This window comes from Alosa alosa, chromosome 23 (genome assembly GCF_017589495.1).
Source record: "Alosa alosa isolate M-15738 ecotype Scorff River chromosome 23, AALO_Geno_1.1, whole genome shotgun sequence".
Classification (NCBI taxonomy): Eukaryota; Metazoa; Chordata; class Actinopteri; order Clupeiformes; family Clupeidae; genus Alosa; species Alosa alosa.
Window position 1 is genome coordinate 8,056,865 of NC_063211.1, and position 223,053 is coordinate 8,279,917.

The 223,053-nt window shown below is 42.8% G+C and overlaps 14 protein-coding genes across 23 annotated transcripts in view; 5 read left to right on the top strand and 9 right to left on the bottom strand.

The window, feature by feature from the left end:
- The window catches only part of pi4kaa (phosphatidylinositol 4-kinase, catalytic, alpha a), a 55,029-nt gene extending 45,744 nt beyond the window's left edge, over window positions 1-9,285 (top strand). Inside the window, 8 exon segments of the mRNA XM_048235664.1 lie at window positions 54-158; window positions 989-1,114; window positions 3,751-3,873; window positions 4,002-4,068; window positions 4,643-4,802; window positions 5,588-5,677; window positions 6,760-6,843; window positions 7,495-9,285. Coding sequence (XP_048091621.1) covers window positions 54-158; window positions 989-1,114; window positions 3,751-3,873; window positions 4,002-4,068; window positions 4,643-4,802; window positions 5,588-5,677; window positions 6,760-6,843; window positions 7,495-7,546 — 807 coding nt within the window. The 3' untranslated portion in view covers window positions 7,547-9,285.
- Window positions 9,286-20,227: 10,942 nt separating this feature from the next.
- Window positions 20,228-28,446, bottom strand: hic2 (hypermethylated in cancer 2). Of its 2 annotated transcripts, none has more exons than XM_048234936.1 (2): window positions 28,369-28,446; window positions 20,228-22,172 (listed from the first exon to the last, which is right to left on the bottom strand). In XM_048234936.1, exon 2 carries the CDS (start codon window positions 22,138-22,140, stop codon window positions 20,455-20,457), a length of 1,686 nt encoding a protein of 561 aa, XP_048090893.1. In that variant the 5' UTR covers window positions 22,141-22,172; window positions 28,369-28,446; the 3' UTR covers window positions 20,228-20,454. The 2 variants fall into 2 exon arrangements, with proteins under 2 accessions (XP_048090893.1, XP_048090892.1); XM_048234935.1 differs by lacking the exon at window positions 28,369-28,446 and adding an exon at window positions 27,919-28,015.
- A 1,509-nt stretch (window positions 28,447-29,955) lies between these two features.
- ube2l3a (ubiquitin-conjugating enzyme E2L 3a) lies at window positions 29,956-34,230 on the top strand. The gene is made up of 4 exons (XM_048235443.1): window positions 29,956-30,040; window positions 31,335-31,430; window positions 31,564-31,750; window positions 33,133-34,230. Exons 1-4 carry the CDS (start codon window positions 30,014-30,016, stop codon window positions 33,285-33,287), a joined length of 465 nt encoding a protein of 154 aa, XP_048091400.1. The 5' UTR covers window positions 29,956-30,013; the 3' UTR covers window positions 33,288-34,230.
- Window positions 34,231-39,709: 5,479 nt separating this feature from the next.
- Window positions 39,710-54,759, bottom strand: ckmt2a (creatine kinase, mitochondrial 2a (sarcomeric)). Its single transcript, XM_048234649.1, has 10 exons — window positions 54,644-54,759; window positions 52,509-52,679; window positions 51,094-51,292; window positions 50,811-50,906; window positions 50,105-50,326; window positions 47,979-48,064; window positions 46,524-46,647; window positions 40,736-40,870; window positions 40,219-40,344; window positions 39,710-39,948 (listed from the first exon to the last, which is right to left on the bottom strand). The coding sequence occupies exons 2-10, from the start codon at window positions 52,655-52,657 to the stop codon at window positions 39,832-39,834; spliced, it is 1,254 nt and encodes a 417-aa protein (XP_048090606.1). The 5' UTR covers window positions 52,658-52,679; window positions 54,644-54,759; the 3' UTR covers window positions 39,710-39,831.
- A 512-nt stretch (window positions 54,760-55,271) lies between these two features.
- Window positions 55,272-86,710, bottom strand: rasgrf2a (Ras protein-specific guanine nucleotide-releasing factor 2a). 5 transcript variants are annotated; one of them, XM_048234645.1, is made up of 29 exons: window positions 86,027-86,710; window positions 79,299-79,408; window positions 77,696-77,843; window positions 77,211-77,300; window positions 76,059-76,312; window positions 75,391-75,470; window positions 74,707-74,900; window positions 73,978-74,087; window positions 73,139-73,257; window positions 72,509-72,669; window positions 71,787-71,853; window positions 71,336-71,472; window positions 69,168-69,250; window positions 68,678-68,926; window positions 67,811-67,903; window positions 66,732-67,138; window positions 64,665-64,796; window positions 64,268-64,357; window positions 63,918-64,024; window positions 61,586-61,698; window positions 60,888-60,948; window positions 60,717-60,746; window positions 60,213-60,316; window positions 59,524-59,608; window positions 58,992-59,189; window positions 58,706-58,785; window positions 58,480-58,597; window positions 57,313-57,381; window positions 55,272-57,151 (listed from the first exon to the last, which is right to left on the bottom strand). In XM_048234645.1, the coding sequence occupies exons 1-29, from the start codon at window positions 86,300-86,302 to the stop codon at window positions 57,056-57,058; spliced, it is 3,861 nt and encodes a 1,286-aa protein (XP_048090602.1). In that variant the 5' UTR covers window positions 86,303-86,710; the 3' UTR covers window positions 55,272-57,055. The 5 variants fall into 5 exon arrangements, with proteins under 5 accessions (XP_048090602.1, XP_048090601.1, XP_048090604.1 ...); XM_048234644.1 differs by having other exon boundaries at window positions 60,717-60,749; XM_048234647.1 differs by lacking the exon at window positions 67,811-67,903 and having other exon boundaries at window positions 60,717-60,749.
- Window positions 86,711-93,224: 6,514 nt separating this feature from the next.
- Window positions 93,225-99,486, top strand: ankrd34ba (ankyrin repeat domain 34Ba). Its single transcript, XM_048234515.1, is given in 3 exon segments — window positions 93,225-93,391; window positions 96,373-97,954; window positions 97,957-99,486. Coding segments are annotated over 2 exon segments (1,695 nt in total). The 5' UTR covers window positions 93,225-93,391; window positions 96,373-96,399; the 3' UTR covers window positions 98,097-99,486.
- Window positions 99,451-128,815, bottom strand: zfyve16 (zinc finger, FYVE domain containing 16). Of its 4 annotated transcripts, none has more exons than XM_048234512.1 (18): window positions 128,590-128,815; window positions 126,876-126,983; window positions 124,283-126,351; window positions 123,265-123,361; window positions 117,059-117,235; window positions 114,670-114,812; window positions 113,161-113,392; window positions 112,487-112,609; window positions 111,804-111,959; window positions 110,575-110,799; window positions 109,480-109,562; window positions 108,067-108,171; window positions 107,134-107,284; window positions 105,877-105,957; window positions 105,432-105,594; window positions 103,609-103,714; window positions 103,146-103,322; window positions 99,451-102,574 (listed from the first exon to the last, which is right to left on the bottom strand). In XM_048234512.1, the coding sequence occupies exons 2-18, from the start codon at window positions 126,943-126,945 to the stop codon at window positions 102,416-102,418; spliced, it is 4,317 nt and encodes a 1,438-aa protein (XP_048090469.1). In that variant the 5' UTR covers window positions 126,946-126,983; window positions 128,590-128,815; the 3' UTR covers window positions 99,451-102,415. The 4 variants fall into 4 exon arrangements, with proteins under 4 accessions (XP_048090469.1, XP_048090470.1, XP_048090468.1 ...); XM_048234513.1 differs by having other exon boundaries at window positions 124,283-126,348; window positions 128,456-128,815; XM_048234511.1 differs by having other exon boundaries at window positions 128,456-128,814.
- A 4,127-nt stretch (window positions 128,816-132,942) lies between these two features.
- Window positions 132,943-149,488, top strand: LOC125288950 (MARVEL domain-containing protein 2-like). Its single transcript, XM_048235666.1, is given in 17 exon segments — window positions 132,943-133,052; window positions 133,626-133,724; window positions 134,498-135,024; window positions 135,026-135,700; window positions 136,280-136,315; window positions 136,441-136,604; window positions 137,137-137,308; window positions 137,734-137,784; window positions 138,371-138,479; window positions 141,464-141,518; window positions 141,798-142,452; window positions 142,877-143,044; window positions 145,087-145,211; window positions 147,271-147,441; window positions 147,745-147,916; window positions 148,076-148,117; window positions 148,547-149,488. Coding segments are annotated over 15 exon segments (3,204 nt in total). The 5' UTR covers window positions 132,943-133,052; window positions 133,626-133,724; window positions 134,498-134,514; the 3' UTR covers window positions 148,646-149,488.
- A 3-nt stretch (window positions 149,489-149,491) lies between these two features.
- On the bottom strand, window positions 149,492-161,422 carry erap1a (endoplasmic reticulum aminopeptidase 1a). Its single transcript, XM_048234494.1, has 18 exons — window positions 160,422-161,422; window positions 160,108-160,246; window positions 159,856-159,990; window positions 159,493-159,613; window positions 159,252-159,406; window positions 158,980-159,093; window positions 157,675-157,806; window positions 156,850-156,981; window positions 156,405-156,491; window positions 155,101-155,258; window positions 154,826-154,905; window positions 154,200-154,383; window positions 153,608-153,764; window positions 152,607-152,791; window positions 152,114-152,275; window positions 151,691-151,831; window positions 151,124-151,205; window positions 149,492-150,327 (listed from the first exon to the last, which is right to left on the bottom strand). Exons 1-18 carry the CDS (start codon window positions 160,955-160,957, stop codon window positions 150,175-150,177), a joined length of 2,853 nt encoding a protein of 950 aa, XP_048090451.1. The 5' UTR covers window positions 160,958-161,422; the 3' UTR covers window positions 149,492-150,174.
- A 229-nt stretch (window positions 161,423-161,651) lies between these two features.
- ccar2 (cell cycle and apoptosis regulator 2) lies at window positions 161,652-175,836 on the bottom strand. Its single transcript, XM_048234250.1, is given in 20 exon segments — window positions 161,652-162,117; window positions 162,297-162,466; window positions 163,209-163,415; window positions 163,996-164,101; window positions 164,314-164,460; window positions 164,845-164,915; window positions 165,561-165,753; window positions 167,138-167,299; window positions 167,914-168,042; window positions 168,408-168,546; window positions 169,579-169,742; window positions 170,379-170,518; window positions 170,826-171,058; window positions 172,206-172,349; window positions 173,468-173,591; window positions 174,065-174,206; window positions 174,345-174,459; window positions 174,578-174,663; window positions 174,782-174,854; window positions 175,549-175,836. Coding segments are annotated over 19 exon segments (2,532 nt in total). The 5' UTR covers window positions 174,794-174,854; window positions 175,549-175,836; the 3' UTR covers window positions 161,652-162,069.
- Window positions 175,837-175,896: 60 nt separating this feature from the next.
- Window positions 175,897-183,538, top strand: ddx56 (DEAD (Asp-Glu-Ala-Asp) box helicase 56). The gene is made up of 14 exons (XM_048234248.1): window positions 175,897-175,999; window positions 176,248-176,409; window positions 176,512-176,666; window positions 176,850-177,020; window positions 177,232-177,322; window positions 177,700-177,941; window positions 178,539-178,688; window positions 181,179-181,292; window positions 181,454-181,545; window positions 181,717-181,790; window positions 181,993-182,082; window positions 182,228-182,333; window positions 182,483-182,586; window positions 182,919-183,538. Exons 1-14 carry the CDS (start codon window positions 175,943-175,945, stop codon window positions 183,000-183,002), a joined length of 1,692 nt encoding a protein of 563 aa, XP_048090205.1. The 5' UTR covers window positions 175,897-175,942; the 3' UTR covers window positions 183,003-183,538.
- Window positions 183,539-186,015: 2,477 nt separating this feature from the next.
- Window positions 186,016-198,492, bottom strand: ykt6 (YKT6 v-SNARE homolog (S. cerevisiae)). Its single transcript, XM_048234249.1, has 8 exons — window positions 198,145-198,492; window positions 191,583-191,704; window positions 191,311-191,393; window positions 190,392-190,492; window positions 189,821-189,925; window positions 187,647-187,712; window positions 187,420-187,521; window positions 186,016-187,218 (listed from the first exon to the last, which is right to left on the bottom strand). The coding sequence occupies exons 2-8, from the start codon at window positions 191,684-191,686 to the stop codon at window positions 187,183-187,185; spliced, it is 597 nt and encodes a 198-aa protein (XP_048090206.1). The 5' UTR covers window positions 191,687-191,704; window positions 198,145-198,492; the 3' UTR covers window positions 186,016-187,182.
- A 294-nt stretch (window positions 198,493-198,786) lies between these two features.
- Window positions 198,787-216,969, bottom strand: aebp1a (AE binding protein 1a). Of its 2 annotated transcripts, none has more exons than XM_048234252.1 (19): window positions 216,330-216,969; window positions 213,486-213,758; window positions 212,680-212,736; window positions 210,836-210,919; window positions 207,735-207,794; window positions 207,565-207,624; window positions 206,372-206,449; window positions 205,597-205,706; window positions 205,217-205,362; window positions 204,935-205,019; window positions 203,733-203,877; window positions 203,495-203,574; window positions 203,208-203,331; window positions 202,892-203,088; window positions 202,514-202,693; window positions 201,039-201,417; window positions 200,713-200,852; window positions 200,141-200,240; window positions 198,787-199,705 (listed from the first exon to the last, which is right to left on the bottom strand). In XM_048234252.1, exons 1-19 carry the CDS (start codon window positions 216,583-216,585, stop codon window positions 199,116-199,118), a joined length of 3,144 nt encoding a protein of 1,047 aa, XP_048090209.1. In that variant the 5' UTR covers window positions 216,586-216,969; the 3' UTR covers window positions 198,787-199,115. The 2 variants fall into 2 exon arrangements, with proteins under 2 accessions (XP_048090209.1, XP_048090208.1); XM_048234251.1 differs by having other exon boundaries at window positions 216,324-216,969.
- Window positions 216,970-219,576: 2,607 nt separating this feature from the next.
- pnx (posterior neuron-specific homeobox) lies at window positions 219,577-220,328 on the bottom strand. The gene is made up of 2 exons (XM_048235667.1): window positions 220,190-220,328; window positions 219,577-220,076 (listed from the first exon to the last, which is right to left on the bottom strand). The coding sequence occupies exons 1-2, from the start codon at window positions 220,326-220,328 to the stop codon at window positions 219,577-219,579; spliced, it is 639 nt and encodes a 212-aa protein (XP_048091624.1).
- Window positions 220,329-223,053: the final 2,725 nt, after the last annotated feature.

Here is a 223,053-nt window from a genome sequence, read left to right on the forward strand (position 1 = left end):
TCTCTCTCTCCCTCTCTCCCTCTCTCCCTCTCTCTCGTGCTGTGTCTCCATAGGACATGCTGGCGCTGCAGATCATTGGCCTGTTCAAGAACATCTTCCAGCTGGTCGGACTGGATCTGTTTGTGTTTCCATACCGAGTGGTAGCCACGGCCCCAGGGGTGGGTGCTGCTCCGCTTTGCCTGTCCCACCTTAGACACAGACACAGACACAGACACAGACACAGACACAGACACAGACACAGACACAGACACAGACACAGTGGAAGAGCACTGTCCCATAGACAGCAAAAGAGCACTGTCCCATAGACAGCAAAAGAGCACTGTCCCATAGACAGCAAAAGAAAAGTTCACAGGAAAGACAGGAACAGGAAGATGTTTTACCCTGCCAATTAAGGTATCATTAACATCAATGAGGCCGGACACCTGGACACTGTGAAATTGGTCTATTTAATGAAAAATAACGTGTTATGCTCGGTCTTGAATCTCATGGAGATTGACACTTCTAATGCTGCCAGCCAGGCCTATTTTACTGTCCCCTCAGGCTGGGTTTTCACAATCAGCGTTTTATTTTTTTTTTCTTGCTGTCGGCCAGTTTTGAGCAAGCCATTTTCACACTTTCAGAAGGAATAATGTCAATCATTCAGTTTGAATGCCTACGCCTGTACAGCTCGCAAACAGTCATGAGAATTGAGCATTCACCTTGCACATCTACATCCATTGGCATCCAACCTTGACATTGCTGTTACAGCTGCTGTGATTAGACCTAACTCTCCACCTCCTAACAGAAGATGAATAGAACTAAGAAGGAAAAAAAACAGCATGGAATCATACAATCGTTGGCGGAAAATTTAGTGTAGGTTGGTTGGTTGGTCGGTTAAGTGAATCAGCATAGCGGTTCGTATTGAATGTTGTTTGGGTCCGGATGCGGCCTATTGAGTACCCCTGTACTATATCATATGTCTGTGTGTGTTTGTGTGTGTCCTTCATAGTGTGGGGTCATTGAGTGCATCCCTGACTGCAAGTCACGTGACCAGCTGGGCCGACAGACGGACTTTGGCATGTATGATTATTTCAGAAATCAGTATGGGGACGAGTCTACACTGGCCTTCCAGAAGGTAACCGCACTGTTTGTCATCACATCTAGACTGACCGCTGTACATCTCACATTTGTCATTACATCTATACTGAGTGACCACTATACATTAACACCATTATGAAGCCTACACATCAAGTCTATACCATAACTATACATTAAATCCATACCAGTTACTCCAACGTAATAGCAAAAGTAAGAGAGGTCTACACATAATCTCCATACTACAGACTGCACATAAATACAAACTCAGTGCAGTAATTGGTTCATATTTTATTTAAGATACTTACAGTCCTGTCATATATCAGTTTTGCTGATGAAGGCTTTTGAAAATCTAGTGCAGCCGGGTCATGCTGATGCCAGATTAGAGACTGTGTTTCCTCTTGTTTTTAAATACAGCCACCCAAATTAATATGCCTTTAATACTTAATCAGCAATGAGCATTATTGCCCAATCCCCTCACCCATTAAGGGTCCTCCCAGGAGCTCCATTTTTGAAAATGCATGATCACAAATTGGGATATTCTTTTTAGGTGGGGATTGATAACTTTTTTTTTTTGTGGATGTAAAAAACAGCTTTATTTCCAATCTCTATCTCTCTCTCTCTTTCTCTTTCTTTTTCTCTTTCTCTCCCCTTCTCTCTCTCCCTTTCTCTCTCTCCCTCCTCTTCTCTCTCTCCCTCCCCTTCTCTCTCTCCTTTTCTCTCCTTCCTTTCTCTCTCTCTCCTGTCTCTCTCTCTCTCCCTCTCTCTCCCTCTCCCTCTCTCTCTCTCTCTTTCTCTCTCTCTCTCTCTTTTCTCTCTCTCTCTCTCTCTCTCTCTCTTTTGCCTGTCCCACCTTAGACACAGACACAGACACAGACACAGACACAGACACAGACACAGACACAGACACAGACACAGACAGACACAGACACAGACACAGACACTGTCCACAAGACACAGACAAAGAGCACTGTCCCATAGACAGCAAAAAGAGCACTGTCCCAGGATAAACAAAAGAAAAGTTCAAGGAAAGACAGGAACAGGAAGATGTTTTTACCCTGCCAATTAAGGTATCATTAACATCAATGAGGCCGGACACCTGGACACTGTGAAATTGGTCTATTTAATGAAAAATAACGTGTTATGCTCGGTCTTGAATCTCATGGAGATTGACATCTCTAATGCTGCCAGCCAGGCCTATTTTTTACCGCCTGTCCCTCAGGGCTGGGTTTTCACAATCAGCGTTTTTTTTTTTTTTTTTTTTTTTTCTTGCTGTCGGCCAGTTTGAGCAAACCATTTTCACACTTTCAGAAGGAATAATGTCAATCATTCAGTTTGAATGCCTACGCCTGTACAGCTCAAACAGTCATGAGAATTGAGCATTCAATTCTGCACATCTACATCCATTGGCATCCAACCTGACATTGCTGTTACAGCTGCTGTGATTAGACCTAACTCTCCCACCTCCTAACAGAAAGATGAATAGGACTAAGAAGGGAAAAAAAACAGCATGGAATCATACAATCATTGGCTGAAAAAATTTAGTGTAGGTTGGTTGGTTGGTGCGGTTAAGTGAATCAGCATAGCGGTTAAGCATTGTGATGAATGCTGTTTGGTCCGGATCGCGGCCCTATTGAGTACCCTGTACTATATCATATGTCTGTGTGTGTTTGTGTGTGTCCTTCATAGTGTGGGGTCATTGAGTGTATCCCTGACACAAGTCACGTGACCAGCTGGGCGACAGGCAGGATTCTTTGGTATGTATGATTATTTCGAAATCAGTATGAGGGGCAGTCTACACTGGCCTTTCCAGAAGGTAACCCACTGTTTGTCATCACATCTAGACTGACCGCTGTACATCTCACATTTGTCATTACATCTATACTGAGTGACCACTATACATTAAATTACCCATTATGAAGCCTACACACATCAAGTCTATACCATAACTATACATTAAATCCATACCAGTTACTCCAACGTAATAGCAAAAGTAAGAGAGGTCTACACATAATCTCCATACTACAGACTGCACATAAATACAAACTCAGTGCAGTAATTGGTTCATATTTTATTAAGATACTTACAGTCCTGTCATATATCAGTTTTGCTGATGAAGGCTTTTGAAAATCTAGTGCAGCCGGGTCATGCTGATGCCAGATTAGAGACTGTGTTTCCTCTTGTTTTTAAATACAGCCACACCAAATTAATAGTGCCTTTTAATACTTAATCCAGCAATGAGCATTATTGCCCAATCCCCTCACCCATTAAGGAGTCCTCCCAGGAAACTCCATTTGAGAAATGCATGATCACAAATTGGGATATTCTTTTTAGGTGGGGATTGATAACTTTGTAGGATGTATAAAACAGCTTGGCTAATCTAATCTCTAACTCTTTCTTTTCTCTTTATAATCCCCTTCTTAGAAATCTCCCTTTCATTTCTCCTCCTCTCTCTCTCCCCTTTCTCTCTCCTCTCTCTACATCCTTTATCTCTCCTCCTGTCTCTCTCTCTCTTTCTCCTCCCCTCTCCCTATATATCCCTTATATATATTTCTCTCTCTCTCTCCTTGTCTCTCTATTCCCTCTCTCCCTATCTCCTCTCTATATATATCTCTCTCTCCTCTCTCTCTCTCTCTCTCTCTCCTCTCTCTCTCTCTCTCTCTCCCTCGTTCTCAGGCCCGTTATAACTTCATCCGCAGCATGGCTGCCTACAGTCTTTTTTCCTGCTTCCAGATCAAGGGCCCGACCTTTTTAGCAACATCATGCTGGACAGCAAAGGGACACCTCATCCACATCCCGGTCAGTGCACCACACAGCATAGTTTTTATGAGGACACCTCATCCCACATCGGTCATTTTCTGAGGCATAGTTTTGCAAGGGGACACCTCATCCCACATCGGTCAGTGCACCACACAGGCATAGTTTAGCAAGGGCACCTGTCCATCAGTGCACCACACAGCCATAGATTTAGCAAGGGACACCTCATCCACATCGGTCAGTGCACCACACAGGCATAGTTTTAGCAAGGGACACCTCATCCACATCGGTCAGTGCACCACACAGCCATAGATTTAGCAAGGGACACCTCATCCACACGGTCAACACCACATGATTTAGCAAGGGCCACCTCATCCACATCGGTCAGTGCACCACAGGCATAGTTTAGCAGGGACACCTCATCATCCACATCACACAGGCATAGATTTAGCAAGGGACACCTCATCCACATCAGTCAGTGCACCACACAGGCATAGATTTAGCAAGGGACACCTCATCCACATCAGTCAGTGCACCACACAGGCATAGTTTTAGTCACAATTGGGACATCTTGGTCACAACCCAACACCTTCCCCTCCAAACCAAATCTACTTGTTATGTTCCCATGCTCTCACCATACACAAAAGCAATAGCCTGGACCAACAGGATCTCTGCATCCACTCAGTCAGCAGCACACATGCCACCTCACATATATTTGTATGTGTATGTGTTGTTGTGTGTGTTGTGTGTGTTGTGTGTGTGTGTGTGTGTGTGTGTGTGTGTGTGTGTGTGTGTGTGTGTGTGTGTGTAGACTTTGGCTTCATGTTTGAGAGCTCCCCCGGTGGCAACCTTGGCTGGGAACCCGACATCAAGCTGACAGACGAGATGGTGATGATCATGGGTGGCAAGATGGAGGCCACCCCCTTCAAGTGGTTCATGGAGATGTGCGTGCGAGGATACCTGGCTGTCAGGTGAGACGCCTGACGGCGTAAATATTTCAGTGCATCCTGGGAGATTGGGGTTGCAGGGGCGAGGGCCGCTAAGGGGCCTCTGGTTGCGGGTTCCGAAGCCCCTCTCATTGTGTGGGTGTAATTAACGCCAGTGGGCAGAGAGCGGCTCAATAATTTAGAGTTGGAGGGGGGCAGGATGGGTTGGGAGTGGACAAAGCAGGGCTGCCTGACCACACCTGGCCACCTATCATGAAAGTTTGATTCTTGGCCTCAGCCCTCTTCTCTCATCTCGCTCCTCTACTCTTCTCATCTTAACTTCTCCCTCTCCCCTCTTTCTGCTTTTCATCCTTTCCTTCTTCTCTTTCCCCCCATTTTGTCCCTTTCCTCCCATCTGTTCCTCCCTCTCTTACTCTTTTCTTTATTCTTTTTTTTCCCTTTCCCCCTTTTCCCTCTCCTCCTTTTTCCCTCTCCTCCCTTTTCCCTCTCCTCCTTTTTCCCTCTCCTCCTTTTTCCCTCTCCTCCTTTTTCTTTCTCCACTCCCCCAGAAATCGGGAAATTCTTTTCATGTGGTGAATGAGATCACTGATATCTTTATACGTTGTAAGATGTGTATATTATATTCTCTCAATCTCTCTCTCTCTCTCTCTCTGTTCTCTCTCTCTCTCTCAATCTCTCTCTCCTCTTTCTCCCACTTTGCTCTCTCCCCTCTCTCTCTCCCTCCTCACTTTTCTCTCTTTCTCTCTCTCTCTCTCTCTCTCTCTCTCTCTCTCTCTCTCTCTTTCTCTCTTTCTCTGTCTCTCTCTCAGGCCCTACATGGATGCTGTGGTGTCCCTGGTCACTCTAATGCTGGACACAGGGCTGCCGTGCTTCAGGGGACAGACCATCAAGCTCCTCAAGTGAGTACTGGAGCCCGTCCAGACGGTCACCCTCATAACTCGCATACCTCGCCGCCACTGCTCACGTCATGTCGCAGCGCCGGGCATGTCCCGTCATGCTCGCAGACCATCACCCACACACCCCCACCCGACCCCACACCACCCTGTTGTCCAACAACACATCCCACCTGAGGCCCTCTTCATATCTGGGGCAGCACCCCAACACAGAAAGGATGGAGGAACATCACATGTGATGGTTATTTATTTAGTTAGTTAGTTAGTTAGTTAGCTACATTTACATGTTGCTGATCCTAGCACTTACCAGCCGTCTTGAACTGACACTCAACTGTTTAAAAACAGCACTCTTACTGTACTGTACTTACTGTACTGTACCGTTTTTTAAATTGTCCTAAAATTGTTGAGAGAATTACTTTAAAACTTCATTGTTACCATGTTGTTAGTCGCTTTGGTTAAAAATGCGTCAGCCAAAATGTAATGTAATGTAATGTAATTTACTTAGCAGACACTTTCATCCAAACCGACTAAAAAATAGCTAGTCTCATATCCGTTGTCACTGAGCTGTCTTTATCTGCCTAGTGGCCTGGTCATTGTTTTGATACTCCAGAGCCCAGCCACACCGTTAAGATGTCAAGCCTCCTTATTCCTGGGAGTGCCACTGGATAAAGGCATGTAGTCAACGAGCAAATCTGAAATGTAAATAATGGGGCCGCTGTCCGGACCTCATTTGTGGATCACGTTACCGTTCCGCTCACCTGGCCCACTCACCTGGCCTTCCTGCCGCCGCCTCCCGCCTCAGGTTCACCTCACACCCTGATCGGCTCACTTCGCTTAACATGACACCTTCACAGCCCACTCCCCACACAAGGCACCCACGCCCATTCTCATGTCTGCTGATGGCCGCTTGTTTGCTAGAGGTCTTTTATACTTTATAGTCTTTTACTTAGTTATATAATGTACCCATCTCTGAACGGTCTTCAAGGGTGTGTGTGTGTGTGTGTGTGTGAATTTGAGTCCTTGTGAATATATCTTCATCGTGAACTCCGAGGAGTTAAGGAGGACAATTTGTGTTTGTGTCCCTGCAGGCAGCGGTTCAACCCAGCCATGAGTGAGAAAGAAGCTGCGGCCTTCATGATCAAAGTCATCCAGAGCTGCTTCCTCAGTAGCAGGTAGGACTGGGCGATGCCTGGGCGATGTCTAGGATGTCTGGGCCACGCGGTCCCCTCACTATCACACAACTCGGATGGGATGGAATGCAGGGCGGGATTGTGACTTACTCTTTGCCATGCCTGAAAAACTATGGACATTTGTGTGAAAGTCTTGGAAACAGTTTAAAGGTTTTGCTCATAGTAAAAAAATGTAAAAAGCCCAAACATGGAGGTGCTGTGGCGCAGCAGGCTACAATGCCCATGCCATGTACGGGTCCGAGTGCCCACAGGGACCCAGTTTCGGATCCGACCTGCGGTCATTTCCCGATTCCCACCCCATCTCACCTCTCTCTCTCCCACTTACTTCCTGTCACTCTTCACTGTCCTGTCCAGATAAAGGCAAAAAAGCCCAAAAAAACAAAACAAATAATCACAATCCCAAAACAAGCACATACTTATCTTTAAAACTATAGAAGTCTTTAATTGGAAAAAAAGGCCAAGTATCCTGACTGGCTTATTCAATCCATCCTTGTGGAAATCTATGAGCCTTTTTTGGACCCTCTACATTACATACCCTGCAGATGAAATGTTCATCAAGGTGCTGTTGCAATGTGTAATTCTAAGTGTAAGACCTAAAAAAATAACCTAATGTTTACACTTTCCTTCTTGCAGGAGCAAAACCTACGACATGCTTCAGTACTACCAAAACCAGATCCCCTACTGAGCGTCAGCCAGGAGGACTGTCATCTTTATCTACACGTCTCCAAGTCTCTCTCTCTCTACACGCGCGTGTGTGCGTGTGTCGCGTGCGTGTGTGTGTGTGTGTGTGTGTGTGTGAAATCAGGGGTCTACAAGCAATGACACAAAAAATGCACTTTACAAACCTTTAGATATTTCACAGACCCCTGACTTTGCCAGTCAATCCATTGCTGTGTTCATGAACGTAGTCAATCATCGATAGTCAGTTTGAACTCTCGGCTACTGTACTTAGCATCACCATTTTGAATCATTTCAGCTCTGGGCTACTGTAATCAGCATGTACTGTACATCTAAATGGTGTTGACTTTTGATTTTGTGGCTCTCTTTTAACCCTGTAGTTAATGTGGTGCACGTCCATATTTGGAACATTCCATTCAGTGTGTGTGTGAAGCAGTCTTGACCTTTAACTTGAACCTTCAGGATTGGTTGTCACTGACCGTATGTACTGGAGAGGACAGATAGTCTGGCCCGTCCACCAATCACTGGTGAGAGATGAACGATGTGCTGCAAAACCAAGACCAATACCCTCACCCCTTAGGCTTCGACCATCTGTCTCTCCGAGCACGGCCGGTCAGTGAAGACCCTCAGGGTTTGGTCAGCTAGCATAGCCCAATAAGCTATACCACCGACTGTACCAACCTATTTGCCCTGCAGGCCCTGGGGCCGTTATGCAACCTGTGCACGTCTTAATCACCATCGTGTGTTTGACTGAACAGTTTTAGAGAGGTTCTTGTGTTTTACCTTGTGAGTGCAGAGACTTTGTCATATCCACACCATGTGTCAGGAGATAGCCCTTAACTGACAGCTGTATTACTTTTAGATGTATTATAATTCTGGGGAAATGGATGTTTACTTGTAGACTATCAACTAAGGTCATGTATTTGGGATTAAGTCTTAGAGTAGGACCCATCCCACTCCCTGGTTCTGTATATAAATAGGTTTTAATGTGGTTTTAACCAGAGGAAGCAAGAAGAGGACATAAGAGAGAAAATGTTGGTTACTGTTAAAAATTTCTGAAAATTTGCTGAGGCTGTATTGAGATTGAGTCTTATTTGAGTTAGTAAATGTGATATTTCATACTATAGACATATAAATATATATATAGATATTATTTTTCACATTTCACCTTTTACATGGAGGAGTCATAGCCGTTTTGTTGACCCCTCCCACTCACTCCGTCCTTTTATCTGTACGGCCGTCCAGCAGTGGACACCAGAAGGGTGCCGATCCCCCACACCCCCCACACACACGCACGCTGCTTTCCGGCCTTCTGCCGGCCTTTGGCCCTGGTAGTGTGCTGACCGCAGCCATAAAGCAGAGGGGGCAGGAGAGGAGAGGAGAGGGGAGGGGAAGGGGCCCGGTTAGGTGGGGGTAGGGAGGAGACTGACACTCCTGTATGACTGGCCTCTGGCAGAGCTCGAGATGTGGACCGAGACCCACCCCTCCCCCGTCCACACCACACCACACCACACACACATCCTCTGCCAGCAGGTCATGTGGGATTCAGGGGCTTTATTATGTGAACTTTGTTCATTGGTAATCATGGGTCATGTGTGTCTGTTTGTGTATGGATGTGTGTGTGTGTGTGTGTGAATGAGTGAGTGGTTGAACGTATGACATAACGTCCCAGCTCCAGTTGAAATAAGATCATTTGAAATGTACATGTTTGATCAAATTCTAAATATAAACGACAGTATATGGAAACAGCTGTCTTGTCTGTGCTTTTATTTTTAACTCCTCCTCAAAGAATCTTACAGTGCTTTAGGTCTGGTCTATATCTATCTGCAATTATGTCAGTCAGCCACTATGTAGGAACTGTAATAAAGCTACCATGCGATGTTAGGCCACCTCCAATTTGCCTAACTAAATCACAACTAATAGCAATAAAACAACTCAATTGTTGGTATTAACTTGTCTTTCTAAAGTCTGTCTTTCATCAATAAATGAGTGGCAATGCAGGTGCTGCTGTTCTAACAAGTAACTTAGAGACTTAGATCTCAACTTAGAGATATGTTAAGTCAAACTAAACTGAACTGGTAGGTAATGCATAACATTGAGTATTCTCTGTAAATCTGTGGTATTACGATAGCATGATGGGTCATTTTAACCTTGCATGAAATCTGCAGTGCTGTTGGAGTCGTGTTTCTTGTGGTTCATCTTACAAGTCCAGGATTTGCCTTGGGTAGGCGCGTATTTGGATACTTTGAGTCCTGCGGCCATTAATATTTAATGAGGATGATATAGCAGGAGGCGCAGAATTGCTGAGCGGATCCATAAGTGGGAGGTCACATGGGCACTATCTCCAGCCTGGATCAGCCACGTTAACCAGCCCTGGACTCATTAAGGCACCTCTCAACGACTGGCCGTCCATCCTGCTCCCCCTCCCCTCCACCCTCACCCCATCCCTCATCCCTACTCTGAGCCTCAGAGCTTTACAGCACAGCCTATACCTGGAACATACAGAAACGCCACTACACATGCACACACACACACACACACATATATATATATATATATATATATATATAGGCCTCCCGTTTTCTCCAAGAGACTCATCTCCACCCCACACACGTAGCCTACTGCAGGTTCAAAAGAAGAGGTGCGAAGATCACAAGCTCCAGAGCCTGAGCAAAAGACACACACACACACCCCATCCCGCGCCTACTTCCCCCCTCTCTGTGTCTACCTACTCTCTCTCTCACTGTAGCCCCCACCTTTCCATGCCTCCATTCTGCTGCCCACTCTCTTACTGACTACTGGAATTCCACCACCATCCATACATTAGTGAGAATGCTGGGTTGCTATGGAAACCTTTCCCCACAGCCCCTCCATGGGGAGATGGGCAAACTAGAGAGAGGATTGGAGGGGAGGAGGGGGACTGGAGTAGGAGAGGTGGAGAATGAATAAAAGGTGTTGCCCATAATCCTCTCCCCTCTCAGAAAACTATTCCAGTTTTGTGCAACATGCAGGTTAAAAGAGACCAACCATAGGTCTTAGGCTATATGAAGACTATTATGTATTGATTTGATTGTCCTTTTTTTATGTATTCTTTGGCAATTGCACAGTATTGAAAGGTATATATAGGCTGCTCCCTCCCCCCATCTCCCACTGTAGATCTGCATAGGCTAAGGGCTTTTTCTCCTGTTGGTGGGAGGGGGCTGCGCCATAGGTCTGGGTGGTCAGCTGCCACAGGAGACAAGCCTACTAATACGTGCCCGTCATCCTCTCACATAAGAGGATATGAAAGTTATTTTTAAAATTGTGCCCCATTACACTCGCCCTGCTCAGCACTCTTGTCATGAGACGACGTCTGGTCCGCGCGCGCCTGCCTTAAGCATTACCTGAATCCCGGGCACACGCACGTCTTCTGCCATTAGATCATATTCGAAGGTGCGAACCTAAGGCAGCGGCAGAACAAAAGTGTTACCCTGTATCATAATGAGCTTAAAGATTATGAGCTTTAAAACATTTCTCGTCGTCGCCACGACAACGGGCGCACTTAAAGCTGTTGGCCTCACAAACAAACCGGACAAACACGCGAAAAAAGAGGGCAGAGGCAGGCATGAATGGAGCAGGGCACCGGCTACCACAAGCCTGTCCCCTCTGTCCACGCGGTGGGTAGATTTCCACACGAGATTACCCCTACCCACGACATGCTTCATGGGGGGAAACGCACATGATGCTCTCAGCCCCACAAACCAGATTAGACTCAAAAGCACCTTAATTAGGGGAAGCCAGGGCATCCATCACTTAGGTTGGCTGTCACAAAGGCTCTTTTTAAAAGCCAGACGACAGGCAGAGACGATTCCTAGAATGGTGAAAGGGAAAAAAATATCTACTGGAATTAAGTCCCATGTGTGTCATGTGAAGAGAAGCTCAAACGTGTGTATGGTGATTTTAACACAATCACCTCAGCAGGACCAATGTGTTTTCCACTGGTTTACACACACTGGGCACCTAACAGTATCAGTATTGATATTTAGCCCTTGGATTGCTAAACTGGCATGTCTGCACATGAAGGTATGGAAATCCAGATAGCATGAAAGAGAGAAGAAACATTCTTGACTGAATTGACCAGTTCAGACGAGTTGAGTCGAGAAGATGCCGTAACACTGGTTTTACTGGTAAATGCAGAGAGCTGATCAACCCTGCTTTTACACGTACTGTAGGTTACAAATGCATGACACCAACATACTACTACCTGAGCCTCACTTCTCCTCACCTCCTGCGGTTTTTCCATGACTTGCACCACAACAGGAAAATGCAACGAAAAGGGTGATGTGAATTTTCATTGCAAACCACTTCACTTTATTCTCTCTCTTCCCCCCTCACCCCCACCCTCTCTCAAACACATACGTACAAACACTTTCTCCCTCACACACACACCTAATGAAATCTGACAGTGATGAATGAGTCCAAAGCCACCACTGAATTTGGATGCAGCAGGTCTGTGTGTGTGTGTGTGAGAGAGCGAGTGTGGGCCCGGCCGTTGAGGGTCTCAGCTCTAAATCTCCATACATGTGAGTGCTGAGAGAGCACAGGGAGGCGCGGGCCATTAATGTTAATCATACCGAGCTGATGGCTACCGATTAAGAGTTCTACCAAAGCACGGTTGGTATTACCACTAAAGGAGCCACTTCCATTTACAGCATATTAGAAGGTGCCCTACCATGAAGAAAAAACACCAAAGAACCTGAGAGATGATGCTTTATGTTTGTGAATGGTAAGGCTTTTGGTTAAGAATTGGTGTACACCAGTGTGCGTGTGGTACATTATCTACATTTTATGGTGTTAGAAATGGTTTCAGTCTTGCGTTCATTTTAAATTCACACATCAGTGTGCATGTCATTTTTCCCTACTAAAACACAAATGTACCTGCAATAATTCCTTCCAATACCCTTGCAGCAGTCTGTTCTCTGCTTGTACCCAACATTTGCATTTTCTTGAATAGAAAATGAAAAACTGAAGGAGAAAAAAGGCTCAGATGTCAGAATTTCACTTTAAATCTGCCCCCCCCCCCCCCCTCCCCCCCTCCCGGCTCCTGCCTCCTTCAGCCTTTTGTGGGGCTCTCCCTGCAGCACCCAGAGAATGCCTCTCTCCATTATGCCTGCGTCCCAAAGCCTGTTTTGTGGGGAGCCATGGCACAGTGCGCATAAAGGACCGGTGCATTCTGGGGGCCAGCAGGACCCTTCTCTCAGAGTGGCTGCTGCTCTACTGTTCCCCCCTTGGCTGAAAGGATCAGGACGCCACGCTAAAGCGCCCGCCGACCGGCCAGTGCCCACCACCTGTAGTGCCCTTTCATTCCGCCCCCCTCCCTCCTCCCCTTCACTCCATCAGTGTGGCAAAGGCGCCCGGTGCCCCTACATTCAGCTCAGCGGAGGAGAGGGGGTTTGGGGGTAAGGGAGGGAGAAAAGGGAGAATTCTGGTGTACGGGGGGGACAGGTTTATACGCCTGTATTCTCTTTTTCTCCCCCTCTCTCTTTCTGTGTCTGCATTAATCCAGAGCTGTAATGGCAGCAGCTGCGCTGATACAGCATTAAGCAGACACCTGCCCTCTTACTGTCCAATGCCACCTCTAAAGACTTTTGTTTTCGCACAAAAAATAAAAAGGCCAGGAGAAATTCTGAGGGGTTGAATGAGCAAAAAATCACTACTATGCTTATACAATTGCACAAGATTATCCATACACTTAACACATACTTTTTTTGCCATTAGTGAAAATGACTAATTTGATCGTTTGCTATTTGATAACAGCCGAGACCTTTTTCTACAACTACTTGGCCTGCAAAAAAAAAAAAAGCAAAGGGGGGACAGGACACATGTCTAATATCTGGAGGATCAATTTGCATGTAGCTGCAGATGCTGAAATCAGGCACATTAGCCTAGTGAATGACCATTCATTCATGCAGATGGGGAGGGGGGACCTCCAGCAAAATCTGCATGTGATTCTCGCTCCTCGCAGATGTGACTATAGTTAATCTATCCTTAGCAGACTTGGGGGGCAAGGAGGCCTAGGTGGGTGGGTGGGGGGGGTGGGGGTTGGCCAGCAGCATCAACATACAGCTCATTGTTGCCTGGATGTGACCCCATTCAGGGTCATTTGGCATGTGACACCACTTGAGGCGGGGCCAGATAGGACCCGTAGAAATCAGCCACACAAGGGGCCGTAAAAATGCCAACCCCTCTATTCCCTCGGGGGCAGGGTGGAGAGGGCCTCAGCCCCCTGACACACACACACACACACACACACGGGCAGGCTGGCCAGAGACAATAGGCAGGGCCAACGAGTGCGGGTGTGTTTGTGTGTGTGCCTGAGGGACACGGAATAGTGAGTGAGAGTGCGAGGAGCGGCCGGGGAGCACGACCAGGCCTGTTGGGATTGGCCGAGCAGCGGAGGGGGTTCACAGATGGCAGGCGTAGGCTGAGTGGCACGGCCCGAAACAAGGGGTGGGGTTAAGAGATGCCCCCACCCGGACCATCAATCACTGCTGACCCTCTCCTTCTGTTGCCCACCCCACCCCCACTTCCACCATTACCACTCTACATCTTACCGCTAAAAAACACTGCTGCCACCATTCAACCACCCCCCCCCCCCCACACACACACACACACACACACACTCGAGTAGACATCAGTGCCCTCTCCAACCAACTGTTTCAGTCAACACCCCCCACCTCACAGCATAGGCTACATCTGCCAATCCATCCAACCCTCCACCACACTTTCACTCTCACACTTTCTACACCCATCCTGCCACACAAAAAATGAAACCCACAGTTTTAAAACATGTACATGGAATGCATATGAACCAAATCATGTACAAAGTCAATGACAAAAAAAAACCATGACATTTTGCTTTCTTGATCAAGATTTTTAATGAAAAGAATCTAAAATGACTTCTCATAGCTGTACATTAAGACTGTAAGACTGTGGATGCCAAGATGACTTCACCTCTGTACATTGTATTGTGTTCACATAACACAAACATTTGAGCTGCATGCTTCCCATGTAGCTCTGACCTGAATACAAGCTCTCCGAGGAATTGAAACGTGAAACCGTGGTGTTGTCAGAGTACTATGCTCAAGGCTCTTATGAAAGACCAAAAAAAAATATATATATATATATATATATAAACCCACAAAGGTATATTATGAAAGGGAGAAGCCTCACATGTTTTAGAAGCCAAAGGGGATGCATCTATAAGCAAACATTTCCAGCACCAGCTGCTACAGAGGTGCTCCATTAGCAATGAAAGAAATAAAAATAAAAAGAATCTGCAGCAGTCAGCAATGGTGGAGAGTGTGTGATGGCCCAACGGTGGACTGAGGGTTGAACATGGTGGCGTGGTTGCCCCTGTTGGGTGATGCCACGGCCTGAAACACATGACGAATGGAACAAACCCGACCTGGCCCACATACAAGAGACTTTGGTTTGGTAGCTCTACAGCAGTTTGTCCTACATGGCGTACTGAAGAGGATGTCCTATGAGAGATGAAAATGAGTGGCTCTAGTGACTGTTTGAGAGTGAAAACAAATGAGCAATGATGAACACTGTTCTAGCAGCAGCAACAGCAAAAGAGAATTTCACTTCGTGGCCAAGCACCTTCCATTTTTTTGCGCACTTGGTTTAAAGCTTTGGAAGGACAAAGTGAGGTGATAAAGTGATGAAATAAGAAACACGTAAAGGCATTGAAAGTGCAGTTCATCAAGCTCAAAATATACCTCTATAAAACATTAAGATGTGGGTGACCGGCATGGGTAAACTAAAAGCGGCTAGAGCTGGGCACTCTGCATGAGGTAAAATGTTCATTTTTACAAAAAGCTTTGGCCTTCACATGTTGCTAATGAAAAAGAAAAGCCATTTTTCCGCCTGAAAGAGAGAAGTCAAGCAATAAAGCCTTGATGCGTGGACACATGACAACACCAACTTGGCTTCAAATTATTGGTTTCACATACTCGAGTCTGTTCCACCATTCTAAAGGTCCCCATTCTGAGTCAAGTCATGGAACTGTACAGACACGGGGTCACATTTAAAATCGACAAACAGCTTTCAAGTGTCCATTACAGGAAAACACGCTTCGGAGCACATGCATGCTTTGAGTGAGATAAGGATTATTAAGTGATATTAATTTCACCCTTTCTTTCCGATGAGCACATCACGAGACCTGTACATTCCTTCTCTACCTTCGGTTCTTGTAGGTTAAACTAAGGGGGAAGTTATGGCTCTGTTCTATGTCATCATGCTTTTGTAATCTTTCAAAATTTCTCTCTGCTTGCTTTCAAACGTAAAATCAAGACCCTGAAACACCTTATCTCACCCAAAGTGAATTTTAGCAAAGTGAAAACAGGATAAAAAAAAAAAAAAACAAACAAAAAAACAAATAAATACATTCATCACTGATAATAGACATTTGATAAAAAAGTGAACACTGTCAATAAGTGTTTGCACCAATGTGGTTTTGAGGAGAGGCCAGTCTGAGCGTAGGAGCTTCTTTTCACAAACAGGCAGCTCATTGAACAAAAAGCGACGGCAACATACTAATAGAAAAGACTAAACACTGAGAGGAAAGACAGAGGACTCTTTCCACTCCACAACATATGCAGCAAGTAAAATCCTAAAAGGTTTACTTTGAGGTAAATTTGTTTCGTGTTCACGGTTTCCACGCCTATTTACATAGCTCTGGAAAAAAAAAAAAAAAAAAATAAAAAAAAAAAAAAAAAATGAAGCAGCAGAGTATTCTGATAAAAGTCAATTTTTACGCACTTAAGAGATATGTTCTTCAAAAATGCTTATTGTTTGCCTCTAGGCTACAATCGCTTTTTTCCTCATCACGTCCATAGAGGCAATCACAGAGTGGTTGGTCATAAGTCAAATCCCTCTAGCAGTCATATGAGGATGCCCAACCACACCCCTTAAAGACATACAGCTATGGGTTTTGTTGTTGTACAAGAGAACTAATGCATTTTGAGAATTTCTTTTTTTCCTTTCAGACGGTGACCTACGCAGAAGCGTTCTCCGATTGGCCTCTCCTCACCTGAGGTCTGAAACTGTAAGAGTTTATGTAAACAATGAGATTATACACAAGTATCTCTATACCAGACAAGCTGTCAATCATTCAAAATGTGCTTTGGTTTAGAAAATAGTCTGTAAATTTGGGTATGAGCTTTTTTTAATCTTTGTTGTTTATACAATTTATGCTTACTACTATTTTTTGTTCTAAAACATTCTGGAGGTTAAAGTATTTTTTTTTTTTTTAAATGAACATTCCCTACCTTTCTTTCAAGGCGCTGTTTGAAATGGGACACTCTCTTTAAAATCTATTTTCATAGGAAACTAGTGTTTTGCTTTTCATCATTAAAATACAGAAATTGACACAGTAGACACAGTCTTACAAATGTAGTTGAAAGTTCCACATTTAAAAGCTGCAGAACCATCCCTGAAGTCTTGAAGTAGAAATATTATTGTCACAGTTTGAAACTTTGTCGTCTTCCCCACCCTCCCCCCTGCTCTCTCTTTCTATAGTTCTCAGCTATAATCTGAATGCCTACAAGAAAAGAAAATCTTGCCACCCAACACTTCTCTTCATAGACATTGATGGTAAAACTGATTAAGTGCTGACAAGTATGCAAGAGATCAACAGCAACTTTCTCCTGGAATCCTCCTCCGTAATAATGGATGACTAGGGAGGGAAAAAAAAAAAGGTCTGAGCTGAGGAGTTAAGTGGGTTAATGGCAACCAGCTCGACAGAAAAACGTGGGTGAAGTTAAACCATCATTTTTTTGCCATTCTTTCTCTGAGAGCACTATTGCAAAAATGTATGGATGACGATAACACCAGCGAAGATAACGTCAGGCTGTAGGCTCAGCACTGGTGTGCTGTGGCAGACCTCGGCCCAGCACAGTTGGTAATAAACTTTTAATGGACACAGTCAACAAGCCCACCGGCTCATCATGCGAGATGATCTACCCCGTTTCCTCCTGACGCTAGTAAACAAACAAACAAAAAAAAAAAAAAAAAAAGCCTTGATGGTCCCAAACACAGACGGCGTTACCCAACCATGGCTGTGTAACATCTAAGATAAAAGAACACTTCATAAACAGACTGTGGCGGGGGTGAGGGGGCTACGATTCCAGGATAAAGTTGCTTGTAAACAGTTCATAATGACTATAGCTGCATCCTACGGTCATCGACAGTAAAAACCCCTCGCATTGGACTTTAAGAGAAAGAACCATAACAAAAAACAACCCAAAACGGAATGCTGACGGGAGTTGCATTGAGAAGGCTAACATACAAAAGGAATGCAATACACTGGAATTGGCCTTTGGAGTTTTGTGAATCTGTCTAAAACTTTTGCAAGAAATGGCATCGAGGAATTCAGCAGAAGTTTACATGCACCAGTGTTGCCTTGACAATCTGGATTACGTAACATTCACCCTAGTGTCAGTAACCTCAGAGAACTGCAACAAAGTATCTATTGGATAATTAAAACATTCTGAAACCATGTAATCCTTTTTCACACAACATTGGTCAACAGTGATACTTGGTAAGATGCCTCTCAAGTGGGCAAAAGTTCAGCCTGAGACAATTTCTATTGATACTAAGAGAAAACATGACAGAGGAAAAAAAAAATAAAAAAAAATCAATCCAGTGCATCCATTCCTTCCTCAATGATCTTCCAAAAGTATGGTCAACATGTAACACACAAACCTAACAAACGTCCTAATCAGTTTCAACTTTTTTTCTTTTTTTTTCCTCATTTTTGGTCTGAACTAAAATAAATTAGTCCTTCTGAAGTTCTTCAACAAAAAAGTCCTCCTGAAGTCGAAGTAAGGACATGGAGACAGAAAGACACTGTTGAGACTACTGTAAACTTCAAAAGGCAAAGCCACCGGCCCACCAATCAGCAGAAGTTTAACACAAGTGATCATTGGTTTTTAGTACAATGCCAAAGACTAACATAATTTTTTCCACTATGTTGCACTCTGTCAAGAACTAAGGAAAAAGATTTTTTTTTATATATATATATATGCGCTTGGGAGAGATCATATTTTATCAGCTGCAGTGTCGATTTCCAATATTGAAACACTTTGGTTGTGAACTTCTACAGGAAAGTTTAGTTTGTAGCCACTTCTCCATGACAATATCTTCTCTTTGGATTTCACTTACATAAACTTTACATTTTTATCATCAATTGCGCTAGGCAAGAAAAATTACAATACCTTAAATACATGCGTCCAAGAAGCTATTTTCTACTATAATAGGTTTAAAACTTTGTAAATGTAGCATTAAAACCTTTGTTGAGAGATGGGCAGGTTACAAATATTTCAAAAGCCTCAGCAAACCTTTATACATGTCAGGAATCCCCATATTTCCATTAATGAATGTATTGTTCTTAAGAAGAATTAAGAGGTAGCAATGTGACAGGACTATTCAAATAGACCTGCCTTTTTTCAGTGAGGGAAAAACAAAACTGTAAAAACACAACAGTACCAACAGAATCTGAAGCTCGACATTCACTAGAGTCCCCCCACCCAGCCCATCACCCAAGCCAACCCAGTTACTGATCCCCAAAGGAAATATCAAAAGAACTTCCAGTTTAAACATTCACAGAAGCATAACAATAAGTTATCTAAAACAAGTACCATTTTGTTTGGCTTTTTCTTTGAGAGTAAACCCCTATATACTATGAGTAAACGACACAGCTTAAAAAGATTCCAATGATTTCTCGTACCACGTTCCCACAAGACTGTCCAGGTGTAAATGAGCTGTGGATTGATGTGTGTATTGGTTTATAATTACTCTCCCACGGCTAAATGGGAGAGCCTGGAGGAACTTGGGTTTCAAACCAAAAGTGCTAAAGTACGCAAATGATGACCAGTCTCTCAAAATAGAGGGCACTTCAAATCAAACGTATGAAAATAAAAATGTATATTGTACCAACATAAAAAGGTTTATCCAAAGACAGCAAAATATTTGGAAAAGAAAGAGAGAGAAAAGGTGAGAAATGCCCTGCATATGGGATGGCTTGTCATGCAGCCAATTCACTTTGAGGACAACTGGTTTGAAACCCATTAGCAGAACTAGTCCAGCCACACAGACGCATCAATGTGGACACGTGGTATTGAGCAGAAATCAAAGGAAATGTTTGGTTGGATGCACAAAGCTTTCATGAAACACCACAGTAATGAATTCAGACAGTTCCTACTTTTGGTATGTCTGACAACACTATCTTTGAGACCCCTGGAAACACTTATTTGCCATAGTATGGGAAAGTTTTTTTTTTTTCTTTTCTTAAATCTTCCTCTGAATTTAAAATATAAGTTTATCATAATCTTATGGTCACAATACACCTATGTGTTTCAAGGACTTCCTTAACTGACTTTAGGATTCTCCTTTCCCAAGCCAATACTCCACAGCAGGATTCTGATCAGGAAATAAAAAGTGTGTATGTATGGGGTACCAACAAAACCCCCAGACCAACTGGACACGAGACATCACAGAAATGAAAGCTTACTGCCAAACAGACTGCATCAGATTTGTAGTGGTCTGGTTGTCCTATGAAGTCGTCACAAAAACAGCATAAGTACCCCAACCATACATTCACAGCATGTAGTAAAGTCAGATGCGCAAAAAAAAAAAAATTTCTTTTCTTTGAGGAGATCATGATGGTTTTTCCATGGTTGGAACTTTAATATTGACCACTTCTCCCAAATTGGAAGGCAGGAGAAAACTCACCCATCCTCTCTCTCGCTCCAGACAAAACTAACTTGATACCTACTTTTGAAGTAAGAGTGTGCGCTTTTCTCTTTTTTTGACGCGAGACGCGCTTATTGTTGTAGGTAAGAGGGTTTTCCTGGGCTGGCAGTCTTTGGCTTATGACGGGGAGGTGTGCATTCGGAGGTGACTGATGAGGTTGCGCTGCTGCGTGAACTTGCCACCGCACAGCTGACATTCGTATGGCTTCTCGCCCGAGTGCACGCGCATGTGCTCCGTCAGCCGGTACTGGCGGGTGAAGCGCATGCCGCACTCCTCGCAGGCGAACGGCTTGAGGCCCAGGTGGCTGCGCATGTGACGCGTCATGGTGCCGCGCTGCGTGAACATCTTGCCGCAGATGTTGCAGGGGAAGGGGCGGGTGAGCCAGTGGGTCTTCTCGTGCTGCCGGAGCGTGGCCGGATCCTTGTAGCTCCGGCTGCACACCGAGCAGCTGAAGCGGCGGGCCTCCCCGCTGACGGCCAGCGCCGCCTGGGACGACAGGTCCTCGGCCTCGGCCTCCTCCTCCTTCTGGTAGGAGTCCTCCTCCTCCTCCTCTTTGATGTACAGCTCCTCCTCGGTGTGCGTCTCCACGTGGGCGTTGAGCTCCTCCGAGCTGGGGAAGCCCTTGCCGCAGGGGATGCACACGTACAGGTTGTCGCCGAGGGCCGGCTCAAAGCCCTCCTGCCGGTAGACGTAGTTGGTGCTGTTGCGGCCGCCGCTCTCGCCCTCGCTGTTGCCGCTCTCCTCGCTCTGGCCGTTCTCCATGCCCTCTTCGTCCTCCTTGCACTGGTAGGAGCCGTCCGGGCCGATGTTGTTGTTCAGCCGCTTGGCCACGCCGTTGGGGAGGGCGGCTCGCTCCGAGTCGTCGGCCTTGTTGGCTTCGCCTCTGACCCGCTGTCGGCTCCGGGCTGCGGAGCGTGAGGGGACCTTGCTGTGTTGGTCCACGTCGGCGGGCGGCTGGCCTTCCTCGCCTTCTCCTCCGCCGTCTCCAAGGTCCATGGGCTCTCCACCGACCAGGCTCTGAGGGTTGGTGGTGTTCTCTTCAAACGAGGCACTGTTGGCTGTGGATTCTGAGGCAGATTGAGGTGATTCTTGGGGGATGCTGCTGGGGCTAACTTCTTCCGTGGCCGTGCTCCCAGACGGGCTTTTCTTGGAGAGGTCCAGGCCCAGCTCCTGGATGCCCACGATGTTGTTGTTGCTGCTGATATTGTTGTTGGTCATGGTGCCGTTGCTTCCGTTCTTACTGGTGGAAGGGCTGAGGGAGTTGGCCGTGGCCCCGATGAACATCTCATCCTCGGACAACTCTTCGTCGTGCTGCCGCTTGGGCTTTTCACTGTCTTTTAACCCTGACATTTGCATCTGAGTGACGGGGGTGGAGGACAGCCTTTGGTTGCGGGAGGTTCGTCCGTTGGTGGGTGTGGTCGGCTTGTTGAGAAGGGACCGTCCAGTGCGCTTCAGCTTCTTCCTACACAGGGCAGCCAGGTCGTGGAGTTGGAGGTAGCTTGCTGCCGTTAGGAGGGCACTGAAATTGTGGTCATTGACCTGGTCTGAGGTCAAAAGCTTGCCGGTGTAAATGAAGTCTAATACCTGCCGAAACACAGACGGGTTGACCATGTCTGTGTCCAGATTTATCAAGTTATCATGGAGGATCAGGGACTTGAAGTAGATGCTGCTGGCTGCCAAGATGTTCTTGTGGGCCCGGAAGAGGGCATTTTCTACAACTATGATCACATCACACAGATAACCTTTGGCTCTTTGTTGGTTTAGCTGCAGCAGCAATTGTTTGGCATGATTTGGCAATTCCATTTCCAGCTTCTTCTTATCTGCACCTACACAACCTGAAGGGGAACAAGAATCGTACAGTTTATTTGTATAAACTATGATTAATATTATCACTGCCTTAAAGTGACTTTTATACAAACTATGAAATGGCATTGGCTAAAATTGGCTTAAAATCACTCAATCAACATCAAGGATGAAGAAAATCAATTTACTCAACCTAATCACAAAAACCTAAACACTTGCAGCTCAGGTTATGTTAAACCCTTATGGAGAAATTTTCACCAAATAGGAAGCTACTGTGACCTTAAAAAATAGAGTGGGGACATTAAAAGAGGGTCAGAAGTCACATGACCCATGACTAATCGCTGCAAAAAATGTAGCTTGAAAAGGCCTTCCACGGCAGCAGGAAAACAACTTTAGACAGACAGTGATCAACCTCGGGACATCAGAGGTGCGTTCAAATTTGGCCAACAGTGGAGAACGTTGGTGTCAACATTCCATTGTAACGGTAATTACATTGTTGCCTTCATCAAGCTCACATCCAGTTTCACTGTATGTTTGCAGAGAACTACCTCTGCAGACTGTTTGCGATTGTTCGCAAACGTTCGCCGAAAACGCACCGCAGGCTAGACCCTTCTTTATAAGTTGAGGAAACTATTACACATTCAAGCGTTAAAAATACTCCTAAGAGAGCAGGCCTATGGGAAACGTGTTAATACACCCAAAGGTTTCAGCTGAAACATTGAAACAAACATTGAGGAGTGACCCATTAAATGGGCTATTCAAACTCATGCAGTTGCCTAGGTTACAATTTAATCAGCACAATTCTATATCTTGTCTAAATGTAAATGCTACAAATACTTCACAATGTTGGGTTACGTCAATTGTTCAGGTACTATGAATACGAAACAAAAAGCTGATGCCATGTGGCAAAGAATGTACCACAGTGATTGAATATTATGAAGGTTCAATACCAAGCAATGTAAATTATCACACATGTTATGGCACACCACCAGAAATCAGATATAGCATCATTGCAAACACATATTTTTTTTTTTTGAGACATTGACAAAAAAGAAAAATCAATACCTTGACACCCATTAAGGTTTAAAAAAAAAAAAAAAAAAAAAAAAAAGGAAACACTTTTTTGGTCCACACCACAATATTGGCATCATGTTGCCCGCTGTATACCAATACACAGCTTAGGGACAATGGAGAGGGGGTAAAGCAGGGAGGGCCGAACATCAATGATCTGCATCTCTCTTTTTACAGGGAGGCAACGGAGCCGTCTTAACGCTCCTGCCAGCGGCTGGAGCTGCCAGCCTCCAGGGTCATTCCCTTTGTTGCGGGGCAGGGGCGTTGGGGGGAGGGAGGCCGGCAGACAACCCAGGCCTCGCTTGCTATGGGGGACCGAGTGCAACCTGAGCTGGTGGTTCACCAAGGGTGTGGTGAGAACAGGTAGGCTAAACCAGCAACCCCCTCTCCTGTTCTCCTTCCCTCCCAGTGCCCAAGCAGGCCCTGGCTTGCAACAGAATCTTTGAAATGCAACAGATAGAGATTTAGCCATTTTGGGTTTGGGGGGTGTGTGGGGTGGTGGTGATGGTATTGGTAGTTGGTTGGTTGGGGCAACGATCCTTCAGAATGCTCCAGAAGAAAAGGTCACATATGGTTCTCTTTTCCCATTTCCATGGTCCAATTTCAGCAAACACCCACAAGCAAAGAAGCTCTCGTGGATATAATCTAGAATATGCTATTCAACCAATTCCTCTGTTGATTTCTCTACTACTGATGGATTATTTAGAGTTATCTTCACCCCATTCGGTATCAAGCTCACAACAGTCGACACAAAACTGACAAAAAAAATCCAGAAACGCTTCAGTGCTGCCCTGCGTAAACCAAGTGGCCGAACTCAAAAGCTCTCAAGAAATCCTAGCAGCAAAAAAAAAAAAAAAGGACAAAGAGAGAAAAAAAAGCAACAGTAGACACCCATTTGCTATCACAGAGCCAGCAGCTTCATTCTAATATCTCGCCCGCTAAATTAGCCTCCTATCAGCTTCAACAGTAAGGGATGAGCAGAGGAGTGGAACTATAAATAACTCAATATGGACTGTGGATGCAAACATTAATACATAATTCTTGAAAGGATTACAGAATTAAACATTATTGGATTTATTTTCCTCTAGACAACCAAATCCAACTAAAATGCCGATCTTGATAAATAAATTCAAACCTAACCCCACACACACACACACACAGTCTTCTGGTATGTCTATACCTTTCATTTAGTATGGATGAGTCAAGATTAGAAACGAGATCCAATTTGAAACCAGCACCCCTATTCTGGCCTAGTAACTGTTTAACAAGAAAAACAAATCTTGGTTTTGACATTTCAGTTAGGTTATACTCATTCAGAAATATCTACAGAAAAAAAAAAATAGATCTATAATGCTGACTAGAAATAACTTACTGAATGTCCACTGATGCCTCATCATTTCATTCACAGTAATTCACTGCATTGCAGGATTCATAAACAAGAGCAGCACAATCTTTTCCTTTGACAGCACAGACACATCCTGAGCCATTGTGAAATAGCAGGATTCGGACAGCCTTGAGAGCAAACTGACTATTCTCTAATCAGAGAGCGAGAAAATGCAGTCATTCACATGTGCAAGCCACCTTTTATGTACCACAAGACACACTGCAATTTGTTCACACGTGCAGTGAGCAACCCAGAACTTGATACCCAAAAACAAACACAATTATTGCATCTAGTACCATACTGGCCAAGACATAGTAGCACTAGTGATATACCTTCACAACCAATGGGCCTGTAACCCACGTATTATATTACCCACGACCATTCAGTGGTATTAGCTTCCTATCAATATCTGATGGCAGTCATGCTACACACACACATACACTCGCGCCATACCTGTACCCACCAGTATAATAGCTTCAGAATACTCCTCAGTGTCGTCTCACACACACAAAAATTCACTTGCCCCCCTTCACCTATGAATTTCTATTCACTGATGCATTCAACGCCGCTAGGATGGTGGGCGTGATAATATCGCTGGGTAAAGTATTTTTAGCTTTGGTCCACAATAGTATCGTATAAGGATTGGTGAGATAGTGGCCCACATCTGTTTGCTAAATGTTGATATCTCAAGAAAGCCTCACTCCCTACCAAACGCAGACCCGGGAGACGTTTGAGATGTGAAATTATCTGAGACTTGCATGCAACGGGTTGATAAGACACTGCTGGGTCTTTTATTGGCTTAGACATTTCTTAACCTCCACCCCAAACAAAAAAAGCTACCTTTCGAAAAAAGGCAGACGGGGCCATCTCAGAAATGAAACAGTCCTAATCATTAAGAGGTGTCGTCTGGAGGCAGCAAAGCACAGGGTAAGCAGAAGCGGCCTGGTAAGGAGCATGATTAACCCCGTAAACAAGCTTATCCGGTGTCGCATACCCTCTGGGGCCTGCTATTACTGTTTAAATGCAAACTACCCACAACTAGGAGAGTCGTGCAACTGTGGAGAAAGACAGTGCAAGTACTTCAATATGAGAAAGTGCAAGTACTTCAATATGGAAAAGAAAAGAAAGCTGACCGGTCCAAGTGGAAAAGTGACTGACAACAAAACGCTTGTCATCAATCATCAATAGCAGTTTCACACATCTTACGTCCACACACAAAATAAATGTTTAATCTTGCACACGTTGTTTCTGACCCAAAGCCCGATTGTCTTACTTTAATGTAATCGAAAATGTGTTGCTGTAACAGCCCGAGGTCCAGATAAGACAGAATCACTTATCAATATATCCTCGCCCACCCATTAGCCCAAAGGGAATCAGACGAAGTCCTACCCTCAAGCAGTATACGGGTCTAAAGTTCAGAAGCACTCACTATACGGTTAAGATAGGGAGCCCTCAGAAATACCATACCAAAAAGTAAACAACTCTGGTTTCAGGTCTTTGGGTTTGAGGCTCTCACTGCAAATTAAAACAGACACTGGTTTCTTCTGCTCATTGTCTGTTTCGCAAAAGGCAAATACATTTAATAAACATTTTTTTTTTTTTTTTGCTTTAAAAAACTTGCGGTTACACACAAATCCATTCTGTTACAAAAACTCAGTGGTAGCATTGCAAGTATTACACTACTGCCAAGAGCATTTGGAGGAAGGGACACGTCTCTGAAAAAATGACATACATGCAACCTGGTGCAATGAATGAATCAGTAATCCATAAGGATCACTCCCCATTAAAACATTATTGTACAACTATATTTTTTAAAACAAGAAAGGCGTTACTACCTGAATACTCCCTTTTAAACCTGTAACTAGCTACTTGACATAATAGATCCAGGAGAAAAAAAGGAACTTCCTTCTCCACTCAGTAAGCATCACATGGAATGGCTGCACTCATTGTGACAGCTTTCATTAACTGCAGTATTTCACAACAAACATGCAAAGTATGCGTGGCGAGACAGGTTATAGGCTAGATTCTCCCTTGGAGCAGACTAGTGCTGCCTCATCTTAAGGTTCTACCCTCATCAAGCTGGTATAAAAAGAAATAATCAGAGTTATGCAAACAGTTTTCCCTCTCTGAAACTACCTCCTTGTGCATGAAGCTGAAGGGACCATCTCTGCACCAGCCTAGCCCCCCTCACCTCCCACCTACCCCCACACACAGTCCAACACCAAAAACATCTGCAAAATATGGTAGATACCAAACTGGTTTAATAGCTCAGATCTTGCAAAACAGAATGATATGGTTGACTGGACATAGTACCTTTTTCCAAGAACTGCCTAAACTCAAAGCAAAGTAATCATGCACGTAGGCTGAAGTGAACGATGATAATACAAACATTTAAGCTGCAAATAGGCTGATTCATTGTTTAATTTAAATGAATCAATGCTATCTTCTCTGGTTGAAACTATCTGGAGACCGTTTCATTAATATAGATTACGACACCACCAGTAAATACCCACTAACTCAAACAGCACTGTAATTTAAATCAGAACAAGAAGGCGTTCACTGATTTCTTCTATACACGTACCGATAAAATGCAAGAGAAAATGTGGCATTCGATCTCAATGCAAACAAAAACACTGTAATACACCAGCACCCCTCCCCCTTCATTAAAATGGATGAGATTAAAATTGGATTCGTTTGGGAAAACCACCCAATCTTTTTGTTAAATTAACAGGTATAGCGTCTCATGAGCGTACAAAACAGTTTAAATACTTTAGCCGCTGCATAATTAACTAAATTACGCATCCAACCAAACAGCATTGGTTAATGTAGCTAGATTGCGGTAACTACAAAAAAATATGACAAAACATACAGAAATAGGAAATGTCTCCGCAATGCCAACTAGGTACATCTCGCAGTGATCTTTTCATCTCGAGATCGATTTGTTTAAACTATGTGTAAAGATTGTAGCTGATGTGATACAAAATGTGACAGCACGCGTCCTGGATTAATTTGCAATCAGCTGTGGTAACACTAAAAGCGTGTCCTACGTGGCCAATCTGCTCAATATGGCATATGACAGTACTATAAAGTGTCAACACAAATAAAATAAACCTGAGAACACGGTCTTACCCCACCAAGAAATCAAATTTAATTAGCTCGCTAACGATGTAACCAAAGTTAGATAGCCTAACATCATTAAAAAACAGTACAGTCTACGAATATATAATAAACTAGCTTGCAGCAAACGGATAATCAATAGCAGCACAAAGCATGAAATATCTGTAAGTAATTGTTTTTCTTCTCTTCTCAAAAACAAGACACACCGTATTGCTGTGATGACGCGGACCCAGGTTTATCTGAGCCCATTAGCTGGTTGCTTCGCGTTTAGAGAATGTTGCTAGATAAAATAGATGGATTATAATATTAAGGGTCAATGACGAATTAAACTCCAACGAAGTTATTTACTCAAGGGGAGAAAACAAAACCGGACACGTCGACGGTCATATTTCTCTCGACAGCACGACGACTAAAGCCAGGCAGAACGTATGGCGAATATTGCACAGGCACTGGCAGGCTGGTAGCGCTGGCGCTGCACTCGAGCTCCAAGCTTTGAACAAGAGAAGACCCTGTGGGCACGCGATAAGAGGCAAACGTTTGAGGAATCTGGACTCGCTTTCAGCGCAGATTGAAATCAAACACACAACCAAACTTGTCAAGCATTTTGATTTTCTTTTTAAAACACTAAGTTGCAAGAATTCCAATGAAATAGATACCTTAATACATCGAAAGAAGGTCTTCAAATAGCCATCCTGTTTTCTCATCTCACAGCCTTCCCAGCGCCATCTTGCAAGCTTGTGACGTTGAAACCCTCACCCCTGACCCAAATTTGAATAAAAGCCAGAAGAGAGGGGGCGATAGGAGAAATACCTCTGCCAGCTCAGTCACTGATTTGATTAGGCGTCGGAGGCCTACGTTTAGCAAAATTTGCAAATGTCGTTTTGCCCCAAGTGTTGCCAAATGCAGGTGTTATCTAGCCACCCAATAGCGTAACAATCACCAGCAATTACATGTGTGCGTAATATCTTTTAAGTGAAACCGTAGGCCAATACTAGCCTAACATATAGCCACTTTAATACCATTCACAAACCATTGATGGTATGCAGGTAACTCAATACAGGTTCGGCCAGTTGCATGTTTAACCCAAAACTCGGCTACTTTTCATAAGACCTAATACAACAGCAGCAGTATTTTGCTTATTCCCCATAATTTGCCCAGCCAGAACATGAAGTAGGCCTAGGCTAACTGGTTATCAATGTAATGTGAGGATTAATGCCGAACTAAAATGTAAATTAGACATCGCTTTTTTATAAACATTTCTTCGACATACTTTGTTCAGACTGGCATAGGTAAAGGGTCTAGGCCTACGTTGTCTTCATTTTTGTAAACTTCACCATCATAGCCATATTAGCCTATATCCCAAAAGAAAAAAAAACATTTCTTTACTTTATGTTTTAAAAGTTTAAAACTTTATTTTCCTTTGCCTATCTGCCTACGTCACCTAGATGCATGCGCTATCAACCTTGAAGATGATAGTCCTCCAGAAGTGGTACCATTAGAATACACCAAACACAAACTATAACGCCCCTTGGTGGATGCAAGGTGAATAGGTCGCGATAAGACCTATGGATAAGACGGACGCTGGTTGCAGCGCATCTTCTGTGTTTGTTGGCTATTTGGCAACTACCGCTTGCTGCGTCTAGCATTTTGGCAGACTTGAACAAGTCCAACTTACACCATAGTGCACCTCGCGTTTTACTCTACGCCCTGTCTGATCGCGCCCATATTGATATTTAGGGATGCCCAGGATCATCCCTGAATATCAATAGGCCGTCTGAGAGCTGCCCAGAACTTGTTGGCCAATTTTCTGAGTTATGTTTAGATATAGCCTACATCTTCAGCAATTAAAAGTAGCTAACACGGCAAGGGCTACGTTGAACGTTGTTTTCATTACAACACATTAGTTAAATAATCTATGAAATTGTAGCCTAATGTTTCAAGACAGTCTAAGCAATATGGTAGCCTATTCAAACAATATATATTAATATAAGTAGTCTTATATGTTACCTTAAATGCTGAAAGAAATAAGGACAGAAAGAAGGAGATTATTTTGCTGGAATGGGACAAAATACAGGGTCACTCCTCACAACAGGTAGCCTAAATCAGCTGTTTTTCATCGAGTCTGCATTAAGGTGGCCAGGTATTTTTAGTAAATTCTGTAGTTGTATAAATATGCAATTACAGATTTTCATATGACAATCATATACTAATGAGTATGAATGAATAAGGTATGGAGGCAAAGGCTACTAGCTGGCCTGATGGATTTCGCTGTGTATTGTGGGAGTACGCAGTAAATCCAAGATGGCGGCAAGCAGAAGGCTGCACAAGGTAAATCTCTTGATCAGTTATGGATAATATAAACGCTTGTTACGTTCAGATACAAACAACGACGGTAACAGTGGAACAACAATGTTGGTTAAAGTTTAATCCTCTAAAGTTGTATACAATCTACCTCTAACTGTTGTAAATTTAGTGAAAACGTTTATGATGAAACAATCAAGCTAGTTAGCTAACATTTGCTAACGCAACTTCCTAACTAGCTAGCTAGCAAGAAGGCTAAGGTTTGGTTAGCTGACTGTTTGCCAGGGCTTGTTTCTGTAGCCGGTAACCGGTATATCACAAGGCCAGTATGAGGAAACAGGAAATTTGTATGAGGTGTGACGTTTCTTTAGGGAGATATTGTATTAGTTGCACTTTGTCCCTACACTCTGAAATGATATGTAGCTAGCTACATTCTTCACAAGCCATGAAATGACAAGCTTTGTTTGTCAGACATCGCCCTGCGGTTGAGCAGTTTAGCGGTGTTGTTAGCTAGTTCGCTAGCATCAACTTAAGCAGCGGTTGGTCCTGTTGCCGGACATGCCGGTACAACCCCTTATGTCGTTATCAGAGATCTATGTGTAATGGAAACGTAAGACAAAGTTGATTTTGTGGCGCTCACATTCCAGTTTACCTACTGTTCCTGTATCCCTTAACCATCGTTAGCTTGCCAAGCTAACTACAAAGTTGACAAAACGAAACCATTTGAAGCTCATCTAAGCGAATGTGAAATCTCTATAAACGTTTTAGACGTCACACCCAGTTACATGTTTTGCCGCGTCACGTTCATGACCCTTTCAAAGCAAATCAGGTTGTTTTGTTATCCTCCTGGTATCTAGCTAACGCAATGTCTATGAAGATGATCAGTTTCTTAGCCAACTCTGTTGTAATGTAACCGGCAGCCATTGAGGCAATTAATGTAGCCGAAATCCGAAGTTGTTGAATGGACCAGGGCGACACATAATGTTGCTTGACGTAGGCCTTCCCACGAACAAATGTGCCTTTAGTAGTTAGTTGCATTATTGTTTTTGATGAACCAGAGTTAATGATGGTTTGTCTTAAAATGTTTTTTGAAGGAAGATATTGACTAATTAAATTTTAATGGATTGGCTGCAAGTTAGGCCTAATGACTAATCCAGTTAACTCTATCAGCCAATATAAATAATTGGGAATGGTTCATCTACTTAAATGTTTGATAAGTTTATTGACTTGAATACCCAGATTTAGTAATGTCCTACAATAGAAGTTGTAAATGATATCTACACTAATGGGTGAATAATCATCTTGCTCACTTGTTTGACAGGAACTTGACGAAATTCGCAAGTCTGGAATGAAAAACTTCCGCAACATCCAAGTTGATGAATCAAACATTTTGACTTGGCAAGGTCTCATTGTTCCAGTAAGTGCATGTTTAAACATGTTTACTAGCTGTTAGTGTTCTAAATATTGGACACAATTGATACAGTTAATCTTTTGATCTATACTCTACTAACCCCTTTCCATATGACATGATTTATATTCTTTTGTTGAAGGACAACCCCCCATATGACAAAGGAGCATTCCGGATCGAGATAATATTCCCTGCAGAATATCCCTTCAAACCGCCGAAAATCACATTCAAAACAAAGATTTACCACCCCAACATCGATGAGAAGGGACAGGTGTGCCTGCCAGTAATAAGTCCCGAAAACTGGAAACCAGCCACCAAAACTGACCAAGGTACTGCAATTATTATTCTTTGCACTTTTCTATATTATGTTAATATTGCATATTAAAAGGAAAGGTTATAGGCAGTTAGATACAACTAGAGATGGGTTGTCATTTCACACACATTTTATTTGTGAAGATTACATGCCTTACGAAAAGTGTAAAAGACGTCATATTGTAAAAGACGTCATAGTTTTCAGTTGCTGGGATTTTGAGGAGGGAAAATCCTTTCTGGACATACTTTGTGTGTCCCTCCATGTTCTGTTGTTATTGTCAGATTCCGCCGTTGGTTGGTTTCTAAAATCAGGTGACTGTGTGAAGCGGGCAGCAATGCCTCATCTAAACAGGCCCAAGAGCAGGTGCACATTTCATACACATGTAATTTCATACAAATGTACATTTACATTTATTCATCTAGCTTTTTACACTTTTATCCAAACCAACTTATTACGTCAATTATATTACACCATGTCCTAACAGGACGCGATGCGAGCGAACATTAGTAATAAAAATCTGTTTAATTACATTGTTTTCATTTGGAGTGTCCTGACTGCAAGCGATGTGAGCAGCGCGATATAACGCAATGTTTTGACAGAACTTTTGTCGGACGCCCGGTTTCTATTTTCTCTCTGTCGCTCACGTTGATCTGCTATTTTGAATGAGAGATATGAGGCAATAGAAGGGCATATTTAATTAATTCAGTGTAGACAGACATACAAGACAGTCACTCGCTCGGATCCTATTAGGACGTGGTGCTTTGCTTGAGGGCACAATGGTGGAAGCTAGGAATTTAACTTATATGGCTACTGCATGCTAGCCCAGCTCGTTAGCCACTACGCTGCCACCGTCCCATGTATACATTCCTAAAATTTAAAATATATGTTGCACAAGATGACTAGATTTAATATTGATGATAGTAATAATACATTTTATTTTAAAGTCTGCAATGTATTCACAGTGCCTGATAATGGAGAAGTGAATTTCAGAGCTTACGGGAGTGAGTGGTCTTTCTCCTATGGTGTTGGGGTTCATGTTTGGTATTCGAGTAGACCTGCGGAGGAGGGTTGCAGTGACTGGGGTGTAATTTTCCAACAGGCCAGTGAGGTGGGCTGGAGCATTATTATGTTGGGCCTATATCAGAATCAGCTGTATTGGTCAGGTTTGCGTAAACAATCAAGGAATTTGACTCCGGTTAATCTTTATGTGTTATGTGGGCAGCAGGATTTTAAATTGGACTCTTGTGAATTTAGAGCAATTAATATCTGTACATTTCACCCATCCATGTGCTATTCAAGTTCAAGACATCCAAGTGATTCTTTGGCGCACCAAGATGATCCAGTGGTGGTAAATAACCAGAACTTGCCTCTGATTTAATTTTCTCTTGTCCTCCATAGTGATCCAGTCTCTGATTGCACTGGTCAATGACCCCCAGCCAGAACATCCCCTCAGGGCGGACCTTGCAGAGGAGTACTCAAAGGACCGGAAAAAATTCTTTAAGAATGCCGAGGAGTTTACAAAGAAACATGGCGAGAAGAGGCCTATGGACTAACAATGCAGCAGTTTCACTCCTCACTGTATAACATCCCTTCCACTACCACCACCACCACCACCACACTCACTCCCCGAACCCCCACGCCCCAAAACAACCCCTCATCCACCCCACGACACCACCCGTTCTCTCATCTCACTCAGAATACTCAGCTGTTAAGCAGCAGCAGCCTGGAGCCTTGCCCATCACCTTTCCACTTCCTGTTAAAGGCCCCTCTATCCCAACAGGTGTCCACCAATCTTAGCAGGATTCACTTCTCAGCATTAGCTTGTTTGCCGTTTCCGACTTTACACTGATTTCTTAAATGAAATAAAGAGGAAAAATATCTCCAACTGTAGGGCCGCTGTAGAAAGCTTAGGTCTTGAGAGGAAATGTTAAAAGGAAAAAAAAAATGGGGGCAGTGGTGGTTCACTTTAAATAGTTCTTTTGCTCAGAATAGTGTACTTTGTTCTCCGTCTTTCTTTTTCTCTCTCTCTCTCTCTCTCTCCTCTCCCCTCTCCCTCTCTTTCACTCTCTCTACCCTTCTTCTGTCTCTCTCTTTCTCTCACACACATACATGCACTGGGCAGAGAGCTTTGACTGTTTTTCGAGCGGGAATCCCGTGGTGAGGTAATGTTAAAAAAAAAAAAGTTCCTTTCTTTTCTTTCTCTCACTCTGTCCGGACCCACCAATCTTTTGTGAAAACTGAAATCCAGTGATTACGTTGCAGACACCCACCGTCATGGCAAAGCGTTGATGGGTGTCATAAAGGTTTCTTTTATATTTCTTTTTATTTTCAGATTTCTTTTCATTTATGTTTTGGCCTAGGTTGCACTGTACTATGTGGAACTGTGTGTTATGTTCTCCATAACTTCAGTTTGTAAAGCAATGATTATTCAAAAATACAGTGTAATCACTGTTACTGATACAATGTTTAAGATAAAAAAAAATAAGAAAGAAAAACAAAATACATTTGTGAGTGTGATTATATATATAACACAAGACATTGTAGGATTTCCCCTATGTGCCTACCCTGTTGTATTTATTGTTACTGTAGTTGGAGTGTCTAACATCATGCTTACCTTTCCTCTCCGTTTAGGCAGTTTAGAGTCTGCCAGATACGTGAATTATTTCCTTAAAAAAAAAAAAAAAGATCTAATGGAGGAAAAGGGGCCGAGGCTTACCTATACTGCTGAATCAATAGTCTTACTGTGGCAGTTCCTGTTTTTATCTTTAATGTTAGTCACATGTACAGATAACTTTCAAAGTACAGTCATCAAACACTGCCGGGGCATTTCATAAAACTAATTTGAACTTCATAGCAGGTCGTGTCTGATGTATATGAGTTTTTTTAACATTAGTTATTAAATATTTATTAGAGTACTGTTCCCTTGGGGACAAATACATAGAAGAAAATGTGTGAATATGAACACAGTCATTGGGAGAAGTTAGGGAAACACCGAGATGTTTGTGACCAGAGATAATTTGTGGTAACCTAGTTGCAGTTTCAGATCGGTGTTCAACATACTGCAAAATGACAGGATGCAGTCTTATAGAATACTAATATTTTGACACGATTCTCAGACAAGCCAACAGTAAGAAATTGTTTGTTAGCTGTCACAAAGAGGTGACTTGACCTTTCATTTAACAGCAATATTTATCAAACTAACCCAGTAAACCAGACCAATGCATGAGCACTAAATTAACAATCCATACTTATAAAAAGGGAGGAAATATAAATTTTGTTTGACCGAATGAAGAATTGGGACGAGGCAATTGTGGAAAAGACACACATACACACGTGCTGTACATACATGTCGTAATGAGAGGGATTGAGATCATAAGTGTTTTGGCCTCAAATGACCTTAAGAGGTCTCCCTCTGTCACACGCTGTCCTGTGAAGCTGTCCGTAGAAATGCTGTGTGGTTCACTCAAAGAGTCAAACACCAATATTACCTCAATCTGCTGGTCAGCACAGACCAAAAGCTGCCTCCTCTAGCTGTGTGCATTGCGCGTGACCATGGACCTCAGCAAAAGGGAAAGATCGAAACGCCCAGAGGACAATATGGTCAAATAATAAAATTACTCATACCAGACGTGAGTCATTGAGTTTGTCTGTGCCATCTTGCACTGCTGAGATTTCCTCATTGCCTACACTTTGGCAGCTCACTAAGGTTATGCTCCAGATAAAGAATGTTATTCAATGTACAGCAACATAGCAACATTTTTGAACAGTAGTTTTTTGCTTGGATAGCTTGTTCTCTTCAACAAAGCCTTCAGTGCGACTATGAATACCAGTGGTTTAAAGAACTTTTATCCTAATGTGATTGTCAGTGTGGTCAAAGAACCCATACCAAATTTTTTTCTGAAGAGCATACCAAGCAATCCATACGTATTTTAACACTGACACATTGAGTCGGTAAAACCTGTTTGGTGGGGCACAAAACTAGTACCAGCTGGTTTTCTGGGTAGAGTTTGTTTTGTGGGAAAGGTTGTTTTGAACACAGAGACAATTAATATAACTAAATTAGAGATCATTACTACAGTGTACACGAAGCACTGAGACCGTGGCCTAAACAGGTCATGAAAACATATCTCTTGGCTTGTCCAAGCAAGCAATGAGAGAAACAGCTTAAACTAGTAAACTACCAAGGGCATCATAAACAGCCTTAGTTCAAGCCTGACATTTTAATGCATATTTTTTGGGAGATTCATTGTTTCATGTACTTGATTTCATAACCAAAACAACATAAGGAATCATCTCCACTGACTAAATTATATAGGTCTGATCATCATGATGCTTTTGGTTAAGTTGTGAGGTTATGGCGATGGCTTCTTCACATTTCCTGCAAGAACCCGAGGGCCTTTTTTTCACTGATGCAAAATGTGCCAATTTTAATCTTGAAGTTTTGTCTTTCAACAGAAATGTGTAAGACCTTCCTTTTATGGGATTTACATACAAACCATGACTCTACTCACAAAAGCAATAAAAGGGGAAAATATCCAAGGGAGTGAACACTTGTTAAAGGCACTATCTGTGTTTATTTGTGCTCTTGACTACCACAAGATGGCAGAGTTCACTGTACTGGCACAGAGCCTGTGTCCTGGATGGTAATTCAGAGGAGCATGAAGAAGGGATTTTAGCTGCATATGGCCTCGTTACACCAAAAAAGCTTTGACAAAATTTGGGAAAGATTCTTGAAAAGATGTCTAGTCTTTTGAGTGGGGGGCATTAGTTAAAAACTCCAGTCATGAATGGATGGTGAGAAAGACCGACATACATATCTTTATCCAAAGTGACTTACAGATGTCAATTACAGGGACAGTCTCTCTGGAGCAACTCAGGGTTAACTGGTTCAAGGGCACCACAGTAGCAGCTGGGACACAAACCCACAACTTGCTAGCCAAGTTCCTCAGCCACTACACTACTGCCCACCACTTACTTCAAACATGGTGAAACCCTGTATGCTGTTGCCTTGATATATAGAGTGTTCATTCTATGTGGAGTTGAAAAGGATAGGGTACTTCCATGCTACACGACTTTACAATCAGATGGTTCTCTCGTGCCAGTGGTCCAGGAGCTCTAAAAATACTACCCGGTTTTGGTTTCAGGTGATCGATGCGCAAACTGCAAACATGCACACACTCACACACAGTGCCAATATATCAGCCACTGTCACTGCCCCACCCTGCTCCAGGTTGCTTTAGATACACACTAACCCAATCTCTCCAACCATCTCTAATTCAGTATACAACCATCTCTAATTCAGTATACTTTCACATATAGGGCACTTTAGTAGTTAGTTTTAACCCAATATCCATATTAACTTTATTTTTTCTACAATGACATTTGATAAAGCAAGTACTATATCAGGGCTGCAACAAATCTCTACAGGAGTGTCAATATGCAAGAAGTCTTTCTGCTCCTCAAATGTAGTTTTGTTTTGTGTGTAGTTTCAGAAGGGATATGACCATAGCTAACTACAATAAAAGGAAATGACTGTCTTCTCCTAATGAAAACAAATACAATAAAAGGAAATGACTGCCTTCTCTTGGCGAAAACAAATACAAAACCGCCCTCTAATGAAAAAAAACTAAACAACATGTCACATGTCACATGTCACAAATATCAGTGGCAAGTGAATTATTTAAATTAAGGAAATGATGCTGGACACCGCCTAAGACATTTGTCACAATTGTCATTGTGCTTTCGTCTAGAAGTGAGGGGCATGGAACTCCCAGCGGGTGGCGCACTGAATTCAACACATCAATTCACCCAGTGTTATTTCAGGGTCAGCAAGTTTGCTTGTGTAGAAGTGGGCCTGCCCCAATGGTCCTGCTCATCTCTCTCTCCCAGGGCTTTGATGACTGTTGCCGCATTTAAGCCCATTATGGACCCTTTCAACAATAAAAACAAAAACAATGCTTGAACGTTCTATTTGGGCCCCAATCTACTTCCTCTGCATTAAGATAACATATGGAATGTTAAAAAGGAAGTCTTGTGGGGCCAACTATGATGCTGATAATGGAACTCTCTTGAAAGGGTCCATAGGCTGTGGGGCCCAGTGTGGGCTATAGAGGGACTGCACTGTGCCTTGTTGGTGGCTGACTATAGGCTTGAGTGACACTAAGAGGCTGGCACTGGCTTTCCATGTTGTGATAGCCGTGCCCCTGGAAAAACATTTCTGATGTCATGTGTTCTATATGTGTTTTATTCCTCGTAGCACTGCCAAACTATACCTGACTATAACAACTATAACTGACACTTGTCTGTGGAAGTTGAATTAACTTGTCCTTACCGCATTCTACCATGATTGTTTCCCTCGTGGGGGAGTTGTTTCCAATACATTGCTTTTATTATTCGTTTCAAGATTGTAGACAAAATGTGTTGAAAATAGAACAACTTCTGTTGTTTTTTAACACATCTCTATCAGATAGGGACAACACCGTTTGTGTTGTTTCCAACACACTGCTTTTGTTATTCGTTTCAAGATTATACGCAGTATGTGTTGAAAATAGCACAACTTGTGTTGTTTTTTACACATCTCTGTTTATGTCCAGATAGATCCACATTAATTTTAAGTGCATAGCTTTGGTGGGCACTATGTCGCTTTTGGTTAAATGTAATGTAATATAATATAATGTGATTAGCTTAATTTTTTGGGTGCCACGTGAGCTGTGCCCAGATCAGTGAAAGAGAGGCTGGTGAGGGCAGTGGGGTGGGAAAAGCTGATTCCAGAAGTCGGCCTGCGAGCAACAACATATACTGCCTTTTTTTTGCCTTTAATACGACAGACTGACGGGATGCGGATGGGAGAGAGGGAGAGAGAGATTGGGTGGGATTGGGAAATAACACGGGTCGGACTGGAACCTGGGTCTCTGTGGGCACTAGAGCCTGAATGTGGTATGTGTGCTGTAGCCAGTTTCACCATAGTGCCCACCTCTCCTCCCTCCACCCTCAGCTACATAACATCCTGGACTTTGGACCTACAATGGCTGCCTTGCACTACTCCACTTGCACTACTCCACTTGTACACTTGCACACTTTGCAACTTGTTGTTGTTGTCCTGTTGTCCTGAAAATACTTCTGAACACACTTCTGCTGCTCTTACATAACTTGCACCACTATGCCACTTGCATACTTAGGTCAAACAGAACTACCTCAGCCATTTATTGGCCTGACTTTTGCACTATTATATTGACTGTCTACTGAATGCAATTGCACAATTTCAACCCAAATTTTGCTGCTCTTATTTCTTCATTGTATGTGCCTTCTTATTTACTTTTTATATTGTTTACTTGAATGTTATGTTTGTCTGTGGACTTAATTGGTAAAATATGTCTTGTCTCCACCGTGGGATAGTGGAAAACGTAATTTCGATCTCTTTGTATGTCTTGACATGTGAAGAAATTGACAATAAAGCAGACTTAGACTTTGACAAAGCTACGCACTTTTTACGCACAATTAATGTGGATCTATCTGGACATAAACAGAGATGTGTAAAAAACAACACAAGTTGTGTGATTTTCAACACATACTGTGTACAATCTTGAAACGAATAAAAAAAGCAGTGTGTTGGAAACAAGACAAACTGTGTTGTCCCTATCTGATAGAGATGTGTTAAAAAACAACACAAGTTGTGCTATTTTCAACACATATTGTCTACAATCTTGAAACGAATAATAAAAGCAATGTATTGGAAACAACACAAACTGTGGTGTCCCTATCTGGACATAGAGTTGTGATAAAAACAAGTTGTGTTGTTTTCAACACATTTTTTAAGAGTCTAGGCTACTGTCTTAAGTTAGCTATCTTTTTGTTTTTCAAACCTCCCTCACGTATAATAATCCACATTGTTGTAAGGCATAGTCATGATTAACTACTGAGCTTGCTGCCATTTGTTGAACCATAATTAATTCAAGAGAAGGATGACATTTGTTGATTCTTTTAAAAGGTTTATTTTTTGTACATGTAAGACCTTCTGTGCAGTGGTGGTAGAAGGAGAGCTTTGGTCTCCCGGCTGTGCTGAGCCCACACTTTCTCTCAGGATCAGGGAATGTAACCTCACTTCTTGAAATGAGAGACGGGAGCCGGAACTTTGATGTCCTGGCCTTTTTCCAGGCGCTTTTCGCATTCAATCAGGTAGTTGACACCATCGACGACCGCTTGAACCAGCTCGACCTGTCCAAGGCAAATACAATAGTGGATATACAGTGGACTTAACATTTCTGTGGGCCTGAACCCACTTATTTAACTCTGAGCATCATGTGCTCTCAGGTCTCAGCTCTTAAAGGTCAGCAATCATGATATTTATCTGAATTGCTCACATCACCTCTAAAGGTGTGTTGGCGGTGAGGATGAAATTGTGGTCACCAATACATTCAAGTATGTGTGTGTGTGTGTGTGTGTGTGTGTGTGTGTGTGTGTGTGTGTGGCAGGCCAGGTCCTCACCTCAGATATGCCAAGGCGGTCGTTGTTTGAGATGTCAAAGGTGTCACCCACAGCAGCTGTGTCCACGCCACCGGTGCCGCGCTTCTGCAGACGCAGGTTCTCCAGGATCTTGTTAAAGCGGGGGTCCTAGTGGAGGACACGAACAGACCAGCACTATCAGTGCACATCCCATCACCTCACATTATCTTTAAACTCACGGACATACACTGATGAAGGCATAATGGTCGCAACATTTATAACTAGTGCTGCTACTGAGAAAGAATATTAAAAGACCAAAAGAGTGATTTTGAAGTGCGACTGTCTTTACTATTCTAACCTAAACCCATGTACAGAAATTGGACACATAGAAATAAACTGTAATGGTAAACTGTACAGAAATAAACTTTTGTGTAAAATCACTACACTTTTGCGTAGCCTTTGTTTTATAAACCTTTCAGTCTGCTGAACATCTGCTGACATTTTGGAACATTTCCCGGTGGACTGGTAGGTGGGTGGGTCAGGCGTGGCCTGTACTCACCTTGCTGAGTTTGGGCAGTTTGACGTGCACACCTGCCCTCAGGCCGGTGCCCAGGTTGGAGGGGCAGGTGAGGATGTAGCCCAGACGCTTGTTCCACATGAACTCCCAGCCACGCTCCTGGATAAGATGCTCCACCTACACCATCATAACGGTGCACAGAATTAACATGCACACATTATAGGCCAGTTTGTGATGGTTCTTTCCAACAACAACAACAACAACAACAACACGTTACATTCTCGACACTCAAAGTGCTTCACATGGAAGGGGGGACCTCACAATGTGTAGCACCCACCTGGGTGATGCACGGCGGCAATTATGGAGGTGGAGAGTGAGGGAGTGAATGAGCCACGTGTATTTAGAACTGACGACTTGTGATCTGATTTTATACGATTCAAATTATTGAAATATACGACTCACTCTCTTCCCTGCAAGCTAATAGTTCACTTATCTACAGTGACAGGAATTCATAGCTCACTCTCAATGATAGAAGAAATAAATCAGCTCATATGGACTTCTATCTAAAAACACTCACTCTTTCATATGCTTCAAGGCATATCTGTCCATTGATTAATAATATATGCTATATGCTGGTTGGTAGTTATACTGGCAGCCCCAAAGCCAAAGATTAATAGAAACATGTTTATGTGTTAAATCCCCTCTCCAGGGGCGGAGCCAAAGGGGTGGCTCCGGGTGGCACAGGCCACCCTTGAGATTCGACCCTAGGTGCCACCCCAAATCCTAGTCTACGATTGGCCATTAACATGGTGTAAGGCGGGACCTTTCTTGATGCACTTGCAGCAGTGTAAAGTGTCAGACGTCAGAAATGTAAGTGGCAAACACGCTTGCCTTTATTGGCCAGCGGCACAATTGAACTGCGGAACGAAAGGTTTCCCCGATCAGGAAATATTCCTTAATACGCAACTTTGTGTAGGCTTAACAGAGGTAGCCTAAATATCGTGCCTATGACGATGACAGCTTTAAAAAAAAAAAACATTTATTTTACTTGCTGGATTAAAGGCAGAATGTGGGCTATTGCGCAAATAGATGAATGAGGGTCGGGAGATTCCGTTAACAAAAACCTAAAGTTTTGCTAATTTACTATTATTATCGTAAAATATGTCTCCATGCAGGGCAGGGCTGGTTCTAACCTAGGCTAGGCTACTATATTTGGGTGGGCTGGTAGAAATTTTGGGTGGGCAACATAGCAAAGCTGTCAAATTGGATCAAAACTAACATAAACACAAAACAAACACAAAACAATCAGTACTACCTAGCTTGAGTTGCTGCAGCCAACAGCCAGGGATAGGCAGTATGTCTGATACATGTATGTAAAATACAAAATAGTATGTTGTCATTTTTATTTTATTTAGTTGGGAAAAAATGGCATCATATTTTGTATCAAAATACTTTATAGGTTTGTAGTTTAAAAACAGTGCCAAATTCTTTTGGTAAAACCAATAACCTACTTTTGGTGATGTGATTGTAAAAGTGCAAAACAATGAATGCAGCACTGGTGCTGACTTGTAATTTGCCCAGAGTTGTTGTGATAAGAATATTGAGATTCAGGCAGATAAGTTTCTTGAGAACTTTAGTCATCCAATTCAAACACATGGAAGTCATCCAATTCAAACACATGGAACCGGTTATGTGGTTGCCCTGCAAGAAGTTGCACCATGTGCAACGTGCACAATGTTTGCTCACATACAGTACACAATACCATACCATACTAGCAAACTAGAAATCTAGACGCACCCTAGCGGCAGCAAATTAATTTGCTCAGCCTGTACGTCTAGTATCAAACCATAGGGATTTCTATTGGCTGACGCCGTGGACGCCATCCAATCACAGCCTATTTTGTTAGAGAGTCTTAAGGCGGGCTTAACAGGATAACGACAGTCCCAAGCGACGGTGAACAACAAGGAAGGTGGCTATGGCGAACGAAGAGCGGTTGTTTGAATCGGCGTTAAGGCCAACTTTGGAGGAGTTGGACTTGTGCTTTTCTTTTGAAAGTTGAGCAACACAATGCACTTAAGTCATTCCTTTCAAGAAGGATGTATTTGCCGCTTTGCCGACCGGATCCGGATATGGTCGTGGCGCTGGCCTATTGCATGCCTAGGCAGTTTGAAAGACGATTCTCTGCCCGCCCCTTGGATTAAGCAAGGTGAATGGTTCGATTCCAGACTATACATTTAAATGATATAGGATGGCCCGCCAGGCTAATACCATACTTCATACCAACCTCAAGTTTCTTGAGAACTTTAAAGTTCTCAAGAAACTGATGATTAATCATCTAATCGGAAGACATGGAACCGGTTATGGTTGCCCTGCAACAAGTTACCCCACGTGAAAATTTAATTAACTAGATGTACCGCATAGCGGTACAAAATATGACCGCCGCTCAGTCCTGTACATCCGTTCCGCGAAAATAAATCACACTTCAATTTGTCTCCATATTTTACTCCATCCCCCACTCTTGAAACTTTTGTGTATGCTTGCTTGGCATGCCTGAGTGTGTGTGTGCGGCTGCACAGAAAGTAGCCTACTGGTGCTGAAAAGGTGAATAGATCGTAGAATAGCCAAAGAAGATGTAGCATTGTTATAAAACCTTTAAAATCTCTAAACAAGCACAAGTAGGGCAGTTCATCACAGTTCATCCATTGCAACTGGATTGATGAAAGGTCACTTACACCTGTAGGCTACATTGTATTTGGGAAAAGCAAAAGGTATCAGCATAATGTTATTTATTTATTTATTTGTTATGTATTTATTAACAAAAACATCTCTGTCAGTTCCATGCCGTTTTCAACAGCTATGAAAAACAAAGGTCATGATGGATGGATTTTTTGTGAATGTTTCTTCTTCTACATAAGATTTTAGTCATCTTTAGTTCATGTAATACTTTATTGTCAATGCACAAATTAAGTAACAGTAGTCTGAAACGTTATTGTTAATGCACAAATTAAGTAACAGTAGTCTGAAACGAAATGCTGTTTTACATCTACCCAGTGGTGCAAATAACTGACATGTCCAAATGGGCCTTGATGAAATGCGTCGCTAGACTGCATTTTAACGGGCCAAAGTTGAAGAGCTTTTGTCCGTTATTGTTTGTGCAAATATAGGCTGATTCATGTTCCCTTGCATTGTGTAACTGAGGTCCATGGCTAGTCTGGCTTTCATCAGACCAAGCTCAATCTTTTAAGAAATCAAAAATAAATAGCGGGCAGATCAGGCTGGGTTCACCCAGCCTAGTCCATAGGCACCGATATTGTTTCATTTTCCGATTGAGATATACACGCTTGGCTATTCTAAATGCAAAATGCATCAGGGAGTTATGACAAAACGGTAACTAACAAACTAGATCCTAATAGAAAGCTGTTAGCTTCCCTAAGCTACAGGTAGGATTATAAGGTAGGCCTATTTACAACATAAATTGTCAATAGGCTATGCTGGCTTACACAAATAACATCTCCTTTGAAACCAATGGCTTCGCCTTTACAGTATCAAGCGGACTTAAACTGCCATATCGCGGGCGAAAAGTTGTAATAACATTCACGCAGCTCCATGAGTCAAGGAAAGCCAATGAAGTAGCCACTTCTAAATGGGACCTACTATAGCTTAAGGTGTGTTGCTAAAGCAGCCATAATGAAATGAAGGTGTCATTGCTTGGATACTTCACACACACGTGCTTTTTAATTTCACAGACTACAACTACCAAGCTGGAATCAAAGCACATGATTCCCCTCTCACACCCTGCACGCACTTAAAACAAAATAAACAGGCGTCTCAGTCACGCATGTATAGTCAAAACTGTATCAGACCGGTGTAACGTTGGTAAATCTTCCATTGCACAGAATGATTTTTGTAGCATGTGTAATAAATGACAGTCGAAAGATACAAACAGTGCTGCTATCAATCCCCGGGGACGAAATGACATTTTTCCGTAAAAGTCTAGTGGGGCTACATACCCACCAAATTTCATGTACCCCGGTGGTTCGGTGTCCCGGGTATCAATGACCAAAAATTCAGGAAGTAGATGACGGGAAAAATTCTTGAATTGTGTGCATGTGTCGCGTGTACAAGTTTATGTTTATGTGTGTGGGTGTGTGTGTGTGTGTGTATGTGCGTGCTTGTGTGTTTGCCTCATGATGTGTGTTTTGTGCATGTGCATGCATGCGCATATATGTCTACTGTGTGAGTATGTGTCATAATGATGATTACTGTAAATGTATGTGTGTGCTTGTGTATCTGTTTATGCACATGTGTGCACATGGAATGGGTTAACATGACCCCTGGAGGCAAACATAATGGAAAAAATTGGTCATCCTAGGCCCTACAGTTCTCAAGATATTCACAGAGAACTGTGTCTGCCCTACCCTCCTTTCGGGGTCCAGTCCAGCGGGGGGCTACAGATCAAAACGAAAAATGATGGTTCCATGCTATCCATGTGGGGGGTACATGCCCACCAAGTTTTGTGTACCCGGTCTTTCAGTGTCCCGGAAATCCTTGTTGGTGTACGTCACTAAATGTACACATAAATTATTTTATTGTAAGGCCCCCCATGAACGGAATTCCACAAAACTTGGCGTGCATACAGAGGGTGTCATAATGATCCTACACTTCCAATTTCGTGCAGTTTTGACTATGTTAGGTCACAGATACCTTCAATTACAACACCTCATTTTTACTTTTTGTGTTTAACTAGGTGGCGCTATACATGAAATGAGTGGTTATGGAATGGGTTGACATGGCCCCTTGAGATCAACATACCAAAAAAATGGTCCTCCTAAACCCTACGGTTTTGAGATATTCACAGAAAACTGTGTCTGCCCCCTACCCTCCTTTAGGGGTCCAGTCCAGCGGGGGCTACAGATCAAAACGAAAAACGATGGTTCCATGCTATCCATGTGGGGTTACATGCCCACCAAGTTTAGCGGTACCCCGGTCTTTCAGTGTCCCGGGAATCATTGGACGGAAATTTGGGCAAAAAAAAAAAAAAAAAATCTGACTAAACCTATATGACCCGACCGCTGCCTTTGCCAGGTCATAATAATTTTGCCCAGACTTGTTGTGATCATAATATTGAGATTCAGGAAGATGAAATTGCTCACATAATGCTAATACACTCCTTCATACCAACCTCAAGTTTCTTGAGAAAATAAACAAATAGACAAAAAAGCAGGTCAAATTATTGTAACACCTACAGAAATAGATGGCCATAGAGTGGGGGAAATGTCTTGGATGAGTATATTTTGTATATCTTCATTTACAGTAATATAATAAAATTGATTATATTTTAATGTCCCCATGATGGAATTTGTTTTAGAACAGCATAGCCCAGTAACAGACAACTTAGATTTAAAGATTAACTTTAATATGTTTGTATTACATTTTATTCAAATACAGACATTTTATGTGAGAGTAAGGTATTTGTGCTTTTTTGTAAGGTATTTGTGTTTTCTTCAATTTATGTGAGAGTAAGGTATTTGTGTTTTTTTGTAAGGTATTTGTGTTTTCTTCAATTTATGAGTATGGTGTTTGCATCTGGTTTCCCTAATGTATTTGTGCTAATTTCACATCTTGAGCCTGTTTCTGTTTATCTGGATGTTTTGCCTCATGCCACCCTTAATTAATTAATTAATCAGTGCCTCACTAGTGCCACCCTTGTTAAAAATGTCTAGAATCGGCACTGCCCCTCTCCTTCCTCTGTAATGCTATTCACTGGGTTTTCAGATGGACCTTGACTTAAATTGTCAGTTGTCTTAATAAAATGCTTGTCAAACATCACCTGTTTGAGTCCATTGCAGAACCTGTCGAACACTCTCTTCATGTTGCCTCCCTTCTCCATGGAGATGACGCGGGTGTGGTCCTCCTCATTGATCCAGATGAGGAAAGTCTTGGTGTTGTTGTGCCTGGAGGCCAGACAGTTCAGAAAGTGATGGTGAGAAGGAGGAGTGGAATGTGTGAAGGGTTGAGACGCAAAAACAGTTAAGTCCATTTTTGATGAATTTATAGAACTTTTTAAAAAATGTTTAACTTGATATCAGTCAAACGGTTGTTGGGTTGTGTTGATTTGATTTATTTTACTTAATTAAAAACAACCAAATGACAGTTTGATAGGAACAACCTGGAATTGACAATAAAAACAACATGCACATTTTTCACATTTGTAAAGATGGACTTAATTGTTTTTAACTCTTCATATGTCATAATACTCGTGGCAAGGCAGTTTTTTTTCTATGCCATTGTTTCAAACACAGACGTAATTGAAGGTGCCTTGCACTGACATAAAAAAGAATATATAAGAAAGAGAAGTGCAATACAGTGCAATGTGATATTTATTTATAGTGGTGGCATCTTACACATAAAAGGGGGCAACCCTTATACTGTATGTTCCAAGTCATTCAGCTGCCGGTGGTACAAATCCAAATGCTGTATCACTATCCACCCTAGGAATCTACTATAGAGAACAAGTATGCCAGGAATTCAGTTCTAATCTAATTCTATTTCCTCACACCCACAAGGCAACTTATTTGGCGTTCATAGCTGCATGTATAACGACACCTCAGAGTGCCTGTCCTGAATTGACTCACACAAGCAAATGCAGTGATGGGCAAGCTACTTACAAAATGTATCTTAAATGTACCTTAAAAGGAGAAATCCATCAATTTTTCATAGATCTCTGTTTCTCGAGGTCTCGAGTACTGTTAGTACTGCAGCTACAGCGCTACACTCTGGGGGCATGAACATGGGGGCTCATGAACATGCACTGTAGCTGCCTGGAAGCTCTAATTATTGGCTGCAGAAACTCAAGCTAAGTAAAACCGATTGTTTTCGTAATGACAGTACTCGTGACCTCGAGAATCGGAGATCTATATGAAATTTTCTCCTTTGAAAGTATCTTATAGAGTAGCTTGTAGCTTTGCTCATTACATTTTGCCCATCACTGCAAGCAATGTGCACAGCTTGCCAAGGGTCATTTGTGTAAGTAAAAGCATCTAATTAAGATGAAACTTGTAGCTAGTTCTGTCAGATGTTTATCCTTACAGCAGTAAGCTATGTAATCTGGCTTAATGAAATTCAAGCCTTAAATGTTTCAGTCCAATCTCCGATTGGTTTTGTGCTCTGTGCTCTGTTATCTAACAGAGAGCCATGCAGAACCATGTTAGAAAGCAGTACACACAGCACACATGCAGATTGGGCAAAATGCCCATTTGTTGACGCAATGGTCTAGTGTCCCTACCAGATACCCCTGGCATCAGGCCAGTCACGGGCCATTCCTGCGCAGGTCAGCAAAGGGGACACGGGTTTGTCGAAGAGGAAGTGGTCCTACATGATCAGGTATAAGGTGGGGGGAGGAAGAGAGGAGGAGGAGGAGGAAGAGAGGAGGTGGGGGAGGAAGAGAGGAGGAGGGGGAGGAGGAAGAGAGGAGGTGGAGGGAGGAGGGAGGAAGAGAGGAGGAGGGAGGAGGAAGAGAGGAGGAGGAGGAGGAGGAAGAGAGGAGGTGGGGGAGGAGGGAGGAAGAGAGGAGGGGGGGAGGGAGGAAGAGAGGAGGGAGGAGGTGGGGGGAGGAAGAGAGGGAGGGAGGGGGGAGGAAGAGAGGAGGAGGAGGAGGAAGAGAGGGAGGAGGGGGGGGAGGAAGAGGAGGAGGGAGGAGGAGGAAGAGAGGGGAGGGAGGGGAGGAGGGGAGGAAGAGAGGGGAGGGGGAGGAAGAGGGAGGGGGAGGAAGAGAGGGGAGGGGGGAGGAAGAGGAGGGAGGAGGAAGAGGGAGGGGGGGGGAGAGGAGGAGAGAGGAGGAGGTGGGGGAGGAAGAGGAGGAGGAGGAGGAGGAGGAAGAGGGGGAGGAAGAGAGGAGGTGGGGGGAAGAGAGGGGAGGGGGAGGAAGAGGAGGAGGAGGAGGAAGAGAGGGGGGAGGGGGAGGGACGGAGAAAGAGAGGGAGGGGGAGGAAGAGGAGGAGGGGGAGAAGAGGGAGGGGGAGGAAGAGGAGGGGGAGGAAGAGAGGGAGGGGGAGGAGGAGGGGAGAGGGGGGGGGGGAGGAAGAGGGGAGGGAGAGGAGGGGAGGAAGAGGGAGGGGAGGAAGGGAGGAGGAAAAAGAGGGGTGGGGGGGGGGAAGACCCAGGAGGTGGGGAGGAAGAGAAGAGGAGGAGGGGGAGGAAGAGAGGAGGAGGGGAGGTGGGGGAGGAAGATGTAGTTGATGTAGGAGGAGCTGATGTAGTTTCAGGAAAGTTCTAGTAGCTCAATTTTTCATTTAGAGTTTGGTATATTGAAGAAAATACAAAACATGTTGTGGTGCTATTATGAGATATGAAAAGGCTTAGTATGTTAGATGGCACATAGTGGAAAGGCCTTGAGGAAATCATTAAGTTGTCTCCAGTGTTTTTGTTCAGAAACAAGAATAATTGATAGACTTCATGAACATCAATTACCAATACAATGCTTTAGATTCTCTAGAGAGCAGAGAAAGAATCAGCAGACTGTTGAGCTGTTGGTATGGTTAACTAACAAACTTATTAGAATCATTACCTCTGTAGGTCTGGAGAACCAAATATGCCAGGAAAGGGGGGAGACACACTGATGGATATGGAGGGGGTTTGGACATAGTGTGGAAACTACACTACAGTCTAACTTGGGCTCTTGGCCTCTAGTCTATCTCCTATGGGGTCTGTCTGGCTATTTCTCCTACCAGATTCCACGGGCATCAGGCCAGTCCCTGGCCATCCCAGCTGACAACAGCAGCGGAGAGACGGGCTTATCAAACAGGAAGTGCTCCTGAGCCACGGCAGCATGTGATGGGCAGTCAAGCAATAGAGTGAAGGCATGATGTGGTGTGATGTGATGTGGTGTGATGTGGTGTGGTGTGGTGTGGTGTGATGTGATGTGATGTGGTGCGGTGCGGTGCGATGCGATGCGATTTGATGTCAGTCACCTCCTCCTTTCTAAACCATGACTGCAAGCATGTCCCCACGTTGTAGCTATAACTCTACACATTTCCTACATTGCTTTAGAAACACACCAGGGACAAGCATACATTAGATCCTTTACAATGAGCATCATGTTTGCTGGATAATTGAATCAGTGGTATAACTATTGATGCTCTTCCTTACTCCCCTCTTAGAGATGATGCTAGCCTTGACTGAAATGCATATGGGCTCAGCATAAAAGTCACTCTCTCTTAACCCTTAAAGGAGTACCGTCACACTGGTGTGACGGGAATGTTGAGAAATGAACGTTCTAAAGAATATCTGGGTTCACTAAATTCAACATAGAATTTTAGAACCTTCAATTGTTGCGGAACTTAGAATGTTCAAAAACCTACACGTTGGTTTGACTTCTCTGTCATTGCTATGCACTGCCTGTGAGCTACTCACGTCAATTAGTCTCTGCTGTTCTGCCTCTGTCATGTCGCCCAGGCTGTAGTAGCGGCCGGCAAGGTCCCCCTTGAGGCCAGACAGGGCAGTGACCACGACGCGCTCTACCTCCCGCCGCTCGGCACGCGTACACGCGGGGGGAAGGCTGAGGCCGCGGATACTGCGCCCGGTGCGCACACGAGAAGAGAGCACGTAGCGGTCATCAAACACGCCATTGGTGAGCTGTTGAAGGGGTCACAAGGAGACGAAAGAGAAAGAATAGTATAAAGATGTGATGACATGAGGAAGGAGGAGAAAATGAGAGAACGTTGATGTTTTGTGTCCTTTTCCTACTTCTCTTAAGTAGTAAGTATAAGTATAAGTTCTCTTCCTTCTTCTTTTCATAAATTTCTCCTTGAGGATCAATAAAGTATCTATCTATCTATCTATCTATCTATCTTTCTTCCTCTATGTACTACTGTCTTCTACTACACTTGGACTAGTTCTTGTCTGTCTGCACTCTCATCCTCTAGCAATACTATTGATTGATGCAGTATTACTGTAATTGCTACCCAAGGTCTCCTCTGGACTGTAGCTTGAATGTTAATTCCTCATTTTTGTAAGTCTCTTTGGATGAAAGCGTTTGCTAAGTGAATACACGTAAATGTAAATGTAAATGTAAATGTAAAAGTGTGATGGAATGGAGATGGAGAGGCAGAACAGCAACCTTGGAGGAATCCAGGTCCGTGGGGTGTTTCATGGTCTTGGGGTTGTAGCCGTTGTGTCTGTCCAAAATGATTGGGTCAAAAATATCAGCAAACACCTGGGGAAATGCAACACAGAAAAAACATCTGTGAGGGGTGGGAACGGGACAAACAGCAATGGAACTAGGATGCTAGTCATTATGACGAGTCTTATGCTCTGCTACGTTTATTGGCTGAATTAATATTACTAAGTATTGTGCTTTCATTTCCCAGTGTTGAAATGTTCTTTCATGTTGTCCTCTGTACCTCATAGCTTTCCTCATCCCCTGCTACCATGCCAACGGTCTTAATGAAGGGATGCCCAGGATTGTCCACTCCAGTCTGGATGCACTGGTCCAGGGTCCAGTTGCCAGGGGTCTTTTTGTCCCTCAGTTTGGCATAGATGGCTGGGGTAAGGGCACTTGCCATGCAGTTATTGTGTTTACGGAGATCTGGGAAGTCAGCGCTTTGGGGGAAAATAAATCATGAAAAGCTTTATTGTTATGAGCTGTGTAAAGTGGCTGTCCAAGATTAAGTCTAGACTTTGAAAATATCTTTGTTGAGAATGTTGTAGTATTTTATATAATGTATTGACATTACCACACACACACAACATAATTCAAAGCAAGTAAATTTAAATATGTATGGTTACAATGTCTGTAGAGCGATACATTTAAAGGATTCCTCACAACTCCTTTCAGCTGCTCCCATCAGTTAAATGCTTTAGAGCTGTTTTGGCCAAAAAAGAAACCTAGAAAAAAACGTTCATAGCCACTGCAATATAGATTTAAAACATGGACAAATAGACTTATTTAATTATCTTTGTTTTCTTTGATCTCTAACCCAAGCTTCTTTGAGCCTCAAACCTGAGACCATCTTCATTATCTGAATCCTTTGAATCCTTGAATCCTTTGAATACACCAGACCAGCGCATACTGTATGTAGCCTACTGTACCTATGTAAGAAGCTAAAGATTCTTTGACCTTGGGGACAGTGCCTATCAGTGATCAGTTTAAACTGAGAAGGGGGGTTATTAGATCTATTTCCAGATCTCTCTCTCTCTCTCTCTCTCTCTCTCTCCCACCTGAGCTAGAGGCTTATGGGTGTACTGTACTGCTGATCTGATCTTTGCTGATCTTTTGTCTGGTGGCTGTGGGAGTATATGGAGGAGGTTGCAGGAGGTCACTGGCCCCCTGTAGTCTAAGCTCCTTAGGTTTCCTCTTCCCACCTCTCGTCACCTTTGACTCAGTTATACTGCAGTGACAGCCAAGTTTTTCCAGGCCTGATGACCAGTGAAACTCGAGAGAGTATCAAATTAATCTGGCAATCTCTTTCCCTCTACACTCTGCTTCTCTCTCTCTCTCTCTCTCTCTCTCTCTCTCTCTCTCTCTCTCTCTCTCTCTCTCTCTCCCTCCCTCCTCCCGTCTCTGTTTTTCTGTTACTCTTACACTCAGTGCAAGTTAATGGGAACCCAAATGGAGCGTCTGTCCGTACTCAAAGAAAGGAAACTACTGTACATGCAACTGATCACTGTGTACAATAAATCTCAAAGTGAGATTACACACGTTTCAATGAGAGTGTTTATCTGTCAACCATATAAACCATGGTGTATGGGTGTGTATACTTAGCTGAGTAGTTACCATAGGTACAAATGTGTGTGTGTCTGTGTGTGTTTCTGTCACCTTGGTGGGTATAGCTTTGACCGGTCTCTGGCAGACAAAGCTGCATTGTCACTCAGCATGTAGCCAGTTGCAGCAGTGCCAACGCCAAGGCTGGCCAGCAACACAGCTGTGTTGCGACCACTCAACATCTTGGTGAAAGTCGATGCCATGGTTACAAGTCAGGGATTTCAACTGGAAATACCAAAGAGAGGGTATGTTAAAAAAAAAACAATACTTTAATTGAGTTATACAATACAAGAAGAATGTGTGAGTTCTTAGAAGAGAAACCATGGTCTTCGTTTTGTTAACATCTTGCTAAGATTGATAGCATGAAAGGATTGTCATTTTTCATCCCACTTTCTCACTAAAAACATGTAGCAGTCTTGAATGATCTGTCAATAGACAGAGGTCGTATTCTACATCTTTCATCTTGCCCTAGGGGTCACGCACAGGGCACTCTACTTGAATGCTCTCATTCCCTAAAAGAGAACTCCAGTCACATGACTGTCCTTCTGCCCATGCCACTAGGTCAGCTTGGCTGTAATGCTCCCACACGTGTCAGCTGAAGACCTCACCTGAGCTCTACAAATGTATAGTATAGTATAGTATGTATACTCTTTTGATCCCGTGAGGGAAATTTGGTCTCTGCATTTAACCCAATCCATGAATTAGTGAAACTCAGCACACAGTGAGGTGAAGCACACACTAATCTCGGCGCAGTGAGCTGCCTGCAACCACAGCGGCGCTCGGGGAGCGGTGAGGGTTAGGTGCCTTGCTCAAGGGCACTTCAGCCGCGGCTCACTGGTCGGGGTTCGAACCGGCAAACCCTCCGGTTACAAGTCCAGAGTGCTAACCAGTGGGCCACGGCTGCCCCAATGCACCTACAGCTCCATAACTGATAACCTGTTGATGAGTAAACTGGCCACTTGCTATGGACCTTCCCGCATGTCAGCCAGAGGGATGCCTGTTTGATCTTTAAGTGACACTTAAAGTGACACGTTTTCATGTAAGCTAATGATACATGTGAAAGGTTTGAGTCTCACTGAATGGTAAGCTCTCAGTTAACCCCACTGTCCTATTTGACCTCTACCTAAAAGATTGTCCGCAGTCAGTCACATTTGGTCATATCCTTCAAGAATCCCTGTATATAAAAAGCAGTAATTTAAATACTGAACCTCATGTGCAATATCCTAAGACATATCCTAACCAACTAGGTCTGATAACAAAAATGAGCTCTCCCTCTCTCCAATAGAACCTTTCCATTTCACTTGACACTTCCTTTGACATCTCCCCTTTTGAAGTTCAGTTGCGTGATTATGTGCAGATGACTGAATGCCAGAACACTTTGAATCTCACACTGTAACTAGACCCAGTCTACTAATTTAAGATTGTGGACACACGTCTCTGTTGGCATATAAGCCCCCCATACACACTGCCCTCCACACCTTTAGTTCTACTGCCCTGCCGTGACATTCTGAATGGGTCACATGTGCAGGGTGAGCAGAACCTCCAGCCAAAACATGGGGTGGGGAGTAGCCTACGTGAGCGAGTCCAGCGTGGAGTCCAGCTGACTGTCTCACCGCTTGCAGATTCAGTGGAAATTGCACTGTGCCTCGAAACCCGGCGGGGTGACGTGAGTGAACAGGTGGTTCGTCTTGAGCTTTGCAATGATTTAAGATCTATGGCTTTGGGTTCTCTGGATTACTGGACCTCACTCTAAGAGATTAGGCTATAACATTAGATGTGAAGGAGGAGTAAGAATAATGGATTTCAGCTTTGTTTATATTATTAGAGGATATCGATAGCAAGGACAAATTCCTATTGTACATTTTATGACTTGATATATTAACAATTTAGGTGCCATATGCAAAACCTTGAATACACAACAGTTCTTTAACACTGAATGTCATTCTGATATTTCAAATCATGCACATCTTTGCAGGTGCCAAAACCAGTACACATTATAGATTATACAGTGAAAGCACAACAGTTCACAAAAATGTCCTAATTAGAAACTAGGTGGGGAGTTTACAAGGAAATAAGTACCACTGAGTCAAGCATTTAGTTTGTCTGTCAGTTTAAGATCATGTTAAAAGAGTCTGGGTGTTAGTGAGACAACAGCTGAGGCTGAGTAAGTGAGAGCGAGTGACTCCTACCTGTCAAGACGACGCTGTCTCTCCCTGCTGTGTGACTCTCTCCCAAAACCTGCACTTGGCTTGAGGAGCCTTGAAATCCCGCCCCCTCCATCAGATTAAACTACACCACACTGGCCAATCGGCTGCCTCTAAAGCCTCAACTCAAATGGTGTGACCCCCCTTCTGGTTGTCCAAGGTGTCCTTGAGCCCCCCTATCTAGCTTTGGTCTGGCCACCTGCCCCCAACCTGCCCCCTCATGCTAGGCCTCTGCTGCCCCCTCCTCCATGACTGGGCAGTTGGTCCAGAAGCTCAGGTGACCAGGGGCTCCGTTAGCCACACTGCTACTGTTAAGGCTCAGCACAGTGCGATCCCTGTCCCTAAACTAAGTAAAGTAAGTAATTAAAGACAGGAATCCCAGGTATACATAATGAATTGCTTTTGCAAATTCTTGGAACTATTTCAAAGATATTTCTCAACAACTTGTACAATTATACAACAACAGCACTAGTTTGGACACAAAGTTGCTGGATTGTGTCTGCTGGGTTGTGTGCATGCTGTTGCTGAAACAGATTTTCCAAATTGCTTACAATATGTTGGACAGCATATACATGACATTAACAGGGGAAAAAGAACAAGGCAAAATAAAAAAGAGAAGACAAATACTTTTATTTCACATTAAAAATAAATGTTAAATCCCTTCAAGGTGCCATTCTATTATGACTACTGTTGTATAGAAGAATGTACAAAAGCAGACTCCCATTGAGGTTGAGGATGTAGCACGAGTCTCTGCATGCAGACCGTGTCTGTGTGACGGAAGAAGAGGAGAAACAGTCCATGGCTTAGTACCATCAACATAAAACTGGCAGCAGACCACATGCACATGAATACATAAACAAGGTAATGAATAGAATATCCTACTGTATCAATGCAAAATAGTCAAACAAATCTATAACTGATTAATTAAATACTCAATACAATGGAAAAAATGTCAAACCAAACCATGTTATAAATACGCACAGAAATAAAACTACAGAATATAACAATACTTTTAACAAACATGTGGCCACTCCCAATATCAACCATGCAATATTAGTCTTCAACCAAGTCCCACTTAGCTCAAAGGTTTTGGCTGTATCAGAGCTGCGCACAGACTGACTGCTTCACACGTTCCCAGTGAACCAAAGTCATTAACAAAGACAGACAACAGATCCAGAACAGATATTTTTAGATAATATTAATAAAAAATTACTTAAATTCACTTGTTTTCACCCATTAGCAGCATTTAGTCTGTTTAAGAAGGACTTTTAAGAAGTATACAGCATCTATATTTACAAAGTTTACACAGTCCGTACAGCTAACACGCTCACATAAATAAATGAAAATTCAAACAACAGGTGCTTAACATGCGCTACTGCTACGGATCAGTAGATGAATGAAACAGGTGTCATCAACAGCCTGTGGCAATTTCATTCGGGCCCAGACACACACAGACACAGACTTTAATATGGAACAGGGCATTGTGGGAATAATGGAAAAGCCTAACTTCTATCTGGTTAAACAAACATTGTTTGAGTGAGCATTGTGTCTGTGTCTGTCAAATAAAGTGGAAAGTGTTGTTCTTCCTCGTGACAGTCAACAGGCAATTAGTGGGTTAACCATCAGTTATCCAATCTCGGGGAAAAAAACACATATTTATGCCTAGACCACAAAGCCTTTCTGTTGATTCAATAGGGAACGTTTCTTACAAAAATTGAAAAAGTCTTTCCGTCCTCCAGGTCGGACATGTCAAGGACATGCAGGGCAACAGTCCTCAAATGTAGGGGAAAAAAACTCTTGAGAAATACTTTTGGATACTAGTCTTTCTGCCATTCAGACTTGTGTTTTCACTGATCGTTTACACAGACCCAGTCCTCTAAGGATTGTAAACACCGTTAGACCCAAAGGAAGCTCATAGTAAGCCAATGATCCCTATAGCATAAGCATAAACTTGCACATGCTGGTTTTTCATGGCAAAGCACAGCGATAAAAACTTACATTTTACACTGAATTCATTTCATCTGTCTTTTTAAATGTCCAATATTGTATAAAACCTGCTTTCCAATAATTATCTACAAGATTTCTCAGACTGTACATACAATATTTACAGAAGGCACTTAACTGACCTGATTTCTTTACCATTCAATGGCAATAATTTGATTTGGTCAAATCCTTTTAGAATGGATGGAATTAATCCAAATGTTGGTGAACAACTGCTAAAAAATATACTGAGGATTCCTGTGTGTGGCTTTACAAGAATCATGAATACATCTTCAGGATGGACAGACTGTTCCCTTCCATTGATTTTGTCCTGCATTTCCAGAAGAGCCAAATATCTTCTATGTTTTTACATGTGTTGTTTGTTTGTTTCTTGTAAACAGGGTCTGTTGTGTGATTTCACGCAGGCGGTATCCTGGGTTCAATCTTCAGGGAAAGTTCATAGAGCGTGTCCTCGTCCATCACCAGGGTCTTGTCAAGCAGGAACTGAGTGACCTAAGAGAGACCACACAAGGTCAAACTGACAATATTACGATTAATTCATTTGGAACATGGAACATCCTTCTTGTCCATTTCACAGCACAAAAACAAACATCCATCCATCAATCCATCTAAAAAACAAACAAATAAATAACTAAATGTCATTTCCACATTACCTTTGGTTGGTGCTCTATCCTGTAAGGTGTCTGCTGGAACTGCCGGATCTCTCGTATGATGTGGGATATCTGTGGGATCAATAACAGACCATAGGAATTGAAATCTAAATTTGATCAGTCCCGTGGGCTACAAGAGGCCAGGAGGAAGTATGTGCTACGTCCCTACAACCATTTTTTACTAACAACAAGAATACACACTGCTTGTGGTAAGGTTTATGCCTGACCCACAAACATGCTGTAATGACCCTTCCTTACCTGCCAGACTCAATGGAGGAGGCTGTAATGAAGTAGAGGTGCTGGCCAGGAGGTAATCAAATTTAGATCATTTCAAATGATTAAATTGTATTAAATTAAAGCTAGAGAAGCTGCACACTCTTTATATAGGAACTTGACATATTACCAACCATCACATATGTCCAATTCATTTCTATACAAACCAAGACGGCGGATTCCTAAAGAAACGCAAGCACCCACACCATATGTTCATCTAAATTAGCTATGTACCAAAAATGACATTTTATCGTGACTCAAAGAGCTGTAAACAGTGTTGTAAGGCTGCTTGTACAAATCCGCTTGGAGCTCTAGTGGAATTTTGAATTGCTGACGAGAATTCTCGGGGCTAACCGTTGATGTGCTGTAAGAAAAGTTGGGAATAAGCACCCACCAGCCCAGCACTAAACTCCGAGCGTGGTAAGCAAAATCTGATATTTCAGGCAGTAAAAGCTCCAGTAAGAACCAAACTAGATTTTGTTTAAATCTACACACCTATGGCTACTGAAAAATTTAAGGTTCATTTAGCAAATGTTATTTTGAAGTATTAAAAAACATTGTTGTTTTGGAATTTTCGAACAAAATGGTTGGTAATTAGCATGTTTACGATACACTTATTAATGATGTTTATATACATGTATACATATATAAAGAGTAAGTAGTAATGACACCAAATCTACAAGTTCACTTTTGTTTAAAAACAAGGTCTATATCAGCCCAGATTTGTAACTGGTTAAGGCACTGAAACACATTTAAGAGACTGAACAGATAATCCCAGTCTACTAAAAGTGCACAAGGAGGTGAATAAAGGACAGAATATTTCTCACAGGGACTGGGAGACAGAGAAACACAGCATCTACATCATCTTACAAACCCTTCATACAAACATGCCATTACCATCCTCATTTTGGAGAAGTTGACCAGGCCCTCCTCTGTGAAGTTGGGCGTGCCCTCTTCGATGAAAGCCAGGTCTGTGAGGTACATGCCTAGGTAGGGCACACAGGGAGGGTTGCAACTGTGGAGGGGTTGGGGGGTGGGGGGGACACATGGGTCAGACAGTCATTAGACAGAAGCCAATGTCAGCGCTGTTACATGTCTGGTGGGGCCTGTGGCTTAAGCTTACTTTTTCAGGGTCTCCCTGAGATTCTTAAACCTTCCCTCAGATGACACAGTCTTCTGTAACCTGTCCATGAGTGCTTTGGTCTGTGAGACAAATGGTTCCACGTGAGTTAAGTGAAACATAAAACATCCAGTCTAGTTTAAATCATCTTTTATATTTTACATCATGTTCAGCTTGTGATAAATGAATAATCGTAGGGTATTCACACACACACACACACACACACACACACACACAAAACAGGTGAGCAGCACAAGAAACTGTTAAAAACAGCCCCCCAGTCCCCCACCTGCTTGCACACTTTGGTCCATGTCTTCTTCAGCCTGTAGATGGCGCTGCGGTTCAGGGCGGAGGTGATCTCCAGGACGCCGTTGTAGTTGTTCAGGCAACGGCAAATATCAGCCACAGCCAGCCACTTCTCAATGGAGCTGGCCCTGGAGCCCACGTCAGTGTGGGTCATGATTTGAGACGCCACCAGGTTACTCATCTAATGGAGGAGAATAAAAAATACAAAAAAAAAAAAAAAAAAAAAACAGGAAGATAACCATGTTTCATTTAATGACGCAGTGTCACCAAAACACTAACTACTATCATCATCACCTAGCATGTTTTACAATTAATGGTGGATATTTCTTGTACTGTAACTTTAAAAAAATCAGGATCAGAATAAATATCTATAAATGCAAACTATTATTTTGTGCTAAATGCAGTTTTGTATGTCTTTCTCAGAGAAGAACAAAGTGACAAGGACCAATTGTATACATGTTTAAAAGCTACGTACAAAAAATGTGTGAAGACAAGAGTGAGGGGCTGAAACGTACATCATTGAAGTGCTGGCTGGTCTTCATGATGTACGGAGTCCGCTCGTTTTTGTCCACCTTCATCCATCCCTGGCCAAGGAACTCTCTGTGAAAACACAAAATGTACTGAGAATGACTCATACAATTTGTTTTTGCAAAACTGTTGATCAGTGGGGCCTCATTTAATTACAACAGCCTCTTGACGTCAAACAGATAAAACAGCACATTGGACGTTTCAAAATGCAGTGATAGTTCTCTTCTACTACGGTTATTGTCTCTATTAAGGATCAGAGCAAACACTATCAAATCAATATAAATGTCCTTCACAAGAATAATGAAGATAGCTTAATTAAAATGTTTGTGGCTCATCATGACGCAAAAGCCTGCTTCATTTCCGCCTTTCCATTTGACTCCAGAATGATCCCTGACGTCTGACAAATTGCATCATTACACGTTCTGTACACAGACCAATGAAATATCTCTCTCCCCTGACTACCAGTGCACGCTCCACCCAGAGTGGTCATGACTGAGCAAAATAGCAAAAGCTAACAGGGCTTTTCTGGGAGCTGTCTTTCCTTTCAGGCACACTTGGGACTGCTCCGCTCATGCCACATGGGGTCCTCCTCCTATGGGGTGTGAGCCACGGTGTATGTGCATGTGCACAGCTGAACTGCACACCTGTCTTTGCACGACCGGTGCATGGTACGTACTCGTAAGGGATGCTCCTGAACACGATGTGGTCCAGTAAGGTGATCTGTTCGGCCAACTCCATGGCTGATAATGACTCAAAGCATTCAGCCTTTGGACACTCAGTCTGAAAGGAAACACACACAAAAGAAAAGTGCGTTGATCAAATTTGTGCTGTTTTAGTTTTCTTTATGAGCAATGATATGACATGACATGGTTACTAAACTGATCACACAATTCACCAATACATTATATGCAAACACTAAGACATTCTTAATTTTTTATTTGACTTTAGATACTGAACTGAACTGACTTACATGCACACTGCTCAAACTACAAACTACATGACATCAGTAGGCAGACAGTGCCACGATAGCATTGTACAGACGGATACACCTCTTATTGAGCAAGCCTAACTAAACTAAAACACACACATACAATCACAAAGCTATTCAGCAACAGCACGGAGCCTGAGGTCTGTTACCATGGTCACCACACAAGGCTGTTTACCGGAGGGTAGGTCTTACCAGGATGAAGTGAAGCAGGGGACAGCTTTTCTGCTTCACAGTTGAAGGACAGACAGATATTAGCTAAAATTAATGCTTTTTTCCCTTAAATAACACCGGCACAAGTCCATTACATTGCAGAGACGGACTAGGTTGAGATGGGATCTGATCATGAAAAAGGTGAAGACATACCATTTGGAGAATGTCCTCAATCTTCAGCTGTGAATCGTCCTGGTCATCTTGGGAAAGGGCACTAGAGCAAGCAATTAAAAAACACACGTACACACATTTACATTATGGTATATAGTTATGCTTCATTGTGTACTATATTAAAGATAAAGAGATCATATAGAGTGTAATGCAATTAATAGTACATTTTTATGCTACATATTTCAATTGCATACAACAGCTTGGCCTTAGGCTTCATGCCTGACACTATGTACAGGACAGCCTAGCTTAGCATTACTCTCTGGAGGCAGGTTAGACCAGCCTATAGGTAGCCTTCAGCTAAAAGAGAGCTATAGGCTAATTTCCAGTGAATTATGCTAAGCAAGGCTAATGGTGTCAGACAGGGAACACACAGAGAAGAGAAGGGTATCTACACTGGGGCAGAGCGGAAATAAGGTTATTTTCCAAAAAGTTAGCTTATTATTTTTAAAGTTATTCCTTTAAGGGTGCAGTGAGCCAGGCTTCTTTGGCTGGGATCGGCTCTACCTTGTGGGCAGCCGTGGCCTACTGGTTAGAGCTTAAGACTTGTAACCGGAGGGTTGCCGGTTCGAGCTCCGACCAGTAGGCACGGCTGAAGTGCCCTTGAGCAAGGCACCTAACCCCTCACTGCTCCACCAAAATTCCTCACGGGATCAAAAGAGTATATATACTTATACTTATACCTTAGGATGTTGGTGGTGGCTTTCTTCTCTTGAGGCAGAAGGTCTGGATCCCTCAGAACCTCCTCCAGAAGACAGATCACTCCGGACTTCAGCTCTCCATTCATCTCAAAGTCCTGCCATAGCCAAACATTACATACAATAATATTACACTAAATGCATTATACAGTAATATTCTCCAGAACTATCTAAGTAACTTACAGCAATACAGTGGGGTATGTTTTTTTTAACATATTTACTAGCTAGTTGTACAGTCTTCTCTCACATCTCACGAAATAAAGAAGTAGAAGTACTAACTTGGAAGGAAACAGATCATAGAAAAAGTTATATTTATCACAATATTTATACACTCTTTCTAAAGACAAATGAGCGTAGTGGAGGAGCGGTAACATTGCCACCTGACAATTGAGGTCCGACACATCGTACATCATACAAAGTTCTTCAAGTGCTTCTTGAAGAACTTCAACAGGCCTACAAACATCTTCCTCTACAGAGAATCTTTTTTTTTTAGTTTGCTGAACCCCTTGTGCCCTTCTACCCAATCCTATCATAACAACACTGCTGGGGACCAGCTTTGCCAGCGGCAGCTAAAAGCTCACACCCAAGGGTGCCTTGTGACATTTCAGAGCCTGTCGGGTCTGTCCATGCTGATCAGCCTGAATAGGACAAGGCTGTCACAGCCACTCAAGTGGAAGGGGTCAGCCAACTGTCCCCATTACAACAAACTCTAGTACTGCTAATGTCAAGTAAAGCCATCGATAATGTAATCAACTCAGATAATGTAATCAACCAGAAATGTAATGCCAGAGGAATTACAATAGTGGATGGAAAGCTGCTGGCTTAATGTTGGTGGGGAGATTCCTGAAAAAAAAACATTGAATAACTTAATCTTTGAGTTCATACAAACCCTCGTACCAAAAAACCTTGTGTGTCAAGAAGTTCTTGAGATATAACACTCAAGGTGTTTTTGACCTTGACATTTGACCTTTGACCTCCAACATCAATTCACTTCATCTTTGAGTCCATACAAACACTCATACCAAATTTCAGGCATGTATGTCAAGGCATTCTTGAGATATCATGCTCAGAGTATTCATGGACTTGACCTCCAACATCAACTCACTTCATCTTTGAGTCCATACAAACACTTCTACCAAATTTGAAGCATATGCGTCAAGCCTTTCTTGAGATATAATGCGCAAAGCATGAGATATGGCTGTGACTTTTATTTTGACACATGGGAAACACTTAAACAGGATGTGTAGTTTTGGGGAGCGCCACATTGTATGCATTAGAAGCTGAGACAGTTGGATTCACAGGTGACACCTGTGTCAGTGTTCTGATTAGCCCGGGAACTATTCTGGGAGCTTAACGAGCGCAGCTGGCTTTAGGCCATTATGACATCACAGCCATTCAAGTCTATAGGGGAAAAATGAGCTTTTTAACATTTTTAATCCCCTATTTCTCAAAAAGTATAAACTTTTAAAAATTTCTGAAATAACAACTCTCTTGCCCCACTCCAGACCTTCAGAACGGCTATTTCAACATGTCTGTACGTTAAGCGGTTAGAGTCGAATTCATTCTTGAAAAGGTAAAAAGAAAAGGTTATAATAATAACTAGAAAACGTAATTCCAAGGAATTACCAGTGCATGAAAATGCAAAACATATGATGTGAAATATATTGTTAAAACAGATGATGTGCTAATTGGAAACCAACATGATGAGGTTTAATATAGTTGGATTGACTGAACTAGGTAGATGAGGTTTAATATAGTTGGAATGACTGAACAGTTAAATAGGTGGATAGTTTAAAAGGTTAAATTATTTGCTAGGTAGATGAGGTTTAATATAGTTGGAATGACTGAACAGTTAAATAGGTGGATAGTTTAAATGGTTAAATTTTTTGCTAGGTAGATGAGATTTAATATAGTTGGTGCAGGTGGCCTGGCCACCTGGCCTAGGATTCTAATAGATAGATAGATAGATAGATAGATAGATAGATAGATCTAATTGCTTAACAGCCCCATTGTGATGTCATCAGCCCAATGTTAAGTCTATGGGGAAATTTTGAATAGTTTTGAATTAATAGTTTAAAAAGTATAAAAGTTACAAAGATGAAAAATGCAAAGCCCAGATGTCCTAAGTAAGACCTACGTAACATAGTTTGAATGAAGTTTCTACGTTAAACGGTAGAAGAAGAAGAAGAAGCCTAGGAAGAACAGTACAGTGCATTTTCATGCACTGTAATAATAAGAAGCAGCCAGGAGATTTCAAGATAGTGGATTCCATCCACTATAATAAATTATAAAATATCGCTTTTTTGTGCAAGTATACCTGGGAATGTTTGGAGACCCAGTGACGTAAGACGTTGAGCACTCGGTTGGTAGCTGCCCGGCGAATGAGGAACTCTTTATCATAGGACTTCTCCGGCGTGTTGAAAGCTGTGGATGACATGTTAGTGGAAGGTGGGAGTCAGGATGTCAGGATATATTACTTTTTGCTAATTTAGAAGGTCAACTCCTCTTACCTTACTTACTTTACAGTTTAAAGACTACAAAATCACATTTGTAGTCTATTGCTGAAGTATAAATATACTGTATACTGAAATGTCCTATGTTTTTCATGACAGTTTTATAAAGGGATTTATAGAATCACTTCTTTGACCTTAACCTCTGAGTTCTGACCTTGAGGACTGCTATGTCCAGCGGCTGCCGTGGCAATGGCAAAGGCAGAAGCTGGTGACATTGTGCAGCGGGAGTTGTCATTGGACTGAACTGCAGAGAAAAGATGGGTGGTGATCAGGTCAGTTCAGTATTCACATAATGCAAATTGATATTGATTGATTGTGTCAATAGCCATGGACCAATCAGCCCTGAATATCTCACCTGCTTTTACTAAGATAGACAGACACCACACAATACTCAAAGCAGAGACAATCGTGGATGGGCTATTCAACAAAAACAGGGCTTAGATAAGCTCAAGCTACTTTGAGCATCTCTACCACTGGCTACTAATGCTTTGTTTGTTTGTCTGTTTCTTTGTATGTTTGTTTATGTGACTGAGAGCGCTGAGCACACACACCTCCGGGCTGTCGGTAGCGCATGTGTCTGGGGGTGGTGGCGGGCGACCTGCACGGCGACAGATCTCCAGACTCACTGGGGGTCGGGGCCGCCTCAGGGATGAACTTATCCAGCGACACTGACTCCAGAACAGCTGTGGAGAGGATACACACAAACAAACAAACAAACACACACACACACACACACACACACACACACACACACACACAGTCAGACAGCGTATCCCACATAACAATGTCTAAGAGAGGGAAATGTATGTTCAGAAACATAGATTTAGAGATTCAGAGAACATATATTAAGATGAAAATGCTACAGGAAGACAAAATCATCAGTCTCCTTCCATTTAGTGATCAGTTGTTTACTTGACTGCTTTTAAATTGTTTACCAGAATTGTTTGAAGACAACTGTTTATGGCAACATGACAATAAGCTCCTGACCAATACAAAGCCAACAGTAACATTGTATAACATTTTTATTTACTTCAGCATTTCAGTCCAATCTTACACACTAAAGAGAAGACTTGCTCTTAAATATCAGCAATGTCAGCCTCCCATGGGGTCTGTGCGCTTTACCGTCCCCAGTGACTTGTCTGGTGCACAACTTTAACCCGAGGGGTTTCCGTGATGATCCTAAGAGTCGTTTATGCTCCACTTGGAATTTCATTAAACTGAAGCATGTGTAATAAATTATGCATGTCAATTATGCTCTTCAAAACAATGGCAACCAAACTCAGGCCAAGCAAATAACAAAAAAATTCAACTGAGTCACCACAGTTTTAACACCAGAACAGCAACCGCTACGAAATACACTATCTCACTATCACATTCACGTTCAGAAAATCTCACTGCTTCCATACTATGCAACTCCGCCATCTTAAAACACTCTACCATGTCCTTACATCCCCTCACATTGCCAACAATTAGGAGCGAGACACCGAGGGGGAAAGAAGCACACGTGTGTCTCTTCAGGCCTTCTCAGGGGAGTACTGAGGACGGCGCTTCAAGGCCACATCTGAAGGCCCGCGCGCGGCACGAGGAGGACTCTCCACTCATAATTGAGGGTGATTTTCCTCTCGGACGGATGTGAGCGCCCCTTCCTGAAGAGCCTCTCGGTGAAGAGGGCACGCCGAGTGTGCGGAGAGATGAGGTGACATGAGATGAAATGAGATGAGATGAGATAGCTACCTGGCTGTGGTTGGATTGATAAATGTCTCTCTCTCTCTCTCTCATTCCCTCTCTCTGTCTCTCTTTTTGCACTGCTGCATACATCCGACATCAGATCCTACACCTCCTTCATCCAAGAGAGGTGTTACGATCCAATTACGCTTACGGGGGAGGGGTGAGAGGTCACAGGAAGCTCTGTGGTCTCCACGGCAACATTAGGTGATTCGAGGATTCAGATGGAGGAAGCAAGAGCAAACAACAGCATCAGGCAGCAGTGATCTCCTCATCAGTGATGGAGCAGTTGTATGTATGATGAAGCACTCACTGCTATGGTGCTCTGGGTTAAGCCACACAAACTATGTCAGTGGCTGCTGGATTGTACAGTATAGTGCCATTCTCCTCATAGTGATAAAACCGACATGTGGAACATGATCAGCACAGCACTTTTTAACGAGACACCTCCTCAATGCAGTTACTTTTGTATTCAGCAATCAAATTATGACCTTAGACTAGTTCCACAACGCTTTTACATGTTGTGCCGTGTTGAGCCTCAACACCAGGTGGCATAGTTTCACACATTTCCCCGACATCCTGATGTCACGTCTGCCACGGCTGAATAATGATTTACAATTTTGGTGTAAGGTGCCGGTGGTGTGACGACTTCACAGATGATTTATATTCAAAACACATTTTCATTACATTTCCTGTGAATGACACAAACAACACAGCATGCTCATAAACAATGGAACTGCATTTTTTACTTTTCTCCAGGAGGAGAGTCAGCCACCATAATCTTCTGCTGTATATTTTTGAAACCCATTTTCATAACATTGAACCTATCTTCTGGGCCATTACACGCAGTACACCATCACTGACAGTAGGTGGTGCTACGCTATGGGGCTCACCTCGACGGATGCTCCTCCTCAGCTTCCCGCAGAAGGCGTCAATGCGAGGCAGATCCCCAGTGGGCTCCTCTGGGGGACTGGGGCCCAACTCGGGAGAGCTGGGACCGCGGCTGAGGTCCAGGGGGGCCTTGGTGGCGGTGGGGGGCGGCGACGACACCAGGGGGTTGTGGGGGGACGTGGGGCTGCTGCCGGCGGAGGAGGTGGTGATGGTGAGGTCCAGGGCGCCACCCTTGCTGCCCACGGGGGAGCTGAGGGAGAGCTTGCGCGAGTGGACCGGGGAGGAGGTGCGCGACGGGATGGAGAGCGGTGGAGGGGAGGAGAACTTGCGCGACAGGCGGGGAGACTTGCTGTTGTGGTGGTCGCCACTCCAGGGGCCCTGATTGTTGGCGAAGAAGAGCTCAAGGGACCTGGATGTGGGTAAGAGAGAATAAGAATGTGAGTGAAAGAGAGAAAGAGAGAGAAAGTGTGAGAGAGATAGAAAGAGAGAGTGTGAGTGAGAGAGAGAAAGAGAGAGAAAGTGTGAGAGAGAGAAAGAGATAGAGAAAGAGAGAGAGTGTGTGAGAGAGAGAAAGAGATAGAGAAAGAGAGAGAGAGTGTGAGAGAGAGAGATAGAGAGAGTGTGAGTGAGAGAGAGAAAGAGATAGAGAAAGAGAGAGAGTGTGTGAGAGAGATAGAAAGAGAGAGTGTGTGAGAGAGAGATAGAGATAGAGATAGAGAGAGAGAGTGTGTGAGAGAGAGATAGAGATAGAGAAAGAGAGAGAGAGTGTGTGAGAGAGAGATAGAGAGCGGTAAAAAGAGATAAGAGAGAAAAATAAACAGACAGATCCAGTACGTCAGATGAGCAGCACCTCATCATCCATTTCTCTACTTTTCTTGTTGTCACCAAATACGCTTCCTGTTTAATGCACTCAAAGGCCTAAGATTCCCAGCGTATGAATCCCTTGGTCATCACAGCGCAGGAGTGAGAGAGAAGAAAGGAAAATGAAGGAGAAGAACAGTAGGGTGTGAACAGAGAGAGAGAGAGAGAGAGAGAGAGAGAGTGAGGAGGAGACCAGATGAGAGACTGGAAGGAGCATTACTTGGACTGATCCATGGCAAGCCTTGTGATCTTCAGGCTGTAGTCGGGACAGAGGGACGTGATGGACAGGCGGTCGGATGAGTGGTACTGGACCCTGTGTGGGACAGTGAGTGGGGGGATGGGACAGACATGGAGGGGAGGTGGGGGGGGGGGGGGTGAGGGTTAGGGGGAGCTTGTTAGATGTTAACTGGAGGTCATGTTGGCAGGTCACATGATGTGTGTGTGTGTGTGTGTGTGTGTGTGTGTGTGTGTGCTTCAAGACTGAAGAGACTGGATGAGGCTGTTAGGGCAAAAGACCTCCAAACAACAGTTGGCCATGTCAAGTTTGGATATTAATGCAAAAAATGTGTGTGTGTGTGAATGGGTGTGTGTGTGTGTGTGTGTGTGTGTGTGTGTAACTGCGTGTATGTTCTATGTCCTGATCCAAGAACTGTGCTGATTTATAATTAAAAAATAGACTGAAGACAAGAAAACTGATAACAGTTAATTAAAAAATATAGACAGTCCTGACCTAAGAACACTGTAAGACACAACGTCAGTAAAAGCTGGCTATGTCCTCTGTTTTTAGTGGTGTTTTGTATCTCCGGATTCCTGCTAGCCTGTGCTTTTCTATTCCAGGTGTTTTGTATCTCCGCATTCCTGCTAGCCTGTGCTTTTCTATTCCAGGTGTTTTGTATCTCCGCATTCCTGCTAGCCTGTGCTTTTCTATTCCAGGTGTTTTGTATCTCCGCATTCCTGCAAGCCTGCGCTTTTCTATTCCAGGTGTTTTGTATCTCCGCATTCCTGCAAGCCTGCGCTTTTCTATTCCAGGTGTTTTGTATCTCCGCATTCCTGCAAGCCTGTGCTATGCCTGCGCCCTGAGTCAGACCTGACGGGGATGGAGGTGAAGGGCTTCTTGTAGATGTCGGCCAGCTTGTCCATGACAACGGCGGCGGTGGTGAAGAGGCGGTAGGTGTGCAGGAAGGTGTTGAGGAAGTCGATGGAGAGGAAGCGCAGGTCGGTCAGCCTCTCCAGCAGCCGCTCCACGCTGGCGTAACGGATCTGCGGCACCTTGCACGAGTTGAGCGTCTTGCTGAAGCAGATGTCCACATCGTCCTTGTGCAGCCGTGCGTCGGACCTGCAAGAGAGCGTAAAGAAGGGACAAAACAGAATCTGTTGTTGTATGGTCTGTTGTTGGTATCTCTTTTCCACTCACATCTGTAAGCGAGTTTTATGATCAACAATCTATCATAGTTTTTGGGTGACATAAGTGTTACCATTGCTAGTAACCCTATGATTGTGTGTAGTGTTGAAGCTTATGGATGAATTTGAATCGTTTTGGACCAGTCTGAAACATGAACATTCTCTCTCTCTCTTACTTGATCATGTGAGGCACAGTGACTTTCGAGTTCTCCTCAAACACGCTGGTAATGAAGCCGTTGCAGCGAATATTGTCAATGCACTACAGGAGAAGAGCAGAGAAAACAAAATAAACAAAACAACGATGACGATGAACAACAATGAACTCAGCATAATAACATGATAAAACAAAATATATAAAAAATAAAATGACTATCAATGCTTTTCTGTCATTCTTCATCATTTCAACCTTACTATTTTTATTTTATTTTTTTCACAGCAGTTGTCTATTTGCACTACTGAGGGTTTACAGCAAGCAAAATGTCTGTGCCTAAAGTTATCAGACATTTTTGAAGCCAATATATTTATTTATCTATTTTCAAATATGAAACAGAGTGCCTGAGAGCATTATGCCCTCACTACTTTTCCCTTCAGATGTGTTGAAAAATTGACAAAGAGTGTTGTACAAATATTGCAGAGACCTTTGACTGCATATATGACAGAATGCAATAAGGCCAGAAGAAGAGCGAGGCAGAGAGAGCTCCGAGCGAGTCTGATACCCTACTGACACGCCTCAGTCCCCTGGGAGGAAGCCTCGGCTTCTTTTCAAACAGACACTCTCCCCCTGCCACAGAAAAGCCTCAGCATTGTCTGGAGCTAGTAATAAAAGCCTCTGATTATGATGCTCCAAAAACCTTACTACAGAGTGTGTGTGTGTGTGTGTGTGTGTGTGTGTGTGTGTGTGTGTGTGTGTGTGTGTGTGTGTGTGTGTGTGTGTGTGTGTGTGTGTGTTACACTGAGAGCCACAGGCCTGCTCCACTTCTCCATAAGAACATAGCGATCTATATGCCCACAGGGATGTATAGTGAGTGGCGATAATGCTCGTCTTACCTCTGACTGTGTGGTCTTTGATGGAGGATTGGATATTATGGGATACAGGGCTTGCACATCATTCAGGCTTTCAGTGACTTCACCCAAGTTGTATGGTCATTTAACTAACTGGCCTTATAAAAATGTGCAGTCAGCTGAATCAACTGGGAACCAACTACTTTGACCAGGACCTACAGTAAACCTTAACAGAGCAATTCAAATCTTAGCCATTCTTGAGCTACCAGTGTTGTAATGAAAGACGCTAACCTGGTCAACATCATTTAAACAAAACACTACAACAGCATACACCAGAGAGATAATAATAACAGTGTGGGCTCACATGACCTGAGGGGAGTGGTGTGGGGCTATAAAAAGCCAACTGCACTGAAAATCCCCTGTGGGGTTAAGTGGAGAGAGGGGACTGGGGGACAGTGCTGGCATGGAAGGAGGGGGGGGGGGGGGACTGGAAAACACCTCCGACTGCGGGAAGGAAAACAAGCCTCAAGTCTCTGGGGGTCAAGGCCAACCCTGAAGCCGCAAGTGGTGGAGGCAGGACACGGCTGGCTGTTGTTGTGATGCAAAGGCTGCTGAGGTGGTGTGTTCATGTGTGTGTGTGTGTGTGTGTGTGTGTGTGTGTGTGTGTGTTTGCGTGCATGAAAGTGTGTGCTGGTTTATTATGGGGTGTGGCTGTCTCTCAGAGCGATAAAATCGAAGTCATGCATGACACTTCCGTGAATGAATGAATGAAAAGTCCAGATGCCTTCCTTCTCCTTTTAAATGCAAACTACTCTGCAGTACTTTTTTCCCACAGACAAAAAGCCCAGTCCAGCCCGGGGAATGTCTCCATTCATATTTCACAACATATTTCAACTCACACAGGTGGGTACTCAGCCGACTCATGGGGCCTTAACTCCCCAATACAAATAGGCTTGAGGCCCGAAACTTTGGGCTTCACTCACAACTGCAGAACAGGACTACAAACGTTACTTCTCACAGAATCTTCTGGGAACAACTCTTCGTATGCATTGCATCAGTCTCTTACATTACGCTTACATTAGGCTTCATAATGATAATCCTCCTTCTCAAAGTTAGAACTTTGTATAATGTTTTAAAATGTTGTATAATATTTGTTATTATTGGTGGAGGCTCCAAATAAGCCCGATGGGCTTCCTGCCTCCCCCTGCTGTGCATAGCTCTTACCTTTATCTCTCTAATCTAATGTATTCTACATTTGTCCAAAATAATAAAACCCAAAACCTAAAGAACTAATGGTCTGCTATCGGCTCATACGGTCATGTGTCCATGTGGTTAGCCTCACCTGGCTGATGTCGCTGGTCCAAGCGGCCTTCTCCTGGCGTGAGGGGGCGAGGAGAACCACGGAGAAGGACTGGCCGTCCTGCGGATCCACCACGATCTTGAACTGCAGATGGTTGAGGCCCTGACCGGCACTGTTGTCTGCAGAGCACAGGAAACACACTGAAGCTCACAGGAGGCCTCGCATGAATACAACCAGCCCGGCTTTGCATAAATGCCTAAATGTTCCAGTAACCAAACAACTCAACCATGTCGCTAGGAACAACTAGGGGGCTGTTGGGCAGAATTTCCATTGAGAGCAAAAATGTCTCACTCAAATCCTGTAAGCAGTCAGCAATCACAAAGATGGACATTCGTAGCATTCGCTATATTAAAAAACTCTTTTTGATAACCCTTTCCAGATGGAAAATGATTGTCACATGAACTTGTGTAAGCACAATGAGTCATCCACTTACAATCCTCATCATTGGCATCCAGCTCTTCCATGAGGGTGCACTCAATGAGGGACAATGCTCCTCCTTGCTGTGAGAGGAGACGAGAACATGGGTAAGTTGGAGCTTTGTTATGGTTTAGGCTAGACTAGGATAACATTATACCCCACTAAGGTAAGAATGGTGAGGAGATTGCCCTTTACACAATACACAATATAATACTCCTATTCAGCCAGAATGAACACCCCCATAAGTGTTGAGCTATTGAGAACAAAATATTAGGGCCCTACCTACATGTTGCAAACTGATTTCTCTCTAATCTAGTCTAGTTGGTCTAAGTTGGGTCCATGTTTAGCACAAAGGCCACTTTATCAATATAAATGCAATTAATCCTCATTAAATGTGAGTTATCTCATGGGAGCAGCCTCTGCCATCGGTCTTTGAGTGTGTGTGTGTGTGTGAATGGGTGAATGTGAGCAATGAAACTGTAAAGCACTTTGAGTGCTTAGAGGAGTAGAAACGCAATATTTCAATGCAGTCCATTAGTAACATGGCTCTTTACAGTTATGTGTGGTAAGAGCTCCTGTCCCCCATTACTGAAGTTATAATCCAGTGTACTTCCAGTATGCATAGCTGGGGAAAAGCTTTGTTTTACTGATACACAAGGCTTTATTGCTGCAACATTGGGAGTCGGCTCAGGTGTGAGTGTCACCTGGCTCTCTATCTGCCCATGGATCTGGACTCACCTTGAGCAAGTGCAGCTTGCCACCGGAGGTGCGCGTGCAGATGAGGAAGTGCTTGGTGAAGAGGAAGCACTGGCGCTCGCCCTCCTTACGCAGGGAGAGCGAGCCCAGCCACGCCTTGCCCAGCTTCCCCTTCTCCGCAGACGGCAGCTGGATCAGAGAACCTGGAGCATACAGTATGGAGGAGAGATGAATCAGCGCAAACATCAAAAGGAGCGCGAGAGAGAGAGAGAGACAGAGAGGGAGGGAGAGAGAGAGAGAGGAAGAGAGAGGGAGGATAGAAAGAAATACAATTAGAGAATTTTAAGGGCTCATGGAGGGAGGGCAAAGAATCTCTTCTGGTTTGTCCATGCACCTGTGTGCTTTCTTCTCTCTGTTTATGTAACCTTGTCTATGTACCTTGTCTGTTTGTTTGTAAAACTGTAAAGCCTATTTGAGTGTCTAGAAATGTGGTATAAAAATAAGTGTATTATTATTATTAAATAAATGGGAAAAAAAAGATATCAAGATATCAAATTTGTTATGGTCAGTAACACACGACAGTAAGAACCAGTTCACTAATGTAAAATCGAATCCCTTTTCGGTTTCAGTTCAGTCTAAGTGGTTCAGTCCCGAGGGGTCAGCTGGGCTCACCCTGGCGCACAAACGTCTGGCTGGTGTCCAGCAGGATGTCACAGCCCTCCACGATCATCCTCTCGATGGCCAGGTTCTTACGGATGTTCTCCGTCTCACTGACCTCATCGTGCATCATCCTGAGAGCACAGACAGGGAGCCACAACTTCATTGTCCATCTCTCGAAGGACTTACTTCATATTTGAGGGGTAAAGGGTCTTCATGTTTTGTACAGATTATGACTTAGGATGGTGTATATGAGACCTATGGAAGTCTCAACGAGTTCAAGATACTTATGCGATACATTTAAGTATACAGTACAGTATGTTAAATACCTTTTAAAAAATACCAGGTTTTCTTACACATGGACATCATTCAGGTGTACAGACCAGGTATATCAACATCTGCATGGAAATGTGTCTATGGATCCATATGAATAACATTTATTTGTTTTAGACAACTGTGCTACTAGTGTCTGTATCAATAGCATGTATGCCCAAAGTATACACTTTAAAGAATCTCAAGATTGGGGGGATCAAAAGATGGGAACTGCATCTGCAGTTTACTCTGAGAAGCTAAGGATAGGTTTAACGTTAAGGCTTTTTACATGCACAAAATAGGTCTCAGTGCCCTACTTAAGTAAGTTAAGTAAAATGTGAACTGAATAAAGCTCTTGGTAACTAAATAATGCATGGGTACCCAGCGGCCTCCCAAAAAACAACCTCCCCAATCCAAGCTTGTTGCTCTACCATCACATTTTGAGTCTGTGGGAAAATGCTAATTTCTCAGACTACTGCGTAGGTCCAGTACGGCGGTATGTGCAGCGCTCGGCTTGGCTGTGCATCACAGGGCAGACTCACTTGGACAGTTCCTCCAGCTTGGACTTGGCAAACTCCAGACTTTTCCTCTCAACATGCTCATGAGGCGTGTGGGCCAGCAACTCATGCAGAGTGATAATGTAGCGAGGTATCTGAGAGAGAGAGAGAGAGAGAGAGAGAGAGAGAGAGAGAGAGAGAGAGAGAGAGAGAGAGAGAGAGAACAAGAGAGAGAGAGAGAGAGAGAGAACAAGAGAGAGAGAGAACAAGAGAGAGAGAGAGAGAGAGAGAACGAGAGAGAGAGAGAGAGAGAAAGAGAGAGAGAGAACGGGAGAGAGAGGACAAAAATAAGATGAAAAGAAGAGGAAGAAAGAAGGATATGGGGAAGCTTGGATTAGTGGTTTTTATAAGGCCATTGTGGTCACAACTCACAACTAAAGATAAATTGTTCCTTGTCTTACTTAGTAACCATTTAAATGCCATCCTGTTGAGTCATCCCAATGACATTTGGACTGGAGAACTGAATGTCAGATGGGACTAAGCATTTGTCCTGTAGCTGCCATTTTACCCAGCATCTACATTAAGAAGTGGTTTCAGTTTAAATAGCCTTAATGTGAAGGTCCAAAAAAACGTTCCTTCCTCACAAAAACGTACACTGGACTAGGACTAACCCTTGGGATGTGTCACACGGCACACACACTCTTGGCACATTCTCTGAAGGAAAGAGAGAGAATGGATGGTCAGGGGTCAGAGGTCAGAGGTCAGGGGGTTTACCTGGAACATGGGGTAGGTGAGGAAGGTCTCCAGCATGCGGCCCTCGCACGCGGCGTTTGCCTCGTACTGTTTGAGCAGCTTATCGAAGTCGCGGTTCTGCTTGCAGTTGGCCAGCACCTGCAGGCTGTACTGGTGGTTACGCACAAACTCCTGGTAGATGTTCAGCATGGGCAGCAGGATGTCGAACAGGTCAGCTGCAGAGAAGAGGGGTCCAGAAATACATTTTGCTAGTGGATGTGGGCTCCAGAAATACACTTTGCTAGTGGATGTGGGGTCCAGAAATACACTTTGCTAGTGGATGTGGGGTCCAGAAATACACTTTGCTTGTGGATGTGGGGTCCAGAAATACACTTTGCTAGTGGATGTGAGATATGATCTTTTGACAAATGTTCAACAAATTTGCTATTAAACTCTGTGCATTTCTAGTGGACACGATCCAATCTCCAAGAATCTGATCTTTTATGTCCCAGTCTCAAATGCGAGTCTATTCTCCTGGTATATGTACTGCATTAATATGGAAGTATAGCTCAAAGCTGGTTTAATATCTTTTAAGTGTCCAATCAACATTCAACCTTTTTCATACTTTTTCAAACATACTACATTGTCTGTTTCAAATTCTATGTCTTTTGCATATTAAACTTCTGTTTTTTTTTTTTTATTCACAAATGCTGGAATTCCACTTACCCAACACTAGTGTTGGCCAATTGGCAATGCGGGCTTTGAGGCCTTGGTGGAATATCTCATGCAGGAACATGATGGTTTCACTGCAAGAGATCCCACGTCACACGTCACGTCACGTCACAGCTCTCACATGATTTTTTCATGATGAAAGGTAGAGATGCTCAGGGCCCAGGTGTGAAACCACATATGCTTTCAAGGGTGCGCACACACACACACGCGCGCACGCACGTACACACACATGCACGCACATACTGTAGTGTATATGCTATACATAGACAAATACACAAGCACTAAAATAGGCTTTGATGATACTGCAGTGAGTAATGTAAGGTGGTGAGGTACACAACTCTTACGCATGCACACACACAAAAACAATAACCCAACAAGTACACAGTATATACACACACACAGGAGAGAGATAGAGAAAGAGAGAGAGAGGGGGGCAGAGAGAGAGAGGGGAGAGATAGAGAGAGAGAGAGGGGCAGAGATAGAGAGAGAGAGAGAGAGGGGAGAGATAGAGAGAGAGAGAGAGAGAGAGAGAGAGAGAGGGCAGAGATAGAGAGAGAGAGAGGGGGAGAGATAGAGAGAGAGAGAGAGAGAGAGGGGAGAGATAGAGAGAGAGAGGGGAGAGATGGAGAGGGAGAGAGGGGGAGAGATGGAGAGAGAGAGACCTGTTGAGGAAGATGCTGCTGACATCGTCATGGCTGATGGGCGGTTTCTTGGAGCTGGCTGCCATGCGCAGTGGCCGCAGGAAGCAGTTGACCAGGATGGAGAGCTGCAGCACGTACTCGGTCTCGGCCTCCACCATGTTGAAGACGATCTGGTTGCGCTTGCGCATGCTCTCGGCGTGCGGTGAGGCTATGTAGTCCTGCACGATGATCTTCCACTTCCGCCGACACAGCCAGCCACGCATGAAGCTCTGCACCTGGAACATAACACACACACACACACACACACACACACACACACACACACACACACACACACATGCATATCAGTAGATATTACGCACCAATGTACACTCACACACACACACACACACACACACACACACACACACACACACACACACACACACACACACAAGCTGCTTTCAGACCTACGTGTTAGTCTGCATGTTTTGCGGATGTCAAGCGGTTGGGCCATAATATCTTAACAACATAACCGGCCATTTGGAATTCCGAACTTAGCCGGCTCGTTACACTACTCCCCTCCTAGTATTTCCGACAGACATTATGTAAATGAGCTCGTGTCTGAACGAATCGAAGAACATGCAGAGATTCTGTTCATGTGCGCGTTCAACCACATTCAACCTGTTCAACCACACGGAGATTCTGTTTATATGCGTCGGTGTCGTTCACACATATGACCGCATAATGTCATTGTCAGCGTGTTAGCATCATATCTGAATCACCTAAAGGGTCAGACCTCCGTTTGACAAAGCTCCACATATACTGCGGAGGACGTTTCTGAAAGCAGCTACACACACACATGCATATCAGTACGTACCAATGTACACACACACACACACACACACACACACACACACACACACACACAAGCACTAAGATAGTCTTTGATGATACTGCAGTGAGTAATGTGAGGTGGTGAGGTACGAAACTCTTAGCTGGGATCATGGCGCCTCTAACCAGAAGCAGAGGCAGCTTTGCTCTGTTATCTCATTGTTAGCCCTTTATTCTTTCATCTCTGTTCTAAATGCATTCTAAACAAGCAATCACTATATTAGCCGCAATATACTGTTTACTGTAACCCAAAGCATAATTCTGTCTGTCCAAGTGTGAGTTTGCTTCCATGATAAGTACCTTCTTGATTTTTTTGATATCGGGATCTTCCTCCTCCTGACTGGTTTGGAAGGGGAGCATCATTTCTTTGGCTTTATTTAGAACCAAAATCTAAAAAAGACACAAGACAGGTGAATGGCAAGGTTTTGACAAAGAAAAAATAAAACAATATTTACCATCCATTTTTAGTCATTACACTGTAATTCTACATAATACTGTAAATAAAACATAATAATAATAACAATCAAGATGTCACTGATGTAATAATGCCAGTGAAAGTGATACATGATCTACATTACACACATATTATATTCCATTATATGATGTTAGACTTTTTTTTTTTAAATGCTCAATGGAAAATGACTACTATTATGTGCACAAATTACTAAATGTTGTGGAGGTTGAACTAATAGTTATGATCTGAGAAAAGCACCAAAGCGACTGAGAAAAACTGTAATCAATGAATCAAAGCGTGTTAGTTTGCTGAGAGCAGAGTCGATGCTGACCTCTGACTTGAGGCGCTCGATCTCGGTGTCCTGGTCCTCGAGCTGCGTCCTCAGCTGATTGGCCGCCACCTTCTCCGTCTCCATGATCTGCACCAGGTGGATGTACTTCTGCATGAGCACCTCACGCTCGATGATGATGTCAGAGTAGCTGCAGATGACATCATCGCAAAGGACGGAGGCAAGAGACAAACATGGTTGAGGCGTTTATGGCTTTTTGCCTTCTCTCTCTTCTGCATCAGGCAACACTCCAGAGGTTTAAATCATGTGGACAGGGATGGATGGATCCATGGATGGATGGATAGATAGATAGATAGATAGATAGATAGATACTTTATTTATTGATCCCCAAGGGGAAATTCAAGGTCACTAACAAATTGGATGACATCCTAACAGAAAACGTGGTCACAGCTTTGGACAGGGCAGAGTACAAACATTTCAAATTGAATCAATAAATGTACAGCAGCATCTGTCTAAAAGAGCTAACCAATGAAAAACTACACCCATTTTATTGTGCTACTGCGCTGCAATCCTTTTAACAGGCATTCTCAGACATTCTGGAGGCACAGATGTGGTGTGAGGGTGTAAGAATTGCGAGCAGCTTTTGTGATTTCTCAAACGCTCGCTGACTGCGTTTGGAGGCCAAGGGAGGCGCGGTGAGCTCGGCGAGGGCAGGATTGTGCAGCTGCCCGTGCGAATGTGCGATGCGCAAATGTGCTCTAGCGAGAGAGAGAGAGAGAGAGAGCACACGACTGATTAAACAAACGCAAGGTAATTCATGGGAGAGTAGTTACCCTTCTGAATTCAGCCTGTCTCAGCGAAAAAACAAAAAGAGGGAAAGAAAAAAAAAAACAGCATTACCCAGAACCCACCACTGCAAAGATTTAAGGCCCTATGGAAGGTCAGACCAAATGGGTCATGGCACTGTGATGCAACCCCTTTAAATGCAGGCCTAACTGCAGACCAGATAGTGACCCGCAGTTGACCCTGGGAGGAGAGTGGGGAGAAACATGGGGATTTGTGTGGATCACCCAACAGTCATTTCAGTCTTTGAGTGCGCCCTCTAAACAGCAAGACATCTGTCAACTATACTCACTTTCCTCCACGCATATATACACACACGCACGCACGCACACACGCATGCAAGCACACACACACACACACACGTCACTGGAAAATACACACTCAAAATCCTCACAAACACACAAAATCCCTATAGTCATTAATACTTTGATGATGCCGTTGTCTGTGTGCAACTATAAGAGCTGTGCTGTGTGGAACTCCATCTGACCACTTGCCAGAGGTACAGTAGAAGGGCAAACTGTCCCTAAATTAAGCCTCATATTCTTAATTCTACAGAAAATTCACATATTCTTTAATACTGCTTTACTTTATTACAGCTGATCAAGGATCAAACGACATACTAAACAACAGACTATGGTGCAGAAAGCCCATCATCTGCCGAGACGGACAGATGCCAACATGATATCTTGCGTCATATGCAATGTTGTGCTTTAACGGCTACTAAGGGCTTTTGTCTTTTTGTGGTAACTAATTGATTTCTATCTCTAATTAAACTCATTGGGGTAAGTGTGTACTGAGTTACCTGGCTTGCTGGATGACATCCACCCACTCATTACAGTCCACCTCCTCCTCAGTCCGCAGCTCCAGGGGTTTCTGACCGTCATGGCCGAAGACGACCAGGAAGTAGTGTTGCTGAGAGAGACATTCAGGTAGAGAAAAAGAGACAGAAAGAGAGCAAAAAGAGTGAGTGAGAGTGAGAGAGGGAGGGAGAGAGAAAAAGATGATGACACTAACTTGTAAAAAACTTTAATCTGGCTTTCTTAACTTCGTCGTATTGCATCATGTCACAAGGCAGCTTTCAGGCATTTTTTTTCTCTTTGAAGTAAAAAATGACAAGGAGACACCCACGCAATACAAAGTCAGTGGAAAGCAAACTTTGTTCTCCCTTTTGGCTGTTTGGTCGTCCACAACAACGGCTCTGTGATTGGATAGTGACATTAAATTCCTGTCAAATCTGAGCATCGCCATTGGCTATCCAATAAAGAAGTGTCGAATCTGAGCATCGCCATTGGCTATCCAATAAAGAAGTGTTGAAGGTATCTCAAAAGTATTCATACCAGCCACAAAATATTTGTAACCTTGGGATAGATTTGTATGTGTAGCATTGATTTGTAACTGAAATATATTTGTAATTGTAAGATATTTGTAACTGTAGGATGATTTCTAGCTGTAGGGTAGATCTGTATGGAGAATTGATTTGTAAGTGTGGGACATGTTTGTAGTACTGAAAATTTGTGAAAATTATTGTACAAAATTACAAATCATTTCCACAGTTTCAAGTTCAGGTTTCATGTCGTGATACACACATAGAAAGCCTATGAGGCTGAATTGTCACCATACAAAACAAAGGTTACATGCTAGTCCTCCTCATTTAGAACACACACACACACACACACACACACACACACAGTGTTCAAACTTATGTGTTTGCAGAGCCTCTATTCCTGCCTGTTGAGCGGCCACTAGGGAGGTTGCTACATGAAAGCCTCCCAGGGCCACTGAAATATTGATGTGTTCCAGGGAACCGTCAGAAAGACACGGATAAACATGGAAAAACATGGATACAATACAGGCTTAGCAGACCTAACTATTTTGCTCACAAAACATGGGTCGTGAAAACAAATCTCCCCCTAAATGTCACACAATATTTAAGTAGGGCACACAGTGGAGATAGCATTAACTAGGACTGCCATTATGATGATGGCAGCGGTTTCGGGGCAAGAGCAGGAAATTCTGGAGTTCATTCTGAATTTTTCTGTGTTGTGCAAACACAATGTACACTGTGTGTGATATTTTGATTTCCAGTCTGTAATAATGAAATACTGTGTGTGTGTGTGTGTGTGTGTGACACGGGAGTGTGCGTGTGTGCTTAGAGAGGTCGGCTTAAGGACTTCATTTGTGTTCTCCTGCTGGTGTGTTTGTGTGTGTGTCAGTGTGTGTGTGTGTGCTTACATAACCACCTCGCCGCCTCTAATGTAGTCTCTCTCCAGCCTGTGGCCCTTGGTAAGCTGGAAGGATAACAGCCGGACTACCCCCCACCTCCCCCAGACACACACACACACACACACACACAGCCCACAATCTCTTTTTCTCGGACGTCCACATCAACATTTATTCACCCAGAGCAGCAGAATGGTTGCTGATATTTCCCCCCATGTTGATGGACTCTAAATGCAAACATAAACACCGGTCAAGTCAGTCTCACACACAGACACGTATACAAATCAAACCAAACTTTGTGTCCTCATGTGCACATGCATATTACTGCACACACACACACACACACACACACACACACACACACACACACACACACACACACACACACACACATCCAAGCACATACATACACACACACACACACACACACATCCATGCACACAGACAGACACACACACACACACACACATACACACATGCACGCACACACACATATCCATGCACCTTGCTATAGTGAGGTATTGTAGACTTTTTATTCAAATGATGATGTCCAGGGGCAGCTACCTACCAGAAGGGCTGCTATTCTTAGCCATGCGGAACAGCATTGTGCAACACTCACACTCTCTCCCTTTCTGCCTCTGCCTCTCTCTCTCTCTCTCTCCCCTTTTTTCTCTTTTACTGTGTCCATGAAGTTTAATGAACTGTATACACAGTGAAAGAGAGACATGCTTCTAGTATAGAGCACACACAAATATCCCCTACTGGAGATTGAGTATATCTTAAAATATCATAACATTTTCACAGAATTTTCTGCGATACCCCACTTGGTAAAGTGGATTGCTCTTCATCAAAAAAAAAGGTAAATACAAGTTTTGCCTACAGCTTACACACTTTCTGCAGAAATTGGCTCATTGTGTCAAAACTACACACAAGACAAGACATAGCACTTGGAGATAAACAACTCACATCTATGCTAAAATGAAACACTGCAATCCAAACTTAACAATCCTTTCTAAAAATGTAATTATTGCAACAAATTGATACACATATGCACCATTTGAATTAGTCACTGATGTGCTTTATAAACACTGTGATTTTGTTATCTGTATAAGTCTTGTGAAACTCAAGTGTAGAAATGCTCCAGTAATCAGCTTACAGTTGTTTATTTACGATTGCAACAATATATAATATATACAATATATATATATATACAATAAATATATACAATATATAATATAATATATATCATTTTTTGCATTTTGCATTTTTCCATATTGCAGTAATCATACAGTACTGTTACTGTACTGTAAACAAAACAAGGATACAAGGATACAAGGATACAAGGATGTTTATTGTCACATGCATATAGTTACTGGAAGTAGGAAACGCAGTAAACAAAACTGAAACAAAAAATAACTCCACAAAAATGTAATTGTACAATATATAGAAGTTGCAAGGGATAGGGGGGCATATCTGAAGAAGGCCAGACTGGCCGAAACGTTATCGCCTCAATAAAGTCGGAGTGTGCGGCATCTCTCTCCTTCCACTTTATTGGTTAAGTTTTATTCCTAGTTGCCTGCACCTCATATTTGGTGTGCATTTGCACCTCTCCTTCCAGGTCTATAGATCCTGCCTTCAATTGGGATCTGGTCACATAGTACCCTCATCTACATCAAACAATATCCTTGTGGGCTAAGAAATGGGGAAATTCTCTCCTCTTGTTTCATATCCAACCTTGGCCTGACCCCACCTCAATGTCTCTGCAATGTCTCTGCATGCCCCTTTTATTGACCTGACCCCACCTCAATGTCTCTGCATGCCCCTTTTATTGCTTGCAGAAGAGGCATGCAGGCATGTGGTTGGTGATCATATACTTTTCATTGGCACACAGAAAATAATTATTCGATAGGTTTTAGAAATGGAGAGTAAAGGGGCAAGTACAAAACTGTACACGGGTCCTAAAGAGTAAGAGTACACAATTGAACAGGTACACAATGGCTTACCTGAAGTCTATTTCTTAGTGCTAAGTCTCAGACTGACTGGGGTTCCGTTTTCTCTGTAAGTGTTTCCAGGTATGTGTGTGGGTACTGAAAACGTTGAGCACTTTTGCACACCTCCTTGGGACGGGTGTGTCAGAGAAGGACCACAAGGTCACCATGGTCATCTGACCCAACGTTGCAAATTACAGTAAAAACCTCAATTGCAAAGGAAGACAGTGTGCGGGAGCTTTTGTACTTATTTTGATGTGTGTGGGTGTTACCAATTACCAGATGTGTTTTACACTTTGAATAGATCTGCTATCCTACACAAGATTTCATTTTTGAACAAAGTGTCCAATGTAATAAAACGTATGTAGTGTTTTGCAGTAAGTGAGTGTGTTGCAGAATTGCAAACAAAGTGCAAAGCAGAAAGTGTGTTTACTGTATGGCTACACTGTAGTTTGGTCACTACAACTTTAGGTTTTGAGGCTTTGGTCTAAGCATTCATTTTTAGTGTGTAGGCAGTGGCCAAATCTCTAGTTTCTTGAAGAGAGAACCTCTCACGCCTGTATGTAATTTACACTGGAGTCCCATCACATAGAGAACCATATGCACAACCTGAATTCTGGGAATTGAAGCTTGATCTTTTGGCGCTGCTAACATAGGATTACATATTCTCCTTGTTGACCAAATGTTAATGTTAAAAGGTCACAATAAAAACCATACCATAAATACTGTGTATTCAAAAATCACCTCTCCCCACCCCACTCTCTCTCTCTCTCTCTCTCTCTCCTGGCTACATCTCAATTCATTGTCCGTGTGGGGAGTCATCAGCCTAGACTTGGCACAGTGATAGGATTGGGCACAATGCCCTGTACTGTACATTAGCCCAACATTCTGTGCACCGCCACGTGCATGACAACATTCTGCCACTTCAATCACATCAAACCCCGTTTCCATGGCAACACGAACAACCCCCCCCACCCCCCACCCCAGCCTGTGGGCTGCTCTCTGGAGTATGGCAAATTTGCATTCTGATCTTTCAGGGGGACGCATTTGGAGAGGTGCACGGTCACCCTCCACCCCCACCCGCCCATGAGGCCACGGCAGAGGGGGAGCCATAGTGGAGCTACCTCGGTGTGTGCAGAGGAGAGCAAGAGGGGGAGAGGCGCACAGTCAAGTGGGCCACAAAGAAACTTACTTGCTCTCCAGAGATGGAGGGCAGAGATGCACACGGCAGCATAAAATACAGAGGATATAGGAGCGCAGTGGGAGAGGGGAAAGAAGAACATAGAAGAGTGAACTAAGATAAGAGTGAAGAAGGGAAAAGGAGACACCAGAAAGAGGAGAGGAGAGGAGAGGAGAGGAGAGGAGAGGCTGGATGAGGGCAGCACTGCAGGGAGAGGAGAGGAGAGGAGACGAGAGGAGAGGAGAGGAGAGGAGATGAGAGGAGGAGAGGAGACGAGAGGAGACAAGACGAGAGAGGAGAGGAGAAACAGATGAGAGGAGAGGAGAGGAGAGGAGAGGAGAGGAGAGGAGAAGGAGATGAGAGGAGGGGATGGGAAGAGATGAGAGGAGATGAGAGGAGAAGGAGAGGAGAAGGAACCAGGAAATAGGAGAGAAGCGCCCAGAAGAAGAGAAGACAGACAGGAGATTTGAAAAGAGGAAAGCAAAAAGATATGGGAAGAGACACACACACACACACACACACTTCACAAAACATTAAATAAAACATTAAACATTAAATAAAACACTTGCAGGAGGAGCACAATGGCCTCTGACTGATCATTTTGGGGTTTGACGTGGGTGATGCCAACCCTGGTTTCTGGGGGGGGGGGGTTGATTGCCTAAGAAAAGAGGGCAAATCAATGCCATTCATCACACATGCCGACCAAGCGCTTTGATGCTGACGCTTTGACGCTCCGACGCTTTCTCTCGTCTGAATGAACTGAGTGTGCCATCATGGTCCTCTGAGGGACCTTCACTGAGGAGGATCAAATGCATCCATCCACCCAGTCGAGATCCATCGATCTTGTGACTGACCTCTCAAAAAGTGTGTGGTACATACTTCTGTGAGCTCACACACTTCTATGAGTGAAGTTCATGCCTCTATATCGTAGAGATAGCTCAGGCATGATGTGCAGACTAAATGTTGTAATCAAGAGCAAGCTAGAGTGTGAGCTGAGAGATTATCTCTATTTCCACAAACAGAGGTAATGTGTGAGTCTGCAGCTGTGCTGTTCTCCCAATAATAGGAGTTACTATAGAATGGACACAACCCCAGAATTCTGTTGCAGCTATATGTCTTTCTCCAAAAAAGCTAAACCAGGCCACAGAAAGGAAAGAGAAGGAGATAAATCAAAATGAGGGGAAACTAATGTTAAAATAATTATTTCCAAAGAAAGGTGAGCACAAACACGAGATCCATGGTGCTTAACTGCTTGAATATCTCTGTGATTGTTAGTGCTAAAAACCTACTGAGACAACCCATTGGAATAACAGAAAATATACTTTCAAATGATTCCTTGGTTATACATGTAATCTGATGTAAAGGCTAAATAAATAAACTGTACACTATGCTGTTTGCATATACAATTCACCATTATAATAGTGGCCTAATTTGAAACATGATTAATTTTAAATGAATAGGCGATGATAGCTATACAATATAATTAGCAATAATAGGCTGTCATAGGTAGCATTAGACTACATTTCATGTCAACATTATAGCTGTATCAGATTGTGAAACACATGGCCCTGTTTTAGAACCTGTCACATCAGAGAGTGAAGTAGCAACAGACAGCAAATAAAGCATGTTTAGCCATTTTGACTGAAAGGTTATCTTTGTGTGTTTTATCACATTAGGCTACATGTATACCAGAGGCAAATATCAAATGTGTCCTTCATGTGGAGAAAGATGATAGAGAAGATGTGACTGATGATGATGGAGGTGAAGAGAGCATGGAGCATGGTTGCTCTGAGCACAGCGAGGAAATGACAGAAGAGGAACTAGAAAGTAGGCAGAGCAATGCAGAACAGTTGCCAAAGGATCCAGGACTATCGGCCAGAGAAAATGATCAGACATCATAGTATGCATGTAGTCATGTCATGTACCTTAAAGTTAACCATAGTAACCACAGTTACCACCATCCTACATGCCCCCGTACACTGTGTAAGTAACTTATGTAATCCACATCAACTTCTCGGTCCGCTCAGCACAGGCGGCGTTATCACATCAACTGATTGACTGACTAATATAGTACTTTAGAGTATAGTAACCACAGCATAGTCAACACACTCTCAATGAAGATCACATGAACATTTGGCATACCTGCTTGTCTGGTGCATCTTTGCTGACAGAGGAGATTTTTGGCGCTGGTGACCTCTCACACGAACAGCCCTCGAGCAGATAGATGCCCAGCGGCCGCGTGCTCTGGTCATTCTCGAAGTAAAACAGAACGTTTTGGTAGAGTGCAAAGTACTTTTCATTCCATCGGCTGTTTTCCGTTGTCTTCTTGCTCAAGTAGCCACGTTTGGTGCCCTCTTTACGCGCGATCACGGAGAGATACAGAGCGTGCCCCTCATTGTAACGAACACTTTTCTGCATTTTCCGTCTGTGCAAGTCACACCGTTTCGCATGACCACATAGTCTTCAGTCGTTCAATAGTTTGGAAAAAAGTTTGAAATCGTTGTTTACCCGACGGTAATCCTGTCTTAGCTAAGACGCACAGAGGAAAGTTGACGTGCCTGGCGCGTTGTCTATCGCATCAACCCCACGCAGAATAGTCAAACGACTGGGATGTTGACAGCACAAGCTCAAACAAATTACTTATTTTAGTTAAAGAACCTGGCTATAAAAGTATATGGATAAAATAGACATGTATACGATTTTAAAATAAAAACGCACGCAGCGACGTAAAACAAAAATAGATCTAGTGAACAGACGGAATCACGACCGAGATCCCTCGTAATCGGCTTTGACACCAACTTAAAGAGACAGCAGGTCGCTCCTCTCTGTCTGATAAAGCCGTGGCACTCAACTCCGTGCTATTAGCGCGCGAATAGATGGAGATGTAGCATAGGACTAGGGTAGTTGCCTCTGCATAAAATGTTATACGCAGGCCTGGGCTACTTCTGTCAATTTAGGTCTGAGATTTGCTACATTTGAATCAGTAATTTAAACTAGGCCTACGACGAAAATTGCCCTAAAAACTGAAGGGGGTAATAATATTGAGAGAAGATATTAACCCATTAACATAAGTTGGTAATGGCACCAAAAGAAACATTTGCGTTTTAGGTAAAACTGTTAATGAACTCTTTCTGCAGCATCATACATTGTTATAACGAGTAACCAGGACAATAACGTGCATAATTACATGTGAAGCCTGCCTTCTTCAATCACTGACCCGCCAATCATAATATTCGCCCCCTCGTGGCTACAAAGTTCATTTCACTAAAACAAAGTGGACCGCTTGTGAGCGCACGCTGGTCAATTATTAGTGCAAAGTGAAAGGAAACCCATTGCATTGTAGTGAATGAGAATAGCAGAGATAATCAACCTATAAAGTAAACATACCCTTAAACACTTATGAAGTTTTGGTCAATTTTATGCAGAATAGTTAGATGAGGCATTAAATAATTGTTTCTATAAACATATTCACAACACTTAAAGGATTTTACATGTTCAGTGAGAGTACTTTAGGGGTTTATGTGTTGATGACCATTCAAAACAATGCAGCTGTTGTGCATGAGTGTGCATGTGTTTGCTTGCATGTGTGTAAGCCTGTGGGTTTTCCTGCTGATAAAAAACATGTTTGTTGTTGTTGACAAGCCTCCAGTAATCACCCATGATAATGTTGATCTTTTTTATAACGAAGTGGATTTTCCCTGACTATCTTAGCAACTCTCAATAAAAGTGGTGTGGTGTTATTCCCACAAGCCTCCCTTCTCTCTAAGCATTCTGGGAAAGAGACACCGGGATTAGGGCAGCCTCCCGCTCTTATCAAGAACACACATGCCCTCCATGTGCCGAGCACACACAGGAGATACATAGTAAACACGATCTCCATCAGTTTGGCCTCCATGTGCCCATTGTAAACACTATCTCCATCAGTTTGGCCTCCATGTGCCCATTGTAAACACTATCTCCGTCAGTTTGGCCCCTCATCCCTAACTGGTCCCTGTGGTGTTTAGAACAACCCAGACAATACATGATGTGACCTCAATAGATAGCCTTTTTAGTGTGATACTCAGCATTACATTGTGCAAGGTAACACTGGGATATGGATGGTATAAATACTACACCGCTAAATCGGTTCCCTCTAGCAGGATGCTGGGCTAGCTCTGTCCTCCCACACCCTGCCTGTGCTTTGCTGTACATAGAGCAGGCATGGAGCGGTCTACCCACACAGCTCCCACAACTGCCCCGACACTGGGAGGCCTCCGCCAACAGACCACAACACACCGTACAGAAGTTCAGCCACTGCCTTGTCTTGAGGTTGCATTCTTTGAACAAATGGTTCCTTTGAGGTCATTCACTGTACATAGAATCACATAGAGCCCTTGGCTGATGGGGGTCTATGTCGAACATTTCAAGGCTTTTCTGTTGATGTAAGTGAAAGAACTTACAACTTGCCATTTTTATGTAACTCATCAAGAAGTCAAGATGTCAATGCCATCATTACTTGTTGAGGCTACCGGTTCAGTGGGAAGTGTTTTCATGACCAGTCGGTTATGCATGGCACACACGGATGATATATTTAGGAATAATAAACTTAGTTAGTAACCAGGTCAATGCAGATTCACTTTTGGTTCATGTAGTACTGATTACCACACATTCCACACAGGCCTGTGAAATCTTCCACTGTGAAATCAACCACTCAAAGGTCTGCAAAGGCCAGAATAAAAAGGGCGGCTTACAATATAACTGCCCGTAGGACAACGTGATCGGCTAAACAAAGACAAATGGACAACGTCAAATGCCCTCTCTGGGGCTAGGCAAGATGAGGACAGATGTATGGTCTGAAATTATTACAGCTGAGTAAAAAAAGGTCCATAATGGTGGAGATGACATTTAATATACAGTGCTCTCTCCAGTTTATTTCCAATAGTGAGTCTATTCTAAGTAAAGTTATGGAGAAAAGCCATAAGCACGGTCAATGTCCTGCATCAAATGGATGTAAATTGTAGTGTTTCAACAAACATCTCTGTAATCTTGATAATCTTAAAATATCTGGTCATAATCTTCCTTGTGAATTCTGCAGCTGCAGAGATTATGCAAAACATTTATGACTAAATATTTATCTGCAGTTTGGAAGGTACAACCCCAAATCAGAAAAGGTTTGGGATGTTGTGCAAAATGCAAGTCTATATACAAGTCTTTTAACTCCATATTTAACAAAAAGGACATAGACAACATATCAAATGTTGAAAATAAAAGTGTTGACTTGCATGCCAGCAACATGTTTTAAAAAGAAAGTTGGGACAGAGAATGTTTACCACTGTGCTTCACCTCTTCATTTAACAACATTCTGTAAATGTTTAGGAACTGAGAAGACCAGTTGCTAGAGTTTTGAGAATTAAATGTTGTTCCATTCCTTTCAGTTGCTCAACAGTATGGCGTATCCTAAATCATGTTTTTCATTTGATGCACCTTATTTGACAGGTCTAGACTGCACAGGCCATTTTCGCATCTGGACTCTTCCTCTATGGAGAAATACTGTTTAAATATGTGCAGAATTCATTTTGGCATTGTTTTCCTGAAATATTCAAGGTCTTCCCTGAAAAAAAAAAACATTGCCTGGATGTTGCTCAAAACCCGTATACATCATTCAGAATTGATTGTGCCTTGCCAGATGTGCAAGATGCCCAGATGTGCAAGATGTCCATGCTCTAGGCACTAAGGCACCTCCACACCATGACAGATGTTGGGGTTGGGTTGGTTAGGCTCTCTCCTCTTATGGCCTGATGAGTCCATGATTTCCAAAAAGAATTGCACATTTTGATTGGTCTAACCATAGGACCCTTTTCCATGTTACCTCAGTCCATTTTAATGAGCTAAGGCCCAGATAAGATGGTGGTATTTCTGTATCATGTCTAAATACAATTTTAGCTTTTGCATAGTAAAATTTACGTTAGCATTTCTTAATTGAGTATCAAACTGCTCATAGACAATGGTTTCAGAGGTTTTCCTGAGCCCATACAATCATTTTCTTTACAGAAACAGGTCTCGTTTTATTGCAGTGCCATCTGAGGTCCAAAAGACCAAAGCCATATTGCTTGATCAGCCATATCAGCTCTAGATCAAGATATTGTTCAGTCCATAAAAGAAGGTAAATGTATGGAACATGCGACTAGTAAAAGTGCCACACACACACACATACAGACAGACACACACACACACACACACACACACACACACACACACACACACACACACACACAAAATACCATGATAACAATGAAGCCATTAAAACCATATCACTTAATATTTCATAATATTTTGTTGTCAACAGTTTGTTGTCAACAGCTGCAAGGCAAAGAGCATTTGTGCACATGGTGCAAGTCGGTTACAGTGTGAGCGGAGCACAGTAGCTTCCTGCATGAAGGGATGGGAGGCCGAGTGGATGGTGGCCTCTGCCCTACGTTCCCTATCCATGCAGCCACAGAGCTAAGGGATTATGGTGGATTACTAGTATGTCTGTCAATCCCAAAAATAGCCACATGCTCATAAGTCTTTAAAATGGGGCTGACCCATGACAATCTGTTTTGTTGATGTTTTGTTTTTCAACAAATTCAAATGGCAAGAAAAAAAAATGGTGACCATTAGGCAAAAAATGATGGACAAAATGCTGCTTGGTGGGATTGGTTTGAAAATATGTCATTATATAAATACATTCTAAAAAACTTTGCACACTCTATCTCTCTCTTCTTTTTATTGATAGCAACGTTGGTAAAGAAGAAAGAGACAGAGTGTGTGGTGACCAAGTTTTTTATAGTTTATTTTCCCTTGCCAGCACCTCGGAGGGTGTGCATTCTGTTTGTTATATATATATCATATAAATACATATCTGGTGATGGTGGCATGCAATGGCACTACAGTTTACTTTGTGATATGTTTTTAAGGTTAAATTACACAGCAATGTAATTCAATTCACTGAGCGACCAAAAGTTAAAAAAAACAAAAAATAATAAAAAAAATGATGGACATTTATGCACATCTATGCAAAACAGGCTTGTTGTGCAATCTAATATCTAATAAATACTCAACATTGCAGGCTGAATGGGAACTCTCTTTTCACTTCGTGTGACATGTTACCCTACTGTAAAAGACTTTTGGCACGAGTGTTTACTCACCATTGTTCTCACCTTGTCAGCTGGCTTTTAAAAAACTTTACATTACAGAAGAATGAATAATAGAAGGTAATGAACGTTAGGTAAAGACAAAAAATAAAAAGGTAAAAAATACCCACCTTTACCTAATATATAGTAATATATATAGTTCCATAATTAATACACTAAGTTAGTATGATTTTTTAGCCACAATGTCCCATTTTGTAATAATAACTATTAATCGTTATCATATTTAAGGACAATACATTCAAATTAGATTGAATTCAAAGGAGCCTCCAAAGTCTCAACTGCACTTGAAACACATGAACATCAGATGGCACTTTAAAATAACCATGACACAAGATTAACCTGTGATCTGGGAGTGATGTGAACATGCAAATACTATTAAAACAGTGACATCTTGTGGCAACATAAAGAAACTCTTGTACTCCGCCAAATGATTGCTGTCTAATTAGTGCATCCACACCACAACTACTACTAGAGCTTTAAACAAACAAACACAAACAAATATTGAAATGCAAGTTTTGTTTTGTGTTCCAAATCAGTGTGCGGTTTCTTGTTGGTTTTGCAGATACAGCAAACAACTATTGAAGTTTTAAATGGTTGATTACACACCATGATTTAGGCCAGTACAATTAGGTGACGTATTTAACATATTTATGTGTACAAGCTATTGACCTGTTGAAAAGACAATGTTACACCTTTGTGTGTACAGTTATAGATATGTGTATGTTAGAGATGTGTGTTTGTAAGTGGAGAGTGTTCATTTCAGAAATCGGTGGATGTGTCTATGTGATAATGTACTGTAGTGTCTGTGTGTTTGAAGTATGTTGCTGTAGGCTATGTGCTAGCCTGAGAGTGTGCCTCTGGGTTGCCACGTTGTATTTATTTGGTGTGTGTGTGTGTGTGTGTGTGTGTGCGCGCGCGCGCGTTTATTCTTATTCATGCCACCTGAATAAAGGTACCCAGTCTACCATTTTGTCATGCTCATCTGTATGCCAACATGAATATTCCTTGTATTGTTTACTGTATCTGTGCCTGAATCACCCAAGAAATGAAAAACAGCCTCAGGCGCAAAAAACAGGAAATGTCTTTAAATAAGAATGCAACAAACCAGATGCAGGCTATATTGCATAGCCTCTCACATATCATTAGCCATATTGCTCTGCAGAGATGATTTGCAATACATGACCTACACGAAAAAAAAACTACACATAATGTGCCGCACACAATGACCAACTGAAGTTAATAATTACTGTACCTACATGACCTTCCACAAATTCCGCAAAACGACTCGTGCCTGTCTTCTAGTACCTCCATAGGTTGTCATAGAAACGGTATTGCTTCAGCTGAAACTCACGTCACCCTCTGAGCAACCTAACGAGCCGAGTTTTTCTTCTCACTTCTTGAAATGCCTCCCACGGCAACAGGCTGCAGAGAAGGAGACACAAATGGCCGTCACAACATATCAATATGCACAAGGGTAATGGGCTCTATGTGCTGTTAATAGGGTCTTCGAAGATGGCATAACAAGGAGAATGAGGATTGCTTCATGTTTGTTATCGGAGCAAATTGCACTAACATATGCTAACAACATCTCCATCGTGAGCCTGGCATCTTTATCTAACACCATCTCACCTCACTGGTGTCAAGACTAGTAATAGCCTACTATTTTTTTTCTGTAGGTAGCCTACTGACATTAACCAACGAAAATGCAGCTATTAAATTATGCTAGTGATTTGGCAATCGGTTGTACACTCAAGGGTAGCTTCCCAAAAAAGTTTTATTACGTTTTTAAGTTTGATCAATTTAACATCAAAGCGAATAGTAAAAATGGCTCTTCACGGACAGGCAGGTTCAAATGAATGTTGACATTGTAGGCTAATGCAGTGTGTAGGCTATCCATTATCCATTGCCATCTCTGTTCACTACTCAGCATGTTGCGTGGGGGTTTACGAACATTAGAGGGGTATATATATACATATATACACATATATATATATATCTATCACCGTCCTTCAAACCTGCCTAACGTCACATCTGTTTTTCCATAGAGATATAAGAAATCTCTTTCACAGTCGATGTATCCTGCCCATGCTCACTTGCGCACTCATGTGTGCGCGTGCGGCTGTGCGCACAGACACTTTCGCGCGCATTACGCACAGAGTGTTCTATGGGATATGTTGTAATGTGCTACCGCAACCTCTCCAATATCTGCAAATAAATATCTTTGTACAAAGTGAATTGATGAAGCAGTATTAAGGCAAATTTGTGATTTCTCCGATTTCAGAAGAGATGTATCTGAACACCTTTGAATGCAAAGCTTGTTGAAAGGGATTTATTGGTGAGTACAAAAAACTCAATTTACTTTATATTTCTTTTCACCGATGACGTAGTAAGCTACAATGTTCTTCTCTCCCCCCTGAGAAGTCTTAAAAATATACAGATCCCCTCGATATTCTTTTTATAATGCTTTAATAAACGCATGCTGATCTCAGTGTATACCTATTCGAATATCTCAGGCATATCAGACAGACGCAAAACACATCAATTAAGTATTCTGTGACTGGATTATTTATCCTGAAGGTCATTGCAGTCTGCTCAATTGTAATTACTCAAGAATAGCAGCATAATGGTTACTGTTTCTTTATGAATGTCTTTAATTATGTTTATCCACTTTCATTATATAATGCCACCAATTCTTCTCCGGAATCCATTAACTTCGGTCTAGAGATCCCCGTATAAGAGGGTTTTTATATATATATATATATATATATATATATATAGCATATTCGAATAGGTATACACTGAGATCAGCATGTGTTTATATATATATATATATATATATATATATATATATATATATATATATATATATATATATATATATATAGCATAGGGCCAGTTGGTGTGGCACCCGCGGTCCACTTCACTCTTTATTTGGCACGCACTTGTTTGCGCGTTCCTGCTGATCCCTCTCCACATAAGAGGAGTGCAGCGCACAAACTCCCCGTGGGGTTGCGGAGCGGGGCAGAGAGCTGCTGACGGGGGCACAAGTCACTCTCATCACTCGCCTGCACTGACGCCGCACTTTGCTATGGAAACAACGCGCTCTACCAATAGAAAGGCGTAGTACAATTTCTCAGCAATGTGAAATGTAGGGGGGCTTACCTGGGCTTGTTACTGTTGAACCTGTAGGCGTTATGCCCAATTATTGTTTGAATATCAGTTCCAAGTCTGGCGTTGCCGAAGTAACAGAAAGTAGGCTACATCACAAAAAGCAAAACCATTGATGCACAATAGTAGCCTCACTAAGAACCGCAGTGGATCTAAAAGCATATTTATTTACAGTCCTAGAGACCCAAGACCCAGATAGACAAATAAAAAAGCTGCCTCTCATTACATTAAAAAACAGCCCGAACTCAGCTGTGTTTACCATAGCCATGAGGTAAGGGAAAGTCATTATCAATTCCCAGAGCTAGATACAAACCAATGGTGTACAGCACATAGATAATGTACATATTGAGAGAAAGTGGAATAGAACATTATGTCCAATATTCTAATATGTGGTTTAATGTTCTGCATTATGTCCAATATTCCAATATGTGGCTTCATGTTCTGCATTTGTCATTAGTGGGTCACTTTGATACTAAAAGTATGATTCTATGTAATGACTGTATGATATCTGTACTGTCCCTGTGTATATCTGTGTGTGACTATTTTTAGAGATAAGCGGGAATATTATGACTTTGCAGTGTTTCACTGTTCTGCATGGCTGCGTCAGTAGCTATCTGCTCCGGATTGCCAGGTTGCTACTAAGCAGAGTCTGATTCAGTGTAGTCCACGTGAGATGGGATGACCAACGCCATCCCCGTCAGCCTGGAAGGATACTTAAACCCTAACTATTTCAGTTAGAGCAGCTGATGGATCTTTAGGTGAAGTCATGCTGTCTCTCCCTTGATGCGCATCATTGTTAATAAACTCTGTTTCTGATTTTTCATACTATTGGTCTGACTGGGTCTCTATTAAATCTATGGTATCAAAATTACCATCAATATGCATACATGCATTAAAGCACCATCACCTTTTATTATATATTTGATTTAATTTCATTGCCTTTGCTCCTTTACAACACAGGACTTCAATTGACATTTCCATTTGAGATTCGCATAAAAGCTGTGTCTGCCATAGTGTAGCTGAAACCATCATTACAGTGAATGCAATGGTGAATGGGGTTATTCTAGTGTGCCACAATGGAATTATAGATCATATATAGTAGCTCCCATTGCAACTGGCAAGATAAATGAATAAATCAGAAAAACAAAGCCACAATTCTGAGCAAACCAACACAGGCACCAATTAAAGACTCCTGTCTTGGGTAATGTGCATTAGTGAAAAGCTATCATTCTCAGAGGCTGTCAGCACTCTCTCTTCCTCTCTCTCTCTCTCTCTTTCTCTCTCTCTGTATGTGTGCATGTGCAATGTATGTGTATGTGCGCCACTGAAAAATAGCCTTGCAAGTTCAGTTAGTCCTGGGTAAATAATGAATACATGGGGGAAAAGGGCCAACAGCCACGCAGTGTTCTGCCATGGACCCATTTGGGTTTCTCCGTTTGGATGCCTGGATCAATCTAAATTAGGCTTTTATCTGTTTTTGTTTTTTTAAAAGACATTGTTTGTTTCACTGAATTTGTAAATGTCACTGTAGTTAAAATGTTCAGGCAGGCTGAGATTGTTATTGAAGCACAAGGCAACTTTACTGTAGCAGTCTGTTTTGAGAAGAGTGGGGAGTCAAGGACATGTCACAGTGTGCTTTAGAATACTGCAGCTGCTCAGACACAAAAGACAGAGAAAGAGAGAGAGAGGTGAATGAGAGAGAGAGGCGAATGATAGACAAAGAGAGAGAGAAAGAGAGAGAGAGAGAGAGTGAGTGAGAGCAAAAAAATCGGCATCTGGAGAGAGAAAATCAACACCTCAGGAGAAACCATGTTGTTGACGGCAAATTACATTGGCAAGGCCTTCAGCATTACAGTATTGTCTCACCTGATTTGATTTCTCTTTCTTTGTAGATAAAACCATATGGCGGGGTATTAGTTGAATGTTAAACACTTAACTTATATAGTGATCACTAATTACAGACACCTAATAATCTAGCATACTAGCTTTGAACTAAACAGAATGACAGAAAATGATTTATCAGTTTTACCACTATTGTATAATCAAGTCAATACAACACAATCCATCATGCAACATGCTGATTTAAGATTGCAATATATGAATAAGCCACCCTTATTTTATGCTGTCATGCTGTTCTCTCCTGAACAGATCCTACAACACTGGTGGGTGATTTCCATGACGTGTGCCCAAACAATGAAAGAAGCAGCCATGGAGGGTACCCAGACTGTTCACACAGATGGCAGCTCCTTGCTGAAGGCCGTTTACTTGAGTCGGCTGCGCCTGACGCGCCTTTTACTGGAGGGTGGCGCATACATAAACGAGAGCAACGACTTGGGCGAGACGCCGTTGATGGTGGCGTGCAAAAGCAAACATGTGGACCAGCAGAGTGTGCCCAAAGCCAAGATGGTGCGGTACCTTCTGGAAAGCGGCGCTGATCCAAACATTCAGGACAAGAGCGGGAAGACAGCGCTGATGCATGCTTGTCTGGAGTGGGCCGGTGCCGAGGTGGTGGCTCAGCTTCTGGAGACAGGTGCTGACCCGAGCTTGGAGGACCATTCTGGTTGTTCGGCACTGGTCCACGCTGTGAACGCCAAGGACAAAGAAACACTGAGGATGCTGATCGACGCTTGTAAGGCGAAGGGCAAAGAGGTCATCATCATTACCACCGACAAGATGGCCGATGGGAAGCAAATGACCAAACAGTACCTGAACGTTCCTCAAGTGGGCGCCCTGGAGAGATGGGACCAGCTGAAATCACCTGCGCTGTCCTGCACCTCTCCGTCGGAGATCGAGCTCCACACCTCCACGAGCCCCCTCAGCGCTGCCCCAAAACAGGTGTTCACCTTTCAAGAGTGCAAGGGTGTGACCAACTCCCAGCCCTGCTCACCCTGCCGTCAGTGGGGTATCACGAACGAAATCCTGGACAAAACTGCCCATCTGCAACGTCTGAACTCAGAACCTTGGCTGCAGATACCGGCTTCCTTTCTGGCCCAGCAGCAAGGTCTTGCCACCTTCCCTATCGAGGACCCCCCAGACATCTCCCTAGAGGATGAGCTCTCATTCAGAACCGAGCAGTTAGCATTTACTAGTGGCCCTCTGACACGACATTGGAGCATTGACCTCAGAGAGGCTGGTGGCTTGAGCCAAGCTGGGAGACCAACTGGTCAAGCTGCCATCAATCGAAGCTCGACGCAGGAGTTTGGTTTAATGCCCAGCCGCAAGATGTCCTTTGATGGCTTGTCCTCGTCCCATTCGCTCTCACACCCAAACCTCCATGCCAAGACCACAGTTGAGCCCATAGCAGCCGATCGAGACCCCGATAGGTCCCTCCCAAACCTGGCTGTGTCCAGCCTACGGAACATCGTCTGTCGGCGGAATCTGGGCATGGCCCACTACAGCTCGGACTCTCAGCTGTCCTTCCAGAACGGCGGCTCCTTGGACGACATCAAGGGAGCCGTGGACAGAAGGCGGCTGGTCACGTCTCGTTCCTCCACTCTCATTGGGTCAAGGGAGTCTTTCGAGGGCACAACGTCACTGACCAAGGCACCCAAGAAACACCCAGCTGGTCTGGAGCGACGGTCCTCAGGGGTCCTCCTCTCTGACCAGCCCTCACATCCTCGCCAGGGGTACCTGCTGCCACCACTTACCCAACACACCCTCACCCCCTGCAAGTCTGGGGCAACCGCCTCAGATGTGCCCAGCAATAACAAAATGGGGTGTAGCACACTATCTGGAGCAAAGCCTTGCTACCCCAAGCGCCAGCAGGCTTTCTGAAGGACCCCAAAAGCAGGAGAATGCTTCTAAGGAGACATTCTATGCAGACAGAGCAAATCAGACATCTTGGAGACTTTAAAGAGATCTATGGCCATTAGATGGTTATCTGGGTGAAGCACAAAAAACAAACATGCGTTTAACTTGCTCATATCCTCTTCAACTGTTTGAGAGGTTTACGGTGTTAGTCATTATATGCTATTGTTATATAAGATCACTGTGGAATCTAAATGTTATAATGTGCTAAATATGTGTAGTCAGTTGAGGGACTCTACCTCTGTCTGATTCTGCCAATGAGTTCAATCAAATCAGTATTGAAATGACCAGGGGGGTGAGGACTGTCCAAAGGATAAGTGGATATACCGGCATCATGTAGACTGAAAATGACACGGCTATAAGAGAAACATTTACAAACAAAATGGAACAAAGAGATGGTAGCATTTTATAGACAGCAGCAGTGGTAATAACCTTGTCTTCATTTTCCATGTTAGGACCAGATTTGTTCATTGTTCAGCCACTACATAGCATTGAATGAGAAGATATCCAGTCAAATTCTAAACTTGTGATGTGTGAAGTTCAGACTCTCTTGCTTATCGGTCTTGTGGTGATGTAGTTCACAAGCATTAGGCTCATGTTAGCATGTGAAATATGCTGCTACATTTTGTGGAGTATTTCCATGAAAAGGTGATGTAGATTTGCCCCACAGCAGGTCCAGTTCCAATGGAACTTTACGACAACAGACCTGCAGAGTAAAGCTAAACATGTCATTTGACTGTCGGTTAACTGATGTAATAGATGTTTGTTTGTTTAATTTAAAGCTATTTCAGCAACTAGGCAATTTAATGGCCAGAGCATTGTGAGTTATAGAAACTTAAATGTTTTTTAAAATCTATGCTAGTAAGATATTCTAAAACCTTCAAAGGTGGGACCTTACTAAAAACATCAGATATAGAATTTTGATCATAAAATTGTTCTGATGTAATAGACATCTTATTATGTTTTAAGGGGAAATTGTATGCAAGTAAACTGTTTAGTATTACTGGTTTATTAAAGAAAATAACAAATAAGATTAGATGTGACCTCATAGTCCACATTCCACGTTCTACATAAATAGAGAGCACCCTTCCTTGTCAGTTCAATTCTGCATTTATTTATGTACTTGAAACTAAGACCTGTGACTAATTATTTATCACAAACTGTAAAATGTTACTGTCAAAGTTAAATTAAAGTGTCTAGTGGTTACCCAGTGGTAATGCCACCATTTCTATCCATTTCAATGCGCCATCTGTCAAAGGGTTTAAAATTAGTTCCCAGTGTACTCTTTTGGGTGCAACAGATTTTCGATGTTTCAGAGAAAGGCATAATAACTTTGATAAACCAGTAATGTGAAAATATTACACCACCTACCTTCTTCAGATGCCTAGAGCATAAATACACAGACTACATTACACAACATTAATTTGCATATAAATCAATATTTTATTCTACATGAATTACATATTTAGAAATAAATGGTGAGTATAGAACATCCTTAGGTCCCAGATACCAGAATCACCAAATAAAGCTGGTTTCTTGAATAAATACAGATACATTATGCAAAACGGTTGAAATTGAGATTAAAAGCATAAAAATACGTTATGTCTTTGATTCATGTTCTATTAATGAAGGTGGGAAAATAATTTACTTCCCAAAACATCCCCCGAAAAGAAGCTGAATTTAATCATTAATTGTATTCATCATTGCTATAAAACAACAAATACCATAAATGCTTCTCATTTCACAGCACATACAGTATAGTTTTGTCATCCATACAAACTATGCGCTCATCTGCTAGTGTTTCTACTGAACCGGAGACCCAACATTTGTATTTGCATTCTGAATTATTATTCAGATACCCTACAGGACAAATGCTCAGAGAACACTGTGTGTTCACCAATCTCAGGTGCACGTTCAGGTTTTTTTTTTTTTTAAATGGGTTACTGTTCGCACCAGTGTTACTGCCCTCCTTGATGTTAATCAGGTTCAAATGAATGGAGTGCAATGAATAGAATAGAAAATGCTTTGCAGCTGCTTTATGGTAAAATAAAGAAAGACAACCTGTGGAAAAATCAGCATCGTTTAACTATTGGACAGCAACACAAATGGTAGTGTAAGGTGCAATGCCAAGTGTCCATTTTGGTAAGTACATGTCTTCCCATAGTGGTCAATACTATAGGATAAAACTGCTTGTTGACACGCTTGTTCATCCATCAATGGAGAAATTATGTAAGTGCAAAAGCATTCTTCATTTCAGACCCAGTATTCTATAGGAGAAGCAAAAGAACACAAATGGAGAAAACGATAATATTGACATACTGGTAATGAGACCTTCCTCTTCAGAAAGCTATTCAGAGTTAGTTTGAGGGGTTGGGGGTGAGGGTCCATTTTTGATCTTTCATTGCATTGCTGACACTGTGGCTCTGATTTCTCAAACTGTACGTTCACAGAAGATCAAGGCCTCTCCTATAATATGGACACAAACTCATTCACGTTCAGCAGCTTCCTAGTTATTTGTTAGACCGCCGCGACAAACAACACCTTCTAGATACATTTCAGTCATGTTTTAGACATCTGTGGACAACAGCGCTCTTGAGGTGTTCGCAGCAGGCAGGCAGACGCAGACACACACACACACACACACACACACACACACGGTAGGGCTCACAAAGCAGCAGCTTGCAGCAGCAGAATGGGCATTAGTGTTGTCAGCAACAAACGCAGACCTGTCTGGTAACCATGCCCACTGAAGCGCTGCATTCTGCGTCCAGAGCCAGTGCGGGGATTTTGGGGGATTTCTCTCGGAATCAGCATGGCATACTTCAGTGTGGTAGTGATCATGGCCTTTCAAAAGTCTGTTAGATTCGACATTGAAGGACAACTCAAGAAAAAAATTGTATTAAAGCTTCATAAAAGCTTCAAATAACTTAAAGGTGGTTTCTTCTTCCTACACACATAAGCATGACGAAAAGGAGAGATGACCGCGAGAGGACTGCGCTGTGCCTCAGGTAATCATCAGGCGGTACAAGCGGACAGTAACTTCATATCATCAATTATAGAGATATTAATGTGCACCATAATCAATTACCGCTCAGGAACTCACTCTTGCCTCCATGCCCCAACTAGAGGGGTTTTTCCCCACCAAATTGGAGTCCAGCATTCACTCAAGTAACTTACTTGAAAATAAATCGATCCTCGTTCCCCCATCAAATAATTATTATCCAATTAATAATTAGTTAAAAATTGTGCAGATAATCTGCGCACTAACATTCAAACAACTGCATCACATGAGCAGATGTGTTACATCCACAGCCAGAACACACAAACCACGTCCCTGTTTTTTTTTTTGGTATTTGTTTACAACTTTATCCTTTATGAAGCAGGGATGATGTGTATATACAGGAGGTCTCCTCGGGTGCATGTGTGTCGGTGATGAGAAGGGGGCACCTGGCTGTGAAGGTCTAAGAGCTGACTGGTCATGTGCTCAACAGTCCTGTCATTGGTTAAAGCGATTCATCAAGAGCGAGAGTCACACTAAGGGCTGCCTCCTGATTCGCTGAAAGGACTGTCCGTCACATTTCGACGTCCTGCCATTGGTTATCTTGTTGGAGCATGGGTCTCAGTCTACTCCAGCTCCTTTGACCTCAAACGCTGACAGAGCAGGTGGTTGTTCTGATATTTAGTGGCGCATTTGGGCGGTTTTCATGACACAGAGGATGAATACCAAGCAGTCGAAGACCAGCTCCACCTTCAGATGCCGTGCTGGACACTTAAGGTGCCCAGCTCCTAGTTCAGTTGTGGTGAAAACAAGAGACAACATCACAAAGATCCCACACACCCACGTGTAGTATATTGGTTAGAGATTTGACTCAGTGGAATGTTCAGATCCAGCAGATCATGAAAACACTTTGGGATGTGGAAGACCAGCTCGGTCTTTGGATGCTGTGGTGCGAAGTGTCAGTCGGTCTCAGGTTAAGATATCATTTGGGATGCCGAAGTTGCCTATAGACTTTAAAGATAAAGGTTGACCATCACCTGTTGTTTCTGTGTGGGATCTGCAGGAACTAAAGAAAACATAGAACACTGGCTGCAATCTTTAGATGCTTAATGACTGTCCAATCATCTCTTTCCCCTGTTTAGAAACCAATATGACACAGACCCCCCTTTTTAGCGCGGTCGAGGAACCCCCATCCACGGCTGTCGTGGTATATGTTCAGAGACTATGCATATAGAGACTCCCCATGTCCAGGTGCTGGCCAACACCCATCAGCGGTCTGTGTGGAGACTACAGGTGAGATGCGGGTAATTAGATCCCCTGGCTCCGAGATGAGAGCGCTAATATGCGGAGGTCCAGTCACGGGTGGACGCGAGACGTGCTGCGGGCTCACAGGCTGTGCGAGACGTAGAAGATGAGCTCCATGTCGAGGGCGTGCTGCGGGACACGGGAGCTGCCGCCGTGGATGGCGGGGATCAGAGCGCCGTCCAGCTCGTTCATGTAGCGTTGGGGCAGCGGCCGACCGCCAGAGCCCGCCTGGTACTCCACCTACAGGACACACACACATATAGCGGCGGGCTCAAGTCTGAGTGATAAACGCAACCAGCCACAAACACAAACAAACAACACGCATGCACCCACAACCTCAAAAACAATCAAGTCACACACAAATTACACACAAATACAAGAGCCAGTATTGTCATAACCTCTAAGATAGGTAGACAGATACACACCATCTCCTCTACAAATATTACAGATGAACTTTGGCTAAGGCAGACAAACACACACACACAGACAAACAGACAAACACACACACACGACACAGACAAACACACACACACACGCAGACAAACACACACACACACAGGCAGGCAGACAAACACACACACACACACACACGCAGACAAACACACACACACACACACACACACACACACACAACACACACACACACACACACAGGCAGACAAACACACACACAGACAAACACACACACACACACCCAGACAAACACACACGCAAACACACACACACACGCAGACAAACACACAAACACACACACACACACAAACGTGTGTTTGATGTGCGCGATCTGCCTCATGTGTCCTGTGGGACTCACCATGTCAGTGTCAGTGGAGATGCGCAGGCCGAGGCAGTTGATGCCGCTAGCCATGAGCACGCCCAGGTGGGGACAGAGGGCAGCGCAACCTGCCGTGGCCATCTCACGCTGGAACTGGTTGCAGGATGACAACACCGCCCCTAGGGGGCAGTCTGCGTTCTTCAGCAGATAGAAGACCTGTAAGAGAAGGGATAGGCCACAGAAGATATGCAGCAGATATGAGGAAGCAGGATATGGTACTACTGACTGACATTTTTATTTCATTTTGGATGAACCAATGGAAAAGCTGAAATAAACACAAGAATCTAAAAAAAAAAAAAAACACTAATGCATTTTCTTCATCTAGGGCCTAACCTAGACCTCTATAACTGGGTTGTTGCTCTTTGATGAAATGTAAGGTGAACTGACAAAAAACAGAGATTCTGACAGTGTTGATCATTGTGTTTCTGTGCTTCGGTCATACCTCTGTGCACACGATGGTCCGTCCATCGCTGTCAAACACAGACTCCTGCTGGACGCGGACACTGGACACTCCCTCCAGAGAGCGGCCGTCGATGGGACTTGTGACTCTGAAGGGTACAGCAAACACACACTCGTAAATGGCCACGTGCACACACATACACAGATATGGGTGTACAAGCATACACCAAGAAATATCCATTAACAATCAGCACTCACACACACAAAATACAAAAGTATACTCAGACACCCACAATCATACAACCCAAAAAATATAAGCACAAGAAAGTAGATATGAATGCACACTGCCTAAGCACTAAGCCACATGCACACACACACACACACACACACACAGAGAGAGAAAAGAAATCAGTGCTTTTAGTCCCACACATCCCTAAGGCACAAGCCACTCCACTCAGTGTCTTAAGCGCTAATTAGCTCATTATGGCGCCACGAGCCCATTAACTGTACTGCTCGGACGCCATTGTGCTCCTTGTGTGGATCAGAGGCCTCATTCAGAGCTTTGAAAAGCCTCCGTCTGGAAGGCAGTCATCAGTCACGCTTCAGATGGATGGCAGGGGCATACAGTGGCTACTCCGGCAGCTCTTAACAATGCACGCGCGCTCGCGTGGCGTTCATTAGAAACAGTGGGCTGGGTAGTGCTTAAGCTGCAGTAAGGTGCTTTGGCAAGTCTAGCTTACTGATAAGGCATGCAGAAACACTTGCAGCGGCACAGCTTAGCAGGACTACAGGCTTACTCGCACATAACTCAAGCGTTTTGGTGATATAGTTGAAGATTTTTGTTTGCTTTGTTTGTTTGTTTTATAGCCTAGGTGTGTGTTTATCTCGTCTTTCACGTGACTTCCATGAAAATTAATTTGAAGATAATGCCAGACAATGCTTCAAAAAATGGCAAATTATTGGATGCAGTCTCTTTAAGGATAATTCAGATCTGGGTGCTGTATGGCAGTAAAGGGTGTCAAAGTCCATCAAGTGCCATATGCCCAAATGTGTAGTGAAATAAACACTGTACACAGAAAATGGAACTGCTTATATGATAGATGTAGATTGTGTGTTAATATTTTGTATATATGGTTATGGAATTTAGTCGATGCTTTTGTCCAAAGCGACTTAACAGAATATTCACATTACAATAGTTATAGTACAGTAAACAGTTTTAAAAAGGTCATAGAGCACGGAGTTTACTCAAACCGAGTTTATATGTGTGTGTGTGTGTGTGTGTGTGTGTGAGAGTGAGAGCAAGTAAATCTATCTAAGAGCGGCAAATGGAAGAGGATAAGAGTGGGAGTTTATATGTGTGTGTGTGTGTGTGAGAGAGAGAGTGAGAGAGGATAAGAGTGGGAGTTTATATGTGTGTGTGTGTGTGTGTGTGTGAGAGTGAGAGAGGATAAGAGTGGGAGTTTATATATGTGTGTGTGTGTGTGTGTGTGTGTGTGTGTGTGTGTGTGTGTGTGTGTGTGTGAGAGAGGATAAGAGTGGGAGTTTATATGTATGTGTGTGTGTGTGTGTGTGTGTGAGAGTGAGAGAGGATAAGAGTGGGAGTTTATATATGTGTGTGTGTGTGTGTGTGTGTGTGAGAGAGAGTGAGAGAGGATAAGAGTGGGAGTTTATATATGTGTGTGTGTGTGTGTGTGTGTGTGTGTGTGTGTGTGTGTGTGTGAGTGAGAGTGAGAGCAAGTAAATCTATCTAAGAGCGGCAAATGGAAGAGGATAAGAGTGGGAGTTTATATGTGTGTGTGTGTGTGTGTGTGTGTGTGTGTGTGTGTGTGTGTGTGAGAGAGTGAGAGAGGATAAGAGTGCGAGTACCCTGCATTGACAGGTGGACTCCAGTCCACCCAGCGGATGGTGACGTTCTCACGGGCTTCAGTGCTGTCAGCTCTGCCGCAGGGGATCTGGAAGTCGGCCTGGTCCCGCAGCGCCTGGCGCAGCGCCCCCATGCTGTCTGGAGGAATCTGCACCATCAGCCCATCTGCAGGACATCAACACAGACAGAGGTCACACACAGAGGACACACACACACACACCCCATCTGCAGGACATCAACACAGACAGAGGTCACACACAGAGGACACACACACACCCCATCTGCAGGACATCAACACAGACAGAGGTCACACACAGAGGACACACACACACACACACAGGACCTCAACAACCATATTGACCACCTTATACATAACAGACACATAAGACACACTTTTAATACATGATTCCAGATGTGAAAATGCTTCAGTAAAAAAATTGTTTGTACCTTCAACAATGCTGGACTTGGCAATGAATCCTGAGGATGCTTTGAGCGCTCCATTAAACACCACAAAGCTGGCCCCCGTTACTGTGTTAGAGATTAAACACACACACACACACACACACAGACAGACAAGCAGACAGAAAATGAGTTCCTTTTGGGGCAGCTTTGTACTCGGTGAACTTGTCTGAAAGCCCTTAACATGCTGGACAAAAAGAAACAATAATAGAAGAACTGCTGACCAGGGGCCTGTACTACGAAGCGGGGTTACTGGCTTATCTGGGTAACTTCGAGAGTAACTTGATCACGCGTGGCGTAACTTCCCGATTAACCCGTACTACGAAAGGTGGATAGGTTTTAACCGAGGTGTGCTGCCATGGCAATTTATGCTGCATCTCAAACCTGCTCCGAGCAGGTTATGTTCTTGGTTAACCCGAGGTTTCCATTAACCACACCCTTTATAAGTACCACCCCTCCACTAACAATTTCTCCCGAGACATGTTGGCGTACCTGGATGATCCATACGACATTGGAGCGCAAATCGTGAGGGACTCTCTTCGCAGGGGGAGGGGTTTTAGAGACCGCCAGAAAATATATATAGCCTACCCGGACGATATTCTCTATGAAGATATATATTGTCCGAGGGAATTTGTTATCTTTGTCAGATGATCTAGGAAGACGTCTCATAGCAATGCCCGTAGCCTACTTGGACATTCATGTATTCCATCGGTGATGCAAGAATACTGTATGTCCGAAAATAAATCGGACATAGGCCTACAGTATGCTGAACATCTGAGCAAGAATAGCCTAAAATAATAATAAATCGGACATAGCCTACAGTAGGCCTAATAAATTAAAATCACAATTTTAACAAACTTGTTGAATTGAATGTCATATTACTGTACCCTGCACATAAAGGCATATAGGTTAACCCCGGCTCAACAAATCAACTTCATAATCAGCGTCATAGTACCGATTAACACCACTTAAGATAACCGGGTTTTGTCAACCCTGGTTTAACAAAGTAACCCTGGGTTACATCTGGGTAGGTTAAGCTCCCTTCGTAGTACAGGCCCCAGGACACTACCAGAAGCCAAACAACCACTGTACACAGTGCAGTCATTTTAATTATACAGGAGGGCATGAAGGCGGCAATAATAGGCACGTGTTTGTTTCTTCAGGTGGTGGCTGTTGTTCCGCAGCTAAGGTGCCGACGCTCTCTGGCGTGTGTGGGGTGTTCTGGAGACGGCGGCCCTGGCGTACCTCTGCGGGTCTTTCCCAGCATGCTGTTGGCTTTCGTCTGGTAGCTGCCCTCTTCGTTCTGCACACACACCAGGTGCGAGTCGGCCTCCGTGCTGAAACAGGCGCCCACGCTGATCACGTGCTCGTTGGAGGAGTTCACCACCTTCAGCATCTGCACACACGGGCACGTGCGCGCACACACACACACACACACGCACAAACAAACACGCACAAACACACACGCGTACACACACACACACACACACACACACACCCGTGCACACACACACACACACAGATTGAGTATCTTCCCCATGTGCACCCTCCTCACCAGTTTTTTATTTGCACACACTTTCATATCCTTCACAACCTACACTTACAAACAGTCCTTAAAATGTTGAAACACATATCCATGGACATGCAAATATTTTCCCAATATAAGCCATCATTTCCATGCAGTGAAGTCCCTTCCTCAGCTGTGACAGCGCTGCCTGATTCAGTGCTCTCTGTCTATTTTGACAGAACTTTGAATAACTGCTTCAAGCAGAACTGTGTAGAGTATGTAAAAGATGTTAAGGCAACCATAACAATGGCTAGTTTATGGCACTTATGTGATTTGATTGTGTGGGCATGTTAATAAAGTTAAACTTAAAGTTAAAGGAGCATCAGCTAACTAGCGCCAGATTTCGGATTGCAGGGGACAAGCCGAGATGAGCTATGAGACAAAAGTTCACACTCGGTATCATGTTTCAACACACTTTAGGTCAATATCACACCGAACTTCTCCTTTAACTTAGTTAATTTAGCAGACACTTTAATCCAAAGTGACAAAGACTCGCAAGGGTGGGATCAGCAATGGAACTTGGGTTGACCGCTTCAGGCAGTGACTAAACTGCTGCTCCACCACGCATGTTTTTCAGTGGGTGGATATAACGGAAGGTGTCTGGTTCTCACCTCGTGGAACTTGCACTTGGGGATGTGGATGTAGCTATTGCCCAGCTCCATGTGCACCCGCAGACCCTCCACCAGCGGCAGGCTGTACTGGTAGTTCCTGAGATCCTGTAGAGGACACACACACACACACATCAACACAAATAAACAAAACAAACCAACAAACCAGTAAACAAATCCAATTCAAGAGGCACAAGGTCTGTGGCTGCTTGGTAAGAGGGTGTGCATCTCACTTTACAGCAAGAGGTGCAGTCTATCATTTCAATTTCATGAGGCATAAATGCGCTCTATAAACTACAAGATAAAGCCTCTGGTCCCCATCAGCACACAGCCCTTCCAAGTAACAGTACTGTTCTACAGGGGCTTCTAAGTAACAGCAATGTTCTACGGGGTCTTCTAAGTAACAATACTGTTCTACGGGAGCTTCTAAGTAACAGTACTGTTCTACGGGGGCTTCTAAGTAACAGTACTGTTCTACGGGGGCTTCTAAGTAACAGTACTGTTCTACAGGGGCTATATTACAGGATGTAAAGTACATAAAGTGGTTTCTGTTACTTTCAATTAACTGTGAACTTGGCACTTGGGAGAAAATGGAGAACGCAACGCTGCGGTTCAATAAAGACTGCCCACTGGGAATAACTGACTGACCGACCGACCGCCCGCCCAGCTGTAGTGATGCCATACGATTGGGGGGGAGGGGGGGCAGACGAATGAATGCACTGAAAGCCCAGCTGGCATTAACCCAACGGCCACTCTGCCAGATCACAAATCTTTAGTACTTTTAACTCGCTCCTCCACCTCTCATAACCCTCTCACCCATCCCTTCCTCCCTCCCCTCTCTTTCCCACCCCGTCTCTCTAACTCTCATTCATCCCCCTGTTCTTTGAACAGAACTGAAAGCATGCCAGTTCTGAGAAACAACTTACAGTAAGCAGACCGGTTTGGTGCATCTCTAAAACCGTATCAAGGAAGACGGCATGTTACCAATTCAATAAAAAAAAGATCAATCCACTACAAATCTGTTCTAATTGCCTCAACTCTCAAAAGTCAGATCTAGCAACAGCTTCTTGTAAAAAGAAAATAAACAAAAGGGACAAGTAAACAAGACGAGAAAGAAACAAAACATGCTAATGTGTCACTGAGTCATGATGTTTGTTTGTCTTTCTCTTCAGGGCAGGCAAGGTTTAAACCACCCCATTAATTAGCAGCAGCATGATTCGGCAAAAGTGCCCATGGCTATTCATGACTCAGCAGTTTTCTCGACGCTGAGTCGTTCTTTCGGCCATCAGATAGAGAGCAGAGACAGACAGAAAGAGGGAGAGGGGGAGAGAATGACAGAGAAACAGAGTGAGAGAGACAGAGAGAGAGAGAGAGAGAGAGATATGAAAGGGAATGAAAAGATAACGAGAGACTTACTGCCAGTAGGTTCATGATAGTGTGTCCCGTCTCCTGAAACACAGGCTGTCTGAAGCGCACGCTAACCAGTGTACACGGGTATACTGTGGAGGAGGGAGAAGAGACCAACTCAGACAATAATCTGCTTTGGAATGTGGAGCAACACAAAAAAAAAAACTACACATTAACTCATTGAGTGCCAAAAACGTAATATTACGTTTTTCCTTCCCATGCGTTGAGTGCCAAAAACGTAATTTTACATTTTTAGCTTTTTTTTTAATTACGAAACTAGACACTCTAACACACCTTATATGTGATTTTGGGAACTCTGTGATGAATGGAAATGAAATATATGACGATCGAAAACTCATTTTATCTGGACGTTTGATCTTAACTCGGCTTTTGATGGTTGCCGCTTTGTTTCGAATCAGTCACTGATTAGCCTATCAGTGACATGCACGCCAGGTCAAAATCAGGTCATTTATTTTCGTGGGTTTATCACTAGGAGGAAGGGAGAAATGAAAAAGTCGAAGAAAAAGATTTTGCAGCAGGTGCGTTTTAAGCCAGACAACGCTGGATGAGTCCACATTTCTACTAAGACAAGATGACTCTGACCACGACAGGTCAAAACATTACAAGGAGTGACTGAACACCGTGCTGAGGAGGGAGTTCCATCTCCACCACGAGCCAGGCCTAGCAGAGTGGGTGGTGGTAGGCAGTGCACGCTTTGCCAGAGTGCACAATATGTCGGTGATAGTGACTCATAAAAGATCTCCATTTCTAAAAAAAAAAAAAAACAGGTTTTGATGAAAACCCAGCCACTGTTTAGCTTTGGGATTTCTCAGTAACAGAGGCGCAGTAGAAATACACGGTTTGCAACGAGAGCTTAAGGTCTCACCTTTCCATTGTATGTTTTCATAGCTATAACACAGAATATGCTGTGGCTGTACAAAAATCATCAATGGTCTAGATTGCTGGCACTCTAGGACAAAGCTTCCGAAAACAGCTTGGCATTCAATGAGTTAAGCAGACTATCCAAGTGAAGTGTTACAGAATTGGTTTCCATGAGGACTTTATGTGGGTGTGGAGATGCACTGGGGTGAGGGGGGGGCTCACAGTTGTGCTCCAGGCCCAGTCGCAGCAGCAGACGCAGGGGGAACACTTTGGCCCAGGGCACCTCCAGCTTCTGGAGCAGCACTCCGCACAGGAAGGGCTCGGGCGGCGCGGCCAGGCCCTCCATGGGCTGGAAGGAGGGGGAGAAGAACAGCACGCCTCCGTGGTCTTTGGTGCCCAGGAAGCTGTCAGTGAATGTCACATTGCCCAGGTCCTCGATAAACTTCCCTGGTAGTTAGAGAGAGAGAGAGAGAGAGAGAAATACATCAGTAAATGAGTAAGGGACTGAGTAAGTGTGTTTTTGCATGTACGAGAGACACCAAATCTGACAGTATCATGACAGCATTTTTAAACAAAAGGTTTAGTACTAACTGTAAGTACTAAAGTGCATGGCTTTTTGTTATAACAAGAACATTTCACCACTACAACATTTTTGTGGGTCCCAATGCCAAGACAGGGCTTTATCCTAGCTGGTACCCTGAGGCATTCTTTCATCAACATTAAATGGAGACAGACAAGCAGCGCAGAGAGGGAGAGTGGCAGGACTGCGGAGGGACTGACAGCACAATGAGATGCCAAAACCAACTGCAGCATCACTGAGCACACGGGACGGAGTGAGTGAAGGGAGACACTAGAGAGTGGAGGAGTGTGTGTGTGTGTGTGTGAGAGAGTGGAGGAGTGCGTGTGTGTGTGAGAGTGTGTGTGTGTGTGTGTGTGTGAGAGTGCAGGAGTGAGTGTGTATGTATGAGTGTGTGACTGAGAGTGGAGGAGTATGTGTCTGTGTGAGAGTGGAGGAGTGTGTGTGTGTGTGATGGTGGCCCTCCCAGACCTCTAGATAGATGATAGATAGATAGATAGATAGATAGATACTTTATTGATCCCCAGGGGAAATTCAAGTTGATAGACGGAGCTGATGAGTGTGTGTGTGTGTGTGTGTGTGTGTGTGTGATGGCGGTGGCCCTCCTCACCTCTCTGGGCGTCCTGATAGACGGAGCTGATGAGTGTGTGTGTGTGTGTGTGTGTGTGTGTGTGTGTGTGTGTGATGATGGTGGCCCTCCTCACCTCTCTGGGCGTCCTGATAGACGGAGCTGATGAGTGTGTGTGTGTGTGTGTGTGTGTGGCCCCTCCCTCCCTCTCTGGGCGTCCTGATAGACGGAGCTGATGAGTGTGTGTGTGTGTGTGTGTGTGTGTGTGTGTGTGTGTGTGTGTGTGATGGCGGTGGCCCTCCTCACCTCTCTGGGCGTCCTGATAGACGGAGCTGATGAGGTTGAACAGGTCCCGGGGCAGAGCGCTCTCCTCCGGCAGACACTCCAGCACGAACAGCAGCTCTCGCTGACCCACACTGCGCAGGCCATTGGAGCTCACGCACCAGCAGCGCCGCTCTCCATCTAACACACACACACACCCCACAGACACACACACAAAACAAACACACACACCCCACAAACAAACACACACACACACAAACACACACACACACACACCCCACAGACACACACACAAACAAACACACACCCCACACACACACACACACACCACAGACACACACAAACAAACACACACACACCCCACAAACACACACACAAACAAACACACACACCCCACAAACACACACACACACACACCCCACACACACACAAACAAACACACACACCCCACAAACACACACACACACACAAACAAACAAACACACCCCCCACAAACACACACACACACACACAAACAAACACACACACCCCACAAACACACACACACACACCACACAAATAACTCACATGATGCACAAACAAATCTATCCATCCAGTAGCTGAGCATACACAGGACCAGCACATCTTCAGTGCTCAAACACAAACACACTTAAATTAAGGTTATTTGTGTCACCAGAATGAGTTAAGAGCATGAGAGGCAAACATACAAGTGACCAGCTTGATGTTGACCACCAGGTTGGCGTTGAGTACAAAGGTCAGAGGTCGGGGTCCTCCCTCCTCCAGAAGGAGCAGGATTTGGCAGGTGGCTGGCCGCTCCTCAACCAGAAGATCTGCAAAGGGGGTCACATAAGATAACAGTCACATGCTTAGTGTGTAAACCAATGCAGCACGGATGCAGACACAGTGGTGATAACTACAGCATGTTACCTGTGCAGTGTATAGTATTAATAAGGCTTAAAACAAAGCAAGCACAGTTCTGTGCCTGAAGTGACCCGAGAATGCCAAAGCCGTCATACATAACTATCTATTTAAACAGCCCGGCATATGCCTGAATTCCAGCTCCATGCCCGAACTTTAGGCCCTGTGATCATTAACAGGGTGGGGGTGGGGGGACATTGTGTGTGTGTGTGTGTGTGTGTGTGTGTGTGTTGCTGTGGCGCAAGTGGCTACACCATCTGTTCCACATTTGAGTCCAAGTGCCCTGGGGTCCAGGGCTCCAATCTTCCTCGTGGTCATTTGCCGATCCCACCCAATCTCCCTCTTCTACTCGCCTCCTGTCACCCTTCGCTATCCTGTCTAAATAAAAGTCAAAAAGCCCCCCCAAAAATATATATTTTATGCCAAGGGGCGATAAACGGAGGAGGCTTAAGATCTCTCCTACCTCCTCCCTCATCATCTCCAGTGGCGATGAGCAGTGGCGGCAGCCCCTCGGGGTCGTCGGGCACCAGGCATGGCTCGCGTGACACACAGGAAGTGAGGCCGCTCAGCAGCGTGTAGTCCCAGGGGCCGGAGGGGGCCAGGCGCTCCACGACAGGAGCCTCGTCCTCCACCTCCACCTTCTGGTCCACCTCGGGCTCCAACTCCGTCTGCGGGGCCAGAGCCTTGCTGTTGGGCTGCGGGAATGCAAAAACAAGAAACAACATCAACTCGCATACCAAAACGGCTCCCGTTTATAGACCCTTTCAACAAGAAAAACAAAAACAATGCTTGAACGTTCTATTTTATTCCCAATCTACTTCGGCTTCATTAAGATAACATATGGAATGTTAAAACGGAAGTCTTGTGGGGCCAACTATGATGCTGATAATGGAACTCTCTTGAAACGGTCAATAACTAAATGTGTACATGATGTTTACAGCAAACAGCTCTTCTTCAGACTGCTTTTCTGCTCTGTTAGGAGGAACACATTTCACACAGGACCAACATATTGTGGTCTGTGTTCGGATTGTCTTCACATCTAGATATTCTGTTTAAAATTGATTGTCCCATTTCTCTTTTTTTTTTAAGTAACACTTTGTAGCAATCTCTTAAAAATAAGATAAGACCCTATAACAACCCGGTGTAAACCAAATGCATGCACTGGTTGTAGCCAGTTATAAACTTCAAATGCATGCCTCGCACGCATCTGGTGTAGCCAGTTATGCTAACTTCAAATGCATGCGCCGCTACGTATCTGGTGTAGCCAGTTATGCTAACTTCAAATGCATGTGCCGCTACGTATCTGGTGTAGCCAGTTATGCTAACTGTCGCACCATACGCTCCACAAACAGAACGCTTCAGTTAGTGGGAAGCTACACCAAGCCCGTTAACTGAAGCGGTCTGTTCGCGTTGTGCCTGCTGCAACAATTCGCTTCCACTGTAATCAATGGAAGTAGCTACACCAGACGTGATAGCTGCACATACGTTAGAAAAAAATAGACCATTAATCTAAAATGGATTTTACGCGTCACAAACTGAACGCTTCAGTTACGCGCCTGGTGTAGCTTCCCTGTTAGTTAGATGCCTGGTGTAGCGTGTAATGCTATAAGTTGAAAGCTGTACCAGGGTAGGGCGGTCTGCATGTCTGTAATGCTATAGGGTAGGGGGGTCTGCTTGTGTGTAATGCTATAAGTTTAAAAGCTGTACCAGGGCAGGGGGTCTGCATGTCTGTAATGCTATAAGTTGAAAGCTGTACCAGGGCAGGGGGGTCTGCATGTCTGTAATGCTATAGGGTAGGGGGGTCTGCTTGTGTGTAATGCTATAAGTTTAAAGCTGTACCAGGGCAGGGGGGTCTGCATGTCTGTAATGCTATAAGTTGAAAGCTGTACCAGGGCAGGGGGGTCTGCATGTCTGTAATGCTATAGGGCAGGGGGGTCTGCATGTCTGTAATGCTATAAGGTGAAAGCTGTACCAGGGTAGGGGGGTCTGGGGTGACCGGGCTGGACTCCTGCGAGGCCCTTCGAGGTCGGACAGAGAGACGGGTCGTGTCCGCCACCTCACCGTTAGGCAGGATGCCATCAGCAAACCACACGTGCTTCTGCTCCCTTGGGAAACCTAAAGGGTTACACACACACACACACACACACACACAATACATAAATATATATGGTGACTTACATTTGCTCTAGTAAACATATCGTAAACACCACATAATCATAAACACAGCTTCATATAAAAACACAAACATGTGCATACTTCATGTAAACACACACACACACACACACACACACTAGGCAGACACATATACATCCCTTCTCTTCTAGTCTCTCTGAGAAAGGGTAAACAAATTGGATACACACCCAACACACACTCCCATCATCACACATACACACACTCCATCACATATTAAACATCCCACATCAGCATTTATATACATTCAGTACACACAACACAAACACCACAAACTCCCCAGTGCTTCTGTGTCCCTGGAAAAAACCTGCCAGCAAGCTAAATTAACACACCTTTCATAACTCAGACTCTATACCCATATACATGACACCACATACACAACTCTTGGAGGCAAGAACGCACACAAACACACACACGACTCTAAATCATCCACCCATCAAATGAAACATTTACACGGCTCATTATACAAACACACACACACCGGTGTGGTCAGCTACTCTGGGGAAACTGGCTGTCCAGCAAGAACAGAGGAGAGTCCCATGTACACAGACACACACTCAAACACGTGCACACAGACACACACACAGACAGACACACACACACACACACACAGAGACACAGACGCACACACACACACCTGCTCCCAGGGGAAGCAGAAAGCATAGCGGTAGGCTCAGTTCTGTTTCATGCATCACTGCAGCAGAGTCCAACTCCTTCTACCTCTCCGTGAGGTCATTCATCACTCAGCAGTGCTGGGAATATGACAGTCATGCAGCCGTAGGAACAAGCTACTCATTCTGTCTGATGTCAGGGGGAATTTGGGAAGTCCAGTTTGGAAAACATTACCGATAAATGGCGTCCATCAGAGAGATACATACCTGCCTGCCTGCCTGCCTGCCTGCCTGAATGTGCATACATCCACAGCTAATTTGAATCCAGCTTGTTTTCCCCAAATGAAAATGAGAAGAAAAATATGGGCCACTGACACCATTAGGATTAACTTCGAAAACTAAAATAAGGCACTTTTCTGATTTGACTGGAGTGATTAGATGATCTGCTGCTACTAAAATTCACATTTTTAAAGCCCATTCTGCCACAAAGTTTTAAGTGAGTCAGTGTTTGTTTGCAAATGTTCCTGTTGTACCTTCGAACATAACATTAATACTCTCAATACACGTCTTTTACAATTTGCCATCGGTCTCCATTATGTACTCTTAAACCGTATAGTCATGATAAAGCCTGTACGCTTCCTGTATAGGAGAATGACTCGACACCTATTTAGCTTGGTTTTTGTTTTAATCATACAACTTCAGGGTTGAACATAAGCCATGGTCCGCTGGCCCAGGGCAAGTAAAAGAGCACGTCAGGGAATTGATTGGTCACAGTCAATGGCCCATCAGTTTTTCTGCCAATCACTGTCACAAGTCTGTGTGTTTAGTCACATGTTTAGTTCAACTGTGATGCTAATTGGTTGAAGCTAAGTGTGTAAGGCTACTAAAATGAAAAGGGGGCTCATTAAAATGTAAGAAATGAGACATTTTATGGAAAAGGGACTTTTCTAGTCCAGTAAAAATATACAAAAACATAAAAAATACTACAAATCTGACGTACTGGGTCTAAGGACTAGATGGGGATGGGAGCTACGTTGGACACCAGACCTCTTTACCGTGGTCCTGGATCACAAGCCTAACCTCAATCCCTTTCTGAAAGGGTTGAGTGCAGGAACACAGATCAGTTGTTTACTCTCAGTTGTTGATTTTGATGCATTTATTCGTGCATACCAGTGTTTTCTAGATAAAATGTCCAAATTAGTGCTTGAATTTTAAGAAAATGCAGAATGGTTGTCAATATAGCAGGCTATGTAGAAGGCCTACATTCGACTTTATAAATTATGAGCTACTACCACAGGAAAAACACGGCAGAGGGTACTATTCTGTATTTCTATTTCTAGTAGCCCAGCCAGAGCACTCTACCCACTGACATTTAGCATCTGTGTGGCTGCTAATGCATTTGGTGAATGGCATAAGAAAATTGATCTTAGAGGTGAAAAGTGAAAAGTTCTAGCAGTACATCGGGTACAGAAACTAGGCACTAGGAACAAGTGGGCAGGAGCGGATATATATCCGACGCTGACGACACACACAGATAAGTCAGAGGTAAAGGTCCCGTACCATCGTTGCCAGGGTGCTTGAGCACGGAGACGGGCACCATGACGGTGGGAGGCGGGGAGTTGAGGGTGCCGGCGGCGCGGGCTTGCTGGAGCGGGGGGATGGTGGAGCAGTACTCAGACGGCACGTTGGGATTCGGGCTCGGCCCAGTCGGGCTCAGCATCCTCTCCAGGGCCCGAGCTAGACGCCAACGCACACACACACACACACGTGTACACACACACATACATACGTACACACACACACACATACGCGTACACTCACACATGAACGCACGCACGTACGCACACACACACACACACACACACACACACGCCCACGCAGACACAAACAAACAGAACAGATGAGTTTCATACAGGGCCACTTGCTCCTCCATCTGCTGCCCCACATTTGGCTTTTGGCTCCTGAGGACCTGATGCCAACAGCACACAGAAACAAAACAACTCACTATCTAGTGTATGTATCTATCTAGCGTTTTTCACTATCTAGTCAAAAAATACCTGAGAAAAGATGAAAATCTCCAACTCGCAATAACCTGGATCTGTCGTTCATGTAATTTCCATGGATATAATTCCGGACCAGGCTCATGAGAGTCCTTCAAACTGGTCACGTGTTTATGACACGCTCACTTGGGAGGTGGAAAATAAGTCACCTCGAACATCTTCTTGTGATTGGCCAGTCACAGTGGCAGTAAATTCATGACATCACCCATGTTCCTCTTGGCAATGGAGCCAATGTATGTCTCTCTCTGGTCGGTGGAATAAATAACTGGCCTTTCCAACTGCAGCAGTTCCCCTTTACTGCAGCCCTCGTCTGGCTATTTCCAGCTCACTGGTCTGTGGCAGTTTTGTGGGACAGGTGTCAATCAAAGTAAAACCAAAGAATATCTGTGACGACAGGGCCACACCCTGAAAACCTACGAGAACTGTGGGAAGATTCTATTTTGAACGAGATCATGCATTTTTTTTTTTACAAATAATTATAAACATGCAATTGAAATTCAACATGCTTTCCACCCCGACAGGAATTAATTATACTGGATGGATACTCCACAGCCAATCAGTGTATAGAGAGTGCAGTAGAAGATTATTTGCATGCTAGTTCCAAGTTCAAACAAATCATATTCAGTTATCAGTGAGACAGATCAGTGATGAAACTGCCCATAATCATAGTTGGCGACCATGTGTAGTTTGTGACCAGTTGGAGGATTAAAATGAAGTAACGCTTTACTTTGGCGTCGTAACTGTGTGACACAAACATGACACCTGTGACACCAATAAGGGGTGGGACAGAATATCGCTAAAACTCTACTATTTACTTCATACGTGTAGTACGCGTACTACATGTGTACTACCTACTTCATACGAAGTTTTAATTCAGTTATGAAATGTAGTGAACAAATATATGATTCCGGCTTTTTTGCCTTCTTCATTTACACAGATATCATGATCACAGATTAATCTTTTGTATTGTTTTCAGTATTGCAGAATCGCTGTGTCGTGACATTATCATTATCGTGGGCAAAGTATCGTGACCGTATCGATTCGTGAGCTATTCTATGATCCCCAGCCCTAGACACAAACCTAACATCACCAGAAAAAGCTTCTATCGAGACCTTGCCTCTTTAATAACCCTGTTTCCACCTTTGCTTGACCCCAAACGTTACACGTTCCCATTATCCACGCATCTCATAGCTGTGACCTGATCAAAGTCACAGCTGCCAGCAGCAAACCCCTGGAGGCAGCCCATGGTGAGCCCATGGGGGTCTGTCTGCTGCTGTGTCACTACTGGGCACAACCAGAGTCTGGGACTGAGACTCGACTCTCTTTACACCCCCAAGTCCCAACTCGCTCGCCTCGTCGTCCTGCTCCGGTGCCAACCTGAGCCAGCGCTGCTCCCGACCATCACAGAAGTGCTGAGTAAGGCTTGCTTTGCATTACATTGATTAAGCATCGCACAACGTCATCGACCTGATTACACTGGCAGCGGCTACCGATAGCTGCATGACACAGGGACTAGGCATGCAGTCTGCACACACAGACAAACACACACACACACTCAGATGGTGAACAGTGTGAACATGACAGAGAAGTACTTCTGTTCTTTACAGACAGACAAACACAAACACACACACATGCATGCGCACTCTCTCTCTCTCACACACACACACACACACACACACACAGTAAACTTGCTCTTAACCGATTAAGGTTACAAACGTTGCGAGAAAGGTCAAGCCTGTGACATTAAACGAGACGTGGCTCACGTCTCAGCAGAAGGTTAGCCAGCTCTCTCTTCATTCCTGCACAGCCCCTTCACTGTTTACCAAACAGGCAAAGAAAAAGGCACGTCAGCAGCAGCCACGTAAACAAACCTCCTCGAGACGTCCCGGGACACCAAGTTACCCTCCGCGCATCTCTCTCCCCCCGCTAAACGGCTACGATTGAGGTGATGAGCCAGAAATTATGAAAAATTCATTTGCTGCGCAAACGTGTCTGCTAGCTTTCAGCACCTCAGACTAACCTCTCCCTCTCGTCTCTCTCTCTCCCTCATACACCCCCCTTCCTCTTCCTCTTCCTCTTCCCACAGCTTACCATGAGTGTGCCTCGCTCCGTGGCCAGGTGACTCTCACCTTGGAGCATCTACCCACGTTCGCTGCCTCGTCCTGGGACGGAGTGCCTTTGACCGGTGGCCCGCACCAATGATCTGAGCGGGGAGAGGGAGGGGGGACGACATCACCCTGACAGAGCAGCTCCCTCAGTGAAGAAAAGAGAGAGGAGGTGCGGAGAGAGAGAGAGAGAGAGAGAGGGAGAGGGAGAGAGGGAGGGAGGTGACTCTCCACACAAGAGTCCCCACAGAGATCCGGTCTGCCTTGGAACTCGGCAGAGATGACGACAGCCTCTCCTCGCCCCGCTCTGTTCGCACCGTTTCAGTCAGACACACACACACACGACGCCTGCGAGTATGAGCCAAGATGGACGAGCCCCGTCTGCCTGGCTGTCATTGGCTTGGAGTGGGAAGTGTGAGAGGTGGAACTCAGAGAGAAAAAGAGAGAGAGCAGAGAGAGAGAGAGAGAGCGAGAGAGAGAGCAGAGAGAGAGCACAGAGAGAGAAAGAGAGAGAGAGAGAGAGAAGAGCAGAGAAAGAGAGCACAGAGAGAGAACAGAGAGAGCACAGATGAGACAAGGAGAGAGCAGAGAGAGGCAGAGAGAGAGAGAGAGGCAGAGAGAGGAGAGAAAGAGAGAGAGAAAGAGAGAGCAGAGAGAGAGAGAGGGAGAAGCTGAGAGGAAGTGAGAGAAGAGCAGAGAAGACAACAGACAAGAGGAGTGAAAGAACAAGAAAGAGAGGGGAAAGAATGAAGAAAGAGTGAAGAATGGAGTAAAGAGAGGCTGCAAAACAGAAGCAGAAAGAGAAAATGGACGAGTGTGAGGATGGGAGACAGAGAGGAGGAATGGCAGAGAGAACGAGAGGAAGTGAAAGAAAGACAAAGAACAAACCAGAAGAGCCAGCAGTGGAGCAGAGAGGCTGAGGGAACAACATCATGAGAGGGGAAGGAGAGAGGAGCACAGCATCTGAGCCCATCCCTAAGACAGCAAGCATCACGCACACTGCACCAGGTGGGCCTCGTCCAAACACAACACACACACACACACACACACACACAGAGTGTCAAGGACACGTACCAGTGCCCTGCCTCCACCTCACAATCTCAGCTTCTCTCTTTCTTCTCTCTCTCTCCCTCTCTCTCTCCCTCCCTCCCTCTCTCTCTCCCTCTGCAGCTCATATCAGGCCTGTCCTTGTGATTAACAGCCTGCCGCCTCACAGCCCTGCCCCTCACACCTCACTCCTGACCACGCTATAAAACAAACACAAACACACACACACACACACACACACACACACCTCACCTAACTCATGACGGAGTCATCCGTTCAATCACATTTCTGAGAAACGCTGCAAAAGCCAGACCCATTTTTACTTGACTTCACCTTCATCCTTGTCTCCACTGGAGTCTTCCTCTCCCAGAGGAATCGATGCTTGTCCTCGCTGCTTGCTGGCCTTTGGGCGAGCTGTCCTGATTTCAAGCTAGTGGACAGTTGGTGCATGTAGACCACAGGATTAACATACTTGAGAGATTTTGTTTGCTGTGGAGTTTGTCGTTTGCCGTTTTTGAGTGGATCGAGAGCCTCCCTAGATTACCAGCCTCTCTCTCCAAATGAAACCAGTGGGGATTTGTTCCAGGCCGGCCACTTTTTTCTTCATGAAAACAGCCTCAGGCCAAATACACACTGCACAGATTTTTCTGGGTTTGGAACAGCTTAAAAGACAACGGTCAAGGACATTATGACACAAAATTAAAGTGCGTCTATAGGCTTGATGACCCACTTCCAATGAAAGTTGGGTGATGATGTCATCATATAGTCGACCCAGTTGCAATAGTGCACTCAACATGCTAGTCTAATGTCTGAGTGTATGGTGGAAGTACAGTATCTGATGACATCTGACGTAAGCCTCTGATCATTCTGCAGAAGCCCTTGCACCTTAGGAACATTTTTAGATATTACTACTAAGACATACAGTACATATCCTATTTCTGAGGTCACACATGCCAAAGATGATACAGTCCACAAATTATACCTGTTAAGTGCTTTGCATAAAGAAGGTAAAACGTTGCGAGTCACAACTCATTTACAGATGCAGTGCATCCAGTCACTGTCAACTGTTTCATTTCAATAAAAGATCCTGATAAATCAGGTCTATATAACTGCCACGAAACATCAGAGGTAACTCCAATCCGTGGTTTTACTTCTGCATTTAGAAGCCACACCGTCCATTTAGAGGGAAAACATGCTTATGCTCACTACTATAAGACCTCCCTCTTGTCACTATTTTTAAAACATGGTATATTAACTTTGACACATTTATCACCACCAGCTGTGATTCATTTTCGAATCCCATGTCCCCCTTAAAAACATCTCAAGTCTCTTGACTCACAAAGCTCTGCTGAGCCGAGCCGAGCCGAGCCGAGCACAGCCAAGATGACAACAAGCATGCAAATGTATTAGCATTTCCATCACAGCGTTACAGCAAGTTACATAACGGGGCTTTCAATCAATTGCAGGTTAATTTTTTCCCCTCCAGCTTTTTAACTAAATGATTGTATTGATTCTCCTCTGACCTCACATGCAACAAATCCACACTATGCTCTGCTGTAACAGACAGGCGCTGGCACAGTGCACTGGCATACACACACACACACACACACAAACAAACAAACAAACAACCAACCAAAAAAACAACCCCACAGACAGGTTACCTACATTCCATTACACTTCCTCCATCCACTCGAGCGCAGCAATTTATTCTATGGATATGACAGCACTTCATATGCAGCAGCATAATGGCCTCCTGGCCTCTAACCTTGGGAAGAGACTGTCTAATCTCAAGCCTGATCTTCCCCTTGCTCTCATCCCCCTCTGGGATGATTCAGTGCACACGCTCATGACTTTAGCCATCAATAAAACGATTCTCTGACATTAAGCGACGGCATTTGCGATTACATCACTGCCCACCTGCCCATTTTGCTCTGTGTCTTAAGGTGAGTCTATTGAGGGCGGAGTCAAAACATGCAATAGAATTTAGGGCTGCACGAGTTGGGGAAAATATCTAAATGCGATTTCTGACAGATATTGCGATATCGATTTGATTTGATTTGCGAAATTTTTGAAAATCAAGCTTCAGTTCAATATTCCAAATTTCACTTTAAGTTGGGCCACTTCTGATTGGTGAGCATGCCTAGTGCATGAGAATACATCAGTTAGGTAAACTTTGTTTTATTGTAGCCTTTGCGATTAGCTAATTGCATTAATTTTGATATAAATAAATAAATAAATAAATAAATAAATAAATAAATTAATTAATTAATTAATTAATTAATTAATTAATTAATTGATTGTGCAGCCCTAATTGTATTCAGGCAGACAAACCCTGCAGGTTGCTGTTTACGTCTGAACAGCAGGCGTATTGGTTGTGGAAGGAGCCAATAGCATCCTTGGCTGGCTTTCATGCCACTACGATTCAGGATCTGAAGTTGGGGCAACCCCCCCTAGTGCAGTCTACATACACACATCTCCCTGTGTCACGTCTCAGCAGACAACATGGACGCTCACACACAGACACATAAACAAACCGACATAAATAGACACTCACCTCTCTGTATGGAGTCATAGCAGACCACACACACTCTCGCCTCCTTGTCCAAATACTTGAGACGGCATTTCCTGCTGCAGCAGACGGCGCAGTACACCTGCGGAACGGGGAATCACAAAACAACGCCAGCAATTAACTAGCATCATATCGGAATTCAAATGGATCTTTATTAACATGCTGCCTTCAATTCCGAACACGGCATTAACCGTGAGACAGCCCGAGCCTGCCAGTTTAAATCCCCGCACTTAAATTTCAGAGCCGTTTATAATTGGTTTTTTAACGGCTTTAAATAACAGCTTTGGAGCCCGGTAAGGACCATGGCAGCTAAAATTAGGAGCTGCTGAGTCAGTCCCTTTTTCCTGGACATGCTCATCGCTAAATTTAGCTGGGCTGAGGAGCGGGACCCAGGAGTGGCGTTATGTAACGTGTGTGCATATGTGTGTGTGTGTGTGTGTGTGTGTGTGTGTGTGTGTGTGTGTGTGTGTGTGTGTGTGTGTGTGTGTGTGTGTGTGTGTGTGTGTGTGAGACAGCTCTGTTGGGGGCCGTGGCCTGTGTTCTCCTCCAGCCCCCACAGAGATGGAGATCAACACGCTACCCGCCCGCTGCCGACGGGACAAGAGCTTACGTCAAGGCCGGGAGTGTGCCTTCCCCAATTCCCACTGGGAGGCCTGACTCACATAATATACAGCAAAAAAATAAACAAACAGGCACACACGCACGCACACACACACACACCAACAAAAGTGTATATCTGCAACCTGACTCTATACACAAACAAACACACATACCGCAACAAGGATATTGCCTCTACTGTCTTTACACCGAATAAGGAAGATAGTCTCATGACTAAGTAATGAGATACAAAATATTGTTAAAGCAGAAGTTCTGGCTTGGTGATTAAGCAAAATGGAGAAAAGTCTTGACCCTTTTAGCCAAAGACTAGGCTACTTCATAGATTGTCAGTAGTAAACTTAATTACTTGATTTAATTATTGGAGGCGATGGACTTCAGGACTTACTTTTCCACAAGCTCGACAGTGATGCCGCCGTTTAGTGAAGGTGAACTTCTGGCCGCAGTTCATGCATGTGGGTGCTTCCGAATCAGGAACCCAGGAGGGCTGCCTTGACCCAAGCCCGTCTTCCGCCGACTGCCCTGCCTGGTCAGGAGACGCTGCCCCCTCTCCAGACGTCCTCCCAGGGTACGGGGGAGGTTCTGACAGTTCGTCATAGTCCAGACTGGACTCGAAACGCTCCTCGCTGGGAAAGGGAGAACCGGGGACCTCGTGCTGCGGACTAGGGGTCTCTGCGCCAGGTGGGGTGTGGATGCTGTTTTCTTTGGGTTCGTCCGGAGTGGAGGCTTCCTGGACTTCTCCTTGGCTCTGCCTCGTCGGTGGTGACCTTGGGCCCTGGCCAGGGAGGGTTTTCGGCCGGGCACCCCCGAAGTATGACTGCGGGGTGGAGTTGCACATGGTGTTGGGGACACACGCAGCAGGTGACATACCTGGAGTACCAGGTGCGCCGTCTTGAGACGGGGTGGATGCATTTGAACCTTCACTCTCCTCCACACAGGCTAGAGACTGCTCGCTCTCTGGAGAGGCAAAGCTATCGGCAGGGCAACTCCGAAGCTCCCCTTCCAGCAAAGTGTCCACATCCATGTTGCCATTTAACTCAGAGAATCCATCGTCGACTGATTTATCTGAGGAGATCTCCAAATGGGATGGGTTCACCTGGGCATTCAGAAAGGCGTCCAGTTCCTCGTCGGTCACCATGGCGACTTGTTCACTCTCGGGGAGGTAATTGTTGGCAAAGCCAAACTCAGACTGGTAGCCGTAGCCATCGTCGGAGCGTGGTGACTGGCTGCTCTCAGGCAGACTCCCACAGCCCATCTCCTCATATGGAGACAGTCTTCCGCCAGGTACCTCACCTGTAGCAGGAGAACTAACGTGAACAGGTGAGACCACATCGGAAACCGAGGTAGGAGACATCATTTCAGCCACTTTTTCGGCAGCCGCCTCTAAGCTAACGGGGTCCTCCACACTTACACACTCCTCTGGCTGGGCGGGAGCACTTGCCTGAATTTCCTGAACAGGTGGCTGAACAGGCAGCTGCTCAGGTTCAGCTTCAGAGGAAGAGGCCTCAGCTTTGTCCTCAACTTGGTGGGCCTCAACCTCTGAGGCCTCTCTAGAGGTCACCAGGGAGCCACACATGGACACGGCCAAGGGCAGACAGGACATGGACGTCTCCACCTCAGCAGGGGAGCTCTCCAACTCCTTTGGACAACTATCGCCTGACTGCTGTGTGTCTGCTGAAGCAGCGTTGTCCTCCATAGCAGCATTAACTCCATCGCCAACAGAGCTTACCTCTTCCCCTTCCTCCTTACTGTGATTTACAGGTTGGGCAACCATGTCTCCTTCAACAGGTGGCTCGATTTGTTCCTTCAAGCAGTGTGTGCCATCAAGTAATGTATGGCTGTGTAGCACTTCCACGCCATCAAAACGTAATGGCTCAGGGTTCCTGTTGGTCAGGAGGCTCTCGTTGGGGTCACTTAACCTCTCCACAGCTGCAGGGAGGATCACATCCAGCAGACTGAGTGAGTTCGCAGAGTCCGATCCCTGCTGAGGCCTTTCAGAGAGCGAGTTCATTCCCGACCCATGAGCTCCTCTGATGGGTAAGGCCACAACTGGACTGCTGAAGTCCACCAACAGCTCCTCCTCCAGCTGCTTCTCGGCCTCCTCCGGCTCTCTGAAGGCATCGTGGCTGTTTGCTGTAGCAGAGCTGGTGTCGTTGACCAGATCGCACACAGGTTTCAAGGCCCTGTCTGGGCATGGAGGCGCTAGGCTCTTGTTCGCCCGGTTGTCGACCGAGGAAAGCAGATCTACCCCAGTCAGGGGTTGTTCTTTCGCCTCATGGTCTCTTTGGTTTTTGTTTGCGCTGGAGGAGGTGGTTGCTGGGCAGTAGTGGAGGGCGTTGACATCTGGCAGAGAGTTGGAAACTGTGGAGGGTGCAGGCACGAAACACTGAGAGGCACCTGGATAAGGAGGTGGCGGTGGGCGTTCAGATGGTGGAGTTGGCTTGCAGTCTAGTTCTTCTGAAGAAAGAAAAACATTAAGTGAGATCGAGTACAAAGGTTAGCTTTTCTCAAGGCCCACTGTGGATGTCCCCATTTCATCTTTTACCTATTACACTTTCAGAAACATAACCCTCTAGATTGAACAAAATATTGAATATTTACCATCTACACAGCATTCACAACCAATAATCATATCAGGGAACACAAGGTTATTCCTAACCTATCCTCTGATGAAGGGCTAACGCCCAAAACGTTACATTAAATATTTGGAACTATTGGTGTAGCGGACTTTCTTATCTCTTTGAATTACCCTTTTCTTTCAGCACCCATTTTTAGAATTGGGATGTGTGTGCTTTTTTATATTCCTAAAATACTGAATACATTCTAAATAGTGTACTGCAAGTGTGCACAACTATCTCTATCAAAGTGCACCTATGCTGCTACACATAAAACATTTGCAGAATGATAGCGTTACTGAGTGGACATACAAAGATATAGCAGTAGGCACAGAGGACAAGTAGTTGAACAACATTTTCCCTCACCTGTGTTTAATTCAAAGTCATCCAGCAGCTTATCAAGATCACACACAGCAGCCTTGAAAAAGCTATCCATCCTGGGGGTATGTGACAATCCACTCACCCCTTACATTCCTGTGGAGTAGAAATGGGGATATCATTTACTCAGTATCATCACATTCAGAATGGGATTTAGGCTAGAAGCTCTGATAGCCCTGCCTACTTCCATCACACTGGACACAATCAACATTGTAATAGATCTAGAAACGAAACCAAGTATATATTTTCATAATGCTGCATCATGCCTACAAAGACAATCAATCATCTACTGCAGCACAGCTACAAATGGCCTGTGTCCTCCACACACTTTAAGCACTAACACTCTAATCAGGCCTAAGCGCTCCAGCACAGGCATGTCACACCAGGGTAGAGGGAAAAGTTGGCAGCTACAGTTGAGAGTGGGTTGCAAACAGCCAGATTTCCATCTTTGTTAAAATGGACAAAGTGTCGAGCACTTGGGACAAAAGGGACAGATAGGCTATCATTTAACAGAGGCGGTATATTTCCATTAATGTTCACACAACTCTGTCATTGTCTAACTGAGAAACAACGTAGTGGCATATTAACTTTTGATGACCATTGGTGATATAACGTTACAGGTAACATTAATATTGTTCACTGCAGTGACGCATGAAAAAGTGACCAAATCAATTTGGCTGATATTCACAGGAAACATGGTTGGTCGCCTTCGCTCTACTAGTCTTCTGGCAAATATCCCATCAATATTATCAGATTTTCAATACAGCTGGATAGGTTTACTTGTGACATACATACATATATCCAAACCAGCAATGAATCTTACATCAATGAACTTAAACTGTTACAGGACTGCTAGTCGAATGGCACTTATCTTAGCTAGCTATCCCTACCACAGCTAGCCTGCTAACGTTAACTTATGTACATAACTTGACAACAAATCTTCAAATCATTTGTCAAACACATGTTGTTTTACTCGTAGACAACATTTTGGGACCACAGATAAGCCATGACATGTTTATTTATTGATATTAGCTTTATTAACTAGTAGCTGTATGCGCCAAATTGAAATGGCATAGCACCTTGATGGCTAAGAAGCTAGACTGTAGCCAAATGTTTAGGTGAACTTATTAGCTAACTATAGCTTAGCTGGATATTGACCTAGAATGTCTGTTTGCTAAGAAGACGTTAACGTTAGCACATCATTTTCATAAAGCAACGGCAACATATTTATTTTGCAGTGACTAATAATACCGTTCGCTATTTAAAGAATGTATTATGTCAACTTCAACAACTTACCTGGCTAGTTAACACATATGACATAATTTTGCATCCTGCTCAATGTTTGGGATCTAACTTTAATAGCTAACATGCTAACTATCTCAATAATTAGCTAGCTAGCCAGAGGACACCATTAGGTCTTTAGCATTGAAAAATTAATCTTCAGTATAATTAGCTTGGCTGGCTAGCCAGTTAGCCAATCCTCGTCTTGACCAACTTGACATGCTAACGTGCGCTAATGTTAGCAAACTGTCTAAACATTAACACAAGCAACAAATGTGTTTCGCTACCGAAAAAAGCTTCATAGCTCTGCTGTCATCCGTTGCGATGTCGTCTGGATCTTCAGATCCTCGCAGATATATTTCAGAGGATGTCAATGATATCGTTTATTTCCATACAACTTCAAAGTCACATAAACACCTACTGCTTTCCTCCGACGACCATTTTAGCCAGCTAGCTACTAGATGAATATGCGTGTACCGGTGTGTATTCCGAACGATAGGGTCCTTAAAGACATAGTGCTGTCTTTTTGCGACAGTCAGAAAATATGAAAAAACTGCTTAACAAGAGAGTTAAGAGTTATCTCAATCACTTGTTTTCCATATTTAGAATGGCAAGGCAATGCTCTTTTACCGCTGTAGCTGCGCAAATAAATTTTTCAAGGAAAATGGCAATATAGCAGTAGTGCATTGCCCACTACCATCTCTGACAAACAATGTAGGCCTATGCATTAACATGCAAAAGGCCTTTGACTTTATCAAATATAGTTTGACAGCTCACTATTCTTCATGCCTTCATTGTTAATCATCCAGCAGAGAGAGAGAGACATTGTAAAGACCATTTATTAGTGCATTTTATTGCAGTGCAAACGGAAGTTGGCTTGTTTTATTTACTTCACAGGGGAGGAGCTTGGGAGGCAATAGCCTACCTGCCCTGCCTCCAGTAGCAGTTGGAGCAAAAACTGTAGGCCTACTGTACAGTTAGTTGTCTGTGGTAGGTGCCACTCACCTACTCTCTCATGCCACTTGCCCACTGTCCTGTGCCTCTCGCTACTATGTTGTGCCACTTCTTACTTTGTACCACTTGCCTACTGTCCCACGCCTCTGTCCCGTGCCACTTGCCTGTCCTGCGCCACTGTCCCATATGCCACTCAACTATTGTCCTGCACCATTGTCACATGCCACTTGCCAACTATTCCTAGTCTGGAAAATTCAGACCCTGATAATCTAGAAAGATTAAGGGTCTGGCCACGAACAATGTAATGGCCCACCTCGAGGGGCGGCACCAAGCATGCATTTGAAAATCTGCACACAATTGGATAAAACTAGACCAATGTTTACTCTGAATGATTCCGGACTGCGATGCAATTGGATAACACTAAGATCAATGTTTCCAACGACGCAGCGCTGTCGTCATCAGTTTAGCTTGCCTCTGGCCCGCCTATATCAGATATGATTTGATTGGTTCCATGGGATGCAAGGGGAAAAAGTAACGTGTATCATTGCTCATTGCCAGAGTGTCTCACAGTTCCATTGTGCTCTTGCGAGAACTCTTTCCAGGGTAAACTATTCCATGGGTTAGGGTTAGATTTGGAATCATTTGTAAGTTGCACAAAAAGGTAGCGTGCGCCACCAACAACAGTAGTTTTTGCTCCTACTGCCTCTCATTGACCCTGATGTCTCTTTGAACTAATGGCTTTCTGTATGGAAGGTTTTGTTTTCTGCAGGGTGTAATTTTGCTTGCACTCAATCTAACATCTAATCCAGGCTACTAAAAATGTATTCAGTGTTTCCCCTACCTCTATCCTCCTATTTGCTCAGGGAGGCATCTCATGATGTTTGTGAGCTTTACAAAATAACTTAATAATAACTTAATTTACAACTAATAAAATGTCTAGAGAAAAGTAAAATTTTCTTGCATCCTTCCCCAGACCTGTGTCTTCACACAACCTTTCACACAACCCTGTCTCGCAGGTCTACGGACAATTCTCTTGACCTTGTGACTTGGTTTTCACTCTGACATACCATCAACTGTGAGACCTTATATAAAGAGATGTGTGCCGTTCATAATAATGTCCAGTGAATAATTTAGGCACAGGTGGACAGGTGGATGGAATATTTCAGTCTTATTTTCATAAATTTACAAAACACTCCAAACACATGTTTATTTTGTTGTTAGATTGTGTGTAGATTGATGAGAAGAAAAAGTGAAGCTACTTTCATGCACTGTATTTACTTAATAATTACCATGTTAATAAACTTAAACATTGTAAGGTCTTATTTGGTGTTCTGATGATGGTGGTCAAGATTGGAGAGAGTGAGCACCTATCACAGCCTTTTAATCTTGAAAGAGGTACACGCCAAGGCTGCCCTCTGTCGCCAGCTCTTTTTGCCCTTTGTATTGAGCCATTTGCGCAAATGATTAGAGACAATACAAACATATCCGGAATTAATGCAGCGAGAACAAGAGCACAAGATCTCATTATATGCGGAAGATGTGCTCCTGTACTTATCAAATCCAGCAGGTTCTATACCTGCTTTAATGGACAATGTCAAAACATTTGGAAACTACTCAGGCTATAACATTAATGTCAATAAAACTGAGGCAAAGGATATCAACAGGCGAATTTCAAAAACAATTAAAGGCAATAGTGATTTTCATTGGCCAAGCAAATATTAAATACCTTGGCATTGTAATAACACCTACGCTGGATAAATTACACAGTGCTAATTATGACAAAATAATTTATAAAATTAGACAGGATTTAGCCCGCTGGTCTTCTCTTCCCTTGTCCCTGCTGGGACGAATAGAATCTATCCGTATGAATGTTCTTCCAAGGTTACTGTACCCATTTCAGATGCTCCGCATTCCCATACTTAAACCAGTATTCTGTATGTTGGACCGTTTGAGATCCGCTTTATATGACAGGTTAAGAGGCCCAGGATACGACTTGTAACCCTGCAGCTCCCTAAACCTGATGGGGGACTTGCTTTACCATGCCTAAAATTATATTTTTGGGCTGCACAACTAAAGCCCATGGTTGCTTAGATCATTAATGACACCTCAACTATAGGTGGTTAAATATAGAAATGTCACAATGTGAGTATACACTAAAACGGATATCTTTCTCCAACATATCATTGAAATCCGGTAGAATAAATTTGTGGACAAAAAACACTGCCTTAATCTGGAGAGAAATACAGAAAAAATATAGACAGCTCCATATCCTCTTTATCTACAATAAAATCCACTCCCAATTTTACTCCACTACAGTTAGATGCAGGGTTCAAACACTGGGCTAGATATGGACTTACTTACATCCACCTAGTTCAGTCCAATAACATAAAGTCATTTTCCCAGATTGCAGAGGAGTTTGGGCTTCCAAACACTGATTTCTTCAGGTTCCTTCAAATCAGACAGTTCCTTAATAAACACAAAGAGGTTGAGAATATTCACTCACCATCTGCAATAGAACAGTATTTCATCAAGGTTCAACTAGGTGAATATAGGAGGAAAATTATTTCCTGTCTTTATAATTGTCTCCAGAGTATGGAACCACACAATACCTTGTATATCGAAGCAAAATGGGAGACGGAGCTTGGGCAAGATATCTCCCTGGAATCTTGGGTTAACATCTGTTCTGAAGCGCACAGAGCAACTTCCTCCAATAGCTGGAGAGAATTCAAGTGGAAAATAGCAAGATACTTTAGAAAATATAGTTCCTCAGCGACAAGTTGCTGCTGGAGGAATTGTGGAGAAACTGACTCAAACTTTGTCCACACCTTCTGGTCCAGTGAAGCTTAAGCAATACTGGGATGATATCTACACAGCATTGGTCGATATTTTTAATATAGAGATCCCCAAGGATCCGTTGGTTGCTTTGTTGGGAGTCACCCCTGATGGTTTTAAACAAAGAGATTATATATACTTGTATAATATAATGGATACTTAGTCATCCAGGAGACCACTCTCATCAGGATAGAAAAGGTGATAATTCAGAACAGTTTTATTGACTTTCAGTGACCTTAATTGAGTGAAGTGGATCTAAACCATAACAAAATGCCAACGCATAAAAGCAGAGAGGGGTCAAGCATTCAGGTGTACAGTTCGGGTACACACACGCACACCCTCATTCTTAAAGACTGTGGTGAAGGAAGACTTATCTGACCATGACTTTTCCTTCCATATCTATAGAACAGCGCCCAGGCGGTTTGTACAACTGTACCCTCACATGTACATTAATCTTCGTAATGAGAGGTGTATGCACTGCAGCCCTCCTACCCTCTTTGTAATTGTTGACTGACTGTTCCTGCTTACAGTCTGACTCTGATCATGGCCACTTCCTCAGGTGGCTTATGAGTCACACAAGGAAGAGTTGTTCTTCTGTTATTTTACGTGGGCTAATGCAGATACTTAGTCTCTGTCAGTTTCAATTGAAATATATTTTTTTTAATCAAAATGGTGGCAGACCATCAAAGGACTTTTGGAGGTGGTGGATTAACAAAAAAGATAAGAGACGAGAGATTTTACAATATATGTTTAATTAATGTAAAAATTAAATTGCCATATTCATAGCCTAATGAGAGGTGGGACATTTATTAACAAAATAGACGACTTCATTTTTCATTCACTAGCTCCCAGATAAGTAAAGAAGGTCAATATTACACTGAGAATTGCATCAATGAAAGTGAGTCAAATATTTCGTGTGACACAGTCACACAGCTAACCGAAACATGCAAAAAGCACCCCCTTCAGGTGGGTAGGTCCAAAGTCTCGAAATTCTCCATTGTTTCTACGTCACCCTCGGGGATGGGCAAGTCACGTGGTACGACTTTCTTAACCTGCGGTTCTGGAAAAAAATGGAAGAGAGCACAAACAACTTTTAAGGTGAGTTCATTTGGTATTAGTCGTAATGGGGCTATACTTTATAGTGATATAACCAATTAGTTATTTCACCTCATATTAGAACATTGTAGGCTTACTTCAAGAAACAATTTAAACGTAGAGTTTTGGCTCCGTGTGTGGTGTCAAGTTTCAAGTGCATGGCATACCTCGCTTTTTTGGACGTCCAGTTTAAATTTTTCACTGTTCGTGACTTGCCTTTGATAGCATAGGCTATATTCTCTGGAATGGGAATATGATTTTGGAATTGATATGATGGTTTCTAGATTAAATAAATCACACGCAGAGCCAGTCTGTAGGTGAATCCACATGTCTATTTTATGGGTTATGATTCTGTAATGCATGGCATTCCTTGTTTGTATTCAGCTTCGTTTTAGTTCTTGACCTAGGTTAGGTCCGTTAAGACCGTTACTTTGTATTAGGCCCTATTATTACATAAACCTAGGCAACATAACCTTTAACCCCCTCCAAATCGAATGTTTGTAATGTAGACACCACCATCCTTTTCTTCTGTTAATTAGTAATGACACAAGTAGATGTACTTCTGTTTCTTTTCAGATGACTATAGCCTTTATTCCTTATGGGAGACCAGGTACTAGGTTTGCTCACTGACCTGCAAGCCAATGTAAGTCCTGCTGAGCACTGCCTGTGAAAGAGGTATTCAAGCAAATAACTTTTTTCTTCATTAACAACTTTTCTAATTTGTCCACAGACTGAATGGGGCATTGGTGCACTACCTATGTAATCACAATTGACAGGAAACAGTTTAAACTGCATGTTTGAAATTCTGATGAAGTCAATAAAGGTGCTTTGCTGTGTAGTTTAGGGATTACAGCAGTGCAGGCTTAGACATAGATCTGCATGTTCTGGCTTGTCTGTCAAAGCTATCTGATTCAGCTTGCTCTGAATGTTTTGTGAAATGCTCTTGGTGTTATGTCTGGGTTTGGAAACTTCTGCGTCTATCATCATGTGTTGTTTGGACATTTCGATTAGGCCCATCCTACGTAAGACCAAAGCAATCTTCAAATTCTATGTAATTTACTGAACATTGGACTGCCTATCAGGTTTGTTGCTTTGGCCTTTCGCAGCCTGGTGAATGGCCACTGGCTCAGGGCTTTTGCTTTCCAGGGCTTATTTCCTCTTTATTCTTTATGACTTTGTCTCTCACTATGCAGTCCTGTCCTGTTCTGTCATCCAGGATTGTTTGATCAACTCAAATGTTTGGCTATCCAAATAGATGAGCTTAAGGAGCATGAAACTGAGTTCTGAAAATGAGTGCTGTGTGTACACAAGAAATCACTTATGTTAGTCAGACCAGTCAGTAACTAACTTCTTAGAGGAAGCGACAGCAGTGATTTGACAACATTAACAAGACACTACTGGGACAGATGATTGTATTTGTAATATAATGTTGTTATGTTCTTCCTCAGGGCCAATCTCGTTCCCCATGTCCTCAGGAGGAGGCTCCTGGGGGGGCGCTGAGCGTGACAGACATGCCCCCCGTTATGACCAGGTCTCCTCTGGCTCCCCACCTCGAAACCTCCGACGCCAGCGCTCCTCTGAGCTCGCCCTGAGCGCTGACCCCCTTCCCCCTCCGCCCTTGCCAGACCAGCCCCCCGTGGGCCTGGACTCGGGCGTTGAGTCCGCCCCGAGTGACGGCGAGTTGGCCGCTGACCCGGCACTGGACATCAAGCCCGTGCACCGTTTCATCCCCGACTCCTGGAAGAACTTCTTCCGGGGAAGCAACCGGAGCAGTAACAAGCTCTGGTCCATGCCATCGAACCGGAACAACAACAACGCCGGGAGCAACACGACCTCCAACGGCATCCGCTGCTCCCCGCCGCACTCCCCCTCCATCCCTGGCTCCTTCCGCGACCAATACGGCGGCTCGGGCGGCAGCTACAACTCCCGCAAGGAGCGGGAGGCTATGCTGGACGCAGAGCTGCCCGAGTCTCTAGATGGACGCGACTGTGCGGACGGCGCACACGGGCTTGACCTACGGCGAGCGCGTGGAGGAGTACCACCTTCGCTACTCCTACATGAAGTCGTGGGGGGGGCTGCTGCGCATCCTCGGCTGTGTGGAGCTGCTGCTGGGTGCGGCAGTCTTCGCCTGCGTATGTGCATACATCCACAAGGACAACGAGTGGCACAACATGTTTGGATTCTCCCAGCCAGGGATGTATGGAGGATCCTATGGAGGCTATGGGGGCTCAGGGTATGGCGGATACTACTACACCGGGCCCAAAACTCCCTTTATTCTGGTTGTGGCAGGATTGGCTTGGTTGGTGACTGTGATCTTACTTGTTATGGGAATGACCATGTACTACCGCACCATCCTGCTGGACTCTAACTGGTGGCCCTTGACAGAGTTTGTGATTAACTTAGCCCTGGCACTACTTTACTTAGCAGCCGCAATCGTGTATGTGAACGACACACGAAGGGGTGGACTGTGCACTTATCCCATGTTCAATACCCCCATCAACGCACCATTTTGCCGTGTTGAGTCTGGGCAGACAGCTGGCATCATTTTTCTTTTTGTCACCACATTGGTGTACTTGATTGGCGCCATAGTGTGTCTCAAACTCTGGAGACATGAGGCGCGAAGGCTGCACAGGGAGAAGTATGGGCATGAGGTGAGGACACACACTCTGACACGGCTTTTACATTCTGAAAGAGTCTTTATGAAACAGATGAGTCTTTATGAAATCTGAACATGGTCCAACTAAGTCTTCAATATTCTCAGATGACTGCCTTGATTTACAAGGTTTTAGGTTAAAAGAATGCATTTTTTCAGGAGTTTATGAAATAAACTGTTGATATTATATGACTTGTTCTTGTTCTAAAAACTAGTAGAAAATCTTGAGAAATATCTGGATTATTGTTGTGCTGCATCTTCTGATAGTGTAGATCTTCCTCTTGCTGTGAGGAGAATTCCCCTGCCAGTTGTGATAGTCCTCAGAGTATACATTATTTAACCACTGACGATGGTTGCCATAGTTGGTTGCTAGATTGGATTTCCTTCCTAAGCAACAGGGACAATCAATGTAGGTCATGTAGTCTTTAATTCTGCTCAGTGTTTTGAATTATTAGTAATAATAATATAACAACACAACTTTTGTTGCATCAATATTTACCAACTGATCAATTCAGAGCTGGCTAAATGTCCCTTTTATCGTCCCAATGATCACCATGTTTTTATTTCCCCTACTCAGATGATGCCAAGGGAGACAGCTGATGGAAGACTTCCGGTGATTGTCTGATTTTATATTTAGTGACATTGTGATCATTAAATGCCTATGACCTTTCTGATTCTGATTTCATCTCATTTTCCACTGTGAGTCTTCAACAGCTATGATTATGTGTTATTCACCAGCAGGTTGTGATGGCTGGCACAAGGGGCGCTGAACCCATGCCAATCTCGGAGATGTCTATCCAGGCTGAAGCAGCTGCTCCTGCTGCTCTCAAGCCCAAGGTTGTGAAGGGTCACATCCCATCTGGCTACATCCCCAAGCCTGTGGTCATGCCTGATTACATTGCGTGAGTGTTAACTTCTGTATTTTCTATAGTGTTAGTCTTAAAAGTATATTGCTAGCAGTTCTAATGACTGTGAGCAGTGAGGGCAGGTGGACCAGATAGCATTAAATCTTACACATTATTGATATGTTGATATGAATCCATATTCTTGATTCTTTAGTTTTAAAATCAATCATTTTGTTTTTCTTATTGTATTATTTATTAAGAATACTTGTTTTTTTTCCTCTGTATGTTTTCTTTTTTATGCACATCTCTTGCCTTGTCTTAGAAAGCAGTTTGTGAAACCTTTAGGAAGGTGCTATATCAGTAAAAGTAGTAGTAGTAGTAATCTTAGTAGTAGACGTGGTATAAGGGATAGTTGTTAATATTTGCATTATTCTATATAGCATACTATATGTTTCATTGGTTGCTTATACCTAGCTGTAGTTGTCACACTAGATGTAGTTCATTTGAAAGCCTGATTTTGAAAGTCTGAAATGGGATTTTGAAAGGACCTTAACTGGAGCAGTGACATGTGCCCTGTGTTTGCTTGCAGTAAGTACCCCGGTATTCGCACCGATGAGGAGCGGGACCAGTACAGAGCTGTGTTTAATGACCAGTATGCAGAGTACAAGGAGCTGCATGCTGACGTCCAGGTCACGCTCAAGAGGTTTGATGAGATGGACGCCATGATGCGGAATCTCCCTCAGCATGTCAACAGTCAAATGGTACCCCTCTCTCTCTCTCTCTCTCTCTCTCCCTTTCTGTCTCTCTGTCTCTCTGTTTCCCCTTTGCTGGTCTCTCATTTACTGCCTGCTATATTGTCATGCTAAGCATCATTGTTGTCACCTCTCATCTGCTCTGCTCTGCTTTCATCCTTCTCGGCTCATGTTTGATGTAGAAAATATAATACTGCTCCATTCAAAAGCTTAGAAATGTTTTTAGATCAGTGTATAACTGCCGGTATATAGCCTGAAGTATTTGTATTCCTAAATAGGGCTACAAACAATTATTATTTTCAGTCGATTAGCTGATTCATCTGTTGATTATGTTTTCATAAGTATGTCAATATAATATATTTTGTGCATGTAATTAGTTAGATATCATTAAAAGTGTAAATGTGTTTACATGTGTGCCTTGTGTATATTTCCAGGAACATGATCGTATAAATAAAATTCTTCATGAGTACCAGAGGAAGAAAATGGTATGTACACTGCTTTATAGTATGCTATGTAAACCCACTACCCAATCCATAAGATGAGTGAGCTTTCTCCTCTCATGTCTGTCCCTCTTAGCTTCTTCACACGAGAGGCACTGGGGCAGAAAATTGGCTGACTAGAGTTGATTAATGTGTAGAAGTGTCTGCTTTCGGTTTGGCTGAGGGCCTCTGGTTCATTGTCCGTACTGCAGTCAAGAAAAACAAAGGCCTGGGTTTAAATGAGCAGTGAATGAGAGGATGAGAGGGGAGGGGGCAGGAAGAGATGGTGGGTGGGAAAGTTCATAGCACTGTCTGACCGGAGGTGCCCCATTTCCTCAGAATGTTTCAACAAGAGGCGCCATTAACCACAAGGACCTCAAACTGTCCTGCATGTGACCACTCTGACACAAGGCTAAATTTAGCCCGGAAATGATGGCTGTTGATGGATTTTTTGACATTACAAATGACCAACTTAACATGACAAATCGTTTCTTAGGAATTATTAATACCAAACCAATGATGAAAGCTATATTTCCAGAAATGCTCTTAATAATAATAAAAAATAAAAAAATAAATTATTTCCTCCCCAAAGGATCCAACGTTCCTGGAGAAGAAAGAGCGGTGTGAGTATCTGAAGAACAAACTCGCCCATATCAAGCAGCGGATCCAGGAATATGACAAGGTCATGGAGTGGAACGACGGCTACAGATGAGTGCGGAGAACAGTCTCATTCTGGGCCTGTCACACTGCCCTGCTCCTTCCTGTACTCCCCGGAGTTAACAAGCGACAACACACTGAACAGCAACGTTGTCAAGCCAACTCAGAAGAGTTGCGATTTCAACTGTAGCAATTATTTCAAGGGCAAAACTGTCAAAGGGACCCGCTGAACATTTTCCTATCTGTCATTGTATACTTGTGGATGCTGATTGATCATGCTCATTTCTAAGAGATTAACAGAGAAACGTATGTTTACTTCATCATTTTATGAATTTCTGTCTCAGAACAGAAAGGGAAAGCACGTGGAGAACAATGTCAGTTTACCTCAAGCACAAATGAGAGATTTATTGAAAGATGGCTGAAACAACTGTCTGGAAACATTTTAGTAATTTTTAGATGAAAGAAATCTCATATGCACTGTGTTCCTTATAAATTAACAATTAAATATGTGTCTGCAATTGATCACTATTATAAATACAATGTGCTGTCCTAACCTGCAATATCCGTTAACATTAATGTAATATGAATGTGAAATTGGTTTGTTTTCATCCCCAACCATTTCAATAAACTATATTTTGTACAGCTTATCTGATCATAATTCTGTATTTTTCTTTTTGTTGAAAATACCTGGCAAAAATCTAATCATTAATATAGCGTATTTGTTACAGATCAATCAGGATAAACCACTTGATCTGCAGTGGCAGTAGTTTGGTTCTTGAGACAGTTTAAAAACTAAGGCTAAAAACCAACTATACATTACATTGTTAATTGAGACCGTTATAATATTCAAATGAAGATTAGCCTACTTCTCAAAGGCTTCAATATAACATGTAACACTATTGGTCAAAACGTTATGTTAAACTGAGCGAAAATATGTGTTAGAAATATGCTAGACAAATAAACAATTTAAAATTGTAAATCTTATTATTACTATTATTTAAAAAAAAAAAAAAACTCTTAGGCTATAGGTTCATGAAACTACAATGTTGAAGGTTTCCCCCTGCGCAGAGCGTCATGATGTGAAACCTGACGCTGGTTTCGTCGATGGGCGGAGCAAAGGTGGGAACATAATAGGCTACTGATGTTACCTGAGCAAGGTGTGTCCGCTTGTGAGCATTCATATCTCAACAGCGACAGGTGCGACTTGTGCAGTGTTCGTCTAGGTAAGTTTCATATCATAGCTACTCGTAATCTATTTTTTTTTAACAGCCTACCCCTGTGCCAGACTAAGTTGGCCCCTAGGCATAGTTTGTTGAATAGGCTAATTAGGTTCAATAGGCATTTAATTCAGGGGTAATTGATGTGATTTACTTAAACAAAAGCAAATCATATAAAAGAAAGAGTGAGACATAAACATTATAAACATCACAAAAAGTAGAATATTTAAAATACAGTGTGTAGCCAATCTGATCAGGTAGCAGAAAGCATATGAGAACAGTTTGGTTTTAAGTCTAGATTTGAAACTGGCTATGGTTGGGGAATTTTTGATGTCACCCGGAAGTTGGTTCAAGATCTGAACCGCATAGCTGCAAGAAGCTGCACGGTCCGTGTAACGCTTTTTAGTGCTATGTTCTATTTGCAGAATTCACATGAAAAAATATAAAAATAGGCTTAAAAATCCGTTATCCATTCTTTAGGACGGCACAGTAAATGGGTTATTGTTGCTTATTTTGATTTTCAATTGAGCACAGTTACGGTTTTCTGTTCAGAAGTTAAAAATTGAAATGATGCGTCAATTTTCTAATTTTCCTTTTTTGCCCTTGTGGTTGGACTGAACCACGAACACCGGGGGGAGAACACCATCTAGCTGGGCCAGGCTAGATGGTGGAAGGGAGCGCCGCCTGAAGTTGTTTGTGATTTTGACTCATTACTTTAGAGATGAATGACAAACTTTTTGGGAGAAGGCACGTTAAACATAAGCCTATGTTGAACATATCTACAGTAGCCTATATTTGAATACCATGGCCATAGCAAATAATTCCCCAAAGCAGAATGCTTTGCCATCGACGTCAGTCTTGGCTATACCGGACTATACAGGCTACCCCGAGCACTGTTTGACATGGTATTTTTGCTTATTTAACGCTTTACGCTAGACTAGGTTTCATTAGGCTAAACGAAGACACAACGGTGAGCCTAATTTATCCGTTTATCCATTTATTAATTTCAACAGCAAATAGCCTACATTGGCCTGTAGGCTACTGGGGCTCACGTAGGCCTACTCATAAGTGTCAGGACGCAGCAATGTCTCCCTCTGCATCTGAAGTTCTGATCTCGAGCTGACATTATCAATCGCTTGGCACCTTGATGCAAGCGGAACTGTGTTTGATAGCCCTCCATCTCTACATCTATTTTTTACAGTCTATGCTCTACATCCGCTGATAAAATGTGATCACCAACATCGCGCGCCAATATCTAACAGGTCACCCACCCCTACGCGTGGTTCAGCCCAACAAAAACAGTAAAAAAAGGGGCCAAAATCCACTATTAACTGAATTTTACTTTTGTTTCCAATCCAGTTTCTGTTTTCTTTATCTTGCGTGACTAATGACACATTTAGAAAATAGCAGCAATTATCTATTTGCTGACCAGTTAAAACAAATTGAAAATTGGATTATCGAACACATTTTTTATTTGGACCAGATGGATGGAACAAATAGAACAAAGCACTGCAAAGCGTTACACGGACCCGGACCCGGCACCATATTCAATTGCAACAGCGGGTATAAGTGGTGGTTGTTTCCCTCTCTCTACAACAAACTATTGAAACTAGGCTACAAGATCGGCTACCTCTGACAACTAATTGTCGATGCGTGTAGGCCTATGTTTGTTTGGTTGTTTCAGTTGTCTTGTCCCAAGGGGCATTTTTGAAAGAATCAACAAGTAAGTCATGCCTATATTTTAAATGGTAAACCCTGACAATCTATCTTCTTACCTTTCAGGAAGTATTAAAAATATTCTGTGTGCTGAGAAATGTCCTCCAAACCAAATGGGAGCCCACCTCCCTATGAATTGGAAAATGAATAGTAAGTTCTCCTTTTTCTGCATATCACTGAAAAAAATATTGAAAATGTTTAATATTTCAAAAAGAAACTTTACAACAGCTTTATTGTTATCTTCAGTTAATCACATGAATGCTTATGGCTTTCAGTTTCATTCTCTTTATCTAAATAATGTTAGCTGTTGCTACATATAGTGTTAAAACACATCAAATGCCAAGTGTTCAACCTGTGCTTGCACTTCAGTACCATTCCTTCACATGGGCATTTGACTCACATGCTGCTTCTTCTCTTGACTTTTGCAAGCAATGTGGCATCACAGCCAGCTTATTCCTACTATGCCGACGATGAGATCCAGCACTTCTATCGTTGGAACTCACCCCCAGGGATCATCAAGATCATGTCCAGCATCGGCATCATCCTGTGTGTGGGCATCTTTGCCTGTGTGGCCTCCACCCTGGCTTATGACAACACCACTGCGCTTGGAGGATTTGGGGGATATGGTGGTGGGGGGGGATATGGTGGTGCAGGATATGGCAGTGGGACCTATGGTGGTTCCTATGGAGGAGGCGGATTTGGAGGTTACAACAGTGGGGGATTCAACTATGGAGGCTTAGACTACAACAACGACCCCAGGAAAGGAAAGGGCTTCATGATGGCAATGGCAATCCTCTCCTTCCTGGCCCTCCTGATTATGTTCATCATGGTCATCTCCCACCAGCGTGTGTCCCAGGGCAGGAAGTTTTATTTGGCCATCATCATCGTCTCTGCCATACTGGCCTTTCTCATGTTCATTGCGACCATAGTGTATCTAGTAGCGGTCAATCCCATGGCCCAGTCGTCCGGTTCGGTCCAGTATACCCAAGTCCAGGCTTTGTGTGCTCAATATCAACAACCACAGCAAGTTGGGGTGTTCGTCAACCAGTATCTGTACCACTATTGTGTGGTGGAACCCGAGGAGGTAAACAAGCTCGCTATATTCCTCTGAGACTCTTCTTGATAAGGATGCCTAGTCCTCATGCAGTATAGACCTCTCAGCAGTAGTGTTGTCAGTGTCAACAAGGTATACTGTTTTGTTTTGTGTCGGCAAACAAAAAGCTATGAATTTGCTGGATTTCAATCTCAGAATTGTTTTCCATCCTCTATTCCAAGGATTCAGGTAGCAATGCAGGCATGAGGGCTATGAGGATGAATGTGTGAGAGAGTGTGTCTGTTATTTCAGAAACCATCAATTTAACGTCATTCGTTTGTTACAACTGTTTCATTTGCCCATAACAAAATAGAGTTTTCAGATATTAGTTATCCTGAACAAAATCCCAGAGTTTATGAAGCTTATCCCTTAATGACTTAATGGTAATTTCCTAAAATCTTACCTTTTTTGGCAGGCCATAGCCATCGTGCTAGGATTCATTGTGACTACTGCACTGATCATCATCCTGGTGTTCGCGGTGAAGACCCGGCAGAGGATCAACGCTTATGGGAAAGACAACATTCTGTGGAGGCGGGTGAAGGTCGTCGAGGACCCCAATGCTGTAGGAGATGTGGAGGCATGGGTGAGTGCAAGGATACAAGGATACAAGGAAGTTTATTGTCACATGCATATAGTTACTGGAAGTAAGAAATGCAGTGAAATTATGTCTGGTGTCAGCCTATTTGTGCATTAATGGGGGGGAGGGGGGTAAAAAGTGCAGTAGAAGAGGGGTTTAGTAGATTAAGTGGCAAGGGCTGCATAAAAAAGGTGGGGGAGGATTGGGATTGGGTGGGGGGCACCAACAAGGAGCACCCAAGAGCAATGAAGTGAGTGAAGGTGGTCCTGCTTTTGTGTTGTCATGTTCTGTGCAGAAAGGTTCAGATTGTGTTTTAAGTCTCAATAGAAAGGTCCATAAATTGAGGGCTGCAATTTGTAGCTCATGTGTACATTTGCTTGTTACTTTGTCCAGTGTGGTTGGTGAAATTAATACAATGTTTTCAGAGTTGTGGAGGTTTCCTGTGACTTTGTTGATTGAGTATTTTGGGGCAATTTACATTTTTTTTAAAGCTTTCAGAATAGGCTACAAATGGCTTTATGTGCCAACTACTTTGTACAAATGTACTAACAAGGCTTTTCTTGTTAGCTATTCAGTTTTAATGGCTGGTAGCTGACATGTTGTACTTGAGTCACCTATAGCTGAGGTGAAGGTGGAAAGACAGGTTTGTGTGTCCCCTGCACACAGAGTGGAGGAGGGGGATGGTCTGCAGTTTCTGGGTGTGGTTTGTTGGTGGCAGTTTCAGTCCTACATTTGTTTGTGTGTGTGTGTGTGTGTGTGTGTGTGTGTGTCTGTCTGTGTCTGTGTCAAGACATTCCTGTCATCCTGGCAGAAACAGGAAGAGTACATTGTTTGTGGTTTTTGGGGGGGGTGGGTTGGTGTCCTTAACCAAGTGAATTTCTTTACCATGGATAGTCCCAAAATTAGGAAATATGTTGTACAGTAAGTTACTTCTGTTTGTGGTCTTGTTTTCGCATTGGTAGTCGCCTGTTTTTTACCACAGACAGTAACTCGAGAGACCTAGATCAGAAAATCAAGGAAGACAGGAAACTGGTCCAACCAGTATTTTAAAAAACATACAGCACACGGATGTACTAAATGGTGTTGCATTCTTTTCCTTTTTCCAGATGGATAGATATTTTATTGATCCCCAAGGGGAAATTCAAGGTCTCAATTGTGCTTTTGCCGTCTTTTTCCTTGTTATTAGCTACAAGTATCATCTTGGAGTGAAGCTTGAGCAGGTGAAAGCCACTCCTGTGTCGTTAGTATGTTGGGTTAGGATCACTGCAAGTCAGAACATGTTAAAACGGCTATGTGTAGCTGGAGTGAAGCTTGAGCAGGTGAAAAGCCACTCCTGTGTTGTTAGTATGTTGGGTTAGGATCACTGCAAGTCAGAACATGTTAAAACAGCTATGTGTAGCTGAATGCAAGACATGGTATATGAAGTCTATATGTTCAGCCTCATTACGATTAGATTAGATTCAACTTTATTGTCATTGTGCAGAGTACAAGTACAGAGACTACGAAATGCAGTTTGTGTCTAACCAGAAGTGCAGAAAAGTGCAATGTGATATACAAAGTAGGTGGTGCATAGACAGGACAAAACATATAGTGCAGTGTAGACAGTAGTATACAGTTGTTTTCAGAAGGTGGTTTAGAGTAGTATAAATTAAATATAAGTATGTGCAGTGTATTAGCAGTAACCTTATAAGAGCAGAATAAATATGGCTATGTAATATGAACAATGTATGAACAACATGTACAGATATGTGCAATGTTGTGGCCGTACCACTATAGTAGTAATAAGAACAATATAGATATATGCAGTGTATTTACAGAATATATTACAGAAAAACTGAATAAATATGGGCATTTAGTATGAACAGTTTACCATATAAACAGATATGTATAGTATGTACAGCTATGTGTGCAGTGTGGTAGCAGTACCATTGTAGTTCAGAAACTCATGCAAATTCACTAAAATTTAACAGTAATTTATTCCTGGTAAACTGTATCAATCCAATTATTTATATTCATATGTATTCATATGTATTGCTTTTTGTTTACAGGTAAATGATATGTCTGCTGTTCCTGAGCCAGTGTTGAATGCTTTCCCTGAGAAGTTTGGGGGGTCCAGAAATTACCTAGATGAGGACAACTCTGACTACAAGCCTCCATACAGCGCCAGTCCAGTGTGAGTCTCTTTTATGATAAAGATTAACCCATTTACTCCTAAAATGCCTGCTAAAAACGCCTATAGAATCCTATGGCATTCTAGACTAAATAACCTTATTTCCTGAGGGTTTTCTGAAAACATACTAAAAATTGTCAACGTCTACCAAAATTTAATATCTAAGCCTCTGTAGCACCTAGAAACATGAAATAAAAAGCATGCTGCGCTACGCAGCATCCAGCGGGAGGGTCAGTGTTGCGTCATGCAGCATCCAGTGCGAATGGGTTAAGATTATGGTAATTTCTATAGCATGTATTTGTTATGGTCGGCCTACCTCACATGAACATGGTGACACTCAGAAATATATAATTTATTGTGTTGTATATTGACTGATGACAACCTACATGATTTTCACGAACAAGCCATTTAAGTACCACAATATGGATGGTCACAAATTGTGTCGTCCATATAGATTAGCTCTACACAGTCACCCTCAGGTTGACTGCATGATTGCTTCATCGTTCTGTCCACTGCATAGCGAAACCATGCCAGGATGCAGAATGTTTGTTTAGGCTTGGCTGGCCTATGTAGATCATCTGTGATTGTATGAACTGTATTCAATCAGTCTGTTATGATCACTGACCTGATTTGTTGTATCCAAAAACAAATCATGTGTCTTATAGAGATGACATCATGACTTGTGTGTTTCAGTTTGTGGTCAGGATACTAAATGAACTTGAATGCTAAAACCACAAATATAGATCAGTTTGTCCTCAGTTTTTTTGTTAGTTTTATGCTGAAATTCTTAATAAACAGCATAACCCACAGTGATAGGCATGCATAATATGAATGACCTTTCATGGTACAGGAACTTGCAGAAATGTTATATTCTCTCTATGGTTCCGGTATTTTTAGAAAGCATACCACAGGCTGATGGTCATGGTGAATCAACTGATTTTACAACTAGTGAAGTAGGAGGTTGCTTACATGACCTGAAACCTCTCATCATGGAAACTGTGGGCTGGAAGAATGATCTCATTGTTGACTCCAAGAGGGAAGGCGTGCTGAGCAAAATATGTGTGTGTGTATTTGTGTAACTGAGCCTGATCAAAATGTGGTTTGTTTAAATGTTCTCATGGTGTCTGCTCTAAAGGATTATGAAGACTTATGAAGTTCTTGAAGTTATGAGACTGTCAGTCAGTGATTGTCACTGACAATCCAAATTTAGCAAAAAAGATTCTTTGACCACACGGCTTAATGTTTAAAAAGCTATATAACAAACCCTTTAGGTGTTCTTTACAATGGCTTAAAGCTGCAGTTGGCGAGATTATTTTGATCATATTCACTAAAACTGACACTATGCTCCAACAGAACAACATAAATCAGCCGGTTTTAGAAAAAAAACAGCACTTCTACCTCCACCTAGAGCCTGTTATTTGTTTTGCAAAAATCCACAGCTCCTGGTTCTTCTGGTCCAATCAGAGCAGGGCTGTATGAGATCTGACTGTCAATCACAGTCTGATGCGCACTGACGAGCACAAATTCGACGAGAGGGTGCTCGGTGGTAGTGGGGGAGGGGTATGAGAGTTGTAAACATTAAAATGTTTGGCTAAGTCCCCTCAATCTGTTAGACTTGCCAACTGTAGCTTTAATATATGAAGGAAATTATATTACTCACAAAATCCACTAAAAGAATTGTGTATCAATGTGATTTCAGATGAGACCCATAAGTCATGTCAAGTCTCTTAAAGGCTTCTTATGAGGACAATAATAAATAATAATACGTTTATTTTATATAGCGCCTTTCTCAAACCCAAGGTTGACAAGCCACAAAACAAATTAATGTTTATGTACATTTCTTGGTTGGTTGCTACAGCAGAAAAGTATTTTATGTATTATATTAATAATTCATTATTAATGTAACATTTTCAATTTTATTTGAACCTATTATTTTTAACTAATGGTATGTTCATATACTGTAAGCTGCTTTGGACAAAATGTGTCCAAATACCATAACCATGTAAATGGTCCATATTTAATGTGAATGCACCCTGTGTTATGGGACATGTTTCCTCTGTAGAGTTGCTGAGGAGATCCCACTGCGCAGTGCTGCCCCCTACAGTAGTGGCTCGGAGAGACCCAGCTCCTCTGGAAGGCCCAAGAAGAAGCAAGGTGGTCGGCACGCAGATGGTTACGAAACCGATGGCTACATGTCCTCTGGCGACGAGCTGGATGCCGATGATTTCTCCAGGTAGATTAAGATCAAAGTTGGCTAACCAGACTTTAATCAGCAGAGCGTATCACAGTTGCAGTTTTGGTCTAAAGTTTTGTAATGACATTGGTATGGATGGTATTCATTGTCATCCACATGGTTGGTTCCACTATAGTCAGAACTTAAGCAACATCTGGATATGTTCCATCTTTAACTAATGCTAATATGAAGCATTTGATTTAATGAATGATACATTTGATGCTGGTGGAAAGTTTTACTGTTGGTAAATTGGGTAAACGGTCTTGCATACTCTAAACATTTCTCTTTTTCTTACCTTTTCAGCGAGTTCCCTCCCATAGAGTACGAACACGAGAGGGACGAGTACAAGCGTGTGTTTGACGATGACCATCTGGAATACAAAGACCTGCAAGCCGAGCTGGACGCAATCAACAGGAAAATGGCTGAGGTGGACCGTGAACTTGATGACCTTCCAGAGGGGAGCCCCCAGTTCCTTGTGAGTTGTGTGAAGACTGTTTTTGTTTTGTTGGATCTATCTGTGTAAAACTTGTAGGACAGCCAATTAAAAAGAAACATAATGGCTAAGTCGGGGCTAAGTCGGGCTGAAAATGACTCTTGTGCTCTACCAACCTGTGGTTTCTCTCTCCTTTAAAAGGATGCCATGGATGAGTACAATGAACTGAAGAACAAAAAGAAGGTATGTTGCTATTAGAAGTAATTGCCACAATTTGCTGTCACGGAAAGGTGTGATGTTGAAACCTTAGAGGTTCTGTAGTTACCATAGTCCCAAAAATATATACTAAACATTCACTAACAAAACATTAGGGTTAAACCCCCAAAAGGTCAACAAATGGGTACTTGACATGTATTGCTTAGACACACAGCGGATTGTTAAGTTCTTGTGCATGAACTGTAGCTATTGTGTGGCATGTGGGCACATTGAGCTAACTCCTCAATGTTTGCAGTTAAGGTCTTGCCCATGGTGTTAAATTAGGAAATTGATTTTGCCTAGTTATTAATTTAGCTTGATTAGACTTATGACTTTGCTCATCATTCAAATCAGGGCCCAATAAGTACAACTAGAGAACTATATGATGTTTAACATCTTGCTGTATTTCTATCACAGAGTTCAGACTACCAGTTGAAGAAGAAGCGATGCAAGTATCTGAAGTCCAAACTGAGTCACATCAAGAAGATGGTCAGCGACTTTGACCGAAGAGGGTAAATTTATCATGGCACCAAATGAGCCCTCTTGAAGTGGTTTCTCTTCCTCAGAGAAGACCAGTGGGAGGTCCTGTATAAGGGTGAACCATGTTGACCAGTTTGTGCACACCCTGTGGTCTCTCTCCAAAATGAGCAAATGAGGTGAATGGATGGACCTTATATATTATATATAGTTATAATATAGATATAGTGCTAAGAGTCCTCCACTCAACCAAAGATAACCACACTGATTTGCCATGACAAGCGATCTGTATTTCAGAGATCCAAGTGTTTTGTTTTTTTTGTTAATTGTTGCAAGATACTGTTATTTTTCCCATCAATTCTGACCTCTTGATTCTCAATAAGCTTTTTGTAACTTGAATACCGGTACTCACTATTCTTTGTAAGCTTTTACTGGAGCCTATGGATTAAATGTTTTTTGAAATGGTTTAATGGGAACTGATAACTCCGATGGTGATTATACATGGAACTGTAAAAGGGCATCAAGTCAAAACTGACAGGCTAATACAAAAGGGGATTTTGATGGCTAACAAATCAGTTAGCTATGCACAGAATCATTTTCTTTTTGCAGCCATCACTGCAGAAGCAATCATTTATACTAAACAGTATAATAGACTAGACATTCTTTGTTTTAACTATATTTATAAAGATGTAAATGTAGGTTACAGAGAAGTGCTTTTTGAAACCGTGCTTTTTGAAACCATGTTTTAAATACTTTTACAATACTGTACAGTGTGTTTTAATGTAATTAATTTTTTTTAGTTCAATTTGTGTCAAGAGTGAACAACATGGATTTGTACATTTTTATATGTAAATTTTAATAAAAACCCTTAGGTTGATTCAAGGCCTTGTGATCAACAGTGTTTTTTTTTATTGACAAGCTCAATTGTCAAATGTACACAGTATTTACATGTAAAGTTACAACTAAATTTAAAACAATTTACACCTGTAAAACTAATTCTTCACAAACAATTTCTCAAAACAGGGGCACTATATCAAAACTAAAATGGCTGTAGGTTAGGGTTGCACAACTAGTAGATTTCTCAAAGGCTGCAATTTATTAAAGAGAAAAATTGAACTGAAGCTTGAAGAAAAATCTACTGCAAATCAAATCAATCACAATATCTGTCAGAGGGCCCTCCTTCTACCGAAAAAAGGTGTGCCCATCTCCCCAACTCATGTTTATTCTTCACATAGCTTGAAGAATAAACTAAGAATACACCTTGTGTGGGTCGCATCCCACACAGTAGCCTCATAGTACCAGTGGAGATGTCACCCTCTGTTGTGTCCAGTGCTTTATCCAACTATGCCAGATCCCTCAGCTATACTGTAGCTAGGGATGAGTGCCTCTATTTGTTAATGAACTGCTGGATGATGACCTAAGGATTGATTGATTGATCTCTTCGTGAGGCACACTGACCAATAGTTTCCGGCAAAGATTCTAGAACAGAGCTCTGTTCTAGAATCTTTGGTTTCCGGTCTGGTTATCTGGCTTCCATAATGTTTTTAAAACAGCCTAACCAGACATGCTTAAATGCCGTGTCTGCTGTCCAGCCACGTTTTTAGCAAAGGAAGGTTCCGATCCGTCCAGCGAATGTTCTCCTCGATGGTCTCCAGGGCCCGTTGGATTGAACGCAGCTCGGAACCTGCCTCAGTAGGTAGTGACCCAAAGAACTTGCGCACCTGTGCATAGGTAAGAGAAAAGTCAAGATGACGTGTAACAGAGAGGAAAGAAGATGGTTCCCACACCTTGTTAAATGCAAAATCCCAATAGAAAGATTTGAAAGAAGTGTCTGTTGACACATTGTAAACTACAATTTATGGTTAAGGTTTGGGCTCAACAACAATTTTACATACTGAGGTTGAATCTTAAAGGAGAATTCCGGTGTGGCTAGGCCGATGGCCGAGGCACCTCCATCGAAAAACTAGCGCCAGATTTCTGAGTGCAGGGGACAAGCTGAGATGAGCTATGAGACATACGTTCACACTCGGTATCATGTTTCAACACAATTTAGGTCAATATCACACCGGAATTCTCCTTTAATAGATTATCTGTTATGTCTCTGTGGGCGGACTACATACGAGTCAAAAAGATCCATGAATGAATGAGTGTCAGTTTAACTCTAGACACATCCATATAATTGACTTAAGTCAACTTTGTAACACCAAACCCATAAACTGAGAGACTACGGGCATGGTGTGCTAAGAGGAAACTATTCAGAGCAGCTATAGACATCTACATCTCAAAGGCAAATTATTATGAATGCTGGTCAGTGTTTGACCTTGCCACCTGCCTGTCCAATTCAAATGTATTGGTGCATGCAACATAAGGACAAAAGCAGCCAACCAAAGTCCAAAATGCTACTGGAACTATACAAGCAGGAGTATGCCTCTTTGAATCAGATGATGACATTCACTGTCAAGCTGTTCATTTGAACAGGCTGAAAGGCATTTTCTTGCTCACACTAGGGACACATACCTCCTCCAGCATCTCCTGTGTAGAGTACTGATCTGTCACGCCAACCACCATGCGTGAAATGGCTGAAGAACCCAAATCAAACCTGAACGAGAAAGACAGAAACAACATGAAGATGCATCAAACTGATTGAACCTCATTGCCTTCTTATTAGTAGACAAAGGAGTTTAGCCAGAGACACAGCACTCAAAAAATCTCCCATAGAAATATATGGGGTTAGTTCGTAACGCAAACATGGCAGTCGTCTACACATATTCCGCCCCTTACCCCGCCAAAATTGACATGTGAATACATTGTGCCAATAATGTGGTATGTTGTGAATACATCGTGCCAATCATGTGTTGTGATCTCGCAGCTGAAACGAGGTTGGTGTGTCGTGATTTGTGAAGCCTTGCTCACGCGCAGGTCTGCACAAAATAGATGCCCGATAAGTGCCCAAAAAGCGTTACAATATGGCCACCGAGTGGAGGGACTTGCCTAAAAGGACTGGTTTAGCTTTCCCCAACTATACATTTTAAATGAAAACCAATGTTACCATAAAACCAGAAATATGAACACCGGTATACTCACTTGCTAACCAGCTTGTACCAGTGAGCCCTTGTGAAGTTCCAGGCGAGTTTGAATCCTTTGGGGTTTCTACTGACGGTTACGAGCAGGGAGGTCAGGTCTTGTGTCTTCAGGACTTCTCCCTCCAGACTCTTCTCCAGCATCCTGAACACATCATACAGATGAGCCTCGCCCTCAGGATAAAACACTAGGGCCTTTGTGTTAGCACATGCTAATCATGTTCCATATAAGCACATACAAACCCATTATCAAATAACTCAAATGTGTGCAGAGTTTTAACAGTCACTTTAATCCTAACCCTTGGTTTTAAAATGGAAGTGAAATGAAAACTTATTGAATATTTTTTCAAGCTTCTGCAGTGATGAACAATATAGCAGGGCAAGTCCACAGGTGTTTGCATTTTGCATTTTGCGGTGCGAAACCCACCACTGGAGCTTGTCGACCACAGGGCTGTAGGCGAGGGCAGCTTTGATGTTGCTTCTCTCTGAGGGTGACATGGAGAGTAGGTACTTCTGCAGGAGGAAGTCCCAGCCACTCTCACTGCGAGCCCCCTCTGTGTACACGACCAAAGTCACATCGCTAGGCAACCTGGTGGAGACAAAAATAGCCACAATTTATTTTCCACACAAGGCTACTGGAAGCTGGGCTGGGTCAGGCTTGACTTGAGCTGAACTTTTTTTTGTTTGTTTGTTTTAAATTATACTGGTGAAAAAAAAAACATCAGTTCAACCCTGAAGCTATGGCACATGAGATTGAAATGAATACTACTGCACAACCCTGAAGCAATGGCATCCAAGACTGAAATGAATACAACCAAACGTGCCATTAATAATACATGACGAAACAAAATGATTTAGGGGCTTATTAGGAAACTCAATGCAAGTTGTGGTGTGCTGTAGGCGGAGGACGGAGCTCCAACCTCATGGTGCCATTGGACTCGGTCCACTGCTGGAAAAGCTGCTGTGCCTTGGTCACTACCGGCGGATGGCGTCGGATACAGGCGAACAGCAGTAGGTAGTTACGTAGAATCCTCTGGGACACGGTCCCTTCATCACTCCAGTCTTGTCTGTCAATGAGCCCTCGGAACAGGTTCAGTATGTAACCCTGTCATTTACACACATATTTACATGTTTACTTAAGATGTACAGAAAACATTAATGATTTGAGTGAGCATTACAATACATAGGGTGCTGACAGACCACTAGATGTGGGTTGCCAGACCATCGCACAAACACCACGTCACAAAAATATTCAGCCCACTTTCTGCTTTGCATGGCTCCACAGAATGCTTAATGACTATGTCAGTGCTGTCCTAGTAAAAAGGCTTTTTTAGGCTTAAAACCAGACCATACTATGTGTTAAAGAATATCTGACACAGTACTCTAAAACTATAAATACACAAGGTTCTAGCTTTTCAACCGAATAGCTATGAAAGTCTACAGCTTAATGAAATCTAATAATAATAACCTAATGTTTACATGGACAGTTTTTATGTCATTCCGATTAAACTATTCCGATTGAAAAATTCTTGCCGTCTGTTTACATGGGGTACGTTCTATTCCGATCAGGTGCTCTCAAGCGCTTTAGAATCTTTGATCAGAATAGCCGTTGTTGCCTACTTTTCCTTGAGAAGATACAGCAGTCAATCCAAATGACAGTACACATGTGTGTTCATTCGGAATAGGAGCGGACTACACCACCTCTTTCATTCTGATTAAAATTCTGTTTGGATCAGGAATTTTCATTCCGATTGAGGTGTTTATATGACAATTTTTGTTCCGATTGAGCCGTTATTCCGTTTCTAATCGGAATAGGAGTGTCCATGTAAACGTGGCTAGCTAAAGTGGTGCATGCAAATGGCAGTGCAAATGTAACCAGCAGCAAATGTAATAACATTTGTAGGATCAAACATGCGGAGACCTTCATGGTGTTCTCCAGCTGCTCCATGTCCCGTTTCTCCATGAGCTTGTAGAGTGGGACAAGCTCACTGAAGCCCTGTGTCACGGGCATGACCTCCTGCTCCTGGCTCAGGTACAGGGTCAGCTCCAGAGCTTTGTCCAGTGGCACCTTACCTATGCTACATCAATCAATCAATCCAATGTGATTTACTTTATTTAGTGCCTTTTTGTGCAAATTTGCAATACATAGTGCATAGAACAAGACATGACAAATAAAAGCGACCAGTAAGGCACAGCAGAGAAATAATCATAAATACAGTAAACCTTTGGATAAATAAAAAGAGAAAGGTAACATGAAGGAATAAACACACAATAAAGAAAAGACCGCGGGTCGGGAATCGAACCCGGGTCATCGACGTACGGTGCAGGTGCCCCAGCCAGTTGCGCCACGGCTGGGACCATTTACCATACACATTTACATAGCACAACAGTACATGCCTATGTATTGTCCCCAGGGTGTTACATACCAAGTTGTCAATTGCTTAGTTTGAATTCTATAAAGTTAATGGCTGTGGGAAATGGTGGTTGACCAGGTTGAATGTTCTTGCTCTCACCTGACCAGCTGGAAGATGTTGTTGATGAGGCTGGCTCTGTCGTTGCTGCTGAGGGCCGTGTGGTTACGCTGCAGAAGCCTGATCAGAGCGTCCCATCCCCCCGCCTCGTAATGGACGATGTAATATCCTCTCATGTCCACGTTGAACTTGATCCACTCCACCTCCTCTGGCAGGTATAACACATCTGGAGGAAAAATGTGAGGCCACAAATTCCTTCATGGTGGATTCCATGAAAACTTTGAACTTGAACTTTGAGGAAACTTCAAATACAGAATGATATGAGGAAAGATCCAACAGAAAATTTAATTTTCTCTCTAATAATATGCTCTACCTTTAGCTTTGGTTCTAGCTGTTATGACATTTTTAAAGTAATGAGTCCGGTAAGTTCAAATAAGCTTGTCCCAAAGTAAATTACCGTTTTAGTCTAAAGCTCAAATTGTGGCATTTGGTTTTATCATCAGAAACTGTTGAAGCTTGAAATGGATAAAATGCAGGTTTAGATGGAGCCCATAATGACAATGAACATGTCTGCGGGCCAGACGATAAAAGTTTAATATATTTGGGATTTCAAAATAAAGCTCAACCTCTCTGTGCTGGCCATGCTCACACAAGACACTGTACTGTACCTCTTTTGGTCTTCAGCAGGAACCTTTGTACAGTGCTGGAGTGACTGGTGATGTGAGTAAGTGGAACTTGCCAAAGGAAACTGCAGGGGATGAGAACAGTAAAGAAAGGGGTTGTATTTTAATATTCTTGTAATTACACAAACCTCACACACTTCTTATATAGAGTATATAAAATAACTTCAATACCCCCATAAACTACAAAGGATATATTTATATTCATGAGAAATTACCTCTATATAATAACCACAGCTTGTTTAAATGTTCACAAACATTACCTTGACATCTTATCAGGATCTTCCCCTTTCAGATACCTCTGCTGACTCAGTCTGACTTCTCGACCTTTGACCTCCACAGTAATCATGGGAAATCCCTCCTGCAGGGTCCATGTGTCCATGATGGCTTTCACATCCAGCTCATCTTGCATGAACCATTTCTGTTAAAAGAGTGTGCTGTTCTGATTTAGATGTGTGTGATTAGCAGTTGATCCATGGCTCCTCACTTGAAATCTTTCAAATTCTTGAATTTTCCCTTGGGGATCAATAAAGTATCTATCTATCTATCTATCTATCTGTGATTCAGTCCCAGCCTAGCCCTTATGCTCATTTTGATATCTTTGATATTCATCTTGTTACTTTATCAAAAACTGGTGAAGCAACTCTCCACTCTTGCAACAGTCTACTGTAGGAACTTAGCCTGGAAGCCCACAACATTTCAGGTCGGGAAGTTCAGTGTGAAACTTTTCCATTGAGAAGCAACCATACCCGAACCAGAGCTGTTCGGACCAATGAAATTGCCTTGGCGGGCTTTGTACGATGATGAGCAACAGTGCGTCATCTGAGCACGCTTTGCTTGATTTTGTTTGCAACTAAAATGCTGTTGCTAGAAGCTAGAGAGATGGCAGCTAAGGCCCTGTTTAGACATAGGGAAAGCGCATAGGTTATCACCGAAAACAATTATTTCTGAAAACTCTGACCAAAGAGGAGATGTGGGAAAACTCCGGTTTCACTCTTGTATGTAATCAGGGGAAAACAGCATTTTTGCATTGTGACATGTTGTTCCCTCATTTCTTTGAAATCTCTGATTGGCCACCTGTTGGATTACGCTTAAATGTTTGGATGTCAAGAGTCCCAAACTTCACCCCATAGCCACTTTTTTTCCATCCCCAAAGTGAGAGGCCACTTTGGTAAAGTATACCAACAAGCACTTCTTATTACACTTGTACTAATGATCTGTAGGTACACAAAAATACATTATGTACAGTATGGACAACATAAGCATGTGATATTACATATTGTTACATGGGTTGTTACGCTGTACTTCATTATGTAGATATACTGGAAACAAGGATCCCCTAAAATAAAATGCAAGTACTGTGTATTGAAAATGTTTTGTGAGTGCATCGTATGTATTAAAAAAGAGTTTTGTGAGTAGTGCGTATGTATTGACAAAGGTTTTGTGAGTAGTACCGTCAAGTCCAGCTTGTTCTCCATGAATCCTTTCTGTTCTCCCATTCTAGACACGACCAGTACTGTAACTGTAATCATCTGTCAAAACACTTGTGATTGTGAAGACGACTTACAGAGTGCTCTGTTCCGCCATTCTTGCCTCCACCACAAAATCCATCCAATTTCATTCTTCCCTGATCTGCATCATCAGAATGACAGACCTGAAATAACAACAATCAACACAAAGATGTCAGAGGCCAATGAAATGGGGTAACAAATACATGCAAATAAAAATGTCCTTCCTTATACCAAAATATCAAAATGAAATACGGTCCTCTAGCACATTACTGCCTTTTGATAACAAAACACTATACCTAATACCTAAAGTCACTAAATTAATTTGCATTACTTTCTACTTTAATAGACCATAAGGAACAGTGTGTACAGTATAATTAAATGTATGAACAGTGAAGAGGACCCTCTTCTCTTGATTTGAATAAATGTAAGGGTTGTGAAAATCAGGATGTTACATAACAGTCAGTAAAGAGGTATTGACATAATCTGTACATTTCCCCTTACGCTGGAGAGGCTTTCCCAGAGGTGGGCATTGACTGTGTTCTGATAACTGTGTTGCCTCAGGTATCGGATGATGCCAATCTTAAACCCCTCAGGAGTCAGGAAGTCCCTGAGCATGTTCAAAACACATGCACCCTGAACAGAAGGGAGTAGGAAACAGTTATCAACAGGGCGAGTTCATGCTTACATAACATGTCTTTATGTTTCATTTAAAGTGAAAAACATAGCTGATATTAGCCATCATATAGCCTATTTTAAGAATATAGACTGTGAACCTCACTTTATTTTCAACCAAATTTGAAAACAGTTACATAATCTTGTATCAGCATAATGTAGAGTCATGCTAGTGTACAGAAACTAAAATGAAAAAGGGGAAGAAACATAAGGTGTTTGTGTGTGACCAGTGGTACACAATAAATTAAAATCCTGAACAAAGTGAAATGCTAAAGCGGAACCTAACGTCATTGTTTTGTGGGGAAAACCCCCTTCCAGTTTTTAAATATCATTTCCAAAGGCTTGATGTCAGTGAGAATACATTCACTGTGGCCTCACGAAGGGACAGCAGAGAATCAGCATGCTGGAAGAAAAATCTGCAATAATGTTTTTGTGATAGAAGTCCTGGCGCTGAGGGCACAGATAAACTTGACTGAAGTTCACTTAAGTGAGGTTCCCACTGAACCGTAAAGCGCTTCGGGTGCCTCGATAAAGCGCTATGTAAATGTTCTTGTTGTTGTTAAAATAAGCTGGACAAGAAAAGCACAGGGATTATTTGCTGAACTTGCTCTTATTAGGGGTTTTTTGGGGAGTGCCATGTTTGTGTATTCATACCTTTCTGTAGGAGACGTCATCGAACATCTCTCTGATCTCGGCTGGGTTCTCCACAGGGGTGGAGATGGGGTGAGAGGAGCTCAGGGCATCCACCTCCATGGCCTGGAAGCACTTCCCCAGAAAGTTGTCGTTCTAATCAGAGCAAAATAAACGTGTGAAAATCTTTGAAATGGACAACTAGTGATTGAAAATGTCAAACACAGAGCCTACATTACATTGGCTTTGGTCAAACAATGGACAATGAATTCTGGGAAATTCCCAAGTTATTGTTCTGTGCCCTTATAAAACTTCTTCAAATAGTGGTCAAATAGAGTGCCATGCTACAGTAACAAGCCGACATGAGCTTTCAAAAAGCAAATTTAAGTGCTTTAAAAATGATACACAGACGTTGTAGTTTAGTTGGAAACATCTGTATTATCCATAAATATAGACATGGCTCAAATTGTGATAGTCTACCCTTGCTTGACTTCAATTAAGACTCTTCGTTCAACAGAATATTTTGAATAATAAAACAAATCAAAATGCCATTGATACAAAAAACTGATGGTACCCTTCATCCGAGTTTGTTGCCACAAGCGTTGTGTGACCTTTAGAGGTAATCACTTCCCAGAAACAATTTCTGTACTATAGCTTTGAATAACACTTCTGCATCTGTCAACAAGTAGTTTTACCTACTCTTCCAGAACAAACTGCTCCAGCTTTCAGTTTGAAGGGTGCCTTCTGCAGACTGCATACTTCAGCTCTTTCCAGAGATGTTCAATAGAACTTAGGTCTGGCCTGGCCACTTCAGAATAGTCTACTGTTGGTTCCAGGGCTGTCACTAGACTAAAACTCTACTAGGGTACAGTCCAATTTAATGATGATGATGATAATAATATGAATAATAATAATGCTGCCAAAGAGGCAACAGCAGCTAGTTAAAACTTTAACTTATTTATTGGGGCACAAAAGGCGTCTAGTACTTGGTGCTTTTAGCTGTGCGTTTTGGGTCATTGTCCTCTTGGATGACCTGTCACTGACAGCTTTTTGACACTGGGCTGTATGGTTCACTTCAGGATGCCTTATAGTCGATTATAGAGATTTCATACTGAGCCCTGCACAAATTCAAGGCATCCTGATTCAGATGCAGAAAGCAGCACCAAAACATAACCAAGCTTTCCTCCATTTTTACAAAATAGGTATGGTATTATTTTCTTGATGGAAAGGGGATGGGTCTTTGGTGTGAGGGCAATACTACTGTTAAACGGAGCACTGATTCCTTGTACATTCAGAAGTTCAACATCAACATCAAAGGCTACTTCATACCACTTGCAGCTCTGGGTGGGTTATGTCAACAGACATAAACTCCATAAACTTGGCAAAGCCCTCATTCAGCCACAGGTCATTCCACCACTGCATAGTCACCAAGTTGCCAAACCACTAAACGGGGGGTGACAGAATTCATGACAGAATTAACAATACAACCAGTCTAATTTCAAGATCATTGTGCATTTAAAAACACAAAGTAAAAGTATGTATTTTTAAACAATTATAATACAATTATATTTTACATTTCATAATAATATAGGTGTGCTTACCTGATGGGCTAATTCATGGGCAATGACTTTTGTTATTCCCATTTTATCTGAAGGTGATGATTTCTCTGGATCAAAAAGGAGCCCTGACTCCCTGTACGTTGTCAGACCCCAGTTTTCCATGGCACCGGACTGGAAGTCTGGGATTGCTGCTAGATCTGCAATCATAATTATCAGTGCTCAGTATTGAACGTCCAAGTGTGATGTAAGCTCATCATATAGCAACAATGACTTTCACTCATACCTTGTTTGGGAAGAGGATACGGGATATTGAAGTAATCATCATAAAAGTCAAGGAGCTTCACAGCAGTATCTAAAGCATACTCTGCCTGGCCGATTTTGTCAGGAACAGCATACACTGAGATCTGAAAATAAGAAAAATAGAACTTTAGAAGCATTCAGTCATGTCGATCACAGTTAAACTCAAACATGCATTGCTTCACATATTCTTTGGTAGTTGAACATAACCGAGGTCAAGTACATACATATACATGTATGTAATATTGGTATACATTTACGTACATGTACATTTATGTACATGACTTCGAATTCACTTTGCCACATAACCCTGATAATTAGAAGATACAAAAAGAGACAGCTTGCAAACCTCAACTCCATGCTGAGTGGTCTTTCGAATGGAAAGGAAATCACATACGATGTAGGCCACCAGGTAGGTGCTCATTTTAACGCTGGTGTCAAAGTAATCATCCAAGAGACCTCTTGGCTGCTCCACAGTCTTCAGCTGAAAAAATAACCCACAAAGTGACCCAAAAGTCTCTTAACCCAGAAGGGAAACCCCTTAATATAGAACAAGTAAACAGCACTGTTAGTTACATGTTGGAGGATAATGTGGGCCTACCTTAGGCATGTTGGACACAACAATGTGCCTGGGTTCTCTGCGTACGCATATGGTGAAGTTTGCTTTGAAGGCAGGCTCATCAAAGCATGGGAAGGCTTGGCGGGCATGGGTGGGCTCAAACTGCGTTGATGCCATAACCCTGAAATAGACAACTGAGTGCTCATTTTGTTACATCTACAAAGGCAAAGTCTTCCATTGAAATCTCTGCAGTAAAAAAAAACCTTGAGGATGTATACAAGTGGATAATATTCTTGGTGGGCTATTGAGTTTCAACTTTTGTTTGTGGGATATGTATCATTACGAGTATTACTTACCTTGTCTCTCCATCCTTAGTCTTGTATGATCCTTTATAAAATCCATGAAAACTCTCAGAGAGATTAGCTGAGAATTCTATACTGAGGACATGCACTCCCCTACTGATTAAGTCATCAGATACAACTGCAATTTGCTCGAAAGCTGGGAAGTCTAAAACATTAAGATTTCGTTGGTGACCTGGTGACAGGAAAGTTGCTCTGATGATGTGGAGGTCTTTACTGTGAAGAATAATGGCGCGGGTTTCCTCTTGCACGTCTATTTGTATCTGAACAATTCCCGTAAAGTTAAGATACGTAAGATTTGGGTGAATAAAGAGGTCGTAATGTAGCGGTTTAACGGTTTCTGGTAACCGCATTTTGTTCCATGGAAAGGGCGGTTTGCTGGCCAGTGGTTCTTCTTTAGCTGAGTGGACTCGACATGCAACAGGTATGAGTGGACAGCACAATATCAAACAAAGACGTAGGCCTAACATGTTTAGAAAAAATAGATTCACTGCAGTTCTCTCTGTCTGTACTTGGTCAACTAGATTACGCATACAGAACAGTGCAACAATGCTTCTTCGGTTATCTGAAGTAGTCTAATGAATAGCCTACCAGCAAGACACCGATAGCTTGTACGGAGGAGTTCATGCTATAGCAGAGACGGTTGATAAAGCAAGAGTAACGTATTTTTAACTATAGATTGGCATATTCTAGCGAACAAAGCCACAGTGTATCCCATGAGGTTAGGCCTTTACGTGAGAAACGTTTATTCCGGACAATTTCTTGTCGGTTGGTCGCACGACTCACGAGGGAAACAGAAAGTGAAAGAAAGAATAAGCAACGGTAGATTTATGGGGTAGGGCACAGTGAAGTCATCATGTTTTCACGACCTAAATTTGTCAGTTTTCCGGTTGAACTGTTAAGAAAAGAAACGAAGTCAAATCAATGCAATCAGAATGGATTGTTTGTTTGGAATGGGATACGTTAATACTTTGTAGCCTTTTCAGTTCGTTGCTGTACATTAACTAGCCACCAGATGTCATGGTCGCACTCTGATGGCGTAAAGACCAGGCTACTTACAAAAAAAAATGTAGGAGGGACTTGTATTGGGACTGAAGACTTTTCAACTCAACTAAGGGCTCAGTCTTATATCCACACACACACACACACACACATATATATATCACCTCTTCATCAGAATTGTAAATATAGTAATATTTACACAAAATAAATGCCAGGGGTCCAACATTTTTGACAAAGATTTTTAATAATTCCAAATAGTCATCTACGAAATTCACTGAGGATTATCTTTTGCACACCGACACATGAGGGGAATTAACTTTAAGTTATTACGACTCGTTATAAAAACAAAATTCATTATTATATACAGCTAAAAAATAGGCCTCGAACAATATTCAACAAAATTAAACAAACATTTGTCTCCCACACAGGGTCCGTGATAGGGAAAAATGGCGTAAAATTTGTCATGAGGTTTGACATACATACACTCACACTCACACAAATGCCTGAACACACTACAAATCCAATAGGTTCAACCAGGATAGTCCTCATCATACTGACAGCTTAGTGCAGCTCACCAGGAGTGTGTTTCTTCCCCACACACCATGCCACCCTACCCCACCCCAGTCCAGTCCAGATGCAGTGGTCACGCCTTTTCATCTTTGGTCTTCTTGGAGTCAGTCAGGCTTGTTGTCTGCATAAGAGAAACAATACAGATAAATATAATAAAGATAATAACAAGCAGGGAGATGAGAAGGGTATGTATGTATCGACTTATCTAACTATCTAATTATCTAGCGGAATACGGTGAATAAGCTAAAGTCCCAAAAAGTCGGCTTGTTCCTTTAAAGCTGTCCAGTCCCTGGACCTCACCTGGTCCACCATCTTCTGCATCTTCTCGATGACGGCGAGCATGTGGCCAGCGTTCTCCTTCAGGTTCCTCTCGTAGAGCTTGTTGAGCTTCTCGGCCTGCTCCAGACGGCTCCTCAGCTCCTCGGCTCCCTGCTGCTCCTCCTGCGCCTCCTTGCCCAACTGCACCTCCACTGCAGCACAAAACGACACACACAAACGCATGAGCGAACCTCACGGCACACAAACGCATGAGCTAAGCTCACGGCACACAAACGCATGAGCGAATCTCACGGCACCAAAACACATGAGCTAACCTCACGGCACACAAACACATAAGCTAACCTCACGGCACCAAAACACACAAGCTGGGAAGTTACAGGAAAAAGTGTCTGTCAACAGGTAAAGATCAAGCACATGAACTAGAGCTGGCATGTGGAACATTGAGCTAGCTCATTAACGTTTGGTTCAGGTCTTGTCCATGGTATTACATTAGCAAATCAATTTTATTCAGTTATTAAATTAGCAATTAGCATTAGTTAGACTTAAGACTTTGCCCATCATTCTAATTCGGGCCCCATATGTGTAACATACAGGTTGGAGGAGGCACCAATGGACCCTATTGTTATATCTTTGAGGGCAAATAAGACCAAGCCTCTTTATTAAATATGAATATACCAGTAGTACATCAGATACTAACCTACAGTTACGCATCCACATGTATGCACAGATGTACTGTATTTTGCCAGTCAAACATGACTGTGCATAAACATACCAGTACATACACACATCTATACAGTGTGTAAAAAAGTCCCAATGGCTACTGTTTGACAAATGGTAACTTTCAAAAGCACAAGAGTAGAGACCCCGAGGTAAAGAGGGGTGTTTGGGTGCCTTGAAAGGCACTATATAAATGCAATGTGTTGTTGTAGTTACCTAGTTTGGTCTGCAGGGTGCTGACTCTCTGCTCCAGGGCTCGTTGCACTGCAGTGCCTTTCTCCAGCGCCTGCATCAGGCTGGGCAGATTCACCATGGAGCCCTTGTAGTTGACCATGTCTGTGCTGCTGCCCTTGGCCCCCGAGCGGCGGCTGGGCGCTCGCTCCTTAACCGTGCTGGCCTGGCCAGGGAGCAGGGCCTGGTTCCCTGGGGACGACATCAGATGTACAGTATATATGAAGTTTGTCCACAACTTTGTTCTTCAGTCCATAAACAAATGCTACGACATGTTGTTAAAAATCAATGTTCCCTTAAATGACATGTAGTGTCACTCATTTTTCTATGGCATGGAAAGTCTCACTGCTTTTCGATACTGTAGTATTCAAGCAGATTTACGAAATGTGTATGTTATAATATGGATTTATCTTCTTGAGGTAGTGCTATGTATTTAAAGGCAACAAGTTTTGTTAAACTTCATATTGGTTTTGATAGTGAATGGTTGTGTGATGGATGGATAAACTCACAATAAAATACTCACCACACATGTTTTTTGGAGGTAACCCAAGTAACATACTGTTCTGTTTTTAATTAGAGATGCAATTTAAGATAGTTCCAGTACAAGCCTGAAACTGATGCGTTGAACAAAGAGTTTGTAGCTATTGCTAATCTACAACTGTAATTCCTTGCTTGTTTATCCATTGTTAGTTTTTTTTTTGTGTGTGTGTGCAATATAATGGAGTGTGTGTTTTGTCTAGACTCTATTGTGTGTGAGTGCCCTTCCTCTCACCTTGTAAACTTATGTCACACGGCAGGTCTGAGTCATCCCACTGGGTACACAGCTTGCGGTACTGACACAGGTCACTGACTGTAGCCTTCTTCACCAACTCCATTGCCTACAACACACAGACAAGTTGGCACCACATCAGCCAGGATTCTCACCTCTCTTACGCAACCAAATCTGAATTTCAGTGAGAGAGTTTGACAAGATGGGAACTTCAGAGTAGAGGGGTATTATGAAAACGGTATCTGTCTGTACACACCACTGTAACACAGAGGAAGGACACAGTGATCATATTTATAATACACAACACGCACACACACACACCTGAGCAGGAGTGAGGTACAAGCCCAGAGATAGCAGAATGTTCTGGAGATCCTGTTCTCTCAGACTGCCCTCCAGTTTCCGGTCAAAGAACACCCAAGAGAGCAGCACGCTGCGGGGGAGGGCTGCACTCCAGCCGAGGGGACGATCCTGCAAACACACACACACACACACACACACACACACACACACACACACACACACTATGAGTGGCAAAGTCAGAGAGGTGTGACAGAAATATCCAAAGCCTATTCAGATTATGAGCAAACTTTCTGTTGACACTGTTAACTACAATTTACTGTATGGTTAAGGTTTGTATTTGTTTAAGGTGATGTTCAGTAATTGTTCAACAACAAATGTATATACTGAACTTGAATCTAAACAGATAATCTATTAAGTCTCTGTGGTCGTATTATCATACAAATATATAAATAGGCGTATACAAAAAAAGAGACACGTGAAAAATGAAATGAACATGACAAACTCATGTTCAGTGTAATATCTTAGAGATGAACCAAAGCAAGTCATGATTACATTTTCCTTAGTGGTATGGTTGTCAGCAACCGCCGCAGTCTTCTCATCTTCTCCCAGCACCTCTGCTACATCTGTGAAAGAGAGAGTGTACAGAAACATAAAAAAAGTTGTACTATGTGTCTTTCTTTGTCTTTTATTATGTTCACTTAATATCCTTAGAGCCTTATCAATAACAACAACTTCAGGGACTGCAAAAGAATTGTGGAATTTGCCCAAACATATTGTTACATATGGTAAACTGCATTTAAATAGCAGTTCTTTACTTTGTTGAACAAAGTGTGATGGTATGACATCTTAGTGTAAAGACTGTCTGATGAAGAGCTTAAGGCTCGAAACGTTATATATATATGGTGTAACTCTAATAAAAAGAAAAAAGGGGAGCTAATGTGCGGATATTCCTTACTATTTCTTACGTATTACTTTTTTTATCCAGCACCTACTTTTGGATGTGCGCATGTTACGTTTGTTTGGATGACATCTTAAGTCTCGTTTAAGGACAGAGGTATATGAAGCCATGTTAGCTACCTGCATGAATGCTGCCCAGTAGAACAACCACTCAGACTCTTAAGGATTAAGGATGCCATTAATAACAGACTGTACATTTATATTCTTAGCTCTCAAAGTGTTGAGTGGTTTCTATGTCTGGAATCAAAGACTACAGGAAGTGGCCGGTAACCTGATGAGAGATACAATACATCCACAGTCCACACACTCACCACTCTCGCTGTTCTTTTTGTCCTCGGCCAGGTCCTCAGTCTCCTCTACGGCCTCAGACTTGGCCTTCTCCTCCTCCCCCTCCTCCTCTTTCTTTTCCTTCACCTCTTCCTCCTCTTTTTCCGCGGAGCCTCTTCTCTTCTTTCCCTCCTTGCTGGCAGCCCTTCTCTTTCCTTTCTCATTCTTCTTGGGCTCCTGCAACAACAGATGTACTTTTAGTTATATTATATGCACATTTATATTAGCCTGGGTTTCCCCATTGCTGCCTTGCGCACGATTGTATTCACGCTGCTAGGCAGCCTGGATTCCATGGACTTTGGTTCCTTTGTTGAGGTGAAAACAATCACAGAACGGAGGGGGGACAGCAAGACGATGACGACACACCGAAGCAGTTATGAGCTACATACAGACGCATTTGATAGACATTCGTAGCGCCCAATAAACGGCTCTGGGCATTCGTAAAACCACGTTTCAAATACGAGAAAATGAAAGTGTAGTTCCCAGACACCATCTCAATGAGATGAGGTCTGACGTTTGCCAGGCTACAATTCTATATAAGCAAGAGAGAATTACATGGTAGCGCATCTCAAAGTCTGTACACAAGGGAAGACAAGTTTATTTATATAGCGCATTTCATACACAGCGGTAATTCTATGTCCTTGAAATAAACAAATGTAAAGAATAACAGTAAATACAAGCATAAAAGGGCAATAGTTTAAAAAGTAAGACATACAAAACAGAATAATAAAGAGACAGAGTGTATAGACCCTTTCAACAATAAAAGCAAAAACAATGCTTGAACGTTCTATTTGGGCCCCAATCTACTTCCTCTGCATTAAGATAACATATGGAATGTTAAAAAGGAAGCCTTGTGGGGCCAACTATGATGCTGATAATGGAACTCTCTTGAAAGGGTCCATAACAACTTCTGATTACTGCAACACAGCCAACAGCTTCTGCTTTGCTTTTGAGAGACCAGTAAAGGGAATGAGGTTGAGTGGTTACAGCGTGCTAGGCCTTCTGCTTGTTTTCTGTCTGTTCGTCTACTTGTCTTCAGGTACGTCAGGAGGTGATGCTTGAGGAGCTAATGAGCTGCACCTGTGTGCAGGTGTCTCTAGTTAAAAGGCTGCTTCCTCTACTCTTTGAGTACGCGGAACTTCTGGGTACCCAGATTACTCTTTGAGAGGCCATTGGTCATGCAACACAACACTCAGCCACATTCCACACAACACAACACCCGTGCATTACTGATGACTGCCTTGGACCCACTTCACACTCTTTGTTTTTTATTTAGCTAATAAAAGCATAAAATCCAACCTCTCACCTCCCTCTTTTGTGGTGACCTTAACATGACTTAACAAGGTCATAAAAAACAGGAGGTGCATCTGATCAGTTATCAGAAAGCATCTGGGAACAGTTTGGTCCTGAGTCTAGATCTAAAACTGGCTACACAGGTTTTCTGCACAAGGGAAAAAAACAGTTTATTTCTCCATCAGGTTCATGGGGATAATTAACCTTGCCAGGATTCCCCCCTAAAATAAAAACTGTTCTATGCTCATAAGTGGTAGGACTGACTGACCTTGGTGCTGCCGGCTGCAGCCTCGGACGTCTCTGGGGCTCTGTCCTCCGTCTGGTCTGCTTTGGACGCGGGGCTCAGGGGCAGACAGCTGAGGCAGCGGTACAGCTGCAGGCCAAAGTCCCTCTGCAGCATCTCACAGAACAGCTCTGCCATCAGGCCAACCTGAGACATGACAACCACAACAGACCATATTAGCACACTTACAGGAGTAGACATTTGCTTTGGACATCATCTCAAAGTATCTGCGAAATACCATAACTGCAGAAATTGTTTGTAATGGTTGTAATTAAAAACCAAAAGAAAGGAAAGAGGGTGTATAGTGTCAATAGTATTATTATGTTTAGCAAAACACCAATACTACAACTAATACAACCAAATAACACATAAACATGTTTTAGCTGCAGAAGAGGGTTGTCGGTTTGAAACCCGACCAGTAGGCACGGCTGAAGTGCGCCGGGATTAGTGTGTACTTCACCTCACTGTGTGCTCACTGTGTGCTGAGTGAGTTTCACTAATTCACGGATTTGGATAAATGCAGAGACCAAATTTCCCTCACACGGGATCAAAAGAGTATATATACTTATAGTTATACTATAGACCCTTTCAACAATAAAAACAAAAACAATGCTTGAACATTCTATTTAGTTCCCAATCTACTTCCTCTGCATTAAGATAACATTATGGAATGTTAAAACGGAAGCCTTGTGGGGCCAACTATGATGCTGATAATGGAACTCTCTTGAAAGGGTCTATACATGCCAAGATATACAGATTACCTCAAATGCCTCTTGCGTCTTTGAATTGGCAGGCTCCAGCAAGGAGGCAAGGGAGATGACCGGCAGGGTGGACCCAGGACAAGGGGTCACCAGCAGGGCTGGAGGAACGGGCAGAGTGGGGGTGGAGTCCTACCGGAGGGCAGAAAGACAATTGATCATACTGTACACATGGCGAGGAGATAAGCTTTGGCAAACTTTGAACCAAACGTTAAGAAGATGGCACCATCTCGGCACATATTGGTACCAAGGGAAACCAGGACACAAATGACAAACTCTTTCACAATAACAAATTCCTGCCCAGGGACCACAGATGCAAATTAGCTTACTCTGGTATAGAACTAGTTCTGTACATGGTCCCTGTCAACTAAACTAATAAAGTAAACTAATAAAAGCCGTGATTAGCCTTTAATTTTGCAGGTCCCATGTAAAACAACAACCAATGAGAGGCTAGCAGACTTGCTAGGATTGTTAAAGTAGTAAAATGAAGGCCAGACCTCTTGTTCCTCTGGCTCCTCCTCTTTTGGCGTCTCTTCCTCAGGCACTGTGTGGGGCAGGTTCCACACGTCCGGTAACAGGAAGACCACAGTCTCCACTCTCTCCTCTGAAAGATACCTCATCTCTGCCATTCTATGCCTGGAATTTAAACAGTGGGAATTACCCACTAATTATCCTGCCATGTATTACGGTACCTTAAAATAACAACTTCAAACTCATAATACACTGGCATATAGTACGGAGAATGAAGTTTCTGACATTGTCAATGCATGCCCAGAATGCTTGATATATTGCACTGTATGCGCTGATGATCGGGTAGGATCATGAGCCGTATCGTTGGTTTTTAACTAACTGGGTACAGTGCTAAATGGTGTTACTTTGACGCCAAGGGACATAAATGTGAATTTTTCATTGCGTTGCTTTAGGTGATACAGTACATGGCAACTTTTTGAGCAATTTGTTGCTGGGAAACCACATAACCAGTTCCATGTGTTCCGATTGGAATGATTGAAGTTCTCAAGAAAACACTGATGGTTTTGTGGTAAAGTTCTCAAGAAACTTGAGGTTGGTATGAGAGAGGGAGTCTATCGTCTCTGTGAGCACCCTGCATTCATCTTGCACTGGATCATCTTCCTGAATCTCAACATTCTGATCACAACAAGTCTGGGGAAATTGATATAAGTCAGCACCAGTCAGAGGTTACATTAATTGTTTTGCACTTTTATGATGTCATCACATCACCAAAAGAGTAGAGTATTTTTAAACTAACTACAAAGGCATTTTCTTCAGCCAAATAAAATACAAATTACAAAATACTATTTTACAATGCATCATAAACACTGCCCCTCCCTGGGTATGCATGTTTATTCATTTACAGCACAAACGTGGTATAGTTCACCTATTCATCGTGTATACTTCACTTTAATTCCCTACCCAGTCCAATAATATATAAAAGCATGTCTCAATATGTTCAATATGAAACCAGAATATAGACCCTTTCAAGAGAGTTCCATTATCAGCATCACAGTTGGCCCCACAAGGCTTCCGTTTTAACATTCCATATGTTATCTTAATGCAGAGGAAGTAGATTGGGAACCAAATAGAATGTTCAAGCATTAAAAACATCAAGTTTTTATTGTTGAAAGGGTCTATAACAAGACAGGCACTAACCACTGAGTGCAGGGCCCCAGGTCAAGGCCTGTCTGCTGGAGGGTGCAGCGCACAGCCGTACGGATCAGACTAGACGGGTCCTTGGCTGGACTTGGCCCGTCATCTTGCGCTGAGTAGTGACCGCCCACCAGCTGCATATTCCCTTTAGACTCCAGCAATAGGAACTAACAGAGGAAGAACAAAGATGGTGGCAGAGTGGAGGGAAGAGAGAGGAAGACAAAAATGTATTAAAAATCGAAAACATGCCCTCCCTAACAAATCAACTTGTTACAAAACTGTACAAAATTTCACGTTCATTTTTTTTTTTTTTTACCAAACGAAATGTGGTCACTATTTCTGATGGGCTGATGGAACCTTAATGGTCTAAAATGTTAATTATCTTTCCTAAGTGAATCTTTCAGGGAAGTCTTTTAAAGCAACACCAAAGAGTTTTTTGTACCTTAAAATAATGTTTCCAAAATCGTTTCAGTGGTTCATCAACTCGTAACAGGGTGAACAGCCCTTCTGCAGTCGCTTTGCGGCCCTCTATCGGCTATAACCGCACTATGTAAGTTTGCCAGATCGGGTAGCGGATCTGTAGTTCGATGGAATGAGACATAAGAAACTACAAATTTGACTCGCATCTGATGTCGCAATACATCGTACTTTCATAAATCATGCAACATATTCTACCTTGTCTGTGGACATCGTTATTTGCAAAGCCGGTGCTGGATAAACAAATAGCGTGCGTGCGACAGAGGGAAAGTTCTTTAGTGTTGCTTTAATGCATGTGACCCAAGCTTGCAGTCCTGAGTCCAAACCTTTATGAGGGTGCTGGGGTGCACAGCGCCTCCTTTTGACCCCTGGTCCTCCTGTCCTAAGAGGCAGCACTCCATGTACAGCTCTTCCATACTTGGCATAGACAGCAACATCACCTGCAGAGCAAGAGTGAGGTCAAATACTGCATTTAGAAAATGTAGTAAATGCTAAATGCTACCATCAATAACACAAAGTATTCTGCAGTTAGTCGGGAGCCCAGAACCTGTGCTGTGTAAAATATTCGACTCAATAACCATTGTGGAAACATGGGGGCAAGAAAGGTTCTGATGTACAACTTAGATCGTAGCTAAAGCTTTACCAAACAAAAAAAAAAACAACTTGCACGATTAATCGAAAGACATGAGAAATAGCAATGTCACTTGGCAACGACAGCTGGAAGACCATAGCTGACCATAGCTGATCTTCACAGGCTGAAACCTGTTCCTCACCTTCACAGCAAACTCAGAGTTCGGCCTCCGGTGCCTCGGGTGCCTCGGTCTCAGAGGCCTCTGGCTGCTCTGGCGTCTGAGAGGGCCCTGCGCGGAACAGACAGGGCCCACAGAGCGGGAGCGGCCGGTCGGGTGGGAAGCTCTCCGTCCAGCTCAGTTGCAGGTGGAGGAGAGAGGGGGGCAGCGGGAGGTGGGGATATCGCCGCCGCACCTCCAGACTCTCACAGGCGGAGCTGAACAGCACATAGAAAAAGACATAACCATAAAGTCTCTTACATACTAGTATGTACTGTATATGTATATGTATTTTTTACATATAGTATTTGCATTCTTCCTTGGAGGTTAATGACCAAGACTTTTAATCAAATGAATGGTAGCAAGTAGCAAGTACTTTCAATGAAAACAAATTCCAAAGGTGATCGTCATCAATTGTGTCTGTGTGTGTGTGTGTGTGTGTGTGTGTGTGTGTGTGTGTGTGTGTGTGTGCGTGTGCGTGCGTGTAATTGTGCGAGAGAGAGAGAGAGCAATGGGTATTTCCCCCCTCCTTCCTGTAGGATACCCTTAAGCTTATTGGCATCTTCTACCTAATGAAAGTGATTTGTCACTACCAGATTTAATTACTTACAAGGTATAATGACAGCTGCCGGAAGCTAATATTGTGGTTACAAATTTCACCCATGCCATTGCTACATCTGTGGCCCAGACAGTGATAAGAGATGTACCACCTCTGATTGGTGGTACACCATGATTATGTTTCAGACTTTCGGATGTTATGTTTTAATTTGTAAGACGTTTACCAGCCACATGTGTGGTACCAGATAAAAGTTTGTACAGTTTGAACTTTATTTTCACACCAATCCTTATTTTGACCAATTTGTTAACATTGTAGGACAAAAGTGAAGATAAAAGCTATTAAATAGCACATACAGAATTTTGTAGTAAGCAAAGAAAGAGTAAAATAGCAAAATATTTTACACTTCAAGATTCTTCAAAGAAGTCGCCTACTGCTTTGATGGCAGCTTTGCATACTTTGGCATTCTCTCTGAGTCAGCTTCAGGTAGACACCTGGAGTGTTACTTGCTTTATTTTCTCTCACGTTAATTGAAAAGCATTCCAGGTGACTGCCTCATGAAGCTTACAGTATTTTACAGTAAGATAATGTCAATAATGTGCAAAGCGGTGATGAAGATTAATGGTGGCTACTATATAAAACATGTTTTGATACTTCTGTGTTGTGATATAGTTTTGATGTCTGCATTGTTCAACAATGCAGGAAATAGTCAAAATAAAGAAAAACCTTTGAATGAATAGGTGCGTCCAAACTTTTGACTGGTACCATACTTCAGTCCAGCAGAAGACACTGGCCTGGGCATGCCTCACCTGTCCCGTGGAAAGAAGGAGAACAGCGGGTAGCTCTGCTGAGGCGCGCTGGTGCTCTTCCTGGGCGCCTCATCGTCAGACATCCCCTTCCACCTTCTCCGCTTCTGGTGGATGCCGTCTCCGCCCCACGGCCCTCCGTCCTCCCTGCGGAGCCAGAGTCAAGCACAACGCCTCATCACAACACCTACCAGGATTTGAATGAATGCCTCTATTCAGCAGATGCTGCCATTCAAAAAAAACCTCAAGGAATAAGGATGTCACTCCAATATTGAATACATGTGAAGAGACCTTGGGTGTTTTAAAGGCACTTCACAAATAAGATGCATTATTAATGTGTTATTAATTCATTTACAAATGAATAATAGAGAGAGGTTGCCATTTTGATGTGGCTACAGTTTATTACCTATTAAACAAGGTATTACACTATTACCAGGCTTACTTAGGTCTATGGTCTTACATGTATGTATGTTGTCTTTTACATGTATGCAGTCTTTATGTATGTATGTGGTCCATATGTCTGTGGTCTATATGTATGCACAGAAGCTCTATGTAGGCTTTCTAATGGGTGCATGTCGACTGGTATGCTTGTGTATCTGTGTGTGTTTGGGTGTCTGTGCATGCTTAGCAGCACATGTCTCGTTCTTTGTATGGTGCCCCCCCACTCCCTATACTATTTATTGCCTATATGGCACCATTGTGCTTCTTAGAGCTCCCTTTTTACCCCCTGCAACTTGTGGCACAAGCATTTCACTGTATTGCAAAGTATATGTGACAATTAAACTTTGAACTTGAACTTTGAACAAATTCAAACCCATAATACCATTTACCAAAATTATTGAATGGTTTTAAGTGGAGAGTTTGGATGTAGTTATGGAATTGTTTTTGAAGTCTTGAGAAATGGAGGCATAATTTCACAAAAAAAAATGTGTTTTAGCAATCGAGAAAAACTGCAAGAAGGGTTATTGCTAATAAATACATGAAGAAAACCCTAGTCCTGAAAGTGCACATGTTTGTGGTATGACTAGCCCAAAGGCCTTTCACCTGTGATTTCAAGAACTCCTGGTGTTAATAACCTTGTTCGCCCAATAAAGTTCAAAGCAAAAGAAAGTTCTCAACCACACACTTTAACACCCAGCCCTCACCAGCACATGCATCCTTCCCCAGAGACTCACCAGCACATGCACCCTTCCCCAGAGACTCACCAGCACATGCACCCTTCCCCAGAGACTCACCAGCACATGCACCCTTCCCCAGAGACTCACCAGCGGCCTCCCCGTCGTCCACCCCCCCCCTCACTGTGCCTCTTTCTGGAGCTGCCTCCGCCTCCCCAGCCTTCGTACGGAGCCCCCCATTGTGGCTGCAGGTGGTGGGGCATCTGCAGTAAGCCTGTGAGATAAAGGCGAGGAGCAGTTAACCTATAGCATCTGATTGGGCCACTTTATTTAAGCAGCTAACTGGATCATACTGCAGAGCAGAGATGGATGGTAAAACACCTTGGGCCATAATTTAAATGCTGGGCAAAGTAAAGTCTAAACTCGAACTATAGCTTGTTTGCACCTGCACCGTACGCCAGCTACCCAGGTTCGACTCCCGCCCCGACTATCTCTCCCATTCACTTCCTGTCACTCTCCACTATCCTGTCGCATTAAAGGCGTAAAAAAGCCCCAAAAAATATACTTAAAAAAAACTATAGCTTGTTTAATGGTTCTACGCAAAACCTGTTTGCACAAACATCTGTGGGCCAGCTAAAAGCTGTCTCACGCCACATGATACCTTAGTTCATGCATGAGGACTTTGCTCATAGACCGACTTTGCTCAGCATTTCAATTAGGGCCCGTTTGTCCCACCAAAGTACTCACCTTTGCCAGGGTTGGACTGCATGTTGGGGATGAGTGGCGGGATCTTGGGGGATTTGAGGAGTGGTTGTGGCTGCCTACCCAGGATGCCAGGTTTCTGATTTGATGACATTGAAGGCAGTAGAGGAGGAGGTGACTTGAATGGCTGTGAGGAGACCATTATTTAGGTACGTAGAACGTGAGTATGTGGGATAGAAGGGGAAACCCTTTATGTGTCCAGTGCATAATAACCATTATGAGAATTGTGAACTGTTATCGTGTAATGTTTAAATAGGCCGCATACCTGACCGTTAAGAGTTTGAACAGTCTGAGCTGTCCAACTAAGGGCCTGAGCAGAATCTTTGACAGCTTTCACAAGCACTTTCTCTCCCAACTGGGGATATCTCCCGATAACGTCACTGCAGAAAAATAATGAAAGACAACAGAGAATAACCCAGCAATTCACCAAGTCGTTAAATGCACCCCCACAGTGTTATAAACGACAACAACACACTGCTCAATGTTACTCTTGCCTACCTCATCTGAAAGTGCACATCCTGATCGACCATCCCATAATTATCCTGCAACTGAGTCACCACTCCAGTAAAGACTCGCTGCTTCATCTAACAAAACAAACATGGGACTTGATGATAGTAATAACTGTCATAAATAACAAATAATACACCATGTCCTTAATCACTGGGGTTTTACATTATTAACTAAAAATGACGGATGCCATACCTGAGTTTCCATTGTAAGCAGCTACTTTAACCTGCAGGGTGCGACTTCTGAATGTGTTTGAGTTCCGGACGAGCTGGTTGAGGAGAAAGGTGTAACGTTATTCACATAGTCAACTCTCACCTCCTATTTTCTGTGCACACTCTCAAGGCTATTTAAGGATAGTTGACATTCATACATGAGGTTAGCTGACATCATTCTGCTAGCAATGTGGCATCTTATGGGTAACCAATATGATTTTGTTTAAAATATTCACCGCTGATTTTGTGTTTTCTATAATGGGAAGAAATGATCATGATCATTTCTGATTATGAAAATTGATAGATACTGTACAATTGAAACCCACAATAAACGTGGTATGCTAACAAGGGACTGCACATTCACCGGCAATAATAGCCATGAATAGGTCATTTTAAGGCTAGCATTAAAATGAATAGTTATATAAGAGGCATGAAGGTCAACGTGAAAATATGCTTTAATTAGCAAGATAATGATTCATATAAATGGATTCATAAGAATTATATTGAATGCCGGCTCTGTGTAAGTTCCTTGAAAAACAGAATGAATGTGTAGACCTTGTGGGCTTGCAGCTCGGGCTGCTTTCAATGGGGGTAATTCTGCTAACATAGCTAGCTGCCAGACCTAGCAAGTTAGGTTGACAAATATTGAAGACTATTCAAGGCATTATATTACCATTTCAAATGTATTGTTTCAGCAACACAATTATTTAGTGAATTTTTAAACAAGAGAGAGATACAGCAGCAACTCACTTTCCCAGCGATTTCTTCCTCCTTTGCCTTTGTTTATTTTTTGATTGACACGGAAGGCGTTCGGAGTGAATTCATCAGTGCTAATACACGCACGCCAACTAGTGGTTAAATGCATTTATAAAGCGAGACAAATGTAAATCCCACATTAAATATTGTGCTAGCTACGTCTATATAAGATCTTGTTGATTTCATAATAATAACAACGTTGAATACAACATACATGTAAATCACCCCTACATTTTCACACGTTTTCTAGTGTTCAACGGGACGAGGAAAATATTATCCTAATGACCTCCCTACCAGCAGGTGTCAGTGCACAGTTCCCCTGTATTGTAGCATTGTACTGTTCCCCTGGAACTCGGCGAGAGTCGCGAGACAAACACACGTGTGAAGAATGGCTGCCGACAGAGTGGACTTCCACGAGATGGGCATAGATGATCGCCTTTTAAAGGTTCGTTTTGTGTGATTACTCCTGCTTGGATTTGTCATTTTACGTGTCACTTGAAATAATGCGTTGTGTGTAGAGCTCTGAGATTCCTGCTGCAGGGAGCGTATAGCGTTAAACGTTGGGTTAGCATGTCAAATGATCCGTTGATTTGTTGCCTTCAAATGCCAACATTGTTAGTGATTATCATTCCTTTTGACTTTTGACCTCTTGGTAACAAGCAATTTATGTTTTTGTTATGTATTTGTTGACAGGCTGTTGCTGACTTGGGCTGGGCACAGCCCACGTTGATCCAGGAGAAAGCTATCCCACTGGCACTTGAAGGTAAAGACCTCCTGGCACGAGCAAGGACTGGCTCTGGTAAAACTGCTGCGTATGCTGTCCCCGTCATTCAGCGGATTCTGATGTCTAAACAGGTCTGTCAGGCTTCTGTCACACATCAGGTCAGTGAGACTGTTGGTTCCAGCTGTTATTGTGGACTGTTGAATGACTGAAGCGTTCCCTGTTCTGTTTGACAGACCGTGCGCGAACAGGCTGTTAGAGCTTTGATACTGGTGCCCACCAAAGAACTAGGACAGCAAGTCCAGACCATGGTCCGCCAGCTCACGGCTTTCTGCGCTAGGGATGTCAGAGTGGCAGATATCTCTAGCAAGGCAGACATATCAGCTCAGAAGTAAGTTCACACTGCACTGAAGGTTTAGATCATACTGTTCACACTTCACTGGAAGTTTAGATGTGAAGTAACGTTTAACACCCTGCTTGCTTCAAGTCTTAATGTGTTTTAGTTGTGTAATAAATAATAGCAGTGATTGTTATAGCATAACCTACTACAAGTCTGCTGTGCTTTTTGCTTTAGGCCTATCCTGATGGAAAAACCTGATGTGGTGGTGGGGACTCCCTCACGAGTTCTGGCCCACATTAATGCCCAAAACCTGGTGCTTCACTCCTCTTTGGAGATGCTGGTCATCGACGAGGCAGATTTGGTCTTTTCCTTTGGCTTTGAGGCAGACCTGAAGAGCCTGCTTTGGTATGAGCTTGTACATATGCTTTTTACATGTAAAATTACTTTAAAAATCTCATGCATCTGGAACTATAGCTTTACAGAATGAGGGGAGCTTGGAGGAGCTGATTGTAATGTGTTTGTTACAATGTGATACATGCAGTGTTCATTAAGCACAGACATTCTGAGCTGTTATGCATGTCAGTTGAGTGACAGTGTTGGGTTTGTTCCTTTCCAGTCATTTGCCCAAGATCTACCAGGCATTCCTCATGTCTGCCACACTGAATGAGGATGTGCAGGCCCTGAAGGAGTTGGTGCTTCACAACCCTGTAAGTACAGTGTTATATGGATGCTACTGCCCACTTGTCAAAGGCACAGTGTTGCTGCATAGACCTACACCTTGTGGCCTTGGTTGTGATTGAGATATGAAACGGCAGTATCTGCTGTGGCCGTCATGGTAACGATGTGAGGCTTTCATTTATGTGCATGTGGAGTGTTGTACCAATGTTTGACACTGAAAATGTTTTGCGCTTTACACTGGGTAGCCCTTTTCACTTTTTTTCTTTATTAAACAAGTCTACATAATTAAAATCGGCAGTGTTTGGTGTGCAAGTTCATCCTGTTTTCACTGCATGTCCATGTGGAGTCCACATTCGTTAATGTCCCCTGGCCTGGCCGGACCACGGTGTCTGCTTTGGTGTTCCAGGTGACTCTGAAGCTGCAGGGCTCTCAGCTGCCGGACAGCTCGCAGCTCCAGCAGTACAGTGTGAAGTGTGAGGAGGAGGACAAGTTCCTGCTCATCTACACGCTCCTCAAGCTGCGCTTGGTGCGTGGCAAGACGCTGCTGTTCGTAGGCACCGTGGACCGCTGCTACCGCCTTAAACTCTTCCTTGAGCAGTTCAGCATCCCGGCCTGTGTGCTGAACTCAGAGCTTCCTGTGCACTCCAGGTGCGTGTGTGTGTGTGTGTGTGTGTGTGTTTGCTTGTGTATGAACCTAGAACTGTAAAGTATTAGTATTAAGAATAAAGATTAACTTGAACCTGTGGATATTCATACTCTCCCAAAGCAAAGAAATCAAAGGTCCATTCAATTTCAAATATACCAGATTGAGAAGCTTTTCATATAACTACAGCTGTTAAATGTGCTCTAAGCTATGTCCGTCAAAGTTACTTCTGTTGACGTTTAAACAAAACAGAGAGCTACCTCGGCCCTCCCTCTCCCTCCCCTGATGCAATTGATACTCTTCTGAACACACATCTCATCGGTGAATGGCTGGAAAAGTTTATGTTTCATGGTACAGGCTGCACCAGGCTGTTTTTGTTGCCATTTTTAGAGCTTGGCCTGTTTAGAGACCAAGTTTTTTTACAGTGTATTCAGGGGACAGGCAGCTAGCGGATGGTGAGGAGATGAGAAGCTTAACATCGCTTAAAGCAGCTTTAAATAACAAACATTTTAATCTCAGACAGATGTTACATGCTAAATCGGTTAAAACTATTTGCTGCATACATAATGCTCATATGACTGTTTCAACGTTGTCCTGTGCAGGTGTCACATCATCAGTCAGTTCAATCAGGGGTTCTATGACTACATCATCGCCACAGACGAGCAGGGCCTGGAGAATCCCACAGCACCAGCCAAGAAGGAGGAGGAGAAGGACAAGAAGAAGAAGAAGAAGACTACGGGCAAAGGAGGACCGTAAGTAAACGGAAAAGAAGACCAAGAAATAAGACGTGACGTGGAAATAGATGTTGTGTTATGCCTTGCTTATGGACTGCTCTCTAGATGACTAGGTTTTGGCAAATACACATATGTAAAGGTTTATGTACTCTCTCACAGTAAACTATGCAAGGGCTGTGCAATTAGTCAAATTTTAGTTTATTTTTATAACTTCCAAATTCAAGATGCAACAATTTGTTTGCCGCATTTTGCATGGCAACGGATGCTGACATTTCATGGTGAGGTATAAATCCATCACACCCCTTTGCTTTACAGTGGTGAGAGGTTTACTTAAGGCACAAAGCTGGGTGTCATTGTAAATGCAGTATTTAGAGTTCCTTCATCCAACTAGCACTGTGCTAAGAGAAATGAATGCAGGCCTCATTATGAATTGGATATTGGGAATCATGTGTTAGGTCATGTTAGAGTATTTGTACCGAACAGTTCAGGTACAGGGCGTTAGGTTCAATACAGATTTGTACCAAATGTAGTCTGTAACATTAGTAACAATAACAATGTTGTTTGCTTGCTGTTTGCATGTTTCAAATTCAAATTCGCACAAAAACATATTAGTGGCAGACCATGTCAGTTCAGTCAATAAACATTGGACATCTTTTCAAAATACTATTCCCATTGCGCATCAGCAATGTAGTCAGTGAATTTTGAGTTAGCAGTACCTACAGGTTTAGAATAGAATATCTTTATTTGTCATTGTCACAGGTACAATGAAATTAAGTGCATTCCTTGTTCAGTGCAAAAGTAGCAATAAATAAGTAAAAAAGTCACTATGGACATAAAAAAAGTGCATAAAAACTTTACATCCCACCCATACACATCCACATCCACATTCATAAAATGTAAAACATAAAGCTATGCTATGGTAGCACCGTTCAGTGAGATTATGGCTGTTGGGTAGAAACTGTTTCTTAGCCTATTTGTCCTGGTTTTTATGGATCTTTATCTCCTGCCTGATGGCATTAGTTGGGGCAGCCGTGGTCTACTGGTTAGCACTTCGGACCTGTAACCGGAGGGTTGCCGGTTCGAACCCCGACCAGTAGGCACTGCTGAAGTGCCCTTGAGCACGGCACCTAACCCCTCACTGCTCCCCGAGCGCCGCTGTTGATGCAGGCAGCTCACTGCACCGGGATTAGTGTGTGCTTCACCTCACTCTGTGTACACTGTGTGCGTTTCAGTAATTCACAGATTGACCAGAGACCAAATTTCCCTCACGGGATCAAAAGAGTATATATACTTACTTATACTTAGTTCAAACAGTTTGTGACCGGGGTGTGATGAGTCTTTCAGGATGGAATTGGCCTTTTTGAGGCAGTGGGAACGGTGCAGTTCATCCAGAGAGGGAAGAGGGCAGCCGATGATTTTCTGTGCTGCCTTAATGACCCCCTGGAGCCTCTCCCTCTGTACCACAGTGCAGCTTGTGAACCAAACACAGAGGCAATATGTCAAAATACTTTCAATTGAGCAGCGATAGAATGACACCAGCAGCTTTTGAAGGATGTTGTCCTTCCTGAGAACTCTCAGGAAGTAAAGTCTCTGCTGGGCCTTCTTCACTAGCCCAGTGAAATAGCCCTAGTCTACCGTAGGGATGTAACGGTATGAAAATTTAACCTCACGGTTATAGTGACCAAAATTATCACGGTATTTCTAAAAGTGTGTTCAATATGTTCAGAAAGCACTGATAGGCCTACACGAGCTGAAATAGTTTCAAAAAGTGTCCCGTTCACTTTTTTCCTTCATGTTTAATTGGCTATGTGCTTATAGCTTAACTTACCCTACCATAACTTGGAGTTTGCTATTTCTGTTATTTGGATGCAATGAGTGAGACCAAAGTATGCGTTCAAAATTAACTTTAGGCTACTGTATTCTCCTGATAACGTGAGTGGAATGGATTTAATGTGGATGCAAACATAAAAAGACGCAGAGTGGCTACATGATACAGTGCACATTTTGCGGTGAAAAGGTTCCGCATTTTAAAATCAGGTGTAGCCTAATCCGAATCGTAGTTAAAACCATCAATTAGACAACAGAATCAGTAGGGTACCAGTTTTGTTCCATTGTACCAGGCCTACTGTATGTCAAAAGCAGGCTCGGATGAAGCTGGGAAGGATTAAACACACGGTTTCCACACCCCGGTAATCAACAGTGATAATCATGATGTTTGAAATGAAAACGGTAATTATTATCGTCAACATTTTTATCGCGTTTTTATTACCATCATACCGGTAATCGTTACATCCCGTCTACCGTATCGAAAATAACGGTGACTTCAAAATCTACGTACACACCGAAACAATGATTTTTGTATTGTTACACCCCTATTATGTAATAAATACCTAAGTACTGTTTATTTATACAAGATTAGATTAATATTAGATAAATATAACTCTTATTCGAGTGTGTCTAATACAGTGGGGAATGTGATGAGTAGGGATATGTCTATTCTGTTTGCAGGAGTAAAGATCAGGAGTATGGTGTGTCTCGAGGCATAGACTTCCAGAACGTGGCCAACGTCATTAACTTTGACTTCCCACCCACAGTCGAGTCCTATATTCACCGTGTCGGCAGGTGAGCTTCTGCAAGTCAACACTTTTGTTGAACGCTATTGCTTCTAACGGCAGTGTATATGCCATTAAAAAAAAAACACATTTTGCTGTTGGTACATTGCTACCTAATACATTTTCACTTCACTTGATGTTATCTTCACTTTCCTCCACTTTTGTCTTCAGAACGGCCCGTGCAGACAACCCTGGAACTGCCCTAACATTTGTCTCCCACACAGAACTCCCTCTGTTGGAAGAGGTGGAAAGTGCACTCACAGGTAGGTTCACTGACCTGTGGCTCCGGAGCCAAAAGTATAATGTTGTAAAGGACATAATTTGGACATTATTTGATTACCATACCAAAGGTAGTGTACCATTGTAATGATAAGATGATGGCTTGGAAACATACTGTGATAATGACTCAAATATTGTGTTTCTCATGATCACAGAAAACACAGAGTGTGCGCTGCAACCATATGGGTTTAAAATGGAGGAGATTGAGGGCTTCAGATACCGTTGTCGGGTAGGTAGACCACATTGTTTTATTTGTGGCTCAGCACGATTCATTGTTTTTTAGTCATCATTGGAATTGAAATGATTGATTTAACTTGTCAGCAACTGTGGACATTGCTTGAAGCCAGGTTTTGCCCGTTCTGTGCATTGTTTGGATGTCACTCATTCGTGAGCGAAACTCATGACTAATACAGATGAACATGTGCCCGTAGGATGCCATGCGGTCCGTCACAAAACAGTCGGTTAAAGAAGCCAGACTGAAGGAGATCAAGCAGGAGCTGCTGAACTCTGAGAGGCTGAAGGTACCCTTGATGTCATGATTTGGTAGATATGTGTTAGTGTGTCAGGCAGCTGAATTGGTTTGTTTTGCTTTTCAGACCTCAAATCTGCTCTAATCAGATTCAACTGTTTTATTTCCAGTAACATTTCCATTTTTTACATTTCTAGACGTACTTTGAGGACAATCCCAGAGACCTTCACCTTTTGCGCCACGACAAGGACCTTCATCCTGCAGTGATTAAACCGCATATGAAGAATGTTCCAGACTATTTGAGTAAGTTGTTATTAAAACCTGTTACAAGCATAAATGCTACATAGATTAACTCATGAAATCTGATAGCTGTTACACAAAAGTGAAGTAATTGGAAGTTATGTGGAGAAACGTCTGTGATCTCAAAGTGTATATTTTGTGTCTCTTCATAGTCCCACCTACACTTAAAGGACTTGCCAACCCGCTGACTGGGCGCAAGAAAAGAGGAAGGAATTTCAAGCCCAAGACTGTAGGAGTTATCAAAAGTGACTTTAAGGTCAGAACTGCCTTGTGTTTGTAAAGTGTTTTAAATGGTATCCGCTTGGAGTGAAGCCTTTTGACTTATTTCAGGGCATAAATAGCTCAGTCTATTCCTTGGAAATTAAGAAAATATATTGAATTTGCCTGAGCCTAGGTCCATACGATTGTTCACGTTCATGTCATAATCGGAAGTGCTCCATATTAAAGCCTTTTAAATGTAGCCTTTACGTTTGTGGATTTTTGTACCCATATAGAAGCTTTGTTTTGTATGTCAGATTTGGCTTCATAAGCACAGTTGCATTGGAAGTTATACAATAACAATCATACTGTCATCTCCTGTGCTCACAGAAAAATGCCAGGGGCAAGAACCCGCTGAAGACGTTCCGCTTCAAATCCAAAAAATCCAAAGCCAGCGCAGAAGGAAAGTCATAAAGCTGTTTTGTGGAAATTATGTGAGTTGAAGGAACTTGTCTGTTAAGACCTTCAAGACCCCTGCCATCAATCTACTTGGACTGCATGAGCAGAGACCAGAGTTTCAGCAATGCTCAAGGTGCAATATTCTTGACATGTCTCCTTGACAACACTTGCACAGAGGCCAAGTTGTTCTGTGAAATCATGTGACAAGCAACTATAGACAGTTGTTAATATCCTTTAACATGCTTCAGTGGTCATGGACTAAAATATATTTTTGAGGAGTTATATTGATAAATAGGCAGAGCTGAGAAGTAGGCAGTTTATACCTGTATTTTCAGGTCAAAACGTGACAGTCTTGCGAACGCATCACTGGCCTAAACAATGTTTTCTATATTTTTTGTACAGTTGTAAAATTGTAAAATGTTAAGTTGATGTTGGGCCTTACTCTTGCTTGGTCTGTGTGTGCTCAACAGACTAGCCCTCTGTGGAATGGTTCAGATTGCATTCTTCCGCTACAATAAAAGCAATGGCTCTATGAGCCAAATGTAAGTTAATCATAGTGAGTGCAAACTGTGTATTTCCAATATATGTTCATATATGAAGAGAAATAAGGAGCTGACAATTTTTGCAAAGTGTTGTCTGTATAATTTGAAGTGATAAACAAGTTTCTTCACCACACAGCAATCGCATAATTGGCATGGTTCAATAGTAGATATAGTTCATTTGGGTAATACAAAGCCTTTTTTGGAGAAACAATTAGTCATTAGTTCACAAATTCAAATAAAATGTTACATAATGTTTACATATATTTAGTTATTTTACAACACTTTGTAACACTTCATTGAGTTATTTTACAACACTTTGTTTCCATTGTCTCTTCTGGGAAATATATAAATGGCAATTTTGGCAATTTTGACTATAGACATAGACATCATGTCAGAGGATGCATGTGCGCTTCTTGGATTCTTCAGGAGACATGACAACGCAGCTAAAATAAGGCAACACGGACAGAAGCATATTTCATTGTAAGTGGTAATAGTGGTCAGTTCTTTTATGGAGTAATATGCAGCTGTTGCAAAAAATATATATACCTTTTTGAAGGAGCAGAAAATTCATTAGTAAATGTCAGGTGCATTGGAGCGTATCTTATGCTTTTCTAAACCATCCACTCAGACAATGTCACAACATTAAGGAAATGTGCTACAAGCAGCTTTAGAATCTGTTAGGAATGCTTCAATCACGTTGCCAACCTGGGGTGCGTTTCTCAAAACCATAGTTGCTAACCTGTTAGCAACTTGGTTGGTTGACAATGGGGAAATTGCATTGCAACCAACAAAGTTGTTAACTTTGTTAGCAACTATGGTTTGGGGAAACGGACCCCTACTTAAGTTGCGTGGCAATGGCCCAATACAATTTGGCAAATTATAGAAAAAAAAGGCACCTCTGAAGGTCCCCCTGAAGCAATTGGTGTAGAGGATATCCCTATCCCCTTGATAACACACACACACAAAAAAACACCAAAGCACACATACACAAACTGCTGCACTGCATCATCAGAACATCAAGTCTTGTGTTCAAAACACTTGTCACAAAGTTTTCTGTATTGATTTAAATAAGCACAGGACTACACACACACCCACTCACAGAAAGACACCTATTTGCCCATTATTTGTCAAAGGTTCCATAAGGGCAGTAACTAGGCCCAAGATCTCTAAGGGCTACTGCAATGTTGGAGTGAATGGTGTGTTATGGACCCTTTCAAGAGAGTTCTATTATCAGCATCATAGTTGGCCCCACAAGACTTCCTTTTTAACATTCCATATGTTATCTTAATGCAGAGGAAGTAGATTGGGGCCCAAATAGAACGTTCAAGCATTGTTTTTGTTTACCTTGTTGAAAGGGTCTATATGCTTGTAGGTGTATCTTAACAAAAACGTTATGGTTCCTGGTTAACTTAACAAGCCTAATGTAACAACGAATGCCTTAACAGCTCAATTTAGAGTTTGAGTACAGTTTGAAAACCCTCAACTGAGGTAGTAATTCTACTGTATCAATATGAGTTATGTATGAATATGACTATTTCCATCAATATGAGTTATGGCAAATGAACATGACAAAGGAAATATACCTGTTTTGATGTTAGTAAATGTGCCTGGCAACAGTGAAATGTTTGAGCTTTAACAGGGGATTCACAGAAACTATCACAAAACATGTATATGATGTTATGGATAAATTACTTTGGATCTTGAGCAAAAAACTGTACAATGGAACTGTGTTTGTGGTTTCTCTCAGGGGTGGGTGGGTTTGTAAGCGGAACCAAATCGCCTTAATGCGTGATGGTTTTAACTCCCCAAGATGGTTCTTCGCAAAGCATGGCTCAAACCACAGTTAACACACAGTGGATCATTTGTGTTGTTGTGAGGGTTGACAGCTTGGCATCTGCAAGGTGACTGCTGCACCACCACATCCCTCACGGTCAGGCTCTAGCCAAGATTGTCGGTCAGCTGGAAAGTGGCGTGCTTCGCCAGGGCAGAGGGGGATACTACGAAGGGAGGTCTCTGGCTCACCCAGGTAACATCAGTAGTTACCAGTAATCTCAAAACAATATGTGACTTCAGAGGCAATTCATGCAGTAAAGCATTCTTTTGGAGATCAGCGGTTACTGCTGAAGTTTCCAGGGTACACCAGTAACCTTGCTTTGTATTATACCCATCAGAACATGGAGGCTATCTTGTCCACTATCCTGGGTGTCTGTGGAGGCTAACTTACTCCACCGTCAAGTTAAATAGACAGACTGGACAGATTTTTCATGTGAAATTATGCTTCAAGTTTATAATAATGAGCTTACTTATAAATACACACACTTCACACAACAGGATGTTTTCTGGCTCAGCCTCAGGTTTTCCTCAACTGAGGTATGAAGTCAAGTCTAACTTCAAGCACCTCCATTTATGGGACAGATCAACAATACATCTCTTAAGTACTCAAAACCCAAAAGCAGTTTAGGCAACAATCTGCTAAATCACCTGAATTTCAAGGTGCCCGACAACACCGTAGACATTTAAAACACATCCGCCCATATCCATACAGAATACTGACAACAGCTTTAACATCCAATGAGAGGGCGGGGACTGATTTCATCATGTGACCACACACACACACACACACTGCTGTGATGCTTTACATTTCACTAAACCCTGAACACTGGCGGCAAATATGAAATACAATGATATTCACGTGTGCTTAAGGAAGATGGAGTGAAGAGTGACTCGTTAAATACATGCACATCTTTAAGAAGTGTATGTTGTCAGTTTGTTATAGGACAGAACAGGTGGAAACCTGACGTTATAAGACCATTTTTATTGTGTAATACCCCACCCCCTACAGTCCATCTTAAGATTATCATGATTTTCCAGTCGACTGTCCCATCTATAAATTTGGTCATTAAGACTTACAGCACATTTACACGCACACTACACTGTTTACAACACATCCAAAAAAAAAAAAAAAAAAATCATTGTACTCAGTCGAATCTCACAATGAGAGTTTAACTCGACATACAAAAACACCACCACATTAAAGCGATACTACAGTTTTGAGTTCCATCAAATGCACTTTTAAAATTGCACTGAACACTTTCGGCTCTCCTATGATCTAGATGGAGATGCAGTAGTGCTTCTTAACATTACAGACATTGCATATTAGGCGGCCAGCTTTCTACACATGTCTGTTCATTTCTGTGTGGAATGCGAAGGGTTGGGGTGTTTTGCACATGAAACAAATGGCCATCTAAAGTAAGGCACGGTGGGGGTGGGGGTCACTGGGCCCTCGCTCTATGCGATGCCTGTACTCCACTGTCCAGCCCATGGGAGAAGGGCCTGAGGTTACTGCACTGGCTGCACTCACACCCCCTTAAACTAAATCTCCAGACAAGCAGCAGCACATGTGTGGTGCACTCTGGGAAATCAGACCCCTGGTGACCCCTTATGAACCGTTTTTTTGTGATTGCCTCTCCCTCAGAAGTCTTCATTTCCTGTGAATATCCCCCCTCGTTTCCTCCGTGACATCTGAGAGCTGTAATGCGTCTGCCCCAGCCAGAGACAGAGAAGGAGAAAGAGATTTAAGAAGAGAAAAAGAGAAAGAAAGAAAGAAAGATGGCGGCTGGGAGGAGTCAGATCTGTCGCATCACCCCCTGACATCACATCACCTCACAACACGAGTTCTGTTTCCTTGCCTGAATTAAAAAAAAAAATAAAAAAAAAAAGACAGATCCATGCTTAGTTCAAGTGCATACAAGAGACAATGTGTACTTTTTTTTTACCACAATCCATACCTAACTGAATTACATGTGCAATTCCTAAGGAGCTTTACAGAAATTGAAAGCCTTAACCCCTCAGAGGGACTCTAAAGCAAGAATGACCAGAACCCAACTCACCGTTTTGTAGAAAGCTTTTGACTGGTTGCCAAGGTGCTCTGACTTCTGTACCAAATCATCCAACTTCTCACCTCGCTCCAGGAGTGACTCCATTGTGTTGTGCTGTGAGAGGTCAATAGAAACTTTGGACTGTGGACTAATACCAATGACATCTGATGACAAACAACAGCAACCTCTTGGATGGAGTGTGGATTAGAGTATTTTGTCAGTCTCTAATGACAACTTACAAGGATAATTTTTGTTTCATCTAGTTCGGCTTGGACTTTCGTCATGGCATCAGCTTCTTTGGGATTCTAGGAAAGGAATATGAATTGTTTGTGTGAATATCAAAATACTTAAATCTGCATTAAATAGTGACACATTACAGGGACTCACGTATATATCTGTAATGAATAATCACAAAAGTTTAACAGACAAGATTGTTTCTCTTACGCAACTGAATACTATGTAACCCAGTAAAGAGGGGAGAGTAAAGGTGTCTTAGGGACCGTTCGTTATTTATAAAACGGGGCCACCGGAGGAAAATAGGGGAGGGTCATGTCTTACTATTCTTTGTTGAGGGGAGGGTTACCTAACTTTTTTTTTTATCTAGGAAGGGGGTCACCCATCTTTTGTATTAGGCTAATAAAAACAGCAAAAAATCAAAGTGGCTTGTTTGATTGTTGATTTCTGTCGCCATATAACGTTCTCTTTCGTTCCATAGCTCGGTCAACATTGAACAATGAAAATAAGGGAGATTTCCCAGGTTTCTCACGCAAAATACGGAAAATGTCAACATCCGTCCCCATAACTTTGGAAGGGTTGGAGCAACAAAGTAGCCTACTTTATTCACGCCTAACAGCCTATATTCATTTGGTCAACTTTATCCAGCCCTAAAAAAGCTAAATTTAACTTTGGTTTACTTGTAGTTTATCCTAACTTTAAACAGTGTGCATGCTTATAAAGCATACTTGTGCTTCATTCATCCACACATCCAGCTCCTAACATTTTGACAAGCATTTCTACCAATTGACCTTGTTCCTGCCCATCTCTAGCTTTGCTGTCTCCATCCTTTCTGTTTTTGTTGTTTGCAAAAAAATATTTAGTAGGCCCTATTTATTAGAAACCAGCAACAAGTGCAATTTGTTAATCGCTGTCATTCTCTCTCCTGCCAACAAAAATGTGTTACGTTCCAAGTAGCAGTGCGTAATTCTGCTTCATAAAGTTGAACAAATTGGTCATATAAATAGCCAGTTTATGGTCTACAGTGTAGAGTTGGTTAGTTATGGAAGGCCAACTTGGAGTGAATATACAGGGGGATTTCTTTGGCTCTTAGACTGGCAGGTGCGCACGAAGACATGGCCTACGGCCGAACACTGCAAGCGCCAATGAATCGTGCTCTCACGACAACCACGTCGTTAACTTAAAATAGGCCTACTGTAGGTTAACATCACTCCGAGTTCGCATTCAAGCAAGCAAAACAATGATTTAAAAACACCTGTTTCTCTGGAAGGGCAAGGGTAACAACAGGACAACACAGAGACAGGCCAGAATGCAGGACTAATGTTATGAGAGTATTACAGTAATATGGGATATTCTACGGGAAAATATTAAAACGGCAAGACAGCGGGGAAAAGTTAAAATGATAGGCCTAAACCCGGAAAAAGTTGGCATGTTAGGTATTTTTCGGTCCCTGTGATTATTTGTGAAATTGTGCAAACGGCCTTTTCAAGTCATTTGAGAAGGAAGGAGTGTAGCAAGCTCCCAAATTGACACTCGTCTGAGAAACTGAGTTTTGGATAATGTTCAGCTTCGGCAGCTTTACAATGACTGAGGAAGCCTAGAGACGAGTCCATGGCAACAAGTTCATGTGTTGAATTTGTTATTACTCAGTGTGCTTTGTTGAATGGTCTCAATGTTTTATTGTTTTATTTCATGTGAATACTTACTAGAGGAGTAACTTATTTCAAGTAGGCTAATGCAGTTGCAGGAAGTGTGCATTTAGTTTCCATGCTTATTGGGTTTCCACAACAATGTTAGTGAGTAAATCTACTGAAATGGCCACCTTGGTGAAGTGTGATGTGTAAGATCAGAAAGCAGAGGGTGAGTTTAGAACGATAGCTTAATTGACGTGTTTTCATAACGCTTTTCAGCGTGGGTGGAAGGTATCGACAATTGGCCGGGGAGGGTCATGTCTTTTTTGAGAAGACTGTTGGTGGGTCATTGAACATTTTCCTGCAGGCAGGGGAGGGTCATACAACTTTTGATTGAAGCACTCAAAATCCCTCCGGTGACCCCGTTTATAAATAACGAACGGTCCCTTACAAGAGGAAATAAAAAAGCCCCATCCCTGAAACACAAGTCCTAATAGGGGACGACATGCTTCAGCAAGGCCGTGCTGGATCGCATGTATGCTGCTCACCTGGTATTTGGCCAGGTAGGCATCCAAGGCATTGAACTGAATGGTCGCTGGGGAACCGGAAGGCCAGTCAATACGGTCCACTTGCCTCGAGAAATCGTCCAATACCTGCAACAGAGAACCCCAGTACGGAGATTACATCTCTGCAGCCATAGCCTTGCAGATTTCTGCTTACAGAGGACCTTTTAAATAAGCATGGGACACAGAATTATCCGTATCACATGGGTAACGTTAAACTGCCACTCACTGTAGAGTAGAGAGCAATCAGATATTCTGCTTTTGGAAGAACAAATTTGACCAGAAAAGCAAGGCAGATACAAATCTGATGAAGTGCCGTAAATCCACTGATGATACTGAGTGAGTCTCCAATAAACACTGGTTAAGTTAAGTAATTAGAGCAAATAAACACTTCAGTGTCTGGAAGATTTGCATTGTTCTATATGCGCTAGTTTTTAAAATGTATGTTAATTTGCTGTCAGAGCTTTGCTACAGTTTGCTAGGCAATGCTACTGTTTTGACAAAAAATTACACTGTTGCAGATATAACAAAGGTGAATCGCTGGGCCTATACATACCTTATCAAGTAAAGTGAAACAAACTCTGGATGGGTATTCACTGTCCGCGATCACTACTGCACCAAGAGAATCGTTTCGTACGTACACGTGACATAGGTATTCTATGTGAAGAAAGAAACTAATTTAGTTGATGACGAAACAACAGAAAAGCCTGCTCACATTTGTCATGATGAACAGCAGTGTATATCAGTGTTTCTTAACTGGTGGGTCGGGACCCAAAAGTTGGTCGAAGAACCATTCTGGGTGAGTCGTGGAGCTTGTGGATAAAAAATAAAATAAAATACTACCTTATCCGATCTAATATTGGACCGTTATTTTAACAGACTTTATTCATAGCCAATGTCAGTCATTACCATGGACATAGACAATGTTTATGTGACCGGTCATGTTAGACATAACCGGTACTGGTAGGCTGCGACCCTGAATATTTGAAGTAGGCTAGGATATGGATTCACTTAAATTGAGAACAAAATATGACAGAGGATGGAAACCCCAGTTTGTGGTGTGCAGTGAATTGCTGGCACATGAGAGCACGAAACCATTCAAACTAAAATGCCACATGGAAACAAGGCACCCCTGTCAAAGTCAAACCTGTCGAGTACTTTGAAAGATAACATCAGGAGTTGACGACTTCAGAAATGTAATGCCAAACATCCGCATTTTCCAAACAAGTAGGTCTACACTGGCCCTTTGTGTGTCTAACCATGTGGCTCACCATATCCACTGGTTTGAACGCTAAAAAAAAAAATGTATGGTTCGCGACTTTATGAACATGGGGAAATTGTGGGTTACAAGGCCAGACCAGTTAAGAACCACTGGTGTAATATCATTGCAACATGTTAAGACCACTGTATCCTTCAATGAAAGGGTCACCCAAATGGGTCAGGGAGACCCATTTGGGTGACCATTGCTCTTTAACCTTGCTCTTTCACAGATGCCCGACTTCCCAAACCAGACCGCTCCACAATCAGTGCGCTGGTAAAGGTCATGAACTCCTGCACACTGCAAATAGGATGAAATCAAGAGAATGAAAACTAATGCCATTTTAGACCTATCTGTTCAAAATGGTATGCTACACACAACAAGAAAAGACCCAAACTCCCACACCAAAAGCTCAGCACACTGAATCTGACATCTCTTCTGTGTAAAACTTAAAAATACGATCAGTATTATGCATTTCAGTTTTCTTACCTGGATCTCTGAAAGAAGCTGAAGGATGACAGGTCATAGGCAGCTTTTAGAAGGTTGGACTTTGTGGCTCCCTTGTGTAAGACACTCAAACTGTACAGTTTCATGGTGATGTGGAGGACAACCTGTGACAGAGATGAGAGACGTTAATTTCAGTCATCTCTTAAAGGTCTCATTCACCGAGAAACCGTTTAATACTTGTTCCTTTCGAAATACTATAGCTCACTCCAAGTTGCATATGCATGCTGCACGTGAAAATTATCTTCTACCCCCATTGCCCGCATTAGCCAATGAAAGAAAATACACGGAAAAACAAGCGAATCAAAAAAAGCCCTGCCCTGTGACGCCGCAGGGAAAACAATTATTCATGGCCTCGCCCACCTTGACTTGTGACCGCCCAGAGGAAGACAGGAAGGTTTTGGCCAGGAGATTGTCTCTCTGCAGCTAGTAGGAGCTAACAGCAAGTTGCTAACATGGAGCAAATTCGTGCCTGTGTTATTTGTGGCAATAACACATCAATGTTGCATGTCTTGCCTTAGAAAGAAGAGTTGAGGAAGAAATGGTTGGAATTTATTGTTGGAACACCACCACCGAAGTATAGTGCAACATTAGTTCTGTGTTCCAATCATTTCGACCACACTCACTGTGCCTGCCTACAGTTAGAAAGTGGTTTTGCATCGATGTTCTTAAAACCTGGACCTGTACGTCACGACGATCGATCACCAGCTCACAGGCTGTAAGTACAAACAAACTTTTCCACTTAACGACTGTTACAAAATAGCATGTTCATATTCTTCATGTTAGCATGCATGAAAAGGGCACAAGCTAGGCTTAGGCTAGCCTATATTACAGGAAGCTACACCAGGCACGTAACTGAAGTGTTCTGTTCGCGACGTGTAAAATCAGAGAATGGGCTCTGGTAAAATCCATTAGAGGAATGGTCTATTTTTTTGAACGTAGCCTACAGGCCACGCGCCAGGTGTAGCTACTTCCATTGATTAGACCCAGAGCCATATAAAGGTAGAGTTGCGACAACTCCATTGACGCTAATGTTCCATTTTTTTTTTAACAATGGCGGCTAATGGAAGCCTCAAATAGTTCCCGAAAGTTAACCATTTATAATAGCAGCAGTGCAGTTACAGACTGTTTGTAGCCAACATTTCAGACTCAGATTTACATTATTGGCTCATCCGAATAATAATAATAATAATAATAATAATAACAATAACAGTAACAAACAGTAATAGTAGTAAAGTAATAGTATTAATAACCTAATTATAATAATAAACTATTTATGTATCGACTATGACAGCTTTTCTGCTGCTCAGTTTTTATCAGTTCCTTATCAAATAAATTAAAAAAGAGGCTAAAGCCCAATAAATGTGCCACACATAATAACCTAATATAAGATGCCTATACCATTTCAATTAGGCAGCACTAGGCAACACCACAAACGAGCTGTCATTAAGTTTTTGCGTTTGTAGCCTACAACTTTTATGACGTGACGTGTCTTGGGCATTTAGCTTTACCATCATGTCAACATAGTTGTAACGTTATGCAATGCTCATCTAGGCTATGGATTAGTGGTTTCATTTTAAAAAGGGCAGCAAAAGTGGGATAAAGTGCAACTGCTTCCCCAAAACAATTCCTCCATAACTGTGGATTTAATCGTTTGATATGTGGATAACTTTCAGTGGACTAAACACATAAAAGGTAAGATTTTGTTATCACAAAGCTAGCTGGTTAAGTTAAATATGGCGAAAGCATATTTACAGCCAACTTTGTAGGCCTACTTGCAGCAGTGAAACTGAGTTTGTTGTTAACATTGTTGGTAACGTAAACGTTTCTTCAGTTAGGAGCAGGACTGTTTTTTTTATTTTGCATTCATTTTCATTGGCAAAAGCTAGCCTATGCATGAGAGAACCTAGATTTGAGGGAGCTGCAGCTGTTAGCATCTGCAGGTCATATTAACACAGCAGGGCACACTAGCCCAGTGATGGCTAGCCCAGTGATGAAGGATCGTGTAAAATCCCCATCCCCAGAAAGTTTCAAACCAAGCTTCCGCTGATGCATGATCACTGATCAAATAGCTATTTTCTGACACAATGCACACCATTTCCAGGTGCTCACCTGTCTGAATCTCAAGCTCTTTAGCCTAGCATCTGCTGTTCACAGCACGGTGAATGACAAACGATGACAAAATGCTGTTCATGTTTGAGTTCATATCCTGGTTATTTATCGAAGGACTTACATGTCACGTTTTATATTTTATTATGATCACTCTCAGTACCATGGGGTTACTAAATAGGTAGGTCTAATGCTACGGTTAACTTAGAATGCCCACCATTACACTGGAGATGTTAAAAAACTTTTAAACTTTTTTTATTCTGCCGCGACGATAGGCTAGGCTTGGCTAGGTAATTCGCTCATTAGCTCAGATCAGTGACTACCAGAGGAAACGCGGGGTAGAAAGCTCAAACAAGTTATGTTAGACTAGCTGTGTTACAGTTTCTCGTTGCAATCAAAATTTCACAGGAGCTCCATGCGCTTTTGTAGGCTACACGCAGTCTCAAAAACACTGTTTACAGCTTTTCGAGTCACTGTACGAGGTCATTTATTTTATATAGCGATAATTTAGATACACTTATGGCATGGGTGCAATAGCGTTTTCTAAACAATCTCTTCTTTTGTACAGAAATTAATATTAAGTGACACATACGTAAAAGGGCGGAAAAACGTCACCTTATATAGCAGGCTAAGATATAAGGTCTTGAATTTAATTTAATATTGTTGTAATGGTAGGATAACTACATAGTTTACACAATAATTACACTGTGTTATAAATATTGTATATCAATGCATTTATTGACTGTCAATTAACCAAAATCGTGGCTCTGTCTATCATTGAACAGTAGCCTATTTAATGCATTCTAATCCATTGTCAATCACTTCCGGGAACTATTTGAAGTTTACATGAACCACGTGACCTTAACGAATTTTGAACACCCATTGTCGCAACTCTACCTTTATATGGCTCTGATTAGACCTATTGGAAGCTAATTGTTGCAGAAGACGCAACGCGAACGGAATGCTTCAGTTATGTGCCTGGTGTAGCTACACTCATAAGAAACTGTATGACCACACTACCCAGAGATTTAGCTTGTTGAACCTATAATCTTCTAACCTAAGCGTTAAACCACAAATAATAATATTGGCAACAATATCTTATGCTCAACTAAGGACTAGTATTGTTCTAGTCTAAACAGGGAAAATCAAAAACACAATACCCGTGCACTATTAGGCTAAGTTGCTATCACTAGAGCCCAGGTATTTACACTTCAGTCTAATTTATGTCTTCTTGCCATTATTACATTGGCCTTTGTAGGCCTACAATGATGTTTTGTTTGATTACTTGCTGTTTTGTATGTCTTCCAGAGCACATCCTCATGTTGGGCTACATAGCTTTCTAGCCTACATTAGGTCATCACGTTAGAAGCAAAGGTTTGTGATCTAACTTTTATTGTTGTGCTAGTTAGTTTCTAGAAGTCTTTTTCTAGTAGGCTAATACAGGTTCTTATGTGCTCGTCAATGTTTGGGAAAGTCAATTCATGGGTTTCATCAGGTCACTTTCCACAGGTGTATAAAATCAAGTACCTCGATTATGAATGCAGACTGCATGGTGCTTGATTAATACACCTGTGTAAATGGACCTGATGAAACCCATGAATTGCATAACAGATATAATTGATATTACTGAATGTCTTCTTGTGGGTGTGCTACTTAGTACATCATACACCTTACTAGTCACTAAAATATTTTTGTTTCCATTGTGCCAGTACAGTTTTGTGTGAGATAGTGAATGTCCTGTGTACTGTTAGTATCTTGTAACTTGACAGTAATACACATTTATTTACTTTAGGTACCTAAACAGAATACTTCATGAAAAGTATGAGTATTGATACAAGCACTTCGGATACACCATGGATATGGGGGCCTGCTACCTCTACTCCCATCAAGCCTGTTCATCCAAGGCCAGCTAGAAGACCTCGGGTTGATCAAGAGGAGGAGGAGGATGAAAGTGCCATCTCCAAAATAACACCTGATGGCTCCACCTATGGCCCAGCGCAATCAATGAGCAATGTAATAGAATCACAGCCAACGAATGTGTTTTGTGTGTTATCCCTTCGAATACCCAGGACAACACAAGCCGAAACAACAACTCAGACCTTTTTCCCTAAATAATCCCAGCACCATCTTACAAAGGATCTGTAGGCCAGATGTCTGCATCGTCTGGCAAAAAGAGGACATTGTTAATTCTGTGCATAGTTTGGATGTTCTTGTTTTGTGTTTGCATTATTTTAATAGACTGCAATATTACATTACATTACATTTGGCTGACGCTTTTTAGCCAAAGCGACTAACAACATAGTAAACAGTTTAAGTTTTAGAGCAGTTCTCAACAAATAAGAGTACAGTAAGAATAAGTGCATCAGTAAGTGCTGTTTTTAACAGTTACTTGTCAGTTTGAGACGACTGGTGAGTGCTAGGATCAGTAAGACTTGTTGTAAGTGTTGCTATGAGAGGAGATGTTCTCTAAAGAGCTGGGTCTTCAGGAGTTTTCTGAAAATGGAGAAGGATGTCTGCCCTTTTAGGAGCTGGCAGTGTGTTCCACCAACGAGGAACAACAGATGAGAAAAGTTTGGATTGGCTTGAGCATACCGGCGGTAGAGCTAGACGTCGTTCGTCTGAGGAGAGCAGCGGTCTGGAGGTAGCGTATGTCTGTATGAGGGCATTCAAGTAGGTGGGAGTAGAACCAGAGACATGGAATCATGGAATTCAAACCATAACTATCTATTCCGATAGCATACAATTAGCAGGCTAGGTCAGTGGCTGAACTGCATTTAGGGTGCTTATAACCTGTGTTGTGAAGTAAAATATCTACTAGGAAGATTGCAAAGACTTTTGACTGTGTAAAGAAATTTTAAGCCGACATGCAATTGTTACCATTCTATTAAACCAACGTTCACCGACAAACGATCAGGAAGCGGTTCTTCTTCCTACTCGGATACTAGGATCAAACACATTAAGTTGTATCTCCGAAGACATTTTTGCAACAGTTTTGACTCGAGTTTTAGCACTGTAAAGTTGAATATGGTAGCCTGGCGGGCCATCCTATATCATTGAAATGTATAGTCTGGCATCGAACCATTCACCTCGCTTAATCCAAGGGGCGGGCAGAGAATTGTCTTTCAAACTGCCTAGGCATGCAGTCCAACTTCTCCAAAGTTGACGCCAACGCCGATTCAAACAACCGCTCTTCTTTCGCGATAGCCACCTTCCTTGTTGTTCACCGTGGCAGGACTGTCGTTATCCTGTTAAGCCCGCCTTAAGACTTTCTAACAAAATAGAGCGCTGTGATTGGATGAGGTCCACGGCGTCAGCCAATAGAAATCCCTATGGTTTGATACTAGACGTACAGGCTGAGCAAATTAATTTGCCGCTGCTAGGGTGCGTCTAGATTTCTAGGCTATGAATATGGAGCATAGCAGGCAGAATCGGATGAGGACGCACTGGAGGGAGCGTCACAGTACTGTTAGCCAATCAGAGGTGAGGTAATTAACATGTCATGAATATTCATGAGCAAGAGGCAAATCCTGTCGTTCCTCCCCTCCCACCTTCCCCACCAAACTAGAACAGCATAAAATAGACGCAGGAGAGCATTTTTTTTTCACCAAAACCGGCTCACAGGGCATTCATTAATACTAGAGACCATGGCAAAATTAATGAAAAAACGATGAGATGAGACCTTTAATTTATGCAACTTGATGAGTGACGTTAATTTCACTCATCTCTTGATTTATCCAACTTGCTGGTTTCAGTTTGTTTGGTGAATCCAGTACATGATAAAGATCCCCTCACGTCACTTTGCTAAGTTGTGTTTTCACCAACAGGGACCGAACGTGTTTTGGTCCAAGAACCTGATCAAGAATCACTTGACGTTGTGACACCTTGTATGTAGCCTTCTGTTAACGTCATGTTCATTTACAACAGTTAACATTAAATGCCTTAAACATGATTAAAACGGATAGCTTTGACGTTAAAAAACGCCCAACGAAATCCGGTCCCCAGCTAGCACTAAAGTTAACACCAATCTATGCAAGGATTTGCAACCAAACCTTTAACATTAACGTCACTTCCATAGAAACATCTTGTAACGTCAATGATCCTCCTCAGGATTAGGAGATTATTGATAACTCATGGAATAAAAAGCATATTACATGTTCGTGTATGTGATTAAAATGAACTAGCACTAGATCGAGAGTGCATTTGTCTCGACTGGTAGCATTAACTTAGCGATACTAGCCGTCTATCGAGAGTCGTCTTCGCAGAGACGTGTCACATACCAGGCAACAGGCTACCTAGGAGGCTAACCTAATTAGCCAGCTAGCTGTCGGTAAGCTAGGCTACGTAGCTAGGCACTAGATCTAGGTGTAATACTTTGTGCCACTAGAACATGAATGTTGTTATCATTGCTATAACAATGTAGAGCGAAATTTCCTCTTACCTTTGATACAGTATCCAAGAAAAACTGTGCTGACTGAAGTAATGTCGAATGAAAATGTAAAAATATTCCTTTAAGTCTGCTAGCCGGGCGGCTAGCCACAAACCTGGTAGGCTATGTTAGCTAGCTAAAAATCTTAATACTTCTCCTCGATACAAAGCTATAAACACGTAGTTAAAACAAACACCTTAAATTTGACCCATGTATGCAAACGCTCAAATTGTAATTTAAAATCTTTAGAACTTAAGACTATCCAAAATCAAGAAAGTTCTCTTATCCTCACTGGCTGGCTTACTTTTAGGGGGCCTACATGGATCTACGTCCACAACAGTTCCGGCCTAATAAGTATTTCAAAGTAAAAGCAACCATTTGGCCCTTGCTGGTCGTGTGCTGTGCTGCTGCCATATACAGCGCTATTTCTCTTGAAATACCCTATGTCATTTTTTTTCGGTTTCCTCCTTCCTGAGGATAGTTTGTAGTACTAGGTTTAATCAGTTTATCATATCAAAGAGATATTGCTTGTAGACAAATGTGAATATTGTTTTTTTTTTTTTTTTTTTTTTTTTTTTTTGGGGTACAATAAAGGCAGGCTATACATGTCTATGGGCTATACCTAGGCAACATGAAAGACTGGAGACTAAACACTTTTCTTTTTGTGTATTTATTTGAAAAAAATAAATGCCCATGGGAAACAGACATACACACATTGAAAACATTACAGTTTTGGGTAGACCCTATACATTTGTTAGAGTGAAAAGCAAAGGAAGTCAAATGTGTCAACTGATTCAGGCATATCTTGAACGATAAAAACAGCCCCTCCCACCTTTAAGTTACTCCATGTCTGTACTTGAACCTCTTTGCGCAGCAGAGAGAACATTTTCTTTAAGCTCTTTAATACTTAACTAATACAGTATTAGAGAGTACTTTGTGCTAGACACTAGTGGAAAGAAATTACATTATTAGACTGACTTAGCCTAATACTCATCTATAGTATACTCAAAGGTGTCATCAATGGCTTCAGGCTCAAAGAGTTCTGTCTCAATGGGAGTGGGTGTTGTTGAACTGCTGTCCAGGTCATACCAAGAGTCGAACCAGGATGTGGTGGTCTCTGTTACTGGTTCAGTGGTGGTCGGTGGTAGCGTGGTGGTGGTGGTGGTGGTTGTTGTTGTGGTGGTGGTGCGTGCTATGTTCCTGCCGGCACCCCCCAGTCTCTGCTGACGCAGCCTGCGCAGACGCATGATGCGCAGCCGACGGAGACGCTCGCTCTGTGTGGGAGCGGGTCCCACATCGTTGGCCCCTGTGACCCTGCTGTTGCCCTGACTGGCGTCTGTACTTACTGTTGGCTTAGCTGCTGGCTTAGGTATCAGAATGGGCCTATTGCCGTTGGTCTTCATGATCTGCTTGATGCGGTCCCAGTTGGATTTGGGCAGAGAGAAGCTGCAGGGGGTGGCAGACTTCTCATACCCCACCATGCAGAGACGCGTCTGCTGGGTGTAGCCGTCGGCCCGTGCTGTCACGCGGTACTCACCTGGGTTCAACAGCCGCCAGTAGTCTCCCGTGGAAGCTATAGTGTGGAAGATAGTAACAACACCAAATAATCAGGATGTGTGTGTATGAAGTCACAATTCTACAAGGCTTAGGGTAGAATTTCTTAGGCCTTTAAGCTCATCAAGATTTATTTTTATCATTCTTAACCATTGTTGCAAGTTAACTGGAGCTTTTGCCTTTTTAGTGCAAATAAAATGGCTTCATTCAGCAAAACAAAATGACCACAATAACCAGACCTAAAAACCAAAGAAAATGAGCCTTATTTCCTTGATTAAACTAACTTGAGCTGAATACTGTCAGTTAACAAGGTGCCCTTTATTTTTTGCATTGGAGTTGTTTTGACTCAGAAAAACCTCACATATATGGACATGTTAATTACCGGGTGACAAATTTTGTTCATATTGCTGACATATTCTGTTGCTGAGAGATAAAGCTCAGATAGCAGGCCTACCTGTCTTTATGTCATGCTTGATGCCTTCCACTGAAATAGTAGCATTTCCTATGGGGTTTCCCCTCATGTCTCGCACCATTCCCTTTATGCCTCGGTGTACCTGGGCAAGGAAATCATGTTGTGAAAATACAGTACATTTACATATAGACACATTCTTTTGCATACCATAGACACATTCTTGGTCTGCATCAGTCTGTGTTATCATTGGGGTCATTTTAGGTTATGTATGCTGATTAGTATCTCTCTGGTGACAGTGCTTCCTATAAGAATTCAGCCAACAGTTCAACTGAACCATCCTGTCTGTCGTAATAAATCAAGACTGTAACTGAATTAAGTCCTAAGAAGGAAGTGTAGGCATCTAAAAATAACAAGCATAGGATTCATATCAAATATAATACCATGGGCCTAGAGACTGATTTGTCTCATTTGATCACAATGTTTCAAATGTAAACTGATTAATTAGGTTGATATAATTGTTTTGTAGTGAAATTACATGCATTATGGAAATGCATGTATTAGTAGGAGTAGTGCAATTTAATTTAAATTGTATGTGGTGGCTTATATTTGTTTACCTGCTCTATGAAGGCCAGAAGAGACTCTCTGTTATTCTCCCATTCCTGGGGCAGCTCACTCTCATGGGGGAATTTATCACAGCCCAGGAAAACAGAAATCTCAAAGCAGTTGGTGTGCAGGTAGCTGAAGTCATTCATGCCTGCAAAAAAACGAATCAAAGTATTTCCAACAACAATGACATAAACGATGACTAAGGTACATTAAGACAATGTGACAATCAAGTCTTTACTTGTTGTCCCATTTTGTTCCCTGCTTTATTCTCTGTGTCACATTTTTACAACCCACTGCCCCCGAAACCCACTGCCCCCGAAACTCACTGCCTCACTGCCCACGATGGGCTTCCAGCTGGCAAGGTTGATGAAGCCCTGTCCACCAGTGATGTCATCTGTGTGGCAGGACCCGCGCTGCGTCTCGGTCATGGTCAGGTGGCTGTGGGCGTAGGTCATGGCCAGCCAGCGGAACATGTTCTCGTCTGCCGTCTCTCTCCATGCGCCCTCGTTCTGCCTTTGTATGCGCGCCCATGTTTCCTCGCTCATCTCGTGGTCGACGGTTGGTTGCCGTCGTCCTCCTCTGCCGAAGATCCTAGGGGGGCGCTGCATGTCATAGGGGTAGGTCACAATCTTCTCCCCACCCTGAAAGTTTGCTCCCAGCACGAAAGGGGTCCGTTCCATCCAAGAAATGATGGCACGGGTCTCCACAGCTGCCTGGGAAGGTGTGGACATGCTGTTATGAATATGTATGATATTATAATGTCTCTAATACCCTTACAACAACAACAACACATTACATTTATATAGCGCTTTTCTCGATACTCAAAGCGCATCACATGGATGGGGGTACCTCACTAGTAACCACCACCAATGTGTAGCACCCACCTGGGTGATGCGGGCAGCCATTATCGCCAGAGCGGCTCACCACACACCAGCTTGAGGTGGAGAGTGAGGGAGTGAATGAGCCAATTACAGTGGAGGGATGATTAGGGGGCCAGATTGAATGAGCCAGGTTGGGAATTTAGCCAGGACACGGGAACCCCCCTACTCTTTGCGATAAGTGCCATGGGATCTTTAATGACCACAGTGAGTCAGGACCTCGGTTTAACGTCTCATCCGAAGGACGGCATCTCCTACAGTGCAGTGTCCCCGTCACGGCACTGGGGCATTGGGATCGATCTTTTTTTTTTAATGGTATTGTTTCCTCATATGTTGCTGCTGGTATGCAGAATCCATACACTCCCTCAAGGTCTTTTAGGTCTGCATCCCAATCACTTCTGATTATCCCACAGTCACGACTCAAAGAGGAGACCGTACATTTGCCGTGGTTGCACCAAGACTTTATTCTCTCCCAATGGACCTCAGAAATGTACCAACCCTGACTGCTTTTAAATGTAGGCTTAAGAGACACTTTTTCCATTAGGCATTTGGCAACTGCTGATCCTGAAGTTGGGTTTGGAGGACAGTAAATTGTAATGTCTTTGTTTGTAATACTGTGTGTTTGTGTGTGTGTTTGGTGAGTTTCTCTTTTATTTATTTTCTTTTATTTCTGTGTGAAGCACTTTGGTCTAATTAAATTAAACTTACTTACTTACATACTTACTAATAATACAGACAATTATTATATATTAGAGAATATTAGTATTAGACAGAGATCCAAGAAATCCATTGAGATATGCAAAGGATAACTACAGTATCACAAGCAATCCTGCAAATAGGATATGACTTTTGCTGTGGTAAAGCAGGTAAAGTGCTGAAAACTGTTTTCAAGTTCATTTTCATGATCAGCTGTGCTGTTGTTCATACCTACCGAACCATTGGATGAGAGGAAGTTCTCTGGTAGTGGAATGTGGTGATTGGGCACAATGCGAGGAACCCAGCCTCGGTCCTCAGCCCCCCACAGAACACTATTAAGGTCTGGAAAGTTCTGAAAGATGTCATACCCTTCATCTGTCCAGTGCCCTAAGGCCCAGTTACCCATCTCAGAACCCTGAGGAGAAGAAAGATATACCCTAATACATTTAAAGGACCAACATAATCAGAAACATGTCATTTCTGCAGAGTATTTTCAAAAGCACTCATGGTCCAATTGATATTAGAACATTATGTGGCCACAACATTGTCTTTGCCACCAGTATGTTTAACCAGTTTTTTTGTAGCCAGACCTTATGTCTCAAATAGAACCTACCATCTCATAGGCCAGCTCATAGGCATCAGGGTTGAGTGAGGGCACCAGATGAATGCGCACTCCCTCCACTAGGCGGCGCACTCTGGGGTTGTCATCGTTATACTCTTTGCAGAGGAACTGCATTAGCAGTAGGATCAGCTCCCGGCCCAGAACTTCATTTCCATGGAGACCGGCTGTGTAGCGAAACTCAGGTTCACCTGTAGGTGAATAGAGACAGAGAGAGAAAGAGACATTCATCAATCATCATTTTAATCACAATCACATCTCAGGGTTAGGCTTATGAGATCTGTTGCTTTATCATGTGGCTGCTGAAAACCTGTTTCGTGGTCCCCAGGGTTGTCTGTGATCTCCATCGCGTACATTTTCAGGCCCTGGGAGCTCTTGCCAATGTTATAAATTCTTGTGATGTTGGGACACTCTTCATTTACCACTTTCATCATCTGCAAGGAGGAGGAGACAGATATCATGTGAAGTGGAAAATAAATGTTCATAGACACTATATTTATAGCCCACTCCCAAAGATAATGCTCCATATATCCCAGGTTTTCCTGGGTGATATGGTAGGTTTTCGCTTGTGAAGACTTGTGGGAATGATGGTCTTACCTGCCTCATCTCCTTGTAGTTGTGGTGTCTGAAGTCCAAGTCATCTGTGCGGACAACCTCATTCTCACTGGTGTAGCTTTCTGTAGGAAAACACCACGTTTCTTAACTCCTAAGATGCTCTGTTATGCTTTAACTACATCATATGTATTTACAATGTATTTGCAACATGAAGGTATTGAAAAAAGGATATTTCTATATTATCCCATTTTCGAAAAGAGTCGAAAGCAGCAGTTCTTACTGGGTAAAGGACAGCCCATCACCTCTATGCGCATGCACAGGCTGCCATTCCAGCTTTGTGGTAAGATGCGGATGTAGCGAGCCACCACAGGCCAGGCGAATTGAGTCAACACTGGGGTGTCTTTATCCACATTCCCGTAGAAAAGCTTTGAGGGGAGAGAGGGGGATCAACTTTTGGCTTCCTGAAGGAGCATTGTTCTGGAGTATTCTTTGTAAGTGAAGAACTCTGAGTACTGAGTTCTGCACAGTGACAAATCCAGTCATAACACTCCTTTACTGAAAATTGTACTGTGAATACATGAAAAGAGAAATGACAGATGACAGACATTACCAGTGGTGGTCTAGTTAGCTAGTGGGTATACTGTGATGTACGGTAGTCTAGTTAGCTGTGGGTATACTGTGATGTAGTCTAGTTAGCTGTAGTGGGTATACTGTGATGTAGTCTAGTTAGCTGTAGGTGGGTATACTGACGTAGTCTAGTTAGCTGTAGTGGGTATAGCCTACTGTGACGTAGTCTAGTTAGCTGTAGTGGGTATAGACCCTTTCAACAATAAAAACAAAAACAATGCTTGAATGTTCTATTTGGGCCCCAATCTACTTCCTCTGCATTAAGATTACATATGGAATGTTAAAAAGGAAGTCTTGTGGGGCCAACTATGATGCTGATAATGGAACTCTCTTGAAAGGGTCTATACTTAACCTGGAAATCCAGGGTTCTCTTTGCTCAGCGATTGAGTCTGGCGATGAGTAATGATACTCATTACCTATGCCCATGGACCCAAGCTGCACCAATCACATCGGTGTGTCTGATATAGGCGGGCCAGAGACGAGCTAAACAGATGATGACAGCGCTGCGACGTCGAAGTCTGGATACATTGGTCGTATTGTTATCCAATTGCGTCGACGTCCAGAATCGGTCAGTAAACATTGGTCGAAGTGTTATCCAATTGCGTGCAGTGATATTTTCAAATGCATGCTTGGTACCGCCCCTCAAGATGACCAGGCTAGGGTATACTGTGATTAACCCCCAAATACCTATCCTTGCCTATTTTAAGTGGGTATACTGAGATGGTGATGCTTTTGAAGTGGGTACAGGCTACTGCGTAGTCTACACCACTGGACATAACCTAGAAATGTTGTGGTTATCATATTGAGACTGGCCCACATCACTGGATTACTCAGATGAATGGTTTCTAAGCTCACCCATTCCGCATAGCCATCATGAAGCACTGTCCATTCCCGAGTATCATTGCTGAAGGCCACAAAGTAGGCGGAAACAAAATCCTCACTAAATGGAAAAGGGAGGGAAAAAATGTCTCACAAGAAGTCGTATAAAGAATTTCAATCAGATAAATTGGACGGCATTAAATCCAGATTTTTATGATGGCCGCTGGATGCCCTGTTTCAGTCAGGGTAAAATAATGGTTTGCCATACTGCTCTGACATCGGAATATTCAGCGCAGATAAAAAAGAGTGAGTCCTTACTGAAGGTCAGAGTTCCTGCCCTGCGTGATGACCCCTGTGAACTCCACCTCCCTTCTGGCGTCCATCTGAATCCAGTGCTGCTTCTCATCAGGGTCGGCACACCACGCTCCGCCATATGGAGTGTCCTCCTCATCATTGCCTGACCTCTTCAAAGACAACAAACGCCCATACAATAACAAGCTGTGCTATGTGGTTGACGCAAATGGAATTGCTGTACACGGAGAATGGCACAACATGCACATCCTTGGGCTGTGTCTTACCTAACCACAGTAAACCACAGACCAAAAACCACAGTATATAGATGTGTCAGTCATTGTGAACTGTGTTTTGTCAGTGCGTCAGCACAGAGGATTTATTGTTCTGTGAGAAATCTGACAAACCTGCATATTGAGGCGGCCTCTCTGGGCGTTAAAGCCATAGTGTGACATGGAAGAGGCCAAGATCTGATCGTCCTCCACTTTATGTGACTCCATGCCAAGAGGAGGGCATTCTGGGGTGTGAAGAAGAGACACTGGCATTAGTGCGACACATTTTCTTAGTAGACGTGTCAGATGTTGTTCACTTAACACTCATCTTCATAGATTTTTTGTTTCTTGTGTTCTATATGTGTGAAGGCATTAATCAGTGTAACATAGATGTATCGATGTTTGCATATAGATTTGTTGTGCTGTAACACTCCTTATGCAATCATGAAAACAAGAAACTGGTTTGAGTTTGCTGTTGAAGCAATGTGAGTTAAAGTCACAGCAGAGAGAAGACTGGAATGGGAGCCAGTTGTGAGTCAGCTTGTTCCAGAAACTCTCTGTGGTAAATCTCCAAGTCCCGTAATCTTATCCAAAAGCTCCTCTGCTAGTGGAAAATAAACATGGAGTTGTGTTGCTTGGGTTCTCCAGTGTCCTGCGGAATTCTCTAAAAAAGGATTCCTTTTGTTCAAAGGAACAAATGAACATTTCTCAAGCCAAACTGCTGGAGAGTTGAGTAACATACTGCTAAAAGTTCTTAGAGCAGAGAATGGTATATCCGAAGGTATGTGCAAAGTGGGTCAGTGGATTTCTGTTAAAGGGAAAGGGCCCTGGTTGCTATGTTTGGAAAAGAAGGAAGGGGCATACAGCAGTAAAGATAAAAAGAGGCCATTAGACATTTTAAGAGCATTACTCTTTGGTTCGACATAGACGGGGGTCTGCTTTCTTCTCTCCTCTTCCTCCTCCTCCCACTTCTTCTTCTCCCTTTCAGCTGGTGTGCAGAGAGAGAGAGAGAGAGAGAGAGAAAGAAAGAAGGAAATTGAGCTTTTATGGTTTGCATGTCTCCACACAGCATAACACTTTTAATATGCGGACCATTTCCATGATCTCATTTCCGGTTAAATGCACAACAAATAATAATAATAAAAAAAATGCTTAACATTCCAAAAACAACAAATAAAGGCTATAGATGCCACATAGTCTTGTGCAATTGTATATCATTATGGAACAGAGTGTTGGAAATATTGAAGAAATAACATAGACTGTCTATAAAACTTACTTGTAGAGTAAGATATGGAGGTAAAATAGTAACAGTATATGGTCCTCTTAACAGTTGTAAAATTAAAAGAAAAATCAGAACAGCGCCAAGGTGGCCCCCCAAATATATTCGGCTTTCTAAGGTTTTCGGAATCGCTACATGGAAACAGCTGTTTTTTTAAACTTCTGTTCCTTTCCCCCCTTTTCCCTCCTATTTGGCCGTGCAAGTGGAGCACATCCACTACCCCCACCCCACAACCTCAAGCCAGCTCCTTTCTCTCCAATCTCCGTCGGGAGCTCCACCAAACCAGATATTTCCTCCAGCTTCCTCTAGGTCCCACACAACCAGTCCGTCCACATCCCAGTGGGTCAGTTCTGACCCGTTAAATCTCTCCTCACTCAGCTCTCTAACCCAGTGTTTCTCCCACTGTATGCTGTATAAACAAAGCACACAGCGCCATGTGGCCCCAGCGTGACAGGCCAGCCCATAATGTGAGCCTCCAAATGACCATGGCCACAGAGCTTCACAATGACTCAGGCACCCTCTGAAGAATAGAGGGAAACCACTCAAGGTGCAGTTATGGGAGCCATAAAAAGAAGTGTGGCGCTAAGGCTTTTTCTTTTGCTGGCTGACAGAAGGATTTAAAAGTGATTTAAGGCCCGCTGGCTGGGGCACCTGCACCGTACGCCGGTGACCCAGGTTCGATTCCCGCCCGTGGTCCTTTCCGGATCCCACCCCGACTCTCTCTCCCACTCACTTCCTGTCAATCTCCACTATCCTATCTAATTCTATCTAAAGGCATAAAAGCCCAAAAAATATATTTAAAAAAAAAAAAAGTGATTTAAAACCTCTTTCCTCCTTCTCCTTCCGTGCCCTCTCCATCTCCTCCTCCAGCTTCTTTGTAGCCACTGTTGAAATGAGAGAAAGCAAATCAAAAACACTTTCAAAAAATGCTATATAATCATGAAAATTGTAGGTATGATTTTATATGATTGAATTAAAGTGTTTGAGCACATACGGTCAACATAGTCGTATTCCTCATACCAAGGGATAGCAACTGATGGGGCTACTGTCTCTTCTAGTGGGAAGACATGATGAATATGTGTGTTACAGGGATAAGATACAGCACATCATCATTTTCAATAGCAATTCTGCAGTTAGAGCACACAGCATCAGTCATAACCATTGATAGTCTCCTTAACTGTTGACTTAACTATTGATCTAAAGAAGGCCTCATGGCCGAAACGTTATCCAATAAATTATACATATATTGTCAACTATTGACTTTTAACAAATGCATGCCTACTGATAAACTGATCTTGAAGTGCTCAAACAGTGTGCCCTCTTTTAGATCAAATTATGACCGCCCTATGCCCAAGCTAACAAAGCTTATCATATAGTTTTTTCAAAGTTTTTTTTTTTTTTTCCCGTCATCTACTTCCTGAATTTTTTGGTCAACGATACCGGGACATCGAACCACCGGGCACATGAAATTTGGTGGGTATGTAGCCCCAATAAGACTTTTACGGAAAAAATTTTTGTTTTAGTCCCCGGGGCCACTCCCCGTGCTGGGCCCCCGAACCCGCAAAAAAGCAGTTTTTTCCTAAATAACTACCTGAACCGTGGCACTGAGGATGAAGAATCTTTTATGGTATGTTGGTCTCAAGGGCCCACATCAATCTGGCCCATAATCACTCATTTGTGATTTGCACCCCCCCGGTAAAAATTAAAATGCAATATTATTCTGCTTTAATCGCCCCTATCTTCAGTTAAGATATTCAGAACTGCACCACATTTTATGTGTATGATTGACCTGGCATTCTCTGGGGGTATGCCAAGTTTCGTAGAATTTCATCCATGGGGGGGGTCTAAAAAAAATTAGGTTATGTGTACATTTAGTGACTGTACACTCATTGGCCTGTAGATGGCGGTGCACACATATACACATGCACACACACAGGCACCCACATATATATATATATAAATTACAAATTCAGTAGGATTAAAAGAAAGCCATCATCATGGCTGCATTACCAGTATTGGCGATAAGTAGTCGTTTGTCCACTAGATGGCGCATTGTTGCAGTGAGACGTAATTTTGTTGGAAGTTAAAAATGGGTTGGAAAAACATTGGACGCTTCCTACAAGGACTGTAGTTTTGAAGCCGAAATAAATCTGAGGATGTTTATCGGACATGCTTGGTTTTTACTGAAGGTACGTTAATCTTATATTACTACACGGATCTTCAGAGTGCTGCAGAATGCTCCATTCACTTGAATGGGCCTTCCCAACGTTCGGCGGTCTGCTAATTCTCAATAACAGACCGTTGCTAAGTATAACAGACCGCTGTCAAGGAAAATGGGCTTTGTGCTTCTATTTCACGGCTTTCATATCACTATGCAAGGACTGGAACTTTATTCAAAAGTGAAAGCAGACGGTTGATCAGCTGTGTTCTAAAGAATGTTTGATTCAAGTTCAGCATGTGCTGTTGCAAACTATTTGTTTCTCACCAAAAGCCACGATGAAACGGTAACAAAGGCTATAGCCTAGCCTAAAGAGTCACATCGTGGAGAGTTTATTGTTTCGTTTTGGCAAGTAGCCGTGTAATAAGCGGGATAATGTATAGAACGCTGGTCTTTATTGGAAAAGTAAGTCCCTTCAGGGCGGGACTTATTTTCCCAATAAAGACCAGCGTTCTATACATTATCCCTTACATATCAATAAGGACCTAGGTAATGTTACTGTTAGCGTTGGTTGAGTGATGGAGGCCAATTTGATTGATTGCATTTGTAGAAAACTATAAATGCGGTTATACCAAGCAAATTGATAGCAGCACTGTAATTGTATCTTTCGACTGTCATTTGTTGCACGTGCTACAAAATCATTCTGTGCAATGGAAGATTTACTGAACGTTACACCGGGTCTGATACAGTTTTGCCTATACATGCGGAGACTGAGGCGCCTGTTTATTTTGTTTTAAGTGCGTGCAGGGTGTGAGAGGGGAATCGATGTGCTTTGATTCCAGCTTGGTAGTTGTAGTCTGTGAAATTAAAAAGCACGTGTGTGTGAAGTATCCAAACAATGACACCTTCATTTCATTATGGCTGCTTTAGCAACACACCTTAAGCTACTGTGTAGTGGGTCCCATTTAGAAGTGGCTACTTCATTCGCGCTTTCATTGACTCATGGAGCTGCGTGAAACTTTTCGCACGATATGGCAGTTTAAGTCCGCTTGATACTGTAAGGCGTAAGCCATTGGTTTCCAAAGGAGATTTTATTTGTGTCGCCAGCATAGCCTATTGACAATTTATGTTGTAAATAGGCCTACCTTATAAGCCTACCTGTAGCTTAGGGAATTAGCTTTCTATTAGGATCTAGTTTGTTAGTTACAGTTTTGTCATAACTCCCTGATACATTTTTGCATTTAGAATAGCCAGAGCGTGGATATCTCAATCGGAAAATTAAACAATATCGGGTGCCTATGGACAAGGCTGGGTGAACCAGCCTGACCTGCCCGCTATTTATTTTTTGATTTCTTAAAAGATTGAGCTTGGTCTGGTGAAAGCCAGACTAGCCATGGACCTCAGTTACACAATGCAAGGGAACATGAATCAGCCTATATTTGCACGAACAATAACGGACAACAGCAGAACTGACAGAGATGTTTTTGTTTATAAATAAATAAATAAATAAATAAATAACATTATGCTGATACCTTTTGCTTTTCCCAAATACAATGTAGCCTACAGGTGTAAGTGACCTTTCATCAATCCAGTTGCAATGGATGAACTGTGATGAACTGCCCTAGTGATTGTTTAGAGATTTTAAAGGTTTTATAACAATGCTACATCTTCTTTGGCTATTCTACAATCTATTCACCTTTTCAGCACCAGTAGGCTACTTTCTGTGCAGCCGCACACACACACTCAGGCATGCCAAACAAGCATACACAAAAGTTTCAAGATTGGGGGATGGAGTAAAATATGGAGACAAATTGAAGTGTGATTTATTTTTGCGGAACGGATGTACAGGACTGAGCGGCGGTCATATTTTGTACCGCTATGCGGTACATCTAGTTTAACAACATTCCCTGTAAGAGCCCATGCATGTTATTGTTTACCTGGTATAGGTAAATATATGCTTGGATCCTCTGTGATTGTCTCTTCCTTGCCTTTAGGTCGTAGGTCAGGCTCTGTTACCTCATCTGAAACAAAACAGAGCTCAGGGAACATTGGACTTGCGTCACTTTACCTATAAGGTATACAGGAAGGAACCTTCATGAGGAACACAGCTCCTATTCACGCACACATTTTTTTCAGATAAGAATCAACATTCCTCAACAATAGTTAAGAACAAATTGAGCAAAGACAGACAATGCACTGTTGAAGCATGTTGATGCTAGTGCTATGACGCAATTTGATGCTAACATAACAGGATGAACAATGAGAGATCAGATCGGAATTTAAGGTGATTAAGCCTCTATTTACATTTGTCTCCCTTAGACTGATACCATATTAAAAAAACATGAATTCATATATTAAAAAATAATCACATTATTTTGACATCTAAGTCTGTATGTATTCCAGAGGGTGTCCCAGTTATCAGTACCCTGCTATGTGAGGGATTTCTTTATCGGCGGGGTCAGACTATCTCTACCTTCAACCCTTTTCAATTATGGGGGGAAAATGAGAGGCCAAAGTCAGGATCAAAGGAGGACCCCGACCCAGGAGACACTCATGCACCCCTCCCCAACACACACACACACACTCACAGACACACACAAACAGACACACACACACACGCACGCACACTCACTCACTCACTGTCTCTCATCTGATCTCTCAAGTGCCAGCAGTGAGCTTCAAAAGTGGTTTAGATTCCTCCTGCCTCATTCCTTACATAGCAGGGCACTGATAACTGGGCTAGCATGCAGTAGCCTGAAAGTTGTGGGTTCAATTCCCAGCTTCTACCCATTGTGCCCTTGAGCAAGGCACTTAACCCCAAGTTGCTCCGGGGACAATGTAATCCCTTATAATATATACAGTAGTTGACATATGTAAGTCACTTGGGACAACGATGTCTGCTAAATGAATAAATCTAAAATGTAAATGTGCATGCAGGGGAAAACAGTTCCGGCCATTATATTATATTTACAAATTCATGAGCACATGGGATAATATGTTTATTTATGTTTTCTTTTAAAGAATAATGTCTAATAGTACTATTTTTGCATGCCATTCTATAATGCCATACCATAATCATATGAACATAAATGTATGAATTGGTATAGAAAATAAGTCCAAATATTGTGGCCAAATTTTAGTAATGTCCAAATATTCCAAACTAACTGCACCCTAAACTAAGCTATGACATTTTGTAGCTAAATCAGTTTTTTTTTCTCAACAAAAACATTTTTTTCTGGCTTCGTGCAATTACTGACGCATCTAGCAAAATATTGTTTGTTTCCACAGTGGCAGCATAAAATGACTGTAGATGTTAACAGGTTTCAAATAGGTCCTTGCTAAAGTGAAGTGTTGGCATTGGTATGAAGTGTTACAACATTAAATGTCCCATCAACAGCTGAATGGAACAGATCCTAAGCAATGGACTTTTGGATAGTTTCTTAAAGAATGTATTCTAGTTAACATTGTTAAGTTGAGTTTACGAGCAGTTAAGCACTACTCTAGTTCAACTTAAAAAGAACACTGATCAAATGAGGGCCAAAAGAGAAGGAAGTGCGTAATTTTGCGGAAATAACCTATCTGTGTCCGCTATCCACATGTCCCCCTCAAAGAATATTATGATTACGACCTTGATTCAGATCCGGCTGGAAAGTTCCGTCCACAAAGGGAGGCCAATGGTAAAAGTCATGACCAATCACTGCATCTCCATATTTTCTATCTCAAACAAGGGAGATGTTTCAGAGAGATCCTTAAGTGTTGGAGAGACCTGAGGTGTCCTTACCGTGGCCTGGTTGCACAGGTTTCCTCCCGTCAGTGTTCTCTGGGGAAACAGGCAACACTACAAGAGGAGGAAAAAAAGCCCTTGTCAGTCACATAATAACATTCTGTTTAGAATGGCATACAAACTGAGATGTTCCATTAAAGATACACCCATGCACTGTGGTTCAACTGGCCACAGCATCTGTATCCACAACTACCCACAGTGATCCGGCCTCAGTTGCAATCCACGGTCATCCCACCATCTTTCTCTCCCACTCACTTACTGTCACTCTTAACTGTTCTATCTGAATAAAAGCAAAACCCAAAAAATATACTACTACTGTAATATAGACGATATAGGTCTTTATTAAAATGGCTGGCCGATACAGTGCTGGGTTACTTGCTGCACCTAATCCACATTACAGTAATACAGATGCAACAGAGTGGCAGCAATACCAGTATTTCTTAGTTGTACAGGCATCCCTCACATCAAACGCTTTTGATTTATCGTTACTCATAACCGCATGACAACAGGACTTGTTAGTGCAGACATTCCCATAAAAAGAAATATCAAATTCCTGAAGCCTATAGGGTGCATCTCTTTTAGCAATAATCTCATACATAATTGCAATGATTGCACCAATAAACTTTCATGTTGAAGAAAGCAGTCAACCTCCGTGTGAAATAATTTTGAATTGTCTATGGTGAAACCCACAGGTGAAGAACTGTGGAGGAACTTATAATTGATTTCTTTGTGACGGTGAAATGCGACTGACAAACATGAGCAAAATGGTTAGCGCACCTGCAGCTGTTGAAATTTGTACTTACCATCACCCCAGCCAAGCTCCCGAAGTAGCGTCTCCTCTTCCTCCTCCATTGTAGGTTTCCTTGGTGTGGCCTTCTCTTCCTTTGGCTTGGATTTTGGAGTAGACTTTGGAGCCTTAGGCTTCTTGGTGGGTTTTGGTTTCTTGGTGGGTTTAGGTGCCTTGGGTTTCTTGGTGGGTTTTGGTGCCTTGGGTTTCTTGGTTGGTTTGGGTGCTTTAGGTTTTTTGGATGGCTTGGGGGCTTTTGGCTTCTTTGGCTTGGACTCTTTTGGGTTTTCTGAAATAAGAGATGAGGGAAAATGCAACACTTTAAAAAACATATGATTTTTGTTTCTTTTTGTTTACAGCACACTGCAACATATCTGTTATTTTTCATGTTGTGGCATACGTTCCATTTAGTAATTTCATGTTGTGTTTCCAACTTTTTCTGGTTAATTCCATGTTCAGGTGTCTTTCTTTATAAGCTAAACATGAACCAAAGACTTATTTGTCTGAATTTTGCTTTTTGCTTCATTAGTTCTGACCACTGAATGAGCGTTTCTGTGTTTCAAGCTTTATAAATGTGTCGTGGAAGCCTTATGTAACTCACTGCACAGCTTGCCAGTGACCTCGGCACAGGGCTGTGTTGCATTAGGCAACAGCTCAAGTGCATGTCAATGCCTTAAGCAAACCTCTGATGCTGTCTGCCTTCTAACAAGTCACACACTTTTTAGCAGAGACAACGCTGAACACACTGATTCTTTTGTTGCAGCTCCCTCATGGCACATTGGAAACAGTGACGAGCATGTTGACGTTGCTTTACATTCATGTTCAGACAGAGCTAGTCCCTGCCAATTAACCACTCAGCTCAGGCCAAGCAAAGGCTAAGCAATCTACAACTATATGCGGCAGAAAAGAAGAACATCATGAATGCTATATAGCCTAATACATAGCATACAGATTTCATCAGCCAGGTGCTACATCACATTGCATGTCTGCTTTATACATTGTTCATATAACCATAGTTATGTAAGTAAGTAATACGCTGTACACACTGTATACACTGTAACTAAAAACTCCACTGGAAGTAAAAGGTTGCATAAATTCAAAGCATGGAGCATTTCTGTCCAAAAATGAGGTCAACTGATAAAACAGAAATCTACTTTCACCTGCATTTCCCAAGGGAGCTATTTTTCCATCCCTACCTAAAGTGGTTCCTGTGATTCTTGGATAACATTGTTTCATCCCCTATTTTGTTATAGAGAATTTAACTTGCTTTACACTGTGGAAAATTGTATTAGTCTGGGCAGCCTTGAAAAAACCTAGACACCGATGTTACATGCTCTTAAAGTGAATTGGGCTTAGCCACAGCTAAGTGCCAAAATATGTCATCTGACCCGTATTTTTTAATCACAAACAGAATGCTCTGCATTCTCTTCATTAAAAGCAGGAGTGAGTATTTATGTCTTGGACACGTTCAGACTGTTTTCATTATATTCTAGTGCTTTGATAATGGTGCAAGGAAACATCTGCAACATATTAAACATGTGGGCTTGAGGAGAGGGGGGTGGGGGGGTAGATAACACGTTGCACCACACAGATGATTTAGAGAATTCCACACAGGGTGCGCTTTACGGAAGACAGCACAGTATTTGATTAACCGAAAAGTGCAACAACTTCACTGAAACAAAGTCTAGGATGAGAGATTGCATACTGTTTCGTGAACTCAATTGAAAGAGCTGTTTGCATTGATAGAATAAGAATTTAAAGTGAACTGAAGACTACTAGTGGGAATTTTTGTTTGACTGTGACTGAAAGTGAGGCATACATGTCTTCCTCTGCTGTGAAGAGAAGACAACCTATAAAAAACAAATCACCTCACAAATGAATCACTTATGCCCTACATACCACACAATTACTCACACAACTTCTACAATCTTTTTTTCCACCAAGCCATGAACTAGTATATAACAAATGTGCAATTAAAAGTGATGGTTCCAAATGGAATCCATCTCCACAACAAACAATTGTGAAATCCTCTGCCTGGAGACAAAAACACTAGCTAGCTGTATTCACTTCAGTGCAAACCAAATGTTTGGTCTGAGGAGTTCTCCTATACTGCGCAGCTTCAAACCACAACCTACTCCTTCATTACAGCAAGACAGAGAGGAGGGGAGGTGGAGGAAGGGGAAGCAAGAGAGACCTCTTTTGGGCATGTGTGCGTGTGTGTGTGTGTGTGTGTGTGTGTGTGTGTGTGTGTGTGTGTGTGCGTGTGTGTGTGTGTGTGTGTGTGTGTGTGTGTGTGCGTGTGTGCGTGCGTGTGTGTGTGCGTGTGTGTGTGTGTGTGGTATTCCTGTACTCCTGTCTATAGCATCCAGCTGTGTTTTCCATTCCACTTTTTCAGTATACCCAACAGTGATTTCTTTCCCAAATGGGGTCCCTAGTCCTGTTGGAGCGTGTTTTAACAGATCAAGGTGGAAGGAGACGCTAACTCAGCGCGGTCTGGTGTAGTGTGACTGGGCTAGACCACTCTGACCACACTGATAAGGCCTTGGATGGGGAGACTCACTGACAGAGTGCAGCTGTGCTTATAGGGCTCGCTGCCAATGATTCTCACCACTGTCATGGAAACACAAAGACTAGACGCACCATTTGCACAGCCTTTTTTCAAGCAAAATAAGATTGTAGAGTCTAATTGGATCAGTCTATTATTACAATTATGGCAGTTTGATGGTAAAATCGTGTGATATTTGTACATTTGCACGTCATACAATATGGTAATTTCACTTTACCCAGCATTAAAGGAAAGCTCTCCTGTCTAGAACACGATGCTTATTTGCATATGAACTTTAACAGTAATGACCTTCACCTGCAGGGTCCTCCTGTGGGGACCTCTTGGCCCTCAGGGCATGTTTGATGTCGTTCATCTCAACAGCGGGGCTGTCCATCAGAGTCCACTCTGCCTCTCTTCTCTGCACCCCTGTAATTTTCTCGGCAGGCGAGTCATTGTGCTGAATCAGAGCTCGTCTGGCCGTCTCCTCGTCTGTCTGCTCTTCCACGCCGGCAGCGATCCAGCCGAGAGCGAGCAGGGAGGCCAGGAACGCCAGTGGCAGCTCTGCACGCATCCTCGTCTCGTTGTGATGCTGTGTTATCGCCGAGACAGGAGACAGAGCTGAGGTGTGTCTCACGCTGGACAAGTCCTTCAACTCCCTCGGTAAGGGCAACAATAAGACCTCCTACAGGTTTAAAAACAAGCACTTGGGGAAAAAAAGGTGGTTGAAAAACAGATGGTTGGTGTGAGATTGCTTCAAACAAATGTCAAAGTAAAAAAAAAAGGTTTTGGTCTTTAAAAGCTGGCTAAGGACAAATATTTGTCTTTGCCGTTTCTTGTTTGTCTGAGAGTAAACACTACAAAGTCAAAGTTACGAAAATCCTGAAAAGTTGTGCAGCAGAGATGGACAGAGTGACTGCAGGAGAAACTGGAAGCCCCTACAGTCAGCCTCAATCTCTCCTGCGTGTTTCTTTTAAGAGGCTCCTTCACAGTAGAATTCCTCTGACATCCCCCTTTTAAGATGGGAGGGAAAAGAAATCACCCAAAACGTCACATTCCAGGGGAGGGGACAACAAAGAGGCAGAAAAGTAGAGAGGAGAGAGAGGGGAGAGAGAGAGAGAGAGAGAGAGAGAGAGAGAGAGAGAGAGAGAGAGAGAGAGAGAGGGAAGAGAGAGACAGAAAGACAGAGAGAAGAGGGGGGGTAGATAGATAGACAGAGAGAGAGACTTCTCTCATTTTATTTCAAACATGAGAGCAGATTGTACTACTGTATCCAGTGACTTCCAGTCAAAGCTATAAAGTCAGCTACAGAGCATTGTTTAAGAGAGCAAATGCTCCAGCACATCAACATTTTGAAGGGCCAGTGAAGATCCTCCTTACTCTATTACCCAAATATAAATAACCAGAGCCTGGTGTTCTAACTGGTGTAGTAACTGAACTGTGTAAAAACATCCATAAAACCCATCAAAAATAAAGTACTCTTGCGAGACAGATTTGGAAAAAAATAGTGAGACAGACAGACACACACCAGTTAAAAGGTGAGATATGGTTCAGACACATTTCAAGTTCAGGCTCTTCATGATTAAGCAGAGGGAATGCATGCAATGTGGTTTTCCACTATGTCAAACAAAATCAGATGTTGGTATATTTTAAGGGGTTTTAATATGGTGCCACATACTGGTGAATCAGCACACCAGACACTTAGCCAGAGCCATAGCTTTTTCAGAGTCACACACTACAAAGGATTTCTCAAAGGATCAAAAACTTTCACAATATTTTTTACTAATAATGTCCCCTTCTAATTCTTCCTGCTTACAGCTGTTCTCTCCCTTGTTGAAACAAAAAGATAATGCAATCAGTGATGTCATATCACTGACTCATCTCTTGAGAGGGGCCAGCATTATGTGAACAAAAATAACAAAATGAGTGACTCATAGCTAGTTCTTCAGAGAATTTCAAATTGAGAAGAGGTGTAGATTTCCATCACAATTAGCTTGCATACGGCTATTGCTCTATGTTGAATATGTCATGAGTTCACAGCTGGCAACCAAACATTCTCATTTTTATTACTGACTTTGTTGCAAACAACAAATGTATTCAGCTGCTTTCTATAGCTTCTGCATTTTTACATAAAAAATGGCAAAGAGCAACTGTTTTTTTTTTCAGCACCATGTTACCGTATAGCAACACACCAGTTAAAAATCTAAAGTATATGAATAATAAAAAAAACTTCATCTGTTACGTAATTCTTTGTTAATTCTTTGAATACATACCATTTCATAAATCAATCCCTATTATTAGAGACTTCAGTTATGTTGGTGTCTGGATACCCAAAAAGAAGGTTACTATTGACGAGTAGACATCTGAAGATAACATAAACCATGTGTTTGATTGCACACAGCTGTGAGCCTCCTGGGATTGTCTGGACCTCACTCAAACATGTTTTGCTCTAAAGCTTGCCTCTCCAACCAGGCCAGGAAACCATTCAAACGCTGGCCCGACACATTTGCCAATGATATCCTGTCTGCAGGTCTATAAGTATAAGTATATATACTCTTTTGATCCCATGAGGGAAATTTGGTCTCTGCATTTATCCCAATCCATGAATTAGTGAAACACACACAGCACACAGTGTACACACAGTGAGGTGAAGCACACACTAATCCCAGCGCAGTGAACTGCCTGTATCAACAGCGGCGCTCGGGGAGCAGTGAGGGGTTAGGTGCCTTGCTCAAGGGCACTTCAGCCATGCCTACTGGTCGGGGTTCGAACCGGCAACCCTCCGGTTACAGGTCCAAAGTGCTAACCAGTAGGCACCGCTGCCTGTGTTTGGAGCAGGTCACCCGACTGAAGCCCCGGATCTGAGTCTGATGGTCCGTTTATGTTTTGGCTTTGTAGGATTTGGCAAACATTGGTCCGTCATCGATACCCAGAAACAAACAACATCCGTGACTTCTACAGGAGGTCAGAATGGTAAGAAAAATCACAGTGATTCAGGTGATTATACAACTTTTGGTTCATCATGCCTTCTCTATCAACAAATTATTATTATATGTTGCCATGCATCTTTCTGATGTTCCCTTGATGTTCCCTTTTCTTTTTGAAATTACATTACATTAGCATGCCTTCAGTTAAAATGATCAAATGTATTGTCATCCTTTGGCCTTTGTTAAGTACTCTATTTAACGTTGCAGTAGATTTGTAATTTGTTTGCTCCTCTATCTACCACAAATTCAAATAATGAATCTCAACAGATGAAACTTAGTGCATGAGAAGACATATTGAGGAGTCATTGCATTACAGGTTTATTTTTATTTTAAAAATCATCACATTATGAAAATATTTGCAGTATTTGAGACTGTATAAAATAAGGCAACATGTTCTTTAAAGCAGAACTCAAGATATGTACAATTCAATCTGTCATTACATAAATATTCATGAAACAAGAAACTGTTCTTAAAATACATTATATTAACAATAATATTCTTCATATAATTCATCTTATCCACATTTTTTCGTCGAGGTAATAGTAGCCTTATCAATTACTTTGATGTTTGATCTGGCATTACAATGAAGTTGAATACGCATGGTGGTTGTAAATTTGTGTAAGAAACGGTGGCTGTGAGAACACAAATGGACTAGACTCATGACACTGGAACCTACTCATGGTCATGTTGGACGGACACACGGGATATGTTAGATACTGTAGGCCATACTGGTCGTGATCTTCAAGTCTTTGACCCTCTCGTTCCTTCTTCCACTTTGTGCGCCGATTCTGAAACCACACCTTGACCTGCGTCTCAGACAGATTCAAGGCCTTCGCGATTCCAAAGCGTTCAAACACGGAAAGATAGTGACTGTTTCTGAAACGGTGCTCCAAAATACGCAACTGTTCTAGAGTGAACGCCGTCCGAATGCGTCTTGCTTTGGCTTTGGACTTGGGCTGCTCAGAGAGGGTTGGCAGTTCATCACCTGCAGTCGCACCTGTCACTTGTGTCCGGTCCGTCTCTTCACCGCTGGATGCGTGCAACGTTCCTTCCTCCTCATCTCCAGTCGATTCATATTCTGAAATGAAGCGTACAACATGTAAGACACAAGCTAAAAGTAGCCTACATGGGTGTGACTATGTCCAAAATATAATCCCCTAATGATCATACATCATGCAAAATAGGCCTTACCATATTTGTGCGCCAAGAAGTCATTGTGAGATGGAGCACCGTGAGTTACATTCCCGGTGAATTTAACTGGGTCAAGAATATCTGTCACAGAGAAAGAGGTGAGGGTGCTCTGTGGCATTTTCCTGTTTTCCTGATACATCATGAAATTCTCTCAGACACAACCTTCGGGGCCACCAGCCTGTCTTGTTTAGAGGCCTTGCGCACTTGTCTCCTTTTATATATAACTGCCAGCACACGACGCTCACGCTTGTAAAATTAACATTTTTAAAAGACACTCAAAGGCAGTTGTGGGTCTGTGATGACAATACAAGGTACTGGGCTCTTCCTCATAAATGCGTTACCTCACACAAAGTACACACGTCTTGCGCAGGGACTCCCGCGTTGACACTTGCACATGCAAATGCGTGTCCCAGCGGGTGTGTCGGAGTCTTAGTTATTTATTGCAGTACATCTGGTTAAAATGTGCCCTTTTCTTTAGAAACTTGTATTTTTTTGTTTTAACTCATGTCGTTATTTGCAATTGTGTGATTTTTACGCCACTAGAGCACGTCAACTGCACTTGTGATGCAAATTAATCGACTCACAAGACAAAGTAAAACGTGTCGTTTGCTTACTATGCGGTTTTTCAAAAGGAAATAATATGTAGGCCTATAATTTAAGCCTTAAATCGCGACACGCTTCGTTAGAATCTATTTTGAAAGAAGAACATTTGGTTGTTTCTAGCGAATGACCTTCATCAGGAAACAATTTTAAGAGTTGAGAATGGGATTGCAGCAAAATTAGGACTATTGAATTCAACATTGAGTTTGCAAGAAAGTTACATAATGTTTTTTTCCTTTTTTTTTCAAAATGCCAACTTATAGCCTAAATATTTTTTATATCCTTTGACATGTCTTCTGCAATGAAAAATATGATATTCTTTCAGTAAGTTGTCTTGTTAAACCACAGAAACCATATTGTACAGCTTTTATAGTCAAAACTCATATTATCATATTATCAACTTCAGCATCACCCATACCCACCCATACCCTATGTATGGGTGATGCTGAAGTTGATAATATGATAATAGTTTTGACACTATGAAAGTGATGTTCATGTGGTGGCAGCCAGGTCATGACTGATGCCCCGTCCCCACACAGGGGCAGAGGGCAGCTTGTAAATAATCCCTGAAGCCCCTGGAGGTGGCCGTCGGTGGCAGATGCCAGTCCTCACACATGCTATAGCACCACCTAAGGCACTGGTATTGAAGGAAGGAGCCTGGGCCGGCCCACCGGGACAATTAGCAGATGTCACCAGTGAGGCTGACCCTCCTTGACCCGGTCCATTGTCTGCGATACTGAGAGAGGGGGGGTTGGTGGTCATGCCAGCAAGGGGCAAGTGGGGCAGAGTGTGCCTGCTGCATTGCTGCCTCTTGGCCCCATCCTGGTTTACTGCTCCAGCCATGGTGAGCGTGTCATAGAGAATGGTAATTGACTGATCACAGAGCACTTACTGGAATAAGACATAGATATCTATGCACTGAAATAGACATTCAGTGCAAGATTTGCCTGTCTTGCAAGTAAAATAGATTATCAATAGCACTAATGCTGATTTACTGCACATTGTGATATTGCCTGTAATGGACAAGGACAGAGTGTGCATGTTGACAAATCATATAGGCTAATATAAAGTGTTTATGTAAGTAACATTACAGAATGGCCCACATTTCTTTGAGAGCACCTGTTGAGTTTACCATTCTTTAGAGAGGAATTGTTGCAGTCACAAAACATTTGACCAGTGTGTATCCCTTTTTTATTCCTTATTCTGTAAAGCATGTAGGGGGCGTCCCATTTTCAATGATCACCCCTGAACTCTTATACCACAAAACATGTCACAGATGGCTTCCAATTCAGGCGTGGGGAGGAGACACGAGTGTGACATTTGTGTGTGTCTTTTAACAACTCTCCTGGGCACATTTAAAATTCCACAGGAGAGGGACGTCCCTCAGAGGCTCCCTTGGTGACTTTTAAGAGAACATTCAACCTAATAGTCACACTCTCTTCTGTGAGGCCTTTATTCATTGCTGCAATAGAACTGTTTAGAAGCCTGCAATAGAACTGTTTAGAAGCTTGTTATAGAATATATAACTGTTTAGAAGAACTGTTTATCACAGCATTAGGACCTTTATGTTCAGTGCAGTCCCTCAGAAGTAATCTGTTAAGGTTAGGCAGCAGAATGGAGGTTATATCCTCTTCTGGGTCAGTGTATGCAGAATATATTTATTGGTTCATTAACCTATTTACTACATTTTCTAATATTCTCCTAATATTCAAAAATCTCCCTCACGATGAACAAAGTATCTATCTATCTATCTATCTATCTATCTATCTATCTATCTATCTATCTATCTAATCTTTCTATCTATCTATCTAAACCGCATGCATTCTTTTTTCAGTTTTTTATTTATTCTCACAGTAGTTCCCTGTGCTGATCTTTGTACCCAATGCACTTGATATAAATGGATCTACATAAAATGTAATTTCAGAAAATGCACATTTATGCACATTTAGATGGAGTTGTTGTTATTATTGAGAATTGAGAATGAGAATTCAGATTCGGGTTTAAATATTGCAATCTGTACATAAATCTGTGGCCAGATTTTATATGGCGGCAGAGGATGAGGCACAGCCATTCTAAAAATACACTTGGCAATCATTCACTCCTCACAATCTTACAGAAGATCAGGGTGCACGAAACTTGGTGGGCATGTAGCCTGACGATGACACGAAACAATTGATTTTCATTTTGATCTGTCGACTATCTCGAGAACCGTAGGGCCTAGGATGACCCAATTTTTTTTGTATATGTTGGCCTCCAGGGGCAAT

What these genes read in the sequence shown, in the direction of transcription:
- hic2 (XM_048234935.1), bottom strand. Translation starts at nt 27,961, where the DNA reads ATGGGCTCAGATAAACCTGGGTCCGCGTCATCACAGCAATACG. An exon ending in CGCGTCATCACAGCAATACG is followed by an intron (nt 22,173 to 27,918) that starts GTGTGTCTTGTT and finishes GTTCCCCTTCAG; the next exon opens with GTTGTGTAGGTGCAGATAAG.
- zfyve16 (XM_048234512.1), bottom strand. Translation starts at nt 126,945, where the DNA reads ATGGATAGCTTTTTCAAGGCTGCTGTGTGTGATCTTGATAAGCTGCTG. An exon ending in TGGAGATGATGAGGGAGGAG is followed by an intron (nt 112,610 to 113,160) that starts GTAGGAGAGATC and finishes CCCCCTTTGCAG; the next exon opens with ATCTTCTGGTTGAGGAGCGG. An exon ending in CAAGTCCAGCATTGTTGAAG is followed by an intron (nt 105,595 to 105,876) that starts GTACAAACAATT and finishes GATGTCCTGCAG; the next exon opens with ATGGGCTGATGGTGCAGATT.
- pnx (XM_048235667.1), bottom strand. Translation starts at nt 220,328, where the DNA reads ATGTATCAGGAAAACAGGAAAATGCCACAGAGCACCCTCACCTCTTTC. An exon ending in CTTCTTGGCGCACAAATATG is followed by an intron (nt 220,077 to 220,189) that starts GTAAGGCCTATT and finishes GCTTCATTTCAG; the next exon opens with AATATGAATCGACTGGAGAT.
- ddx56 (XM_048234248.1), top strand. Translation starts at nt 175,943, where the DNA reads ATGGCTGCCGACAGAGTGGACTTCCACGAGATGGGCATAGATGATCGC. An exon ending in TAGATGATCGCCTTTTAAAG is followed by an intron (nt 176,000 to 176,247) that starts GTTCGTTTTGTG and finishes ATTTGTTGACAG; the next exon opens with GCTGTTGCTGACTTGGGCTG. An exon ending in ACTACGGGCAAAGGAGGACC is followed by an intron (nt 178,689 to 181,178) that starts GTAAGTAAACGG and finishes TTCTGTTTGCAG; the next exon opens with GAGTAAAGATCAGGAGTATG.
- ube2l3a (XM_048235443.1), top strand. Translation starts at nt 30,014, where the DNA reads ATGGCGGCAAGCAGAAGGCTGCACAAG. An exon ending in CAAGCAGAAGGCTGCACAAG is followed by an intron (nt 30,041 to 31,334) that starts GTAAATCTCTTG and finishes CTTGTTTGACAG; the next exon opens with GAACTTGACGAAATTCGCAA. An exon ending in AGCCACCAAAACTGACCAAG is followed by an intron (nt 31,751 to 33,132) that starts GTACTGCAATTA and finishes TGTCCTCCATAG; the next exon opens with TGATCCAGTCTCTGATTGCA.
- erap1a (XM_048234494.1), bottom strand. Translation starts at nt 160,957, where the DNA reads ATGCGTAATCTAGTTGACCAAGTACAGACAGAGAGAACTGCAGTGAAT. An exon ending in TTGTGTCCAACATGCCTAAG is followed by an intron (nt 159,991 to 160,107) that starts GTAGGCCCACAT and finishes TTATTTTTTCAG; the next exon opens with CTGAAGACTGTGGAGCAGCC. An exon ending in TCTGGGAAAGCCTCTCCAGC is followed by an intron (nt 156,492 to 156,849) that starts GTAAGGGGAAAT and finishes TTGTTATTTCAG; the next exon opens with GTCTGTCATTCTGATGATGC.
- ckmt2a (XM_048234649.1), bottom strand. Translation starts at nt 52,657, where the DNA reads ATGGCATCGACTTTCACCAAGATGTTGAGTGGTCGCAACACAGCTGTG. An exon ending in AACAGCAGAGACTAATTGAC is followed by an intron (nt 48,065 to 50,104) that starts GTGAGTAGCTCA and finishes CTGATCATGTAG; the next exon opens with GACCACTTCCTCTTCGACAA. An exon ending in AACTGCCCAAACTCAGCAAG is followed by an intron (nt 40,345 to 40,735) that starts GTGAGTACAGGC and finishes GTCCTCCACTAG; the next exon opens with GACCCCCGCTTTAACAAGAT.
- rasgrf2a (XM_048234644.1), bottom strand. Translation starts at nt 86,302, where the DNA reads ATGCAGAAAAGTGTTCGTTACAATGAGGGGCACGCTCTGTATCTCTCC. An exon ending in GGATGCCAATGATGAGGATT is followed by an intron (nt 71,473 to 71,786) that starts GTAAGTGGATGA and finishes TGTGCTCTGCAG; the next exon opens with ACAACAGTGCCGGTCAGGGC. An exon ending in GGGTCTCCAAACATTCCCAG is followed by an intron (nt 61,699 to 63,917) that starts GTATACTTGCAC and finishes TGGCTATGGCAG; the next exon opens with GACTTTGAGATGAATGGAGA.
- aebp1a (XM_048234251.1), bottom strand. Translation starts at nt 216,585, where the DNA reads ATGCGTGCAGAGCTGCCACTGGCGTTCCTGGCCTCCCTGCTCGCTCTC. An exon ending in GAAGGAGAAGGAGGAAAGAG is followed by an intron (nt 206,450 to 207,564) that starts GTTTTAAATCAC and finishes TCTGCACACCAG; the next exon opens with CTGAAAGGGAGAAGAAGAAG. An exon ending in CTGGAAGCCCATCGTGGGCA is followed by an intron (nt 200,853 to 201,038) that starts GTGAGGCAGTGA and finishes GTTTTTTTGCAG; the next exon opens with GCATGAATGACTTCAGCTAC.
- ykt6 (XM_048234249.1), bottom strand. Translation starts at nt 191,686, where the DNA reads ATGAAACTGTACAGTTTGAGTGTCTTACACAAGGGAGCCACAAAGTCC. An exon ending in AGCTTCTTTCAGAGATCCAG is followed by an intron (nt 191,394 to 191,582) that starts GTAAGAAAACTG and finishes TCCTATTTGCAG; the next exon opens with TGTGCAGGAGTTCATGACCT. An exon ending in GGCATCTGTGAAAGAGCAAG is followed by an intron (nt 190,493 to 191,310) that starts GTTAAAGAGCAA and finishes TTCTTCACATAG; the next exon opens with AATACCTATGTCACGTGTAC.